General features: G+C 44.5%; 2 protein-coding genes across 2 annotated transcripts; one reads left to right on the forward strand and one right to left on the reverse strand.

Annotated features, from left to right (window-relative positions):
* Positions 1-20,347: 20,347 nt before the first annotated feature.
* FCHSD2 (FCH and double SH3 domains 2) lies at positions 20,348-195,273 on the reverse strand. Its single transcript, XM_075722744.1, has 20 exons — positions 195,253-195,273; positions 191,783-191,880; positions 158,658-158,703; positions 100,302-100,378; positions 98,800-98,944; positions 92,749-92,882; positions 91,306-91,360; positions 90,759-90,887; positions 62,931-63,053; positions 58,624-58,719; positions 47,373-47,489; positions 45,553-45,657; positions 30,884-31,045; positions 25,529-25,663; positions 24,629-24,712; positions 24,319-24,496; positions 23,727-23,947; positions 22,627-22,756; positions 22,382-22,464; positions 20,348-20,431 (listed from the first exon to the last, which is right to left on the reverse strand). The coding sequence occupies exons 1-20, from the start codon at positions 195,271-195,273 to the stop codon at positions 20,348-20,350; spliced, it is 2,223 nt and encodes a 740-aa protein (XP_075578859.1).
* Positions 195,274-233,613: 38,340 nt separating this feature from the next.
* Positions 233,614-237,806, forward strand: P2RY2 (purinergic receptor P2Y2). Its single transcript, XM_009492959.2, has 2 exons — positions 233,614-233,651; positions 236,665-237,806. The coding sequence occupies exons 1-2, from the start codon at positions 233,614-233,616 to the stop codon at positions 237,743-237,745; spliced, it is 1,119 nt and encodes a 372-aa protein (XP_009491234.2). The 3' UTR covers positions 237,746-237,806.
* The last annotated feature ends 27,529 nt before the right edge of the window (positions 237,807-265,335 follow it).

Genomic DNA, 265,335 nt, shown 5'->3' on the forward strand with positions numbered 1-265,335 from the left:
CTGAGCCTCATCCTCCGGAGGAGCTGGGGCCGTTGGGCTGCATGGAGCTGTGGCAGAGCTGCAGGAGAGTTCAGGAGGATGCCTAGGATTTAAAGCAGGTAGGAAAAGGGGATGGGGAAGCCACCTTATGAGGAGATACTGAAGCTAACAGGCCCGGGATGTACCTTGAACATCCCTAATCCATCGCGATGGACCACAGGACTGACCAACACAGCATTTCTGCACTGGATGCAAACAAGCATGAGCGCATGTGTGACCTTTCCCCAGCCCATCACTGAGACACGAGATGAGCAGGAGAAACAGCTCGGAGGAAAGCTTTCCTTTTTCCTTCCAGCATGGTGCAGTATCGCATTTTCCCTGGCAGCAAGAGGCTTAGAGGAGCTCCCCTCTTTCCTCCCTCACCCCTGCCCCTTCCTCCCCCCCTCCCTGGCCCATCCCGCTGTTTCTGGAACCCGGCTGTCAACCAGCTCTGAGAAACGATCCAACACAAACACACATATATTTTGGAGGAGGTTATTTAAAGCCCTGCTCGTTTCCCTGCTCCAGCCCAGCTCCACAGCAGCCTGTGAGCACCAAGAAGAGGGCAGTAAATTTGGGCAGGGGGATTGGGAAGGGGCCAGGCAGGAACATCTTGCTCAAAAGACCACGAAGGTGGTCAGGTTCGGGGTGGCACTTGGGGAACCCATGGTTCCAGCACTGTGCCAAATTGAGGGGACACCTGCGTTTGAGGTTCTCACCCCAGGGTAATGCCAGACCATCAGACACTGGCTTTGGAGAAGTGGCCAGGAGCTGAGGATGTCTCTGTGCAGGGATCCGAGCCCAAGACCCTATTAATCAGGGTCGCAAAGAATTTTTAAGGAAAGACCCTCCTCACCTGCCCAAAACCCACTCTGTTTGCTGGCTTCCAGCTTGGGACCATGATATTTCCAGAGCAGGAAGTATCTGCCCAAGATCATCTCTTTTTTTTTTAGGCTGAGTTTACCCAGGAGGGGCTCAACCAATGTATTTCGGGATCATATAAAGACAGGGAAAGGCACAACATTAGCAAAAAGCCTGGCGCTGACGTGCATTGCCTTTTCCATGCCCTATTAAGGAGAAACTATGTGTTGTGTCAGCATTTCAGGGTCAGCATTGACAACCGGAGCTGGGGTCAAGCTGCACCCTGGTGCAAACCAGGGGCCTCCGTGGCGTTAGGCAGCAAGGGAATGTCCCCTTTCTCCCCAGACATGGCCCAGCTAAGCCAGCGGGCTCCAAGCCGTGGCCTTCACAGCCGGGAACATTTCAGTCCCTTCCACAAATAGCAACATGGGATTCCTCCCTCCACTCCAGCCGTCCCTGTCTGCAGCCCAAGCCAGCCAGCGCAGCTCCCAGAGATACGTGGTGATGCTCCGAGATGCTGTTTGCAGCCAAATGGGGATGGATTAACCTCCACTCCATCCCTGCCAAAATGGAGGCTGGCAGCATCCTGAAAAAGCTGCAACGTGCCCGCACCCCTCGCCCTGGAAAGCTCAAATCCAGTCCAGCAAATCAAAGGGCCCTGGTGGCTTCCCAGTGAGGCCGGTCAGTGGCTTGGATCTGCATCAGGCCCAGGACTATCCATAAAGCCCACAACGGGAGCAGCTGTCGCTCAGGTTTCTGGGACCGGAGGGAGCAGGGGACCGCAGCCCCGCTGTCCCCCATTTTTCTGCCGCCGTTGTGTGGAGCCAGCTACGAGGGCAGGGGCTGCCTCGCTGCGGGGAAAGGAGCTCCCTTTGTCCCCAAGGCCCCTGGGTGGATGGAAAAACCCTTGGGGTTGCGGCAGCAAAAGCGGAAGGTCCCCAGCTGCAACCCCAGAGCATTGCTCCTGGCCAGCCTCGGAGCTCCCCGTCCTCCGGGAGCGGGATAAACGGGGCTGGTCAGGAAGGCACCAGCAATCCCAGCTCTGCGGCAGAGCCTGGCCTCGCTCCACTGCTGAGGACCTGGGGTTAGTCCCCGTAGGCTGCCACAATGATGCAGCCACTGGCTTCGGCTCCGGTCACGACCCTCTGCCTGCCTCCCAGGCACAGGATGGGCACCCTTGACATCCCACCTGCACCCAACCGGCATTAAAACCCTGCTGCAGCCGCCACTCCAGCACGCAGCACTTGGATCTCCTCTTGCGCTCGCGAAACAGGTTCCCTTTCGCAGCCATGGGCAGGGACAAAAGCAGGGGATGCACGGGAAGGATGTTACCCCTGGATGTGGCATTTGGAAGCACAAGGAACCCCCCTGTGTCCCCGCCGAGCGCCCCTTGCAGGTGCCGGGGGGTTAGCGGCAGGTTTCTTCGCTGCAGGGGAAGCCGGCTTGGAGCAGGTTCGGGAATCAGGAGCTGTCCTGCCTCCCCCCAGCTCCTTTCATTGCCCAGACAGCGACATGGTTTATGGCAGCCGAAGGCCATTGAACAGGCTCAATTAAGCCGGCATCCCCGCGTTTTCTCCCCGGGAACCTGGCTCCTGTTCAGAGCATCCAGGAGGGGCTGGCAGCCCTTCGCAGTGAAGGGGCCAGGACAGCCGGCGGCTTTCCCGGCTCGCAGGCATGCTGGATTTTGGGATACCCTGTGCTTTCCCTGGGCAATGGTGAAAGGCGGTGTTGGGAGCAAACGTCCTGCCTGGGAAGGTCCCCGACTGCCATTGCTGCGGTTGCTGCTTTCATGCAGCAAAATAATGCCGGTGCTGCAGGGAGATCCTGCAGGCACCCAAGGACCGTGCTGGCTCTGCAAAGGAAGAAAGCATCAGGGAACAGCCTTGGGGTCATCAAAACTGCACCCGGACAGATTGGTACAGGCAGAAGCACAGGGCTGCGCCGAGACAGTCATTCCCCAGCGACACGGGGCAGCTGCAGCCCGGTCCGGCCTCTTCCACCTACGCTCACAGAGTAAGATGCAAACTGAATTTCACGAGAGGGAGGGAGGTGAGGTAAAACCTCGGCCCTGTGATCCCTCATGCTCAGACACCTGTGGGATTTTGGGTTACGAGCTAGGTCCCCGCCCAGGACACGACAATCCCCGTCACCTCTCTGGATATGCCTCGGAAGCCCGTTTCTTCCCATTTCTCTCCCTGCAAAAACAAGCTGTGGCACAGTCCTTGGGGCCATGCTATGGGGGGATTTCGACAGCCTCAGCAGAAACCTTGTCTCTGTCTGCAGCAGACCCCAAAAGAGCCCCTCAAGAGTGAATCCTTGCTATGGACTCTCTTTGAAGCTCTGGCTCTGAGGACATATCTCCTTCCCCCAAAAGCTTTTTGGGGTGTTGGAAGGATGGCACTCCTGCCCCTAAAATCACCCCCTGAACAGCAGCTGAGCTTGTCTGCCTGCAGCTGCAGGGGTGGAGCTGGTGATAAAGGAAAGGGTGGCTGCTTGGAAGGATACATCTGGATATAAATTTATTGACTGAGGCTGATAGATGGTCTCCAACAGACAGGCTCCCTGGGGCCGACTGTTCCCCAGGACTACAACCCTGCGCTGTCAGGGCAGACGCTCCTGGACCTGCTACACTGGACTGAGGGCCCGTATGGGGCTCACCAGACCCCAGTCACCTGCAGGCCTGAGGAACAGCAAGGAGGAGCTGTGGAGGACCAAGATGGCCTCTGCAAGGAAAGAGCTGCCCCCCAGCAGCGAGAAATCTGATGGTCACTATTACAGGAAAAACCAAATCATTTAAAGGAGGAAAAAAAAAAAAAAAAAAAGCACTTAAACGCCAGTCAGCTCCTGACCACATTTCTCAGCGGCGAGGAAGATCTCCTGTAAGGGGGTGGTCCCAGGGGAGAATGTCTGCTATGGGAAACGGAGCAGAAACCTCAGCCCAAGCTGAGGCCCCGCTGCGGGCTGGGAGCTGCAATCACGGCAGCCCAGTGCTGCCGGGACCAGAGGAGCAGGGCAGGATCACGTACACAAGAAGCCGAGGGCAGCAGCTCTCTTCACCTCCCTAACGGAGGGTGCCAAGCAACCTCCTCATGGAGCGTTTCGTTGCGAAAGGAGCCGTTCCCCTGAAACGGAGTAACTTGAGCACAAGCAATCTGAAACACCTACTTGGATGAACATCTGTTCACACATGTAATTCAGACTCATTTCTGTCAGTTCTGCCCCGCCGGGACGAGGGCTGGGTGCCAGGACAGGGCATGAGACCCAACAGCTCAACGCCCAGCCTTGTGTCTGTAGGATGCTACTGTCTCCACCTGGCCTGTGAGCGGTCCCAAAATGGGGCCATCACCATCCTCAGAGGGACAGGCTGCCCATCCCATGCTCCCAAAAGCCTAACCTCCATCCAAAGCTCCCAGGCCCTGCTGTGACACCAAAAAACAAGACCAAGGTCAACGCTCCAAGTTAAACCTACATCCCACCACCTTTTTCTACAGGAGCCGGAGGCCTAGAAAAGAAAACCATCCAAATCACCATCTCTACAAACGGCAATTTCATCAGATGCACCACAGAGTTAATGAATTTTCCCAGCAAGTAGCTGTGGAAAATAAAACCCAGGGTAGAGATGGACAAGATGAGATAGTAGTTTGCATTAAATGAATGGAGACCGGTCCTGGAAAGTAATTCAAGTAGAGATATGATGAATTGCAAGCACCAGTTGTAAAGCATTTGTAAAGTCTGACTCAGATGGGAGTTTTATTGCAAGAGCCGGAGTATTATAGTTTATTGCTGCAGTTGGAGCAGCGGCTCCTGTTTGAGTTGAATTGCCATGGCTGTTAAAAACCCCCTCACCGAGTTACTCACAACTCTCTGGCAGCTCTGGAAAAGTTCCTGAGAAACATGGCCTGCCCCTGTGGAGCTGCTTGCCTTACGGGAAGCCCAAGCCCTGCTCCGGCAAGCCCCTTCCCGCACGGAGCAGCCCGAGGAAGCCGTTGGAGTGGGGTGAGATGGAGTGGAAACACGGCCGGGAAGAGTGGGAGTCAGGGCCACGTTTACGGGTCTTTTGTAAACATTCCACACACAGGAGGATTTACTGTTTCTTGGCTTGGCAAGAACACGGGGACTAAGTCCAGCAGTGGAAGGTGGTGCGGTCCTGCAGCACGGGGAGGGGAAAGGGTGCTGTATTTCCAGGCAGAGACAGCTTTCAGCTGCCCCAATCCTGTCTCCTTCCCTGCAGCCGGCTAAAGGTATCCAAGAGCAGGATTGAAACCGGGGCAGAAACAGCTCAGGTCTACGCTAAGGCCGAGTAACTGCGGTTTAGTGAAATACAGCTCTGGAAATGTGCGTGTGAATCTCCAGGAGGAGACTTCACACACGTGAGAACGTGGTTAAAGTTTTCAAATGACAAGACTTGAAAAGCAAAATCCCTAAAGTTGCAAACGGGCAAACTTAAAAGTTCTACACCAGAATTTTTCTGGACTTAATCTGTAAATTGCACTGATCACCGAGCCGTTACCAAAACACTGAAGTCCAACCCACCAGCCTGACTCGACCATAATCCTGGCCCATTACCTCCATTAAAGCTGATAAATTGTTGGCAGCATTTTAGTGGCTGTTCACAAACGGATCCATCACTCTGACACTTTCCTTTGGGCATCTGCCCTGGTAAACAAGATTTTGCTTCACTGCCTGGATTCACTTAAAAGACTTTAAGCACATTAGTAAATAATTTATACTTCCTTTAAAAACAGGAAATGAAATAAGGACGCTCGGTGTGCTATTTAGCTGGAGATTGTTCAGCTCTTTACTATTTAATGAACCGACTGGCTGCTAGCAGAGGTCATTCCAGCAGCTCGCACCCCAGCCCTACGGGGTAAATTGAAACTTTAATGGGCATTTCGAGGCGAGCAGTTTGCCCTGGTAGTATCACTTGAAACCCATCAGCTTAAGTAAGTGATTCTTAATCAGCTTTCAAGCTCCAGAAAATAAGCAGAGGGCAGGAGGCGGCTGTCTTCCCCTGCATAGCCGCATTTTACAATGATTTATGGGTGCAGCTGTATCGGACGCACTGAGATAAGGCCGGTCGTAAAGGCCATTACCTGCTTTTCCATGCACTCCCCGAAACGGCAGCTCGTGGTTTAACCGCTCGCTGTGGTTACATGACACAGGAGGATGTGGAGAGCGTAGGAGAGCTCAGGGCTCCGTCGAGGTGGATGTGGGTGTGCGTACATGAAACATGCACTCAGTATGGGGAGAAAGCAGGGAAAAAGGCCTCGCTTTTTCTCCTCTGGCCTGCAAGCGAGGAACAGCGCAGGTGCTCCAAGCCCTAGGCCAGCACGGATCCCGCAGGAGGCATTTTTGCTGCTTTATACTGAAAACAGCAGAGAGCGGCAAAGTGTCGTGGCGCCAAGTTTCAGACTCCTCGGTTCCTGCCGCCGCTTTTTGCCCTAACCCACGGCAGCGCGTGGTGCCTGCTCTCATCGGTGTCATCTGGAGCGCTCCGGCTGCTGTGGCAATGGACACTCGTGCCTCATTAGCTTGTCTGGACAAAGCCTCTCGAGCTGATGGCGATCTCGGCCACGGCAGTGTCGAGCCGGTGAGGGCTCTCCCTGCTGCTGCTGTGTTTCTCCTGCTACCTCTTCATGTGGCTTTTGATTTTCTGCTGGGAAGCTGGTCCTCGAGGGAAGTAATACTAATGCCCCAAGGCACCGAGTGAAAAAACAACACAGCCTGAAACCTCGATGTGCCTTCTTGGGTTTAGGTTGGATATTAGGAAAAACTTCTTCACGGAAAGGGTGGTCAAGCATTGCAACAGGCTGCCCAGAGAGGTGGTGGAGTCCCCATCCCTGGAAGCGTTCAAAAAACGGGCAGACGTGGCACTTTGGGACATGGTTTAGTCTAGTCTACCCTTGATTGGCTTAGTGTGGACTTGGTAATGTTAGGTTAATGGTTGGACTGGATGATCTTAAAGGTCTTTCCAACCTAAACGATTCTATGATTCTATTCTCCCCACTGTGCTGCTACCTGCAGCCTTAAGCGCCTTTCAGTGCTAGGCAATGAGGTGATTAAAAGCAATAATTACAGCAGGAGAAATACAGCGCTGGAAAATTACACCCCTTTTACATTTTTCACAAAGACGTCGCGCCGCATCGGAGACTAACCGCCAACGAGCTTTTCCTCCTGCCAGCAAACATTTCCTAACGGTGCAGAGGCCCAAACATCGTGGTGGGATCTCTGGGTGCTGCACATGAGCACTTTTCCTCTTGCACAGGGGTGGAGGGGAATGCCTGGCTGACGTCCCTGATGCACTTGTGGGCGTGCAGGTCTCTCTCCCCTGGGCTCTGTGCAGTGGCATGTGTTTTGCACCCCTTCCTGGTGCACGTGTACCCCCACTACGATGGAAATGTCATCCTATGATGGAAATGTCACTTATTTCACAGTCGTGAAAGGGGACAGGCAAGAGAAGAGCACACACGGAACTGCAGCGGTTCAGTGGAGGAGAGGACACAGGCACCTTATCCACCGCGCCGGTGTTTCGTTCCTCCCCACACGCACCCCATCACCGACTGCAATCAGCTCAGCCCGTATTACTCCCTTTTTCTCCCAAACAGGAATCGTGCTCCTGTTGTTCCTAACTGCCAGCAGCCATATGGCCTAACGCAAATCCCAGTCTTTGCTGTTCTTCACCCAAAGTTTGGGAAACGGCGCGTAAGAGCACAGGTTTATAAATACACTTTTAAAATACCTTCCCTCGCCCGTGCTTCTGGTAATGGAAAACGTCAGCGCTGGCCCCACAGGAGAATCGCAGGACGCCCGCTGCCATCCCACGCTGGCGCTGCGTTATTTGGGGACGGATCACGCGCCCGCCCCGGTTCTGGGCTCAGCGTGTGGCACCGGTGAGCAGAGCCTTGGCAGGCGGCTCGGGGGCATCCGTGCCAGCGTGCACACTGAGCCCCAAATCCCCCTGCTACCGCAGGCATCGGACGGGGAGCACGAATACCAGGTTTTGAGTGGTTTAACAAGCTTCTTTTTTTTATCTTTTTAGTACAAAGCAAAGCAGTTGGCACAGCTCTGCAGAGCTGCTTCTCTGAGGAGCACAGGATCCATAGGGTTTCTCCACCTGGCTTCCTCCTGCATAGCTGCCCTTGGTGACGTTCACGCAACCGTGGCTGTGGCCACGATCAAACAGTTGCTGTGGAGCCGGCGGCGCCGCTATAGGTGCCTATAGGCCTGACTCACAAAAACATTCCTTATTTTCACTCTATTACGGTTGAGTGCCAAAGCCCCGAATAAGACTACAGCCGTATCAACAGCCTGTGTATAACGAGGCCATCAAACACCCAACACTGAGGCTGGGCGACGTTAAGTTGGCCATGCTCAAACAATTTAACCGCCAGTTCGGTCTCTCTGTAAACATGCACCACCTATGCTCAATGCTGCTCTCCTCTCTGCAGCAGGCTCGCAGCCACCTTCCAGAGGACATGCTGCTTAAGAATGTGAAATCTGTTATGCCACAGAGAGATTTTAGGGGGTTTTATGGGAGTAGGGGGATTTGGAGGATGTAGGATTTTCCCTACTTAGGGGAACGAGAGAGGAGCAGTGCTCATCCCAGCCTGATTGCGATGCAGCAAATGAAAGCAAAACTGATGGTGAAAGATTCCAGGTGGTGAGCAATAACTCACAAGGCCTGAAAGGGCCAGAAATCAGCAACGGTTGCTCTGTCTCCGAGACACTGCACTTCTCCGTGGAGCTGTCCACGTGGGAGGGACACCCACAACACGTTTTAATGGAACTGGAGGCAAGTGCCGGTGAAACGACTTGATAAGGCTGCAGCAGGAGTCGACGGAAGGACAGGTCTCGATGCCCAGAGCCTTGGTTTCAGAGCTGTGCCTGAAAAGATTTCAGCTGTGTCGCCTCCCTGTTGGGGCTAGGGGAAGGAAAACTACTTTGCAATGCAGAGAACGAAGATGAAGGCATCAAAGAGGCAGCATCCATACTTGTAATCCAACACCAGGGCTCCTCGGGGAGGCTTTCTGATCCAGCGCTGGCTGACCTCCATCCTGCGGTTCCTTCTAATGGCCCTTGGCAAGAGGACAGACCAAGTACTAATGGGGCAAAACGCTCTCTGAGGTCCCATCGCCAGCTGAGTCTCAGGGTCCAAGCCCGTCCTTCACAATATGTACATCTGAGCTTTGTAACTCATGGTTTGCCAGGCTGCCGGCTCAGTGAAAACCCCGCGTCAGCCAGCCGTGGCGGGCAGGAATACTTCAGGCTGGGGACCGACGGAGTGGGAGCTGTTCATCAGCAGCCCGGCAATAACCTGGTTGTTGCTTTGCCCTGCTCCCACAGACAATTCTCCACCCCCAAGAAACAGCCAGAGAGCAGCAGTGATAAAATGGCTGTTAGTCTAAGCGCAAGGTTATTTTCTAGGACATTAACCAGAGTCCTCGGAAGCCGGCTTGCAAAAGACCCACGAAGAGCGAAATGACACCTGACCAGAATGCAAAAGTAGAGCTGCAAACTTAACACCTTTTTTTTTATCTTTTAAAAATAGCTTTAAAGAAAGGATGAGGTGAAACCAGCGTTAGCAGTTTGAGTGGCTATTTGCTTTAGAAAATGAGCAGTTTCAGCACAAATATCAGATGACTGCTATCCAGAAAGCTCTTATTTTCAGTATCTCAGCTATTCACATCTCTAAATAAAACATTCAAGCTGCAATACAACACAACTGTTTTGCAGGGGCTAATAAATAAATGAAAAGTATTTACCAAGCCTGCTTTTTTGTAGGAATAATACCCCTAACATCCTAGAATTATCTCCATCTATGTCTGGCTAGGACTTCAAATCAATAAATCGTCTCCTCATCCTCGGATTAGCTCAGTCAGATAATTTCGAAAGCAGCGGCAAGCAGTTCCCCGCTATTAGTCGTAACAGCTCTGCCAGCTGAATTAACACGAGATCCCCCTCGTTATCCGAGAACAATCACACTCCGCCAGCGTCCTTGGGTAATAATTTGCACTGACCTCGACAACAATTTGTGGTAGTCTGAGAATCGGCTGCGATGCGGGTTTCCTTTCCAGGAACATTAACTGCCTGGCATTTAGTCTTCTCACACCCAGCGTGGCTCTCTACTGCAAGAGCCGGGCTAACATCGCTTGAGGGAAGCAGCGCCGATTTATGGTGCAGAGAGACCTGGCCTCGCAAAGCGAACAGCAATCAAAAGGCAACTAGTATGAGACCTTCAAGAGACGAGAGCTGGGTTAAAGGAGATCGCAACAGTAGATTTACTGATGTACCTCTCGGTCCAGCCGCCTCTCTCCTCTGCTGCAGCCCCTCGGATGTCACTCTGAGCGAAGAATTCAGCACTCCCTCTTTCAGTCTTACAAGCGTGCAGCTCCTGGGGCTCTGTCCTGCGTTGCAGTGGGCTTCCAATTCAGATCTGTGCAGCCTTTTCACTAGGGGGATGCTCAAAACGCGGCATTTCTGCTCTGCTCAGAAGTCTTAACATATAAAAAATACATATTTATAAACTTTAATATTTGGAATGAAATTTCTGCTAAAACTCTGGCCACACTACCCGCCCCGCCCCGACCTGTTTTGGAAAAACTGGAGGCAGATGCAGTGAATCCCAGATGCCATGACTCAATGGAGGCCCTTGGTACTGGGAGTGAGGGAGAAGTCCCCATGACTGGCAGGGAAGCCCAACAAGCCATTGAGGGTTTCTTGGCTCTGCAGACAGCTGGTCCTCATCCCCACGTGTCTCCACACGGGCAGCCTGCAGCTGCCACGTTCCCTGACCCTGGTAGGAAGGCCCGTCTTGAGCAGAAACCTGGGAGAATCCAAGGGGACAGCAGCGTGTGCGGGGACTTGGGGGTCTGCCAGCCTCAGATCCATGGGGAGACAAAACTTTCCAGCAACGCTCACCAGGGTTTGCGGTAGTCCTCTCCCAAGTTTCCACGCAACTGATTGGAAGCAGTGAGGTGTTCTGGTTTAGCTACTGCTACAGGTTTTGAAAAGGTTTTGCGAAACCAGCATTTCCTAATGGAATCTGCTTCATTAGAAAAATTTTTAATGGTTTTCCCAGTGTGCTTTTTTGTTTCAGAAACAAGACCCTGCCCAGTGTCCACCAACACAAAGCTGCACCAGCCCCGGCACAGGTTCGCCTCTGCTGAACCAGCTGCAACCTACAGCACAGAACTCACGCCAGCTTTCCCTCGCCGTGCTGCCTGCAAGGGGACGTGCAAAACCTGATTTGGCGTATTCAAGCGACACAGACAGATAAAACCCGGCCTGCTGGTACGGAACTTAACCCAGCAAAGCATTTTGGACACATCTGAGCTGGCAGAGGGAGTTTATCTGGATCAGCGCTCCATCTTAAGGGGCCATGGCATTCTTTGATTAGCACAAGGTGCCCTAAAGCTGGATTTACTCTATCACCGAACCATGGACTCAGAAAGCCTCCTGCCGCTTTCACGCCTTCACAAGTGATTATTATCTGGCTTAGTCTCAGCTCTGCTGGCTCAAGCACCCCAAGAGGAGGGCTCTGATCCTTTCACTGAAGTTCCTGGGAAGTCCAAGCACTCACTGCTTCCCTCTGTCCTTCTTCCAAAAGGAGCTTCCCTCTGCAGTCTTCCTCTTCTGGTATCCAAACATGCCGGCTGGTCGAGCGCTGCCAAACAGCCCTTCTCTGCCGCACGGCTGTTGTCTCCCACCGTTACTGATGTTCTCAGTAACCGTGCACGTTCTTCAGCCACAGGCCCATCTTCGTCTCTTCCCTTGCTGCCATACGGAGCACCCCTTCCTCCTTTTTAAGGAGCAGCAATGATTTCTGTCATCTCATTCCCAAGAAAAATGCCAATTCTTCTGGTTTAAAATCAACTCTGCTCACTCCACAGGAATGCCTGCAGCGATAAACCAAGGGAGCATGAACAGAAAAGCACGCAGTGCGATGGATCATGCCCCACTTCTCAGAAACCGAGATATTCTTATAAAGGAGGATGTGAAATTAATAATAGAGTATATCTTTTTTAAAAATCCTGGAACCTTACTTTTAAATGATCAGCCTCTCATGTCTCTTCATGCAAGTTTACTCAGCAAGTTAATCTGAGGTTGTTGCTGTTTCTGTCCACATTTGATGCCTGCAGACAGAGTGCCCTCATTTCATCATTCCCCTATGCTAAGCAGGAAGGAGGCCCCAGCCTTAGAGAAATTAATTAGTGTAGTAATTTGCCCGGGACACAGAGGTGAAGCCGAATTTGGCCCACTCTGCAGGATTCAGCTGAGTAAAAAAGACAAATAGCTGTGCTATGGGATTTAAAAAAGCTGCTGTCAGCATTCCCAATGCAACTAGACCTGGAAATTCATTCGTCTTTCAATAAACAATGAAAAAAGGAGAAGCAATTACAGTAGACAAAACTAATTACACCAGAGCAGAAGCATACCTCACAGCAATTGCTCTTGAATCTGCATTAAAAAGGAAAAATCCAAACCCAAACCACTCCATTAAAAACCAAAAAGGTAACAATTCAGGAGCGGAATAAAACCAATTTCAAAATAGAAGGGTACTTCACCACGCAGCTCGATAATGCAGAGATGTATCTTTGTAAAGATAAATCCTCAGGTGATGCTGGCACTGCTCTGCAAACAGGACGCAGGGCACAGAGGGATTGTCCAGGGAGGCTGACGTCGGAGCAGGGAACAGAAATGAGCTCCCAGCTCCTCAATCCAATGTTTTAACATAACCATCTCTTCCCCAATCAGGCCCATTTCACATTCATCTGGCTCACACCACAGCCATGACCACTTTTCATAGAATCACAGAATGGTTTGGGTTGGAAGGGACCTTTAGGGATCACCCAGCCCAACCCCCTGCAGCGAGCAGGGACAGCTTTAACCAGAGCAGGGTGCTCAGAGCCCCGTCCAACCTGGCCTGGGATGTTGCCAGGGATGGGGCCTCCACTGCCTCTCTGGGCAACCTGTGCCAGTGCCTCACCACCCTCACTGTAAAACATTTCTTTCTTACGCCTAGTCTAAATCTATTATTCTTTAGTTTAAAACCATTACTCCTTGTCCTGTCACAACAGGCTTTGATAAAAAGATTGCTCCCATCCTTCCTATGGGCCCCCTTTCAGCACTGCAAGGCCGCACCAAGGTCTCCCCGCAGCCTTCTCCTCTCCAGGCTGAACAACCCCAACTCCCCCAGCCTGGCCTCGGAGCAGAGGGGCTCCAGCCCTCGGATCATTTTGGTGGCCTCCTCTGGCCCCGCTCCAACAGCTCCGTGCCCTCCTTGTGCTGAGGGCCCCAATGCCCCTTTTGCATTGACCAGTAACGCCGCTCCATCAGCCCAACCTCTTCCTTCAAAGCATCCGGTTAATTTTGTTTCTCTCCTCACTGCAAATTCAGAATGCGACATAAAATAGTATATTCTCATGCAGCAAAATCCCGCAGGTCGAATTTTAATCGAGTATTTCCTGAGGCGTTCTCTGCCGTGTGAAGACGCACAGGCGTATGAGCGATCTGAGCCTGACCACCAGCCTCAGCAGCATGCCCTCTTCCAGTAAGCACTCAGAAGAGGACCCAGAGTCTTCATCTGTGGGTATCACAGAATCATAGAATCGTTTAGGTTGGAAAAGACCTTTAAGATCATCCAGTCCAACCAGTAACCTACACTACCAAGTCCACTCTAAACCAATCAAGGGTAGACTAGACTAAACCATGTCCCAGAGTGCGACATCTACCCATTTTTTGAACCCCTCCAGGGATGGGGACTCCACCACCTCTCTGGGCAGCCTGTTCCAATTCTTGACCACCCTTTCCGTAAAGAAATTTTTCCTAATTTCCAACCTAAACCTCCCCTGGCACAGCTTGAGCCCATTTCCTCTCGTCCTATCGCTAACTACTTGGGAGAAGAGACCAACACCCACCTCATACTACCTCCTTTCAGGTAGTTGGAGAGAGCGATCAGGTCTCCCCTCAGCCTCCTCTTCTCTAGGCTGCCTGTTCTGCACTCAAGCGCATTTTTGGCTGAAACGATCTATTTAGGTGCAAGAAGAACTGGAGTAGCAGGGGAAACCATCTGTGGAGCTCAGCTTGCAGATTCGAGGTTGAATAGCTTCTACTTTCATCGCAAAGATGAAGCACTAAAAAGACAAGCTTAACTACGGCTCCTGTTCTTCACAGCAAACGCTAGACGACCCAGGAGAATACTTAAGAGGTTTTCACATGGTTACATTTTTGTTGGGTGAAATGATGTAAGAGAATCCAAAGCCCTCTGTAAGCCCATTTAATCCTTGGCCACTGCCCAGGCTGCCAGGGAGCAGGGACAGGAGCAGCGACGGTTTTCGTGAGAGGCGACGCCTGCTCAGTAGAGCTAGATGGAGAATGCTGGGCCCGTTTCCTCCGCCATGCCCCCTTCAGATACCAGCTGTGAAATTCAGAAGACAGCAAAAGAGGGTTTTAAACAAAGTGACGGAAGAACCACTGCTTAATGTATTCAAGATAGGCCAAAAGGCTGGAAAATTGATGGCAGGGAGCAAACTTGAAATGGGAAGAGGAGGAGGAACAAGAATCGGGCTGCAAACTGATCTGGCAGGCACCGCAACACACCGCATTCACTGGTGATGCGGTCCGGGCTCAGGATTTGAAAGCCTCCACAACCCATTTCCAACGTACAAAGCAGCTAGCCTCTACAGTATCTGGGTTTTTTTCCCAAAGCGTTTTTGGGAACGGAAACAAGGCCATGCCAGAGCATTGTTTTTTGTGGCCCATTAAGGAGATACAATCCGAAGCCTCGATCCTATAATCCGATTTCTGCGTCTCTGTGGCAATTGCACAGTGCCCAGCCTCACACACTGTTCAACACAGAGCTTCTCTGTGTCCAACCTATGAGACTCCAGACCAGCTGAAGCAGCAATCTGGGATCCACAGACAACACAAAGTCCCCAGCGCTTGCTTTCTGAACAGTTTCTGGCTGATTTAAAAGCTCTTCTTTGCAGGAAGTGCAGACAGGGAAGCACAAAGAAGTTTTCAGCCTGGAGAGGAGAAGGCTCAGGGGGAATCTCATCAAAATATATAAATGTCTGAAGGGAGGACGCCGTGAGGACCGTGCCAGGCTCTTCTCAGGGGTGCCCTGTGGCCAGAGCAGAGGCACTGGGCACAAGATGAAACACGGGATGTCCCCTCTGAACATCAGGAAACACTTTTTTCCCTGTGAGGATGACCGAGCACTGGCACAGGTTGCCCAGGGAGGTGGTGGAGTCTCCATCCTTGGAGACATTCAAAAGCCATCTGGGCATGGTCCTGGGCAAGCGTCTCTGGGCCAGATGACCTCCAGAGGTCCCTTCCAGCCTCAACCAGTCTGTGATTCTGCGATCCAGACGACAATCTCATCAGCTTTCAAACAGAGCAGCGCCATATAGTCAGACAGAAAACTCGGTGATGGCTGTATACAAGAAATAGCTTTAATAAATTACTGGGAGATACTTTTATTCCCTCAGCCCATCTCAGTTTTATCCCCCACTGGGTCTGCTGTATGTGATATCAAATAAATCGTGGTCTGCTACAGATAAAAATAATTCCAGGGTGTATTTTTGAGGGGGGAGAAGGGCTGAGTTTTCCCTTGGGATGTAGAACACATTCCAGAATGTTAAACGACAGCCTGGCGACCTGCTGCCTCTGCTGCCTGCTGTTTTTCTTCGGCTTGTGTAGGAAAGTACAGCTGCGATACGATTGTACCCGGACTCCGCACACAAATGCTGCTGTGCTGAAATGGTGAGCGACTGCGCTTAAGCGAACCCGTTATCGTCCTCCTCTCCTTGCTGTGAAGAGAGGGGTGGTTATTCACCGCACGTCTCGTGCCTGTTCCAGTTCAACTCCGCCAACCACAGAGATTTCTTACCTTCTCCAGTCCGGCCCCGTATCACTGCAGTGCTTTTATTTTCTGGATGAAATGACCTGCAATGCAGAGGCTCACTTGCTACAGTGATCCTTCTACCAGATCTGTAATCCGCAATCCCCCTGGGTAATGCCTGGAGTAGGAAACTACTTGGTATAGTAAGCACGTCAGCGTTTTCCTAGCTGCATTTTTTATTGGCTCATTTGCTGCATCCCTGACTTCAGTTAAGTTTTCTCTCCTTTTATCCCTCACTTTCTCCAATCTTGAACCGAGGTCTCAATATCCCCGAGCTCACCTCTTGAAGAGAGCCGGCCAGACGTAGGATAGCAGTGAACGGCGTATTTCCTCCCATCCCTCCTGCCATTTTTTTTAGGGCAGATCTGCAAATGGAGAAGATGGGGGGAGACGGGACTCTTTCCATGGCACCAGCACCTCCCCTCCCAAGCTTCCTGGGAGGTTCAATACAAGGGAAGGCTGATTGAGGTAGATTTCCTGCTCCTCCTGCCTCTGCCGAGCTGAGATTTGCAGCTTATTAATTATAGGGACCTTACTGGAAGAGCAAGCAGGAAAAAAAGTGCAAGCTGCAGAGTAGCCAGTCCTCCACTTTACATGCAGAGAAGCAAAAGATCCTTTATTTGGAGGAGAGAGCGGGGGTTTCGTTCTCCTTTTTAATTACTATTAACGGTGAGAGATACTTGTGCTATACGGGAAAGAGAACACACCCACGCACCTGGGTTTCTTTTCATATTTCCAGGAAACAAACAAAAAGAAACCCCAGCACAATTAATTTGTAGTAAGGTACATTAAATCATTTACCCCCATCGCTTCTGTCGAGTCTCAGTCTCATTATCCCTTTTGAAAATCTGGGAACCAGAGCCATCAGAGGAAACCCCGGCTCTAACAGAGACAGCGACGGTCCTGCTGCCGACTTCCAGAGACCAACGTTTCAACCTTTGCGCTGGGCAAGCTCCACATGCTGCTTCTCTAAATATTCCAAGCGAAATATATAACCGCAGAGCCTTTGTTTTTACTCAGCACCTTTTTTTTTTTCGCCTCTTAATGGCCGCTGCGTGCTGTTAAAACCGCAGCCATCACCCACTTGCAGGCAAACGGCAGCAACGGGGGCTCGCCGCTCAGTTGGGAAAGCACTTCAGGGTGAAGAGATTTTCATGGAAATAAGTTATGCTCATGTTAATGGCAAGAATGATGCAATCGCAGCACACCTGCTGAACGGGCATTATCTGCTGGGTTTGTTTTGTCACGGCACAGCTTTTAAGGAAAAGGGAAGGAGACAAAGTAGAGGCATGGAGGCGGCCTGTTAAAAAAATGGAAGAAACGAAAAGTGGCACCGTTGGTGGATTTGAGGATTAACATCATCTATAAGCGATACTGACGGTGAAAAGAATCGCAAGCAAAGAGGTTTGTGCGTGATGCAGCAAGAAAAGGAGAGATGCAGCGAGCAAGAAGCTAAAAGAAAAGGACAAAGCGGTCAAAGCAGCAAACCAGGACAATAATTTTTGGAGGAGCACCGTGAATGCGTACGATTAGCCGGGGAAGATGGGATTTCTCAAAGGAAGAGGCTGCAGGAGCTCAGGGAAAAAAATGATGAAAGCCTGTGTAACAGTTGTGTGTGAACAGTGGAAATGAAAGATTAAAGATTCAACCCAACACCGCAGCAATGCCCAGTGGCCCGCCGCGCTGGAGTCCTACTGCAGCGAGCTGTGTTCAAGCAGGGTAAAATAGGGTCTCGACTCCAAACAGCTGAGAGCAAAAATCGGCAGGAAATCAGCACGCAGAGCTCGCGTATCGCTTAGCACCTCGCCCAAAAAGCGCTCACCTTTGAGAAACTGAAATTAGGCAAGGAGCTGGTCACCGGCCGGCGGCTTCCGAGTGCCGGTGAGAAAATACAACAGGGAAACCCAGAGCATAAAGGGACCCTAAAGCCAGAGAAGTCTGGGATGCAGTGGAAATACTCCTCATGCAATTAAGCAAATCAACCCTATTAAAGGACGATCACACTGAAGAGTTATTATCAATCACTCTCCCTTGCTTTCTTTATTATCCTAATTGCATAAAGGCCATGAAGCAATTGTTTTGATAACTGGAGCTTTGTTACTGGCTCTCCGGTTTTAGCATAATTTTGCTCCTCATATAAATACCGCCTTAAAGCAATATTGAAAGACAGCTTTAAGTATGAGCAGGAGATTCAAATTTCTGTGTAAAGGCGTAAACCATAAAAATGATACCCAAAAGAAAATTTGCATTTTTATCCCCAAGTGTCAGGCTCTCCCTCAGTCACAGACCTACGCCCAAATCTTCTAACGACATTTTGCCGTAGCTGTATCAAGGCAACGTCACGGATTTAGTTCCACTTTTTTTATTATTCAACTTTTTATACACAATAAATACAAACTTTTTACAGCCAATATAAAGAAAGCATTTGCACCTATGCTTTCAGTGTACTGACGCTGTACACGATACGTTGAATACATGCCCTGTATGAAGAAATCATAATTAAAAAGGAGGCATATTTTTACAACTTTTCTTCTTTTTTTTTTTTTTTTTAAATAAAATTAGCAGCTCTTACAGAAAATATTTTAAAATACAACTAAAGAGACTTTAAATAACACTTTCTGAATTTTGAAAGTCCAGGTATGAAGGACACAGAAAAACTGGCCAAAGAAATTGAACATGAACGTTATGGCAATACTTGCTTTTCTTCTGCATTGTGAAGCTTTCAAAATTTTTGCAAACAGTTAAATCTTTTTTAAAAACTTTTTTTTTTTTTAAACTTAAGAATAAGTTTGATAAACACATAAAAAGACCTCAAACAGATCAACAGGACAAGAGGTGCAAAAGAATGAAAAATATGGAAAAGACTTCATTGGACAGTCACTGATTTCATAACTGATCCATGAATTGTTTTCTTCAAACAGCCCCACTCTTGGTTAAAGATCCCACTGGGAAAGGAGACCGGCAAACATGAATGTCTCGGAGACCCAGCTTGGGTTGGGATTTACAAGTATGTGCAAAATTGATGATGAAATCTTGTTAGGTGATTTTTTTTTAATTTTTTTTTTTTTGTAAATGCAGCCTCAAAAAATAGCCCTTGTTAGTAAACTAAAGGTAGACTGGCTTAAAAAAAAAAAAAAAATGAAGACATAAGAGCGCATTCAATAGAACTCATATAACAGCTCAAAAAAACCAACCTTGTGATGCCTTTTAACTGGAGCTTTGATCTGATGGAGAATGCTGAAAATAATTTAGCAAGTACACAAAGAAAAACCTGTTTTCATCCAGTTTTTCCCTTTCCTCTGACCACTTCTCTCCATGTCAAACCTCAGAATATCCTCTGCCCTTTTCTTTTCAAACAACAACAACAAAAGCGTCCTTTTCAGAGATCTCCGATGGAAAATTAGTTTTGAAATTCTTTTACTCTCTATTTCTTGCCTAAGAGTAATTTGAGACGATAATCTTGGCCACAAAGGTGGCCTGAAGGCTTCGCAGAAACCAGAGCTTTTCCTGGCTCTCCCGCTTTGGCTAGTTAACGGGCTTTGCACGGGAAAACGCTACGGAACCATCCAATGCAAAAACTAAACAATGCATGTAAATACTCTAAATGTAACTTCTAAGTCTAGCCGGATGTTTTGATGACAAAGATATACTGCTAATGTTGGATAATAAAGTACACGGCAATAACTGGGATAAGAGTGACCCAAATAGTTTAAAAAAAAAAAACCAAAACAACCAACCAAAACCCCCAAAACCTGCTAAGAAAAAAATGAAGCTCAATTTCCAGATCTAGACAAAAATCTCACTTACTTTTCTACCAGTTGGTTTATGCTATGGAACAAGATGTTGCTACTAATTCAGCACCTCCATATTAGATACTCTATTACTAAATGTACTGCATAAATATTAATACAAAGAACATTTAGTTCTGTTTAACTGTTAATTATTGAAGAGGTGTGCATTAATGGAATTAACGCCATATGATCTGCATCAGTTTTCCTTAGCTATGAGATTATTTTCCTGTTTCTTCCTTTCTTCAAGGGGATTAAAGAGGAGCCAGCCTCTCCTTATACTTATTTTTTCAGTTCCCTTTTTCATTCCGCAAGATCTGATTAATACCTAATCAGACAAGTAACGCTACTCGAAGAATTGACAATCTTTAACACATTCCTATGGCAACAGTAATATACTGTACTAATGCACGTGATCGAAGTATGCTGTGACTAAATCGCATGAATGAGGCTCTTTCCTCAGCCTCCGTATAAAAATTGACCATCTTCAGCCAAGAGAGAAACCTGCTCCAAGGCAATCCTCTGCTCGCTGTTTGGCCCGCCTCGGTTTGTGCTAAGAGAGGAAGAATGATGTATATAAATCAAAAGAAAACAAACAAAAAAAGGCACAAAATAGTCATGACTGTGGGAAGGAATCCACCATGTCACTGCCACATAAAATCCTTCCTATCTCTTGCTCTATTAAAAGTCTTCATCATGCAAAGGTGCCTAAAAACGAGATTGACCAAATACCGCGTTTGGTCTTGATTGTAGCACTACTACTTAACTAGTCCAATCATTACACCAGAGTAATTTCCACGTCCTCTATCTTCTCTGTTGTCCGGCGATGATGCTGCGTAGGGGGTGGTGGAGCTGCTCGCACCTGAAACAGCCAGAAGCAGCCCGTAACTATCAGAAAACTGTCAAAATTTCAGAACTCGTATAGACCTTAAACTGCAACTTCGGGCTTCTACCTCAAGATGACGCAAATATACAGATTGTATATTAAGGTCAACAGAACTACAGGGAGTAACCAGCTGAATTCAGGTCCAGCAGTCTCCAATTAAGCCATCAAGGCTCTTCCTTATAAACTGGCACCACTCTCGGGTGATTTTTCTCCAGGATGACCAGCAATCGTGACGGTGTAAACACACCGAGGGAAATAACCTACCTATTCTGCCCGTACCCGCGGATAATCTGGTACATAAACCTGGGACGGACTTTGGACCTTACATCGAATGCTGAAATCTGATGACGCCCTTCCCTGAACTTACGTGGGCTGGAAACTACGAGAACGCCTTGTTGCATCTAAGCAGCTTACTCGTATTTAATCAATCACTGACCTGAACGATACACACCTGAAATCTGATGCTATTTTTACACTCTGCCACATCAATAAAGTTATTATTGCTCCTGACAGAGATCACCGTAAATGCTAGCAGAATTTATTGCGGGGTTTTTATCACATGATTTCATAACACACCAGAGTGACTTGCTATGGAAAACATGAATTGTGGAGCAATACTAGAACAAACTTCACAATATTTTCGAAGCAGGCATATTTAAAATGCAATACTAGGAGAAATCCTTTTAATTAAGGCATGACACTGTAGTCGTATCTTGAAAAGTCAGTCAGTTGCAAGAAACTCATGGAGTAAATGTAAATCTACAAAATGGAAAAGCTGAATCAGCATCTTTTTATAAGGGAATAAGGTAAGGTGAAACTTCTCTGTTCAATACTTAAATACTTAACGATGAAGTTACTATCTCTGCCTTGCGTATGTCAGTGAATTAGGCTAACTCACTGACTAGTGGAATATTCAGAATATAATCTTTGAATATCCAAAAATGCTCTTTTTCTGCAACCTCATTCTTTGAGAATGCCAGGAAAAGACAAATGTTACATCTTAATATGATTTGGTTTAGGACTTTGAAACCCCCAAAGCTTGATTTCAAAGTTAATCCTAGGAGATGGATTTTGCAAGTTCTAAGCAATTAAATTCTTCCTTTCCTTTTCTCACAAAATCTCTCTTGCTAGGCAGCAAAGACATCACAAAAAATATAGATCTTCTTGTTAAGAATTTTTAATCCAAACCCCTCAAATCAAGGGGTTCGGAAATAAATTTAACCCTAAATGCAACGGAGTCCCAAGGACCGCATATTATGTCAAACTGCTGGCAAGCAGATTTGTCTGCAGGACGTTGGAGAAGAAGCAATTGTACAAATCGTAGGATTAAACTGTGCCGGCATTTATTCACCACCTCTTTTTTAGTTCTTGTTTAGAGGTTATTACACACGGCAAGAACAGAAACAACCTCCCAATGCCTGAAAAGGCAACGGAAGTTTATCGACTAACAGCTATTTCACTATCATTATAGATGTAATTTCCTCCCAGGCTAGATTTCACGATTCACGTGCCTCACACAGAGACATGCAGGTATTATTACATCTATGAAGGCAGACACAGAAGGGCAGCTTAGATGAAGGAGGGGGGATGGATAAGATTCAAGGTCACCTTTAAACAGTGACTTACTGTTTAAACAAGCGCAAACTTACTGTTTTGTTGGCTTCATTGCCATAGCTCTCATGTTCTTACAGCTTTTTGACACATCTACGGTGTTATCAAAGGGGAGTGAACAGACCTTTCCTCGCAGTATTCATCCGAGATACCGCATTTTTATACGCAGTAATTGGATTTGCAGAACACGGAGAGCCAAACCGTCAGGTGCTGCATCACCACCCTGCTTTGAAGGCACCTAGCTCGATTTACCTAGACTGGGCCTTATAACTTGGTAGCACCGACAAAAACCAACAGGATTTGTTTTTAACTTACAGGTCGCAGTTTGCCATATGAATTTTCGGGAGGAATTCGCGGAGGCTGTGAGAATCCAGGGGACTCTGAATTGAAGCTGTTTTCTGAAAGAGTAAGCAACAACCCATCACAAACAAGCCACCGAGTATTGCTGAATTAACTTTATGTTGCAAAAAAAGCTTTTTTTTTTCTCCCCTCTGAAATGTGAACAATCTAAATTAAGCATTTAGCTGAAACGTTTCTTTTACTATCTCAAAATTTCTTACCGTTAGTTGATGGTGATCTGGGGAAATACTGAGAACCTCTTTTATCCGGACTGTGGTAGGGGCTGGTGGGAGGCTGGTCATACAGCGGCAGTGGTGGAAGGGCGTTATTGGGCTTCGGAGTCGGGGATACCTGTGTTAAAAAGAGAGAGGGGCTGCAGAAAGCCTTACTCCTCGACAGTTTTCATGTACACACCGAGGTGCGGTAAGTCCTCTGACACATCAGTATGCTAGGAACTTCCATCCGGAGAAAAACTATCTGTCAAAAGCGCTGTCAGGCACACTTGGGAAGGAAAGCCAAGATATCAAACAGTGATTATATGTTTTTTAAATTACAGGTTGCCACTGAGCAGAAATTTTCACCCTCTCCCAGATAATTTAGACAGACTTTTTGAAGGTTATTTGGAAAAAGTCATTTGGCCAAGTGTGCCTCTCCACATATATTCACACAAAAGCGTTAAGATCATGAGTTTTATCCCAACTCAACTGCATATATATCATTTAAATGTTAAGTTTTCACGGTCTTCTCAAATCAAAGAATAAAAATACTGGAGAAATTACTTTGTAGGAACATGGAAGTCCAGTTTCTAGCACTACAATTACACGTGAGAATGTGTCTGATTTTCTAATATGATATAAGGATTACAGAACTATACTGAAATGAGGACATTTTTGCAAAAATTACTGTAATACAATCTTCAGTACTATTCTGCCCTTCAAAAATTGAGAGGATACAGAGCAGATTTAAGTATGAAAACATTAAATTAGGGCTGAGCGAGCCTGTAATTCTCTTTTTGCCAGGTTCTGTTTGATGTCTCAGTCTATGCCATAAATTAATTACAAGAAGTAGACTGAATTTTCTCCTTTGGTTCATCTCCTTTCTACCCAAGTACTTTGCTTTATTCACAAATCTGTTACATTTGCCAAAATATATCAGTTGATAATTATTAGGCTGGGTAAGAAACTAAAAGGTTTTTTTTCATTCTTAAATTGGTTCTGATTTCTTTTTTTCCTAAAGAAGCAGCAGATCTTTGCAGCCTTGCAAAATCGCCCTAACAAACTACTATCATACGTGCAAGGTAGCAGCACAACTCGTTACATACCTGAATATCTCCAATCCACTGAGTCTCTCCGTTTTCTGAGGCCGTAAGCTCTTCAACTAATACTGACGGGAACACCCCAACACGTCCGTTGAATTCTCCTTCCCAAAAGCCATCATCATCTTGATTTTCCTTGTTCAAGATGCGGATGATGGCTCCTTCCGGGAAGGACAGCTCATCGTCTGTCTGACCCTCGTAATCATAAAGTGCTTTTACAAAACAGACTGAAGAATGGAAGAGCGGGGGAGAAAAAAAGTGGAATTGGCATGAGCTTAAAAAACACAGTTAAGTGCTATACATACTTCTATGGTTGGACTCGATAATCTTAAAGGTCTTTTCCAACCTAAATGATTCTATGATTCTATAATTGCTGAGTCAAATTATTTTCGTTTTCCTTAATTTTAGTTAATCTTGACTCTATGAGATAGCCCAGTAAATTACGCAGATTTGATATGAGATAGGTAATTACTGACAACAGTTGCACACAGATACAGGTCAAATACAAGCAATTCTCATGTGCAACATCCAAACTCGATATGCAGAACGCTTTTGAGAACAAGCTTAATATACTATTTATTTATTTATTGGTATTTACCACTGGAGTCTCCATTCAGGCTGCCTGAGACTAAATCAGCCTCAGTGGAGTTATTTGAGGTGTGTGATCGACTATCCAGTGCCGCAAGGGACTGCAGCATACTCAGCAGACTGCTGGATGTCGGGAACTGCAGGTACTTCTCCGGCACATAACCCACTTGGCCCGCTTTATTCCGTGCCTGTAAGTAAATGACAGAAAAGATGCTCTGCTTTTGCATACTACTCTGAAAAGAATCCAAATAGTTTCTCCCGTCCCCAGTTCTATTTCTAAAAGTGATAGTGAAAAGAAAACAATCTCAGAAGAATGATACCTTTACCCAGTCTTCCATATCTCCGTCTTCAATAACCTCCAATACCTCATGTTCCTCTATGGTCAATTCATCTGGCTGAGAAGCCTGAAGTATGTAACAGGAAGATCAGAAAATAAGTGTTTTCAGGTGCACGGGACAGGCAGTGTAAAGAACATTCTCATCCTGAATTTTATGAAAACTTACATTTTTTTAAAAATTGAAAAGTTTATGATGTAGCATACTTTAAAACATATTAATAAGGGTTCTTCTGAATACCTACTGACATCCACAAGACCCTTTTTCACTCAAGAGGACAGATGGAAGCACCCTGAACACCACCCAGCGCGTCAAACCCTATTTACTTTTGAAACCCTAATTACTCTGTACTCTTAAGACTAAGCCTGCCACTGGCTTCGGCTACCGCAGCGGTGTGATTTACAACCAACCCAGCAGCACTAGCAGAAGTAAATAGCGTGAATGCAGTTTGTCAGCAAAGCTTTTAACTCCTAAATGGTGCTTTCGCTATTCTGATACAAAGAAGAGCTTTGTTGTAGAGCATACAAGCACGCCTAACGCTGAGAAGGCATTTCTAATGTAGCCCCAGCAGCTCAGCAACAGAAATTACAACATCTAACGGCAACTGGTCTCCCTGAAGCCAAATGGGAACATCTCTACATACTTCAATTCATGCACGGACGTCAGTACTCTGCTGAACTGCAGCAGAAATGTGTTTCACAGCATCATGAATTTTACACCGCTGCAGTCGTTCACAACTACATGTTAGATCTATTTAATGTGCACCATTATTGAGCCAAATGCTGACGTTCTACCTCAAACTCCCACAGAACAGTTAGATCTATTATTTGTTTGTTGCATAATTCATTTTTCTTATCAAATTAAAAAAAAAATAAAATCACAAACCTTATATGAATAAACAACTTTGCAGGTGAGAGGATAATTTCTTAGAGTACCAGAAGGACTAGAACTACTGTCATCAAAAACATCCATGCTGTCTTCAAACTCTTCACCTTCTTCCTTTTCTGCATCAGCATTAATCTATTACAACAAATTAAATATGGCATTATACCATCAAATAAAAATAAGTGAAGAAATACCAATCAAAATGAACTGATCAATACTCTTCAGTGTGGTTTTTTTTTACTACTTACGATTATTGAAACGGGACCAAAAAAGCAATGACTAAATAATATTCAACACAGAATTCTCAAGTAACACCAGGAAAGCAGTCATCAAACAAAGCAAATACAAAGAAGCGAAAGAGTAAGAGCTGTCACCAAATTACATCTTTGCTTAACTCAGCTGTATTTCTTCATGCAGGCACAGGCCTGTGGACTTTAAAAAGAACGGTAGAAGATTTTGGAAGCTCCAACTCAAGTGCTGGACACCTATCTATTTTATATAAGCTGTGAAACAGTGACTAATGTACTTTGGAGATGCCATTTCAGAGGCACAGCAAATAGCTTAATGGAAAAAAGAGTCACTTACTGAGAATTTAGGCTATTAAAAGATTAATGTACCTGTGACCATGAGTTATAAAATGAAACTTCAGTGGAAATGCTTCAACTTGAAAAAAATGTTAAAAAAAAAAAAAATCAGCCTTCCAGCTGATATATTCTGCACAATAGCTTTGCTGCAGTTTATGAAAAAAAAAATCCTTCAAGAAAGAATAATGATTAAAAACTAGCTATAAAAGTTTAAATAAAAACTGAAGTCAATACTCTGGAAAAATACAAGTTTCTATAAATGTAGCCTGGGCAACGTTGACATGAGCTGTGCTTTGGCCTTGTGCCTGGCTTAAATTTTGAATAAACACTTTATCTCATGTGAAAATAGGCAAGTCCTCTGAAGCAAAGGCAACACTGTTATGTATTTGCTATCTTCCCTTTATTTATTCCTTTCAATTTTGGAGTCAATTTGGTATTCCTTATGAAAACTAAAAGGCTGATAAATCAACACAAAGTTAGGCTGAGACCAAAAAGGCACTCTGCAGGCTCCCTAGCCCAGCTGTCTCCGTACCTCTGTTCTGGAACGGCTTTGCTCTTCTAGACCTGGAGCAGAAGAGCACAAAGCTTCATCATTTTCTGACTTAGATTAATTTTTATGTTACGATTTCTAGACTACGTCCTTGTAATTCATCTTATTTTTTCCCCACTTGCTTTCATTCAAGGGCAGTTTGCATCCATTGATACTTAAATGCGTTCACAGATGTTGTGGTAACAAAAAAAAAAAAAAAATTGCTGTCCTACCTAGGTAATGCTTTGATATATGAACAGCCAACTATAAATTATGGCAAATTTCAGGTTTCCCCCTCTAGTTCTTAACTGCCTTTTGCTGTGCATGGTCTATGTCCCAGCAGCCAAAGCTGACATTCAGCTGACAGCTGTACGTAACATCATGGAAATTAGTGTATCATGTCTAGAAAGGCTTGTTCGTGAAACATCTGGTCCTGGTGTTCTAACAGGAGGAGGAAAAATACGTTTTAATTTTCAGTGTGTGGGCCGCTCAAACTCCTTGAATAGAATCGTTTGCAAAGTAGGCACACAGAGGGAAAACCGCTAATGATACAGAAAACTTAGCAGTTTTGTTTCATAAAGCTCATCTTTCTAATGGAGTCTGGTAATGAAAGACAGCGTAAGCGAAGAATAAATACATCAGCCACAATTATACCGAAGACAGAGAGCAAACAGGAGAACAAATGCAGGTAAGAAGGCATCAAGATAGCTTGATTATACCTAGGAAAAAAGGTATGCAAATATATATCTTGTTTTATTGCATATCCTGCTCGAAAAGAGATTCGATACCAAAAAAATATACCCAAAGCCCTTTTTTATTTATCCTGGGAAATGCAGAGACCCTGGCAACAACAGAGAACATGTTTATACCGAACCACCTCCAGTCCGATCTGGATGTAGGACCTGCAGGAGCTAAAAAAGGCTGAAATTTCTTGCCTATTCACTAACAGAGCGGTCTGCCGGAGCACCCAGAGGTATCCATCAGTCAGAGGCAGTTCCCAATACCCGTATTTAGGGACTGAAACCACAATTTGTTTCGCACGGGTTGCTGGTATCAGATGATCAGGCTTGAATATGAACCAGTAAGCTAAGAGTTGAAAGACGCTATGAGCTTTTACAGTTAAAAGCCATTATATCCCTTTACAGTCAAAAGCGTCCATTTTCACGTTCACAGTAAACGTACCAACGGGAAACTTCATTTCTAACTCTGCAATACTGTACTTCGACTGTACAAATCTTCATAGAATCTTAGAATGATCTTCCTTATAACTGCACCGCTCCAAGTCCCAGCAAATAGGAAACAAAACACAAACCCCACAGAGACATTATTCTCTCTTCCTTTTTTGAATAAATTACGTAGTATTTACAATACATTTGCTTTAGGCAGCATAAAGGTTTCCCAACAGTGTTAAAATCTAAGAGTAGTGTTGCATACGTTTTCCGGATGACATTAAAATTCAAAAGGACGATTAACTTTTTTGGGCATGTACACTGGGGGGAAAAAAAAAAAAATGTATTCCCTCCCAAGATTATGCATTTCTTTTATCAGAAAGTCAGCCGACTGGAGAGGTGATGGGATATTAATTCCTTCAGCTCATTATATTATTGCAGCAGGTTAAATAAATGCAGTGATATCAAGCCATCGATGCTGCTTTCTTCTTTTCAGCTCTTTGAAAGACAATATATGGAGAGCTTTGCTGAACAAATTGCATCGTGACAAATACCGACACAAAAGAGCAAAGCTGTGCGGGATGTAAAGACGGCAGAGAGCTGGTTTCTGAACATTGAACACTGTCCGTTCATCAAGGATGAAGCGAAAGTGCTGCTTGTTATATGCTGCAGTAATTCTTCTAGTAATTGCAAGCAACGTAATTTCAGTAACAGTTCTAAGAATTCCATCTACGGGCTGTCCTCATCTGGCCTGCCAAGGTCAACAGCATCTTTTTTTATACGGGAGCGTACGTAAGTGTAAAAGGGGAAAATAAGAATCAGAGTTTAACCTCCCACGCTGTGGCATCTGCGGGCTCGCCAGGGACCAGCGCGGGGTCTGGCTCTGGGGCCAACCGTTGGCATGTCTGATGAGATGGAGAACAAGGTGTTGGGTGGAATCCAACACGCACAATGCGAAGTTAAAGGAGGTGGAGTATGAGAAGAAAGGGAAAAAACCCACTGTTAAACACAGCTACGTAACATAGCCTCATCTATCCTGGCTAGGAAGGATCTGAAATGAAACTTGGCACAAGAACTCCTTTGGGATTTGGGAAGGCTGAAGCCTGGATCTGCATACTCCAACTTTTATCTCTAATTATACTACTAACCATGGGAATAAAGCGCTGCAAATCACCGTCACTGTGTTTGAGCTCTGCGTGCAACATCCTAGAAGAAACACCCTAACACCCTGAAGAAAGCAAAGAGCGGATCCAGGACTCTCAGGATCTGCTGAGATGCCATTCAGCGCTCGCTCACTTTTTTGAACAAAAGTTGGCATAGAGGAAAAGAGCTGCACGTCCAAAAAAACCTTTCTCTCTAAGGGTTTGCCACTATTACCAAGAAAACAATAAAGAAGCAGAAAAGCACAAAGAAACATGGGAACGAGCAGGATTTTTTGTGTGTAGATACCACGTACTTGCTGAAATGGAGATTTTGTTTCTCTTAGGTGGTCAGCGAAAGCAAGCCATTCTCCAAATCGTGTGCAATGCAATGGAAAACCACATTCCCATTCCCCCTGAAAGTTTTGTTACACAGAAGATGTATTCCGGCTGTCCAAAGCATTTAAGATTAAAAAGAAAGAGTGAACTAAGTCATTTTAATAGTGTATGAAGACTATAGTTCGGGAAGTATCCACATGCAAATCGAGACTTTATAAAAGCCTCTGAATTTTGCTAAATGTTAAATATATAAACACACACAGAAAATTTAAAATTTGTTTCAGGCAAACTGACTAAACCTTCAGGAATTTTATTTAGTTGGTTACTGGTGAAGAGCAACAGACTGGTTAGTTTTACTGCCAAAGGTGACAGCTCAGCATCACAGGCCATGTAGGGCAATTAAAAAATAAAGCGAGTATGAGCTCTTTTAGCAGTTCCTGTTTTCTGAACAGGGTCTTTTGGTTCGGGCAGCTGTTTGATTCAGCTATCGCTATTTTTTTGAAACATATCATTCTTCCGGGGGGAGAGAGGGGAGAGAAATGAGAGTTTGCTTTTCATTCTTTCTTGAATTAGAGAAAAAATGTGCTTTCTTCCAAGCTAAACAGATGGGAGATGTCTCTGGCCTATTTTGCAAACCAGCTATAGTATTACAAACACAATTAATCTTACATACTACCGAGTAAAAAATCATTACCAATCTTGCACTGATCCAAGTTGCTTCTCAGTTCAATTTTGGGTATATTGGATGAAATTTTCGAAAGAGTTAGTGTGACTTTGGACACAGCAAGACGTATTCATGCAATTGAATTTAAGGGTTTAAAAAGTTACCAACTCTTTGGATGAAATGCAGTAGTGATCAGGTTTGTGGTCTGGTCCAATTTAACTTCAGTACTGCTTTAATGAAACTAGTTATTCATAAAGTCCAATATTTAATGTATCTCAAATAACAGGGCAGTAACTTGCGGGTCAACAGTGGTAACATCTAAATCTATGACAAATCTTTGAGGGAAACACCTAACCCTGCTCACAGGAATGGACAGCCTGTTTTCCAAAGCCTTTCACTGATTTTTAATGAATCAAATTTTCATCTCAAATATCCAAATCCATTTAGAAAATGGGCTTTGCTTTCTTAATGACTTTCACTGCGATCTGCACATAAACAACTCTTGAAGAGATGATGTAGAGTCTACGCTTTTCTAAAACGTTTGGAGAAATACAGCTTTTCATCCAAGTATCTCAGATAACATCGTAAACTATTAATGAAACTTCAAAGGAACACGCAGACATTTTTCTTTTCAGGAGATGGCAAATAAATGTTATGGCACTTATCCAAGGTCAAAAAAATCAACCTAAAGTAAACTCAGCCACAGAACCCAGAAATCCTTTTTTTTTTTTTTGGTTTGGTCTTGGGTTTGTTTTTTTTATATGGAATTGAGACACGGGCTTCAGCCACATAAAGCTACAAGATTTTTCCAGTCAGCTAACAACCAACCAAATATTATCAATTCTGTTTTCTATTCAATATTAAGTTAGGAGTTGCTACTAGGAAAGAGCCACGTGGAGACCAAGTGAGTTTTACACGCTGGGAGCCGTACCAGGTGTGAAGAGCCGTTGTTGGTCACCGAAGGCAGGCTGGCCCAGCGTTCGTTTTCCAGTTCTTCCATCACCTGGTTCATGGCGCTTTTTAGCCACGTATCCACAGACACACCGATCTGCTTCAACAGATCAAGACGGGCTTCTGCTTTCAGCTTAATTATCTGAGGAAATAAACACGCACAGGTCAGAATTCTTTCAAGATTACATTTCACTCCTTGCCATGATTCAAATGTGTTACTTCCTGATCCGCAAATTCCTCAGCTGGCTCCAAAAGCTGCTCCACACGGAAACGAGTCCAGTTCTTCATTTCCTTGCCTGCAGGAACGTGGTGCGAGCCAAGAGGTGGGGAATGGTTTTCTAGAGATGTAAAACCACAGGCACAGCCAATTTCACAAGTTGGTGTTTTTAAAATAACATCTATTCGTTTACCCTAACTTTCTATTCATATATTCTAGTGGTCAGTTAGTTTCAATTTTTTTTTTTCAAAGTGTAAAAACCCAGAAAAAACCCAGTGCTTCACAGTATTTTTAAAATCAGAGATACTCCTGGGCTGCAGACCCTGGATCCCTCTCGGCTGGTGACTAAACCGGATGCGATACACAAATAAATCAGATGCGATAGACGCACACACAAACCCACCAACCCCCCAAATGAGGCTATTTTCCATCAGCTCTTGCCAGAGATCACAGGAAGCTTATTTGTTGTGGAAGCAGAATCTTAATAATTCCAAAAATGAATAAATATCACACTTCAACAAGCAGTTTCACGATTTTTGTCTTTAGAACAGAATGAAAATTTAGGTTTTCTGACAGCTGGGTTCACTTCAGCATCCTGGCATGCTTTCTGGCCGATGGAGCCAAGGCTTTAACAAATTCATGGCAAACCACCACCCTGATCCAAATTATCTAACAATCTAAACAGAAGGACTGGAAAGAGTGGCATGAAGAAATTCAGAATTTCAAGAAAAGCGAAATCCAGAATTTCAAGAAAAGCAAAGCAGAATTTCAAGAAAAGCAAAGCAGGATTTCAAAGAGCGCATCAAGACGTGGGGGGCAAACCTAGGAATAAAATCGAGGATATTGTCGTGGTTTAGCCCCAGCCAGCAACTCAGCCCCACGCAGCCGCTCACTCCCTCCCCCTGCCCCGATGGGATGGGGGAGAGAATCGGAGGAGTAAGAGTGAGAAACACTCCTGGGTTGAGATAAGAACAGTTTTATAATTGAAATAAAGTGAAATAGTAATGATAATAATAACAATATAATAATGATAATAATGATAATAATAATAATATCCAAAGCAAGTGATGCACAAGGCAATTGCTCACCACCCGCTGACCGATACCCAGCCAGTTCCCGAGCAGCGATCGCTGCTCCCCGGCCACCCCCCCCAGTTTCTATACTGCCCATGACATCATATGGTATGGAATAGCCCTTGGGGCAGTTGGGATCAACTATTCTGGCTGTGCCCTGCCAGTTTCTTGTGCGCCTGGCAGAGCATGGGAAGCTGAAAAGTCCTTGACTGGCATAAGCAGTACTCAGCAACAACTAAACCATCAGTGTGTTATCAACATTCTTCTCCTACTAAATCCAAACTACAGCACTATGCCTGCTGCTAGGAAGAAAATTAACTCTATCCCAGCCGAAACCAGGACAGATATTTATGTCCAGTCCAGCCCTATCATCATCATCTTGTTCCCCTTGCTCATCAGAGGAACAAAAATCCCGTGATTTACCAAAGGTCCTTCAGTGAGTCACTGATGGAGGCAACAACAGAAACCCATGGAACTGCCCCGGAGTTTTTCCTGCATTTCCTTTCACAGCATTGTTCATTCTTAGCAAGTTACTGTGCAAGTAGCAAAGTTTCATCTCCTTTCTCACCCTTCCAGCCCCTTCCACAGGGATCAGAAGCATCTTACTTCAGCATCGCTGCCTGAATCGCTAGATCCAGTTAGCAGCAGCACTGGGAAACCAAGCAAAACCAGCAAAAATAGATGGGTCTAAGCAAAAATTAGAGGGAAATTGCTTTTTCTGTAGTGGCTAAAGCACAGTAGACTACGTAAGAATACATGTACAGTGAATTAAAATGCCAATTGGTGCTACATAGATTTTGATCTCTCTTAATGAATATCCTTACTACATACAAAATCTTGCGTTGAGCTGAAATGATACTGGTATTTTTCTTCTTTTTGACATGCTGCTGCACTTTGCTATTATCTTTCTATGAAGAAGATAAGTCAGAAAATAAAGGCCTATAACTTTCATTCAGCTGTACCCCCAAACGTGGGTCCATTTTCATTTTAGAACTAATCACGAAGGTGACTTTAAACCTGTTTCAAATAATGAAACTCCTTTTGAGAGATACCATTTTTAATTCTGTTTCAAAGAAATGTGATTTTTACAAAGGAGATAAGTTACTCGAGTAAAATTTATTATGTGAAATGTATCTTCATACGGGTTTCAAGATACATGCTGCATGCACACGCTCTCCCACATCGTTAGGTATGGAGACAGAAGGATCGGACAAGTTTGAGAAGTATTTCCCACGGGAAAAGCCAAAGCCACTTAGCCAAGTGAAGTTTCCACTTCTCCATGCAAGCGATCTTCAGGTGAATGATTAACGTGTACTGTAAATACTGTTCGTATAGCCGAGAAAATGAGGAAAACAGTACAATATATTAATATGCATCACACTACTTCAGTCAAGATTCAGAAAATACTGATTTAAAAAGAATAAAAGGTCCAAAGATCGAGGCACGCATCAGTATTTACATCTGAAAGGCAGATCCTTTCAATTCAATTGCGGCATCAAGCATCTTCTGAAAAACTTCTAAGTTAGTACGGCCCAAGCCCCAACCCGAACTTTGTAAATATTTACAAAAGCAATACCTATGAGAAGGTCTGAAACCAGAAGTGTCAGATGGTGTTAGAGTTTTGAGTTCCAGGGGTGAATGGAGGAGGTATTTTATCCCTTTCTTGGTCTCAGAAAGGCAATACCTCTCACTTAAGTTTTTTTTTCCTTTTGCCCCTACTTACATTAGTTTATATATAGCTGTAAGAGCATGGAAGCAATAACGATTTTAATTAAGCAGTCAGCTTTTCTTTGGAAAAAAATTGGTTTAGGAGCACTTATGAAATTGAGAAGTGGATTTCTCACTGTATCAAGCTAAACAGAGAATACACTTTTAAACCAAAGGTGTGAGCACAGAAGGGTTGCACCAAAACCGCTGAATCCAGGCATGCCAATTTCTGCACGCAAGCACACCTCTCTCCTGTTAGTATTCAAAATTTTGAAGAAAACCACTTTCTAACCACACCTGCTTCACCCAGTGAAGATGAGCGCTGATCCTGCCTCTTATTTCGGACGCTCCTGCTCCCGAGATGAACTACCTGCTAGCGGGACGTGGGAGCGTGGTCAGCTCCAGCCGTGGCAGCTGCACGTTAACGCGCAGATCGGGCATCTGCGGTGCGAGAACGCCCTCGTCAAAGGCAACCGATTCATACGGGGTTGATTTGTGACTGTGGTGGGGCACGGGTGGGTTAGCGGCTTCGGTGGACACATCATCCTTTTTTTGGTTTTTTTTGAAATTGTGGTGGATTGACTTAATGCAGGTCAACGCAAGTCATTTGCTTTAGCCCGTTAATGAGAAATTCCCCATTTTATCACATTACCGAGCTGAGGTCCCTCCACGTATATATATATACTTGTGGAGTAAAGTAGCTATCCCCTAATTTGTCTTTACATTCTGACACAATATTACGAGGATTTTCCATACGCCTTCAACAAAAGTTGCCTAGGAAATGATCAGCCTAGTTGTTTTGCTGTTTTACCTCGTTATGCAATTTCCAATTAGCTTGAGTTATGCAACAGCAATAAACATTAGTCTAGGCACGCTATAAACAGTTGTAGTTCAATATTAGTACTCAGTCTGCTGTAAACCATGTTGTTTGTACAAACTTGTTAGCTCAAATAAACAAGCTGCTCCAAGATCCTTGACTGTGCTTGCTAAGGGTCAGAGAAGAGTTTTTAATTCAAGGTACCCAGCAAATCCCATCAAGTTACCCCTCTCTATTTACACATAGTAGTCTTAATATTCAACAAATGTTTATTCCAAACCACAAATGTTTTGAGTTTCATTCCATTGCAGACAAGCCGTAAAAGTACTTACAGTATTAGGTCAGGCCTGCACTTGAAAGATGTATAACGCTGTTTACAAGCATAACATATATATTTTTACCTAAATAATTATACTGGTAGACCAGGGTTAACAGCTTCCTACCTATATGAAAAAAAAAAAAATTAAAATACCAGACAGTAGTATAACTTTGTTTTGCTTCTCACACAGGAACAGCTACATATTTAAAAATACAAGCACTTCATTCAAGTATCACTATGTCTAAGTTAGCTGGGGTTTGATGCTTTCATTATGCCAGAATAAAATGTTAAGTAAGAGGGAAACAAGGGATGACCTGGAGGAAATACTGGTGTTTTCATCAGCATCAAGTCACACAACAAGCTTTTCTGTATGTGTACCCAGGCACAAGGCAGGCTCTTCCCTTCGGAAGGTGAGGTTTCTGCAAGCCGGAGTCCTGACTTCATCAAGGAGGGACCCGGAGTCCTGGCTTCATCGGGGGGGACCCACCTTGCACCAAGGATGCAATTCCAGCCGGCCCAGCCTTCTCTTTCAGTTTCTGATGTGGGGAGGCAGGCGGAAAGCGATGTGTTGAAATAGGAAGAGACACGGCGTACTTCCCGACAAATCACAGATTTGCATTAAACTGCAAAACCACACAAGGCTACAACACCCTCAAAAAAGGATGCACTCGCCTTGTTGCCTCAAAAAGATCATGTATTTCAAATTAAAAACTAAACAAGGCTTTAATCATTGATTTTTTTATCCCCTCTCAACAAAATGGACTCCAGCAGACACACAGGCCATACTTCCTGACGGAGTGACCTCCGCTGACAGAAGCTCGTAGACTTGAAAATATTTGAAATCAAGTAAGCACTTATATTCCCAGCAATACTAAGGATCTCCAGGAAGGCAGCTGAGTTTCGAAAGCACAGGAATGCTGGAATCCAGCACTCGCTCTGAAATCTGGATGCTGCCCAAATTTCATTGTTATTAAGTCTCACTGTAGGACAAATATTTTCCTATTTAATAATGAAATTGCTATTTACAATTACTATTTACCAATTACTATTTAACAGCTAAGGACTGGGATATCTTTACACTGATTTAAAAACTGTCAGCCACCCACAAAGTTTACAAACAGGGTTCTGGGTGGTTCCTGCTTCTCTGAGCTGTTCTTTTGCCTTAGCTGATGGTAGGTTATAAGAAGATGAAAGGAAAAAACCACCAAAGTTTTTTAAAATATAAATATTGTTATCTATTTCTCACATACCTATCGTTGCTCTACATGGAAGAAGGAATAGTTTTGTTTATTTACTGTTCCAGTCTTAATTAAGCAAAGGCTTTAGACCTACAGCTTGCACAAGATGAAGATAAACAACTGCTTTGGAAGTCATGAAAATTAAAAACAGCAAGAATACATTACATGGCTGTTCTCCATTCCCAGAAAGAAAAGGGCCTATAAGAAACCAAGTGTTCATTTACATCCCACAAACACCTTAGTTACATGTCTTTTAAAGTCATTTATAAAAGTACTGGGGTAAAAAGCAAAGACAGAAACCCAGCAAAGCTTATCTAATGGGGCCCCTTAAATATTTTGCTTTATGATTGTTAAGATCACTTTTTGAATGGAGTTTCTTGAAAGCAGAGTTGCTTTATTTTCCACGATTTTTCGGGGCGCAGAACAAGACCGTGACCCCTGCCCGTCGGAGAGTGCTCCTCTCCCTGCTGTATGTTCCCTGGGCTTTTTGAGCTGTACCAAAGCCACCTGAACCCCCCTGCCGAGCCCTTATTTTCTTCTCTTAAAGAATTGAGAATTATTTATTTTAGACAAAGGTTATACTTACGAGCATGTTCAGACATTACAATCAGATTGAATTAGGATTATAAGGAGACCTAAACCATCTTTTGTGATAAATATTTTATTCCACTGCAATCTTTTTCTAGTGACAGGAACAAAATCATTAGCAGGTTGGACAGTCTGATTTGGCAAATTGTTTTAGCTAAGAAGAAAACAACGTGGAAAGGCTGGAAAGATCTTTATATTTCCCACTCAGAGTAATTTTTGTTTAAATTCTAGGCTTTTTTAATTAAAAAAGCATGAAAATGAGACCATTCTTTTAATGAGAAATACTGTATTATTTAAATTTTGGGCCACCAGAATTATTTGCTAGGTAGAAGTAAGTACGAGTACAATAAAAACAAGTATTAGAACGCCATATATTTCTCAAAACCCAACGTAAGCTCTCCCCTGCAAATCAGTTTTAAATCACAGTCCAGCGCTCTTCAAGTAGGGATGCGTGAGCAAATAATCCATGAAGCTCAACTTTCGCTGTCTTGTTGGATGTTTGGGGTGGAAAGTTAGCTACGCCAGAACCACCCCAATCAGAAAAAAAAGAAAAAATTCCTATCCAACACGACTCACCTAAAATTTTGACTCCTGAGGCACAAACTTGAGCTCAGCCTCGGAAGGGAAATCTATCAGTAATTTTAGCTGTGCAGTGTTCATCTGCAGTACTGCAAATCACGACCGTATGATGCCACAGATTTATAAAAAACAGGTAAGAAAGATATTCCTCCCGCTCTTTATAAAAAACAGGTAAGAAAGATAGTCTTTCTGCTCTAACTTGTGTTTCCTTTGTCTTCTTCGCAGCCAAAAAAATACACTGGCTACCTGGCTCCAGGCGAAGCTCAGCCACTGCTTGCAACAGAGCGACTGCAGCGAGTCCTTGCAGCAGCCCGGAACCACCAGCCCCTGTGAATTCACCTGGCCAGGACCAAAAACCCCAAGCCCAATACTTTTTCTGCACCAGCTAGGGAACTAGCTAATAAATGACATTCTTCAACATAACACTGAGTGGGGTTTGTTTGTTTTTTTTTTTTAAGTGGGAGGATGGGCGGGAAGTTTCTACAGAAATTACAGCAGAGTTAGTTAATTTATATGCTAAATATTCTGCATGGAGTTAAATCAAACGAGACTGCTAGGGTGAAGCAAACAGGAAATGAAACACTAACACAGATAACGCGTCTCAAGAGTGAATGCCAAGGTTAAGAAAACAGAGGTGAAACTATTAATGGAGAAGAGTCCACCTGCGTAGCTCCAGCCCACCTGGCAGGCTGAATTTTCCCAAGCTCAAGCATATAAAAACATTTAGAGATTCCTAAACAGAGAAAGCAGTTGGTGGAGAAGGAGATGGAGAGTAGATGAGAGCAGTATCAAAGTATTTTGGAGGGTTTAACAAGTTGTTCCCAGGCTACTGGTAATGGGACGGAACGGAAATGACCCCAATTCTGCAAGTAGAAAAGGAAATGTATATAAAATGTATGTGTGTAAACCTTTATTAACACATTTCTCTGCAGTCCTGGCAATGAATACTGGTTCTTAATGTCGCAAAAGATGCTGTATACATTTCATAGTCAAAAGATTCAGTAAGATTGAAGCAGAGGCTGGACCAGAGACACCCCCAAAGCCCCTGACCTGAAGGACTTTATGAAATGACACCACTTTCAAACCACAGGTTTAAGGAACTGAGCTGGATTGTCGGTGTGATCCACCTTTCAAAAGAACTGAATAAAAAAAAGACAAAAAGCAAATCTACAAAACAAGCAACATTCGTATTCCTGGAGCTCAGACTAATCCCTGATCCCTTTGCCAAAAAGATCTGAGAGATAGTCTACTGCCTGAAGTCCTACAGCAATTATTCTTCATCTCAGCAGCATTTAAAGTCATGATGACTATTACTTGTAGGATGGTTTCAAAACACCTCATCCATTTGTTTCCATATATAAGGCTATCTAGCCTTTACAGTACATAGGGATCTGTAAGATACATAGAGAGCCAATATGGCTCTTCAGTTGACTATATCCTTCCAGGAATCTTTACGACTCTATTTCAGCATTAGCTTCAAAACATCTCCGTGTTTGTTCCTGCCCCTTCATGCCACAAAGTACCTTCCTCTGTTAAATGTCCACTACTGAAAAGATATCCTTTACTATTATCGTGAATTCATACACCCCAGTCTTCTAAAGACTTCCTTTCCATTGCTCACACCAGAACAGGCAGGTTTGTCAAAAAAAAAAAAAAAAAATACTGTGAAATATTTAAGCAGGATCTGAGCGCACTGCATGCTCTCAAAATTTCTCACTTATAGCACGTCCCTGAAAAATAATTACCGAAGTATTAATTCAAGATAAAAATTCTCAAATATGATTAATTTTTGCAACACTGCAGTCAGAATGATTACATGTTTGGACACAGCTGATAAAGTCCTAAGACTTGTACATCTTCATAATGCAGCTTCAGGGCTCTGATGATGTTCTTCTCAACGACACTCTCATCTCTGCAGATGTCCTCACTAAACTGCTTTTCACCAAAAAGAGTTCAAAATTCCTGAGCTGTGGATGTCGGCGGCATCTTTCCAGGCTAGTCCTCATTCTGCCTGGCCGGAAAGACTAACAGCTCCTACAAATCTCATACTGAGAAGGCAATCTGTTTACTTAGCACAGCTCTCCCAAGCATATGTTTCCTGAGCAAAGCCATAGATGGCAGCAAGTGACATTTTACAAATTCAACTTTTTTTGGGTTAGTAGCCTTATTCCGTTTCATTTATTTCAGTGCAGCATATGGAATTAGCTTTTTCTCACATTTCTTATGAGCAGAGAATGACACCACTCTCGCAGTTGGAAGGTTCAACTGCAAGAACACGCAAATAACAACAGGCTGAAATGTAGCTACGTCTACTTGAGATGCAGTAGGACCACATGCGGCATATGATTAATAGATTAGATCCTAAGATAGAACAGCAGCCCAGCCAGCAAACACAACTGTTATCAGAGCACAGTAATAAATATTCATAGCCAAATATAAGGGGAGGGAGAAAACAGCCCTCCATTTACAATTAAAAATGGACCTAAGCTTCTGAACTAATCAAACGAAGTAAACAGCACCATAATGAGTCTTAATCAAATCTTATCTGGTACAAATACTCTCTTGAGAGTTGTAGATATCCTAATGATGAGACAAAATGCATCCCCCTATAATTAAGTGGAAATAGGATTAATTGCTGTGGAGGCCCCAAGACCTTCCTTGAGCATAGACCTGAGCACAAATGGGAAATCTCCCATCATCACTGAGAAAAATTATGTCAGCCCTGGGACCAGCCATACTGCTTGGTGAGACTCACACCGGGCTATCAAAGCATCGGAGTCTTTAGTTTGATGGAGACAAAATAAGATGAGAGGAAGAATTCAAGTAACCCAGCCTCAGGGTCCAGGATGCAGGCTGAAAGAAGAATTATAGAAACCAAGGAAATAGCTTCAACTTTTCCCTGATTTCTGCAACACAGATCAGTGGAGACAGTAAATTTTTGGCTCCAATAGTTTAAAGATAAAGGGACGCAGGTAGTGGAGAAATGGAAAGCACTTTTAAGGCAAATCAGATCTATCCAACTGGCTGAACTAAAAGCCGTAAAACGCCCAGCAACCTTCCTTACTGTTGTCACAAAAATGAAAGCTTAAAATACGGAAGTTCTAGTTCAGTTACCTGAGTTGGTTGAGTAAGTGCAAAGGAGCTACAAGAATAATTTATTTTCTCAAATAACTGAATTTCAAAGGTGTTGACCTCCTTTACAGATGATCCTTGAAATGTGCCACCTTCAATTTAAACAAGCACCCTCTGCTCTCAGTGCTTGCCTATATCCAAGTCCAGCCTTGACGCAGCAGTAGTTAAATGCTGTTTTGACAAGGATGGAGTTCCTCTGGATCTACACTCCACGGTGCGGCATTAACCACAGTCAATTTGTAGCCAGTGCCAGAGGTATTATCAGACATATTCTAACATTTCCTTTAAAAACAAGTGAGCAAAACAAACAAAAAACCCTGAACAAAACAGAAACTTTCCCTTTTTAAGAAGAAAATATGGGTTCTGGTTATCAATTACAGTCATTTGTCATGTATCAGTTGTACAGGAGCACTCTGGTACAAGCCATATTTTTTGCAAACTTTAATCAAGGAGTCTGCTCCCTGAAGCATCACAAGGAAGAATACCTCCTATCGCAGGGAGAACAAGATCAAAAATAACCCACTGAGCTGTGAATGTGCCAATCTCAGGTTTTATGTTCAGGCACCGCATCCTGCAGAAGACAAAAACGTGGATTTCTTCAGTACGTCTTGGTTGTATGCATGGTTTTACTGTATTTCTTTGCTGTACCTTCAACTTGTGCCTGCTTCCACACCCAACATGCTTGCCAGAAAATACGTAAGTTATATGTACAGTACAGTTCCTCGGTTCCTCTCAGTTGCTGGATTTCAAAGGATTCAGGGTCTCTGAGGAAGAGGGCAATGAGATCATAGAGTCATAGAATCACAGAATCGTTTAGGTTGCAAAAGACCTTTAAGATCATCCAGTCCAACCATTAACCTAACATTATCAAGTCCACCACTAAACCAATTCAGGGTAAATGAATACACCTATGCACAATACACCCTGGAGAAACCACGTTACCAATACGTATCGTCTCTGAAAGGTTCTGACTCAGCTCACGTTGCATTAGACGGCACATGGAGACGGGTTTGTCTTCTGATAGTTAAGCAGGCTGGCACTAGAGCAATGTGTCGAGAATGTAAAGCTCCCCAGGGAGAAACACGCAAGTGGAAGTGTCTAGCGATGACCAAAACAGCTTTTTCAAAAGAAAAGCAAAATCTAATCCCAACGTGCTCGTGAAGTTACCTTCCCCTTCAGAAACGATGAAGAAAGAAGAGGAAGAGGGTAGATTTGCAAAAGAAGAAGCACCAAAGAGCAGGTCAAGAAGTCAAAACAGGAGAGAACAACAGGCACGCTACTCCAGAAAGAAAATAAAAATACACTGCGTTTCAAGAGAAAAACACAAAAAAAATCCAAAAGGAAGAAGGGAGAACCTCTCTGGAATGAGGACGGTACACACTATTTAACACACCATGAGAGGAGAGACCTACATGTGACCTACAAATAAGATTCAGCAAAATGTCCATGTCTTCAAAGTGCTAGCAGTACACACACACAATCATTCGGAAACAGTAACTCCTACACATGCTGCTCTATAGGTATTGCAGGTTGATGCAACCACTGACATCAGGAAATTCTCTCAAGGTTACAAAATTCACACCCTGCAAACCCTTGTCACCTTCTAGATGTACTATCCTCTAGCTGCTTTACTCAGTTAGAACAAATAAAAGCTTTCCACATCTGAGACTTGACCATGATGGCAAGAAACAACAGCACATGAAACAATACTTCTTGCAGTTGCAAGCAAAGTTGCCTTGATACCTTCCCAATAAAAGCTTATTTTTTTAACAAAATAAAATCTACATGTTATCATCAAACACGTTCAGACCCAGCACCAGAACATATTACTCTTCCAGTTACAATCAGAGCGGTATCCACAAAGTTTTGCAGATGGTAAGATTTAATGTGACGAGGTGATAATGAACTAACCAGTGTCAAAGGGCAAATTACTTTGGGCTGTTCACACAGGGTGCAACCATGTATGCTGTCAGGCAACCGTAAAATACCATGCCTTCGGTAACAGCAGTGAATGTAAAATCCAATAAACAGTACTTTGCGTGTTTTGGGGTCTTTTTTTTTTTCTGTTTTACTTTATAAATTACATACATCAAACTGACTTTCACAAAAAAAGAAAGGAAGCCTGTGTAATCTTTCTTTTTCCACTTTCCAAGTCCTCTTTTTCTGAATAGCGCAGAGGTGCTGAGAAATCTTTCTCCTTCCTAAGCCATGTCCTTCCAATAATTGACGGTTGACTCCTGCCAACTCTCCAGACACCCTTCTTTCCAACACGCTCTCCTGAGAAGGACCTCTGCGAAGCCCTGAGCTAAATCAGGTGTCTCTTTGCTTTGCTTTACTTACCAGTGGCGGCTCCTTGACCCAAACAGTGCAGTGGGACAGGGAAAGGGCAGTTCCACAGCTGCCCTACAGCCTAAATACATGACTGTAACTTTTTGCACAAATACCATTCTCCTACCCAACCATCAGTAATTTCAACTTCATCAGTTGCACTTAAATATGCAGGAATGCTGCAAATGTTTGGTTTTCACAAGGTGAAAAGAATTATAATTGCAGTACAAAAGAAAACATTTTTACTCAAAGCTTACACAGTTAATTCTTCAACGGATTGTATGTGTGCAAAAAATCTCTTGTCTAATTAATGGTCCTGAAATTACTTAATAGTGCCACTTAGAGGAGTGGCGACTAATAAGGGTTGAAGCTAAAAGAAAAGGCCATGCCAAGTAAAAGTGAAAAAGCTTACTGAATTCACTTAGTAGCTTCTTTTAAAAAAATTCTATACTATAAATAACTTATGTGGTAATATATAAAACACAAAGTGGTTTACACACCCACCATTCAAAAGCTCAGAGACAACTTCATGTCTTCGAACTACACAGTAGAAAACTTGTATCAAAAGAAAAGGAAGAAAATCAGTGAAAATCACACAGCCACTGAGTCTTCCTAGACTCAAGCACTTGGCATTTTCACCATTTTCTGTTGTAAAACGGAACACGTGTTAAATATTAGGAAGGTAAGGGGCATTTTCAGTTCGACACACGGGCTACCACTGGAAAACCATGGAAATACATTATTTGTCCATACTAAATGCTTTCTAGCAAATACTGTAAAACACATCTCTTGGAGAAAAATATTCATGCTCTCTACCCCTTTGGAGTACTGGTTGGTGTTTATAAGGATGCGCATGCGTCACTCTGCATTTGCTCCTCATTAGATCAGAGAACTGCATGCTATTTTTTTCCCCCCTTCACTGCTTTTATGAATCATCTTCCTGGCCGTGCACTTCTTCCCCAGTACGTTTCCCGATGGAGCTGTATCCATCCCTCTGCTTTTGGAAAAGACTTCTACAGCACACTACAGGGTTTATTCCTGATCTCACATCTCCTTTTTTTTAATATATATAAACCTTCCACTTCTTGGCACTTTCCTTCTATCCTCAGTTATATTCCATGGCTGTGGCCAAGGGAAGTGGCAATTTTGTCTCAAGCTCTTTTAGCGAAATCTCTCAGAAAAGTCAACCTTCTGCTGGGTAAAAATCCTCGTGTGCTCTCAAATTTCTTCTCTGCTGCATCTGCATAGACAGGAACTGGCGTGCTATCCCTGCCTTTGCGCTCTCTGTACCATTCGTGCAGGACCATGGCCTAATTTCTACTGCGGAGATCCTTCCTAGCCTAGTGCTACTATTGCAGCATGCACTTTTAAAATTCTAACTTTCCAGAATTTAACAAATAAAAAATACTCCTGTCAATTTTTCTCTCCACCACCTCCCCCAAGGAAACATCTTACCTCTTTGCTGACTTTCCACTCATTTATTGGGTTCTGTTAATTATGCATTCTTAAGACTTGCAATCACTTAAGTTCCAGACTGATGTCATTTGTACCTTTTGTAATTTTTTTGTGTGAGAACCTTCTCCTCTGCAACTTCTTATCTTGATTTTTCTTTCTGCTGCTGCTCTTATCTTTCATTCTCTTGCTCTCTGTCCTTGACATTGAAGTACTTTGGAATATAGTCTGTTTGAAATAGTTTACTCAAAATAAAAGGCTATTGCATTTTAAAACACCTTCTGTTAAAAGAGCATGTTCTGGATTTGTTTTAAAGAGAGGCTAACATTTATCACACCAGTAGGAGGAATAATTTTACTCTGTATTTTCTAACCTCTTGAACTGTAAATCACATTCCTAATTACATCAGGTATTCTGAATATCTAGCGGTATGAGAAGCACTTAACTGAAATAATTACGTTTGCTCTACAGTTTTAATTAAGCAACCCACTCAGCCGAAAACTAATAGATTAGTTCCTGTTGTTGCAATAGGTTTGGTGAATCACTGGCCATGAAAACAGTTAACTTTTACCAACCCAACACTGGCAGTCAAGTATGAAGCTAGTTTATCTTTTCATGAGTCTTTCTTAACCCAGAAGCGGTCTCATAAACCTCTGTAACCTTTTCAAAAGTACCTCAGAGTAAAAGCAGAAAGAGATACAAAGATTATTTCAAATGTTTTTCCCATCAACATTACAAATTAATATGTCTATCAAAAAATATGAGAACAGAAGGCACATGGGCGTGCAGCAGTTACTTCTAGAAGCCAAAAAGCATGAAGATAGAGATATGATTACCATCTTCTGGTATTAATTCCTTCAAGCAGAAGGAAACTAGTAAACTTGAGACTGTTTTTTCTCTATTTAAGACAAAGTCCCTAAATATAGAGATTTTTGACCCTTGCACAATAGCAGAAAACGCAGCAAGTTTAATCACTCTTCATCAGGAGTTTTTTTTTAATATTATTCTTCTAATCTTGAGTCTTTCATTAAGTTGATTCAGTGACTTGAGCAGCACGAAATCAAGGAAAAAAATCACATCGTAAAATTCCCTGCTTTTAGATGCTAAAAGCTTACATTTCCACAAACGAAATTAAATAGCTGGAACGTAAATTCTTCTGTGGTAAGAAGCTGAATATGCCAAAATAATTTCCTTTTTACCTCAGCCTTGCGAATATTCTCTCTTGCTTCATCTATTTTTTGCTCCAGTTCTGCTCGGGTTTGCTCAGACATCACAGGCCCATGGCATTCTAGCTCTTCAAGTGTCTGTCAGAAATAAGAAAATGTACCACAGATGTAGTAAAAGCTACCAAGCCATTTACATGATAAATATTTATGACAAGTCAGGGAAATTATTGTTTGATTACATGCTGGGTTGACCGACAAAAGTCCACTCTGGGAAAAAAGAGGATGACCAAGGCAAAACACCATTTAAAAGCACAGTATTTCACATGGAAATTCCACTTAGGGGAACGCTTCAACATCTTCATGAAAACGTGATATGTGGTATGAATCAACTCATCCATAAGTTGATATTTACATATTTAAAATAGATATGTTGCTCCACGTTTATGTCCGGTTGAAAAAGAGCATCTTAAACATGGAGTGAGAAGTTCCTAATGGTAGCCCTGCTGCAGGGGAAGCCAAGACAGGTTTGCTGCATTTGCAGGAACATTGTGTCCAAAGGGGAATTTGCTGACTCACAAACGACATATCAGAGTTTCTTAGTTTCATTTACATGTATGCTGACTGCACTGGTCCAAATTAAAAATAACAAAAGCATGTGACTGTACAAATCTTCACCAGTTATCTGCAAATCTGTGACCGGTTCAGTGACTATGTATTTTGTGTTATATAGGCTTCGGAGAAAAAGCAGAAGGAGCATCAGGTGCTAGGATGAGAATCCAGGATGCTCCCTCCTTCCTCTGAGGACAGTTTTTCCTGTCATATTTTGCTTACAGACTCTGTTAATACCTTCCGCCTGGTGCTCCAACTTCTGGGTTTTGCTATAGAGTGACCCAGGTTCAGCAGAAGACAGGTAAGATGGTGAACACCTACTCTGGTCTTGCTTCTTGCTTCATGCATTCCCCTGGGTAGTTTGAGGAATGGCTCAAATCTCTAAAGGCTAAAGGGGAACTAGAAGCCAAGTCCCCCATTTCCTAGGCTGAAGCTCACTGAATATTATGCAGTATTACAGATACTGTACAGACACATCCTCTTTAACTGACTTCAGTGTAGTCTAGGCTTGACCTAAGCATGGGAAACAGATGTTTTTAGGCAGAAGTTAGCACAAGAGGTTAGCTTCGGTCCCAACGCTCTCTCCAAACAAGAGCACAAGAACATTGCCGTAGACGTTTAAGGAACTCGGTGACCCAAGGCATGCATTTCTACTGGCTGACTTTATTCTCACTCCTAGGCAGTCTCAGCTGCATTCCAAAATACAGCTACCTGAAGCGCATTAGGACGTCCAAATACAGCCCTAGGTTCTATCTTGAGCCACACATGTAGAAATAAACTTATCAATACACGCTTAATTTTGTGTCTTCACATTAGACTGAAGTGCACGTTACTCATGGATTTTCCTAGTGTTGAAAAGACTTTTGAAATCCAAATACACTTTTTTCTACGGGTAATATATACATGATACAGTGGAGGTAAGAGGATCCCTGAAACTTTAGTTTGAACAGAAGGACGCTGTGTAGGATAGAAGTAGGTCTCTAAGTTATCTGCAGTACAGTAGAAGCTGTAACTTCAGATTTTTATGGGAATAACAAAACATATTGACGAACCAGAAAGTCTGAGGAGCTGCTAACCTGACAGTTTGAGTGCACCGTGCCAAGAAAGGATAAGATGAAAATGGCAGGTTGCCCGGAGAGACAACAGGACAAAAATAATTCCTGGGTGCTTGTAGCAGCTCCTCTTTCATGCAGTGGGGAAGCTGCAACAAATCAAATCTGTAAACGGAAGTTTTCCTAACCTACCCGTTGACTGTGGATGATGTTTTTGTGCTCACGGGCTACCCGGGTAGCCCATTTCCGAGCCTCCTTGTTGAGGCTGTGCTCCTCAGTCGTTCCAGTTTCCGATTCCAGTTGTCGACTCTGAAACAGAAAACAACAAGAGAACGAGTCATGACATAGACCTGGGGCAATCTGTAGATAGGATAATACTTAGTTATAGGGTAACTGTATATTACATTTATCAGCCTGGGATCTTGTTTTATACAAAACAAGAAAGATTCAACAAAAGCAGCTCTCTTCCTTATGAACTTTGTGATGGTACCATGTTGTGGAAAGCCAACTACGAAAGCAAATCAAAGTTCAAAAGAAGTCACAACTCACTATCTCAGGAAAATTAGCGGGAGACACTGAAATCCAGACACAGTTCTACTGCAATGAAAGACATTCATGATGAATAAAACTGAAATACTCTTTCACCCATACACTATATCAAAGAGGTGAAGAATAACTAGCCAAGGAAGTCACCTAATTTCTAAAATAAACATGCATTATAGGAAGCAAAGATGAAAGGTTAAGTGTGATCCAACTGGCCATTTAGGATCATTCTTTGTAATTTGTGGTCAAATCATAATGCCATCAAATATTTTACAACAGCACAACCATTTCTGTCAGAAAAAAAAAACCAACTGTCTGCAAAACAGTAACTCAAATTTCAAATCACATTTTTTGATATTGTTTCATCTTATGCCTGCTTTTATTGTGTCAGTAACTAAAAAGAATTATTTTTTCCCACTCAAGAAATGCCAACTAAAGCAAGACAAAGTAGTCCTCTGTCGTCTACAGATTGAACAGAACCCATTTGAAACAGACTTCCCAGCATTTAGTTACTGAAATCATTCTTGATCTTTCTATAATTTCCATTACTGCCACAGCAACTACTCTTGTGCATTTACATATATATCTCAGTGTTTAGGATGCAAATCAGTCTCTAGCTTTCCACTAAAGTAGGTTTCCTGATATTCCTTCTATATTTGTGGGTATCGAGTACACATTTACTGCACCTATACTGCGTAAGGATAAGTAACTTAATAATGATTAAGTGGGAGAGAGTCCAACAAAGGGCCACGAAGATGATGAAGAGGCTGGAGCATCTCTGCTATGAAGAAAGGCTGAGAGAGCTGGGACAGTTCAGCCTGAAGAAGAGAAGGCTCAGAGGGATCTTTTCAATGTGTATAAATATATGAAGGGAAGGTGCAAAGAGGATGGAGCCAGGCTCTTCTCAGGGGTGCCCAGTGACAGGACCAGAGGCACTGGACGTCCCCTCTGAACATCAGGAAACATTTTTTTCCCTGAGAGGATGACCGAGCACTGGCACAGGTTGCCCAGGGAGGTGGTGGAGTCTCCATCCTTGGAGATATTCAGAAGCCATCTGGGCATGGTCCTGGGCAACCAGCCCTGGGCCAGATGACCTCCAGAGGTCCCTTCCAGCCTCAACCAGTCTGTGATTCTATGATTTTTTTTTTCCTGAGCCAGTCTCATACTCTTCCCATCAGTAAAACTAGCTGTGACAAGATATTATGTTCACCCCGCCTTCCCGGGGTGTGCTCCTGCTGCCACAGAACAGATTCTTAAAACACACATTTCAGCGGTTTCTCCAATTTAAGTTAATCAATGCTCCGAAGGGGATCCTCAAGAACAACTCCTCTTCCTGGATGACTTGCTGACTCATGCACATCTCACTACTGTGAGAGTCACTGCAGTCCGCTGCCTCCCTGCATTCCTTTTTATCACAAGTCCTCTTTGGGCTGATATAATCTTGCACAACCTTTGAGATCAACTGAAAAAATCCCCTTCTGAATTTTCACTCAAGAAGAGAAGACTATGCTTAGTGCTGCTCAAAACAACTTGAGGCTGTGTAGCACATGTGAAAGAAATGACCGTTTCATGAACGGCAACTCTATGACAAAAGACAAGGGTTTTTCTCCATCGGGTGTGGTTTGAAACTAGAAGAGATCCCACAAGTATGCAAAAGTTGTTTGGGAAGGAGAAATTCAAGGTTGGCCAGCAGGAAAAAGAGAGCAGAAAGACAAGGAATTATTTTCAGGCTAGGTGAGAAGTCTCCAGCTGATGCAGAAGAAGAGATGGTGTTATCAGCTATTTCAGCGGGCAAAATGGTACAATTTGTGTCAAGGAAGGAAGACAATTTTAATACCAGCATTTGGTATAGACTGGAGTAAAATCAAGAGATCCTAGGAAGCAAACCAAAGTGATTCTGAAAGCAAGATTTTTATGCCTTTAGATTACACTGCCCTCATGGGAGAGGCAATAACACTAACTTATGCTAACATCCTATCAGAGGATTTAATTGAAAATGAGGCAAAAATGGGTTCAGCTTGTCATTTCATTCAGCTAAGCTCCTTTTCATCAAAGTTGAATCTGGCCTTTATTCTTCTTCATCTTCTTATTACAAGAGAGCTGGGGTTAGCGGATTCAAGGGGTTGTGAAGGAGATGATTTCCAACAGTAGAGGCAAGCGAGGGAAAGGAAGACAACCCCTACACATACACACACACTCCCACCTCAGGGCTCTGAAATACATCTAATGCTTCAAGGGACTTCTGGGCCACTTTCTGCCTCTATTTCAAGAAGCTGTAACTCAGCCAAGAAGCTTGCAGTGCTTCAACTTGTCCCTACAGAATGCCTTAAGGCACACATTAATAGACATCAAAAGAAGGGCGGAGGGGAGGTAGCATCCCTGTGTTGCTCACAGTGACCCAAAAAAACCCCCAAGAGGCTTTTACAATCCAGCGTAAGATGTCAAGATATTTTAGCTCAAAGACAGAAACAAACATTTCCATGAAGTTCACCCACTGGAGTGGGACGGAGCCACAAAGCCTGTGTTAATGGTATTTTCAAAGTAAAAGGAATTATCAGATGAGGTGTAGAGCAGCTCAGCAAAGGAGGAGGTAAGTTCTAAGCACGTGGTTAGCTCTGGCATCAACAGGTAGGAAGGCAAAGCTGCCTACCAAGCACAGAACAGACACGTGCAGCTCTCTTCACACATCCCCTCAGTTTAAATATTAAGTTGGCTTTTGCCTGCTTTTATTGAGGTGGCTTTATACGGTCTTGTTTCTTCATTACTGTTTGACCTCTTCAGTTACTTTCATTAAGCTACTCCACTACGTCACCGCAAAACGTAAAGAGGACAAACACATGGATTTATTTAGGCACATCCAATCCTTAAGATAACATTCGACCTCAGTTTTTTCCTGGCTTACTGGAGTAAGCATTTTTGTACAGCTTCTTCCACAGCTTCCAGCTGAGTCTTAACAGCTGCAAATCTGAGCAGAATCGTTTGACATTGCCTCTCCCCTATAAAACAGCTCATAACGAATTTTTAATGTTCCCTTTGGTCTTGCTCCTACTCAGCATCTCATTTTCATTAAGAAAGAAGACAGACTTCTTTGCAGTTGCTTGATAACCTTCTGCATTATCCCAAGTGTGTTTTTGGTTTTTAATCTATTTATCAAAAGCACTTGACCAGAAAAATGAATGCAAACTTTGTGGCTACTCCTAAGGGCATACTAAAAAAGAAATGAATTGTTATTGGATCAGAGTGGTTATATTAGTTATTCATAAAGCAGTATTGTATCCAAGCAGACCTCACCCTTGCTTAAAGGTCTAAAAATAAAGAATATAAAAATGGGGTAGTAAAAAGAGTTGGGGAGAAACCTAGAGCTGTGGTCTGTGCGGATACCAAAAACACAGGCAAAAGCAGGAGGCAAGATGCAGAGGCAAAATTTAGCCTCCTGGGGAAGAAGGTGAATACTAAACTGCACAAGACCAAGGAGAGTGGTGGAAATACACAGTCGGAATACTTGGCCGAGAAGACAGTGCAAGGAGAAAGGTTTCAAACCCATCAGGACCTGGAATGCTTCCTGAATAAAGGGAGCCGGTATCACAGGGAGGGACTTCACCTGACTTATAAAAGACCAAAGCTGCTGGCACTTAAGAAGGCTGTGAAGGAACTCATAAGCAGAGGAGCAGCAGCAAGCTGACTGGCATGGAAGAATATATGCTTCAGGAGGACTTCAACAATGACTTGAGAAGTCTGTATCCTCAGGTAAAGACAGGCTAGAGGGGTATAGCAAATAAGAAATAAAAAGCCCACTGCCATTTAAATAGGTCTGAAGAAAGGAGCTAAACCAGAGATCTATCTGCTACAGACATAAAAATGAAATGTGGAGGGAAGAAGGTGGGGGAACTGAAGTGTCTGGTCCTAACCCAATTTACTAAATTAAGCTCTTGCTTAAGCATTTTCAGGACTGGAATTTGGTGGTGGCAAGACGTCCAATGACTCAATTTAACCTCTTCCAAAAAAGAGGGAAACCAAAACCACTTACCATGGCCAAGGAATGAAGGAAGAGCCAAAAAACCTGAGCTAAACATAGACGGACGTTCTGCTGTTCTCTCAGGGTTTGGATTACAGTGAAAGCAGTGTTTAGTGCTAAAAATTCAATCAGTAAACCAACAGAAAGTACTAGATGACTCCAACCAGCTCAAGAGCTTAAAGGCTAGCAACGCTGTTTCTTAAATTAACAAATGCATTTAGTGTGTAGACACATGTCACTTCTCCATTTTTGTCTGAAATGTTTTTGCAGGTGCAGAACTGCATTATGACAGCGACAAACACACAGCTTGCATTCTCTTATTTATGCAGTTATATCTGGATGCAGATGGCACGTGTACAGTTTAAGAGCAGAAAAGAAGTTGGCTCTCAAGCCTAAAAGCTCCTTTTGTAGCGGAGGACTAAACAAGTTCGCTTCAACAAAGAAAAAAAGTAGTCAACATTTACTGCATGCAGATCACCAACACAAAACACATCTAAAAATCATAGCTAGTTCTTTTAAAGAGGTGAAAATAAGAGGTTACCATGCCAATGTTGAAAAGCAAGCTCAACCTTACGATCAACACTTGTGGGGAGGTGGAAGGGATATGCATGACATTTTTCACACAACTGATAGCTGAACACAGCAGTTATGAGAAAATCGTGAGTCAAGTTTGGTGCTCAGTTTAGTCTATTATTGTAGAACTAATTTAATTTTAGTTTAGCCAAGAGCGAGCTAAACTTACATTTCAGTAAATTTTCAGCGTTATAAACAGGATACCCCCCGTCTTTAAAAATAAAGATTATTCACATACAGGGTTTTTTTTCCACTCAGAAGCATAAAAAAGGACCGACATCCACTATTAATAGGTTACATAAACCTCGGTACATATGGTATGATAAAGCATAAAACAAACCAACTGACTACTGTTGCTTTATATAACCACGATCTGCTTTTTAATCTAATAAATGAACATCTCTTCTTGCATTGGTGAGTGCTGGTGGGTGCAGAAGGATAAGGAACATCCTATCAGGCAGGGAGTAAAAAAAATAATTACGTTTAAACTCATCACAAGAAAGATGGTCCTGGGATATCTGAAAAGAGAAAGGGGATCCTGGGATTTTTTGACATCATCTGGGCTGAAAAATAGTCCTACCATGATCACATGTTTTTTTACTAAAGAAATTTTCTATAGCAAAATATTCAAATCCCAACAAATATTGAAGCTGTTGTCTGACATCTGGTGTAACTGAAACTCTCCTTCCTAAAAGGACCCAGGAAAAGAACAGTTGTACAGCCATATGAATAAAATAATTTATCCAGTTGGGTTTTAGGGGGTTGTTTATTTCTAAATTCTGGTTCAATCATTATTTTGGGGGGTCACAACTAAGCTACAAATGACCGTTAGCTTGAAATCTCCTCTGAAACATGCTATGCACTCCGATTGTTGCAGCAGCTGATGCCAAACATGTTAGGATAGGGTTACTATAAAGGTTGTAGCTCTGTTTTTTCCCATCTCTGTTTTTTGGGGCTGGGTTGGGTTTTTTTTTTTGTAAAGACTAGAGTCTTAGAAGTACTGTTTTTTGTTAGATGTCAGCGGTTAATACAGCGTTGTTGTTCCTAGCACCTGATGGTTTTGTATTAAGCACTTTTGTTATAGAGCAGAGATTAAAAGCCAGGAATCTTTTCTAATTTTAATCTTATTTATTTTTAAAAGTTTTTAATCTTCTCACTGAAATTAATTTTGAAATTAGAGTGCAGTCTGTTTCCATTAGTGTACTTCCATTCTCACCCTCGTAATTATTCTTATTCACCTCAGCTATCACAGCAGCTGCATTCACATCCAACTTTTCCAAAAATCTACGGTGTATTCTTTTATAACTAGAAAAACAAAAAAATTGCTCTCATTAGGTAAGCAAAGGAAAAAAAAGAGTACCTTTTGAATCAAGTCTGACACAGAGCAAATAATTTCATAGATATTTTCAATGCAATATAAACAAAGATCTATTTGTTAAGTGGCCACTTTTTTCAAGTATTACTTCTGGTCTCTGGTCTCACTGTTAGGAATTATTCAGAGCTTTGCTTAAACAGTGTTTCCTGACTGTAAAAAAAGAATGTTAACAGCAAGCTCTCCAAATGAAAATAAAATCAATTAGGTCATGAGCCAATTTCAGCTCATTATACTTAAAAGTAATCAGAAACAATGTTAAAATTCAACCCAAGGTAAGAGCCAGTAACCCTAGGGTGTGGACTTTCCCTTTTCTTCAAATTAAACTTTCAATATCAACCTCAAATATGAATATAATGTCTCAGACCTTATTTTAAACATGACTGAGGTGGGGGGAATTAAGTAAAATCGGTTTTAGTCACATCGGCCACACACAAGACATGTCAACTTACAGCTTTGCTGGGCTCCCACTTGCATCTGCGGAACATTTCCTTGCCTGAATGGCTGTATTTCTCCTCAGCAATAATTCCTAATACTTTATACTTTGATAAAATTCAATTGTAGCTTTTTTTGGTGTATTTAGCTTCAAAAAAGTTACAGTTAAAAACAATGACTTTACTCAGTTCTGGTATGAAAGCACAGACTGCTCTAAATACAGAAAGAATAAATTCTCTGGACTTGTTAGTTTGGGCTTACTTACATGAGGGCTTATTTCTTACTAGCAGTTTATATGTAACGAACTTTTTTGTATTTGCATATTTAGATCAAACATCAAATATTTATATTCCGTAATTACAAAAATAGAATATAACTATTTAGAAAACGAAGGAATTTTAGAATACTTAAACATATTTAATACTAAATAAGTTTTAAAGGTATTTTTGATATTTAAATAAATTCAACAGTAAATGCTGAAATGTGTAAATACCTCTGCCTCTTTATGCACGCACACAAACCTGCTGAAAGTAGTCTGACAAGCAGAGCCCTTGCCTGAGCCCTCATTCCCATTTTATTCCCATTTCTATCGACTTTCAGCCCCCTGAGCACTTGCAGAGCTGAGAAAACATGCCTTGCCACAAGCAAGATGTCCTTTTGTAAGTATAACTTATACAACTTATATTATATAGCTTAATATAAGCTGCTCAGATATTCTTCTGCGTATGATAGTGAACTGAAATTCACCCTTATTCTCAGAATCGATCCATAAAACTTGTACGTCCAAGTACCGCGGGGTGAGACTCCAAAACTTTCCGCCGATCTTACTGCGACGTTGCTTTGCAGCAAATTACACTGAGAAAAATAGATTTTTTTCATGTCGATAAGCTGTCACACAAATAAGATTTGGCTACATTTTTTTACTTGTGTGCTCAAAGAAAATGATAGCGTCAGTAACGTACAGGGGAAACTATAGTCACAGGCAACACGTAGATAAAAAACAGGAAAAAGACCTCGAAAGTTTAGTGTCAGCTTTTTGTTGCCATTATCCTCCCGCACTACGGACACGCTTTTTGCCGTCTGGCTCGTTTTCTCACGTGATAACACGCGGTTCAAGGAAAAAGAAGCTTTTTCAAACAGGAAACAGAGAAAAGCTGGCTAATTTCCTTTACATTTTGCCCTCTTCTTATGGCTAGGGCTTATCTGTGAAGCATGGGGACAGTATGTTTTCAACGCAACAGATTTCTGCGGACTTCATAAATATCACTTGCCTCGGGGGAGGATGTTTGATGATTAAACTGTCACTACACTGAATATAGCAGCAGCCTCCGTGGAAGGTCAGCGTGTGCCGACTGGTTTGTCTTGTGAGGCTAAAAGGATTTCAAAAGACCCTTTTCTTTTTTCCACCTTGCTGTTCGTAAAGGCTCAATCCAGTTTGTGAATTCGTTTGTGGAAAGGATTAAAGCTGGTTGGGAATTTATCAAGGATTTCTCACTGAATACTTTTAAAACAAATGCTTTCTTTAAAGGAAATTTTTACAATAATGAATTTACGTCAGTCAAAATTAACCGAGACACTGAAACAAGCTAAGTAATTTAGTAACATGAACAAATGTGTAAAGTTAAGCTCAAAACAATTTTTTTAGATAATGGAAAATAGCTGATGTAAAATATTTTGTATCCGGCTTCTCTTTGTGGACATTCAAGAGTCTGCATTTCAGCCAGTGTTAGTGTGACACTGGGGAAACAAAAATCCTGAAAATGGATGGAAAACCATTTCATTTGGGACATGGTTTAGTCTAGTCTGCCCTTAATTGGTTTAGTGTGGACTTGGCAGTGTTAGGTTAATGGTTGGACTGGATGGTCTTAAAGGTCTTTTCCAACCTAAACGATTCGATGATTCTGTGATTCTATACCTACCTCTCCTAGGAACAGCCTCTTTTGGAGGCTCTGACTGTGCACGTTGAGAGTATTTTCAAAGAAAATTGAGCTGGGGATTTTGTACCTGACACCAGGATTGCATGGCAATCCGTTCTATGTCATTCTTTGGCAACAGCTCTCCCCACATAAAACAAAATTTTGGGATGGACCATGTGAAAGTAGATTTTAAAAAAGCATTCAGAGCTTTTCCTATAGCTGAGTTCCACGTCCCCGTTGTTTATAACGTTCTTCTTCCCTACAATGTTCACAATTTCATTCCAGCAATACTTAAATGCTCCAAACTTTGACCCCAGTCACAGCGTATCAGGTATTTAGTCTGAAGAGAGGCCGTAATTTGTTCTTGGGAAAGGTTAATATTAAACGTTTGATTAGATATATTAATCATTCTACTTGTATTTGTTTCAGTGTTAGTCTTTGGTGTGAAAATTATCAGGCATAACCCACAAAAACTAAAAGCCAATGGATAATCTCTGCAGATCATCTACAAAGAGAGTATGTGGCAAAAGAATGCTTGACAATTGTTTCGTCAATTAGATGTTGCTCGATTAACTAGAAAACATACAACTTCTGACAAATTCAAAAGCCTGAGCAAAAGCCCTCATTCTCTCATCGTAATTTATTAAAAATGGTGAACGTGCAACCTGCAATTGTCCAGGTAGGATCCCATTAGCTGAGCGTTCTGTGGGTCATAAAGAAGCCTGCATAATTCATTTATTTTTGTGAAAACTGGTTACAGCATAAGCAGCTAGAAGCTGAAAAAATGCACTGCAATGAAGAAATGCAGTAATTCTACAGCCCAAGCGGGTTAGCCAAGTAAAGAAGTCACCGCATCTGAGGTACCGAGACAGCTTTAGACATGAGCGACCCATTCACCGCCTTCTAAAAAGCTCCTGAAGTTAAGCTACAAGCAGTGCACGTGTACGCTGTCAGACCACACAAGTGCCATGTCAAAGAATCATGTAATTTTTAATGTTGAAGAGTTTAATAAGAGTGAATTACAGTTCTGTTTTACATGGGGATAGCCCTCTGGAAAAAGAACAAAATTAAATTAGTAATGGGACTGCACTTCATCAGTGCATACTAATAGCCTCCAGTTGTTATACAAGCTTCCCCATTCACATTAGAGAAGTAACCAATTATACACAGCACTATCTCGAGCTGTGAAATTTTAATTCATGCCCCCAAAAGATTAGAATATCTATTACAAATGTTGTGCAAGTGCAAAAGAGAAGCGTGAAGCTGATCCCCACGAATAACACAGTTAAAATTGCTTTTTCTTTCTTTTAACTTAAATCTCATTGTGGAAAAAGCTTTTTTTTTTTTTTTTTTACCATTTTATTATATATATATATTATGCATTCTGTTGCCACCTCTGGACGAGTGTAAATTCAGCATCCCCGAGCCACGTGCATACCGGTAACGACACAAACGCCAAAGGCTGAGCACAAATACTACCATATACCTCTGCTATAGTCATTCTCATAGCACTGACAGGTGAGGGCTCAATATCCACCAGCTGAACTGCATTAAAACTCTAGACGCAGAGATTGCACAAGGATGAAAACACACAGCAGCAAAGGTTAGAAAAGCAGGGCAAAGACAGTTAGAAAGATTCTGCTCACTGTATTAAGAACAACCTAAAACTTCATGTAAATAACTGACTCTGCACGAAGGAGCTGGAACTAAAATCAGAATCACAGTCTGTTAAAATGGAAAGACAAAGGAAACGGTGTTACAGATGTTAGTGCATCTAGAAAAAAACACTCTTACATATCCCTTACCAGGGTTCTTGAATTTAATCACCCAAACTGGAGATCAAGACATTTCTGTCCAAGCCAGTTTACAAATGAGTTCAAGTAATAAAAAGCTGCACAAGGTTAACTTTTTTAAAGATCTAGACTTATTTTGAACTGTTATTTCTTAAAATATCGTTAGCAATGTCAGTGGGACATCAACAATCCATTGGTTTTAAAGTGCTGTTTGGAAATGTATTTACGTACTATGATTTACTGCATTTTAATGTCATTAATGATTACTTTGGAAGCAACATATACACCAAAATAATATTTATTGAGATTATTTTGGAATGCAATGTTTGAACAGTATTCTTTCTAAATCAATCACTTCTTATATGTATGTGTTAGTATTCACTGAGTAATTTAGAGGTGTATGGATGCTTTATTTGGCATAGCATCGCACATGTTGTAACCCAGTATTAGTGAATGTGCTAAGAACCTCACCAGCATGACAAAAAGCGAACAAAACGTAGTAAGAATTACGCTGAAAGCAGAGAAACACAGGACTACTCGTCACAAACTGGAAGCAAAAAAGATTCTGCTCTTCTGTGGATGACGTTGAGCCTGTTTGATGCTTTTGTTACGATTACCCACCTACTGCAAGGAGAGACGGTGGAATCAGGCCACTTTCCCTTTCTTTTCCAAAAATATAGCACGAGGTTAAACCAGACTGGGATACCGGTGAGCACTATTCTCTCACCCGTTTCTAACAACATTCTTACAACTAGAGCGAGGACAAATAAATGAATGAATTCAGCAGGGTTCTTACAGTGTCACTGTCACTTGGTTGGAACTGGAAAGGCTGCGGTTTGTGAAACACAGAGTTCTCCTGTAAAAACAGCTGTAGATTGTAATCCCGCACCACCTGAGAAAATAACAAATGCCATTTAGATCCGGTATTTTGTAAACTTAAAAGCAGGCTACAGTAACATTAGTACATTATTTCAAACAGAGACAGAACCTTGAATGTGACAAAAGGAAATAAAGGACCTGATCCTGGGCGGTACTACCCAGTTATTCAGAGGCGACCGGTAGGACACACACTGGACAGCAAATAATAAAAAATATCTGCCATTAACCCACAAAAAATCCCACACAGGCAGAATGAGGAAAAAAATAAGCCAGCTATCGAGTATACAGTGTGTGCTATCACTACCATAAATATTTTTCTCTCCTCTTGTGGATAATTTCTTGTACACAGTTCGTTCTTAAGCTGAAATGTCTCATTTTTACACAAATTGTTGGTTGCAGGAGCTGAAAAGACTATTTGGAATCATGTATACAAAATCAGTTGCAAAATTCATCTCTTTATATTAAATTGCTTTCAGAGAAAACTCTCATAGCTTGCATTTTGCTAAACCCAAACTCCTTCAGCTACTAAATTTGTTTAATGATACATTTCAGATAGCATGACATGTATCCCTAAACAAATCTCTTATGTCACAATTTACACATATTTATGAAGAAAACCTCAGTGATTGCAATATGAAAAAATAGTATCACTGGTTGAAGAACTCTAGAGAGTATTCACTGCTTCAATTGATGAAAATGCATAAATAACAGCATGAAATTATAAAAATCTACTACCAAACCGAGGGTTTAACTGTACAGAAGTGTATAATAAAGACGGTATTTATCCAGAAATAGCAGCAGCATTGTATATGACCGAGAATTCTGATTACGCTGTATGTACAATGGTAAATACATGTTCTCTAATGCCTCAAAATGTTGTTGCTTGTGTTACCAAAATACTGAACTGCAGAAAAATTAATCTTCAGTTAAAGAAAGTAAATAGTCCTCCAGGGCCAATAATGCGCTCATTTAAAACAGTAAAGTACATAATTACTGCACCAATTTGAGCAGTTGAAGGTAAACACATTCGAATGCGTAGAAAACATACAGAAGGGAGTCTGGATTAGGAATTCCCCTAAATAGGGATTTGGAAAATACTAACGGAGGAATCAGCCGCAGCTTCAGGTGATGCTCGGCACTGACCGTGGCATCGAGATCATTTACGTTGACCAGCTCCAGTCTTCACACAGTCCTTTAGATACATGCCAACGCCGAGCGTAGCACACAGCTGTGCCACGTCAAAGAAATGAAACGATTTTAAACCAACTTCAATGAGAAACAAAACCACAAAGTGTAGTTACTGAGGACGTGAAAACCTATACGGTTATTTTAATGCAATAAGCTTTCACTGTAGACCTCTAACTCAAAAGCAACTCAGTTCTTCAAAGCAGAAAAACCACCTTTACGACAGCACTCGTAAGAAATCTTCCCTCAAAGCAACAATACTTAGTTATAAATGAGAATAACTGTTATCCTGACGTGAGACTTGGGAGAGTGTGCAGAAGCCCAGCAAATTAATACCTCGGAGCATTCTGCACGATGTATTTGACAATTGTTAAAAAGAAAATAAAAAGACTCCTAAGCAACACAGCATTCTCAGGATTAAGCAGCAGTTTTTCCAAATAGATTTCCTGTTATTCAGAAATCAAGTCAACGTTCTCACGCAGTTTCTTTATGAAGTCAATGTCAATTGACATGTTAAAACAGACTTGAAATCAAATGTTAAATATATACCATATGCAGAAAGAAGGCATAGTCAGAGACGTGCATAAATGAAATTATTTGCCCTAGGTTGGTGAAGCTTCTTACCAGAAACACCACAGAAACGTTATTCAAAACAGCAAACAGAATTTCAGAAAATGTTCCAAAGAAAATCAGATTTTTTTTCCAAAAAAGAACTGCAAGAAGTGCAAGTCTTGAATAAGACTGTTCAAGTGAAAAGGAACCTAAACTGCATTTTCATACGCTCAGTGCCAGAGGGCCATATCTCCTGGACGTGCCAGAGGAATGACGTGGGTCACCCCAACCTAGCAGTAATAAAACCTCCAAAGCTGCGGCAAACCATGCTACGATAAACTGTGAAAAACCTTCATTTCATACAAAACCCTTGGGTTTGAGGTGTTTCCCCTCAATCTGCACTAGCGTTAGGGGACCGGCAATCTCCGGAGCAGCTGACTACAGCACAGCCCTTCCGAAGCAGCCGCCTCTGGCTCGCCCACACTCAAGAGGTAAGCAGGCGCTTCTGGGAAGGAACTTGTCTCATTCTAAAGCAAATATAATTTAATTCCATCCTGTAAACAGAAATATACTTCAGATGGAAAAAACGAAAGCATGTCGGCGGATGATCTAAAGTGTCTTTTCTAAACACAGCTTGGCAAGCTTGTGATCTTGTTCTTAAAACTAACAAAGAACAGGTGAAGTATTAAAAAAACACAATAAATATTTAAATCTTCGCTTTGATAGCAAGCTGGTTTTTATTCCGAATTACTAAAGTGCTAACAAATTTGTTAAAAGTTGAACACTCAAGCTACTTTTGAAACACATCCATAGCTTTTGACATTTGCTTTAGTGGTGGCCTTGGTAGCGTTAGGTTACTGGTTGGACTGGATGATCTCAAATATCTTTTCCAACCTAAACGATTCGACGATTCTATGCCATAGTTTCTACTCCAGATTCACCTCTCTTTTTTGAGCCGATTCCTGCAACGTGGACCTAAGGAAATGCTTCAAGTTCAAAAGAAAGGATGCGCAAAACCACGTCCGCGGAATAAGCCACGGATTAATGTGTTTAGTATTTCAGAGCGAGACACACGCTTTCAGTAGTAACGTAAAATACAAATTTTTCTTCTCTGCATTCTTGAACTGCAAGAAAATTGGTGCCGCTGAGCCATAAACCAGTTGTAAAAATCCTGTTCAGACCTGACAGCTGTATTTACATTTTTGTCCGTTCTCCAGGCATTGTACTAACTTAGTAAAGCAGAAACAGAACTATTTTCCTCAAACATACAGCATGACGTTACTGTATAAAATAAGCCAGACCTGCAGGCTTCTGGCCACACCAAGGCTTGCTAACGCAAGCTATCACCAGCTCAGCGCACACGAATACACGACGAAGGTATTCCTACGCAAAGGAGCTGTTTGGAAATGACAATTTAGTGAGATGGAAGTCCCAGACAGGCAACAGTCCAAATATTCTGATCCCAAAGCACGGAATACAATATTAAGAAATTAATTATGACTATGTAGACATTATCTGTAAGCGTATTTAGTTAAAAGATTCCAAACCAGCATTTTGGGGGAAGATACTTGAAGCCAACCTGAATGATACAGACCAAGATAAATTACTGAAAGTCCTTATCATTGAAACAGAAGATAAAATGGTATTTTCACTATCTTTACAGTCGCTGCCAAGTAAATGCAAAGACAACCAATTTTTCAAAGCCAATTTTTAATCCACTGACTTTGTACCTAATAAGGCGCGAGTTAGCACTCTTGCAGGTGAATAAGGAACACGTTAAATACGTTGTTTCTGCTAAGCCCCCGCATAAATGAGCTCTGTTTCTGTGCGGGCGGTTAAGGTACATGTATAAAGGAATATTATGACTGCACCGAAGCAGCTCGTTTGAGCTCAGTGGCAATTATAATTTTTTTTTTTTAGCCCAGCAAATGAATTATTTAAGTATCAAAATTATCCTGGAAGCGATCACGTATTCCTGATTCTGGCTGCTCGACAAAGCAAACAAACCACGTCTATGACAAGACTCTAATCTGTCTTCTGTATTTGCCGTTCTTAATTCAAAGGAGAAAAGGCTGTAATATCTGGGGTTTTTTAAGATGACAGTCAATTATTAAGAAATGATGCAAACAGTTTCAGAGGGCTTTACTGCGATGGGTGACTAATGCGGTTCCAGATTACCCAGTGCAGAACTCAGCTGCAAGTTCTCTTTCCAAAGATGCAGAGCGAGTATAAGTGAACATCTCTCGATTGCTGTTCTCTACAGATCTTGTACCGTGTAAATGCACTCATGAGAACGCGATCTGGGTGGCAATAGGAAAAATTCTCCCCAAGAAAACTGTTCAGTTTCTTTTAACTTAATACCGCTCCGGAGTAACCAAAAATAATAACTATTCCGTTTTGTCATTATTTTGGAAGCAAATCTTAAGCCTGGGAACTTATATATGCCATAAGTATTCAGTTACAAAGGATCATTCAGTAAAAACTTACCCTGCTGGAAGTCTCCAGTAAAAACTGGAATGTGTTTTGTACAGCTTGGCACGCCTCTAGTTCAGTCCTGCTGAATGCCATTAAATAATCCTTAAGGTGATCATATACATTTCCATCAAGAACCTGTATGAGGGAAAGAATTTGAGAAAATTAAGAAAGAAATGAAGTTAAGCAATGTGTACTTCTGCGTATGATGTATTAATATTTGTGTTTAGATTTGTCAGATGCTCATGTAACTTCTTTTAACGCATACTCACCTGGAATTATTAGCCTGGACAGTGACAGGTGGACATCTTTCATTTTTGACAAGGGGGAATGACAGTGCTTTATTTCCATTAGATGGCACCACAGAGCACCGCAACAATATCACGTAATATTAAACTATTTGCATCCAGTTGTGTAATATGGCCATAGCAGAAGAGTGAGGTCAGGTTTGGATAAGTGAATACGCTCAGGGAGATGTCATTTATGTCAAGAAAAGGACCTAGGATATGCAAGGATATGAGGCTTCTACCGGCCAGAGCACTCTTCAAGTCACTGTACCGCGCTCCAAATGACGTTACCAAGACGCTCAACATCTGTACGCTTCAGATAGACAGCTATTTGCTTATTAAAAACTGCTGATCAACAGCTGCCGTTTCACAGAAGCACCGCGTATCTCTTTTGTGCAGAGAAATACCACATACGTAACAAAAATGCGTCGTAAAGTTAGTAGTTACCAGAGGACGACATCAAAGTGCCAACTCAAAAGCCCTGTTGTAACCAGAGCCGTAAAATCACATCGCATGGCCCGGGTTACACGTAGTTTTAATGCAAGTTCTGTATCAAGCACATACGACTTTGCAAGTGACTGGCAATTTCATTTAAATATTCAACTCTGGATACATTTAAATATATATTTTTAATATATTTATTTCAATGTACCAGATTTCATGGAGATCTGTTTAAATAGTATATTCATTGACCTACTGTATACCAGATTTCAACAGACTCAAGAATGCATTTCTATATAGCATTGCATTTGATTATTTAAATCATTTTGAAAAGTCAGGGGGGAAAAAAAAAAGGTGAAATTGTGCAAGCCGTAAGAAATAGTTTCTGCCCCAGCAAAATCAAGCCCAACATTTAAGACGAGGCTAACAGACAGATGTAAAGCCGACACAAATCACTCGGAGCCGATGATGAACAGCAGAAGAGATCTTCCTTCTGCAAAAAAAGTTTCACCCACCACCAGCACATGGCTACAGCAACTGCCAGATGAAATTAAAACTTTACATACAGACATCCTTAGCGAAGGATGCTTTGAGGAAAATAAGAAAATTGCGCGACTGGAATTCTCGTGTCCAAAAGTTTATCTCCAAAATCCACTTCATACTAAAACTGTTTTCTTCATCCTCCACCTACCAAGTGTAAAGTACTTCCTAGCCCAGGCTGATTTTTTTTTTTTTTTTTCCCCCCTTCAACCTTAAACCTGCCTCAAACTTGCTAGTGCAAAAACTATGGCCATCAGAAAACAAACAGATAGGCCGCCGTGCCAAACCAGCAGCAAACATGGGAATTTCTTTCAAGGCACCGGATTTCTTTCAAGGCCAGCGACCCGTATGAAAGGCCGGTCTGGAGGGGTCAGCAGCCAGGGCAGCTACGCGAGGCCCCCAGCCACGGGAAGGCTCCGTTCAGCGAAGGCAGACGAACCGCATGGCTGGGAAGGAGCTACAGGTTAACTTCTCCCGGCTCTCAGAAGTGCTGTCAGCTCTCCCAAATACACCGTCTTACTCAAATAATTACAGAACTTGAGCTTATGGCTGGGATGTTCATCCAGCAAAGATGTCAGGGAATTCAAAACCGCAAAGCCATAAAACCCTACAGCGACGCACATGCGCAGCTTCAGTTCTTGTCTCTCTTGGTACGGCCACAGCTTTACTGGAATCCATCTTGCAACGCGCATTGAGTTCAGACGGCACAGTCCTAGGTTAGCACGAGGATTTTAACACTTCGTCTGCTTCTGTACCGCCAAAGGGATGAGCCCTCGGTATCAGAGTTATACGAGCGCAAAAGTGAGCATCCCATTTCAAGGGCATTTATTTTCACATCGGATACATACAGTCCCGACAGCAGGTCTGCCTCGCGCTTTCAGGGAATACAAACGACGTATAAAATTGCCAAGACTGGTTGTGCTCTCGGGAGAATCGCTGCACGACTACGACAATCCTGCAACTCCCCCAAAACGGAACTTGCAGACTTTTATGATCGAGCGTATCTGTTCCGAAAGCTTTTCAGATCAAACACAGGGCTGGAGTGCAATTCTGCTAATAAATGTAAATAAATAGTTTAAATGTGGCAAAGCAATTATAAATGCTCCCTTTGCGAAGCAGCTGTGATTTTTTCATTCCGCTGTGCTATAAACAAGTATTTCAGAGCTCGCTCCCCCTGCCTTCATATCAAGCCCGTATGTTCTTTTTTATGTTAAACCCAGCAGGAGGGATTCATGTCATTTAACTTAAGACTTCTACAGCGCAGGCATCGACGCTGGAGTTTGTCACTCTAGGTCCTTTTCAGAGTCAACGGCGAGAAGTTGGTACTTCTGCGGTGTGATTCATCTCCCTCTAAGATAGATGGCTAAAATAGGTCAGATGAAACGCAGCGTGCTAAGTGCCCATTCCTCTTCGCTGACCGTAAATAGCGCCCAGACAATTAGCTTAGATACACACGTCTACATGGCGGTCATACCAAGCTGAGTGAGACCAAGCCCATCTCAACACGTGTTTATGCTCTGCACCTATTGCCTACCGAGCATTAGGAGTTAATTCATCTACAGCTGTGGCCTGTAGTTCTAAGAATACAAAAAGATATTTAAGTATTAACTTCATTATTTCCCCACTCCTCTTGCAATGACCACAGCTCTGAAGTTTTGTGTTAAAGCGCCAGCAAACCCTGTGATATAGAGATATGTAAGAAAGATATCTAAGAGAGAGAGATAAGAAGAAAGATAAGAAAGAACATCAAAGCGTGGCAGAACATTAGGAAGCATACAAATCTACCCGCATGTGGAAACGGCATTACAGCCTTTCTCCTTTCATTAATTAAAAGCGGTTTCAAGATGATGAAGTTCTTAAATACCGATAGAGAGCTGCCAGCATTGAAGTTATTAAAGCAGCGCGACACAACACAGGCACATTTGTCAGCCAAGCAAACCCACGGCGAAGCGCGCAGCTCCAACACACGCTAAAAACCTCATCGCTGCGCAGCAAAAGTGACAGCCCCATCACTTACAGGATTAGAGAGCTGGTGGCTTACAAATGGCTTTCAGTGATAATGTATCTATTCATTCTATAAAATGGTAATTATTACATCAAGCTGGATATGTTAATATTAAAACAAAAGATTTGACTTGCTGAGCTATACGATATAAATTAACATTCACATGGGATTTTATCATACCTACTCTGAATCTCATTTACTTACAAAAACTCTGACCCAAACCACTGAACATCACAATTTCAGTTTGAAATAAAAAGACTTTTCAAAATTTCTGATCACACAACTTGAAGAGGAAACTGGAAAAAAAAAAAATCAAAAAACCCCAACACACATTATTTCACTACAATGGCTTTTGTTCTCTTTCTGAATCTCAAAAGATTACTAAATCACTTACTGTATTACAATCAGACTGAAAAACCTGTCTTTTTCCAACCTCAAAAGGAAATCAAGATTTTTTTTTTTTTTTAAACAAATCTGGCATCAGAACTAAGATAATATGAAGTTAAGTACCACAAAATTACCATTTCCAAGGATAGAAAAGAGTCGATGTTATTTAAGAAATACTTTCTTTACAGTGAAATTGTCATCCTAAAGGTAAAAAACTATTTCCCCACCTGAGTCCAAGCTTTAGCAGATAATGGCTGGAATTAGGACTGCCAAAAATTGAAACTGTTAACAAAGGCAATGGATACACAACCAAATTAATGACTGTTTTTGTAAGAAATCCTAGATGTTAATGCAAATCAGTAAGATGACATATGGGAGGGGCAAGAACATTTTTTCTGATTTCAACATAAAGTTTCAAGTACAACATAACATAGTTTTCCTAGGAACCAACTCTCAGTCCCAGTTTAGATCATCATTTTGAGAAGGCTTTTCTTTTTTAATTCAAGAGATTCTATTAAACACTGTAGGAACTAACTCCTATTCTATTCTATTCTAACTCATATGCACTGGCTTTAAGCATTCCTATAAAGATTTCCTCAAAAGCTAAGATGTAAAGAAACCTATTTTAGATATTGTTAGTATATTTGGTTGCCTTTGGGATGTTGCTCTTAATCGAAGGTGATAATGCACGCTGTAGGAAAGACACCGCGTTGAGCATACCACGTTCATTCACGTAACTTACTTCAGGGTCTCTCCACCAGAACATTTACAGGTCTCAGCCACACTCCATTTAAAATTTACCATTTCAATTTGTTGGAGAAGACGGAGCACAAGCTAAACTACGATGCGGTTTTTATTTTAAAAGACTCATTCCTTCTCAAATCCCAAAGAAAAAATGACAATTGTTTGACCCGTGCATAATGCAAACCAGAGACGTGCACAGGCACCAAGGGCGGGTCTTCCATTTTATCTCATTTATTTCTGAACTATTCCTGTTTTCTATTCATGTTTGTCCTGCACAGAAACTGCTAAGCCGGGCTGAAGCTTTGCGTAATGTTTTTACAGTTTAAACTCAGGTGTTCAAATGAAACCTCTCATTTAGCAATCTAAATCCACCAGGCACCAAAACCTGGACCTTACAGTACTAAGTTAAAAAAACACAATTAAAACCACACTTGTAAAGCCACGTGGGTTTTCACTGACTAAGTTACATTAGTCTCATCTGAATCATCACTGCCTAGAAATAATTTTCTATTTTTAAACACGGGCACTTGTTTTTATATATTTTTGAACTCCCTAGCCCTCACTGGAACCCCACTCTTTCGGTAAGATGACCATTGTGGATCAAATGAAATTTTTGTTAGCAAACATCCAACCTTTGGTGAGTTAACGGAACTCAACGGTTTACCTGTGCTCATTTTGCCGACGCCGAACATTAAAAACCTTGACAAATGCTTCACAAGCTGCCCCCACTTTGCCGGAAACAATATAGCTGATGTTGAAGGCAAAGAATTTCCTTACATGGGTGGAGGTAACATAACAAAATTAAGCCTGACCCTGTCCCACCCGGACTATAGTCTGAAAATGAAAAGATAAGGAAAAGTTTTAAATTAACTGAACAAAAATCATTGTGTTTGTGGAGTGATAACTGTTCTATGAAGTCAATGGTATTGCATCACGGTAATGTGACATATTTTCCTGCTTAGTAATCAAAGAAAACCCCTCAAATAAAAAGGGAGATCCGTATCACAGATGCCTTCTCTCTATTTTAGGTAGCCTATTAAGAACTAAAACTGAACTCTTATACCACCCTATTCTCACTTGCATTGTAAACCCTGTTGTGTCTACCCCTCATCTGTTTTGTTTTGAAACCAGCCTGTAACCCATTAAGAACAGGGACTCTATTTTTCATCCCGTATTTTCTGTAACACTATTCTAAACGTTTTCTTACTCAACATTTAAAAAAAACCCCAACATAAATTACATAACATGCATGCTGAGCGAAGCTTTCTGAGTGTTTGTGTTTAACACTTATGCCTATAATCCATTAAATCAACAGTGCGATCTCACGGATGGTGCAGTCTGGGAATTTTCAGTTGAATGATTTTGGTGCATGAGACTCCAAGTGTTTTAATTTTTATATGCAAATACCTCAGAATATAAAAATAAATATCCAAAAGAAAGGTACAATAATAGCTAAACTGTTAACAGGAGTTATTACTATTAAGACATTAGCTTAAGCATCCTTCTGGGTCTCTGAGAGGTTAAAACCAAAAGCAGTTCATATCTATTTTATCCCAAGCGTGGCAATGCATCTCAGATTATTTGACAGTGAAGAATAGAGTATTTTAAAAACTCATCTCAAACTCAGAAGTAATAAAGTCAACAACTTGAATCAGCTGGCTTTGCCGAACTCAGCAGTATTCAGATCAGTGATATGTAACAGCATTTCCCAAGGACACTGGGAGAGAAAGGAAGGAAGGTCAGGAAAACCCATCCTTTTCAGTTAACAGTTACATCCCACAGCGATTTTCCCTTAAAAATGCTGATTCCTGGTAGTAATTTATTCTAGGCATCAATTTCTCCCAATACAGAAGAGCAGCTTGCTTTCTTTAAGTCTTTTTCTTCTTAAATTCTTCCATCACTGCCGTATTTGTCACTGCTGAAACACCTTTCTTCTCCAGCAAGACCTCCTAACATAAAAGTAAATCAGGTCTGTGAGTATTTGTCAACAAAACACGACTTCTAGATATAAATTACCAACGAACTCAAGATCAAAGCGAGAAGTGTCCCTGAACAGCATGCCTGCAGCAACCGTGTATCTGCTGACATAAATCTAGTGTGAGCTTCTGCATTTCTCAGTCATTGCAATCCTGTAGGAACAACTGTCTGCACTGATCACGGTCCTTAAGTCTGAAGCCCAACTTAAAAATGACTGGAAGACTGCTGCCTAGCCTGTCCTTTACAGGCTCGCCATTCGATAAAATCCTCTTTTTTCTGCTAAACCTTATGTGCAAGAAGAGAAAGCTGCTAAGAAAAGCCGATGAGAAAAACCTGCCCTCTTCTCTGGATCAAAAAGTTAGTGCTGGATTTCTTCAGCCTACAAGGAGAAAGGACCATCTAAGCTCAGCTCTGTAAAATCAGAATTTCAAGCTACGCAGTAGTACAGCCCCGCAGTTTGCATCCAATGCAAAGTAGTGCTAAGCTAGGGACATAAAATTATCTGTATCCCAGGATACAGATAGCTTGCACATCCAAAGCTGCTGTAGTGAGAAGCCTGCTTTACAGACATGTCCAGGTCCAACTCAACCTTGGTGAAGCAACACTAGCTAGTTCTGCCTGTGAACATCTGGAATTTAGTGGGGTCCCACAAAAGGGGAACACAACTATCCTAAAGAAGATACATCTGGACAGAGCGAGGAAGCCCTCTGTTCAACTTGGGGCAGGCAGCTGCTACTCCAAATGCAGAGCTACGAAAGCTGGGACCCATCCCAAAGAGGCAAGTGTAAAAAGGAGGATGGAACTGAAACTCTTGGTTTTTCTTAGGCGACCGGTGCCATGCAGCTACCTGGGATGTGAACAGGGAAAAAAGCTCTCTAAATAACAACAGCGTTCCACCAGCATTTCCTCCTTACCCAATGTGTGCATTCCTGTGCAAAATATTGTTCACCTGCTCATGCTGGTCAACACTTTGTAAAAATTAAATACTGCAGCAAAACCTCTCTACTTTTACTTCAATTTCCCAATTAAAACTGCTTTTGATTGCTTCCTCTGCAACGTGGCACGTTCAGCTCTACTCTGGAAGTATTTCAGTACATACCAACCCTAAACTTGGCTGGTGGACAGCCAAGTGTCCTGGGCACCTCAGTTGTCCTCAACACCTACAGCACATAGTTCCTTTGAATGTCAAGCATTGTCAGACACAAAATATCTGCCAAAACAAACAAAAAGAGTAGCAACTTGCAGACATTTTTACTTTGCTAGCCCTTAGTGCACTTACAGCACGCTCTCCTACCTCCACAGCCACCAACCTGTTCATATCTCCTTGAAATGAAGCGGGTTTGGTCCACGAACTCAAGAGTCCCTACAGAAAGATCCTCCGCCACCTCTCCGACTTCTGCTCCTTCTTGCAGTTTCATAGAAAATAATTTTAAGGAATTTTTATAACTGTCTCACTGTACCGTTGCTGTCAAGCTAATTAGCTTCTCCTGTTTCTTTTTCTTTTCTTTTTCTTAAATCAACATCCTGCAGGACTGCATGTTCTTCAGAAGCACATTCTTAACCAGCTGTGAACAAGGAAGCGAAAGATATTCCAGGGACATATCCATACCCCTCAGGAGCAGAGAAACGATAAAAAAATCTGGGAACGAGTGGAAATAAAAAAAAGTAGACCAAAAGGTAGGAAGATAATATGATGAAAAAGGCTGCAAAATGCATAAAGAGTCTATTTAAATAAATGAAGGTTGCAGAAGCTATCTTGAGTTTCCTCCTCTCTTCCTCCAGCCTAGAGAAGGAGCTTTCATCACGGCAAACATGGAAACAATAAACACTAGAAGACAACAAGTGCCCTGACTTCTGTTTGCTTGCCTTTCAGCTCGCTGCTCATAAACACACTTTGCACTTTCCCTTACCCCAGAGCTTTGTATTTGCTAGCGTCAATAGTTTTGGGCTTGTTTGCAAGTTCTTTGTTTAGTCACTTGATGATTGTTCCGCACATCAGTTTGTTCCCTTACAATTTAGGCAGGGTTATTGTTTTTAATGACAAAACCTTTGCCGCTAGTGCACTGAAGTCTACTCGGAGCACAGAAAAACACGGAATGGCCGCCAACCGCATGCCCATCGCCCTCCCCCGATCCAAAGTCCCTTTAAAACAAGTATAACCAAAATTAATGATAATATTAAGTACTCCTTCTAGATTTGCCTCCACAGATCTCGTGGTAGTACCCTGTAGTTGTCACATTTAATGATGAGGGTCTGGTAGGTGAACAGAGGCACTGAAGGAAATCTCCTTTGGACATTCTTCTTCTTTATTTCTTTGGAAATAACTCTTTGCCCCATGAGGCAGCCAGCCATGAGAGTTACCTAATGAAGACAGCATTAAATTAACACTTCAGGGCTCAAGAATAATTCCGCTTACATCAGTGAGAATACCCTGATGTAAGATTGCCATAAGAATGGAAAAAACAGATCGTCAAAAATTCTGCTGTGTAACCTTAAAAAACACCTGGACGATGAAAACAGATTCTTTATAACCTAGAAATACACCTACTTTTCCCAAGAGTTTTTAAGTGTCATCTCCGAAGACTTCTTGGACCTATGTTGCTTTTTCTTTCATAGCACTGGAATAAATCCCAAGGGGATCCTTCTTCTGACATGACTAATTTTCAGTAAATTGCACAGGTGCATTCATCTTTGCTTTTGTACTTCCTCGTTCTTGGGGGGGAAAAAAAAAATTCTGGCTCAAATCCGACACTCAGAAGGCGGCTTTGTGGCAGAATGTCACCATCGCGTTATCTTCATAGCTGAAGAGTACTTGATACTGTTCCTGCCAGTAATATTTGGCTTCCTTCACATGGAAAAATGGATATTTAAATCGTTCAGCATTTTGCCACTGATTTCTGCTATTCAAGGATTCTTATGCTGACCACATCATCATCATCGTAATGACTGCTGAACAGCAGTGGAGTATGTGGTCTGTCTAACAACTACAGCTGGCTTTCTTATTTTTTTCTTCAGTAGGAAAATGTACCCAACAATTAATTATTCTGTTGCTCAGTTTAAAAAATATATGGGTTTTTTTTGCATAATTTGGAAGGTAGGTTAAAGAAATGTACTTTGCTCAAGAATGGGCTAGAACCACGACGATTCTTCAGGATTTAACCACACACAAACACAGACCCATCTCCAAGAAAGCTCCTGAAATTTCCCCTTATTACAGACTTCCACTGTGTCAAAGGTGTGGACAAGCAAGACTCCGTATCAGCCTGATACTATAGATGAAACACCCTTGACTCGGCCACACCAGCTCTTCTGGATAAGTCTCAAAATCTTCTATGTTCTACAAGAGGACAGACTAAGGAACAGAAACCTTAAACTGACACAAATGTGCATGTGAAAATGTATTTCATACCGAATCCCATGTTTCTTAATAGCTAAAAATACTCCCTTGGCAGATAAAATGCATAAAAAAGTGTAAAAAAAAAATCAGATACTGATCATATGCATTCCTCAGGAGCTTTTTCTCTTTTGCATCCTTCCATTTTTTAACCATCTATTTTGCCATTGCTGTTTTTACTTTCTGTTCAGTTGATTCAATCTCTATATTATCATTTTAACAGCAGGTAATTTTTTTGTCCAGTGTGCTTTTCATTTACTTCTTCAAATAAATGCATTGAACAAAAACTTCCCTGCTCCAACACAGGCTGTTGCTCCCAATTGCTATTTGGATTTATCACTTCCATATGTTTTTTTTTTTTTCTGTGCATGGGTTTAAAGTTACCTGTCACTTCCAGCAAACTATTCAGTGAACAGGCTTTTCAAAAGATGTTCTTCTAAGTTTAATGATGGCAATATTGCGATATTAAAAACATCAATAAATTTTACTTATTATGGAGCATTTTAGATTCTTATCATGCCAAGGAGCCATAATCTGCAGTTTGACGCGGTCCTACAAAATGTAACATTGTACGGTCTCATCCACAACACAAAGGGTCTTTTCAGGCTAACGAAGACATTTTCCAACTCAAATTAAAATGCATTTTTAAAATTTTAGATTAAAACGTCAATTAATTAAACAGTATGAAAAGGGCAGAGCATATTTCATAACGCAAACCTCACGTTCTTGAAAAGGCACTCTACTAAAGGATTACTAAATGCTCTTTACCTGTCATACTAAACTTTCAGGACCAAAACAAGTGAAACTATTTTTAGGAATTTGTGTAATCAACACAAATGAGCTTAAAAGGAAAATGGCTCAGAGTCGCAGTACTGCGATCATTGTAATAATTATAGAATCATAGAACAATGAAAGAAATGATCTCGAACAATAAAGGAAAAAACATCATCGGGGTATGCCAAAGGTACAGCAGCTGCACTGCAGCATAGAAGATTAATTCGTGTTTCCCAAATATCGCCTGGGAATTCCACGTGCCAATTATGCTTTATTACTTTTAGTAGTCCATTCCCATTTATTCCCAGGGGAATCACGCTAACAATTTATGCATGCACTCCTTATAAGCACCAGTGAGTGAAGAGAAAGAGAATTTTAGTCTGAAGTTTGTAATTAAAAATATTGTGAAAGGTTTCTCCCTTTTAAACACATTCCCTTCAACCCCGACACAAAGCCTGGCACAACCCAAAACTTTACAAGCGATATTCCTAAACAAGTATTGATGGGTTCATTGGTTCTACCATTTTCTCCAGAAGCTGACAGTATTTTATAAGCTTCTACTATTTGATACACGACAGTGATGGGAAACAAAAATCAACAGAAAAGTGAACAAAATGGGATCCGGTGGTGTTAAACTACCTTTTAATTAAATCACTTCTTAAGCGTGGCCTGATTGGAAACACCTAAATATATTTTATTCTCATAACATCATTTGATGAACGTAATTGCAGTTAAGTAAGCTTCTTGTCAAACTTGTTTCAACAGCGCTGCACAGTCTATGATTAAGACTCAAACCTTTTTTAAAAATACTTAATTTCACAATAATACCACTCAGATGTCCTAACGACACTATATCGTCAGACTAGAGCAAGCAATGTTTAAATCACGTAGGAAGAGATGTCCCAAGAATCTGGTAGGCTTGGGATTTCTTTGATTCAAGGCTATCTTTAATACCTAGTCTTTGCCACTAAGTAAATTGAGACTTTCACCAAAGTTAATGTGATGAACGCTGTCTCTGATATCCCCTTTTAAATTTGAAATGGGGCTTGCAGACCCAACCAGATAGCAGGGTCTGCGCTAAACGTGAACGTCAACGCACAGAATTTAAATAGAGACATTCGTACCTGAAATCACATATGCATACCATAAAAATACACTATAATGATCCAACGGAATGAATGCCCGTTGAGAAGAGTGAAGCATGACACAAGTGGGTCAACTATTGAAACTTGTTAAATTACTTGGGTATACACATAGTCACAAATATTTGTGAAGATTTCACTTGGAAAAAAGATGCTTCTCACTCAGATTTGCTGTCTTCTTTTCATCCACCTTTTTCTTAGGACTCCATATCTTTTTAAATTTCTCTTTTAATAAACTGAATTCTCATCTATTAAATTAAAACATTATATCTAAGGTCTAATATAAAACACTGAACGATTTGATTAATAGGAGCAGTTTAAAAATTTTATCTCTATATTCTTTAGCTGGAACTAGACACCTCATTTCTACCTATCTCCACATACCCGTTTTTATACTTCAGTCAAAAGCAGCGTCTCCAAATAAATATAGGCACGCAGAAATCAGGATATTGTCATGATTCTTTCAAACACTTTTTCTTCCAGTACCTTTAGATCATTTTCAGCTCCCCTAACTTTGCGTTATATGAGATTAAAGCCCTTGAACCCAAACATTTAAACTTTGCTGAAGTTTTGGAAACGCATTAAGATTTTTAAGAGGCACTAATTGAAGGGTGCTGCTTGATGCTTTTGGGCGATGCTGCTGCCAAGGGGGAAGCGACTGCACGCACAGCAGACGGGGTTCTGATGAATCAGCCGCACCAAACAGGTTCTTCCCATTAACGATGAGCAATGCTGGATATACAAGAGAGACGTTATTTCTTTTAATTAGCATTCAAATCCTATGAGCAGTTACCTTAGCGCTTCAATAATGTGCAAAACATTACAAAATCATATCCTTATTCAGTGGGACTATGCTGTTCCAGCTAGTCAGTCGTTCAGCATTATGGATCTAATGAATCTACTGGTAGGGAATATTTGCTTCCCTTCCATGACAAGGGCTTTATCCTAGCTATAAAGCCTTTCTAGCAGAGATGACAACTTGAACAGATGGGAATCTTTTTTTTCCCCCCTGTACGAAAACTAGCAGGTAGATGGACAAATATTGCAGGATTCCCCTTCCTCCTCCTCCCTTAACTGAGCTTTTCAGCCAGCTTTCCAATCAATTATCTCCCTAGCAATTTGTAAATGCTAAATAGGAATTTCTTGCCTCCTAATGCCCTTCTGTGCCCTAATTCCAATGGCGCATGGATCAGCTCCACTCATTTCCTTTCAGAGAAGCTCACAGTGAAGGAATAATTCTCTCTTTCGATACCAGTTGTGCACCCCATTCACTGCTGATGGAGCCCCGAGCTATTTACTGACCTCTCAAAAGGAGCTGAAACCCGATGTTGGGTGTTGCCTTTTGAGCGTGCGCTGCGAGCCACGGCACCTGTAAAGGCTCACAAGCCCGAGCCCAGAATTCAGCTGCAGGAAGGGATCCCAAGGCAAGAACGTTTTCTAACGACTGTGCCAAAAATACAGCTCAAGGAGCCACTGTCCATGCAGGCTATGACAACTGATGACCAGCTCCTCACCTCCATCGATCCGTAGTGGCAAACACCTCCGCTGTCAACAAACAGACTCATGAAGAAACAGAGAAGCAAAGCTTTTGAAGCTGGAAGAGTAAAATGTATCTCACAACTTGACAGCCATACCCTATGTAAACCTTCGCACTTCTGTAAAAACTCTTCCCAGGTTTGCCTCCCTCCAGGGTGACATCAAGATGAAAAAAAAAAAAAAAAAAAAGATTAGAAGCTATTTTTCCAGTAAGTTTTTTAGGATTTAATTATGCTTCAAATTCAGTGTGACATTTTCCATCTTACCCTTATTGGGCTTGCGCTATTTTGGGTCTTATCTCCCCCTTATCTCTCTAAATCCTTGTTTCATAAGTTAAGTCACTCAGAAATGTTTTCTCCTGCTGTTGACGTACAAGACACTACATCAGTCCTCACAGTCTCCATCGAAAGATGGTCATTACACCATGTTTTGCCGCCTTCTAAACGACTTTCCATGTTCCTTGAAGACAACAAAATCTATAGCAAGTCTGTGCTTCAAACACTTTGTAAAATTTTTCTACCTTTCCTAGAGGCTTTGGTAGAGGATTAAAAACAGCTCATCTTTGCCACTAGCTCCAATGCATCCAGATGACCACTTTCAATTTGCACCCTATATTGGCTAAGTTTCATCAAAAATGAAGTATCTAGCAAGATAGCCAGACAACTAGATATTTCATTTTTGACGAAGCAGCAGTTTTTCACAGAAATTATTGTTATTATTATTATTAATAATAATAATAATAAATTATTATTATTCTTCACAGAAATGGATTTCACTTCAAATCATCCAACAGAGCATCAACATTTTCAGTACCAAGTCCATTATCACTTTGGTCCTAAATAACCACTCTGGGGGCACAGGACAGCTCGTTTCTCATACAGAGAAGTCCTACAGACTGCCGTTCAACTTACACTTAGTCCACCATTTCAATAACGCTTGTAGTTTAATATCTCATTTAACAGGACAAAACTTGTGCACACGCGTTCAATTTTAAAAACAGTACACGAGCTTTTCACATAGTTTCAATGTAAATATGTGTAAATTCCAGGTAACTCACTGAAACATCGGGTGGTTACAAATAATAGCAGATAAAAATGCTGAGGAAAAAAGTATCTCTTCCCTTGCGTCTTCAATTCTTCAAGTGAATCCAGAGTTGCTAAAAACAAAAACCCCCAACCAAACAAAACGCCGTGAATGATCCGGTCGGGATGCCTGTCTCCATGACTTCTAAAATAGGAATGTCGCGTGTTTCTAGTTAAAACTTTTCAACGTAGCCCCACCTGCCTCCCAACCGGAGCACACCAGGTGCTTCCTGAGTTTGGTTATTTCTCTGGGCTAGCTACAGAGCGACTCGAAGGCATGCAGGCTGCTTTCTGGCAGAGCGAAGTATTTCGGGAACTGTTCTTATTGTATTACAGCGCAGCTTTGAAACAAGATGGCAAAGTTTCATTTCCTGTTCAAAATGGGTAGTTTTATGACATTTGACAGAAAAATCTTGAAGCCTGATCCAAATCCTACATGGTTTCTACATAAAATCTTTAAAAGCCAAGAAAACAAAAAAAAAAAGGTTTTAAAGTTTTCTGTTAACTCCTTAAACTGGATTTCTCAACAAGACCTCCCAGATTCCTGTTAAGTACCTCCTTCCTGATCTTAACCCTTGCACTGCTTTCCTTGTGCCCTCTTCCTAGCAGCGATTTTGACATTTTTTTGGCTTTCCAGTCATTTTCTATATTCTACTGCACTGCATTCAACCTTCATCACTGATTATTTCTCTTTATTCTTCCCAAGTCACTCCCACTCACTGCACCGACGATACCAGCCTCCTGTTAACTTTCTCATGTAACTACATCCATGACTTCTTCTACGTAACCTCCTAGACAGGAAATACCTTTCAGGAGCATCTGTAAAATCACACTACATTTTTTCGCCATCAACCCTTTTCTAAAGTTATTTCTGTCAAAATGCCAAAGGAAAACTCGCTGACAAGTCAGAAGCATTATCAAGAAATGGTTTTATTATCCCATGAAAAATGATCATTGTTTTAAGATAAGTAAGTTGCCCTGATTTATATATTAGGTTTTGCTATGCTCTGTCTTTACGCTATGCAGTCCCCACCCATGGAAGAATAAATACTTAGCCCCCTGGAAATAAACAGCCTTTTTGGACCAAATGCTTAAACAGGGAATTGACTTGTGGTTAAAACACGAGGTGAGACAGAGCTGACTGTCATCAGGCAAATGTGACCATCGCTCACTTTTTCAACTGTACAACAGAAATAGTTGTGATTCAGACTCACCCTTTTGTCTCAAGTTAGCTTGGAAAGGCTGCGTGACGCTTAACGGGATCTTTCAGGGTACGAGCGGGTAGATTTGAAATTGCAAGTATCAGATGCTACCATAGCTAGTGGTGGCAGTACCACTTACTGTTAAGGCCATCTAAACTTCCCTTGCTTGTGATTTTGCTGACATTACCAACAGAAGTGGTTGTCTTTCCGGTTAGAAGCCTCTTTTCACTTCCCTGTAAATGTTTACTCACAGTCAGCTGGAATATAAATGCTCCCAACTGTAGTTAGCACATATTCAATAGCCTATGAAGGAGCTAAAGTTCTCCAAAGCAGCACTTGGGTATCAACTGGGAAGTGTGACATATGAGCATTTAAGAAAAAGCCTAAACAAGAGAGCACAATTTTGTATTAATTATTCAACAATTTACGCGGATGCGTAATCACACTACCAACAGGGCCTTATTAAAGGAATTAATTTCCCCAAGGTTTTATGTGCACGTATGCACACAGGCTGATGTCCCTGGAAGGGAAAACAGCGTGGCATCAGCTATTGCGAAGGCTACAACGAGCATCTTCTGGAACACTCGTATCATGTGTTGGGCAACTGCCTCCCTTCGCTCGTCCCCTGTTCGCGGGAACGAGCATGCGAAGGCAACGCACACTCATCGACCGTCTGTAAAGGAAAGTTACTGTGCCCATCTGATAGTGTAGATAATGCAATCTATGGCTGGCTTAACTGTAATTACACAATATTTGTGGCTTGCAGCTGAAAAGAACGGGAAGTGAAACAATAGTTCCTTCACTTACATAAATCCCCTCTACATTTGAAAGGGAGTATTACAGGATCTTAACAGAATAGCTAGTACTGAACTAATAAAAGAGATTTACAGAAGAAAATGGAAACCTCTAGTGACTTCAAAATTATTTTATCTTAATGTTATTTTTTCATTTAGGACAGAATCTCCATTTTAGAAAAGTAATTCCCTGGGTGCTTCTAAGTCATTCCAAAAAGCATAAAACAATAACGTGTACGTAAAATGATTTCTTACAGTGAAAAGACTGGTTCTGCTTGTTCTGGAGTCTACAGAAATATGTACTCATGCAAATGTTAACCTTTTATTTATACAGGACTCACACTGGCCAGCCATTGCTAGCATAACAGTCCTGAGTGTCGTGGTTTAGCCCCAGCCAGCAACCAAGAACCACGCAGCCGCTCGCTCACTCCCCCTGCCCCAATGGGATGGGGGAGAGAATCGGAGGAGTAAGAGTGAGAAACACTCCTGGGTTGAGATAAGAACAGTTTTATAATTGAAATAAAGTAAAATAGTAATGATAATAATAACAATATAATAATGATAATAATAACAATATCCAAAGCAAGTGATGCACAATGCAATTGCTCACCACCTGCCGACCGATACCCAGCCAGTTCCCGAGCAGCGATCGCTGCTCCCCAGCCAACCCCCCCAGTTTCTATACTGCCCATGACGCCATATGGTATGGAATAGCCTTTGGGCCAGTTTGGGTCAGCTGGCCTGGCTGTGCCCCCTCCCAGCTTCTTGTGCACCTGGCAGAGCATGGGAAGCTGAAAAGTCCTTGACTGGCATAAGCAGTACTTAGCAACAACTAAACCATCAGTGTGTTACCAGCATTATTCTCCTACTAAATCCAAACCACAGTGCTAGGCCAGCTACTAGGAAGAAAATTAACTCTATCCCAGCCGAAACCAGGACACTGAGACCATATAAGACCTTCACCTAACATGTCAACTCACTTTTCAAGTCAAATAGAGTCATCAGAGGAAAGAACTGTCTGCCACAAACAACTGACTGATTTTCTGGGCATAAATCAAATTATTACCTGAAAACCACCAAGTACTCAATCTCGGGCCATTTTTATAAACATTGCCACCTTCAGCTGAATCTCATTTGTGCAAGTCATGTTTGGAGTCTGTATTTACATTTGTTTTAAATGACCATTAAAAGTGCTCAGTAAAAGCGGTGGATGATGATACTGACAACAGAGATGTCAGCTCAGCTTCACAAAAACTCCCACCAATTCTAATAAAGAAAAAACAGGGCTCATCAACACATGAATATTCTAGCACTGTTGGCTCATGCAGTTATTCCAGCTAATGGCACAAAAAAAACCTGGAAACTCGAAGTTAGGGGTTCCCAAGCAGGATCTTCTTAAAAGAAAATGTTATTTCACAGAATCATACAATTTAGGTTGAAAGGGAGAGATCGGTACAACCTCTGCTCGGAGCAGGGCCAAACAGATCAGGTTGCTCAAGGCTGTGTCCAGTCAACCTTCGAACGTCTCCAAGGTATGACATTCCTCCCTTCCCTGAACCCCTGTTTTTGTTTCATAGAATCACAGAATCGTTTAGGTTGGAAAAGACCTTTAAGATCATCCAGTCCAACCAGTAACCTAACATTACCAAGGCCACCACTGAACCAATTAAGAGGAGAGCAGCAACCCCACGCCTCCTGGCTTGGTGGCTGGATCATTTACAATGAAGTAAAAACTAGGAAACATTAAGATTGGAAAGGACCTCGAAGATCATCAGTCCAACCATCAACCCAACACCCCCATGCCCACTAATCCATGTCCCAAAGTGCCACATCTGCCCATTTTTTGAACACTTCCAGGGATGGGGACTCCACCACCTCTCTGGGCAGCCTGGTCCAATGCTTGACTACCCTTTCCGTGAAGAAATTTCTCCTAAGATCCAATCTAAACCTCCCCTGATGCAGCTTGAGCCCATCTCCTTTTGTCCTATCTCTAACTACATGGGAGAAGAGACCAACCCCCCCCTCCCTGCCCCCTCCTGTCAGGCAGTTGTAGAGAGCGATCAGGTCTCCCCTCAGCCTCCTCTTCTCCAGGCTGAACACCCCCAGCTCCCTCAGCCGCTCCCCACCAGCCCTGTGCTCCAGACCCTTCCCCAGCTCCGTTGCCCTTCTCTGGACACGCTCCAGCACCCCAATGTCCTTCTTGTAGTGAGGGGCCCAAAACTGGACACAGCATTCCAGGTGCGGCCTCACCAGTGTCGAGTACACGGGGACAAACACAGCCCTGCTCCTGCTGGCCACACTGTTCCTGACACAAGCCAGGATGCTGTTGGCCTTCTTGGCCACCTGGGCACACTGCTGGCTCATGTTCAGCCGGCTGTCTACCAACACCCCCAGGTCCTTTTCGGCCAGGCAGCTTCCCAGCCACTCTTCCCCAAGCCTGCAGCGTTGCATGGGGTTGTTGTGACCCAAGTGCAGGACCCGGCACTTGGCCTTGTTGAACCTCATCCAGTTGGCCTGGGCCCATCGGTCCAGCCTGTCCAGGTCCCTCTGCAGGGCCATCCTACCCTCCAGCAGATCGACACTCCCACCCAGTTTGGTGTCATCTGCAAACTTACTGAGGGTGCACTCAATCCCCTCATCCAGATCATTGATAAAGATATTAAACAAGACTGGCCCCAAAACTGAGCCCTGGGGAACACTGCTTGTGACCGGCTGCCAACTGGATTTAACTCTGTTCACCACAACTGATTGGGCCCGGCCACCCAGCCAGTTTTTTACCCAGTGAAGACTATGCCCATCCAAGCCATGGGCTGCCAGCTTCCCACGGAGAATGCTGTGGGAGACTGTGTCAAAGGCTTTGCTGAAGTCCAGGTAGATGACATCCACAGCCTTTCCTTCATCCACCAGGCGGGTCACCAGGTCATAGAAGGAGATCAGGTTGGTCAAGCAGGACCTGCCTTTCATGAACCCATGCTGGCTGGGTCTGATCCCCTGGCTGACCTGCACTTGCCTGTTGGGTTCACTCAATATGAACCTCTCCATAATCTTTCCTGGCACCGAGGTCAGGCTGACAGGCCTGTAGTTCCCCGGGTCCTCCTTCCGGCCCTTCTTGTAGATGGGCGTCACATTGGCAAGCCTCCAGTCATCAGGGACCTCCCCTGGTAACCAGGACTTCTGATAGATGGTGGAGAGTGGCTTGGCAAGCTCCTCCGCCAGCTCCCTCAGTACTCTTGGGTGGATCCCATCTGGCCCCACAAACTTGTGAGCATCCAGGTGGCATAGCAGGTCATTAACTGCTTCCTCCTGGACTATGAGGGCTCCATTCTGCTCCCCGTCCTTGTCTTCCAGCTCAGGGGGCTGAGACCAACTGGTCTGGCTATTAAAGACTGAGGCAAAGGCGGCATTAAGTACCTCAGCCTTTTCCTCATCCTCAGTGACAATGTTCCCCCCCACACCCAGCAAAGGATGGAGATTCTCCTTGGCTCTCCTTTTATTGTTGATGTACTTATAAAAACATTTTTTATTATCTTTTACAACAGTGGCCAGATTGAGTTCTTGCTGGGCTTTTGCTTTTCTAATTTCCTCCCTGCATGGCCTAACGAGATCCCTGTACTCTTGCTGAGTTGCCCACCCCTTCTTCCAAAGGCAGTAGACTCTCCTTTTTTCCCTGAGTCCCAGCAAAAGTTTCCCTGAGTCCCAGCAAAAGTTTGACCACCTTCACGGCAAAACTTCTTCCTGATATTTCATCAGAATTTCTTAATCAGTCTTCTCCAATGCGCTCCCCACCAGGTAGTTGTAGATCATTAAGACTGTTAGCATCTCCCCTTCTTTTCTCAGGCTGAGCAAACCCAGTACTCTCAGTGTCTCCTTCTCCATCATGTGCTCCAGGCACTACACTCGCTCTTGCTGCTCCCTTGCTCAGCCACTACTCACGTTAATCCTCATGACTGCCAGGTCATTCCTCAGAAGCCAGACAGATCTCTTCCTCTCTCAGAACCCTTTAAAACAGTGCTTAAAAACAGGCAAAGATGTGAAAGAGGTAAACATCTCCTGTAATTTTAAAAAGTGATCTCTCAAATTAAAAAAGCAATGCTGTAACATGTCTCGGTATCATCACCCGTGCGTAAGTAAAGATCTGTTCCAGGGAAATTACGTAACGTGAAGTTTCTACTTAAACCTGCCGTATCACCACAAGAACTCTGATCAAGAACAAGAGCCAATTTATACAACTGCACTTCCTCATGTCAAGCAAACTGGAAAGTACAGAAAAAACAAAAAAGATGACTGATACTTACAACAATATAAGTGCTGAAACCACAAAGACAAAAAAAAAAAAAGGAAAGCACACTAACTTTTGACACTATTCCTCCAACGCAGTCCTCAAACACCAGACTGCAGCAGGTACAATATGAAATAAATTTTAAAAAAACCCAAACCGGAGAGCTTTATTTAGAAATACCTGCTGCTATTATTTGCTACCTTACTCAGAATTTTTCATTGTTCATAAAAAATGCATCACTGTCTGTAAAGAGTTCCCCAACATTAAGATTACACTTAACATTTGATTGCCAAATGTTTGGTAGGGTTTCTTTTGGTTTAGTTTTCTGGGAGTTTTGGGTTTGTTTGGTTTTTTTTTTAATTATACCCTATGATGCCATTCAGGATCCTTAAAGAGTGTTTAGCTACAAAGGTGATTGTATGTTTGGCATCAACCATGAAGCTCCACTGATGACCCAGCTCTACAAAATACCTTTGAAATCTTAAGGCAGCTTTTCCTTAAAGATTTCAACTTTGAAATACAAGCATTAAAAGGGAAACACTTGAGAGGAATGGATTTGAAAAACATACCAGAGAAACAAAATATTTTATTAAAATATTTTACATTGTGTCAAAGACCTTGGTTCAAATGAAGCTCAAACGAGACAGCCCTGAGCCCCATGACTCGCATGCACGCACCTCACCCAGGCTGTAATGGAATAAACTGCTGAGGTGAGGCTCATGTCACCTATAGAAGTCTAGACTTTGAAATCAATTCAAGTTTTAGTTCTCCCTTTCTACTAAAAATAATCCAAGAATTATTTATAATGTTCATGACAACCCCCTCTTTTTGGATCAACATCCCCTCATTGTAAGTTGCTTTACAAAGTCATATTCTGAGGTGGTTCATGAGAGGAACTTACAGAGGAGTTAAGAGTAGAGCAGTAAAAAATGAAATGCAGTAATAATGAAGCTTCTGAAAAGACAGGGATCAAAACAGCCCTGAATTTACTTCAGCCATCGTCTTACATTTCCTTCTGACCTCAGTTTAAACTTCCGCAGAAGCCTGAGCACCAGGCAGACAACTTACGCTTAAAAGGGTTTGCAGACGGTACCTTAAGCCATCAGGTGACGGCAACTGTTCCTAAGCAGCTTGTCAGGAAACTGGCAAAGAATAAAACATTATGATGCTTTAGTCTAGGTTTTGGGGTTCTTTTTAATTTCACTGCAGAGATTGAAATGCAGAGTTCAGGTCTGTGGCATAACTTCGTCATATCCAGATGTAAATCCTGGACATAAAGGACAGATACAGAAAGAGGCAATAGGATTAAAATCTTCTCTAAAGGGAGATCTAGAATGATTTTCCTTCTTATTTAGTGGTGTAATTGGTAAACTAGGATGGCGCAGTAGAAACAATTCTCGATTCTTTTAAAAATGCTGGAAGCATTTTCTGGTTTCCTTCCGAGCATCCCTGTTTTGTTTGTGATGGCTTTCACACTTACAAACACAGCAGAGTGAATCATTTTTTCTTCTCTGCATAAAAACGTTGCAAAATAAAGCAACATATTCTAAACTACTGAAAAGTATCAGAAGCCGTATGTCACCAGGAATCCGGCCAAAGAAAACGTCAATTTGTTGCCTGTTACAGAAAACTAAATAAGACCACGACGTATATTTGTGATTCATTTGTCAGAGGACAGTGCAACAGCAGCGTTTCTGAGTCAGATGCAAGGAACAAAACCAACACTGGCGTCTTCTGAACACGGAGTAACCTAAGGTGTGTCTCTAGCCCAACACACGTTACGGCTTCCCCACAACAGTCTCGCAAATACCTTGTGCCAGCATAAACCAACACTGTTACTGCAAAAATATCACCGCCCCTCCTTTCTAACAACGGTATGAACTTTTATTGGATTTTAGTGCCTATAAACCACTGATGAACACGCTATTGTCTAGGCTGTCGGCAAGCCAAGGTACGCGTCAACGCCACCCGCCAGCGTTCAGCTCAACTCGCCCAGGATGCAACCACCAGCCTTTGATGTACACATCCTATAACAAACTTCACTGTTTTGCCCTCTTCGTTAAGTAGGAGTCAAGGGACGCGTGTAGCAAGAGTTCTTGACAGCTGGGTACTCTAAAACTGAAGGCATAATTCTAAAATTACCACTTGGTTAAATGTGCACAAAAGCCTTTAAGAAAAGTCCCGCAAATTGCCACCTTTGGATCAAATGTCACTAAGTAAGACCTAGGTTTTAGCAAATTGAAATAAAAGGTAATTTAATACAAGAAGAAAACAGAGAGCAAAAGACAGCCAAATCAGCTTATTTATTTTAATCTACTATTTATCAATGTATACAAGTTGACGTCAAGGTTGGGAAAGTTCCAAGTTTTCTAGGAAAGCGAGAGCTGTCTGCACACGCAGATGGTCTAAAGCGATGGTTTCAGAGAGCGCTACGCTACAGCTCAAACCCAAAGCCAGCAGCAGGCAGCATTTCAGGGCCAGAGGCTGTGTTCCAGCCAAGCCAACCGCGGCTTCAAACGAGCCAGAGGCCGACGACTCTCACCAACAAAACCCACACACTACAAGTCTCATTCTGGAAACGATAACCCAATTAAAACTAAAACCTACGAAGAAATCGTTTATGATGGACGCAAACAGAAACAGTCTCTCAAACATTTGCAAATAAGCACAAGTTTTACTTTCTTACACAGTAATATAACCATGTAGCAGCTGAAATTTCTTCACAGCTTTTTCCATTTCTGAAGTTTTTATCAACTTTGGGTACCACAACTAGAAAAAGATGGAAAGCTTCAATGCTTTAATGAAATCCATACTGATGCGCTCCAAAGGAGCAGTACCAAGCAGCCATCATTTTATACCTAAATGCCAGTTAAAACAACTGTTCTAGACAAAGGATATATAAGATCTGTCTTTAAAAACAGAACAAAATTACTTTTTTTCCACTTTCCACATGATTTCTAATGGCTGTATTGCAAAACTGATGCTTAAACTGAGGAGTAGGGAGATTTTGAAGACAGGGGAGGTGGGGTAGGTTTTTTTCCAAGGCTGAAGGTTACTATATTAAACAAGTAACATTCTGAAGTATTATTTAGATAAAGGATTTATCTACAGGTTACTGAATAACTCTGAAAAACAGCCTGAAAATAATTTAAAATTTACATCTCTGCCACAGAGAAAAATAGTTGCCCTGACGAAAAGGCAAGGTCATAAACCTGATTTCAAACAAACTAATGAAACTGGTACTCCAGTCGTATCTCTCAGTATAGGTGCTGTGGGTTACAGGAATCTCACCTGGTCTACGGAGCGGACATAATCACCAATTTGTAGTACTCATCCTGAAAGAGTAGATACTAAATGGCTGCATAAGCCCTATGATCTTCGAGATGCTACTGATTCCACTCAACACCCCAACTTGCTCCTTACAGAAGTCAGTCTTCCAGTCTGCCTTCCAACGGGACAGCTGGTATGAGAAGTGAATTTTTCAGGAATGCTTAGTTCTGTCTTTAAGCATCTTGGTCAAGAGAGAACCAAGAAAAAAAGCTGAGTATCTGCAAGAAGGCAGTAACTCCAAAAGTGCTGCAAGGCAGATAAAACCTGAACAGTTTAAGGAGAAACTTGATGTGATTTAGAAATGCGGACAGCCCTGCAGAGTTCAAACAGAAGACGGTGCATCAGCTCAATCACAGCTAAATAGAGAAATACTTACAGATAGCAGGGTGGCCACCACTACGGGAACACCTAAGGACTTACTAATATGAAGATAAAAGCTGCATTTTTAGAATGTTAATCTCAACACATAAATGAACGTGTTTAGTTTAGACACTACAACTGTATTAAAGCATGTAACAAATATTAGGTCACACAGCCACTCAACCTATTAAAACAGGAACTGCGCTGCCCAGAAAGCGTTTTAATACCCTTTCAAAAGACCTCCTTCACAGGTGATGTTACCTAGGGGAAGGATTAGAAACGTATAATAGACAAAGTCTCCATTTCTTTATCCTTCACTCCATTTTCCAGTTCTAGTGTCTCCTTCTTAAATGATAATGGCTATTCTTTATTCTGTAGGCAGCGATTTTCTCTCTGACTGCTTTTCTCTTTTTCACATGAATTTCATGTGCTATTTTCTTGCCCAGTCAACCAAAACTGTCAAGATCTTACGACACGTCTTGGTAGTAAGCGTTACATTTGCTCATACTGAATGATTCCTCACCTTCAAATCATCACCTCTCTCTTCAGCTCCTTCTCCATATTGTTTACGTTAAATCATTATGCTAAATAAAATAATAATTTTCTCAGTATGTTAAACAGCATGGCTCCCACACGCATTTCAGGAGGAGGAGGCAGGTGAGAGAGAAACCAGGGCCTTGCCAGCAAATCTCCTTCCCTTATAAAACCCAAGTATTTACTTTAATCCCACATCTTTCTGTATCTCTTCATCAGTTATTAATCTATGAGAAAACCCTCACCGCCCTACCTGTAACAACGTCGTTCTTTTACGTAAGCAGGGACTGAGTGGGAAGTCTGTTGAGAGCTCCTGGCAAATTCGAGACATTAAATCAGATGAATCACCCTTATCCCCAGGCTTACCAACTCCTTAAAGATCTTTTTGCAGGATGCTTTCCCTCTTCAAAAAATCACGTTGATTGTTCCCACCGTATCGTATCTATCCGCCTGTGAACCGATTCCATTCATCACTGCACTTGTTTTAACAGCCTGCCTGGTAGGGAAGTCGGATTTCCTCGTCTGGAACTCACAGGGCCCCTTCCTGGAGCCCCTTCCAAAGGTTGGGACACACTTGTTGCTTTCTGTTGGCACCGAGGCGGGTTTTAGCACCAGGTTACACTCTGTTGCTTATATTTAAGCAGTTTCACATTTGAATTTACATTCGAGCTTTTGGATGAACGCAGTTGGAGCCCAGTGATACGTTACACCTGATTTTCCTGAGGGTTTTCCCCCCGTTCTTCTTCAGTAGCCATTTCAATTTGAGACCTTGCCGTTGACTTCTCTCCCTTGCTCCAATGAATGACCCTGCTGCAAGGATACGTGGGTGTGCTCCCACATATTTTTTGCTCATAAACAACAGTGCAAACCCCCCAAATTTACAGTTCTTCATTAAGAACACAGTTGTTTACCAGACGAGGAGATTCAACTACTATAAATATCTGAGAGAGATGCAGAAAAAGAACCCTGAATGTTGTCCTGTCCTCCCAAAGTAATTTTGGCTTGATGAAAGTACTTGCAACTTAGGTTTTCAGTAAACCACAATTATTTATACAGAAGAATAGGTTGCACAGAGAGATTTCCATATCAAAAAAAGGTTCACTTTGAAAAAAGCTTCAAAACGAGTTCTACAAAAGAAAGGACTGGATGAAAGGGAGCCCAGTAGCTGGGTAAAGAAACCACCACAGATCAGCAGCGGCTTCAACAACCGGACCGCGAGCAAGCATAACATCTATGAAGAACGGCACACACGCAGAGGAACGGCACCGGCAGGACTCTGTTTTCCATTATTGTATTTTTCAGTCTTTCAAAAATGATTCAGCGGTTTTTAGTTTGATGTTTTACTGCAACTTCTAAAAAAAAAAACCCATTCCTGGGGTATCCGCAGGTTGCTAAACGTCACAGTACAGAAAGCCTGCACCATCCAAAAGACAGAAACATTTATAGAAACTCAAAGAGATGGAAGATCCTGCCGAGCTCGCTCTGTGCGTAGCTTGTAATGCTCACAAAATGTAGCCAGAGGAAACGATAATCCCTTTGCGGGGTTTATGTTACAATGCCCTGAGACGAGAGCAGCCACAACCCACGAGAGCCAGCCATCGTTTTACCTGGGCTATCTGCTCTTTTTTTATTATTATTTCAAAAGACTGTTTTGTTTGTTTTCTTGTGAAGATATTGAATTAGCTTCTGGCACTACTTGCAAGTAAGAGCATTAACTGATGACAGCCAACCATGCATGTAAGTATGGAATTATCTTAAGTAAGCATCAATTAATAATGTTATCTCCAGCACTGTAAGAAAATGCTTACTTTATAACCATTTCCATGTACTAAACATTTAGTCAGCACAAATACTCATGTTTTACTAATGGAAAAGCACAACCGCACGTACACACACGCAGAGGAAAGACAGGCTGGCTGCCTCAAGGACTACCAGGCCTGCACTGCCTCCCAGACACCCAGATTGAGCCTTCCAGGAAGACAGGTATTAGGCACAGCAATGAATTTCTAACACAGACTGTGAGCTACTCGAAGAGGCATGCACATCTTGCCGTAGGATTAGTTAACTTTAGTCAAGATATAACAGAATTACATGTAAGAATCCCTCGGAGGCCTCGCTTGGCGCTCTCATTTTCTATTTCGGCTACCTGCTTTTCAGATCAATATTTTTTTTTTCCCCCCGTTTGCAAAAGCATGCCGATAATACAGTGATTTGTGACAATACAGTGATAGTTCTTCAATAAAGCAATTTTAAATGCAAATTACAGACTGCTGAGTTGCCATGCCTGGTTGCATCTCCTGGAAAGAGTTTGTAGATAGCAAATTTAAATAAACTTTGAAAATGTCAATACGTGAAATGCACCTACATAAAGTGTGAATTAGCTTTAAATAGCTGATCTTACAGATTTTACAATTTATCTGTAACTAACAGATAAGTTACAGGAATAGTGTACATCTAAGTAAATCTAGGATGATATTAAAAAAAAAAACCTGTAAGCATTCATATTTGAACTTTTTAAGTATGTCATTTCCTATGAGTTCAAGTATCTACTCTTGGCTTGATTTGGCAAGCTGCCACATGTGAGTACAGCAACGCTGATTTGCTATTGTCTAAAATTCATAGTTTGAAACCAAGATATTTAATGCGTCTATTGTCATTAATCATACCATAAAGCAATGTTCTGATCAGATAATTGGATACAAAAGAAGGACTATGGAATACGCTGCTGAAGAACTGAAAAATCTCCAGCCTACTTAAGGTCGACTACAATAGGAAAATACAGGTCTTAGTTGTACAAATTCGATTCCTTTATCCAAGTGAGTTTTTCATCAAAAAGTGAATTAAAAAATAACTGCTTAGCTTTGGGGCTTGAATTGGTAGCAAGTATCCAGTGCACAACTGCAGGATCTATCTACTGCAGCATATTGGAAAAGTCAACATTGCTGTTGCAAAGCAACCCAAGATTTTGTACTTCTCTCGTTTTGCTTTCCAGATTTTCACACTTCCCAAACCCATACACGAATTAGCTTCCTTACCTTCATAATGTTTACTAAGTCTGTTTGATAATAGCGATCTTGGTGCGCATTAGCAGCTGCTAAAGTGAGAAGATAATCATTCCTTGCGTGGATAGCCTTGGAATTACACTCGGATCGCCGTGCTTTTAACTACAAGAAGAAATGGAAGTTAAAAGATAGGTACTAATGAGAAGTTAAATGACCAAACATGTATTAATAGTAAATTAACATGTATATGTATGTACCAATACAGTCAAAACTTTAAGGGATTAATAGCTTAGTAGCTTTGTTAATGGTAAAGGGATCCCTAATGTGTTTTTCTCTCATGCAGCTGTAATTTCACACGCGGTCTTCAAAGAACAGTTATAACTCCCACTAGAAAAAATTTTCTTGTAAATTTGGTCATATGTAATTCTGCACTCTGACTGCCAAAAAGAGTCTGCTCTTATCTCGTTACTTGTTCTAACAATATACCTTCCGAAATGTCAGTCATCTCTAGCTTCCAGACAATTTTGGTCATATGCCTCATGAAATTAGCAGCAAAACATTAAGTTTTTCTCATACTCACCTTTACACTTGCCTTCTGCAAGCTTATTCTTGACTGAAAAAGACTAAGTTTGGACCTGAAACAGAATTAACAGAAGACATTACTGTCTTACACCATTTCTACAAAAGTACAGGATAAACAGGCCACTGGACTTCACTTCTGCAAAATTTTAATTTAATTAACTTTTTGTGCCTAAAGTTTTATTTGTATAGTTTTAAGTGAAGCCTAACGATCAAGGAAAATATTACAAAGTATGCTGAGCTACATCAACAGTATCTTCATTGCATGTTCTGAAATCTTTTGCACAGCTTACCCTGATTTTGGAACAAAATTTAAATACTTCATGAAAGGGAAATTGGGCGGCGGCTGCAACTCGAGTTATTTTGGTGTTTGATGGATTTCAAGTTAGCCCTCCAGACAGAAAGTGCTATAAATTTGAACTACTGGTCATCTGAAGGAATGTTAGTGCAAAATCATTAGTAACTACATTCCAGGAAGCTGGAGGAGTACCCATGTACGCACACATATTTTTAAAAGCAGAACTGGTCTGATTTTCCCATCTGGATTCATGAAAGAGAAATCAGAGAAGTATTTTATTAGCTATCTGAAAAATCGTGGTTTAAAAAGTAAATATGAAAACAAAATCAAGTAAATAGCTATTTTAATCTGAACAATACTGCAGTATGAATCTGTCCCAAAATTCCCAAGCATAAGTTTTTGCTTGGCTTTTTTTTTTGTTTGCTTGTTTGGGTTTTTTAACTTTCTTCAGGTATTACAGGTAATCTTCTTACAGTTCTTCTTTTCATCATCCAGCCCTCATAAAGTGAAAGACAGAAGAATTCTTTAACGAAACCATAATTTCTTTTCATTCCCTGAGAACAATTCTGAGTAATTTCTAAAAACAAAAAAAATAAATATATTTGCAAAAAAGGGTGAGGCAAACTCCCAGAAGACAGGCCAAACTCCAAACTGAAAACATGTGAGTTACTGGCTTTCCTGAAAGGAAGGAAATCAACCTCTTTAGGATGTCAAGGAGCATAAAAACCTAAAGCCTCAAAAATCTATCTTCAGAAATGGAAAATAGTGTCCCATCCCCTCTCCCCCTCCAAATGGACTGATACCAAATTTGAGATCTGTGGAGAGAAAACAAAGTAAGCAGCCTTTAAGATAAAAGAGTGCCAGCTCACGCACTGTCCTTTGAAAATGTCAAATTAAAGCAGCTAGTTTAACTTCCTTCCTAAAGAAACCAGCCTAAATAATTTATACTTTACTATCAGGGTAAAGTAGCATGCTTGAAACAGTTAGAAAAATGTATATAAGCAAAAAGAAAAAAAAAAATGACACAGGCTCATTGAAAGCAATTATCTTCCTTCTAAAATAATATCAAGTGTAAAAACTAATACAAGTACAAATCTGCTTTCTACGCATGCAATTATTTATACATATGCTATTATAAAAACATACTTGGCCTCAATATCAGCTTTCTCCCGCACTGCCTGAGCCATCTGTTCAGTCTCAAAATATTTCTTTTTGCCTTTAGCTAAATCTTTTACTGTCTCTTGTAATTCAGCTTGGATCCTTGTCAACTGGTCCACACACTGAAAAAAAGCATGCAGGAAACAAAACATTAATGTGTTTTTGCATCCAAATACTACTATCAGCATCATTTTACTACTCTTTATTACATTTTATATGGAACAACGCGGTCTCCAAGTCACTCCTGGTCAATTATTCATGCCTTTCTTTTAAAGCTGATCAGAACATAAAATCGTATTTCTTTCTTTCTGCTGCCGTTTAACTATCCAAATTCAACGATAACTCACAAATTAAACATAAAAGTTCTGAAAGCTTTGGATGAGGTAATTAGTTGAAATAATTAGAATACAATTGGGAAAAATCAAAAGGCAATCTACTGAAGGTGATACAAAAAAATGATTAATCTTGCCTTCTCTAAAATTTAAAACATAGGACAAAAGCTACCATGTAAAACACAACAACACAACAGTAACAAGAACAATTTGATAAGCATTATTTTAAGAGCTCATTTTTCTTAAACTATTTCGAGAGCTTTCCAACGAATAGGGTTATATCAGAAAGCAGCGTCATTCACAAAGAAAACTTAGAGGCTTAAAATGCATAGCGAGCTAGTCAAGGAGCGAAAATAATTCCATCTGTTTTCCATACAACCCAACCAGCGTTACGACACACATTTTAATGTCAAACAATAATATTCAAAGGAATAGCAGAAAAATTACTGTACTGGTTTTGGCTGGGAGTGCGTTAATTTTCTGTGTAGTAGCTGGTATGGTGCTATGTTCTGGATTTGTGACCGCAACTGTGTTAATAACACAGGGATGGTTTAGCTATTGCTGAGCAGTGCTCAGACCCTGGCAAGGCCTCTTCTGCGAGCAGGTTGGGGGTGCACAAGAGGTTGGGAGGGGACACAGTGGGGACAGGTGACCCCAACCGCCCCAAGGGGTGTCCCACACCATACAACGTCGTGCTCAGCAATAAAAGATGGGGGAAGAAGGAGGAAAGAGGGACATACGGAGCTATGGTGTCTGTCCTCCCAAGTCACCGCTACATGTGATGGAGCCCTGCTTTCCTGGAGATGGCTGAACACCTGCCTGCCGATGGGAAGGAGCGAAGGAATTCCTTGTTTTGCTTTACCAAATAAACTGGCTTTATCTCAACCCACAAGTTTTCGCACTTCTACCCTTCCATTTCTCTCCCCCACCCTGCCGGAGGGGAGTGAGCGAGTGGCTGCGTGGGGCTGACCGTGGTTAACCCACAACAATTAGTAAAATGTTCAGCAATTCTCCAAACATCCTATCAGCTTCAAAAAAAAAAAAATTGGGGGGAAAGGATCTATGTTAAGCAGAAAGGATCTACTTAACAAAACAAATGCGAATTATCAAGTAACTAGCGACAGGATGAGAGGAAATGGGCTCAAGTTGCATCAGGGGAGGTTTAAATTGGATTTTAGGAAAAATTTCTTCAGGGAAAGAGTGGTCAAGCATTGGAACAGGCTGCCCAGAGAGGTGGTGGAGTCCCCATCCCTGGAAGTGTTCAAAAAATGGGCAGACGTGGCACTTTGGGACATGGTTTATTGGGCATGGGGGTGTTGGGTTGATGGTTGGACTGATGATCTTAGAGGTCCTTTCCAACCTGAATGATTCCTAGTTTTTACTTTCATTAAATATAATCCAGCCACCAAGCCAGGAAGCATGGGGTTGCTACTCTACCCTGAATTGGTTTAGTGGTGGACTTGGTAATGCTAGGTTAATGGTTGGACTGGATGATCTTAAAGGTCTTTTCCAACCTACATGAGTCTGTGATTCTATGATCAATGTCTAGAATTATACTATCTTTCAAAGAGATTCGTAAAGATTTTCTTTTACCCAAACTAGCTTAAGTACATATAAGAGTGATAGTTCAATGCATTTATATTTAATTATAGATATTACAGGCTAGATGTGGTCAATGAAGGCTCCAGGCAACACTTAGAGGCAGAGCCTCAAGCTAGCTTAAGGAAACAAATTTGCTTTTCAATTTGCCTTTCTGTCCTTCAAAGACCAGACCCAAGGTCCCACCTGTTTTTACATCATTATCACATACCCGACTTCTCCCATGCAAGGTGCCACACACTGTCCTCTTACTGAACACCCCTCCTAAACACCTCAAGTTTTTCATTACACTAATTATTAATGCATGTAACCTCCTTTACAAGCATTGCAAGAGTAATGAGGCGATGTAATCCAACAACGTAACATTAATGTCACACTATTCAACAATTGTTAAAAGTAATATCCAGCCACCTGTAAAAAAGAAACTTTTTGTTTCAGTCAACAGAAATTGCTTATCTTCTCACCACACAATTCTACTCTCACTAAAAATGTCAAATACCTTTCTGGCTATAAAGTACATAAAAATTCATGGAAGGTCACACTAAAAGCAGTATTTGATGCGTGCAGCCAATAAAGCAATGGGCTGTGTAAGGTAAGCTTCATGGTGGGTGGTTTGGGGAGTAGCGGAGGGCAGGATTGGGTTTTTTGAAGACCTCTGACTGTATGATAGAAAAATGAAAGGTAGAAAAATCCGTATATATTGGACAGCTGACAGAGACCTAAAATAATTTCAAAAGGACTGGGGTTTTCCTGCATCAATCGGTATTTTGATCTCTGAAGTCTCCTGCTGGCATCAAAAAATTAAAATACAAAATAACCCCAGTTGTTAACACTATCACTGTAAAAGCATAAAATAATCTTGCTTTTGCATTTCTGAAGAATAAAAAATTATCAGGAGATTGGATGCCATTTAGGGGTTTTGGGTTGCGTAGACACTGGCTGTATGTAAAAAGCTGTTTCAGAGACCTGAAAGAGATGGTTTCTTGTTGCATTGCCTTCATGCAGAGCGATTTTATTCTATTTGCCTTTCAGTCTTCTGATACAGATGCACGCAAATGTCTGCAGTGGTGGCCACATCGTCTTTCCTGTAGATACCTGATGAACGTACACTGCAGCTCTCTGCCTTCTCTCCCAAGGCCAACATATGAAACCACACATCACTTATGGGATAAGCTTACAAGGTCTCTGGGGAAAGATAATGGCAAGGGCTGGGCTGCTGCCCTCAAAACAGCCTTCTCGTCTGTGTCCAAGAGCTGCTGAGTGAGGGATAGGGATTAGTTTTCTTAAGAGGTCGGACGTGGTCTACAGGAGACACATTTATTACCCCTGCTCCAGAGTCACCTTGCGATTTAGCAATATTTTTCAGCAAATTATGATGAGGTTTTCTGAAATTGTTCCAGTTTAGTATTAAAACGGGTTGTAAAAATGAAGTTTCTATATGGTAACAAGTTGAGGAAGTAAAGGTTTACAGAAACATCTGGAAAATAAAGATCACAGAATCACTTAGGTTGGAAAAGACCTTTAAGATCATTGAGTCCAACTGTTAATCTAGCACTGCCAAGTCAACCGCTAAACCATGTCCCTAAGCACCACATCTACATGTCTCCACTACTCAACCACTTCCTCAGGCAGCCTGTTCCAATGCTTGACTACCCTTTCCGTGAAGAAATTTCTCCTAAGATCCAATCTAAGCCATCCCTGGCACAGCTTGAGCCCATCTCCTTTTGTCCTATCTCTAACTACATGGGAGAAGAGCCCAACCCCCCCCTCCCTGCCCCCTCCTGTCAGGAGCTGTAGAGAGCAATCAGGTCTCCCCTCAGCCTCCTCTTCTCCAGGCTGAACACCCCCAGCTCCCTCAGCCGCTCCCCACCAGCCCTGTGCTCCAGAACCTTCCCCAGCTCCGTTGCCCTTCTCTGGACATGCTCCAGCACCCCAATGTCCTTCTTGTAGTGAGGGGCCCAAAACTGGACACAGCATTCCAGGTGCAGGTTCCCCAGCGCCGAGTACGGGGGGACGATCCCTGCCCTGCTCCTGCTGGCCACACTATTCCTGATACAAGCCAGGATGCTGTTGGCCTTCTTGGCCACCTGGGCACACTGCTGGCTCATGTTCAGCCACTGTCGACCAACACCCCGAGGTCCTTTTCAGCCAGGCAGCTTCCCAGCCACTCTTCCCCAAGCCTGCAGCGTTGCGTGGGGTTGTTGTGACCCAAGTGCAGGACCCGGCACTTGGCCTTGTTGAATCTCATCCAGTTGGCCTGGGCCCATGGGTCCAGCCTGTCCAGGTCCCTCTGCAGGGCCATCCTACCCTCCAGCAGATCGACACTCCCACCCAGTTTGGCGTCATCTGCAAACTTACTGAGGGTGCACTCAATCCCCTCATCCAGATCATTGATAAAGATATTAAACAAGGCTGGCCCCAAAACTGAGCCCTGGGGAACACTGCTTGTGACCGGCTGCCAACTGGACTTAACTCTGTTCACCACAACTGATCGGGCCTGGCCATGCAGCCAGTTTTTTACCCAGCGAATTAATACCAAAGTGGATGGTTATTCCACATTGTAGAACAAGTGTATCACTGCTAGAGTCCTTTGAACCAGAAGTACTGCACTGATAATTGCAATAACTTGTTCTGCTAATTCAAAAGTGCAGGAAAAAGGAACCTCTATCATTTATATAAATTTGAAGAAGTGGTCTCCACTTCTGCTGCTGACTCATAAACACTGAACAATCAGCACTTGCACAAGAATAAAGCTGGAGATTGTTTACCCAGTAAGGATACTATAAATTGCTACAGCATTGTTTGGAAAGCTTCACAGAAAAATAAAATTCCACAGGACAATAAAACAACATTAATAAAGTTAATTTTTCCTCCAGAAGAACAGATATGGCACATGCTTCTAAAAGCTGTATAATAATTTGTTCAGAAACTGAGACTCATGTTACACTAACATCTATTTAAAAGTTTGTAGCCAAATATTTTACAAAACATAGACACAGACAGATAGAACACATAAGGAGGTCAGTTACAGTTAGTTGTCATCACTTTTTAGCAAACAAAACTGAAATGGTGTGTTGTTTGGGGTTTTTTTTTGTCTTTTACCTTGAATGGATTGTTCAGCCTACCTCAAATTAAACCCAGAGGCAATGTTAATAAATACTCGATGATAATGTACAGAAGGAATATATACAACTACCAACTAATATCTGAGACGCTTGCAAAGTGCATTCCACCAGCATTTCTATTTCCCTCATGTTATGTTTCGTCCAAGTCACAGAGCAAGCATTTCAAAAATCATTCTTGAAAACTTCCAAAAATTTATGTTTGGTGCAGGAGTGACTTGTGTAAACTATTCTCACTCTTTAAAAGAGAAGGCCTTCTCCTCACTGCAGCAAAATCCACGGAACACAAACACAAAATAATTAAAATATGAAGAGTTCTTAGCGTTACATCACTGTATTTTTAAAATGTGTCTTAGTGCCTTACGGAAACAGATGGAACATGGCGTTTTATTTGAAACACATTCTGTATTAAGAGGTATGGTAGAGACCTCTTAAGATATCAATGACTTAAAATGTAACAACCAATTAAATGAAAGCCAAGCTTACTCTTCTCCTTGAACTACAGTATTTTCTTTGCATGGATGAATGGATCAATTATAGCAGCTTTTGGAATACTTTCTTGTGATACCTTTACAGGAGGCGGCTGGGTAACCTGCATTCTACATCTTGAAGATTGCACAAGTCATTCCTTCAGGTTTAAGATAAGCCTTTTCTTAAAATCAGAACCTATTCTAACAAAACCCACTCGGATTGTCACTGCAAAACCAAATCAATGTAATTGCCACAGCATGATGTTAGATTTGCAGAGACAGTTTTTGACCAATTGTGTATGACATTTTAAAAGACTCATTTCCAAGCAATTTCGATTTCAGATAACATAGCTCAGATCTTCAGCAAGCTGGCTATTTACTTCTGTAACAACACGCATAGGAAGAGACTGAAAAGTATGTACGTATTTTAGAAGTGCCATACTAAAAGATTTCTAATAAGCATTTTTTTCTAAATAAAAATGACAAAAGTTTAAAGAACTTATAAAGCACAAATACCTTCTTCAACTGCTGTTCCTTAAAGCACCGTACAGTCCTGGCTGGTTCAGAAATTAAGTTTTTATAGTTCTCACAGATATTGAGTCGGGATTGGGCCACTTGCATTGTGCCTTCTAAAAGTGATTTCCAAACTGAGTACATGCTCCTAAAATAATGAAACACAGAAAGGATGTGGGAAGAACAAAAGGGAGGCCAGGCGTTACACTGAAAATATGGGTTGGTTTACGTAACAGTAGCATACATTTTTCCAAGGACTGCTTTTAAAAATAAAGCTAAAGCACAATCCTTCGTGCAGACCTAGCAAATATCTGCACTTTTAACAAAAATTTTAACTGAAGTTTTACTAAAAGGTAAAGATTTTCCCTCCTGTTCCTGTTTGGTGATTCAATGTTTTGGCAAACATTTTGGGTTGAACCTGTTGCTCCAACGGAACAGACCCTACAGAATCCAGCAGCCGAAGCCAGATCAGATGTTGACAATTTTTGATAAGATCATGGATCTTGTGATTTTGGGCATCTTGCAATCAAGCAAATAGCTACAGACTGCTCATCAATTTTGCCTCATCTACCTGTAGTTTCTTCACCACGCGTAACAGGCCAAAGACAACAACCGTAGCTGTGTCGTGAGCTTTGCAGAGCCTGAATAATTCACCACGAAAGCTCACAAGTGCCCAGGTCAGAAGGAGAAGGTGGAGGCATTTGGAGGAGACCTCTGGGTGTACCTGATGGCACGAAAGACTTGCTGAGTGGGGAGCAAACTGCAGGTAGGAGGGGTCTGTGTGTTATGGGAGCACTTTATATACACTTAAGACTGATAATTCAGTTGATTTCTTCTTAGACACACAAGTGGTGCGAAGGTACTGGAAAGTCCCAAACACAAATCTATCAACAATTTCTTCCTGTTTGAAATACAACTTGTCAGAATACAAAGAACACATTAAATTAAAGTATCTTAAAGCTTTTTCTAAATGTTTAGGAGGTACTATTCAAAGGCGGGGGGCTTTCAGCAATTGAGTCAGTTCTGTTTCCATGTTATGATCCACCTTTCATGTTAATGCAACTAAGTTTGTAAACAACTGTTTCTTGCTTTGCCTCCTCCTTGCTGTCAGACGTGATCTTCATGAAGAGTGGCCTCCTAAAAAAAATTTGTTGCTGTCTTTTCCTACGAAAAAATCCACACGCCTAACCTTAAAGCTATTTACTAAAATATGTATTCAGATACAAGCATTAATACCCAACCAGGGTGCAGAATTACAGTTGCTGTCCTGTCATGCCATTTTGTTTTTCCAATCTTCCTAAATTATTCAAGTAATAAACATCTATTTAAGACTAATCTCAGAATTTCAGGGGAAAACAAAGCTTCATTTTCAACTGGCAATGCTCTACAACAAAGAAAAAAATAACTTTAACTACAGAAGAGCAGTGTTTCACTGTTGAGTAAAATAATTATACAAATTGAAATTATAAAGACAGCTATTTTGAGATATCCAACTGTTAAATTACCTATAATCACTTCGTTCATCAGCTTTTATTCCAAGCCAGTCCTTCTTTAGGTATTGGCTAGCCAGCTTCTGAATGCTCTGTGAAAAGAAAGAAAAAGAAGTTAAAAACAGGAGCAAAAATGTTATTTTTGTTACCTCTTGTATCAGACAAATGATAAGCTGACACATAAAGAAGCAACCACTCTACAATGTTAACAAACTACTACAATGCGAGACTGTTATTTTTACACCTTTTTATATTTTTGTTTGACTTTAGTTTCTGTTGAGGACAATTAACGAGGGTCATGTTAATATTTCAGATCAGAGGGACTCTAGCTGAGATCTGATGCACACTTCATCTCTGAAAATATTTCTGCATGTGCCTAACCCCAGCGAGACCAATAATACAGAAGAAGTTTGAGCAGCGCATGGCAGAATCAGAGGCAGGAATATTGCAAGTAAAATGTCTCAATTTGTCACAGCTCTAAGAATCAAAATTTTTATTTAACTGAATGAGGACGTGGGGTTCTGAGAAGCAATGAAATATCTGGTCATGTGCCCAAACTGAAATGTCCAACTTTGACCATTCAAGGTTGCACCGTTATCAGTGAACTGAAGAAGCTCTATTGCTCACAGGATCAGGCCTTTACTCAGAGGTTTACAATAGGCTAGAAGTTGAAAAATGCAGTTCATTTTTAATTATTAATGTTAATTACACTCTTCAGTCTCTGCGTTTCACTTTGCACGGTCTCAGAAAATCAATAACAACATTTTCATATTCAAGCTCAGAGAGCAGCAAAATTTAATTTGCAAACGAAGCAAGGGAAGGGGAGTCGCTGTCGCAGCGGTCCCTCCTTCGGCTTGTAATCACATTTAGCAGTACATATCGTTTATGAATTGAGACCCATCAAATGGAAAAGAGGATGTATATTATCCAACTCACGGAGTTGGGTAACGGGTTTATGAACACTGAGCAGGGTTCCTACTTCTTCAAAAGAACCATCACCAGAGAAGCGCTCTCCAGCTTTTGTATAAAAGTCTATTTAGCAAAGAAGTGAGAGACCTGCGTTGAAATTCCCTTTCCAGCTAAGAAAAATCAACCCCACAGATGCTTTCCAGAAGAGCGCATCCTGAGGAAGAGCCCGGGGTGAGACATCTTTGCATCCAACCCACTCAACAAGAGGCATGGCGCAGGATCATTTGTTTCCATTTTCCATACTATATTTAAGATGCTATCACCTGCTAGGACAGCCTTTAAGTTGGCTTAGAGAAAAATACCAGAAATATCTCAAAACGCACAACCAGATTTCATTCTTGTCTTACCAACCCATTTGATGCTAAAAATATATTACCAAGTCTACAACCTGATCGACACTTTCACATAGAAAAATGTTAATTGTTGCTATTATATCATTAGTAGAAAACTTATACTCCCTCATATTCAATATATCTATTTCACCTTAAGAGTCCAACTGCTCTGAACCGATCTGCTGAGCTGGGTACCAGTTTTGGGGGTTAATGATGCTTACAGCCAGCTCTACGCTAATAGTCCTTGTGAAGCCAATTGTTGAGAGTTGTTATTTCTCATTCTGAGCTTCCACGTCTTCCCAAGTTACCTTCCCTGATTTCCACTGCACTTTTTGCTCAATTAAGGATCATTTTCAAATTCTATGTCGGTATTTCATTGCGGAACATGAAATATGTGAACATACCTGTTCACATATACAGTCAGCAATTCTTTTCGCAGGTAAAGTTATGCCCGCAACTATAAATTGCGTTTCCACTGTAGTTTCTTCCATTTTTTTAGAAGACGCACAAATTGCATTCGGTAGTTGTTAAAAACCCCCAGATAAAAGGAAAAATAACATTTCCATGTACTGTGGCAGAGCAATCTGTGATGAGATTTGGAGCTTTATTAGGTAACCCCACCTGGTGCTGTTTTCACATTTCCATCCCTTCTGCATCAGACTCCACCTATGAGATCTGCCCCAAGACGCTGAACAAACATTCACAAACATAAAACTAACTACAAAAAAAAAAAGTCACTGGCAGTTGAGGACAAGCTATGCCAAAATTAAAGAGGCAAAAAAGTTACAACAGGGAAAAATAAAGCCATTTTTGCACACAGAAACCCTATTACTGATGTCAGCAAATGAACTAGAAAACTAATGTGATTAACCGTTTATTTCCAAACTGAACAAGCTCACCACTGAAATCAATGAAATATTGAAGAGAGAGTTCTAGCTGCATAGTGAAGATGTCTAATAATTTAGTATTCGTTCATGAAAACAGATCAACCACACGTTGGCATTTCATACAAAACTGCCATAGGCAAACGTATGGTTTTTAATTACACCAGGAGAGTAGGTTTGCTTTCTTAAACTTTATGCTGAATGTAACTTTTTTGTATGAGCTCCTCCTTGTTCTGTTCTCAATAACACATTGTTTTGCTGTACCGAAACAAAGAATATCACTGTTGGGCTCAAGCGGGGAAGTCAACTGATTGTTTAACCTTTGGCATCGCCCAACTTTGCCCGCAGCCTAGGAGCGTGCTCGTTTCTTCCTTGAAGGTGCACATCAATCACATTTAACAGGATTAAGATAATGATATTTAAATGCAAGAACAAATTTATAGAGGCAAGAACAGAAGTCCGTGCAGAATGCTCTCCTGACTTCAGTATTGTTTGACGACACATTTCCTCAATATTTATTTAAGAGAAAGGGACAGAGCTTTATTGAGTAAAGGCGTTATCAAAAGTTGCAACATAAATCCCCATCCAAAGTTGAGTGAAATCCATAAAACCTCTCCTTCCTCTTAGTCTCGCTGGGCTACAGACAGTCAAAACGTCACGACTTAAAATCCTGTTCAGGAGAAGCAATATCGCGAGGTCGGTGCATCTGCATCCCCAGCTGCCGCGTGGCTCGTGAGCCCTGTGTCCCACTGCGCTGGGCACCTCCAGGTACCGTGCAAAGGCACGGGCCTGCCTTCAAAACCTTTGCTATCTGAAGAAACACTAAACCAATTTTTAGTATAAATATATAAAACCATAGTTCACCAAAACTACAATAATAGTCTGCTCTCTGATGGCTGTGAAACAAGAAAGGTTTTTGATTTAATTTTTCCATTTCATTCTAAGGTGTAGAGCATGATTTGAAGAAAAGTTCAGTTAATTTTTTTTGAATGGTAATAACAATTGATTTATTTTAAAGTACACTATTTTTAATCAATAATTACTGACATGAAAGGTCAAAAATGGCTGAAATCCCCTGCAAGCACTGTGCAACCTCTGCTCACCCTTTGTCGAAAGAAATGTACTCGGTGACTCCGCCTGTGTGTGTTATTAACACATTAAACAGGATTTAGAAAGAGCAAATATAAAACAGTGTAAACAGACCGGCTGTTGCATAAACCGAATTTTAACTCATCCGAAGACAACACGTATCCTTCCGCCATGTCTTGGTTTTCCCTTCCTCCCCCTCCATCAAAATGCATGTTGTATCGCTATGCCACAAACACGTTAATATTACACATTCATGGCTACTTCAACTGTTTGCAAATCTGCCTAACAGATGGATGGATGGGACGTAAAATTGTGTTCATCAATCATCCAAGGAATCAACACCTAGAAATGAAATTCTGCTGAACGGAAAGACCGTCAAAAAAATCAGCACAGTGTCATGTACGCTCAAACTCATCTTTCCCAGTGCTGCAGCTCCTATTTGATGTTCTCGATTACCAGATCTTACCTCAAGTCTATTTATTGCTATTTTCTAATTAGGCCAGTTGTGACAGATATTGGTGGAGGGAAAAAAAAAAAATTGCTACAATACTAACAGAAACTAAGTAATTACCAACAGAAAAGGAGAAAGATGTCCTAAATTAAAAGCTCCTTGATAGAAAAGTATGAGGCTTTTAAAAAGACGTATTATCAATGCTTTTCAAAGCAGTCCTCAGATCTTTATCTGTAATAATTGAGAGGTGCTGATGACAGCCAAGTCCCCTAAAACCTATTATTGACTGCAGACAGCAGGGCAGACACTAGCTGATGTAACACTCACTTTTGGAAAATATCTATCAACAGGACAAATTTAGTGCACTTTTTCACTTAGGTGGTTTCAATATCTTGCATCATTTTGATCATTTCTCTTTATCAGAGCAGAATCCATCAACCAACCCCTTATAACTTTCATTTCTACAAATAAATCTACACTCTGCTATTAGTATTTCAGAAAAAAAAGGAACCTTGAATTGAGGACAGAGAAATACTCTCATCTGAGTAATCTCTAATATTCGGCGATCCAAAGAACTCCAACATAGGCTGTAAACAAACAGCCCAAATAATCCCTCCGAGAGGGGAAAAAGGAAATGGCTGGTAGAAAAAGCCCAGCCAGAAGGTAAGGCCTTAGGCAAGACGCTCAATCTGAGGCTGGCAGGCGAGAAGGGCGTATGGACGGCAGCTGCTGTAACAAGTTCATGATTGTAAAGCTTCCTCTGGCCACGCCGTTTGCAGCAGCGGTGGGATCCTCAAACAGCAGCGACGGAGAAGATGCAAAGGAGGATGAAGGCAGGAGAAAAGAGGAGAGCTCCTACCTGAAGCCAAGTCCGAGTTGGGAAGATGATGTCCCGTATGTAATATCCGTTAGCTACTACATGATGTTAATACGCTATTTTTCTAGCAACTTTTCCATGCGCTGATCACTGACAAGTGACAAAAAATGATGCTTTTTCTTCTTTCCCCACGGATGCACGCACAGCAGTTTGCTTGACTGAGCCACGAGATCACCGCCTATGCGTTATGTGCCGCAGCAGCAGCTTTCTGACATCATTTTGTTTACTAAGTGGCATTATTTTGTTTGCTAAGTACTCTTCTGGCAGGCAAACGCTCCACAAGGGAGAGGTTTGGAGCATCTCTCTCTTCACTTGACTTCTCCGAGAGGAGTGAGGTTACTCCCAATCCAACTGACTTCACAGAAGTTTGGAAGCCAGTTGTACTATTCAACACCTGCAAATTAAGGCTCTCCAACAGCAGCAAGAAAAAGTAATAAGTTTTATTATGTATAAATTCTTATTATCAGACCCATCCATTGCTCATGTGCAAGAGAGCTTTGTTTGGTTTTATTTTTAAATAATAAAAAAAAAAAAGTTCAGTAATGTTGTCCCATTATTATTGAGTTGCATGTGAGATGGAAAATTCAGTTTTATTTCAGTACTACTGGTTATTCAAAAATAAAATTGCGAGTTACATTAAGACTTTCTTGCCGTTGTAAAAACTGCGGTTTGACTGATGTCTGGTATTTTGAAAATCACATTTTTAGTTGTAGGAGAGTAAGACTGGCTAGGAACAAAGAGAAACTGCCATACACAGAGAATCCTCCAAAAAGAGAAGAAAACACCCCCACCCAACCAAGCTATGTGAAATGTCTACATTTTGAAGAATGCTTCTATACCAGAATGAAAAAAATCAGATGCATCCAAAAAAGACATTTCAGATGCTCATGCTTCCCCACTGCTCTCAGATTCTTTTCTTAAATCAGTAAGATTTTACACGGCTTGAGCTAGCTCAATGTGTCTGACTCACTGACACAGCGAGATACTTAGTGCCAAAAATTTTGCAGACAACTTTATCAATCATACAGATGTTTTTTTCACAAGCTTGAAGAGTAACTCGAAACATATTTTACGCTGTTGCCAATCTCTTCAAAACATTTGGACAGGGAGAAGAGAACATGTGGGAGCAGAAAACGCAATGCAGTCTGCGTGGTGAGAAGAGGACTCCAGCTCCTGAATACAGAAGAAAATGTAGTCTCAATATTAAATTCCAAGATAGCTATTAAGTGTTCACAGCGATTATTTAAAGTGGTGTTTTATTTACTAGAGCTAGATTTGAGAAAACCTTTAATGATTTCATGAGAATGAACTCTGTTCAGTACGGACTCGATTCAGAGCTTCCACGCAGGATATGACTTGGTCCAATTTACATTATAAGCTGACGACAAAAACACCATCAGACACAATTCTTTTGCTCGGAGCTTACGTGGGGCCTTAGGCAACGAGACCGTGACTAAAGTGCTGCTGCAGCACAAATAAAAATGAAAACAACCCACATAACAGGCAGCACACGGACTTCTACAGCGCATCCTAATACTTTCTAAAAGACGCAGATCAGAACTATGCCGGGACTGTTTATCTGCATTGCCTTTAATATGGTTAACCGATCAATAAAAGAGGTTTCCCTGCGCCTGCAGCATCAATTGTAAAGCTCTCCAGAAACATTATGAAAGGCTGGTTATCTAATGTAAAGCTGCATCGCTAATCATGTTGCTTCTCCTTCCTGGAGACGGTGTATCCCTTCCTACCATTAGATGATTCCAGTTCCAGAAAATACGGAGTTTCATTCTTTCATTTGCAATCTCTTTGCAAGCTGCTCCATTTCTCATTTTTTGATATTTGAAGCATGACAAGGAGGCAAAGGAAAACAAAGGGGAAAGCTGAAAATTAAATTATGGCAGTTAAACATCACCTAGGGCACTCCTGCAATCAGGTTTAGCAAAGGAAATGTCAAATCTCTCATCCTTCATGGGTTTTGTTCATTTGTTAAGTTAAAAGTTAAGAGTTAAAACTGTTACTTTGCTGGAAGCCTGCTAATTCTTTCCAAAACGTCTTGCTCCTGGAGTTTAGCATTATTTTCTATATTCAATCCATAAAAGAGATTAAAAAAAAATATAAAACAAACCCCCAAGAATGGTTTATTTGCTGGTAGAAGGAGTCTCTGTGAGATCCTGCAGAAAGGAAAGGCAAAAGGCCATCTACGTGGCAGCCCCCCAGATTCAAGGAAGAATGATCTTACGCCAGTGTTTGGGAAAGATCATGGAGTCTTATCCCAGTCCCTAACTATTTTTACACTAATGTGCTTAATATCACTTATTGCAATCTGCAGCATGCTATACAGTGGATAAACCAAGAAATTACAACACTCTTTAGTGTTTCAAGACTTCCTTAATGCTTTAAGCATGTGCCTCTTCATTCAAACCTGAATTTTTCAGTCTTAATTTGTAACCTGCTTATTTCCTTTGCCCTTGATGATTTTCACTGCTCTCCTCTGGTCTCTCTCCAGTTGGTCCAAATCTTCTTTAAAAGATAGCAGCCAACACGTGAAGGACAGTACGCTGATCTTCCAGGCTGATTTTACAATTCAGCACTGCTGGGAGACTCACTTGCCGCCCCATCCTGAGACAGTATCAGTAAATTTAATAAGCATACATCCTACTCCACCCTCCAGCCATCAGTGATAACACTGACTACTACCCGATTAAGGAGAAGCCCTAAGAAACAAGAAACCTCATTCATTTTAACAAAGAACTATTTGATATCTACATGATTTTCCAAATGTTTTTTATCACAGTTTTGTCATTTTATCCAGACCACATTTCCCTAGCATCTATCTTAGGCCGCCACATGAAGGAATCAATAACCTCCCTGAAGTCAAGACATCTAGCACCTTAGAATCATCGAATCGTTTAGGTTGGAAAAGACCTTTAAGATCATCCAGTCCAACCAGTAACCTTACTAAGTCCACACTAAGCCAATTAAACCAATTAAGGACAGAGTAGACCAAACCATGTCCCAAAGTGCCACATCTACCCGTTTTTTGAACCCCTCCAGGGATGGGGACTCCACCACCTCTCTGGGCAGCCTGGTCTAATGCTTGACCACCCTTTCCATGAAGAGCCCATTTCCTCTCGTCCTATCGCTTGTTCCTTGGGAGAAGAGACCAACACCCACCTCGCTACCACCTCCTTTCAGGCAGTTGTAGAGAGTGATAAGGTCTCCCCTCAGCCTCCTCTTCTCCAGGCTGAACACCCCCAGCTCCCTCAGCCGCTCCCCACCAGCCCTGTGCTCCAGACCCTTCCCCAGCTCCGTTGCCCTTCTCTGGACACGCTCCAGCACCTCAATGTCTTTCTTGTACTGAGGGGCCCAAAACTGGACACAGCATTCCAGGTGCGGCCTCACCAGTGCTGAGTACAGGGGAACAATCACCTCCCTGCTCCTGCTGGCCATACTATTCCTGACACAAGCCAGGATGCTGTTGGCCTTCTTGGCCACCTGGGCACACTGCTGGCTCATGTTCAGCCGGCTGTCAACCAACACCCCCAGGTCCTTTTCGGCCAGGCAGCTTCCCAGCCACTCTTCCCCAAGCCTTCTCTATTTACAGACGTGTTACCCTGTAACAGCGAAAAACAAGTCAAAAAGTTATACCAAACAGGTGTTAAGCGGTTTGTCTTAACACTTCTATTTATTGCTGCAATGCTTTTCTAGGAATTTAAACTCACCTGAATGATATATAACTTAACTCTTCCTCCCTCAGCACTCCTTTTTTAAAAAAACTGGCACTAAGTTTGCCCCTTTTTTCAAAGACTTCAAAGTTTTCAAAGACAACACTCAGAGCTTTAAGATGGGTAATTATCTGAGGCTAAATCCGCTGCAGCCAAGCTGACTGGACCTAGAGCCAATTCAGATTTATTCATCAAAATATCCTCTAACTTATTATATTCCTGATCTTTCATCAAGCCAAGATAGACCTATAACCTAGGGATTAATATGAGCCAATCTACCCACAGTGCTCTGCTTCACTTGGCAAAAAATAAATGTTGGAATTTTCTTTATCTGCATATCTCCGTTATTAAAAGTATCCCGACAGATTAGTTCAACAAATTTTAAGTCATGAAACCATACTTTACTAAGCTTCAAACTGTTCACTTTTTCTCCAAGTTCTCCTATCTTTGGCTCCCAAATTTTAGGATTTTAGGTGCTCAAAAAAATAAATGTCATCTTCACGATGTGGCACCATGTCCATAACTAAATTGCAGATCCTTCCAACTCTGAGCAAGTTACAAACTCGAATAAAACCAGCTACAATGACCAAGCTACGTATTCACCTGTATAAATTATTTTCACTTTCTACATTATATGTTTTAAATTGCTAAACTAGAGATACGTTGCCATTCAGAAAAATGCCAGGTTATTTTTAAGACCCTTTGCTAAATTACTCCTAAAAAATCTTGATGCAAAATTGTCTTATTGCACGGTCCAGTGAGTATTTCAACATGTTTTCTCAGCTTCAAGTTGAGGGACTCTCTTTCTTGCAGACACAGCGATTTTTAGCTCCACAACCTCTGAGGAGGTACAATATGCCAACAGACATCCCCCATCTCTCCAAGACACGAGCAGAAACAGAAGCAGGCTGAGCAAAATTACCCTCCAGTCTTTTGAGTCTCAAATGTGGGAAACTGCTAACATTTTTTTCTAGTCTTCAAAATAGAAGTAGCTTGTGTTTAGACCACATACAATGACTCTTCCCTATATTTGCAGTAACTTTTTCTTAGATTGTGAAGCTGTTCTTCATAAACCCAAAATACAGAGTCCTTTTTCATAGCTAGCTTTCTTAAAGTTCCTATGAAACTGTTAGAAAACCTCAAGAAAGGGCAAAGCCTTAGATTATATTTAAAAGAATTCAGAAGGTTCTCACCACATCACTTTTCTGCGTAGCTGAAGGCAGATTAGCAGCTCTGGAGAAGAAATTTGTTTACCTCTTGGTTCAAAAAGTCTGTGCTTCTGGAGAAAATCCCCACTCCTAATAGAGAAACCAAAGTCCTGTATGGTCTTACTGAACGGGGTACCATCGCTTTACATAGTTTCTTATAAAGTAGATCTCTTTTCCATCATACCGCACTGGACAATACAATTGTTGCCGGAGTTCATTTTATGCTTTTAGGTGAACTTTTAGCAACTTGGGACCTTGACTAGCATACCTAGACATTAAGGACAAAGCCTCTGAAATCCATTTAGCATTCCATGACCATTCAGCATAAAGAACGACTGATGAGTTTTTGTTACATGAACGTGCTTTCTGTCAGCAAGGGTTAGAAAGTGTCAGGTGCCACGCTGAAACGGAAAGGCCTGCAGAACCCAGCGTCTGTAGATGGAAGGTATTTTACCTTCAGACCCCACAAAGCAGAGGGAAGAAGTGCCAGCACCATAAACTAACCACTGACAGAGAGGAAGAGTGCAGTTTCTTCCAAAACCCCCTTCTCAACCAGCGCTTGGGAGGAACGCGAGAAGATGCCAGCGGAGAAGTGCTTCCGGCTCTGCTGCTCGCAGCCAGCCACGGCAGACTTCCGCAACTTGCGCAGCTACTCAAACTCTTTAAATTATTCAAGATCTTCTCAGAGCTCCAGAATAGTTGGGAATCAAGAGGGCACAAAATATATCATAGAATCACAGAGTGCTTTGGGTGGGAAGGGACCTTTATGGATCACCCAGCCCAGCCCCCTGCAGTGAGCAGGGACAGCTTTAACCAGAGCAGGGTGCTCAGAGCCCCGTCCAACCTGGCCTGGGATGTTTCCAGGGATGGGGCATCGACCACCTCTCTGGGCAACCTGTGCCAGTGCCTCACCACCCTCAGCGTAAAAAATTTCTTCCTTAGATCCAGTCTAAATCTATTCTTCTTTAGTTTAAATCCATTACTCCTTGTCCTGTCACAACAGGCCTTATTAAAGAGATTCTCCCCACCCTTCCTGTGGGCCCCCTTTCAGCACTGCAAGGCCGCACTAAGGTCTCCCCGCAGCCTTCTCCTCTCCAGGCTGAACAACCCCAACTCCCCCAGCCTGGCCTCGGAGCAGAGGGGCTCCAGCCCTCGGATCATTTTGGTGGCCTCCTCTGGCCCCGCTCCAACAGCTCCGTGTCCTCCTTGTGCTGAGGGCCCCAGAGCTGGGCGCAGGGCTGCAGGTGGGGTCTGCCCAGAGCGGAGCAGAGGGGCAGAATCCCCTCCCTCGCCCCGCTGGCCACGCTGCTGGGGATGCAGCCCAGGGTGGGGTTGGCTTGCTGGGCTGCTGATTTATAAAGATTCCTTTACTCTATGTTTTGAGGTGCAGGCCATATAAAACGGGTATTAAAAGACTGATGAGAATGAAGTCATGAAGAGAATGAAGTCATGAACAGAATGAAGTCATGCCTAAACTACGTTTTTCTCCATTTCCAGGTCTGATTGCTAGCGTTAATTCAAAGTGACCGTTTCTCAGGACACAGCATAGAATCACGGAATGGTTTGGGCTGGAAGGGACCTTTAAAGGTCACCTAGTCCTAACCCCGTCCAACCTGGCCTTGAATGTTCAAATGAATGTTTGAATGTTAAGCATCTTGACCTATGCAAGATACAATCCAAATACCACGTGTAAAAGTGATAGTAAAAAAGCAGTTGTATCATTGCCTCAAAAAAGGAACTACTTTCACGCTTACTGGACCCACCAGTCTCTCTGTGAAACCAATGCCACATCCTTCCGCTGTCTCAAACGAGTCGTTTGCACAGACCTTACCTAAGCAAGCACATCCTGTGAAGAAGGAGACAGGAGAGATCTGTATCACTTCCTCACCATCATTCTCTGCCCTCTAAAGGGATATAAGCGCCAAAAGCACAAAGAGGTGCTATTTAATATGACTTTGAAGGCACCTGATACGGGATCTGAACTAGCGCTGCTGTCAGGTAGAGGTATTTTTCTCCTCTGCACAACTTTCTGTTTGAACTGCTGAGAAACAACACTTGGAACAAGTACAAAATTGCCTCTATGGACTCCTGAAATGCTCATCGCCTCCTTCCCCGCACCCAGGTGGGAGCCCCGTGTTGGTGAAGAGAAAGAAGGGCAAGGATCATGATCTGGTGCTGTGGAAAAAAGCAAAGCACCAAGTAGGACCAAAAAAAAAAAAACCAAAAAAGCCACAGTTTCTCAAATTCTCACCTTCCCCATAATTATCTCCACAAGTTTTGTTTTGCTGCGTGAGACCATAACCTGGCACTTCCCAGTTTTGTAATGTGTGAGGATTTAGTGTGGTTTTCAGTTCCAATTTTCCTGTAATTCAGATCTTGGGTGGCTGATGGAGTGTGGCATCGATTTCATCTTCTGCAGTATTTTTGCCTGGAGAATAATGTGGCAACCACTCCTCTACAAATCAGGAGAATCAGGACAGGACCTCATAGGCAAAGACTGAGCTAGGGATTACAAATCGATGTTAACTAGTTCACCTGCCTGATGGAAGAATTTGAGAGAGAAAAACCTTATCATCCCTTCAGTGAAACAGCTCTAACAGCATCGATCTGCACCAGCGAACAGCCCTGCATGAGCGCTTTCAACACCACCACTGGAACCAGTTTCTGATTCAAGACATTTGTTAAATCAAGTAGCAAAAAGGTTAATATAGCTTTGTACCCCCCCAAAGTTGGTAACCTGTTCACGTAGCTCTCCTGCCTTCGATAACTTCAACCTATCATGGTCAACACTTGCTATTTTTTTCCTTCTAAAAAGGGAAATGCTTTCTTTACCACCACCCCCCCCCAAAAAAAAAAGAAAAAAAGAAAAAAAGACGTACTTATAATCTAACCAAACTCTTTTTGGAGGAGACTGATCAAGCAATGTTGCCGGCTGACTCTGACTCTAAGCCTGATTTGTAAAGGCACCTGAAAATCAAAACTTTTGCTTTCAAAATAGCACTCGGTGCTTGATGGCGGAGAAGCGGCTGAAAGCAGGATAAGCACATTCCCACACAGCAAGTTCAATCAAATGTGGTTTTCGAAGCGACTTAATGGTGGAGTCAACTCTGTAGCAACTTTCTGGGAGATGAAAGGATGCCCAAGTCATGCAGATGCGTAGAAAAGTTAAGCAAAAAAAGAGAACTGTACAAGAATAAAGACACTCGGAGACTGGATGGGACACTAAAAACAGAGCAAGTAAGCCATAGTAGAATATAATATTACAGAATGCATAAATTTTTTTTACATAATTACGTTGAAGTGTAGAAAGATATGAAAAGGAAGTGTGAATTGAAAACACAGGCTGGAAATTAGCTGAAAATATGATGATAAAATTACATACTAGATTAGTCATCCACAAAGACAGATTAAGGGGCAATAAAAACAGACTGTTCAAAATTAGAGATTTACAGAGACTGTAGGAAAGGGGATTTTAAGAAAACTTGAAAAACACATCTGACATCAAAAGTAGTATGTTAATTGCGGAAGTTCAGTTAAGGAAAGTTCCACAGTCCAATTTTGATCACAAGGGTATAAAAGACACATAGCTGAATTCTGACGTGGTGAAATACAGAGTTTCAGGAAAGAATTAAATAAAAGGGAAGTTCAAATTAAAACTAGCTTTAAAAGCCTGCAAGTGCAGTATCACAGGAAGATGAAAATACTCTAATAACTGCAGTCACTGGTTGAGACTATTAATAAAATGCAGAATTATGAACTAAGCAGAGTAAGAACCTTACCAAAATTAAACGCGTTAATCTTCAGTTTATTTAAAGAAAACAGATGTATAGGGCAAAAGCATATGATTAAGAACAAAAGTTTAAGAGACTCGGGACAGGAGACAGGGAGGGTGCCCATATCTGTTAAAACTAAATATTTATATTATCAAATACAGCTGAAACCCACCAAAGAATCAGCAGCTACAAATTAAAGAAAGTAAATATACAGCAGTAGGCAAGTTATCTGATATACTTATTTAAAAAAAAAAACCCTCACAGATATTAACGTATAAGAGCATGGTAAACACAAGTTAAGCATGACAGTGTCTTTCAGTGTAAGGCAAAACATATTAAGAATTGTTCTTGAAAACACTTCTAATTCAGTAGCTGCCATTGAGATAAGTTAATATTAATGGCCAGCTAGAAAATATTTAGTACAGTGACAGAAGAAGTTACAAAAATGTATATTGGGGTAAAGACAAAAGAGTATTTACTAAGGTCAACAAGGAGGATAACAAACATAGACAGAATCATAGAATCATCGAATCGTTTAGGTTGGAAAAGACCTTTAAGATCATCCAGTCCAACCAGTAACCCAACACTGCCAAGGCCACCACTAAACCAGTTCAGGGGAGAGGAATAATTTCATGTTTCCTGCCTTGGAGGCTGGATTCTTTTTTAATGACAGTAAAAACTAGGAATCATTAAATTTGGAAAGGACCTCTAAGATCATCAGTCCAACCATCAACCCAACACCACCATGCCCAATAAACCATGTCCCAAAGTGCCACGTCTACCTGTTTTTTGAACACTTCCAGGGATGGGGACTCCACCACCTCTCTGGGCAGCCTGGTCCAATGCTTGACCACCCTTTCCATGAAGAAACTTCTCCCAATATCCAATCTAAACCTCCCCTGGTGCTGATTGAGGCCATTTCCTCTCGTCCTATCGCTTGTTCCTTGGGAGAAGAGACCAACACCCACCTCACTACAACCTCCTTTCAGGCAGTTGTAGAGAGCGATCAGGTCTCCCCTCAGCCTCCTCTTCTCCAGGCTGAACACCCCCAGCTCCCTCAGCCGCTCCCCACCAGCCCTGTGCTCCAGACCCTTCCCCAGCTCCGTTGCCCTTCTCTGGACACGCTCCAGCACCCCAATGTCCTTCCTGTAGTGAGGGGCCCAAAACTGGACACAGCATTCCAGGTGCGGCCTCCCCAGCGCCGAGTACGGGGGGACGATCCCTGCCCTGCTCCTGCTGCCCACACCATTCCTGACACAAGCAGATAACCTCAGTGAAGATCATATGGAGATATTTCTATGAATGCAGGAGCGTAACGATGCCAAGAGGAGTTCTCTGGCTTTATCAATAGTAGCAACAGCATCTCCGCCACCAAACTGGCTTATAAAGCTACACAACTCATCTCTTGAATCGGAAATGTCCTGTATTTTCTGTATTTTCTAAAAAACTGCAGAGAAACCCATACCAGCCCAACAGATTCAGTTGCCATGTTAAAGCTTCTTTTTGCCCGCAGGCAAGCACTGCTCCCTATGGATCAACTCGCCTGCACAACTGTCCCTCGATAACATGTGGCACAGCTGAATTTCGGACGCTTTGGCAAAAGGTGACATTTCTAAGAAATTAAGAATACAGAGGACATTGGGATGCAGGAATATGACTTGGCATCTCTTAACCTAACTCCAGTTAGTCTGCTTTAAGGTAACAAATTTACTGAAATACCCTGTATACACACAAATGAGCACACTGCGTAACCCTGACACATTTGTTTGCTTTAAAGTTACTTTGAACTAGTTCAAAAAAGCAGTGAAATGTTAGAGGAGCTAAAAAGACAGCATATAGGAATGTCAGAGTAAAACAAAGACTGGTCAGCGACCTCTCTATCTTGTTTCAGAGACGGACTGCTACTGAAAATTGTATTTAAAACTTCACTAGGTCAGCCACAGAGCCTGGGATTGTAAAATTATACAGTTCTTTCATCATCCTTGTCTGACTTTGCATTTATATTTATTAAAAAACCCATAAATACGTTTGGGGTGGGTTTTTTAAATAATGCCATTCACAAGAATTCAATTTTTGAATAGTTAATATTTTGAAAAAGTGTAACAACTGGAAACACTAGCATTTAATGTCATGGATATACTAGCATTGCAAGGAATCTCAGAAGGTGAGGAACTGCAAAACGATTCTGGCAGCTATTCCTTCCATGTTATTAGTCCTCTTAATTGGTAAATCTAAATGCTCATCTCTAATAAGCATTTCTTGAAGGAGTCTGTATTTTATTGCACTAGAAACAGCCCGCAAAACATTACTTCTCTCCGTTCTCCATCTGCAGAGGAATACATCCTACATGCACTTTCTTCTGCGTTGCAAAACGCATTTCTGAATTTGTTTTATTCTCTGAAATGCAGTTACCAGCCCTTTTCTGAAGTTGCTCGGTGTTATTCATGCTAAGTGTCTTCGCAACTGAGCAGGTCGGCATTTTCTATTCTGTGGGAACTTCTTAATTAAAGGTTCACATGATTACAAAGCATTGACACAGCTCCATGTTTTATGTAGCACAAAGCTTTTTTTTTTTTTTCCATCCTAAAACAGCTGGCAGATAGCTATTACATTTGTTGTGCTACACATAATACTTATTAATCTGTTTATAACAATCGAAATGTTACTATTCTGAAGTTTATCACACTACAGTGTCAAAATTAATTTTACATTGGGTAATTAGCTTCCAAGCTTGTTATATCTTCCGAATGTGGAACTTGCAATTAGGTAATCTTTTACATTCAAATTTTCTAAGTCAGTTTTTGGCATTGCTTTAAATGCGTGCATCATATTGTGGGGGAAAACACAAAACTCTGCCTGAAAACACAATGCCATGTTTTTAATGAATTTGGTATGTTTTTGTATTTGGTGTATTTTGGTATTTGGTATGTCTGGCAAAGTTTACATGAACAAATTTTGCTCTGGAAATCATTATCATCACTATTCAGACTTCACAGGTTTTTTGGTGGTTTTTTTTTTTTTTACTATATTTCTTGTCCATTCTGTTTCAAGTATTCTTTTTAAACGCTAAACCCTGAAAGTTTACTTTAAGCACTGCTAAAATCTTACACCCTCTAATACAAGATGATGATGACGACGATAATGATAATAATGATGATTGTGCACAGCCAGTCTGTTTCTACAGCTGTGTATTTATTAACTTACGTAGTCTGGGGTTAATTGAGCAAAGCACCTTTTCCTCAAGTATCTCAGAAAACACATACTTGTGCGGAAAATAGATCACATAATTCTACGATCACACGTTGCGAGTGTTACTGGTAGCCCCGTCCCGCCACAGCACCAACCCGCCCCACAACCATCACAAACAGTCGCATTAATGCACTTTTCTCCAAGAAACTTTTCTTTTCTCTGACAGCTTCCTTGATGCCAGACCTCTTTTAGGTTTGGAGAGTACTTCACATGTTCATATTGGAAAAGGAGTATCCCGATAAGGACAAATTACAGTGTTTATTATGAAATATAGACGTTAAATATGAACACTTACATAATTTATATGATAAAATGTGATGATGGGAGGAGGCACAAGGCCAAACCTATGCAATTCAGCAGTCAACCAGCAGTCATTTCCAAGTCTTGCTCAGTATCATCTTCCCTTCCTCCACCCCCCCAGCTTATTTTCTTCCAACTAATACAACAGCCCAGGAGGAGGAAAGGTTTGCCACCGCTTGTCTAGTTATGAACAGATCAGTAAAATTATTAATTGTAGTGTAAACACTACAACAGGCTGCTTCAGCCAGTGAATTTAATCTCTGGACTGATAGTTTTGGTTTGTTTTGAACAAATAAGTATGTAGTAAAAGTACTGTTATGAATTTTAAGTGTAGGAGACAAAGAGATATGAAGAACTGCAAATTTTTAAAAACAAATGAAGATGATTCACCTCGGTTGGTCAACTTTTTCAGCTGAACAAACAACCCAATTGTTCTCTGGAAATCAGCAAGAAAAGCGTGGATGCTTACATCTGCAAATAAGCTTTGGCATCGTGATCCAGTTATGGAAAACAAAGGTTTAGACTTCCCAAGTAAAACAGCTGGCTTAATCAGCCAGCCTGAGGAGGAGGTAAGTATGAGTCCAGTCACATCTAACACCACTTTCAACATTCAAGGTCAGCAGACACCGAAACTACTTTCTTCTCCTGGTCAGTGAAGTTTGAAAATTGACCCACAAAAAGGGACTGATGCACTATTTCTCAATAATTTCAGCAGAGATGATGTGTTGTGGTGGAGAAAAGGAAGAATAAATACATTCTGGTTGAGGGGAATGCCATCTAAGTAGTTTTTCGGAAGAATCCGCATTAATGTAAGGACATAAAAACTGATGCGATGGTGTCCCACAGGGAAATACAGAAGAAACTAAGGGGCTCGAGAAACATAATTTCAGGACAAATGTGGCCGAGGATAGGTTTTTTTCCGGTCTCTGACTGGCCTGCTCATGACGGCTGATGTGAGCTGATAACCGGATTAATGGGCTTTTAAGAATGAAAAAATCTCACCTTCCACTTCCACAGGCAAGAGATTTTGAAAGATATTCCCAACAAGAATAAGATACAAGTATTGTTTCCTTCCCGTAACTCCAAACTTCAGCCTTTATTATGCATCAGTCAGAGCAACACACCACTGATGACCTGGGACAGCTCAAATTTTTGCAATTTCTATTATTCAACACCAAGACAAGTTTCTTTGATCTTTCAGCTGAGCTGAGATGAAAAATGACATTCTCAATAATCTTTAAACCATGCTCTACTACTCCAGTTAATGTCTGAGCCACTATCAGTAGATTGCTACATCACGTACTTGACATTGCAGTTCATGAAATGCTAGATGCCAATGCAGCATTCAACTTCAAAGGATGAGAAATCAACTGTTTGCCTGAAATTGTCAACATTCATACCCCAAGATGAGGGAGTTGAGCCAAGATTTCCCAACGCTGAATGCAAAATTGACTTTTACGCTCCTGGGATGAACATAAAAATCAACCTTTAGAAAATTAAGCTTGCTGCTCCTCTCTTGCTGACAGTGATAAGAAAGGACGGTGGCTTCTCCGCACGTCCTGAGTCTTCTTGGCGTGGCAGCAGCAGCAGGTCCGGCTGTCCCGGAGAGGCTTGCGCTTGCCCCTTGCCCAACTATCTGCAGCTTTAGGCAACTATCTCCTTTGGCTGCCCCAAAGACACATTCAGCTGTGCAAAGGTTGCACTGTATTTTGCAATGTCTCTCGTTTTATCCCTGCAAATAGACTGACAGCACATTTTTTTTTCTTTTTTTAAGGAAGCAATTAAAACAAATCCACTTTAGGTCCATGAAAATCATATGCCCTGCTTACTATGAATCTTCGGGTTTTTTTTTTTTTTCCATAGAGCAGTAAAAGTAAGCAACACTCATATTACCTGTGAAGCTGCAAAACGTTTGCTGTGAGCAGATCCCAGGTGAAGGTACCATGCCAGCACTACTGCAAATAATTAAACAAGGTCTAAAGGCGCTCGCTGATACCAGCACTCCCCAAGCAAGGTGGCTCCAAAGCTCGCACCCAGTTATGAAAAAGCAGCAGTGATTTTCAGGGTTCCCTCATCAAGGGCCCGTATCATATAAAATTTCCCACATTCCTAAGACTCCACATTAACTCTGAGTGGAAGTAGAATATAATTTAACAGTAACATTACCTAGAGGAAAGCAGCTTCTTAGAACACCTGGCCTCATACATCCTACAGGTCATGCAAGAAGCTTTTGAGATGACATCCCTTAATCTGGCCTTAAAAAAGTACTAGTATATATTTCAGGGGTTTTACTGTGTTTTATTTTGTCCTTTTTAAATCAAACAGTAGCAGAGACACAATGTAATCTTTGAACATGGGTATTCAGACTATGCAAAATTATAACGTTTGAGTAACCTTAACTGTCTTTACTAGCATTTTAAGTTTACCAAGGGTAAATGTGGTATCTCAAGGTACCTTGGGACCTTAAATCAAGGGCATCTTTTAAAAAACCAGAAATCTCTCTTTTCAAGAGGACAGAAGAGCAGGCAGTTGCAACTACTGCAGAGATGATAAAGGTTGTGTTCATGTTCAAACATCTGTAGCAAAAAAAACCCCTCCACAGCCCAGGCTACAGGTGCCAAAGCACTCACTGAGGGGAAAAACAGTCTATTAGAAAATATTTTTTTCTCTGAAGTTTTAAGGCAAGCCAAGTCTTATAAGAGCTGCCAAGAGCATCCAAGTCCAACTCAGTTTGACTTCATTCATATAAAAAAAAAAATTTCCTTCCTGCTCATTTAAGAAAGAATTTAAGAGGAACAATTCAGTTAAAAAAAAAAAAAAATCATCAAGCTAATCTCTGCACAGAAAACAAACTGGTGAAAACCAGCCAGAAGAGAAGGGAAGCTTGTCTTTAGGTATTTACAACACAAATTTATTCAGTCTCAGTGTTTGCAAAGTACAGGTCCGCCCACAGGAACTTTTTTATATGTACATATATATATATTTTTCACACGTAAACTCACGGACTGGTATTATCAGACAAACAGAACAACTGAAAAAAGCAAGAAAATGCCCGGCGACGGGGGAAGCAGACCATCTGGTCTCTAACACGCTAACACAATAGGGAAGGAGTTGAGTTTGGCAGCTAAGGACTGGAAAGCATATGGTACGTTTCCTCTTAACTGGGCATTTGCTGGCTTTTCTTAGTTTGTGTCAGAACCTTAATAGACCTTGCGTAGTTTGTATTAAGCTTTCTCATCCTGCAAGTTAAACCATAGAGAGCCTCAGAGTTCTTCGCTTCGGGTAATTTTGAAGCAGAGTAAGTAGGAAAAAAGAAATCTGAAAATCTCTGTAATCTTTGGAAATTGTTGCGTTGGTATTTTTTTCTGCTTTCTGAATGGGTCATGCTAATTTGACATGCGACATCTTCCTTATACTATTTTCAAAGAACAGATATGGCAAATGCCCTAGGCTGCTTCCAGGTCATGTCAAAAAAAAAAAAAAAAAAAAAAAGGAAAAAGAAAAGGAAAAAGAAAAGGCAGGACTGATACATGGCAGTAAAATCATACCAAGATTATGTGGGCCAAACTTATTTGGGCTCAGAGTAAGTTTATTCTTAAAAAAGCAAAGTTAGTATTTTTATTTGTATATTTATTAACAGTTACAAGACAAGCTCTCAAGCACCGAGTTTACTCATGTATTGATAAAACAAATCAGAGAAGTCTGAAATTACCACAAACGGAGTTAAAAGTCTATACTGGTAGCAAATATACTGTATTTTAACGTAAAATTAGCTAAGTACAGGACTGAAATGAGTTACGTGGAAAGAGATTCGTATTTCACAGACACTCACAGTAGTATTAGAGACAGCATCGCAGGTTTTTTGTCCATCCAGTTTATTGAAGGTTTCACTTCAATGATAAACGGAAGTTCTCAATTATATTTTCAGATCAGCAATTTAAATGAGATAAATATATAATGCTGTACATTTTTCTACGTAGACTACTGTGGTGCCCGGGAGCACCAGTACCCTCTGAACGGGTCAGCTCTTTGTAACACCAGGGCAGAAAGATAGAGACCAAAACCTCCAAAAATCAAATACAGTAACAACTCCTCAAGTTTAAGACAAAAATTATATACCAAGATTAATCTAACATAAAAGGATCGAGCACAGAAGAGAATGAGACATTAGTCAACACAATGCTGATTGCAGCACATAAGCACCTTAAATTAATTTGAGATTACACAGCAGTTGCGTGAAGTTGCACGATTTCGTATTGCAATATGTTCAGCTATTATATGCTCAAAGCATTAACTCTTGATGAGTATTTAGCATTACTTTTTTGTAGCTAGCAGCAACCTTCACTTCGCAAAGATTAGCAGGTACTATTTTTATCCTCGTATCTAAAAAGATACAAGGGATAAAAAAAAAATCTGCAGCTTCCAGGAATAAGCATTAGCAACTACCACAATTTTATTCCAACAGGAATAGCCTTGCGCAAGCCTGCTTAGAAAACCACAAATTGTTGCTATCAAAGACGATGCAGATGAGCTGGAGGGAGGGGGAAAACTGCGTTTGCAAAGATGTGGCCAACAGAACTGGCTGGCCCCTTCGGGTGCTGTGCCTTCGCTGCTAAAAAAAAAATTCAGCAGACTTTCAGGATGTAATCATGATGAAACAGCCATAAAATTAAGATTACTATGCATCAAATAAACAGCAGTAACTGTGTCCATGGTCTTACCAGTGACAAATACAAGACCGGATTCATTCAGCACAGACTGAAACTTTATTGTTGGTCCAGCAGACACGGTAAAAAAGTTATTGCTTGCAGGCAAACCCAGTTATACGGTGATGGGCAGCTGGGGCTGAGCTCTGTGAAACTGTAGCTTTCCTACGCTAAGCAGCACGGTTGAGCATTTTATTCTTCTAACGGCTTGACTGCTTGATGTTAATGGTAACTGCTTCAATCACTCCACTTTATTCCAAACCAACGGTGCCAGCCAAGAGCACATCAAGAGTAACTCAGGCTCGGCTGATGCACAGAACCAGGTTACAGCACAGTAGCTTCACCATGAGCTCCACTATTTCTTTACCTAGAGTTGACTTTAAGTTATCCGTACATACAACAACGAACATCAGCATTACATCCAGCAAAGTAATTCTATGACTGCCAATACATCAAAGGTAGTATTTAGAATCACAGAACCATAGACTCGTTTAGATTGGGAAAGACCTTTAAGATCATCCAATCCAACCAGTAACCTAAACACTACCAAGGCCACCACTAAACCAGTTCAGGGTAGACTAATAAGTTCATGTTTCCTGCCTTGGGGGCTGGATCATTTATAATGAAAGTAAAAACTAGGAATCACTAAGGAAGGAAAGGATCTCTAAGATCATCAGTCCACCATCAACCCAACACCCCCATGCCCAATAAACCATGTCCCAAAGTGCCACGTCTGCCCATTTTTTGAACCCCTCCAGGGATGGGGACTCCACCACCTCTCTGGGCAGCCTGGTCCAATGCTTGACCACTCTTGGCCACCCTTTCCGTGAAGAAATTTTTCCTAATATCCAATCTAAACCTCCCCTGGTGCTGATTGAGCCCATTTCCTCTCATCCTATTGCTTGTTCCTTAGGAGAAGAGACCAACCCCCACCTCACTGCCCCCTCCTGTCAGGAGCTGCAGAGCGATCAGGTCTCCCCTCAGCCTCCTCTTCTCCAGGCTGAACACCCCCAGCTCCCTCAGCCGCTCCCTATCAGCCCTGTGCTCCAGAACCTTCCCCAGCTCCGTTGCCCTTCTCTGGACACGCTCCAGCACCCCAATGTCCTTCCTGTACTGAGCGGCCCAAAACTGGACACAGCATTCCAGGTGCGGCTTCCCCAGTGTCGAGTACACGGGGACGATCCCTGCCCTGCTCCTGCTGGCCGCACCATTCCTGACACAAGCCAGCATTTGTTACACGAATATTTGCATTTCAGTACCTTCAGAAAAAAACACAACTCAAATGGAAATACTCCAATCCTAAAAGTAGAAATAATATTATCCAATGAGCCCTATTAAGCATACTTAAAGCAGGGAGGAGGGAGCTCCAGTAGAACTAAAATGTGAAGATTGGAAGTTTTTAGGAAAAAACCTAACAAAAATTAACACTGATATTGCAAGAAATACTGTGCAATGGAGACCAGATGTCCCAAAGTGGAGAGTCCTTGGAAAAAAGAGGTGAGTTTGACTGCAAAAAGGGAACAGACAGAATAAAGTAAGGAAAAGTGAATCCACGCTATAATTCCAGAAACTGTGCGGCCGTTCAAAATTGAATTCAAAACTATATGAAAGAAAATACAGGTCAACGTCTTGAATAATATCCTTGCAACAACTGGAATAAGGCGAAGAAACAACTATGGAATATGGTCATCAAAATATCTCCCAATGTCTGTATAGTTTCAGTGTTAGAGTAACAGCAGAACTACTTAAGCTGAGCAAAGCAGCTGCTCATCGACTGGAAACGGAAGAGTCGCACCCAAGAACGTTAGCAATACGTTTTATAAATATTTCTTCCCTAGAGAAATGCTTAAGAGACTATCATTAGAAATTGCTCATAACTTTTGAATTTTCTAACATTTATAGCAATGTAAAAAAACCCCTCTTTTGCTTATGAAAATGAAGACAGTGTTTACAGAGAGTATTTCGTACGAGGGGCTCTGGACTGTATCTCTGGTTCTCCTTCACCTTTGCACATCTTCAGACAACTCAGTCTAACAGCGCTTCGTTCTCCTGCACCTGAAAACCCGGGTGCACTTTTCTTCCTTTGATGTAGCAAAGGTTGGGCATCTCAGTATTTTTTCGTTAAATATTAAACTACTGGAAATTATTTTGCTATAAGGCGTCCACATAATTTCTAAGATCACTCATAGAAACACCAAGCATATTGAAATTATCATCTAGCAGATACACAATTGCTTTCCTCCCTTCCCCAGTATTAAATTGTTTTCCTAGTTTAATATACTATTTAAGGTTACAGAATATGAAAAAAACCACCAAGTTACAAGCAAATTCAACTGAAAGGAATTTAACAAATGTGTCTGAGGAGATTTAAAAAAAAATACCGTTATGTTCATTTTCTGCTTCACAAAGGTTTTTATGTATTCACAATACACTGTAGCTCCGAGATATCTGAGCAAACTGTTATATTTAGGTAGCAACACAAAGCATTAATTAATAGATGACAAAGTCATCTGGTTCTGTATTCTCCACTGTTCTTCAAAGGAAATTCATTTCTAACCTAAATATAGGCTTCATAGAAAGCACTGAAAGGTTAAACAAAAACCTCTTCAGTCAAAATGCTTACAACTCTTAAGACAGCAAGCTATAAATTATTAAGTAGCTTGTCTAATTGCTTCATGATGGCATCCAAAGATTCCGGTCCCCCCTACCCCCACATCCCAAGACGCAATTCCAGCTGGATGCACTTTCAACACAGACCATTATTCACAAGAGTCCGCTCTAATGTTAAAATGAGGTACCAGAGGTCAGGCTCCTAGTAAGAAAACAAAGAGTAAGATTCCCATACCCACATAACATCCTAAATCTCGAAGCTCCATCAGCAAGCTGACAACTGGAAAACCTAGGAAACCTCATCAATAAGTAATGGAGAAAGGAATCGGATTACACTGAACAGTCAGATTTTAAACCCCCCAAATTAAGTCATATATGGACAACTGCTCCTATAAACACTGCTCTGAACCACGGCTGTAAATCAGAAACTTCAGCTAAGAATGAGGGAACTTTCAGGTCTTCAGTCAGAGGATGAGAGTACAAAAAGTGAAATCAATTTCCAGTTATTATGGAAGAGAGAGGCAAAGCAGGAAAAAACAGCACAAGATTAAAAAAAAAAAAAATTGTCCAATTCATCAACATGCACAGATTTTCCAACTCACTAGTTTGTTGGGTTTTAAACAACACATTTCAGGCAGAGCAAAACACATATTTAATGACTCAGGGTTTACAAACTATAGCATGGTTTGCAAATCAAACAAAATAGCTCTTTTTTTTACTGCCGTAAGTAACAGCATTCATAAGTTTCTAAAACACACAAATAAATCATCTACACACAAAATCAAAAGATATGTGAAAACGTTAACTGCTGAAGTAGACAGCATTGGCTTGAAACTTCTTGTCTTCTTAATTTACAGAAGTTAAATATTTATTCTTTTCTGCCTACTATCTTTCACTGTAATCAAATTATTTTTCATTACAGCAAAAAGCAATTGAATGATTTTTGTGTTCTCTCTCAGAAAAAGAAACATGTAATCTGACAGACATACTTGGCTTTCTTTAAACCAGCACTACTGAGCAACAGCTACCTGAGGGACACATCAGCCAGCCTCTCCATGCAGTTTTCATACCAAAGTCCACAATAATTCAAATACCTGCGCAGCTGATATTACTGACATCCACGTAACCTGTAAATAGCAACGTGCAACGTTCATTAGAAGTGTCACCAAATGATTGCTAACTAAGGGAAATACAAGAGAAGCAGCAGTTCCATACCTACTCAAATGGTGATAAACGTGACTCAGGAACAAGATAGCAGCAAAACAAGGTAGTAAAATGTACGTGCTGTATGTCTTGTCTCAAGAATGTAATTGCAAGAGCAGTTGATGATTGACAAAAATCTCCCGTCCACTGATCCACTGCCACCAAGCAGCAATCGTAAATGCCACGGATGCTGCAGAGCACTGAGCAAGGGCTCAAAACGAGAGTTAAAGTAATAATGTTCTATTGGCTCAATGCATCTCTCTTACCTTTAACTGCTACTGGAAAGAAAAAAAGGCAGAGGAAAAAAAAAAGTGTCCCTCTATTCTTAACTTAGTAACGACTACTTAGCCAAACTTTGGCCAATTGCTCTTCAATATACATAAAAGATGCCAGCAGTAAAAGGTATGAGTAAAGAACAGCAATATGGAAATCTTACTGTCAGGTTTATTCTATGTGCAGTTTATGGCCAAAAAAAAAGTATGGAAGGATCTGTCTTCCTTTATCATAATGCAGCAATAGAAACTCAATCTTTGTATACCGAGATGTTCTCAGTGCAAAGGTTGATGTGCAATAAAACGTGGCACTAAGGGTTTGTCCTTCCTACATCTTGGCTACCAAAAGCACCAAACCTACACTCAACAACGCATTTTTCTCCTTAAAAGGGGAAATTAAAATGAGCTTGTTACTGCGTCTTTAGTCATAGGGGTACAGAAGATCAAGAAACAACATTCATACATGCAAAAGTCCAAAAAATGTGTACAGAGAGCAAGGTTAATTCTGGTGATGAAGCACTGGCAGGGGTAGCGTCCTCAGCACCCCTTCCTACCCTCCTCTTCTTCCTTCGCGAAGAGCTCAATTGTTTAATTAATTGTTTTACATAGGTGAAATGGACCATTAGAAAACATTAGACAACACTTAATTTATCATTTATACAAGGACGAATGCAAATCATTTTGAGGTTTGGGTTTTTTTCCTTCCCACACCCCTAATTAATATTCATGAGGATAATTTCACAAAGGCAGTTATAAAACTATGTCAGAGGCAGCTTGAAAATATAGTTGTGCTAACGCAGAAAGAGGAAATTCTCTCCCCTCCCGCCCCTGAAAGGGGGGATTTAAACCCAACGCAAACATTTACTGAATGATGGCGTTTTATAATATTTTAATCGAGTTATTCATTACACAAAAATAACACTGTGGAAAACCAGATAACGTTATACAAAAGCTAAGTTCATTTGTTCTGGACAGGTGGCCAGTCTGCAACTCCGTGCCGGCATCCAAAGCCCGCCCACAATAGCACTAAAGACGATTATGCAAATGTTCCCTATTCCCTGCTATTTTCCCAGGAATGGGAGAAGGGCTCCATGTGGAAGAAGCAATTGTTTCCCAGTCATGTGGAAAACAAACCAAGAGAAAGAAGGGAGGGAATGTGAACGGGAGATAGCAACACATACCCTTACCAGGCCGGTCTTCTGCTCTCTCTCGCTGAAAAATGCTTGAAATGATCATAACGCTAACGTGATTTCCATACCGGAGTGCGGATAGCAGGGGTCAGACACAGAGTTCAGAGCCCAGGAAATGTATTCTTCATACGCAGCTATTCTACATTTTCCCTTGTATTCTACCGAGGGACAAAGCAGTTTAAAGATGGTAACTCTCCTTCAGTTGTAATACATCACTTAACGTGAATGGCGGGGCCGCGTGATGCTCTACCAGACAAGCAGCAAGTTTGTAAAAGATGGGCAGCAGATCACCTAGTTATCTGGGAGCCTGAATTTTGTCCGGATTTCATGCTGTTGAAGGAGGTTTCTTCTAATTCCACAACTCGATTGCAGAGTCATTAAAAAACAAATGTGAAATCTAAGTCAATGCATTTCCTTCACTTCAGTCCTTCAACGATTATTAAACGTTTTACTAAAATACAGCACCTCGTACCACAACCCAGACCAGCTTAAAGGTACATAAAATTTATTCTTAAAAAGCACCAGAATGGTTCTTGTATTTCAAACACAGCTCTTCAAAACCCATGGCTTAAACCACCCGTTTTGATATAAAATGTTTTGCACCTCTCCCAAATATCAATTTTCCACCAAAGCACCCATCTAAATAATTCAGCTGTCCTTCCACCTATGCAATAACTGTATCTTCTAGGATTCAGCAGGACACAAAAAAGACTGTAGGCAAACGAATGTGACACAACTGACCAGCAGCCCGCAACTTTATTAATTCTAAGTTAGGCATGAATAATTATAAGGATATGACTGTCCCTTCCCACAAAGCACCAGGTATTAAATGGATCCAGAGCAGCGTTAATGGGCTAGAAGTTGTAACAGATAAACAACCCGTCCCGTTAGCATTAACTGGTTTCATGCGAGCTGGACAACCACCGCAAGTTGTGATACTTGATTCAATAATCTGTTTTTTTTTTTTCTTCAGTTAGCTGTTATTCTCTACTCCTACTATTCTAAAGGAACCAGGTTTCTACAGCTGGTATCGGGAGACTAAAATAAGAAATAATTATCTGGTTAACCTTGCTGAAATGAAAAATGAAATAAATATCTTCCCTCATTCCCAAAAAAAAGACATGACAATCAGAGTTACAGCGAGCCTCAAGTTTGTTGAGTGTAACTTAAAGGAGCAGTGTTAAGGATAATCCGTATTTGGCGATTAAAGACCAATACCTCTTCCGCTTCAAGTAAAGCAACACAGGTTTTCACCCTATCCCAGCCCTGTAATTTGAATTAGTAAAGATGAAAGCTGCCTCCTATACAAAGATTTTTTTTTTTTACTTTTAAAATAAAGCTTTTCAGAACTTAGTTTTTTATGCTGCTTTATGCTTTATCCTCAACGCCACCTAATCCTTGAGCCAGGTTTCCAAGGCATACACGCTTTGCTTTCCCAGTTGCTGAAAGTTTGTTTCCGTTTCCGACCACCACCTCTTCTCCATTCAGATCCTGACAACTGAAAGACTTCACGCTGACCTTCAATTCAAAAGAATTTCTTGGCAGTCTCTGCCATCGCTTTAGAGCTATTAATAAAATCCTCTTTAGATCACTGATATTATTGCTACTGTTCCTCATTCAATAGAATTTACAAATAAAAAGTGTTGGGTGAAGACTCTTGCTCATACGTTCATCGTGTGTACCCTGCCTTTATCATGTCTCCTGCCTGTCTATAATTACTCCGCCGTTATTTTGACACTCCTTAGAATTTATATTGCTACTTTTTTCCCAAGCTATCAAGTGCTTTGCGTTTCCATTAACTCCACTGTTCTCTCTCCCTCCTTCTTGTAGGAAGCTCCGCCAGGATCAGCCTACCTGTTGGCTTCTGGGCGCTTTGTAGATCTTCCAAATATCTTTCACCCATTTCTTTTTGTTTGCTTGCTTGTTCTCAGTTATTACTTCACTTTCAGCACTGACATCTTCGATTCAAATGTTCTACTTCAGAGTTCTCTTACCTTGCGAGACAACGTATTTCAGGTTTCTCTACGCACGCTCTTCTGAACATTCTTCCCCGAACCAGGCATTTCTCAATTTCCATTCTGAACCCCAACTAGCTGGTCAATCTCTTGAATCTCTTTTTTTCTTTCCCCCCTGCAACTTCTAACACTTTCCAGCTCAGCAGCTCCTCATTCTTTACCCACCTCTATTTCTTTGTCTTGGCCTGGTAACACAAAACTTGATCAGCCATTCCTATAATCTCATTTTTTATGCTGTTCCACAGCTCTTCACCATTCATTTCTTCTTTCACCAGAGACAAAATTCCACCCCCCCAACTCCTTTGTTTCCTTTCCTGTATCTGGCTCTTTCCATCTGTGCTTATCGTAGATCTTCATTCTTGACACTTTTTTGGTTGCTCTTAGCTTCACTGATGCCAGCACTGACTTTAGCTCTGGAGGTAATTCTGTGAGAGAGGAAGCCTTCGACGGCCTCAGGAACATACCCTGATTTACTGCAAACTCCCTCTGGAGTTATCAATTCTTGTTCACTGTCATGTGTAATTCACTGAATCTTTAGAGGACAGGGATTATTCTGAGACTGAACTATATACTTGCTCATGTAAATAATCAGGAATTTCAGAGAGTTAAAAAGGCAAGCACAAGCACGGCTAAAAAAATACACACGTTTCCTATTTTAATTAAAGCCTGCCTGCAGGTCATGGCAGCATTCGTATTGCTTTGGGGGTTATTTCTGCATATTAGAAAAATTCTTGCATATGAGAATACCACTACCAGCTGTAATTATATGACCGTACCTAACTGGATTTTACTAAAAGTTTGGCTCTATCTTTCATTTAGTAGATTTTATATATTAATTATTATTGGTCATTTTTCTAGGTATACAGAAAATACGTTGACAGAGGGACAAAAAGCATTTAGAATATAGCTTCACAGAGACAACGGTGTTTATTAAAGGGGGAACAAATCCAGCTTACTGCAACATCCACAGTCCAATCCACAGTCTTCTCCCCATCACCTCTTTTCCACCCAAAATTCCCTTATCCATGACCAGAAATCACGTCACGTGAGTTGCTGCAGCGCTGCGTATGCTCTCCCCCTCAGCATCGTGTTTCTTCCACCGCCACGCTGGCACGTCGCCGAGCGTAATCCATAATGGGACCCGCACATAGATGCTCCTCTCTCTCCTCCTTTGCGAGTACTCGACAAATCCGTTTGACAAAAAAGAGACACTTGCGGAGATACGCAGCCAGGGACTGGCCCAGGACATGGTGCAGGACGTGCCCCTGCTCCAGCTAACGTCCTCCCAGCCCAGCACACACACACTCTTCTACAGGCACTCTCAACAACCTCTCGTGTTTTCCAAAAATTAACAGATATAATAACTAAAATTTTAAAATAATTATAATTAAAAAAATAGAAAAGATAGTGCTAATAAAAAATTATAACAAATTCTCTTTGAAAAATGAGATCCAAATAGCCGCTTTTTCTTATTCACATCGTTATTATACACATAACTGAGAGGGAAGAAAACACACTTCCCCCTTTTCTGGCATACAAAAACCGTATGATTAATTTAGCATATAATTAACATATGTTTGTCAACTCCCTGTTTCACTGTAGGCCTCTAGCCCAATATTTTCTGTACAGCTACACAGATAGTGCCACCATTCATTATTCAAAGGTTTCTGCTGCAAACCAAAGAAGTCCTGGTAAATAAGAGTTTTGGACTCATTACAAGGTGAGCCATGTTTGAGTTTCCCGTCATTACAGGTAACTCAGCTATTCCCTCTTAAAGCATTTTTGCTCTTTGCGTACTATTCGGAGTCGTGTAGAGAAAAATCTTCGCTACAAGCCATAGGGAGAAGAGGAAAAAGAAATTCATTGTAAATAATCAGCTGCTCCTGGGAGACAGAGACATTGCAGTGTGCCAAGTCAAATTAATCCCAGACACAAAGATGTGAATAAAGCTTTAAAACGGAGATAAAGCAGGGAAATTAAATAGATCACTTAGAGAAATAAAACTAACTTCATTCGGTACTGTATTTTACACACTGGCCAATGTGTGCCTAAAATTCAGAGTTTCTGCAAAGGAAAATGCTCTTCACATGAATGCTTGAAGCCAAAAAGAAGAGAGTACTGTATATGGAGACTGCAGAATGCAGATGGGCTTTCTAAAGTCTTGTTTTAAGCAAATGCATCAGGAACAAATTTCTGCTAAGAAAAGCCAACAAAATCTGTTTTTAAAAGATCTGAAATAGAATCAGAACCTAAGTGAACTGCATTCATATTGAAATCAGCATTGCTAGATAATAGATTTTAAAAGAACAACTTTTATTTAGCCTACGGCAAGCTTTGAATTTGCAGTCTGGTCTCATCTCTCCACTCAAACCTTTCTTTATCACGTTTGTCATTTTGTCTTCTTTAAGTAAACGGTGCGTTTCCGAACACAAGGCGTCAAACTCCGCTCTGATGTGACTTAATTAACTTCTACAGGGGTGAGTCATTAGAAAACATTTATATATTGTTGCAAATTTACATAGTACTGTACAAACACAGAAGGAAACAGATTTCCTACCTGGAAGCGCTTACAACACAAATAAAACCACCAATAAGCAGGGTAATCAGAGTATTGCTACTCCCCCCTTAATTGGTTTAGTGGTGGACTTGGTAGTGTTAGGTTACTGGTTGGACTGGATGATCTTAAAGGTCTTTTCCAACCTAAATGATTCGATGATTCTATGTTGTGACCTGGCAGATGCAGAAATCAGGCAGTGTTTTAGGGGCACAGAACAGTACCGCTGAAGGCAAAATAGTCAAGAGATTGCGAAGAGTCAACTAAAACCAGAGGCAAGCTAATACACACGGGCACGACGCTTTAGAGCTTCACAGTAATACAGTAAAGGACAGAAAAACACTTGCGAGTAGAAGAAAAGCACAGGAATCTGTATCAAATATTTCCATGAATATTGAAAGGAAGTGTTTGTACAAGTCATTTCAGTTGCTATAAAAGGGATGTTAGTACTTCGACGACTGAGAAAGACATTCTGGCAATAATAAAGAGGCAAAAATGAATCAAAACGCATGTGAGATATGAAAAAATGATCACTGAGAAAGATGATAGCTCACTGTATCCCAAATTAGAATCTAATTTGTTTGAGAAAGACAGACAAAAGGGCAGATTTGGAAATTAAAAGCAAATACAGTGCTGGCTAAAGGCAGGGAAGATCTAGGTAAGATGGGACTGGAATCGCAACACTGTACAGTTGAACAGAGCGAAAGAGGATTCAGTGAAACCGTTTGCTCACTCACTGAGACATTCAATGTGTGGGCAAGAAATCCCAGGGATGACCAAAACCAGAATCAGCTATGGAAAAGCTTTCAGATAAAACAAGCATCATAAAACCAGAGACTCTAAGAACATCTACCACCACCTAAATACATACATACATAAGTGTCCTGGTTTCGGCTGGGATAGAGTTAATTTTCTTCCTAGTAGCAGGCATAGTGCTCTGTTTTGGATTTAGTAGGAGAAGAATGTTGATAACACGCTGATGTTTTTAGTTGTTGCTGAGTACTGCTTATGCCAGTCAAGGACTTTTCAGCTTCCCATGCTCTGCCAGGCGCACAAGAAACTGGGAGGGGGCACAGCCAGAAGAGTTGATCCAAACTGGCCAAAGGGCTATTACATACCATATGACGTCATGCTCAGTATAGAAACTGGGGGGGGGTTGGCCGGGGAGCAGCGATCGCTGCTCGGGAACTGGCTGGGTATCGGTCGGCGGGTGGTGAGCAATTGCATTGGGCATCACTTGCTTCGTGTATCATTATTATTATTATCATTATTATACTGTTACTATTAGCATTACTATTTCACTTTATTTCAATTATTAAACTGTTCTTATCTCAGCCCAGGAGTGTTTCTCACTCTTACTCCTCCGATTCTCTCCCCCATCCCATCGGGGTAGGGGGAGTGAGCGAGCGGCTGCGTGGTGCTGAGTTGCTGGCTGGGGCTAAACCACGACAATAAGCCAACCTTAGCAGCAGCATATGAACGGTTTAATGAGTCCATATGCAAGCAGGGATGATTAAAAAATGTTCTGGTATCATGTGATACTGATGTAAATGAGGGGCAATTAATGGGACTAAATTGCTTCTCACCTTTAAACGATATCCTAAAGCCATGCACGATTTTTCTTCCTTTATTTTTGTCCCCTATTCTTTTGCTAATACGGCCTTCCCGTGAAATCTGAGCAGAACCGGAACCCAGGTTATGAAAAACACATACACAAGGTCATCTTGACACGGTGGCTGCTCTGTGTATTTGTATTTTTATTACTGTTAGTATTTGGTAGTGCATCTGCACGTACAAGCAAATACATCTTCCAGACACTCTGGAAGGCCGCAGTGGCAGTTCTTCATTTTGTTTTTCATTCTCCAGTCCCAGAACAGTGAAATTTCTGGGCACCTTGCCAAATGATATTTAATTAAAAGCTGCTCTGCTTTTGATTCTTTAGTAACTCGGTTACCAGCTCCACTGACCATTTATGCAGTGAAAGGAATTTAATATAAAACTGGTTTTCTATTGTGTTTACAGAGCTGGTGACAGTGCAATTTTAAGTTGTAGAGACAGCTGGCAGTGCAGTTTGCTTTGAAAACTCAAAGGTGTAAAATACAGAAGAAGTTGAGATAGAAAAAGCCCCAAATCAATGGAGTATTATGTACATCAATACTGTATAAATGCTATTTGTTTTAGTTTACCATTTGGCAAACCAATGAACCCATTTTTTTCAGCAGAGAGGCAGTTCTCCCCGAGTATCTCAATAATGCCAAAGCTATCAATTCTTGTGTTGAAGCCTGATATCAGAAAGAAGGAAAAAAAGGATCTTTGAATTAAACTAAATCTCCTGCACTCAGAGAGGGCTGATTAAATACGGCTAGTACAGAGATACACACCAATGCAGTGTATAAACTTTTCTTGCGTAAAAAAGGGATAGAAGTGGCTGGCTGAAGAATGCAGTAGTTCTTTTTATTTTGAGGTTGGGTTTACTTTGTCTTTTTTAAATGGTAGAAAAATATCTCTGATCCTATCGCTAGCCTCTGGTCGTCATTTTAAACACCTGAAATCGTATCTTAGCCTCAGCAAACCAATTACTGGCCTTTCTGATAACCCCAGTACGGCGGCATTTATAACCCAGCCCACATAACCACCTACAGAAAAACTCACTCCAGACATTTCTCAGCGCAGCAGCCACACAAGTAACTTGAGGAAAACCGATGACTTTTTCCAAAACTGATAAGGCAAAGTGAAGTTCAACATCAGAAGCCTGAACAAAATAAAGAGAACTGATACAGGCGATACCTTCAGAAGAGCTGGCACTGTATTTTCAATCCTAAGTCAAATAAAGGAAAAATGGACAATACTACGTGAGCAGGGCTGGACATGCATGCACAGCAGAACAACCTCAGATGTTCTCCCATCTTTGCCGGAAGAACTTTTCTTTTAAAACATGCTGAATGCTTACACTTAAAACGCAGATAATATCAGAAAAAACCAGAAAATATCAGAAAAAATCATTGAATATATCTAAACAACAGAATTCACGTAGATCTACTCCTGCATCCCACAGTGCTGAACGCACACGCTGACACCATCAACCAGCCAGGCTACCCTTGTGCTCACACCAAGTCTGAATTCCAGCGATGCTTCCTCAGCATGTCCTAGTCCTGCCATGAATCATCAAGCATTTCACGGTCCTGAACCCAAATAAACTGTAAGAACAATCAGGGAGAAAGTCCGTCAAACACAACACTGGTAAGAATAATCAGGGTGTTGTCAAATCAGTTGCGTTGTCAAACACAACACTAGAAAATGGTTGAAAGAGTAAATCTCTGTTTATTCCTGCTACATACAACCCTGTGAGGCTTGGAGTTGGTGGAATTCTACTGCTTGCTTAGTCTATATGATTTGAGTGAAGAAAATATCATCACCATTTAGTGAAAAGAAATTTTTGTTAACTAGAGAGTATTTTATTTTTAGCTATAGTCTATGACTCAAATTTAGCTACATTTAATATCTTAATTTGGAAGTTAAGCCTCACTTCAGCTCTGTGGCTTACCAAAAAGAGCACAAATACTAGTAAGTGAAAAATATTTCAGAAGGGTGTTTTCAGCATTTCTACCTTACCTTTGTCTAACTTCTTCTTAATACCCGAGACATGGGGGGAAAAAAAGGCTTAGGTAAGCCGTACAAACTTGCAAAGCAAGTAGTAAGGTACAGCTTTTTTGTTTTTACATTCAAGAGCTCAATTAACTAACAGTAACAACCCTTCTCTCACAGATTTCTCACCAGATACTTTTAAAGAAACTAAGCAGTCACAACAAAAGCATGTAAAGAGATGCAAACAAGGAAAAAAAACAGTATCCTAGTTTCCTATGTAAAATGTTAGATGGACCATATCCATGCAGGGTCAAGATCCTGGGTGCATGAAAAACATCAATGTCTACCAGCAGTCAAAAAAAGCCCAAAGTGATAGGAGTTCAGACGGGAAGGAAGAACATAACATAGATTATCGCCATCACTGCACGAACAGATGAAGCACCATCTCAAAAGTCCGTGTGCTGTTGTGGTCTTTCCCTCTGCCCCATCTCCAAGAAATAGAGAGGAGTGGGAGAAGGAATAAGGATGGTAAAAATGGACAGATCAGCACCCACATTGGGAATGGCTCTGAGAGCTTGGACTCCGTTTCTCCTAGAAATCCAGACAACTGAAGGGATGGGAGAATGAAGTTGGTTTATGAAGTCATGACCAAAACAGCGACAATAGATAGAAATGAACTGTTCTCTCTTTCGCCCATAAATTGAGGGCATCAGATGAAACAGCTAGAAGTAAGGTTCAAAGTAAAGGGAACATTAGCCAGGCTGCATCAACAACAGAAGGTGCTGTAACCTCATGAGTTCCAGCCAACAACAAACCTCTTTTAATGAGAAAGACAGACAGACAGACAGAAAGACACTTAAAATTTCAAGTGGAAAAAAATGGCAACCGAAAATATCTCACACTGGCTGCATATCAAGACCAGCCAAAAGCTGACACATGGAGTATGACGTACATCCATAAAGAATGCCCCAAAATAAAACCATGGTAAGAGTGGGAACGCAGGCAGGAATCTAAAGCAAACAAGCCTAAAGCCCACCGTCTCCCCACCAGGTTCACTGACATGGCTATAGGTTCCCCACCGTCTCCCCACCAGGTTCACTGACATGGCTATAGGTTCCCCACCGTCTCCCCACCAGGTTCACTGACATGGCTATAGGTTCTCCATATTATTTCATCTCGTTGGGATTTTCTTCAAGACTTGTTCTAACATCTTGTATCTTTTTAAAGAAACTGAGGTGACATCTGTGCCGCTCCAGAACATGAAGGATATCAGGGATTTCATATGAAGTTGTTTCGGAAGGTTGGTGAAACAGCACCAGGGGAAATAGGCACAATGAGCAGGTCATTTAGAGCAGAGACAGGCAGCATACAGCTGCCAAAACCAGCAGGTGGCAAATTTTCAATGTCATGCAACAACAGCAATAGTGGAGGGCTGCGAGCTTCGAACAACGTGCCAGGAGGCAGAAATACTGCCTTGTACTTAGGCAATACTTCGCCTGATCAGATGATCAACACATCTTGCTTCTGGTATTTTGATTCCATCAGCTTTCCTGTATGCTGAAACATCTTGACCACAGCATCAAGACCCTCCGAGGCCCTACAGGGTTCTCCGTCCCCTGTGTGGCCTCCTTGACACACAAGCTGTCCAACAGCCACAACACACAGGTCATACCTCATACTGGGAACATATGATCTGGCTCATACATAAAGCACCCCAGCTACCTCTGATGGACATGGTGAGTTGGGAAGGTCTTGCCATGCTACGCATCATGATGCGGTCCTCAAACATCAGCCCCAGCAGATCCAATGACTCACTTCCTCCCACCGAATTACCTGTTTTCACACAGCTCAGTTCCAGTGATCATCAGCAACAACCCCAAAATCAAGAGCTGTGTCGACTGAGTGGTCAACGCACATTGCATAGGGAGGATTTCTGAAAATGCACGTAGCCAAGTTTGCCAGCACAACCGTATAATAGGTGTATTTTCAAGCATGATCTGGAGCAGAGGCATTAATGGAGACAGCCTGAGTAGAAAGCTGTGCTGGTTTTGGCTGGGATAGAGTTAATTTTCTTCAAAGTAGCTGGTATAGGGCTATGGTTTGGATTTGTGCTGGAAACAGTGTTGATAACGCAGGGATGTTTTAGTTCCTGCTGAGCAGTGCTTACACAGAGTCAAGACTCTTCTGCTCCTCGCCCCACCCCACCAGCGAGCAGGCTGGGGGTGCACGAGAAGTTGGGAGGTGACACAGCCGGGACAGCTGACCCCAACTGGCCCAAGAGGTACCCAACACCGTATGGTGTCATGCTCAGCAATATAAAAGCGGGGGAAAGCTGGCCGGGAGGCCACTGCTCAGGGACAGGTTGAGCATCGGTCAGTTGGTGGTAAGCAATTATTTTAATTTGCATCACTTGTCTCTCTTGGATTTTATTTCTCTTTTTGTTATTTTCCTTTTCATTCCAATTTATTATCATTATTATTATTATTTTATTGCAGTTATTAAACTGTTCTTATCTCAACCCACAAGTTTTCTCACTTTTACCCTTCCGACTCTCTCCCCCATCCCACCGTGGGGGAGCGAGCGAGCTGCTGCGTGGTGCTCAGTTGCCGGCTGGGGTTAAACCACGACAGTCCTTTTTGGTGCCCAACGTGGGGCTTGAAGGGTTTGAGGTAATGAGGGATTGACCAGAGCATGTTAAAAAGGATTATTAAAGGCCATTGACAAAGGGATTAGAAGAAAGGCAGGAGTCCTCAGTCTTCGGCGGCAACTCCTGTCAAGTGTGAAGGACAGGTATCCCTTCAAGGAAGAACCTGCAAATTCCCGAGGCAAATGGACCAACACTGCGGGAGGTATCCAGTACCTGAGGGAATGAGCTGCATTGGAGGTGATCTGTAACGACCAGGCACCCGAAGACCCAGATGGTATACGGATTACGTGGTCCCTGTGGTGAAAGTTTGTCCAAAACGCACCGATGTCATACACCTACACCCTGGCGATCACAAGCTGGACAGACATAGAGGCACCAACTATAGCTGGACTGGCCAGACATCTCCAAGAATAGGAAGATAACCTTGCTCCTTCCATGTGTGCCTGCATCTCAGCTGTGGACAGACTGACCCCAAAAAACATTGAAGCAAGCCGAGAAGGGTAGGTCTTCCTCACACACTCCAACCAAGGCCTCAGCTGTTAAGAGTCAGCTTTTTTCTGTTCAAGGGAAAGGGTACCGGTGGCACACACCACATGCAACCCTGTGGTTGCTGGCTGGGGTTACACCACGACAAAAGGAGATCGAGCACTGAAGGATGATAGCAACTGATCCAAATGTTTTTCACCGTTTGGAGTATTAGAGAGAGGAACAAGATGATGTAATTTGTGGTTTTACTGAAATTTAGAAAAAAATATGCTCATAAAATTTATGCTTTATCTATCATGATGGCTGATGCCATTGTTGTCCTTTCCTTCACAGATGTTCAAATGGGCAATCAAAAAAGGGTTTCGCTTTGTCAGTTTTTCCACTGCCATCAGTCACAGGAAAAAAACAGCTCAAGAGAAACAAAAGGCTGGAAGAGAAGGAACTGAAACGCTCATCTTTACTCTAGGTTTTACAAAGCAGTCTCCACATATCAAAACAGCTAGTTAAGTACCATGATTTCTCCTTGCAATCAGACCTTTTTCTTTCTCTCTGGAGCATACTGCAAGAATAGAATTGCACGACACTCCTCTGCGATTGAAGACTTCACTTTAAGAGTACACTGCACGAATGCAAGGTGATGCAATGAACAGAGAGCATGTCAAAAGTAAGAGCGCTAATGCCAGAAATTAATTCTGCAGTCTCGACGAAGCCCTCAGATTTGTTAGCAGCTGTAAGTTTCGCCTTCAAAAAATAAAGACCTCTGTCCCTCCCCCCCGATTTTTACACCTGCAGAAATACTTTTGTTATGTGAAGTCTTCCACTGGTGATATAGAGCAAAAATGCTTATCTAGAGATATTACGGTACCAGAAAAATTCATTTATTTAAAAAAATAAAAGGGGGCCAAGCTTTTACAACTCTGCAAGCTACATGCACATTGCAGTACAGTAAGTTAAACAAGTAGGATCTATCCAATTCCTTTTAATATTTTGTATTTTATATTACTTTCAAGAATTTCCAGGAAAAGTAAAAGGGCAGCTCAATTCCCCAAATCTTCACAATCTTCAACAGATTTATTTAAATCTACTCTTTAATAGAGCAACAAAGCATACGGTCCATGCCAACTTTTGTAGACCTTCTCTGCAATCTCAATTTGTCAGCCTCCTAAGTCTAGAAAGCAAGTTTCAAAACATGAAAAATGTATTTCCTCATTTCTTGAAGCTACGTATGTATCAAAATAGCCAGTCAGACATGTTTGCACAAACTGTTATCAGGCAGAACCTTCCTTCAAACCTTAAAATAGCCTCAGCTACTTGAAAGAGTGACATGAAAATTACACAACTCATTTCTTTGACTATTAAATTCCTAGTATCTTCATTGTTTAGAAGTAAAATCACAGAATGACAGAATGATTGAGGTTGGAAGGGAGCTCTGGAGATCATCTGGTCCAACCCCGGTCCTAACAGTAATCTCTAAAACACTAGAAATGTACTTTTATATACCTAGAAATAACTTCTATAAAGCGGCCATCTAACAAACAACTCTTGAGGATGGACAGCTTAGAGCGAAGGAAGGGGATGGGAGAGGAGGTAGCGCAAGACTTCCACCATTAAAAAGCCTGACTGTTTAAAAAATAAACAACACCCACCCCACCGAACCCCACAACTTTTATTTTTATTGGTATGTAATTATTGCTACAGAGGAAAGGAAATCAGCTTTGAAGTCAAGAAGTCTCGTTTCTTTGTTATTTAGAGGAAAAGCAGACATTTCTACTCCATATAATCAATATGCCATGTATTTTTGTTCTTTTTCTATGGAAAAACCTACCTCTGTAAGTGAACTATCAACATCAGCAAAAAACACTTTTTACAAAGCATCATTCTGGCTATCTGGTGCAACTGTTACTAGGTAAGGCTGTAAAGCAATTCCTAAATCCATCTTTCTAAGGAAAGCTAGTTGAGCCATCACACTAATGTCTTGGATGAACCCTTCTGGTTTCTATCAAGAAACACCATTTTGGTTTTGTAAATTGAAAAAGGGAAGAGGGCAGATCTCACACAGCATCAAATTGCCCGAAAGAGCTGCGGGGTAAGAGGTACATCTCTTTGCAGAGGGAAAAAAAAAAAGTGACATGTTGTAGTTTTAACATCTTGGTACTTCTTAAATATACTTCTAAGAACTCATGGTGGTGTCTCATCCAAAAGCCTTCCGCATGAGACTTTCCAGAAGTTGTCTGCACCTAGATTCAAATTTCCTGAGGTTTTTTTTTTTTTGTTGTTGCTGTCAAGGTTGTTATGAGAGGGATTTTGCTTCTAAATGGAGGAGATACAAGATCTAGCATATTATCTGTAGGTAAAAGAATGATCAGAAACAAACATTCTGATAGATTTCAGCTCTACACAGCCCCTTTTAAATAGCGTTAAATAGCTGATGAACAGAGATCTTCATGCTGATGCCACGTCTTTTATTTAAAAGCACACAACATGATGGACTCAAATGGAAAGCCATGTTTACAGGAACTTTTGATCTTTCATCCTCACGTCCCTTTGAGAACCTTCCCTTCGCCATCAGTTGGGACAAAACTTTCTGTTCCCAACTATGGGAACAAAATAGGTGTTGGTCTCTTCTCCCAAGTAGTTAGCAATAGGACAAGAGGAAATGGGCTCAAGCTGCGCCAGAGGAGGTTTAGGTTGGATATTAGGAAAAATTTCTTCACGGAAAGGGTAGTCAAGCATTGGAACAGGCTGCCCAGAGGGGTGGTGGAGTCACCATCCCTGGAAGCGTTCAAAAAACGGGCAGACATGGCACTCTGGGACATGGTTTAGTCTAGCCTACCCTTGATTGGTTTCGTGTGGACTTGGTAGTGTAGGTTAATGGTTGGACTGGATGATCTTAAAGGTCTTTTCCAACCTAAACGATTCTATGATTCTATGATATGAGGGGCAATTGGCAAGTCGGTCATGGTGGTGAGCTTGGTAGCAAAGAGAACTGGAGCAGAACATGGCAGGATCAGTTGTAGGACATCTTCACTTCTCAGACTTTAGATCTAAGAGTAGAGGTGAATGATGACCTTTCAAAAGAGGGATGTTTGTTTACTCTTTTCTTTTACATATATGAACCTCTCTATGGAAGATTTTGTTTAGTTTTACAGGAGTATACACCACTCTGGATTCACGCATACTCTGTCACAGCCTCCACAACCTGGATGAATTTCTTCAGCTTTCTTCTTTACGTTTTTCTATCCATCTAACAGCAGCATGAGCATAGTTACAGCATGTTTTCAAAACTAAAGGCCTAAAAATGGGCACATCAACCCAAAAGTTTGCTTCCCCCCCTCCTCAATTTGCATCAGATAGTCTTATAAAAGTGAAGTAAAAAAATGTATCATCATTACACCTGATAATAGTTGTATACTTGAAAGCTCTTTTTAAAAAGGTAGACAGTGTATTATCCTTCTTATCCAGAAGGAGACACCTTTATGAAGACACAGAAAAAGGAATCCTACTCACAACCCCACCCCCAACCACATTTACTGGAGGGCATTCATGCAGATGCTTTGCTCTACCTTAAGTGAACAGAAATTACCAGGGAAAACAAAACCAGAAAACCAACACCAGACAGAAAATGTCTTTCAAGACACCACTATACACAGAAGAAAAATAATTTGATAGGAAAAATTCAAATTTCTCGCTAGCCTATTTGGATAGACAATCAAAAAGCAAACACAGATGTACTTGGCATCCTGACCAGAAATAAATCCAGGAAACCTAGTAGCTCGCAATTTCACATCTCAAAAAAATGTGACCAGCCCTTACTATTTTTTTTTTTTAATTTTAAATTACCTCTTTATGGTTTGTGAAGGTAAAAAAAGCTTTGAGCCACATTTGTACACAATCAGAGCTAAGAAAACCAGTGCTGAGATTTTTTTCATAAATCTGCAGGCTTCCTCCTACTCAATTAGTTTCTGTTTGGTATGAAATATGCCTTTATTCTTGTTGAAATTATGACAAACTACCCTTTAAACTGCAAAAGGTGGTGTATTAAGTATATTGCTAGTGAAATGAACAGCAGTAAGAATATTTGTCAAGCAGAAAATACAGAATAATATTTAAAAAGCTAAAAAAGGCAGAGGAGGAATAAGTCTATGCAATCACCATAACAACTTTGGCGATGGAAAAGAACATTTTACATATATAAATTAAAATGCGAAGCAATTGTTAAGGATTTGTTCCTGCTCTTACACTAGATTTCCACTTCAGGCGTGACATTCACGTTTACTGATGAGGATGACGACACTAACTTACCAGCCAAACTGTATCTTAAAATGTTTGCCCAATATAACAGAAGTACAGACTTAATTTATTTTAATATACATGGAAATCTCCCAATATAAAGCTAATTGCACAGACTAGTTTTATTTTTCATGGAAAAATATTGAAAAATATCATCCAGTTTCTCGGGTACACTGCTGCAACTAATAGAATACAAACCAATGAACACTACTAAACAAAGATAAATTGCAACAGTTTCAGAGATTAAGAACATAACCACCATGCCATTTTCACCGAAACTGCAAGAGGTTGAAGCACAGTATGTTTTCACTATTTCATACTTGTAATTAGGAGATTCATTTGCATACATGAATTTAATGTAATTAGAATTGACACTGTAACACAAATTTCTTCCCCATTTTGGCTTCATTTCAGTATTGTACTTCAAGCACATGCTTACATCTGTCCCAATTTTTTACAGCCAAGGCAAATAATAGTTTTGTTCAACTTATCTGCCCAAAATTTCATTCTTTAGTTAAAATCTTTCACCTTGGTAGCAAACAACTGTTGACTTACATTGAAATTTCACTGAGTGCTCTAGAAAATGCCTCAGGGTTTTTCGTTTTATCATTATTATTATTTTAGTGATGTTGCCAACCCAGTAAACAACACCCACACTTTGTTCTGAAACAGGTACGGTGGAGGGAAGAAACTGGAAGCGCTAACACCGGATGTTTCCCAATGGCGTTTCCAAAACTGTGATCCACAGGGGAGCACATCATCTATACAGACTGTATACCAGGCCACATATTTCTTCCAGAATGGTCCCTCATCAGTGCTGGTTTTCTATTTTAAAAAAAAAGAAAAAAAACCCCAACACCAAAAATCCCCCAAAACCCCAAAACCCCACTATTTTCTTCATTCATTTATTTATTTTAAAGCAGTTCTAAACTGGCATCTTCAAGATCTTCAGCACTGCACTGACAAACAGAACACCAAGCTTTTAAGATACTGTTACTTATTTCTTCTAAAACAACACGTAAGAGAATGACCCAGTTGAGTTTAGTTTCACTGCTGGCCACACAGACCTGAAAATATATAATATTAAGTGTTTGAGGCAACAGCCATTTTTTGGTAAGCTATCAGAAATAATCCCCTAGGACCTAAAAGCTGATGTAATACCTAGTTTTTGTTCATGTTTTGCAATAGTTCCTTTAAATATGGGCAAACCACTTTATTTTTAAAGGAAAGCTTACATGTTTACAGGTTTAGTGGTGGACTTGGTAGTGTAGGTTAATGGTTGGACTGGATGATCTTAAAGGTCTTTTCCAACCTAAAGGATTCTATGATTCTGTGATTACTGGTAAAGAATAATTAGATTCCCCTGCAGAGAAGGACTTGGGGGTGCCGGGGGGTGAAAAGCTGGACATGAGCCGGCAATGTGCGCTGGCAGCCCAGCAAGCCAACCCCATCCTGGGCTGCATCCCCAGCAGCGTGGCCAGCAGGGCGAGGGAGGGGATTCTGCCCCTCTGCTCCGCTCTGGGCAGACCCCACCTGCAGCCCTGCGCCCAGCTCTGGGGCCCTCAGCACAAGGAGGACACGGAGCTGTTGGAGCGGGGCCAGAGGAGGCCACCAAAATGATCCGAGGGCTGGAGCCCCTCTGCTCCGAGGCCAGGCTGGGGGAGTTGGGGTTGTTCAGCCTGGAGAGGAGAAGGCTGCGGGGAGACCTGAGTGCGGCCTTGCAGTGCTGAAAGGGGGCCCATAGGAAGGGTGGGGGCAATCTTTTTGGCAAGGCCTGTTGTGACAGGAGAAGGGGTAATGGTTTTAAACTGAAAGAGGGCAGATTCAGACTGGATCTAAGGAAGAAATGTTTTACACTGAGGGTGGTGAGGCACTGGCACAGGTTGTCCAGAGAGGTGGTCGATGCCCCATCCCTGGCAACATCCCAGGCCAGGTTGGACGGGGCTCTGAGCACCCTGCTCTGGTTAAAGCTGTCCCTGCTCGCTGCAGGGGGTTGGGCTGGGTGATCCCTAAAGGTCCCTTCCCACCCAAAGCATTGCGTGATTCTATCTAGAAGCTTCTCATCTACAGTGTATAGATACGCCATGTCTGTACCCTCTAGCATGCACGTCAGTGAGGGGGTTGCACAGTTGTAGCTCCAGAGTGGACATGAAGAACAAGCCTCCTTTCCGTAACACGTGTGAGAAACATCCCAGCCATTTACTTATATATTTACCGAAGCAGTAAGCCGTACAAAGGGCAGCACGCGCTCCCTTGCCTAGATCATAGAGACAGACTTCTTTGCTGCTAGCACATATTCGTCAGATTAGCAGCACATCTTTTATTACTTTGCGGCTGCCATTTGGACTCCTCTCCTGCACTGGCCCGAGTAACCTTACATTTCCTTTCTCCCTCCTCTTTCTCAGGAGAGTAGGCAGGACTAGCTGATAAAAGGCCTTTTATCTGTACGAAACCGAACAAGTCAACTACTGTATATGTAGGGTCTTATACTGAATAATTTACGGTAGATTTGACTTAAACATTCTCTCTCTGTTTTTTTGGGTTGTTTTTTTTTTTTTTTTAGCTGTCAACACGTTCTGGTTTGTGCAGGTCTGAAAGCATAACTTCCAAGGCTGCAAAGGGGAAGAAGGGAGTATAGTTTTTAAAAATAGTTAAGAACACATCTACTGTACCCTTTAAAGTAATCCTCGGTCTAAGACAAACAGCTTTAGTAGCCAAGAAGGTCTGCCCAGTTTACCTTACATCCATCTAATAAACTGCTAAGTGTCAAGCATAAAATCTGGATCACTGGGGTCAGGGACTGCTCTAGAACTGAAACGATGAGAGGCCACTCCTGTAAAAAGAAGTATGTTCAAGCGTTTTTACAGTGTACATACAAATTTATGTACTTTAACTACTGCACAGTGGGTTAAATGAGCTTTTCTTTTTTTTTTAACCAATGGAGACTTTATCCTCAGGAAAATTAAGGTAACATGATCTGAGAAATATGAAAAGAATAACTTCTCAGAAATATCACTACTTAAAAATATGTGGAGTCATACAGACATAGTCCAAAACCACTCTAGTTACTGTGCAGAAGGTGCAATCAAACTTTATTTTAAGTCCCATAGAAGAAAGGAATAACAACTCTTATAAATTACCTTTGTCTACCTAACATTTATAAACCCGCTGAACTAGTTGAATTGCAGAAAAATTAATCAGCTGAATTAACTAGCTGAACTTCAGGATAAAACAACGAATGAAGCTCTACATACCTTTATTTCTGCATGGAGTATTTTTTTAAGCAAACATTTTCATTTTAATTACACTCTCCAGAGTACCAGTCTCAGGCAATTCAGTGACTGCTGGTTTTCCCTAAATTATGGCCTTTTGATTGTAACAGAGAACGTGCTCATTAGGTAAAGAAGCAGTGTTATGCTAGAATACAAAAGATTTTTTTTTTTAAATTGATGGCTCCAGAACAAACACAGGGCTGAGAAACTGCATAAATGCAAACAGAAGACAAAAGGAAGTTAGAAGACAAATGGCTTTTGACTTGTCTACTTGTATCCTTCTGTGAGGAAGGGATGATAGGTGATGCTCATCCACCAAATATTTGCCTTTTTGCCTAGAAGCTTTGGGGAGTAAAAAAAAAAAAAAAAAAAAAAACCAACAAAAAAAGCGATATTCAGAGCATTCACAAGCTTATTGACAACTTGTAGATCTCTGCACACAAAACCCCAGCAGTGGTTTGCAAACCAGGATGCATTTTCCACCCCCGAGGAAATGATGCCAGCCCAAAAGCCGAGAACAAGGGCAGGAAGAGAACAAAGTGCGGAAAGGAAGGCACAGCCGTTACCAGGGGACTGTGAAAACGGAGGGAGGTAAACGGCCGAAGAGGCTATCAACCAACCGTGAGAATGAAGACATGCTTTTCACAAGGACTACTGAATGCTGGAACAGCCCCACAGAGGTTTGGGAATCTCCATGCTTCAAGATTTTCCAAACTTAAAGGGATGAGGACCTAAGCAACCTCACTGAACTTTAAAGTTAGCCCAGCTTTGACCAGGAGGTTGGACCGGATAACCTCCAGGAATCTCTTCCACCCAAAATTATCCCAATTCTAAAATTAAGAGTAGAAATAGAGCTCCATTACTCAGCAAAGGTCTCAGGAAGAGGCAGTCATGACTGTGACTGAAAACCGTACGACTTAGGGCAGCGATACCACCTTCATTCCTGAGCTATCAACTACTTAACCCACCACCACTGCCTGCTCACCACCCCAGTATTTCACAAGAGCATTCTCACAACATACCTGACCCAGACACCTCGTTCCAACACATCTTCTGGTTCACTTTCCTTTGCCTTTCCCCACTTCAGCCATCTCCTCTCCTACTGCACCCCAGAAACGTCGCAGGGATAATCCTGCCACCCATCCCCTTGGATATAAGAACTAGGTTTTGATCAAGGGAAGGAAGGGTATGAGAACTGGGATGAAACAAATGGCCATTAAAATACAGTTGGAATAATCTTTTTCTTTTTTTCAAAAAAAAAACCCAAAAAAACCCCCAAAACCCACAAAAAAAATATGAATAGGGTGTGGGCTCTTTTACTGTAAACCGTATGCCTCGCTTCAGTGGTAATTTTTCACATGTTCCAAAATATTGCGTAAGTGTATCCCACTCCCTTCTCCCAAGTTGTTCCTAAGTTGTTGCTTTTACAGGTACGAAGTATTTGTATTAGGGGGGAGACATAAAACCAGGCTTAAGTAACTCTGAGATGAATATGTGATGTGTATAAGGAAAACTAGTATGGAAAACTAGGAAATAAAGAGCCTTCCTCTTGTATACCCCAGACAAGATACGTGAAAAGACACGCATGAAAAAGGAATTCAAACAGAGGTGGAAAAGACTAGGTAGCGTATTGCTGGTATGGACTTAAGACTCAGTGCTGGTACTGCTACTACTTTGGAGGCTCAACGTTTCCACTTCGTTTATTTTTAAAGCATTGAGTTGTGACTAGCCTGCCCTCTTAAATCACAGGAAAGAGAAAAGCAGAAATTGGGAAGGATGACTGTTTGGATTGAATGTGTTAGAAAAAAGCTGAAATGCTGACACAGAAAAAAAAACCCAAACACACACAACCTACAGGAGAGAAAACAGTGATGCCCACAGAAGCAGCTCACAGATAACTCCACAGACTGAAAGATACACTGCCTGGTTCACTGAAACTGAGAGCCCAAGTGAAAATGAACAGCTTTTAAGAATGAAGTTTTTCATCTGAAAGTAGAGCACTTACATGTATCAAAATTCCAGGCAGTGCATGCTTATGAGAGCAGTAATTGGAAAGAAAAATAACGGCTAAAAGCAGGCTAAGAGAAACTTGCTTGCATCAGTTCAGCAAAAAATGTAGTTCCTTTATGAAGGGCTTTCTTTGTAGAAATAGCGTAATTCTAAGCTTAGCAAGCCCTTTATAAGGAACTAGATGTTTTCACTGAAAATAGAAGCTGACAGTCCACCTCTGTTCTTAGAGAAATATTATTTTAACCTAAAGAATTCCATAAAAACTCTAGCAGATAGCTTAGCATTTTTAAAAGGCTGACTTTTAAAATTCTTTTTAAATGGACAAATATTTCAGTGTAAGACATTTTAATTCTTCATCCAACAGAACCGTCAGTAAGACAAGACCTAAATCAGATACCTGACTTTCTTCCCCCCGCTTTAAGTGCTGACACGTTTCTTGGAGAAGAAAAAATACACAAATGACTGAATGCAAAAATCTACATAAAAAGAGAAGGCCACTGATAATATTGTTTGGAATGTCACACGTAGACCCATAGTCTTTGTTCCATGCAAAGTATATTATATTAAATGTTAAACGGACATTTAATATAGAGAATTCTGAAGAGCTTCTTGTTTTGCGGTAAAAAGGGAAACGTGCGCTAAGAGGTTGAACTGTGACAAGTGCAGAATAGTATCAATAATCCCATTATAACACCTGATTTGTCAAACTTGTCTCTACAAGTTATTCTAAAATTCACAATAGTGTTCTTAACCATTTATGAAATGGAGCAGATCACGTCTTTGTAGCATTCAGGGCCACTGATTCTCCATGCTTTGTTGGAAAGAATGGCATGAATAGCTACTAAGTCTTACACTTCATTTTCTTCAACCTCTTATTGATATCCTGGTGTTCTGAATGGTGTTCAACTATAGAAAAATATAATACAAAGGTAGTATCAAGCAGGTGTTTTCTTTCTGGAACCACTAAGTTCTGTTGATGTATTATGCAGCATTGTGGCTTAACGGATCAAACCAGGTCATCAATATGCATGATCTCCACATTGGGCAGTGACCAGGAAGCGGTACGGATCCTCTCCTGAAAAATGGAAAGTCTGTCGAGCGGAGATTTAAGACAAACCAACAAAACAATCCAGACTCCAGGTGTATCTGAAATCACGTGCGTACACACATTCCTCACCAAATACGAGATTTTTCAGGACAGTGGCAAGGAATGAAGACTCTTATTTAGTGTGATTACTTATTAATAAATATGTATTTCTCATAATCCTAACCTGTTGGTTAGGATTAATCGTAATCAAACCTGTTGAAGAACAGGTTTTCCTCTTAGTTTCATACCCTAAACAAACCCTCTACAACTACCTGAAAGGAGGTTGTAGTGAGGTGGGTGTTAGTCTCTTCTCCCAAGTAGTTAGCGATAGGACGAGAGGAAATGGGCTCAAGCTGCACCAGGGGAGGTTTAGGTTGGAAATTAGGAGAAATTTCTTCACGGAAAGGGTTGTCAAGCATTGGAACAGGCTGCCCAGAGAGGTGGTGGAGTCCCCATCCCTGGAAGTGTTCAAAAAACGGGCAGACGTGGCACTTTGGGTAATGGTTTAGTCTAGTCTACCCTTGATTGGTTTAGTGTGGACTTGGTAGTGTAGGTTAATGGTTGGACTGGATGATCTTAAAGGTCTTTTCCAACCTAAACGATTCGATGATTCTATGATTCTGAATGAATCCAAAGCCCTTTCAGAGATCACCGTGGATTATCTAGGAGAAACATCACAAACTAAATGATGGCACAGAATAAAAAACAACACACCCACTTATTTTGCCAAGGAGACGCTTGAAAGATACTTTTATTCCCTGGTAGAAAATTTTCTTCCAGAAAAATAATTTTGAGAGCTATTACTAATTGCAGGACACCTCTAGAAACTAAAACATAAGAAGGTTCTTGAAAGGTGGGTGGTTTTTAAACAGAAAATGAAAGCACTCAGCAAGACAACTATTTAGACTTTCATTTAGACAAACACAGATTATTAGATTCTTGGGCTGAAATGTGGGGATGCCTTATAGATCACTGATTTTAACCTGATTAAGTTGTGTAAGCAGAGAAAGTCTCAAAGATATGCAACAATTCTCTCTAGCTCTTTAAAAGAAACTAATTCCTCCAAAATAAGAAAAAATGAGTAAAACTAACAACAAGCAAAAATTTAGACAGACTGGGACAAATAAATTTGTCAGATAACTGAACAAGAGTCAGAATTTGTGTAGAAGCTTTACAAAAAAAATATACAGAAACTGGAAGAGAGAGGAAATAGAGGCTACTAAGAAATTCAAACCCAGGAGGGGAAAATTCTGTTGGCTGATGAAACGACGGACGAGTGGGAATTAGTGGTAATGCAGGCCCACTATGAGGTGTGGAGATTAAATTTATAAATGGACTTTAAAAAAAGCAAAACACAATCAATATCTATATTCTGTATTAGTTTTAACACAAACCAGCACATTAGTACCATGGAGAATGTGTGACGTTAATGAGGAAAAAGACTTTCTAATCAACACACCCATAAAACTCATATCTTAAAGAGAAAACTTTTGACCCACTGATGTTCGTTTTTTATAAATGCTGGAATATCAGAACACAAGATAAACGTACACGGAGATGCTCTTCCTCATGTAAGAAAACAGTATTTAATAAACACTTGGACGAACCAGATTTTGCTGTTTGCAAAAATAAAAGTAGTAATACTTCCATGAGAACCACTCTTGAACATTTCCCACCATTTTTTCCACTTGATTCATTTCAGTGTGTCATAACAAATGGAGCGACAGGTCAGCATGTGAAGACTGCTACCTATTACACATTAATGAGGTAGACGCAACACATTTTCCTGAAGCATTTGTCTTAGTATTTAAATGTTAATTTAAAAACATTAGATACCAGTAACTAAGACTTCAAAACACAATTGTCAAAAGAATCATTGATCTAAGCCATGTTCAGCTGAACTTTCCAAGTATGTGCACAAGGCCCTCTTAGTATTCTACGCTTTCATCAAGTAAAAACAACAAAAATCAGCAAAGGACTAACTAAGCAAAAGGACAAAACAGTCACAAAAAAGAATTTGAGTCATTCGGTAAACTAGGCAAATTCAAACAAAACGTGTTCTCGTACAGTTCTTCAGGCCTGCATCAAGCATGCGTGTAGTAAGGTGCTTCAGGAGTCACAGATGCCCCAGGCAGGACGGGTGGAGCTGGAAAGCAAGAACTCTCACAGGCTGTCCTGTGCTTTGAGTGCCAGTGGTGACATGGATGGCAACCAAAGACATCATCTTTGTACATCTTTGTACCTCTTGTACCTCAGTACAGGAAGGACATTGAGGTGCTGGAGCGTGGCCAGAGAAGGGCAACGGAGCTGGGGAAGGGTCTGGAGCACAGGGCTGGTGGGGAGCGGCTGAGGGAGCTGGGGGTGTTCCCAGTTGGGAGAAGAGGAGGCTGAGGGGAGACCTTATCGCTCTGCAGCTCCTGACAGGAGGGGGCAGGGAGGTGGGGGCTGGGCTCTTCTCCTAAGGAACAAGCGATAGGACAAGAGGAAATGGGCTCAATCTGCACCAGGGGAGGTTTAGATTGGATATTGGGAGAAATTTCTTCAGGGAAAGAGTGGTCAAGCATTGGAACAGGCTGCCCAGAGAGGTGGGGGAGTCACCATCCCTGGAGGCGTTCAAAAAACGGGTAGATGTAGCACTTTGGGACATGGTTTAGTGGGCATGGGGGTGTTGGGTTGATGGTTGGACTGATGATCTTAGAGGTCCTTTCCATCCTTAGTGATTCCTAGTTTTTACTTTCATTCAAAAATAATCCAGCCACCAAGGCAGGAAACATGAAATTATTCCTATCCTCTTAATTGGTTTAGTGGTGGCCTTGGTAGTGTTTAGGTTACTGGTTGGACTGGATGACCTTAAAGGTCTTTTCCAACCTAAACGATTCTATGATCTCCCAGAAAGCATTAGCTACTTGTGAAGGCTCTACATCCTCCCTAGTTTCTACGGTTAATAGAAGAGCATACTTTTTCCCCACCACCACTTTTTTTTTTCCTGCCCTCCCAGAATCCTGCTCAGTTTCTTATATTTTTATTCACGAAGCAGGAAGAAGTCTTCAGAAAGAAGCACAGTATGTTTATAAGCAAACCTGCCTGACATGGTTTTCTATGACAGATGGGATCAACCAGAGCAAGACTCCAAAGCGGGAGAAACAGAGGAGCCTCAGAGCCCCTAAGTATACATGAGGGAATATCACTCAGTACAGGAATAGGCCTGAATGGCTCCGGCGTTTTTGCATTTGGATCCGGAGGTTTCTTGGATACAGCTTTTCCCCCTCCCGCAACTAGCTGTGCCAACAAGGCTTAAGGGAGTAACATCCAAAATAAAGTTACATATGAAGCTTCAGTGGGTCTGCTGCCTTTTCCTACAGAAATTCCTACGAAGTGAGAGGCAGAAAATTCAATTCAGACCTTGGATTACAAGATTTTGGTAGCTCTTATCTCTGTACAGGTAAGAAATGAACTCTGCTAAGTCAAAGAGGTGCCATGTTCACACAGCCACTACAGGAAGGAACTGAAGCTGGAAAAAGGCCATGCGGAAAGTCTCCCTCCAGACTCTGATGGCGAGGCCACAGCTCTGGCTTGGGAGGAGAACATTCCCCAGCGATGGAGGACAAAAACGTGGGTTTTCATATTCAGTAAAAGAACAAATGAAAAATTATTAAAATGCTACGCAATACTGCTGATAAAACAGAATTGAAGCTACCTCAAACCTATCGACATACTCTTGAGTAATGCACGTGGACCATCTCAAACCTCCGGGATCACTTCACACAGCCAGTGTGAGCCAGACCAGACGTGGCTTTCGAAAGAGATCTAAACCAGTACAGTAAAGATACTGAAAATCTCAAGAGAAGGATTATATAAAGAAAACTCAGAAATTTAAAGGGTTTTTTTTTATATCTTTTTGGTCTGTCTTTCAAAATAGACAGCAATGATAAAGCTAACACCTGCAGACATGCAGTGAGATCATTTATGGAAAAAGATTTCACTCTGAATTTTTCCTAAAGTTTCCTAGAGAAAGTTTGAAATACATAGAAGGATTTCAAAGCAATTTGCTGTCTTCCAAATTAACTGCTATCAAGTACATCCACATATAGCAACCATTCATCTCACTGCCCGGTAAGGAAATTTCTACATAGGCTACTCATTTACCACAAGCCAAAGTTTCTCTGCAGTGAAACCATGGAATGATAGCCAAGCTTCTTCAAAAGATAAGCCTGAGAAAAAACTAGTTTCCCTATGTGTGCTAATTATCAGCTAAACACCTCCTCATGTGATCTGGAGTACAGAAGTCAAAGCTCTTCATTCCCTAAAAGATAACGTATGCCTAAGTCTTAATAATATACCTTCCCCCAACGAAAGCTAAATTCACAGGTATTTTTGAAATTACTGCTTGATTACAGAAGTCATCTATTTCAGCCATAAACCAAACCCAAGACAAATAACTAAAATTTTACAGAAATACCCTAGAGAGAGAGATTTACCACAGCAGTACATCTAGTATCATCCTCAAAGGAAGAAAAATTTAAATTCATCGGTGAACAAAACAGGCTACTGACCAGTCAATCTACGGCTGCTTCTTGTTTGTCCCCAAGTCGGGGACCCACCCTTAAAGTCTACAACCTCTTCCTGCTCTCTGTAAGGCCACAGTAACCTTCTGTATCCTTTGGGCTGGGGAAAAGGAAAAAAAAAAAAAAAAAAGTTATTCTGTCCAGACTGCAGGGAATGAATTTATGGAGAGTTGCTTGTCGGATTTTTCAAGGCAGGTACCTCAAGTTTGTTTTACTGATGCCCCAGGGCTTAGCTAGCTGCTGAGTCAGAGGGAAGACTTTGTTTCACCCTGAAATTTTTTTTTATTCTAAACCTGTTGTAAGGTTGTGTTTGCCAACCTGCAGTTGTTTTGCCACGTGGGATTTCTGAATCAAGCCAGGTAACTTGCGTTCAACGCTGAAATGGTTGCGTTTACAGAGCTCTCTAGCACCTTCCCCGAGCCTCAGAGACGCTGTTCCTGTGTAGTGCCTGCCATCCTCCTGCTCTTACAATTAATTCTGCACCACTGGAATAAAGCAATATATTTTCAAAAGAGAAGTACTTTACCTAGCACCTTACTTTTCTTTCTTGACAGATTCTACTTTTACTACAAGTGGAGCAATTTGATTTTCAAGACAGTTGTCTGCAATCTACTGAAGCACACTTTACCTCCTTCTAATACGCCAGCACAAGTACTTTACAAATAAATACTTGTACAGGGCTCCTCCTCTATAAACCTCAAAGCATTTTACAAAGCAAAAGAAGAATTATTGGAATTTGATTGCTCAAAAGTTGCATTAATTGCCAAAGGCTTCTGTTTAAAATAAATAATAAAAAAAAAAAGTTTCAAAAGACCAGGTATCTAGTTCCCATTCTATCAAAAAGACCTGTATTATGTTAGCTAAAATTAATCCAATTTCTCTAATTCCTTATTAGGGAAATACTATCACCTTTCCAGTCTTCACAGTACAAGGATAATCAGTTAACATTTGCAAAGCATTGGACTACTTGGTAAAACACAGCAAAGAAAAAAAATTAGCCACAGCAGAAGTTAATAAGACATAGGGAGAAATCTCTGATTTTAACCCTTAGAATTTTAATGCACTGAAAAATTGTTAAAAGGGCCACTATATCTTAAGCAAAGCAGCCTAGCATCCTTGTCAGAAGATGTTAAAAGAAAGGGTCAGCTTCTATCTTCTGATTTTAAACAATGGGAAACCAATACAGTAAGGGAAAAAATAATTAAAAAAAAAAAAAAGAAACAACTACTTGGGCACTGCAGCCCATAAATATCATTTAGATAAAATAAATTACACATTATATTTATGTACAAAGCACATGTGTAAATAAATAATGTATATACACACACATTATATATACACAAAAATTGTTATTGGAATATTGCACGTTTTCATCACTTTTCTGTGAAAATAGGTATCTGGTGTCTTGAAAGAAGCATCTTTTCAAGTCTGGTGAGCCACTCACGGGGCAAGGAGAAGGTGGTAAAGGCGGTCATACAATCTGCTTCCACCCACCTTTCCTCCTGCCTTTACTGCTCCTCCCTCCCCTCCACCTCCTCTTCCTCCATCAGCTGCTCTGCCAGGCTGCTTTTTTCTTTAGCATTCATCTTATTTTAAGGCTCCTTGCCCAATTATTGTCATTGATATGAACAATACCAAAGGATGCGCTTGCACTCCACTCATAGCTGCCAATAAGAAAGTGTGGATTTCAATTATACTACCTTTTATTTTCTGCACATTTTAAAATGCTTTCAGCGTATCAAGTTTCTCATTGCAACAGGCTATCTAAGCAACAAGAAGCAGCAATCCACACCAAGTGACTTGTCCACTCTTTCCAGATCACAGATAAGATTAGCTGGTTTTACTGAGCGTGCACATCTCAACGTTAATTTGACCTCCAGAAAAAAGAGACAGGAAAAAAAAACTGTAACAATTAGTGCCCCCCCCCCTTTTTTTATCTGAAAAGAAACTTCTAATTGCAACTCAGTTCAAATTTAAAGCTCTTGTGCAGCTCACAAAATGGACTTTCCTACCCCTTTTCTACATTATTGATGCCTTCAGTGCAGGTACTACAGTTAGCAACCGACTTAGCACGCACTGAAACGAGTAGCCCATTTCCCAGCTCAAGCTCTTTGAGGTCATTTGCAAACCGAAAGAGATACGCCACGTTGGTTGCCTGGAGTCACGTTTTACTCCGAAACAACGATCGCTAAATATTGAGCAAAAACAAAGCGTGACAAAACATGACAAGGAAGGTCGCCTCTGTGTTCTCAGGATGTGACACAGACTGGGAAAGCCTGTTGTCAAGCTAAAAAGCGTTAAATAATAATAAAAAGTACAGCAGAGATGTAATTAACAATCTCAAAATTTTGTTTTCCGGATTTAACCAATTTAACATGCTAGGTAAAAGAGTTTTTTACTAGGTAGCAGCAAAAGCACATGTTCACCAAGTTCTACTTCCACCTAACAAAAGAGTATTCTTAGCCACTGATTTCAGCTAGCTTATTATAATTATTATTATTATCATCATTATTAGCTATTCTCCTGGATTAATAATACAAAACTGCAGTTTACATGCTATTACTAGGAATACCGTTAACGGGAAACGAGAGCCTTGCCATACTCTCCATTCTGAAGACTAAGGTAAGCCTTTAAGCGTATATTCAATAATGCAGTACTGAAAATGCGAGTGAAATAGCTTAGTGTAGCTTCACAACAGGTCTCAAAAGGACTGCAGAATTGCAGTACTAGGGCTGGTGTGTCAGATACTTCTCCCCTTTAAACCACGGCACAGCCCAGAAAAGCCGGTAAGGAACCCACGGGAGGTGGAAAAACAGCTCAGAAAAGCTTCAGTGGCAACAGGTACAATATGGTGAAAAGAGTCAGTAGAAAAAAAAAAAAAAATCCCTTGATAAAATAAGACACGGGGTTAATTTACATACAGATCCTGTAATTCATCACATACATTCGAGCCACTTGCCATGTAATTCGGGACAGATTATAAACGCTGAACCATGGCGTTTCACTAGCATTTCTACAGGTTCTCCTCCTCCAACAAAAGCACTCTGTATAGAAACTTGGCACCTAAGTGCAGTGCATCAGCATACAAGTTTTTTAAACCAACAAAGCATTCAGTTCTGGGAAACTTATTTTCACTGTCCACCCTTCCTTTTTTTTTATTTTAGTTTGCCAAAAAAGTCATAAACTAGAATATTCCAAGTTCCCTGAGGTGACAACAGGCGTTTGGACAGAATCTGTGAAAAGATTTCTAAATCTTGCTTCAGAAACTAACTACTGAGAATTTCCAGTTCCCTTTATAACTGGTTTAAAAGGAATCGCCCACTGTCGATGAATACGACTTCACATTTATTTTGATTACAATTTCTCTCACCAAAAGGCTTTATGCGAAATTTTATTACCGTCTCAAAAACAGAAATCCTTTTACAGGCCCAAGAAGAAACATCCGACATTGTTCATGAACTGTACACTTATCAGCAAACCAAGGAAGCGATCCCACAAGACTTCATTCATATAAGCAGCCATTCAGTGAATCTCAAATGATGCAGCTGTATCGCTGGAAAGTTGGGGGTTTTAAAATGCAAGTATCTGAAAGCCTCAGTTGTTAAGACTGAGCCTTCCGAATCCGAGAATGTAATTATTTTTCCAACTTATCGAGACTATTCCCTAAATGCAGCGACCGCTCTAAGTGCCTCTGCATATAAAAAAAATCATTCCCAGGGTAGAAAGCATAAATGTATTAAGAATCGATCTTAAATTCTCTACAATGTCATTACAAAAATCACTAAAGAATACATACTTTTAATCAAAGTTTCATTAGGCATATATTGATTCTGTCATTGAAAAACTGCTATATTTAATCAAATTAAGTGCAACTGCCGATGTAATCAGCGTACGCTAATGTAAATTCATGTACAATGAAAGAATCGGAGCACCAGTAACTGCAGACCCTTATGGCACCACTGTAAGTGTTTGGGCTAAATTCAGTATGAATTCATTTGATTTACTCAGTCTTTGCTGCTAAGTTTCAGGCTAAGACCACATGCAGAAAATCTAGGACTAGAGAACGCGTACGTCGCAGCTTCAAAGCATACAGAAATCCTCTTTCATAAACTGACAGTAAAGTCTGGCCCCCAGAAAACGTTTCTTCCATATATACTCTTGGGTGATGCAGCACCGATGACTAAAAGGATGCTTAACACAACAGCCTACAAACTACATTTGGAAACGTCCTAGCGACAGCTTGTGTTTTCACATTTCACTTCTGTCACTGCCCCAACATCGACAACTGTAACGTCAGGCACATCTCCAGTTGTAATTACTGTATATTGAGCTCCACAAGCTCCCTCGCTTGTATTTTATTCTACCTTTAATCTATTTTACAATAAATTAATGTATTTTTCATCTGTTGGACTTGGACTTAAGCTCCAAGAGCCTTTACTGTAAATTAAGCAGGCAGCTGCCCCTCATTAGATGCTTTCTAATTTTGGAACAAGGGAGGAAAAAAAAAAAAAAAAAATCAATCCTCCCTCCTTTCTCACAAACAAATCAAAATTCATTCCACTCCCTGTCCCAAGCATGAGGGCAAATCTGGCTGCTTTTATTTCAGATGAATGGGAAGCTGCTCTTACTAAAGAATGTGAATGTAAGTTTATTTTGGACTGGGTATGCCAGAACACGGTTCCTCTCCTCTAATTGACCTGATCTTACGTGTTACTCAAGTTTCGCACGAACTTTGGAGAAAACCTCAAAGAGTTGATTGATTTTATAACAATTTGAGAAAAATGTTAAAAATGTCTTCTGTCCCCAAGAACTTCCTCAAGTCAAAACGTCCATGAAAACACAGAATGGGCCTAAGTCCTGCATAAACCAAACTTTCTCATTCAGCATTTCCACCCGATACTTTCATACTAAGCAAATTACGGAAAGGATGAACGAAAAAACATACACTGTGGGAAATCTGCTAATGAACAAATTTCCTCAAGAGAACAGTGCCACAGATATTAAAACTATTCCAGAACCTACCTGTGCATATTCTTTCTCTATTGCAGCTCTTTTCTGACTGAATGCTCTGAAAGAGGAAAAAAAGAAAAAAATCCATTAATATATACAGCAAAACATTATAAATTCACTAATTCACTTAAAAGGATTTTCTGCTAGACAGTCTTTGCGGTTAAATGAGCAACAAAAAAGCAAAATTGTTTGACAACTGTATATCAGTAGCCTAGCAACTAGCGCATGTGGACTTCACATAAGCAGTGTTCAAATTTCCAAGTTTTATTGGATAAATTCAGTTCCCAGGACTACCGGTGTAAATACCGTTTACTTCATTAAAGGCTCATCAGCTTTCCACTGGTATAGCCTAGGGAAGAACTTGGTAGCACAGAACAGAATTTGGCTTTATGCATCTAGAGAGACTTACTCTTTATTTTCTTTAAAATAAAAAACCAGAGAGAGTCATGTTTGCTCAACAGCAACTGAACACACCAGATCCGCAGTTGTAGTCACAAGACGAACAACCTCTCTTTAAACCCATGCTGTCCCACAGCAATATCCTGATTTACCCATTAATTCAGCACATTAGACCCACTTAACTCAAACGGTGCCAATCATAGCGTGTCATTCCCCATTAACATCAGCGCTGCGCTCTCATGTAGGGGCTCAAGCTGTACCACCTAGACGTATTTTAAAATAGAGGGTTTCGACACTATCACCGTTATAACAGAAGGAAGGGTCAAATACCTCGACGTGTCAAGGCTCTTTCTTCAATAGCTTCAGCTATTCCCCCTTTATCCCTCCAACAGCCAGAGTAATTTTCTTCAAGCTATACTAGGAACTACTAAGCTTAAGGCTACGCCACCAGCAAAAGAAAACCTAATTCTATTTAAATTAGTTACACGATAATTATGGTGACATGTTAATAAAAAAATCCTCAGGAACATCCTATAATAAGGTTAACTCAATAAACACAAACAAAAGGAGCTCTGAACAGGCTCTTTCTACTCCTGTCCACTCCATTTCACCCCTGAAGAGCACCCACACGCCGATAGGGCGTTACAGGCTCGGTCTCCCCAACAGGATGTCAAACAAAAGGCTGAACGCATCGCGATTGCTTAAAATTCTTTCCAGATTAATGATAGCCCCAAAGAGCTGGCCACAGTCCAACTCCAATAATTACATCCCATCTTCCTAAATCCCCCCGCGTAGCTCAGGTGGGTACAAAGGGCTGCACAACTGTGCCATACAAAACTCCCCTACGTGAACAGGTAAAGTTGTCCGAGACGCTTGTAAATGAATCTACTTTGTAAAGCACTCAAGATATTTCATCTAATATTACAAAACAATTTCTTTTAGGCTCTGCTGTTCCAAAGTCCAAATCCCAAGTCAGTTTAAGAAACATCTGAGAAACACAATATCCTTCTATAAGACATTACTTTTCTTTTAGTATAAGTAAAAAGGATATATAACTGCAGAAATAAGTACCAGGAATGACTGAAATGTGTTATCAATATCGAAAAGGTAAAAGAAAACAAGCAGCTGTCTTTGAAATGTAAATCTGGGAAGACTTTAGGCAAAGGCAGTTATTTTCCAATTCTCAGCTAATCTTATTTGAAAACATATCATCAGAGCTAAATGTTAAGAATACTCAGTTTACACAAAACCTGAACATGGAGCTGTGTATTTCACCATGAGTTTCCTTCCCCATGCAAAACAAATTCCACTTAAACTAACTGCGTAACACGAATTGTGACAAGCTGGCAGCCTAGGATATCCCCTAAAAACCTTCTACATTAAAAGGTTTATACTAGAGAAGAAAAACAAAAGCATTCAACTGGCCCTAGTGTAGAATTACAAAATACCATGCAAATCAAATTTACTCGCAAAACCGACAGAAACCTTGGACTTGGAACAACTGCAAGCTCCAACATGAAGAAAATGTATTGTACAGTAGCAGCTCCATAAATTAGAAACATTTTAGAATCGTTTTAGATTTTGTTCTGTATTTTAAATGGGGTTTCACAAAAAAGTTGGCAAGATAGCACATAATACGATTTATACAATACTTAAATTTGTGTTTGATCTGAACGAAGAAAATGGTAAGTACTGCAAGACCAGCAGGATCAGCCGTCTGCATTCCTTGAAGCTGGTGTTCTCCGCTGCTTTGTGACTGCATTTCCCTCGATTAGTCAAACACAAAGCTGTTTTTAACCTCAGGACAATTTATACAGGAACCCTTTTATGCCTAGCATAAATGTATTACAAAACATGAGCAAATATGAGACTGATGACAACAAATTTCCCAGGAGAAAATTATTTTGAGCAGGGGGGGAAGGTCTTGACTACTAAATGCATCATAGTTTCTTAACTTGGGAAACCGGAAAACTTTCATGGGTGTATCTTATGTGCAAAGCTGGGATATTCTTGACCTTGCTGTCATTCAAGATGGAATTTCAAGTTCAGTCATATATGGAAATGTTTGGTTCCGTAAGCTAATACAATGTTCCCTAACTGAAAAGTTTTTAAGAAATGAATTAGCAGGTCTGCAAGAAAGCAGGAATGTTTATTTAATGTTTCTTTAAAGGAGGATGTATTAATATCTGCTATTACATCTTTTTCTCAAATTAACCATTAATTAAGTGCAAGAAACACCAGAATTGCACACCCAAAAAAAGGTCTTAGTTTTTGTTTCTGGACAGTAATTCCTAAATATCATGTCTATCCTGCAAATGCTAATTCATGCGATACACTTATTTCCCTTGTCCCACTAAAAATCATTCAAAAGCATTTAAAGTCTTTGACAGTTTAAGAAGAGAGTGAGAAAGAATAAACACAAAGAAATTCAATGATATTTGGTCCATACAGTCAAGCGAAGACCATTTTTCATTTAAGTGTGATACTTGCCACAATCCTCACATTGCAGGAAAATCCTGACTTAAGTCTCCAAAAAATGAAAACCAATTAAAAAAAAAAAAAAAAGATTTACGTTCACCATCAGGACAAGAAGCCACCATTTCAAAGAAAACATTATTTTATTACACGTCCGGAGTGTGACCAAGCGCCTGTCTTAAAAGAGCCTGCTGCTAGGGAAGGCTGCTGCAAGCCTGAAGGAAAAGTCACGCTCAGGAAAGTTATTTCAATGGTTTCAACATCCATGATTTAACATCGAGAGGCAATGCCAGCCACCCACAGCATTTCCTCACACGCTGCTGCCTACAGCCCCTTCCATGGCTTATGGCCCCGTATGACTAGAATGAACCTAATCCTGGAGGGATTACGAAGGAATGTTCTTTCCGAAGCACAAACAGCTAGAGAAGCTCTGCAGAGAAGGGTTGTCTTCCTTTGAAATGTCAGCAATTGGCCAAGTCTGAAAACAGAGCAGTGGGGTTAGAGAACAGTCGCTCCTATTGTCATTAGGACAACAAGGACTACGTGTGAGGTTGGAAAGGACTTCTCTTCCAGACCAAAAACTAATAAAAATATCTGAAGAGGAAGAGGGTGGAGATTTTTCTGCTGCGTAGCAGGACTTCGCCCACCTACATCTTCTCCTTACATTCCTCACCAGGCTCCTGACCCGGGATAACACACTCCGAGGTGCACCACGAGGCTGAGCTGGTCGCCTTGTTTCGTGAGGAAGTAAATTCTTTGGTCTTAATTCATATGATTTTATGTGACGAAAAATATCTGGATGAAATGTAGTGATCTGTCATATTAAAGAAATTAGATTACGTGATCTAACTTTCCCTTGGGCTCTGTGAAACAGTGGAACTGTAAGGGAGCAGGAGGAAAAAAAAAAAAAACAAAAACAAACCAACACACTACACTTACTGTCATCCTCACTTTGCCAATACTACTTTTACTAGTGCCAAACCCTCACCGTCACTGCAAATTCCCAAATACGAATTCCAGCAACTGCTAAGTATTTAAATTACTCATATCAGTTTAAGATTACAGATGCTATGAAATATTCAGGTATATTTTTAACTTTTTGTTGTAAATAGGAGTAACAGCGTGAACTAAGGAGTCAGGTCAGTGGAGGATGATACTTCAAGAAGGTTTCCTATAGAGCTGTGAGTTACCAGGAGAAACAGATGGGCTCAACCTGGTACGTGGATGTCCACTTGGGCTGGAAATGTCGAAAGCTCCCACTTTCATAAAAAAAATCAGTATATTAACATTAAAATATACATAAGCGCTATATAAAACAATGTTATATTTGCCAAGATTATCCGGTCATACAAATCTAAGGATGAAAGTCACAGCTTGCACAGTAAAAACAGTCAAACACAGTGACACCCTGAAAATCAGAAAGCGAATTACACTGTATTAAAAAAGCTAATTTAACTCCATCTAGAGAGCTATGCAAAAATGTAAACAGACACTTCACGTACAGGTCTCTTGAATAAAAGAAGGGGCTAGATTTGCAGAGGTGAATGTATTTCCATTTAAAGGCTGAGAAATTCAACAATGAGCCAAGCAGGGGCCCGAATCGCATTTGGAACGAGTCCCCGTGCAAGATCACAAGATAACGGTCAAAAAACAGATGTATAAACTGGCAAGTTGGTGCAACTCACCTAGCACTAGCAGTTAGTGTTAATACAATTTTTTGGCTATGGACATTCAGATCAATTGTTTCAAAATTTTAATGAAAAAAAATTCCTTACGATTTATAAAACTATGCAAAGCACCAGAAAACATACAAATTAGTATCATATCGGAAACATCCAAAAATGTTAGACTAAAGAAATGCACCTGTTTTAACTGACCTTGACCTAAGAGAGCCCCCAACTGCTACACCAACAAAAGCAAGGAGCAGCAAATGAAAAAATAACATGCTCAGCCCTACGGAGACTGGATTTCCCAGATCAGCACAACACAGAGCAACAGAATTGACACTTTCAGTGCCGTTTAAGTGAAAGATGATGAAAGGAAGGAGGGGAAAAATTACACATGGACACACCGCACGGTGATGATAACTCTCCAAAACCTTTTTTTAATCATAGAATCATAGAATCATTTAGGTTAATCCTTTTAATACAGGCTATCTGTATCCCTAACAGAATCGAAACAATAGTCGGTATCGTTTTCTCTTTGCTTTACCAACCGTGAACTCCCAAAGTTGACAAAAAGTGAAACCCACGTTAAGTGATTCAGATCAGTAGAGTAGATCTGTAAAGCCCCAATATGACGAGAAAAAGAATGGGAAAAAAGGTGTAGGAATAAAAGACGTTCCAATATTTCAATGTTATGGGGTATTAAGGCAATTTTGAAATTCAGTTTAAAAATGAATTCACCCCATCAAAAATTCTTGAAGTAAGTCTTCTTAGGAACTGTAGAGCGCATTCCAACTGGTTTTAAACTGACTCAATCCACCAACACTCAAGGAGGTGAATCAGTGAATTAAAAAACACCCAAAAATTTCCAGTTTTCCAAAAAGTAGATCAAGAATAATTCATGACATCTAGAACATATGCCAGCAGAAAAATTAGGACTTTGCAACTTCTGCTTACAGTGTACACTCGTAGCACACACACTTGGTGTGCAATGATGTCCAAACTAATACTACATTGATTTTCTTTTTTTAAGGTGAAAAGATACACTCACTCCAAAACTTTCAGAGTAATATTAAAACAGACAGCTCTCATTAAAAGGAAAAAAAAAAAAAGGGGGGGGGGGCAACCCCAGAAAACTCAAAAGCCAATATTGTGTATTAAAGTAGAATTACACTGCTGGCTTTGTTCATTCTTTTTGTCCCATTCAGAGAAGAGACAAAGCAAAATCACTACTGAACAATCTAAAAACCGCCTATCTAACAGTAAATACGGGCACGAACACAGTCTCTTAGCAGGAATAAAACCTCCCAATCTACCTTTGAAGAAAAAAACCTGCGCGCAGCACGTTAAAATACAGCGTAGATTTCAATTCCCTGCCTCCCTTAACTGACAAACAGATCCAGAATGCCTTTTGCAGTGACAAGATGTATTTATCCTAAGCGATGGAAACAGATCCCAATAGAGGAGCAACAGGGGAGGAACCCCCATGGTGAACTACACGCACTTGAAATATTTACGTACAAGGTGGCATTGAAATTTCCAGCCGGCCGCCCCGGCCTGGCCTGTTGCTCAAGGCCGGCGTGTCCCTGGGGCAGGACTTTGCATTTGCCTTTGCTGACCTTCCTGAGGTTCCTGGCAGCCCATTTCACCCGTGTGTCAAGGTCGCTCTGATCACAGCCCTGCCTCCAGCCTAACTATCAACCGTTCTCCCCCAATTTGACAGCCTTCATGAACTTGCTGAAAGCATGTTCCATCCCATCATCCAAGTTTTTATTAAAGTCATTAAACAGTACTGATCCAGTATTGACCTCTGAGAGACACCCAGCTGCCAGCTGGACTTTGTACTGCTCTCCACCACTCAGAGTTGGGAAGTTCAGCCAATTTTCCACCCACTTTATTGGCCACTTATCAGCCCATATGTCCCCGACGTGGCTATAAAGGTACTACAGGAGACTGTGTCAAAGGCCCTACCAAAGTCAACACATACAACATACACTGCTGTCACTCTGCCCACATAGCCAGTTATCCCAGAAGGCAATCGGGCACAATCTGCCCTTGGTAAGTCCATGCCGGCTGCTCCCAATCACCTTCTTGCCCCTTCAAGCAATGGCTTCTTGGAAAATAAGCTTTGGAAATGGCTTCTAGGAAGTTTTGCTCTGTAATCTTCCCAGGAACTAAGGCAAAACCTTAGCTCCTGGGAAATACATAAAGCATACCATGGAAATAGCTTCTTCCTCCCTGAGCAAGAAAGCACTTCTTTGGACTAGGTACTCTCTTTGGTCAAGCAATGAAATTTAAAACAGAACTGCTTCTCTGGGTGCTTGCTGAGACAGATCAGGAGACCTCTTGAACATACCTTTCTAATACATGTCAAGACTGTAGCACGTTGTCCAACAGTCCAACCAGGAATCCATGGAATGGGACAACCGAGGCTCCTGCTACCACTCAGATGTCCAAACAAACTGGACGGGATTGCACACGCTTTTCCAATTCCTCCTGTTTGTTTCCCAGTTGCACGGGCTCATGTACAGGCACTCGTGACAGATCCCCAGTCATACTGGGGAAAGCCTCTTCCAGGACACTGTCCCCCAGACACTTCCTCATTAGATCCCACGCCTTTGCTTCACGTTATTGTAACACTCCCTCAGCAGACCTACTTTACAGCCTTCCTCACCGGGTCTAGCTGTTGGCAAAGGTGCTCATGCCCCACCTTGTCAGATGGATCCCAGCCCTCCTCGGCAGTCCTTGTTTCAACGAGGCTGTCACGTTCGTAAGATCCAACGCCCTGTCTGCAACATCAGCTGCACAGCCACGTGCTGACCTGCTGGATGTGTCCACTCCTGCCCAAGCCCTTCACCTTCACAGGAAGGACTACGAACATGTCCAAGGCCCCCCTGCCCTTCACACTTGTCCAGAGTTCTGCCATCACTTTACATATTCAAGGTCACCTTTGGTAGCATCCTAGGTGCCCGTATGGGGTAACAGTCCCCATGTTGGATAATCCTCTGTAGTTGTTCTGCAGTATCCTGGATCTAAGCCCTCCAGCAAACAACCTCCCAAGATATCAAGTTAGCTCAGCACATGGATGCTTCTGTTTCCTGCAGGAGTCTCCAGTGACCATCACCTGCCCCTGACGGTACGCAGTCTGTTCACTTCCTTCCACAGCTCCTTTACTTGGCGGCATCCCAGTACTTTATCAATGCACATCTCCCACAGGGGAGGCAACGGCTGGCCCCAGCCCCAGGCAGAGGCACCACGCACACCTTGCAGGCCAAGACCCAGACAGCAGCATCCTCTGACCGGGTGGAGACCTCTGTTGTGCCAGAGGTAGTTGCTCCCATTGATGTTCCTGACACCATCATTGCTCAACTTCAAGCAACTCCACATCCTGAGTGGAGTCTTTGGCCCACCTTGCGTTCCTGCTGTGCCATCTGCTACCTCTTAGCTGTACTCTAGGCTAGCAGCTTATAGCTACACTCTGAACATCTGTTGAAGAGTTGCTCCCTGGTCAGCCTGTTGAAGACAGAAGGTTTACGTACTCCCCTGTCAGGAAACAGCCAAGAGAAGCTGTCTGCTGGAGCCAGCAGCAAGTCAACAGCAGTGCCCAAAAGACGATTGCTGAAGAAGCAGCCTAAAAACCACTCGTCAGCTGCTACATCAGGTAGTAAAATCTGCTGCACCGTCTAGCCCATGCTAAGGGAAACCTCACTGGAACACATGCATGTCCTCAAAGGAGGTTGTAGTGAGGTGGGTGTTGGTCTCTTCTCCTAAGGAACAAGCGACAGGACCAGAGGAAATGGCCTCAAGTTGTGCCAGGGGAGGTTCAGATTGGATATTAGGAAAAATTTCTTCATGGAAAGAGTGGTCAAGCATTGGACCAGGCTGCCCAGCGAGGTGGGGGAGTCACCATCCCTGGAGGGGTTCAACAAACAGGCAGACGTGGCACTTTGGGACATGGTTTAGTGGGCGTGGTGGTGTTGGGTTGATGGTTGGACTGATGATCTTAGAGGTCCTTTCCAACCTTAATGATTCCTAGTTTCACTTTCATTAAAAAACAATCCAGCCCCCAAGGCAGGAAACATGAACTTAATTATTCCTCTCCCCTGAACTGGTTTAGTGGTAGACTTGGTAGTGTCAGGTTAATGGTTGGACTGGATGATCTTAAAGGTCTTTTCCAACCTAAACGATTCTATAATTCTATTCTATGTGTAAGCAAAAGGCACAGCATACCAGAAGAAACATCTTAACACTTCAAAAGGTACAACAGCTAACGTTTAATAGACAGATAGTTAGATTTGATATGGTCACAGATGAATTAAAACATTCTTTGTAATTCCAGCTGCCACTACAAAATCAAAGGGGAGCAATCCTGAAATACTTGGGGGGAGGGAGGGAGACAAAACATTTTCCCCTCTTGTAGGAAAACCGGATTTCCTTAGGAATGCTGACGTTCTTGTTTGGAGGTTTAATTCACCGCTTTATCTGGGCGCCTCATCCCACTTTCCCCAGTACATGAAAAATGCATCATAATGAATCAGTATCATACAGCTGAACGAGTGCTTTTACCTGGTTTTTAATTTAAGGACAGGTGTGTCACTAACAAAGGCACAACCGATTTCAAAACTACTTCAGCTAACATAAATCATCACCATAGCTCAGTTTACGCCAGCGGTTGGCAATAAATGCTGAGATAACATAGCGCACTAGCAGCTGCATGCCTAATTAGGTACTTCAGGAACACCCGTATATGCAGGGACAGACTGCATTAATATTCCCTTTCCATGTCCAGCAGAGACAAAGACGACATACCTGGTGCAATAATTAATCTACAGAAATTATTCATCACGACAAGACTCTCAAACGCTGCATGTAATAGCCTTTTCTTGTTTTTCTGTTTACCCTAAACAGAATTACCACTACCAAAGCATTTTAAATGATATGCATAAATTTCTGAGTGTCTGAAGGATAAATTATTTTACAGAAAAGCGCCGATTTCAAAAGTTATCTATATACAGACTTCAGAAGCCATAGCAGCAGCCGGAACACAACCACCCAGGTTATTAAAATTAGAAACATACTTCTAATAAGAAGTGGTCTCCTGTTAGCTTCTTTCCACCAGGTAAGCGCACGTGTGGTTCTTCAAAGAAAAGAGTGAGCAACGCACCACTTCAAAGAGGCAATTTAAAACACTACATACAACGGAGGCAGAACGATCAGAAGCAATTTTCATCACAAAGTACCCATGGCTTCAAATTCAGAGACTTTTGTAGGTTGGGGAGTTCACATAATTACACAAAAGACTGGCTTTCCCTTTTCCAAGCAAAAAAACTCCTCTGAGCACAGAAAATGCTATCGTCTTAAGGCAATGCAGCAGCCTCGCCTGGAATACACTAACAGAGCCGTTTCACTGCCTATAGCATCTAAAAAAAAATCACCATCAGCTTTGTGATTTGACACAAGTACCTGGCAGACAACTGGAAAGCTCTTTAAGCTTCTTCAGGTTTATATAAAGTTCAGACATGGCATTAGCAGGGAAAAAAAGAAGTAGTATCAGAAGATAATGACCCTTCTTGCCACCCAGCTAAAGGTAAGCTGAAGCAAGTTCACGGCTGTTGCACTTTCAAAGTTACATCTACTGCAAAATGGAAACCCTACGCCAGTCCAGTGGCAGGGGGTTAAGTGGCCTTACAGAGCGAATTCTGAACTCTTGAACGACTATAGTGATACCAGCATTAATCTTTGGCTAAGGCTTTCTGCTACCAGTGAAAACGGTAGCGCAGTCCTCTTTCCTCAACAGCATATTTCCCCACCTCTTGAGCCAGCCCTCATAGTTACACAGCTACACAGTCATCAGCCTGCCTGCTTTTCAAATAAAGAAAGTATAACTTGGGAACACGTACAGCATCAGTTCTTTGTTCTTTTTTAGGGTACTCCGTTTATTTGAACATATATGAAGATCACAAAAGACTGATCCAATGATGAACGTCAAAAAGAGAAATGTATTCGACATGCCTACCTATGAAAGTTTGAGAAAATAGCATTAAGTGACCATGTGCAGTTTAGTTTAATTTTTTCTAGCCATAACATGTTTCCTGGCACAAATTCTACTTGCCCACCATGCCTACATTGATCACTGAACAACACTAATGATATTTTACTTACGCATCAAAAAAAAATCACTGAGGACAACTTAATTCTATATCAACGCTTTTATCACAACAGTCTGCTTTTTCAAACTTAAGTTTGCGCCAACACATCCATTCACTATTGGAATTGTTCTAGCATCACAAATAAAGTATCTGTTAAAATCTGTTAAATCTAAGACAAATTTAACTTCTGGTTTGACAGACGGTCATAAACACACCACAAAAACCCAAAACAAGCAACTTGGAAAGCAGCAAGGTTCGGAGCGAGACACGCATGGTGCATGTCCCAAGTGTTGCAGGCGGGCCCGTAAAACTGGTACAAATCTGACGGTTCCTCTGATCGTGGTCTAAGATGGCTGAACCTCCAACAGCACTGATCTGGATGCTCCGTGTCCAACAGACCTGCCAGCTCTGAGAACAGAGCAAAGGAGCTTATTCATCTGCATCCATCTAGACAGCCATGCTCAACTGTCTTGGGAAAACATGGACAAACTGTTTTAAGTATTCTCTACTAGATAGCAGAAAGTTTTTCTTATCCAAGCAGGCTAATGGGACATTTCCTCCCTGAATTCACCCAGAAAAGGGCAGAGGTAACAAGAGATCCCCACAAGGAAGCAGTTCAAAGGCTCTTTAGGCAAAAAGGCATCAAGTTCATCTTTCAGCACCCACAGCCAGGGTAAAGTTTCACCTTCATCAGAATTAACTCCATTACTACAACTCTTTCCACCATCAGACCACCTGAAAGTCAATGGCAACAAAAGATACCTCACCGGGGAGGGCACTGCCTCCAGTTGCTTTCCAACTAGTCAGATTCCATTTAAACATCCCTGTATGTCAGTCAAACCAATGTTGCCTCTCTAAGACTAGACATCATGCCTTTGCTCTCGCAAAAAGGCAACTGGAGAAATCAAGAAGTCATAAGCAAGCAGAAAGTCACTTCCATTTCTTTCAAGACCAGATTCTCCACTACCACAGGGTACTTCAGTTTCCCTTTCAGCCACTCCAAGGGGGAAAAAAAAAAAAAAAAAAAAATCACCAGATGCTGTGTCACAGCCTTTATGTTCAGTTTTAAAAATAACAAACTCTTTTGTTCAATGATTTTCTTTTTATCATCTGAATGAAACAGATCTCTTCCTAGAAAGCTGACTGTTTTATATGCACATTGTTACCTTCCAGATTTATCTGATAAAGAAAAAGCAATTCATCACCGTTTTTATCAAGGAGCAAAAGTCTGGACCCCTCAGTGCATACATTTCCTATTCCATGTCAGGTTTGAATAATATCAGCACTACTACTATCACCTTTCCTGCTGAAGACTTTGTACCACCTATTAAATAAACTCTAGGATAAGTTACTGTACTGTGTCGACCATTTAATAGCACTGTCCAAACACAGTTTTCTGCTTAGATTTTGGGTTGGCTTTATTTGTCTGATCTCCAGCTGAACTTGCTGTCTCATCCATTAACACAAGATCATCATCCACGTAGTTCTGCATGGAGATACACACGCGCAATTTTTCCCCCAGGTCTTGCAGAAAGATGTTCGTCACCGCTCGTATCAGAACAGTGTCTTTCTAAACGCTACGTTAAGCACATATGTCCAGGTGAAGATTTCACCTGCAAGGACTGAGGGGAACAAAATAAAAGTCTTGAGTACTGCAGTCTTTTCCCTAAAAGCCATCAGCAGGCATCTCCCCTGTTGCCTCTTAAAATGTCTTGCTGCTACCATTCTCGTAGCACCCCTTTTATCACTCTTCATGTCCCTGACCAGCTGTAGATGCAACTGGTATTGTCCTTCAGCAGCCAAGCAAAGCTTTAATACCCCTCCTTTACTGCCCACCGTTTTCACTCCTTGTATGCTGGCCCTTAGCCCCTTGTGCAGCCTTCTGGGGCTTCTGCTGAAATTCCTGATCTTCCCACAAAACGGGGTGGTTTGCTCCTTAGCTTTCTGGAAGTCTTCTTCAGAAAAACTGAGCTAAAAACATCGAATCCAGGCGTATTTCCCCCTCCTGTCTGCTTCCCAGGAGATTCTGCCTACCAACTGCACAAAGAAGCTGAATTCTGCTCTCCTGACAGCCTCTCTCTAGGTCCTGAAGTCAATTTGTGGTCACAGAAGCCCAAGCTGCCACTAGTCTGGACAGGACTCCTAACAGCAAGTTATGAATACCAGCCTTCCTCCCACGACAAGTATGGACAATTTGCAGTTCTTACACCACAAGCATCTCAACGCAGCGTGAATGTGGCCTCCAGGCTAAGACTTTTAACAAGAGCGTACTAATACGATCATTGCTGAGTAGGCCAAGCTCCCATCAGCTGTGAAAGCACGCAAGCCAGAAGAACAAACTCAAAACCACCCCTGTGAGGTCACCCACAGCCTAAACTTTTGCCCACCATGAAGCTCTGTGACCCACCACGAGAAGTCAGTGACATTTCCTGCTTGTGAATCGACTCGAGGTCTGCCTGATCTCAGCAGATGTGTGAAGGACATCTTTACGACTCTTAAAGCACAAATATTCGTAACATCAAGAAAATCTTTGCTTGCCAAGTCAAGAAATTCAGCTATCCTCCCCGTAGGGCACCGCTCTTGCAGCTCGTTGGCAAGTCATCCCTCGCTTTTTCTACTTACCTCAGTGTACTTGTCCAGTTCTCTGGCAAGTATAAAAGAAAAAAACAAAGTGGACTTTTTTGAAACTTGATTTTAATATACATACTCTTTGTACTATCTCCTCTTTCATCTTAACCTTAAAATAGTCAGCTTTTCTGAATACAGCTTCATAAATTCCTGCAGAAAGCTATTAATTGACAATTCAAACATCCTGTAACGTATCAGAGCTCTTCTCTACAAATTCCGTACTACAAGACATATCACCATTTTCAAACAGTAGTTTCCCACGAGCAAATAAAAGCTGTAATATCCACCCCATCCCTTTTATAGCCAAGTACACAGTAATCCCTTGTTGATTCAGCTACTATGGAACATTTTACCACCCTGAGGAGTCCTGCTACATGTTTCTACTCCTATTCTGCTACACAGAGGATTTACAGTAACTCACCAACTGCATCCAATTCAGCATGTTAATGCTGCAATTAGAAGTACACTTTTTCTGCTGCTAAAACTAATCATCTCAGGCAGCTTTGCTACGATTTGTCCTTTGCAATGTTTACTCTAAATATCCACTTATTCTCAACTAAGATAAACTACACTAAAGGAAAATTCTCTTGAATGTAAACAGAGGTATTAAAGCAGAGAACATTTCAACCAGTTTGCAGAAAATCTGCTTATAACTTAAATCAGCATACAGCAAAGTATATAACAAAGATCCTCCTAAATCAAGGAATCAAAGTTGTGCATGGTATATTTGTGTCAAAAGCAGCCTTCTGCCTTTCCTGCTTGCGTTCATCTACAATTGTTCTACTACAGTTTTCACACGCAATTTTCAGTATCTAGCTCATCCTCTTGCCCTCCCCTCAAGCAACTCTCTGAAATAGAAAAAAAGATTTTTTTTTTTAATGCATTGATTCCAGAGGAATTAGAAAAACCTAGAAGAGAGGCAGAGCTAGAAATGATCTCGATTATCAAATTACCAAGCCCCATCCTTAATGTAAAGTATAGCTGTTTCTAAACACAGCTACAGGCCTTCATCAGCATCGTTCTTCTGGATGCAGAAGAAGCTTATTGTAATTTGGACCCAGAGGTAACTAAACCAGAGAAGGCTTAACCTCCTGTACAAGAAACGAGTGGCAGCATGCTTACAAGCCTGAATTTCTCTCCACCATTTTACTATGAAACAGGTCTCTAGTCAATGGAGGAAAGCCAAATAATTTCCATTATCTTCTGTAGATAGAAACCCTCCAACTGACCCTAAGCTCCTAGCAGTTGGGTACTGCCACCCACACCATCACAAAATTCCAGACTCGCAGCTCTGTTACTGCCTTTCAGTCACTACGGTGGCAGACAGGTTTAAAAAATGATCAACTGTTGTGTTTTGGGCAATCTGGGCACCACTGTTCTAACCCCACTCAATTCAAAGCAGTAAAAAACCAATTTGCCTTCCATGCCCACAGACAGAGCAGATAAACAAGATCTTGCCTTGAAACACAAAATCCAGACAGTCTAACTTTGAATTTCTTGACCTTAGAAGTTCTCACACATCAATGATTTCCTGCTGTTTAAAAAAATATCCCTCCCTAAAAAGCATATTTATATTTTAAAGACTAAATTTGCTTACTCGGAATAGTTTAACTGATGTACTTAAAATCTACAACTTCCCCATGCAATGTGTTACGAAGTCACCATTTTTACCAGGACGTTTAGAGGTCAATCACAACCGGCACAGGCCAGTGGGTGCAAGTTTAGGTGCTCTTTATAACATGCATAACGTACATCTTGGTAACATTTAGAACACAAGCTGTTTAATGCAGTATGTGGAACACGCTCAGTAACAGTTACCCGCTTTAAACAAAAATATTAACATATATGCAATGTACTTAGTGTAATAGTACAAACCCACAAGCAAAGTGAAGTTTAAACAGGAGATATTTGTGATGTTTATCAGCACAAGCTTCCAATTAATCAGAAGCTTCTCCTTCATAAACCTATCAAAAATGACAACGTAATTCTCTCCTAAGTTTCAGTTTTAAGTATGCTTTTGAACTAAGATTTTATTCATCATTTAAAGTGTTATAATCCACACAACCTACGACAAACGACTCTTTCTTAAACCATGAAATATCTTTACCTCGTGCCTCAACAATGACCCTCTAGCAATGCACACAGAAAAAATTTCCAGACGACGTTAAAGAGCAAGCAATGTACTCACCATAAATCACATTACCGTACAGTTTGGGATTAGGATGAGTTGCCACTAGCAACAAAGCCAAAAAAAAAAAATCAATTCTGTCACTATATATAGAGAATTCTTGCAACCTCAAACGTAGTCAATGTTTTCAGCAATTTGTCTCAGAAAAGTATTAGCAGTCCAGCATGTGATCAGAGAAACATGACATCCAGACACAAAACAATTCTAAAACAATAGAGTTTTCCCTTTAGTAGAATAAAAAAGAAAACAAAAAGAACCACCAGAAAGCTGCTGGTGAGCGTGAACATTTCATTCACCCTCTTCAAAATAAAAGCACGCCCTCTTTATAGCATTAGCATTTACAACAAATACGAAGATTGGTTTTAGAGCTTAAGTGTATTTAAAATGATCACTAAGGACTTCTTGTTTTAAATGGGAAACTATGCAAACAATAGGGAAAGATACAATTTAGATAAATATGAAGCTTTTTTATAGCTTACCCAAACCTGACTCATCATATTCAGAATATTTCCTATTTAGACAAAAAAAACACTAGCATAATTCAGACAGTCTACTAGGAGTTTTTAGAAAACAGGAGTATGAGGAGTTTCTTTGATCCCCACTTGCTTAACAGCTCTCTGAAGAAGCCAGGACACATTTCATCATTCAAGCAGCTTATTTCATCCTGGATCTGCAAAATGTTTTGTAGTAGGCAACAACAACCTTTACCTAGAGTTTTTACCTTACTCACCTGTCACATTTCAGGAATCTTGACAGTGCCACCCAAGTTTATTACAAAGCCTTTTCTCCTTTCTTTACCTATATCTTTAATACAGGCACTTCATTTTTAAATCATGCCCTTCACAAGGTTTCATTGTCATTACCATTGACATAGAATCATAGAATAGAATCATAGAATCGTTTAGGTTGGAAAAGACCTTTAAGATCATCCAGTCCAACCATTAACCTACACTACCAAGTCTACTCTAAGCCAATCAAGGGTAGACTAGACTAAACCATGTCCCGAAGTGCCACATCTACCCGTTTTTTGAACACTTCCAAGGATGGTGACTCCACCACCTCTCTGGGCAGCCTGTTCCAATTCTTGACCACCCTTTCTTATTTGACATAAGACAAATTCCATATTTAATGTATTTGACAAGTATTAATAATTACCATAACTTTTTTTCCCTCAAAGCACAATTGCCCTGTCTTATAAGAACATGGTACATGTACTGTTATTTTTTAAGTCAATAAAATTTAATAGTTCACTGAAAACACGTGGTCCAATTGCTAACATATATCTGTAGGTATATCTCAGAGTATTCTTTATAAAGTTTTAGAGCAAAAAAAGCCGCAACTGAAAACAATTTATCTCTACTTTCCACGCAATGTGCAGACCTTCAGCACATTCAGCACTGAAATACTGTTGACGCGGTGTCTCTGCGTGAAGGCAATATTCACGCGCTATTTACACCCCAATCACACCGCTCTACGTGCCAACCCATTTGTACCTCCACAAAAAGCTGCTGTTGTTTCAGAAACAGCTGCTCTTTGTTGCACATCTCTCCTAGACACTACTGCACGTACAACAGTCGGCGTGGAATGTGCCCACGCCTCAGCCACTTCAGTGCAAAGTCTCCTAACTTTGCCAAAGAAAGTGGGTTTAAGATGTTTCAGGATGGTTGACACCCCACAAGCCAGGTGAACCAAGCTGACTGCTTCCCCACAGCTGGATACGCTACTCTGTACACAGATGTCGTAACAAGAAAGCACATTCCTGCTCCCCATATTGCTTTCTGTAAACAATACTGCTCACAGTTTTCCTTCAAAGGGTATTTAAGCCTGCTCATACCTTGGATGCAGGAATCTGATCCGTCAGTCACAGAGAACTGCGAAATGCACGCTTCCTCCCACCGCCATCTTGTCATTTCCCTGCCAGAATAATTCAATGCCTTATCGCGATTACAGGTTGTGGTCCACATACTATGGAAAAACAACTGTCCCTACCACCGCGGATGCCTGTTCTAAACAAGCAGCGGAAAGGCTGCTCAGTTCCCCGCTCACGTAAGTTACCCCTGGGCCAGATGGGACTCAGAGGAAGCAACAGGGGAGACACTGAAACAGAATCATGCTTTCTGAATTTGGTGATATTGTTGAAATAATGAGAAAAGGAGTGGAGGCTGCTAAATTTCTGGAGGTAGAGCATCTGCTGGGTAGCGGGAAAGGGGGGGAAAAAAAAAAAACCACAAAACCCACCCAAACCCTAGTATTTTCTTACTAATGCCCCTTGCCACCAAGCCTGGCAGGGCACTGCCTATCTTTTGAGCTGTTTCTTTTTCAGTTCAGCTCATCTTCTTTTCGGGAATGGTGGCATTCCTTACCTCTACCCATTTCACCTGGGAAGGTTCTTGAGTACCACCAGTCTTTTCTGCTTTGGTCATTCCCTACACAGGGAAAGAGAAGCCAGGGTCCCACCCCATCCTTTTTCCAAAAAACTTAAGTCTACTGCCAACCAGCCTCCTGGAAAACGTATTTGAAAGAGTACAAGAAGCCTTTTCTTCTTGCCACTGGCTTTGCTTGATCTTGATTACTACCCTGCAGTAGCATCAGCTGCTACAAACACCTTGGAACAGGAAGCCCAACAGAGGATAATCTTCTCCAAGGGCAAATGCAGCTCAGGTGCTTAACTGGGAATTAAGAATCAGGTTTTAATATAACGAAATTGGAAGTTCATTTATGAAAACAGCACTTTTGGGGAGCAGGAGTATCATATAGTTAAGACTATTTTTCTTGAATGAGAAGCTAAGAGTAAAAGCACAACACAGTTGCTAACACAGGTTGCCTCCACGCTGGCAGGTCACCAGCATAGCGAGGTGCAGATAAGGCAAAACACGTTCCAAACACCTACCTAGCTACGCCAACAAAATAGGGCCCAGCCTCATCTAGCATAATACTGAACTAACCTGCTAAATTTAGAAAGAAAAAAAAAAAATTCAACGTTTCAACAGAGAAAACTTCTACAGCAGGGAGATCCATTTGCTCACTTGAGAGTTGAAAAGTCTTTGGATGCGTCTGGATTCACAATAACGTCTCCTTGGCTGAAAAGACCTGGTCTCGGTTATTGACTGGACAGCAGCACTGCAGTGCACCTCCACGTGAAGGACTCGGCAGTAATCAGCTCCAGCAAGCAGAGAACATCAAAGCATCCCCGCTAAGTAAAATGAACTTTTTGGGGAAGATCAAAGCTCAACACGCTCCACAATCGAGGCCCGGGGTGTTTAAAAGACCACCCCAAACTCCAGAACAAAGACCACTGTCGATAGTCACCTTCCTCTGATACAGCAGAGCTCTCCAGTAATGGTAAACCTTGGCTGCCGGACACAGAACACAACTGGTCTGAGGTTCAGGTCTCCCCAGGAAATCGGGAATAACAACATCAACATCCTTGATTTCAAGTACAAGAAACACACCTTCACTCCTGCTTGCGCATTTGTAAAGATGAAAGTGAAGACAGCCACCTCTTACCGAAAGAAAAGGGAGCACAACGGGAAGTACATGCAGAAGAAAGAATTAAAGAACGTTTTTATTGGGCTTCAGGGACACAGCAGAAGATGCTCAAACTTTTCATGCAGATTTTTATACTATAAGTTGAGTATCTAATGCCCACTAGCTGCTACAGAAGCAACAGAAACATATAGGATTTAATTCCCCTGGCATTAGAGACAGTCACGTCACTTCTCCCCTAGCAAGAGGCAGACTGAAACACCAACTTGAACCAGTCTTTGGACACTGGCATCAAAATTCTGCAGATTTACAAATGAAAGACTCATGTAAGAACAAAGATGATGTTCACCTCCTCAGCAGAAAAGCCTAAGCTTCAAATGCTTAGAAAAACTAGGTATACGGCTGCCTTTGCTTTTTGTTTTCTACACAACTGATAGTAACTAACCAAAACCTGCTTTCACGTAGATTAATGCAAATACAGATGAACAATTTTAAAGTTTGTTTGATTTGGGGGGGGGGGTGTTTGGGTTTTTTTTTAACCTATTTGAACATAATGCACATCATTTAAGCTCTGCATACATTTTGATAAGTTAGAAGTTTTTAGGTAGATGCTGCCCTGAAAGCCCTCACATTGCTCACATCGCGTCGAGTGCTTCTGCACCTTCCACACAGCAAGCACAGAGGAAAAAAAATCAGATGCCCAAAGAGAACTACTGCACTTCTCAAGTCTGTCACTACATATAGAGGCAGTGATTTGAAAGACTCAGCACCTCCCAGGTATTACACTTTTGAGCTCTCCACTTATATTTGAAACACACAGAAAATAGCCAAGAAGCAGATACAAACTAGTCTTACTGCAACTGCTCCAAGAAACGGCAGAAATTGCTTTTCTTTCATCTCTTTTCTGCTATTGCGTGGAAAATGTGGAATACAAGGAATAGCTACAACTCCCACTAACAGGCCCAAAGATATGTTATACAAAATACTTCAGCACCCCAAAAATATTAATAATGTTTGCTATACAGAGATCCGAGTGTTCTTTTAACTGCAAAGAAAACATAAGATTGCTCAAAAGATCTCGAGAGGAAATCAAATCATAAGCCCTGAATCATTTTGCTCACAAATTCACACACCTTTCTCTTATCCTGCTTAGGCATACCTGAAAAAAGGTGACTCCCCTCTCCCCCCCCCAAAAAAACCAACCAAAAAAACCACACTACAGGCATTTTCTTCCCTGTCTGGATTCTCAAAGTTTCAAAGATATCATCTCTAGTAGATTTATTGGCTGTTTTTATATAGAGAAGGAGAAAAATCATTGTCTAGTGTATCAAAAGGTTTTTAAACAACCTGAGGATTGTTTCAGTAAACAGAATTAAATTCTCTGTTATTATGAGGTATTGAAATACACAACATTCAGCTTTTACAACCCACATCCATACACCACATTACCTTGCTCTGTAGATACTCTATTTCAACACTGCTATTGCTCCAGACACTTAGTCCCATTCCACACTCTTGTCATCTCCAGGAGCATCGAAGGGAGGCGAGGAAAAAAATAAAAGTAGAGTTTTGTAGTCCTCTAGTTGAAAACGCATAAATGCTACTGAGCCTAAACTAGAAGGTCCCACCTCTCTGACTCCTCGTTGTCTAGTATGGTCATACAATTCCTCTTCACAAGGAGCCACGTGGAGAATGCAAGGAGCAATGGTACAAATTGCACTGGGAGAGGTTTCATCTCGATGCAAGAAAGACCTTTTTTACAGGGAGAACAATCAATCACTGGAACAACCTCCCCAGGGAGGTGGCAGAGTCCCCGTTGCCGGATGTTTTCAAGATGCGATTGCACAGGGTGCTAGGTCATCTCATCTAGGCTCCCCTTCCCACGAAAGGTTGGACCAGATGGTCTTTGGAGGTCCCTTCCAACCTGGGTTGTTCTACGATTCTGTGACCTTGTGGACCGCAGTTAGCTTGGATTTCATAGAATCATAGAATTGTTCAGGTTGGAAAAGACCTTTAAGATCATCCAGTCCAACCAGTAACCTAACATTACCAAGGCCACCACTAAACCAATTCAGGGGAGAGTAGCAACCCCACGCCTCCTAGCTTGGTGGCTGGATCATTTATAATGAAAGTAAAAACTAGGAATCATTAAGATTGGAAAGGATCTCTAAGATCATCAGTCCAACCATCAACCCAACACCACCATGCCTACTAAACCATGTCCCAAAGTGCCACATCTACCCGTTTTTTGAACACTTCCAGGGATGGGGACTCCACCACCTCTCTGGGCAGCCTGGTCCAATGCTTGACTACCCTTTCCATGAAGAAATTTCTCCTGATATCCAATCTAAACCTCCCCTGATGTCACTTGAGCCCATTTCCTCTCATCCTATCGCTTGTTCCTTGGGAGAAGAGACAAACCCCTACCTCACTGCACCCTCCTGTCAGGTAGTTGTAGAGAGCGATAAGAATTTTATCAATTTTGAGAGCAAAGCCAGCCAGATCTGCTCCCCAGTATTCTGTCTGGACATGTTTCCAGAGACAGACTTACGCAAATTAAAGAAACACAAGTCACCTCAGTAGCTTTCATTGCAGAACTTGGCGGGGGTGTAGTGATCATTCCAGTCACCAAACTATTTCCTCCAATCCGTTATCAGGAAGGACAAACTACAACTGTTACTCCCCATACGCCAAATTGTAAAGCAGTGCTACGTGCAAGCAGAGAGTGGTAAAACATCAAACAGACACAGCAAGAGCAACTGCTGTATGCAATTTCATTTCCTCACCTAAGCAGAAAACAGCTGGTTCTGTCAAGGCGATAGTTGCAGCACCGAACGAAGGTGTGGCAGAGTTTGAAATTCTTAGTGGTTAGACACCCCAGGGGAGATACCTTGGAGGCATATCTATTTTTAAAGAGCACCTATATGTTCTGGTATTGCTGGTATAGCGAATTAACTTCAGTTTATCATCTTACACCAATAGTACAGGAGCTGGTGAAATAAATTTATTAAAATTCAACGGTCTGGGCTGTGTTGCAACTCGTGTTAAAAAAACCCTTGTGATGGTCCTCTCAAGTTGTTTCTTCTCCTTCTTGTAATTCAGACGGAACTGAATCCTGAAAGCAATTCCCAGAAATGGCTTGGTTGTCCCCCAAGTACACAAACATATAAATACTGTAGTACATCTTGTACAGAAAATGTGAACTCTTTACCCGTGCACTATGCCTCTCTCACAACTATGTGGACTAACAGTGTTGAGAAGAACAGGGGAAGAATGAGAAGATAAAGAGGAAATTCAAAAGCAGCACCTATTTCTAATTAGGTGTTACTAGGCAGCTATATTTACTTGTGTTCTTATTTAGTCAGCTTAGATCACATAGAGGTAATTAGAAACAATCACACAAAATCAGTTAACATGAAAGAAAACTTCACCAACAACAAGCACATTAAAATAACATGTAAAGCCACTGCCATCTACGCCCTTTTTCACTAGTGGCAACACAGCTGAAAACGAGCAAAGTACATTTAGAGATAAGATAAACCAAAACCAGGCTGGGTAGGCACCAACAGTATGAAAAGCGGCTGCTAGAAATCCAAGACACCGTAATGCTGCCTAATATTGCTTTTCTGTTTTTTTCTTTTTTAATTCACAAGTCATTCTAGCCTCTCTCTCTCTGCCTGGGTTTGGGATGGACAGCCACTGATTTTTAGATCTAACATGAACAGAAATTCAGCAGCCTAACATATGCTAACGTTTCAAGATAGACATTCACAATTGCATCAAGAGAAGACACCTATTTTATTATGTTGCTGAAAGTCTGAAAAGCGTTTGGGGCAATTTTATTTCATTTTTTAAAAAATTCAGGCCCTCATCTCTGTCATTCTCAAATTCTGAATTAAAACCGAAGTACTTCCGCCTTTTATACCCTCAGATAATAATTTTAAGTAATTTCTCAAATTTCCAGCCTTTCCAAATATTGCCAGGAATGTCTCACAAAAATACAAATTCATTTATTCTTATATTCAAACTTCTTTAAAAGCACTTTTGATCTGAGATCATCTTAGAGTATCATACCCTTAAGAAAAAACTGTGGTTTGTTTGGTTTTTTGCCTCCTCCCTTTTCTTCTTCCCTCCAAATATGCACACAGAATATAGCGGAGCCAAAAAAATAACTTATTTATGCTCGGTATTGTATGTATTTAAACACGGTCACAAGTGCCAAAATTTTCTTCCCTAACGCTGGCTCCCATCTGGCACACAAGCTAGAAATAACTATACTTAGTGGCTTTACCACCATAAATCTTCGAAAGTCTTCTGCATGGCTGAGCTCTTCTCATAAAATTAGACACCAACGCGTTTTGTCTTTCTCATTAAAACGACGCTTGCTGGAGGAAGCGCAGGAGGATTGAGATGTGTGTGAACAACCTTCTTGCAGCCACTGGAGATTGAACCTAACCGCATTCTCACAGGCACAAAAGAAAGGAATACTGAAAACAACTCAAAAGACTGTTACAAGGAACATCTTCAAACATTAAGAACTTTAAAAATCTAAGAATAGAATCTACGTGCTTACAATGGCACACAGGAAAAAAAACCCCTTGCTTTCAATAGATTTTTTTTTCAGTTACTTTTACTCTCTTTCCTCAAGTAAGGAATATTTCAATTGGAAATATTCTGTTTATTCCAGAAATAAACACAACTGAACACTTACAAACATTAATTCAATAAAAAAGCCTCTAACTTAACTTATTCCTACTATGCATTTCGGAAAAATGTTATTAAAATTTTAAAACCTACTATAAAAAAAACAAACAGAAAAGCACTACTTTGAGCTATTATAAACCAGTTTCATTTACTGCAAATACTTGACTGAAATAACTTTGGTTTGATGAGGTTTTGCCCTTTTTTTTGCAGCCCATTTTTTAAAATATGACTGCCTTTTTAATGCGCTTTCATAGCGCAGTAAGTGACTAAGACGACTAAACAAGCCCATTGACTGTACTAAGAGAAAACAAAACAAATCAGATGCATATTCATCAGAAAACTAGAATCACCAACTGTAATACAAGATAACAGCTAGGTTAAAAGTCCACTAGGAGCAGGAGAAGCTGATCTCAACAACCAGCTGGGGATCGTAAGCAAAGTAACACGGTACTAAGTTCTCTGCAGTCAAGATAACCACGCTACATTGGCCCCTATCTGGGGAAAAAACAAAACAAAACAACATTATAAATGATCCAGCCACCAAGCTACTCTCCCCTAAATTGGTTTAGTGGTGGCCTTGGTAGTGTTAGGTTAATGGTTGGACTGGATGATCTTAAAGGTCTTTTCCAACCTCAACGATTCTATGATTCTATGAAAATCTCTCTTTTTACCTCTGCCTCCCCTATGCAGAGAATTTACAAGAGGTATGATCCGATAATATCATTTCCCTCATTTGTCAGGACAAGCTTCCCACTCACTAGCACTGAACAGGCACAAGGTGTTCAAGGTCTTCTGATGGGAGACAAGACCAGCCGTGCTCTCTTGATTCCAAAGCCGGACTTGACCCAAATGCAGAAACTCAAATATTAAAAGAAAATTCACACAATGCACCATCAGGAGACTGGCCGAACAGGTCTATAACGTAAATTCTGTACCTTTCTCAAGAGGTTCTTCAGCTTCCTTTATTATATAAAGTTCAACTAGCCTTTATGAGACACAAAATACACACAGGTTCCAATTATAACTTTTACTAAAAACAGAAAAACCACTTCAGATACAGCAACAACTATCAGATTCTCTGAGTCAGAGCAGTTTCTACGAAAAGCGGTATCTTTATTTTTTTTTTTTTTTTTTGAAACACCAGCCTGCGACACTGTTTTTGTTAGGGACCGTGGACAAGGTTTTACTTTCCGATTAGCTCCAGTTCTGTGGCACAAACATTGGCACTGCCAAGAATCAGTGTTCACGATGTGCTAGCGGGTATTTTCAGCATGACAAAAACTGAATTTGTTCCGAGCCAGTTCGACACACAGTCGAAAACACTTCGGTGAAGCCAGTTCTGGTGGTGTAATACCGTCTGCTGCTACTCACCACACCCTTCTGCAGAGGCAGGAGACAAGAATCTGTGCCCACAAGACAGATAATATAACGGACCGTGAGCCAGACTAACATAAAATCAGCTTTACTAGCGGATGCGCATCTCCATGCTCACCTGTAAATGTCTAAAACAACTTCTAGAAGAAAGACAAGGCTGGCACGGAGGGGAGGAGAAGAAAAAAGAACGCCTTCAGCCACAAAGCTAGATGAAAAGAGTGGAGTGCCCTCTATCAACAGCCGCAAGGTCCCAAGCCACAGCAGGTATTGTTTACAAAAGGCTTTGTGTAGGTTATGCTAAAAAGGCTGAAAGCACTGTCTGCAAAAGATGCTAAAAGCACTATTGGCAAAGGATGCAAAACCTGCAAAATAAACCTTTTCCCACCAAACAAGATGAAACAAATACAACAAAACACCATAGGAAATTAAGCCAGGCTACACTAATTGTGTCTGGAATGATAAGAATGCTCTTCCTCTTCCCAATACAGCTTATCACAATGTTTGTGCTATGTTCTGAACATCTTCAATTCCCCTTACCTACCCTGTTTTGGAAGAAAGAGTTGGGATTACAAGTAACTTCGAGCCTCAAAGGGAAAGCCTTCCTCACAGAATCAGGTTTGGGTTTGATCACATGGATCAAAGGAAGAGCATTTTGTTCCTTTAAAATTATCCTGTACCATATATTCTAATATACGTAGCTAACTTGGTCGATTTTCAGCTGCACCTTGCAATTGTCACCTTAAAAATCTGTAACAAAGGCAACTTTACAGGAGTGCATCGCAACTGCTGGTTCTCTAGAGCTCTGCCAAGTAACATTGTGGTGAAAAAACGATAGCTCCAGGAAAGGCCATACTCGGATAAAATTCAGAAAAAAACCCACCCACACAACTTTCTGCAAGCTAAAGAATTCATTCTTAAAAAGGGGGGCATTGAGTCAAAACTGAAAATACACATGCAAAGAATGCATGTGTTGTACTTAGTACCAGAATCATCTTTTTACTGTCTTCCAAGACAAACGCATACTAAAGGCACAGTGCTCACCAGCTCAAGTAACAAGCCTGAATTCTCCTGAAAGCTTCTAAGGAAACACAAACCCTTAAAAATCAGCCCTCCAGAGCATGTTTTGGAATAGCTTTAATAAACAAAAGCTCATTGAAATGCAAACCTTCAAGCTAAAGTATTTTCTTAAAGAAATGTTCTTTCTGATGGGAGAAACGGATTGTTGGGATTTTACACTATTACTGCTGCTACAAAAAGAACCCCAAAGAATCATCAAAAACGAACCTTCATCAGTTAACCCAAAACTGTAAAGCTACTTAGAAATATTGAAACAGAAGATCCATTAGTTTTTATATGTCAGAGATTAAAAAAAATGAAGCAGTGTGGTCCATTTCTCAATTTCACTGTGCCAAGACAGACCTGAATCATTACACTGTGGCTATGTTTATACTGAAACTTTTTTTTTTCCGCTCAAAACTTGGACTTCCACACCCAGTAGGCAACATTTTTTTAAGTACATTCCAAGCTTCCCTCAAACAGTTCCAGTCAAAACATCACCAGATTTTAATTCTGTCAAGAATGCGAGCATCTCATTAAAGGACTGCCTAATTACAGGTAACGTGCCCAGACCACAGATTCTGTGCCATCTTTATATGGAATATTATTCAGAAGTAACACCACCAACTTTTCTCAAAATTTCTGAAATTTCTGCATATTTAGTGTATAGCAAAGAATTGTGCTGTGTCTCCTCAACTAATTAACAGAGCTTGGGGGGGGGGAAGAAAAATGAACTCACAATACTCGCTCGTGGTGGTGAGAAAGATCAACCCAAGAGGAAAGAAAATGTCATCAACCCCTAAGAAAATTGCAAGCTTTAAAGAAAAAAAATTAAGCCTCTAGAGCTACTAATTGCACAAAGAAAACCTTTTCAAGTGTGAGTCAAACCTAGACTAAAAGAATATTGTGCATATGGTTTTCATGAGTTTTTCTAATGCTTCTGCTGTCTTCCACTTTGCCAGGTTACAGAATTCAGAACCCGTAAGCACAGAAAAATCACTCTGCTCCTACTTAAATAAAGCCACGAACACCAGAGGCGAGCATCACATCTACTGAATGAAGTGGATGACCTTGGAGGAAAGAAGGAAAGGTGGCAATGAAGGACAAATTTCTGAGCAGTATAAAGGAAAAAAAGATGACCTCCTTAGGAAAACTTCCCAGCGACTGCAGAGAGGAAGTTCTGAACAGGAATTTATTTTTAAAAGAAAAAAAAGGCCTTATCAGATACCCACTAGCCAGAGGCAAACATGCTCTGGAGCCCAATACAGGGTTCAAGAATATCCAAACAAATTGCATTCCCTGCAGCTGGAGACCGGAAAGAACAAGAAGAAAGGTAAACTCCTCACTACCACTTTGCCTCAGGACAGGAAAAGTAAAGCTTTCTCATAATTTTTCAGAATTTCTTACGGCATCCTAATATATATGGCTATATACATATATAAATACATATTCTTTCACGGTTTTCTTTTCCAGTTACTTCTCCTTCTGCAGCGCTATCCATACCGTGACTTTTCCCTAACACAGTATCTGTTAAGTGATCTGCGTTGTAGCTGCTATATTAGATTTGCTGTATTTAAAATTGGAACTGCAGTTAGTTTCTACTTCAGTAGCTTGACTCACAGCCAAAGTTGCCGTAAACCTTATCACGAACCTACCAACATAATCACTGAGATTACAGAAGCGTAGTCAAATTCCACCGGAGAGTACAAAGTATATTCATAGCAAAAGGTTACATGCAACTTTATTATGTGGAGCATAATTCAATACATAAAATGACATGTTAAAACTAGCAGCAACTAGCTATCTACAGATACATGTTCATTCATACTTTTACTTTCTTTTTTCTTTTTTTTTTTTTTTAAATCTGTACTGCTCACTCAGGCTTGTTATGACAGGAATGAGACACCAAGTTAGAGACATCAAAGAAGTATTCTGCCCTCGTCCTGGGCACATAAACACAAATCCCCAGTAAATTCCTTCTTTCCTCACTCATATAGTCCACGTCTAACCTGCTACGTCTCAGCGGAGCAGAAACAAGTGACAGCCCAGCTGACGGGGCAACGGCATCCCAGACCAGAAAGGGCTCGGATTGTCAAGGAAGACCCACAAGAAGATCTCCCCACTTAGCAAGTAAACACAGAGGTTTCACAATCCGAGCAGGCCTAAGCAGTGCTGCTGAACGTTAAGTACCAAAGCGTCTCAGAAATAGAGGGGATACCCAAGAACTGACTAAAATTCACAAGCTCAGAATTGGATAAAGGACAGACTAGGGAAGAGATGAAGTACCTGGGAGGAAAACCAAAAAAAATAAGTTGACAAATTGGAAGGAAGAAGCAATCTTCAGGGGGCACAGCTTTGGATGAGAGGATGGAAGACACAACATACCACACAAAGGCAAGGCAGCAGCAGCAGAAAGGTGAATGACAAAGAAATAGAGTGAGAGAGGAACGTGGCTTTACGAAAAGAAGTTGAATGAATTTATAGGATACATTACACTGCGATATATGCTAGACTGAACAACAAGAATATATTTCAAATAAGAAGAAGAAGGAAGGAGGGAGAAACCACAAGGACAGAAAAGCAAAATAAATAGGAGGAGGTATTTGTACATGTATTTGGTTCCGTACCAGGAGACCATAAAGATTATGAGCCTACGATGCTGGTAATGCCTTTTACATGAATTTAGTTGAAAATGATGAAAAACTAAACTTGGGACCCAACAAATGAAAGGATGGTATTGCTATTCCATCATCATGCAATCTTTGCATCTATTTCCAACACACTATACAGTCAACTGACTTAAGATGATGAAGCAACATAGGATCAACACATCCAGACAGCAGAAAATTCGCTAAGACTTAAATAAGGCGGCCTTTGCAGCTCTGTAATTCACAAAGCAGCAGCTGTGCCTTCTACAGGAGCATTACGCTGGGGTTACACAGTGACTTTAATCCCACGTGAGCCTGGGCTGCTACTGCACAGCCCTGCTTTTCCTCTCCTTTCTCAGGTACCCATTGCTCCTACCTCTCGTGCTAGCAGCGGCGCTTGCGCAGCCATGCAGCAAGCTGGATCAGGGAATGGATTTATCCAAAAAATTATCCTTTTTGGGGAGAAAAGTCAGGGAAGGTTTGATTTCAGGTGGGTGAGTTCCCTAATCCACATGGCTCGCCCATCCTTGTGCTCCTACAGGGAGACAATAGAAATAGTTGGCAAGTGGAGCCGGCCCTTCAGCAGCAGTCCAGGCTTTAGAACAGATTAAAACAGCCACGTAACCGCAACCTCATTCGCTCTGGCAAAACATGAAAGCGACGAAGTTTTAAAAAAGACATTTTAGAATACATTAGCAAAGACTGTAAATCCACATAAAGTTCTTTGGAAAAGCAGGCCTTGAGATAACGTTCAAGGTAAAGCAACTATCACCTAACAAGTTTATAGTCTATAGCATACAAATACATTACAGAAATACCAAGGCGAATTCAAACGCGGATCATATACAGCGTTCTGTACAATTTTGCAGACACACGCACAGACGCAAAAGGAAGGTATGCCTATGTCCCAGCCAACTAAGGGCAATTTCAGACCACTACGTGTGACTTATTTACTACCACCAATCAAATAAGGTAGTCTTTGAAACCAAAATATATGAAAATTGTCAACACCTCTGATAAATTCAGCCATTCGTAACCCAGTTGGCCCGGGGCGGTGGGGGGGGGGAAAGAACTTGCTGCCTAAAAGCAGCCAGGTATGGATAGAGCGAAGAAGTACTTCCAGCCATAGGGAAACTTTGAAGGATTTCTGGTTCACAGCAATAAAGCCTACATTTACGTTTCAGGAGGAAAAACCTCTTTCTCCATCACAGTTGCAGAAAGACAATCTTTTTATAGTAATGCCAGCACGGATCCACCATGTGAAAGGATATGGTAGCTTTAGCGAGCTACAGAAGATAAACATATGTCATGCCTAAAACTGAGCCAATGATCCTAAAAGCATCCTGAATCACTTGTTCCACAAATTCCTCCGTCACCAAGTATGAAGAAACGTAACACAAAGAGCCAAACAGAGATTATAAACACAGAAATGTATTTTTAAACCTATTTGCTAACACATTTCAAAACACATTTTTTATTATAGTCTTGTCAAGTCATAAAAAGATACTCCAGCTTCACTGATGCTAAGCTCCCACAGAGAAGAGAAATACAATGCAGTTTGTAAGACTGCAATAGATATTTGATTTTTTTTTTTTTTTTAATGGATATTAGAATTTTACATTGTGTCAAAAGTCATCCAACTCCCAGGAAAGCTCTCCACTCAACTATCAGCACACATCTTTGTCAAATCCCAGGTACGCTTTCCACCAGCAAAACATGTTGCCTTTCCTTCCCAGCCTCCAGGACCTGAATCTACATCCTTGCATACAAAATGCTGTATTATCACTCAAAAAGAAGACATATTTTAGATTTAAATAAACATCCTGGTTTTGATTATGTACAGCCTTCAAGGAGAGTATGTGTAGTATGTGCAGAGGGGCTGGAGAAAAGGTAGTTACACCTATTTGCCTCAACCCTGACCAAGAAGAATCCCATTTGGAATAAAACAGTAGTTCAGTCTTCGTCCTCTCCAAATGACATAGTTTAAGCCTTCGAACTACAAACATTTAAAGCCGTGCTCAGTTTTGCATAAAGATATCAAAGCTATTGGAATGGCAGGCATGCTTTATGATCTGGTAGGCTGCCAAAAACCATCTGCTAATATACTAGACAATAGATGTATTCTGCTAGAACTCATAAGAGAACTTTCTGATCTTTTCCTTGTATCGCTTCTTTTTAGTTGTATACAAATTGAACCGAAATGGTATTAAAAAAAATGTAATTAAGAGGTTTAGATCCTATACAAATACTACGGTTTGTAAGTATTGCATATGTGATTTGAATGCTCACATTTATATGCTAACAAATACAGGAATTATTTGTAATACTTTTAACATTTTAAAATACGCATTCTTAAGCACTAACTTGCAAACCATGTATTCAGAGTTTCTGGTTTCCCCTGCAGCAGTTAAGTTTGTAGCAGTAGTAGTATAAAACTACTACAGAGTAGTACAAAACAAGAGCATGAAGTTGTGCTCTTGCAGCACCCAAAAGCTCCAACAGTGCGGCGAAAGGACCCGAACTCTCTCGAGTCTTGATAAACAAACAGCATTCAGTTAAAATTTAATACTTCTGGATAACAGCGGGGTGCTTTCTAGAAAAATAATTCTTCGTTCCAGAGACAAAAAGATCCTGCGTGTGGTTCCAGTAGGCATTGCTTTCTGGAACAGTCCGGAATCACAGTGACTGCATATCCTGAATACAGTCCTAAATACACAATTTGACGACGAGGTTGACACCCAGCTTCTCGCATGAGTGTCACACGCTGGCCAGCGCAGTATCAAGACTACCAAGTCCTCAAAGCCCAGTTCCTCCTTCACAGCCAGATGCAATTAAAAGGCCTCTGCATCACAAACCAAGATCAGGGGGTTTTTTTCAGCAAATACTTTTAAACAAAAATTCTCTTGTTCTCTCTTATTCTGTTATCTGATATTTGAACAAATCATTGACACGGCGGAGCTGTCATATCCTATCACATCATTCCATGTTTAAAGAATGTTTAATCTGTAAATCCAGGCAGTGATTCTGCAAACGCAGACTGCTTGCAACATGAATGCTGAACAGAGACTGTGTAAGTTTAGTGCCCGTGTTGGTAAATTAGATGTTATTAAGGCGGTTTCTTAATCCATAACATTAAAATTTACAAATTAAATTCACTGTAGAAATTTAATTACATTAAAGAAAAATATTTTAAGCCGGCATTTCACATGTTTTCCTGTTTTTGTATCCACAGGCTAATAATGCTTATGACATCTTTCAGCAGAATACAGACGGAAGTAATTATAAACTCCTGAAAAATAGCAAATGGCAACAAAACCTGGACTAGAGCAGCAGTACCTGGTCTAGATGTTCTAAAAATAAGCTTCTATCTAGGGGGAAAAATTCCTTGGATCAGTCTGTTACTTATTACTCAGCATTTGCTAGTTAAACACTGCACAGCCACTAATTTTAATCTAAGGAAACGAATGCTGTGATCTTTCCCATATAAAAAAGCATTTCAACACCCCCAGAAGAAAAACAGGGGAGAGAAGGCTCAAGGCTCGGCATTCTGATTTGTGAAGAGAGGACACTGTGAGAGTGAGACAAACAGTATGGCCTCTGTCAAAGTTGCCACATTTGTATTTTATATACAAATATAAAGCAAGAAATCTCATTTAAATAATTAACGGGTGGACGATATGCAAAAAGGGTGGGACAGCAGTGGACTTACTGCTGAATATTTTACAGAAGAACCATCCCAGAAATTGATCGTCTCCAAATGTAATGATTAATCCCCCATATAATGCCAGGTACCCACTACCACCATATTTTGTCAAAAGCAAACTTTTAACTTCAAGAGAAGCAATCACATTAGGTAAAATGAATAATAAAACCTCCACAATTGATGTCATGTAGATTTTCATGATCTTAACCTGTGCAGAGTTTTAAATTATAAATGCAAATACCTTCTTACAAGTTTCTGGTAAAAAATACATTCAATTTAAAAGTGGTGTTCAAAGCTATCTCTAGCCAGACATAAACCACATCAGTGGTTTTAAAATATTTTAATAATTTTAGCAGCCTCTTACACCCAGTAAATCAAAGTCTTAGTCTATTATATAAATATTGCTGAAAAGACCAATGCTTTTTGTATGTTGTTTGTGACACTTTTTTTTTTAACATTTCCCCCATTGTAGAGAACAAAAAATGGTTTGCATTGTGTTAGCTCCAGTTATAATTTCCAGCTGTGTCAAAACTTTAACAGCCTAAAAGCAGGAAATCCAAAGAGGAAATTCCATCGTCAGTTCCTGAAGTTTTGTAACTCAAATGTTCTTCCAAAAACTGGATCTTAAAGGAATTTTAGTAGCATTTTTTTCTGTAACCTTACCTGATATCTTCAAGTAGCTCACATTCTGCCTGATGCTTGGCCTGAAGTTTTGTCATCTGCTCAACCTGAATGTTTTTTAGCTCTTGTGTAACTTTCACCTACAAAAAAAAGAAACCACGGACCACATATATTTTCTGTAGAGTTTAAGTCAAATTTCAACAAGAAAAAAAAAAACAATTAATGTCCTTCACCTATTTTGAAATTGCACATTTCAGTGGGAAGTTCGAGCACAGAATTAAGGGTGCAGTTTAACCCTACGCAACATTCATAAAGGCTGATTTCAGTAAGTGCTGTCACCCCAGCAGGCTTACGCTGCACATGGCAGGAATCTCATACTTACACCCAACCATTAACAAAAGTGCAATTTTATTCCAAAACCTGGGAGGGTAGCTTGTGTGCAACAAAAGAGTTTTGCCTACCAAAAAGAAAAAGCAGGCCACAGAGGAAGAAAAAAAAAAAAAATTATTAAACATTTTGCACTTCAGTGCAAGTCACACAATTCTGAACTTTATTAAACTGTCCTACAATTGCTGTCATTTAAAGATAGCTTAAACATCAAGTTGGTTTTGACTGCATATCAGATCAAAAGAGCCCTCTATAAAAGGCTTCAGAAGGTTGGCCTTACGTTTTTTTAGTAGTGGTGTAATTTTCCTTTGCACCTTGTGATCATGAAGCTAAAATTTCAATACTTTGGGAACCTACTTGATAACTGACAGGTCGAACCATCGGCACAGGCATCAGGAATGATTTGATTTTGGAAGGGAACCTTGGGGTTGTTTTGTTCTTGTTTTTATAAAACAAGAGGTCTTGGCATGTAAGCCCTCTAGTGATCACAGGGAATCCATGTATCGGCCTAAAAAATGATCACCAGCATATCTGAAGACATTATGCATTCATGAGGACAGAAATGCCAAACAGTTACTGTAATGGGCGAAGAGAGATGAAATCGGAGAGGAAGACGACACAGATCTTCCTCTTCTTTGCTAGCCAGGCCAAAAAAAAAACAAAAAACAAAAAACAAAAAAACCTAGATCTCATCAGCTAGCAAAAGCCTCCTCGATTTTAACACTGAAAGCAATCCCCCAGCAACAAGCACCCTTTAATCACAACATTATATAAAGGCAAGTTTTTCACATGATACCAAAAAAAAAAAAAAATCACATGTATGCCCCTGACTTTAAGCAGAAGAAATGTCTATTTTTAACATGAACTTTCAGCGTTTTCGGTTTTATCTGTATATGAAAAAAAAAAAAAATCCCTCCTCAAAATAAAGAAACCCACACAAGATGACCCATGTAATGGAAATCATCTCAAACAAAATAATATAGGCAAAGAATGACACACATGTAATATAAATAAGCCGCCAAATGCAAACTAAAATAGAAATAAGAACTGTTTAACAAAAGCAAGAGTCCAGCCGCAAAACAAGAGGTCGAGAGGCAGGAACGAGCCAAGGCGAGATGGTCGCTGCAGCTGCCTGCCAGGGCTACTGGGGAGCTCGGGGGATGACAAGGGATTTCTGTTTACGCTCCCTCCCAAGCCTTCCTCCCCTCCCCAGCTCCGCGAGCCGCTGTGCTACAGCTACACAGCAAAGCCCTGCAAACCTCCTCACCCAGAAATCTCACCGCCGCATGAGACACCTCAAACAGCTCCGGCGAGCTGCAACAGTCAGGCTGTACACCATTACAGCCCCAAACCACCCTCGTCGGGCAGCACCGCAAGGAATATCTTAACACGCACAAATCGTAAAACCACGAAACTCCCTTTCCACGGCGCCTGTAAAGGAGCAGCCTCTCACCATCCCGAGACCTGCTTCGCCGTCCCTAGCTCTCCCTCCCTCCCCACACACCGAGCGCTGCGTACAACCCTCAAAATAACTAATAAATCTCCACGCGTCGGTACTTACACGTAGCTCAAGACCCCGCTACAACTCGGGTCTCCCAGATAACAACCTGCCTGCAGGCAAGCCACGCTAGGAACAGCCTTTTTCCCAAATCTACATTCCTTCTTCCGTCTCTTCCCATACCAGCCCAATGCAAAGCGCCCCGTATTCCCATGGACCGCACGGACACAAAAAAGCCTCCCCGCTGCATTTGCAGCTTGTTCCCATCAAACATATGTTGCACATTTTTGGCTGCCCCTGTTCGCCCACGCTCTCGATACATGCCGGGATAGCCTGCATCCTTGCATCAACTCCAGACGTGACCTTCTGCTCCAAGGCAACCAACCCATCGCTGCTGGTAGCAACCCACCATAGTACCCGAACGCAGCCGAGCCCCCAAAATACCGCCAGCAGCACCCCCGAACTGGTACGGACGGTCTCAACACCTCCATGAAGCCAAGCCCCCTGCAGTCGCTGACCCCCTTCCAGCCCTACCCAAACACCGCTCTCCTTCATTTGCAGAGCGTCCCTTGGGTATAGGGGTGGCCACCCCAGCACCCACTGCCCAACCTCTGCCCCCCCCCCGCCATGCCCTCTCCTGCCTCCGGAGCCCCCCTCCCACACCTGACCCACCCCACCACCACCCTGGGCCCCCCCACCTCCAGTCTCCAACACCCCCACACACCCCCAGCCATTCCCCCCCTTACCCACCTTGCTGCGCCACCCTCCCCAAGACCCCACCGCCCCCAATTCACCCCTCCACCCCCCCTTCCCTCCTAACACTTGCTCTCCCTCTCCTACCCTGCCTCCAGCCTCCACCAACCTGCTGCCCCCCCTCCCCACTCCCCCCATGTCCCCAGACCCCCTCATCCCTCCCCACACCCCCCCATAACACCCAGACCCCCCCCCACCCCGCCCCAAACCCACCCCATTCCAGTCACCCCCCCAGACCCCCCCCACCCCACCCCAAACCCACCCCATCCCAGTCACCCCCCTCAGACCCCCCCCACCCCACCCCAAACCCACCCCATCCCAGTCACCCCCCCCAGACTCCCCCCAACCCACCCCATCCCAGTCACCCCCCCAGACCCCCCCACCCCACCCCAAACCCACCCCATCCCAGTCACCCCCCCAGACCCCCCCCCCGCCCCAAACCCACCCCATCCCAGTCACCCCCCCAGACCCCCCCACCCCACCCCAAACCCACCCCATCCCAGTCACCCCCCCAGACCCCCCCACGCCACCCCAAACCCACCCCATCGCAGTCACCCCCCCAGACCCCCCCACCCCACCCCAAACCCACCCCATCGCAGTCACCCCCCCAGACTCCCCCCAACCCACCCCATCCCAGTCACCCCCCCCGACCCCCCCCACCCTGCCCCAAACCCACCCCATCCCAGTCACCCCCCCAGACTCCCCCCAACCCACCCCATCCCAGTCACTCCCCCCAGACCCCCCCACCCCGCCCCAAACCCACCCCATCGCAGTCACCCCCCCCTCACCCGGACCCCCCCCCCCCGGAGGGGCCCCCCCCGGGCCCTCCACCCCCCGCCCCAGCCCCCCTCGCCTTCCCCGGGGGGACCCTCACCTTCCTCGGCGGGGGCTGCATGGTGCTGCGCTGGGTCTCCACATCAATTCCCTCCCCCCGGCAGCAGGATGCGGCCCCCGCTGCAGGAGGAGGAGGAGGAGGAGCGGGAGGAGCGGGCAGCGAGCGTCGCCCCCCCGGCTCGGGGCGAGTCCCGGTCGGCGGGAGGAGCGGGGGCGGAGGCCGCCTCTTCCTCACAGGCAGCGGCGGGCGGGCGCCGAGCAGCGTCCCGAGCCCCGGCCCTGAGGAGCGGGGAGGGAGAGGAGGCGGCGGAGGGAAGGCGGGGACGGGGCCGAGCGAGGGAGCGACTTCGGGGAGAAGGGAAGGGGGGAGGAAAGGGAAAAAAAAAAAAAAAAAAGGAAAAGCGGGGGGGTGGCGGCGGGGGGGGGGGAGGCGGCGGAGCGCGGCTCGGGAGCGCCCCGCTGAGGGGACGCGCGCCCCGCCAACGGCCCGCGCCGAGGCCTCCCGGCCGGCGAGAGCGGCCACCGCAGGGCGGCGGGCGGGCACGGACGGACACACGGACGGACACACGGGGACACACGGACGGACACACGGGGACACACGGACGGACACACGGACGGACACACGGGGACACACGGACGGACACACGCGCGCGCACACACAGCCCCCCCCCCCCCCCCCCCCCCCGCTCTCCCGGAGGCGCCGGCACCCGCGGCGGCCGCTAGAGGGCGCGCTGGGCAGAGCGCGAGGCGGCGGGGGCGGGGCGTGCGGGGGGGGCGCGAGGGGGGGGGGCAGACGGGCGCAGGGGGTGCACGGGGGGTGCAGGGGGGCACGGGAGGCGGGGGGTGCAGGGGGCGTGCAGGGGGGCACGGGGGGGGTGCGGGGTGTGCACAGGGGGGTACGGGGGGGTGCAGGGGGGCACGGGGGGGTGCGGGGTGTGCACAGGGGGGCACGGGGGGGTGCAGGGGGTGCACAGGGGGGCACGGGGGGGTGCAGGATGGGCACGGGGGGGTGCAGGGTGTGCACAGGGGTGCACGGGGGCACGGGGGGGTGCAGGGGGTGCACAGGGGGTGCAGGAGGGCACGGGGGGGTGCGGGGTGTGTACAGGGGTGCAGGGGGGCACGGGGGGGTGCAGGGTGTGCACAGGGGTGCAGGGGGGCACGGGGGGTGCAGGGGGTGCACAGGGGGTGCAGGAGGGCACGGGGGGGTGCGGGGTGTGTACAGGGGTGCAGGGGGGCACGGGGGGGTGCAGGGTGTGCACAGGGGTGCAGGGGGGCACGGGGGGTGCAGGGGGTGCACAGGGGGTGCAGGAGGGCACGGGGGGGTGCGGGGTGTGTACAGGGGTGCAGGGGGGCACGGGGGGGTGCAGGGTGTGCACAGGGGTGCAGGGGGGCACGGGGGGTGCAGGGGGTGCACAGGGGGTGCAGGAGGGCACGGGGGGGTGCGGGGTGTGTACAGGGGGGCACGGGGGGTGCAGGATGTGCACGGGGGTTGCAGGGGGGCACGGGGAGCAGGGGGGCACGGCGGGGCACAGGGGTGCACAGGGAGGGTGCAGGGGGTGCACGGGGGGCTGCAGGGGTGCACAGGGGTACAGGGGGTGCACGGGAGGTGTAGGGGGGCAGGGGGCGTACAGGGGTGCACGGCAGGGCACAGGGGTGCACAGGGAGGGTGCAGGGGGTGCACAGGGGTGCAGGGTGTGCACGGGGGGCTGCAGGGGTGCACAGGGGTGCAGGGGGTGCACGGGAGGTGCAGGGGGGCAGGGGGCGTACAGGGGTGCATGGCGGGGCACAGGGGTGCACAGGGAGGGTGCAGGGTGTGCACGGGGGTGCAGGGTGTGCACGGGGGGGTGCAGAGGGGCACGGGGGCGGGGGCATGCAGGGGTGCACAGAGGTGCACGGGGGGTGCAGGGGTGCACGGGGGGGTGCGGGGTGTGCACGGGGGTGCGGGGTGTGCACGAGGGGGGCAGGGGGAGCAGGGGGCGTGCAGGGTGTGCACGGGGGGGCACAGGGGGTGCAGGGGTGCCCAGGGAGGGTGCAGGGGGTGCACAGGGGTGCAGGGTGCGCACGGGGGGGCATGGGGTGCGGGGGGTGTGCAGGGGTGCATAGGGGTGCACGGGAGGGCACAGGGGGTGCAGGGGTGCCCAGGGAGGGTGCACGGGGTGCAGAGGGGTGCAGGGTGTGCACAGCAGTTGCAGGGGGCACAGGGGGGCACAGGGAGGCAGGGGGCGTGCAGGAGTGCCCAGGGGTGCACAGGGAAGGGGGTGCAGGGTGTGCACGGGGGGTGCGGGGGTGCAGGGGGGCAGGGTGTGCACGGGGGGGCACAGGGGGTGCAGGGATGCATGGAGAGTGCAGGGTGTGTACAGGGGGGCACGGGGTGCAGGGTGATGCACAGAGGGGCATGGGGTGCAGGATGTGCACAGGGATGCAGGGTGTGCACGGTGGGTGCACAGGGGTCCACGGGGGTGCACAGTGAGGCTGCAGGGTGTGCACGAGGGGTGCAGGGGAGCACAGGGCGTTGTGCAGGGGTGCGGGGGGGGTACAGGGGTGCACAGGGAGGCTGCAGGGTGTGCACGAGGGGTGCAGGGGAGCACAGGGGGTTGTGCAGGGGGGTACAGGGGTGCACAGGGAGGCTGCAGAGTGTGCACGGGGTGCACAAGGAGGGTGCAGGGGGTACACAGGGAAGGTGCAAGGGGTGCCCAAGAGGGTGCAGGGGTGTGCATGGAGTGTACACAGGGGGCTGCAGGGTTGTGCATGGGGGGTGCATTGCAGGGGTGTGCAAAGGGTGCAGCGTGTGCGTGGGGGTTGCAGGGGTGTGCAGGGGGTGCACGGGGGGGTGCAGGGTTGTGCACGGGGGATGCAAAGTATGCACGGGGGGTGCACAGGGGACTGCACAGAGGGGTGCAGGGTGTGCACAGGGCTTACAGGGCTGGGGGTGCATGGGGGGGATGCCAGGGTGTGCATATGGGGGTGCAGGGGGTGCAGAGCAGGGTGCCGGGGTGGGTGCACAGGGACCCCACAACGCTGTCACCCGGGGCCACCACCAGCACACTGCGTGTGGGCCCAGCCTCCAAGGCCCGAACCCACCGCAGGATCCGGCCCCACAGATTGGGGTGCAGGACACAGCCCGTGCCACCCAGGAGCTGCTCCCCAGCACCACGTAGACGGGGTGCACCGGAGGAAAAGCAGCCATCACCTTCCCTCCAGCACTTTTCAGGTTGCCCGAGCGAAGCAGGGCAGCAAGAACGGGACTTGAGCTGAAGTTCAAGTTGAGAAGGCAGTGTCACCCTCAGACCTTGGGGACAGCGGCTGGAGCAGCCCCTCGAGGCTGGCACCCAGCTCCCCGTGCGTCCCAAGGCCACCACACCGGGAGCACAGCACCCTAACGCACGACGGGCAACGATCCTTTTGCGGGACGTTGCTTTTAATCGAAGGAGAATAAAACGACGCTGAAGCCTTGACCGTCGCAGCCATGGGTGAGATGCAGGAGAGCTCAAGAAGAGCACAAGTGACGTTCCCCGCCACGCAATGTCACGTTTCTCTGGGTGGGAATTAAAAACCCCGGATCGGACATGCTTTTTTTTTTCACACACCCCCCACACAGTACTTAGGTTGCTTGGCTTAGCTTATTAGATCTGCTGCAATGAAATCTTTGAAATATTCAAGTGCATTTGGATGTTTCCTTTAAGCAAATTACCAGAGCGGTTTGCAGAGCGTAAGGCAATTCTCATAATTGCATTTTCCCAAGTGCTTCAGCGTTGCTGCTGCTCCATCGCCGAGTCCTTTATTATTGATGAACTGCTTTACTCCAGCTCCCAGAAAATGACCCCTCGCCTTTAAAGATGCTTTAACCATCTTTAACACTTTAAAAAAACCTAAAATGCAACTTGAATTCTCCTTTCTCCTCCAGCTATTAGTTTATTTAGTGCTGCTAATTAGCCGAACTCATTCTCCCCGGCCCACCTTCTCCAGATGATGAGCGAGACGCGGTGCATGGATGGATGCTGTGAAAATATATTGCATCTCTATTTGACCTGCACAACCTGCAGACCCCGAAGATGTTTGTGCAAGAGCATGCCCCATGCCCAGTAGCAAGTTTAAGTGCATCCAAAGTGTTTCCAATGCAGCCACGTATAGCTGGGCAAGTGCTTTGGGAAGACAGAAGTGTTGAGCGCAATCGTTATTTAATATATATATTGCAGCTCCTCCGCGCAGCGTGGTGCTCAAAGCCAGGATGAGCAAATGCAATGGGATGCACTCGGGGAGATGCAGGGGATGCTGCATTCAAGCAGGAGGGTGGAAAAATGGGTTGGAAAAAAAGAATTTTGCTGGGCTAAGAAAAATTAGCTGGTGCTCTGGAAGCCAGGGCTTGCAGGGGGAGTGGGTTTTTGCAGATAAACTCTTAAAGGCAACGGTGCAACGATCTGCTTCCCCAGCAATAAAATCATCGCACTGAACCGACGCGAAATGCAACCTCTGCCGAGCTCCCGGTGTTTTAACTCATTGCCCCCAAAACAAGTCATCCTGCAAAAGTTTTGCCTCTCACGCCTCGTTCCTCCAGCCAACCCGAAGAAGCCTCCTCCTAAAATATCTCAAAGTAGCATCTGTGCACGCAACCCTTTTGCGTGCGCAGGTGTAAATCATCCACAGGCTTTTGCATGCAGGATCAAGAAGTGCTTTAGGTACCATGCCTGCAAACAGGCGCATCAGCCCCCCTCACCACACGTGGCAATAGTTTTTCCACTGGTTGCTGGTATTCTTCCATGAATAATTTCATTTTATACATTTGACTGCGGATTCCCTGAAGTCTGACGCATGGGGCGTTGCAGGTTCAACGCAGGTCCCGGGGGAGTTTGCATCTTCGGTGATAGATTGTGATGGAGCTGCCTCTTGTAGCTGCCCATAGCGCTTCCACGTCTTTAAAATACTGATAATAATCATGATTGGGGAGGAAAAAGAAGTGAAATAAAGAAGGCGATAAAAAAATAAATCGTCTAAGTGTCTAAGTGCAGTAGGTTTTATAAAAAAATACTTCTTTTCACGGCGTAAGTTGAGAACTTGAAGGCAGCTGAGTAACCTGCAAACCCAAATGGTTACGGACAAGCCCAGCTGAATCTGAACATCACGACTGAAGCTAATGTGTTGGGTTTTTGCTTCCTTAAGTGAAATACGGCAAGAAAGTTCCTGGCCAGATGTCGGAAATATAATAATTAATCCTCTGCCAGGCTGGCTTGGTGGCCCGCATCCCGATCAACCCCCATCTGCTACATCCACCCGCTCATACAGCTGCACCAGATGTTGCTCGCACATGCTCCAACCTTCCTCGCTGGCGGAAAATAACCTCAGGGTTGCAAGAGCTCAACCAACAGCAGGACCATAAAAGCAAAAGGGAGTTTTCTGCTGCCCATTTGCAACATCACGCGAAGGTTTTGCACCCAGCTAACGTGAGCTCGGTGCTTCTCTGCCCTCCGAAAGGATGGACCCACTGATGGATTTTTAGAGGTTGGAGCAATCGTAGGGTTAATAGTAACACAGGGAATATTCAAAATACATGGCACCGATGTGCTTGTGCCTAAGGTCTGAGCTAAATTTTAATTTTGGTGGTATTTATTAGCTTTGCATTGATAGGAGGTAGTTAAGGCCGTGTAGCTCGAGGTGGTTCAGCCCAATATTCACCAAGAGAAGCAGAATAGTCGGTGCAGGAGGTTGGAGGGCTTCAAGCAACAAGCGTATTCACAATTTAAAAAACCCAAACACTAAAATAAATGCATCCACTGCTACAGAAATAGAGTTATTAATGGCAGGGGGTGAGCTGGATTAGTTAAATAATCATTGAAAAGGGAGGTGCAGCCAAAGGACTTCTATAGTTTTCTAAATAGTCATTTGTCTTACTTTTTCTCCAAACAAGAAGCACATGAAACGTTTCTAATGAAACCTGACATTTCCATGAAGCCAGGCCGAGCTTTAAGGATTTACAGCTCCAGGAAAGCACTGGCATTGGGTTGCAGCCGGCAAACGGCACCATTTCAGGTGGGTTTTGCTTCTCCCTCGGTCGGAGATGCTCAAAGGGTGACGGGGGATGTTCTTGGCATGGTGAACAGGTACCTTCAGACGTTGTGCTGCACGCTGAGGTCTCTTAAAAAGCTTTTCCATGGGGAAATAGAGGATTTTCATCAGCTGGTGGCCCCCGCGGCAGCTGTCTGGCTCCTCACGGGTTAATCTGCCGTGCCAGCTAACGAGCTAGAAGCATCCCAAAGGAGATGTGAGCAATTCCTCCTCCACCCAGGAGAGAAACACAGCCTGGGACTGATCCTGGCCCAGCAGCTCAGATCCGGGTCCCCAGCTTAGAGCTGCTCCCCTGCTAACTGGACCCCAGTGCGTCTACGTTGCTGGGAAACTGGGAGCTGGATGCATCAGGAACTGGCTGCGTATTGGCAAGAAGAGGGACATTTATTAATTGGGCATTTAGATAAAAACCTCCCAGTGATGGGCATGAGCAAATACTCCCCCGGCATTCCTCAGAGCAGTCATGCATCCCTAATTCCCTGAGCGACGCACAGCGCAGCAAGCAAATAAGCAAGGAAACGACCCGAGTTATGTGCTGGTAGAAGTAAGATATAGGTGGTTTGGCTCAAAAATAGGAAAAATAAATCGCGATCCTCATTGAGATAAGTAAGTCCTGGGGTATGAACATCTGTGCGGGTGGGGAAGAGCTTTCCCAAAGTCGGGGGGTGACCTGAGCGGTGGTGTAGCAGCTCCAGCTGAGCTGGCCGGTGGCTTTCCCATCAAATCCTGCCACAGAAATGAGATCCCAAAGGATCTACCTTCCCTCAGGAATCTGCCTGTGCTGCCAGGTCATGCCTGTGCGGGCAGCTCAGCCTGAGCATCCCTGAGAATGCCTTGTCCGCTTTAATGAAGAAAGTGGCTCCCAAAATCCATCAGCAAGGTGGGATCCAAGATGCGATCCCACACGGTGAGCTAAAAGTTGTTGTGTGTCAGCAGCAGGGAGCTGGGGGAGACCTAAGGAATGATGAAACGAGGGGTTTGGGGTACCTAGGCTCCATCTGGGGACCCTTCTGCGTAAGTCAAGGGGAGGCTGTGTGCTTCCCCATCCCCGCGTCTCTTGGCCATGCAACCCCCTGCTTATAGAATCACAGAATCATTTGGGTTGGAAAAGATCTTTAAGATCATTGCATCCAACTGTTAACCCAGCACTGCCAAGTCCACCACTAAACCATGTCCCTAAGCGCCACATCTACACATCTTTTAAATCCCTCCAGGGATGGGGACTCCACCACCTCTCTGGGCAGCCTGTTCCAATGCTTGACCACTCTTTCCGTGAAGAAATTTTTCCCAATATCCAATCTAAACCTCCCCTGGTGCAGCTTGAGCCCATTTCCTCTCGTCCTATCGCTTGTTACTTGGGAGAAGAGCCCAACACCCACCTCACTGCCCCCTCCTGTCAGGAGCTGCAGAGCGATCAGGTCTCCCCTCAGCCTCCTCTTCTCCAGGCTGAACACCCCCAGCTCCCTCAGCCGCTCCCCATCAGCCCTGTGCTCCAGAACCTTCCCCAGCTTCGTTGGTCCTTCTCTGGCCACGCTCCAGCACCCCAATGTCCTTCTTGTAATGGCTCCGTTGTTTGTCACATCATGTCATGTCATGTCCTTACATCCACGATGGTCCTGCATTTCAAGGGTGATAAATCCCATCCCCAACTTGCTTTGGGTCCCCAACCAAGGTGCAAAGTCCAGCACCTGGGCTGGCTCTGGCGACAGCTCTGTTGCCCAGAGAGGTGGTCGATGCCCCATCCCTGGAAACATCCCAGGCCAGGTTGGACGGGGCTCTGAGCACCCTGCTCTGGTTGAAGATATCCGTGCCCACGGCAGGGGGTTGGACTAGGTAACCTTTAAGGGTCCCTTCCAACCCAAACCGTCCTATGATTCTGTAATAGTGGGGGACATGACGTGACAGTGGGAAACCCCGAGGAGACCAAGCTGTGGGTGCCCCCTGAGATCTCCAGCCCAAGTCGAGCCTTGCTCCGTGTCGCCTCACCAAGGAGGCAACGTGGAAACAGCCGCAGGAGCCACGCAGGGTTTCCTGGCTGGCACATCCCGTAGAGGGAGACAAACAAAACACAACTGTGCCCCGAGCGGTTAAGAAAATAATTTGTCAGCCCTGTTGATTTTAATCTTCTGGATTTTAATCTTCTGGAATGTTCTTTGTAAATTTGGCTGTTTGCAAAGGTTTGTCCCCTCCCCGCAGTCCCTCCAGGAGGGACCAAGTCCTCGTGAGGATGCTCAGGACATTAACACTCCTTGGATATGCTGGTGGGAATGGGGAGCTGCTTCCCTGGGGTCCACACCGGAGCGAGGAAGGGAATGAGATTTTGGGGGAGAGCAACATTGAATTAGCTGAGAAAGACAGGAGCTCGACACAGTGTCACTAAGCCAGGCAGAATAAACAGGGGTTTTTTTAAATTTAGTGTTATTTTATTTTATTTTATTATTATTATATTTTTTATTTTATCTTTAATTACTTTATATTTTTATTTTTAATTATTTTATTTTACTTTTATTTTATTTTACTTTTATTTTATTTTACTTTTATTTTATTTTATTTTATTTCATTTCATTTCATTTCATTTCATTTCATTTCATTTCATTTCATTTTCTTTTATTTCATTTTATTTTATCTTATTTTATATGAAAGAGAATAGAGAATACAGTCCCAAAGAGATACATAACACCCAGGGAACCCCAACAGAGACGAGACATAAAGGTTGGAAACCCCAAGAGCCAAATACCAGCTGATGGTGACAACCCACAGCTGAACATAGCGGCGTATTCCCTCATCTAAAAAAAGAAGAATCTGGCCATAAAAGCAAAATTTGGAGATGAACCCCAAGGAATGGAGGTTCGCTTGATTCCCATCCCCACGCAGCTCCCTTGGAGTAAAAGGCGTCACTTTCGAGTCGGGCTCCCAAGCGGCCGCTTACCCACACGCCTCTTTATTCTTCACATCTGAATTTAATCCCTGAAGGGGTTTAAACCTTTTTAAGTACAAAAAGTTCACGGTGAGTGAGGAAAACGCTTTGCATTTAAGGACTCTTGGCTGCAAGGATATGCTTCGGAGCAAAAACCAGCATGTTTTAACCCACGCTACAGGCAGAGTGATTAATGCACGAGGCAGCTCTGGCTGCGAAAGCCTCGGCGGAGCAGCGTTTCCACCAGCGAATCCAAGCAGTTGCTGATAAAGCCGATTTTGTCTGCTGAACTGGCAGGAGTTTTCCTGGCAGAAGGCTTTGCTCGCCAACGGAAACCGCGGCGGGAGGGGGCTGCCGACGCAGCAGCTGCTGGTCTGCGAGGTCCCCCCTGTCCTGGGAAGATGGTACGGGAACTGCTTTCTCTGGGGAAGTCAGCTTTTTATATTAAATATGAATATATACATGAATATATGTGAATATATATATATGAATATATAGTAGTCCTGTGAGGAGCAGGAAGTTGGACTCAGTGATCCTTACGGGTCCCTTCCAACTTGAGATATTCCATGACTCTATGATATATTTTTATATTAAAAATATATTATTATATATTATATATTATAATAAAATATAATTATATTTATTTTTATATTAGGAACTAAAAAGCTTAATGGCTATGATAGACAGATCAACAGATAGACAGACAAAGAGATCAAATAGATAGGCAGGTAGATAGATAAGAACAAGAGAATGAAAAAATGAAAATGAAAAAAATGAATGAAAGTATAAAAAAAAAGACTAAAGGAACAAAATTATCCTTAATAATTAACAGTGATATCCTGGGGGGTGGCGCAGCCGATCCCTTCCCTGCCGGTGTGTTTGCCAGCAAGGAGCAGGTAAAGCCAGAAATTGAGTTTGGGATTATCCGACGGCTGCAGTTTTGTTCTGAGTGCATCTCCCAGGGCTTCAAAGACCACAACGGCACCAAACCAGGTTTTTTCCAACCTCCAGGTGTTGTGCCTCCAGATGTTTCCAGCTCCTCCTTTCTCCTCCAGCCCTTGCCACTGCTCTGATAAGATGGTAACAGGTTTTGGGGGGGGGACACGGACATGCCATGCCATGTGCACATCTCAGGCTAGGGGTATCCCAGCATCTGTTGTGGGGGCTCCTCGCATCCCTCTGCTTCCTGGGATGCAGTGACAGATGAGGAATGATGGGTCCTGGTCCCACCTTGGTTGCTCAAAGCAACCTGTGTGCTCAAGCAATGATGCTGGTATTCACCTTGCACTGCCCTGGCAGAGCATTCCCAGCACAACTGCTGCTTTCCCCAGATTTCCCCTAATTAATTATTTGATCTCTGTTTCCACCTCTTCATTCTTTCACCCGGAAAGCTCTGCACATCCATCAGAAGGTAAATGTCAGGCTGGTGATGGAGCCTCCGGGCTTTCCCCACGTGGGGGTGCCATGCGGATGCAAATCGGACTGGTGCGCATGTCCTACGGCGACGGCAAGGCAAAAGGTAACACCTAAGCAACTGAGGCCGCTTTTCTTTTTTTTCCATAAAAAAAAAAAAATCATGGATTGGGAAAAAAAAAGATTCAAAAAGCATGCTGTGAATCTTATTTTTCCCTATCTGTATAATTTCTTGCTTTTTGCATACTTTGGCATTCCCCAGCAGAAGAAAAAAAAAAAAAATCCATTTTTGGAGCTTGTTGTAACCTGATAAGAGTTGAAGAAACCTTGAAGTGGCTCTTCAGGAGCCCAGGGGATGAATCAGTCTCCTCCAGGTTAAACCGGGGCGGAACGACTCGTCCTGCAGCCAAAATGGCCGCAGGGGGATAGAGGTCCGGCTGAGCTGGAGAAGAGCCCATATGGCCCTGCTACGTCCTGCTTGGGCCTGTTCCGCCACATTTCGTTGAAGGCTGGTACACCCAAGCAGCTTTGTTCCCCATGCTCTGCTGTCCTAGCCTCTCCCCATTCCTCGCTCATAATGTTTACCATACCTGGAGGGGTGAGACCGGGATTAATTTCCATGAGAACACGTCAAAAGAGTAAATATCTCCGAGCAGGGACGCTTGGCAGGTTTATGGGGTTTGTTTTCCTCCAAGAATTGGCAGCTTTCCTGCTCTTTTTCTAGTTGCTTGTGACCAGACGTGAACATCAGGGTCTGTTGGGGGCAGGAGGCATCTGCCCATCTGGAGCAGGACTCAGTCTTAGCCCTTTGTCCCATCCCAGCGTGGGACTGTAACAGCTTCCAAGTCTATCGAGGAGGTACTTCTAGGTGCTTTCAAATGGAGGTGTCCAGTTTTGGGCCCCTTACTACAGGAAGGACATTGGGGTGCTGGAGTGTGGCCAGAGAAGGACCAACGGAGCTGGGGAAGGGTCTGGAGCACAGGGCTGATGGGGAGCGGCTGAGGGAGCTGGGGGTGTTCAGCCTGGAGAAGAGGAGGCTGAGGGGAGACCTGATCGCTCTGCAGCTCCTGACAGGAGGGGGCAGGGAGGTGGGGGCTGGGCTCTTCTCCCAAGTAGTTAGCGATAGGACGAGAGGAAACGGCCTCAAGTTGTGCCAGAGGAGGTTTAGATTGGATCTTAGGAGAAATTTCTTCAGGGAAAGAGTGGTCAAGCATTGGAACAGGCTGCCCAGAGAGGTGGTGGAGTCCCCATCCCTGGAGGGGTTCAAAAAACGGGCAGATGTGGCACTTTGGGAGATGGTTTATTGGGCATGGTGGTGTTGGGTTGATGGTTGGACTGATGATCTTGGAGGTCCTTTCCTTCCTTAGTGATTCCTAGTTTTTACTTTCATTATAAGTGATCCAGTCCCCAAGGCAGGAAACACGAACTTATTCCTCTGCCCTTAACTGGTTTAGTGGTGGCCTTGGTAGTGTAGGTTACTGGTTGGACTGGATGATCTTAAAGGTCTTTTCCAACCTAAACGATTCTATGATTCTATGACCTCTCTGCCAGTCTAAATTGGGTAAGTCCTCCTTACACCGGTGTTATCTCCCATCCTGCATGATTGGAGCAGATGGGGGAAGGCAAAGAGTGGAGTTGAGGGTTATGTCCAGTGATGGGTTTTAGTCCTTAGGTGGGAGTTAATCTGTGGGGCTGCTGTGGTCTGGTGTAGGAGGGGGACCCACAAAACACAGCCCCATAGGGTCACATCAAACACCCATTGGTTGCTTCTCTGATGTGGAGCTGTGCTACACCAGCAGTACATCAGGAGCAGGAGACAGGAGGTCACCGATACTACTGGAGTAGAGAAAACATTAGAAGAGTCTCCAAGAGCCATCTAACAACACTCCTGAGGTTTGGGAGTATTTAGACAGCAGCCATGGCTTCATGGGCTCATGTTGTGGGATCACATTGCCCCTAGGATGTAGGCACCCAGAGATGGGTGCAGGGCCTCCTGCCAAGAGCCAACCCTGCACATTCACCATCACTGGATGTAACTCCAGGAACCCACATCCACATCTATGTTCAGTCAGGAGTTGTCACCGCCGTTTCTGTGGAGCCGGGATGGGATCTGAGGTGTTGCTGCCACCTGCCTTCATCCTGAGGGTCATCTACAGGGTCCAGTGCCTGTGACACCAGCAAGCCTCTACCAGCCTCTTTCTTCCAAATTCTTCCACGTGACATGGACATGGACATGGACATGGACATCCCAGTGAGCAGCAAGATCACCTGAGGACCTATTCAGGGTCCTGAAGGTTGGGACACACCTGCTGAGCTGCTCCTGAGAGGCAGTTGTTGAAGTCATCTTCAGGAAGGTGGCCTTCATCTTCCTAAGGGTGATCTCAAAGGGGTTGATGTAACCATCAGGAAATTATGGCAGTAAGGAAAGGTGGGACAGTAAGAAAAAAGGGATGAAAGAAAAGACAAAAGCTCTGAGGGGACAAGAGACAAGAGGAGACAGCAAAAGGAGGCTTGGACCAGGGACAAGAAAGGACATCGAGGCAGGAGGCAGCTTGTAAAGACAAGGGAGGAACACTGGAGTTGCAAAGTGTTGAGGTGTGTGACAGCAAATATGAAGATGACGATGCCACTTGGCCCTTTATAAAGCACCAGAAGGACCCTAGGGTGTTGTGGACGCTTTCCGCATTGCAAGAGCCTTCCATGCTTGCTTGGTACACGTGGGAGGACAAGGTTGAGGGGACACTCACTGGGTCAGACCTACGAATCCCCCAAAGGTGTTGCCGTATGTTCAGCACTCTCTCAATGCAGATGTCCCAGTTTAGTTTCATCTGGGAAGAACCAAGGTTGTGTTTTCCAGGGCTGCGTTTCCAGAGCAAACCAACATGCATTAAGTGGGACAATCTTAGGGCAGTCATCGCAGACCTTGTTGCTCTGAATTAAAACATCGCTTTTGAGTCCTGTGGGCTCAGCAGTGCAGACCTCCTTCATGCTGCCTCACTGCATGGTCCACAGCAAAAAATATGCCTTTGATGGTGGAGGAGGCAGCATTCCATCTCCATTCTGTAGAGGTTACCATATCTGTGCCTGAACATCCTCCAGGATGTGTTGCCCTTTTTAACAGAGGGCGATTTGGGGAGAAGGACGGTTGCACGCACAGTGGTCATGGAGAGAAGTCTGATGGACACGTGGGAGACGCCTTCCCCGTCGTGGAGCCCAGAGCCAAGCTCATGTGTCTGGCTGTCTCCAGGTGGTGTGTTCACAAGTCAAGGAGGTGTGGATTGCTCCTCGTTGCCTGGCTTTCTCATGAGAAAAGATAGGAAAGGATGAGGGTGGTTGCAATGTAATAAGGCAGACTTGCAGGCATGCTTAGCAATGGTGAAATGGGAGCCCTGGAGCTGCTCAGAGGGTGGCCACAAGATCCTGCTCTGAGATAAGGCTGAGCGGAGGGCCTCAGCAGGTTCCAAAAATGGAGGTGCTGCTCATGGATGGCAGATCTCCAGCTGGCTTTTATATCTTTAGCAACCAGTGCCTGTGTTGAGGTGCAAGGTCAGAGCTGTAAGAGCATCTTCTCAGCTTTATGAGAACTCCTCCATGTTTGGGGGTTTCCCACGCGTTCTTTGGAAGGACAAGCTGTTGTCAAACTGACAAATTCCTACTCTAAGTTGACTTTGGCCTGATGGACGTGGATCTGATCCCAAAAGCAGCGTTTGGCCTGCTCCCCTGGGCATGCTCTGTGTCTCCAGCTCACAGAGACCTGGCGCTGCCACCTCTGTCCTGTGCAGGAGCACGTCGGGACAGGGCTGGCCCCTCCATCGTCCCCTCTGCGTGAGCTGAGCAATGTGTGCATTCCTGCTATAAATTCCCCTGCCCGTCCGTGCGTCGCTGCCGCTCTCCCCCGTTTCCTGTTAATGTGTAACTTGAAACTCGCTGGGGCACATTTCTGTGATCGCAAAGTTATCTGTTCCCAGCTGGGCGCATCCCTGCCTGCTCGGACCATGGGTATTTTTATCTGCGGGTAGATGGTATCATGGGAAGAGCGGTGAATGGGGAGGGCTGAGCACGTTGGAAGGATTTCCTGGATCTCTCCAGGGCATTTGAGGAAAAGTCCTTCTTGGACAGAGGGTGAAAAACCACCTGGAGAGAATGTGTCTGAGAGTGGTTTTGGGGACCAGGAGCTCAGCAGGGCTCAAGGGTGTTGTGTGGCTAGGAAAAGATGTGGGAAGCCTTTCTTCTCCTTATTTACAAGCTGCAGAGGGAAAGGGACTGTTGGATTGCTTTCTGTGTCCATGATGGATGTTCAGGAAGGACATGGCACGCCTGGCACTGGATGGTTTTTAGAGCAGATGTGTTGATCAAAAATGGTGTGGGTAGAGCTGGTTGACCACGGAGCGGGGGGACAGCAGAGATGCTGGCACCTTGCTGCACCCTCCCATTACCAGAGCACTGCACTGCGCCAAGGGCTCGGCTACGTGGGGACCATATCAGCCCACATCTGCCTGGGCTGGACAGAGATGGCCCATTTCCAATGTTCCCCACGTGGTCACGTCCCGTTGCAGCCCTGGTTATCAACACCAGCCATCCCCACCACGCTCTCACTGATGTTTCTCCTGGTGCTTTTTCATGCAGACATCTCCATTCACCCTGACCAGCCTTAGTATCTGTTTCAGCTCTTTTCCTACGGCCAAGGGCAGCTGAAGCGAGGAAGAAGCAGTGTCCTGCTAGGAGATAAACCCTTTCCAACCCCAGACATCCCCATCTTTGAAGCCCAGGAGAACGGCTGTGGTCCAGCCATGGGGAATTCCACGCTTTGGGGTCTGGATGGAGCCTCAAATCCTGCAAGGACTTTTTCCCAGCACCTTCTCCAAACAAAAGATGACTCTGGCAAGTCTCCTTCCAACATTGTGGTCACAAACCAAATCTTCCCTTCTCTTATGCTTCATGCTTTGCAACTGCTACTGTCTTGACAACAGAAGCGATGGTTGGATCAGGAGAATTTCTTCTTCATAAATGTTTCTACTGCTTCTGACCACAGCACTTCTGTAGTGTAACTCAGCAACATTCACATCCCTTCCTCTTTCACTTCTTGGAAATGTCACTGCCTGATTCCTATTCCTCTATTTCAGTCTTTCCCATTAAGCAGGTGAGAACCCAACACCAAATATTACACCCAGTGGCACACAAATGAAGCCATGCTGAGGTTTTGTTTGCTTGGGCAAGTTGTAGGTGCCAAGAGCATCCTTAAGGGAGGGATCCCATCACTGTAAGTTCCTCCAAGGAAGGGCCTGTCCCTAGGTGCCAGTCAGGGAAAACAGAGATGAAGCTCCTAAGAAAACCCCATGGGGAACTGTGACATCTGTGGTCATTGACTGGCTCCTGCTCCAAAGGGAGCACCTGGAAGGAGACAGGAGGAGAGGACATCAGGAGATGGATGGGTGGCCTTGGAGGTGCCCATCCGTGGATGGGTGGAGACCTTGAAGTTACCCATCTTCTGCCAAGGCTAGGAAGGAAGCGAAAGCAGGTATGAAGCTGAAAGTGTGGCATGAGCCAAGTTCAGCATTATTTTCCCTGTTTTGTGGAAGGGCCTGGCATGCTCCTTTAAGAGGGTGAGTACGGGGGAGACATAGACTTAGAGCTGGGCCGTGGCATGCAAGAGGGGAACTGAAACTTCCCCTGCAAAGGAGAAATGGTGGGAGCGATGTGCTGACATGTCTCTAGCTGCTTTGATTTAATTCCTATTAAACTCTTCAGTATGAAGAGCCGCATCTCTTTTATGGAGATGATGCTCTGTGGTCAAGCATTGTGCTCCCTAAAGCAAAGTGACCACAAAGCACCAACCTGAGAGCAGAAGTGGTTTATCCCTGCTGTAAATGAGCAAAGACGCAGAGATCAGCTACACTCCTGCCTGCTTTTTTCTTCTGCCTCTTCTTTTTTGCCGGTGAAATGATTTTATTTGGAGGGTGAGGCTTTGAGACAGGTGAAGAGATGAAAACCCCAATATGTGAAAGAAAATAAACCAAATGGCCCCAGAGATTTTTATTCTCCTGGCGCAGAACATGCACTGAGAAAAGAGATTGCGGCTGTATCAGATCTAATCAAAGCGTTTTAACAATAAGTAATCCCTTAATTTAACTTCCAAATGTAAAAATAGAGATCTATTGAGTGTTTTGAGTTTTCCATGAGCACATTCATCCTGCCTGAACATCAGAAAGCAGCACTAAAACCCATACAAATACTAATTTCAGTGCTGATTTCTCATGGGTACAAAAGACAGAACAGCCTCACGTTGCTCGCCCAAAGCCGAGTTCGTTCAATCTTGGTAGATTATCAAGGACTTCCCAGCAGCACTAAATAAACCTGGGCTCAGGTGTGCTGGCTGAAAGGCTGCTGGTTTTATACATCCCCTGCATAAAACCGGCCCCTCTATACTAGAAAGAACTGCCATTTTGGGGAGCAAATTGCTTTTGCTGTTTCGAGCGTATTGCTCATACTCTGTGAAAGGTTTTTCTTCTCTGGGAATGGTTGGTAGGTTACAGTGGCAAACAGTAAAATCCACTTACCAAGCCTGCTCTTACACAATAGCTGCTCCAGAGAGAGTTTTCATCTCTGAGTCATGGGGGAAATGAAACAAGAATTTATTGTTTTTTAACTCCATAAAATATTTAATCCATTTACGTTGCCCATTCACAAATGTGGATCGTACATCTAGAAACTCCCAGCATTTAGAGGCATAAACATGAGCTTAGCTAAGCCTTATCCTGGCCCTTCAGCATATAGAGAGAAGATGCACATCTGGAAATATATGGCTTAACAAAGCTCAGAAGAAGGGCTGGATCTGGCCAGTGTTTGTGTGAGCAAAATTGTGCCATGAAGCCCAAGATCTCACAGGTGTACTTATGGCATAGATGCATCTAAAACATGCAATATAAGGTTTCCCATCCTTGCTTGCTGCTGCTGCCTTCACGGGCACATTTTGCTGCTGGTGTTTGCTTTTCTACATGCCCGAACTCCCCGAAAATGTCATGCAGGGCTGGTTGTGTTGCAGCGAATGTCTGACTCATTTGCTGTGCCGTGCTCGGTTGCTGATCGTGGCAGATCCCAACTCAGGCTGGGACACGACCAGGAGCCCTGCAACGTGGGAAGTCCCTGAGCAGCCCCGTGCCATTAACACCCCCAGCTCCTGGCTCCGGGATAGCATCTGGGATACATATTAGTGGTTATAGGACATGAGTAGTCTCCACGGTTGCACAAGCTGAGATGAACTTTGTAGGCACAGAGCGTCCCCATGCTCTGGATGAGATGGATTTGCCAGCCAAGGTCAGGAAGGAAACGATGCCAGTGGGTGGAGATTGCCCCTGCTAGGACGTGGGAGCATTTTTTCTCTCCTGAGCATCCCTTTTCCAGTTGCAAAAGCCATTGCCTGGGGCTGGGCAGTCCCTTGGACCAACCTTCTTCTGATATCACTGAGCCCTAAATGCAGCCCTTTGCCTTGCCCATGTTTTTGCCAGCTCTCCGTGGCCTCCCTTGTTCCACTCACCCCCAAAGGTCCAATCATTCGTCAGTGTCCTGTTGGGGACCTCTGGCTACAGCCCATGCACGGGGACCCCAAATGATGGTGTCATTGGGTGGCACAGAGACATCACCTAGATGCTGTCCTCTAAAAGCAGCACTAACTCTGGCCATGCAGATGTTGCCATGCCTCGAGATGATGCCCATTAGAGCTGGATTTGAGCTGGAAGGCCCCTGTGTGTGTTTATAGGGATGGTCAAGGCTGGGGAAATCATAGAATCATAGAATCATTTAGGTTGGAAAAGACCTTTAAGATCATCCAGTCCAACCATTAACCTACACTACCAAGTCTACTCTAAGCCAATCAAGGGTAGACTAGACTAAACCATGTCCCAAAGTGCCACATCTACCCGTTTTTTGAACACTTCCAGGGATGGGGACTCCACCACCTCTCTGGGCAGCCTGTTCCAATGGTTGACCACCCTTTCCGTAAAGAAATTTTTCCCAATTTCCAACCTAAACCTCCCCTGGTGCAGCTTAAGCCCATTTCCTCTCGTCCTATCGCTAACTACTTGGGAGAAGAGACCAACACCCACCTCACTACAACCTCCTTTCAGGTAGTTGTAGAGAGCGATCAGGTCTCCCCTCAGCCTCTTCTTCTCCAGACTAAACAACCCCAGCTCCCTCAGCCGCTCCCCATCAGCCCTGTGCTCCAGACCCTTCCCCAGCTTCGTTGCCCTTCAGGACAGGGCAGCCCCAAAAGTGGTGTGGGTGTAAGTGGCAGTGGCCATCCCCTACCCAAGTAATGCATCTACGTGGGATCTCCATGAAACACTGGAAAAGCAGGGGACAGGGAGCATCGCCTAACCCCAACCCTAACCCTCACCCAAGCCCTAACTCAGACCCCAAACCTGGGGAGGGTCTGCAGGTGAACCCGTGCTTCCCAAACGCTTGTGAGTGTCAGAGAAGAGTTGCTTCCAACCAAGGCGCATCCATCAGCCTTGTCATGGGCACTGAACCAAAGCCGCAGGACAAGATGTCATCTCAACAGGAGTGATTGAGTGGTGCTTGGGATGGGTGCGGGCAGGGAAGGCCCAATGCGTATGGGGGCAGGAGGCAGGGGGAGGTTCCATGCTGGTGGGACAGGGCTCAGGGCCACCATCCTGTAAATTGGGCCCTTTAGGTAAGGAGTTGGCAGCAGTGAGACAGCCCCAAGTGCTGAGCAGTGCCTAGCTGACCCCACAAGACCTCGGCACACATGCATGAGGAACACAAAACTCCTCTTAAATCCAAGTGTAAACTCCTGATGACTTTTCCTCTCTCTTTCCTGATGATGAAACACCATGAACTCTTCGGGAAGTGAATCAGAGAGCCGGGAGGAGAAGGGATGTGAAGAGTTAATGCAATTTCTGGCTGTGAGCTGTCGATCCCACAGTCGCAATGCCCCACTGCAGCTGCACTTCTGATACCCTCTCGTGCATGCTTCAGGGAGGGCTGGAGGACCAGGGCATGCTCAAGCGCTCTTTTAACAACCTCCATCGCTCTTGTAACTGCCTGCATGATGGGATGGAGAATGCTCAGTGAGTTTGGGAACAGCACCAGGTTGGGGAGCATGGTTGACTTGCTGGAGGCAGGGCTGCTTGAGACAACTGAAGAGGTTCAACAAGAACAAGTGCAGGGTCCTGCCTCTGGGACATGCTGGCCTTGTGCAACAGGCCAGGCTGGGGTTGCCAGCTGGAAGCAGCTGGTGGCCACAAGTCACCCCCAAATCAGAAGTGTTCATTTGCAGCAGTGAAGGTCAAACATGTGCTGGGTGGCATTTGCAAGAGTGCAGCCAGGAGGACCAGGGCAGTGGTTCCTGCTCTCTCTTTGGCACTGGTGAGACCATGTCTGGGCAGTGGATCCAGTCTGGGGCTCCACAGTACCAGGCAGAGGGTGACAGATGGGCCCAGAGGGGCCACCAAGCTGGAGCTCGGGACATGGAAGGAGAGGCTGAGAGAGGGGTGTGCAGTGGGAGAGGAAAAGGCCAAGAGGGATTTTATTGCTGCTGCAGCTCCCTGCTGGGATGATGTGGAGGAGATGGAGATGGAGGTGCCCAGTGATGGGACAAGAAGCAGTGTCACAAGTTGCAAAAAGGGAAACTTCTATTAGATACTAGAAAAAAACCTAGGGTAGTCAAATCTTGGAAGGCAGCCCAGAGAGCAGGGAAATCTCCATCCTTGGAGACAGTCAAGCCTGTCCTCAACACAGCCTGACCTTGTTGAAGGTCAGACTTGGAGCAGACTTGGAGCAGAAGTCCAGAAGGTCAGACTTGGAGCAGAGACCCCAGATGACCCTGCAGCCTCAGCTATTCTGCGAGTCCCCCATGCTGTGCTGAAGCTTGGGCTCACATGGACAAGATCTTCTGGCTCCCCAGGAGTGAGGCAGAAAGCCACCCAGGATCTGCTAACAGGGGAGCAGGGATGGAGGACACAGCCACACCCCCACCCTGAGCACCAAGGGACCCCCTGCTCCGTCCTGGCGCCCCAGCATTCACGGGGCTTTTTGTTTTCTCCACCAAAAGCCAAGTGATGTCTCATTTCCTCCACCTGGCAGCCAGTTCACTTCCTCTGTAGCCAACAGGCTCTGAAGCCAAGAAATTTCTCATTTGACATATCCCTCAGCGGTCCTTCGGAGACCTGCACCCACCTCCATTGGGAAACCCCCTCCACCTGCTCCGAGGTGCCCACCATCCCTTGGGGCCTCACCAGTTCTTGGTGGAGCGGGACAGGGAGATGTGGTCACCAGCAGCTCCATCCTCCCCGCAGAGCATCTCCTGGGGCTCACAGGGGAAAAGATGGCGGTACCTGGATCGAACCAGAGCCTTGGTGCTGCTACTGTCACCCCATTTCTTAGGTTGGTCCTCAAAAATGGGGACGAGCCCCCAGAGCTGAAACCAAGACAGCAAAATGTGATAACATGCAAAATGATTCCCTGGCTTTTGTAAGCAATGGGAAAATAGCATGGAAATGTAATTAGCTAACACAATTAAATCGTTCCGCTTCATTCCACTGGCATGGTTTTGGTTTAGGCTCTTGAGGAGGTGTGGAGGTGTAATACTTGCTCCATACTCACCTTTAACACATGGGGAAACTGAGGCACAGGCTCCATACTCACCTTTAACAGATGGGGAAACTGAGGCACAGGCTTTCCCTGGTGGTGAGTAACCAGTGTGACCAGTGAGCATGCATAGACATGATGACAGGACCGAGGATATCTTTGGCTGCCCCAGCCCTGAGTCCCAGAGCAAAGACCCCCTCCTCCTGAGCAATCCCTCCACCCATGGTGCTGCTCTCCATCCATTACAGAGCTCATGGGCATCTTGGAGGAGGTCAAAGCTTGGTGCAGAGCTTGTGCCCCGATCGCTGAGACTGGTCCCACACTCCTGCCCTTTCACCCCGTCATACTGCCCAGCTGGGTTTTAGGGTTACCTTGGGAGCTGAACTTCAGAGCAGAGGACACCCATCAGCCTGGCAGTAGGCCCCCCAGATGCCCTAAAACCACGTTGGTGTGAGATGACCTTGTCCCACCCCCACACGGCCCATGGAAGATGACCACAGATCCTTCACCCCAGTCTTTGTGGGGACATGCAGAGGTTGCTCCGGGCTCCAGGGCTCTGCCGAGCTGGTTAGCACGAGCAGTGAGCCTTGCCCAGAGTTACTCATCAGCTTTTCCCACTGGTCCAAGGTGTTGCCATCACCCCAAAGCCATGGTGGGACAGAGAGCATGGAGCCAGAGCGGTACAGAGGATCACCACTGTGCCGGGGATTCCCCAGTCCACACTGTTGGCCCCGGGGCACATGGGAAGAAGCAGGGCATTGTATTCCAAAATAGCTGCCTCCTTACAAAGGAAAGGTCAGTGGAGAGCCAATCTGAAAGTCTCCATGAGAGCGTGAGGGTTTCCTCCTGCCACAGGAAGGTGAGTGACTCACTCCTATGGAAACTGGAGGGACAGGGGAGAGGCAAGCCCTCTCCCTGGTGGCTATCTATCTAGAGATAAATCTCCACCCACTTCCCTTGTAAATACCTGCTCCTGAAAATATCTGTTCCTGGGGTTTTCTTATCAGATGGTCTATTTATTCGGAAAGTCGTAGAGCCCCAAGGGTCCTTGCTGTGGCTCCAAGCACATCGCAAAGCTTTGCCATGGTCACCTCAGGGATGACGCATTGAAAGGGAGTACCTAGCCAGTCCCCATGCCTGGAAACACCAGGAAACACCTGCAAGCACTTAGCTAAGGGAAGGGTCTTCCTCGTGGTGTTTGCTAACCAGGAAGAGATAGATCCCAGTGATGATGAGATGGTCTGTTGTTCCTGCGTGAGCCTGTGGTTCGCTTTTAATGACAGCTACCAGCTTGAGGGTAATGATGTGGTTCAGACCGTGGCCAGTGTATCCTTCAACCTGCTAATGTGTGAACCATGCACTCTGCCCCACTCCCTGTCCAGGCTACACCATGGTGGGTGGAACAAATCTTGAAAGGGAGCAAAGCCATCATCTGTTTTCCATGGGTACCTTGTGCGTGGTCCATCTCTCACTGTACACATAGGGCTTTCCCCTTGACTTGAAACAGGCTGGGAAGTGTCTGCTGGTGACCACCCTCCGCCCGTTCACTTTGCAGCCCAAAAGGCCAGCTCAGCTTTTCCGTTCCAAAAAGACCTGCCAGAATTGATGATATTAAAGGTCTTTTCCAACCTAAATGATTCTGTGATTCTAACCTCTCACGAAAGCCAGTAACTAGTGCTTGGGTTGATCTCTCTTAGAAACGCATCGCATCTTGCGTTAGAGACATCCATGGGGAGACCTCACTGCCTCTTGCCAAGATGGTCCTTTCATTTAACACTGCTTCTTCCCCACAGTCTCTGCCCTATGTATTAACATTTTGTGTCTTATTTAATATGAGCATCTGTCTGGCTTAGACGTCTAGTGACCAAAGAACCCTTTGACGCATGACATAGGGCCTTGTGTCATGCAAGACAGGTCTTGATCTTCCTTTTAGCAATTCTGGCAGGTCTTTTTGGAACGGAAAAGTCCAACCATTAAAGGTTGCAGGGCAAAATTCAGATGGCAGCTAAAAACTGAACCTGGTTATCTACTGGTCTCAGCAAAACTTTGTGGCACTCACCCAGTTTGAGACAGAGACTTAGGTCTCAGTGCAGTGGAGCCACAATGGACCAGGCCACGGTGCTGCTCCATCACTGGCATGTGTTGGCACCTTCAGCCTGAGCCCGGTCTGCTGAGATCCCCTGATCAGAGGATGACACAATAACTCGGATTGGAAGGGACCTCAGAAGGTCTCCAGTCCAACCTCTTGGTCATGGCAGGGGCAGCTCTGAGGACAGACCAAGTCGTGCAGGGCTTTATTCAGCTGAGTCTTGAAAACCTCCAAGGATGGAGGTTGCACAACCTACTCATGGTGGAGCGGTTTTCCCTTATACTCAACCTGAAATATCAGTGGTGGCGATGTCAGCGGTGTTGCCATGATAATCAAGACTCACTCAGGCAGGTCTCCTTGGCCCTCATCATGGGAAGAGAATGAAGGCAGCAATCCCAAGGAGCACCACCATCTCCTCTCCCGGGAAAGTCCCACTGGCACCAGAAGCAACCCTGGGGGACGCGGGGAAGGAGCCCTTCTAGTTAAAGCATGTCTGAGGCTGCTTCTTGCAAATTTGGATGCCATAGGTTTGGTCCATCCAGCTGAAAAAAAATGATGCTGTTATAAAGGTTTATGTCTCTTTGGAGAGGACACACTACGGGTCCCACTATCCTTCCTCCCCCATCTTCTGTATCACAGACTATCAACTGTCTCTCTCTTTCCTTGGAGATAACGGCATCATCATTTCTCTTCCCCCTCCCTCTCTCCTTGCCTAGACCTCCTCTGCTCCTTAAGCACAATTTATCTTTTCATTTAGAGATGGCCTAACCAATACCTGCTTCATTAAGCACTCAAGTGCTCTCTCCTTGTATTTAGCTTGGAAACCCATTCTGCTGATTCCAGGACTTGTCTGGGCAAAAACCAAGCACGGGACCAACTGTACAAGTCATTCAAAGCCTACAAAGCTTGTTTTGCAAATCTGGACTTCCCAGGACTGCTCGGTCAAGGGCTAGAAGCCCATTTATAAGGAAATAACTATTTGATCTGGAGAAATTGGCTTCTGTTTAGCTCAGTCTTGCTGACAGCTACATCCCCAGCTCACCAAGGGTGTTGAACCTGGTGCTGGTGACAAGCCCACTCCTTGGCCAGGGGATCTCCAGCACTGGGAGCACACACCCAGCACCGTGATGCTCTTGCTCCGCATCGGTCCCATCAGCGATCCCAAGCCAAGGAGCTAGCCTGAGAGACTCCGGATTAATCCCTGGAACATGATCTTTAAATGCTGGGAGTGGTGGGAGAGTTATTTTAACTGCGGTGGCAAAAATCCAAATAAGAAACACCAGCCAGGCCCTAGATAACAATATTGGACTCCTGCCAAGGACACCAGTTGGGAGCGAGCCTTTGGGCTGGTCTCCCTCCTGGGGGGTGGGTTATCACAGGGTGGACACGGGAAAGCCAGTGCCTCCTGTCTGGCCTGGTTGGAGGTTAAAAAAAAAAATACACATCCATCATGGAGCACCCAACCATCAGCCTGCGTTTTCTTGGGAGAAATCTATGTGGACCCAATTTCCTATCTCCCCAATTGCTCTGAGCCCACTCCAGCCACGGCCAGGGAAATAGGTGCAGGTTGCAGAGCTCTGCGCTCCACAGGGTAGGCTTTGTGAGCCCACTTAGGGTTTAATTGATGTTTTAAATGATGTTTTAAATGAGAAAATATGGAAAAATGCAAGAAAATTGATCTTGATGATAGGAAGGGTTTCAAAATGAAGGAGCTGAATTGCATCCATCCTCTGCAGAGAGGTTTTTATTGAGAATTGAAGTGGGCCTAATGTTGGTCTGCTTCAAATGGGTTTTTTTCCATGGGGAAACCGCTAAGGGATGACTTGGGTGCAGGAGGTTGCCACCAACCTTCTTCCAAAGGGCAGGAAGCAGGATGAGCCCCCAGGGAGGGTGGTTGGAGTACTGTGATGGAGTAATGCTGCAATCCCCATCCTCACCAGCTCATCAAATAGGGGTGCATTTGGTTTCAGGTCTAAAGAGGGACTTGGTGTGGTTCTTTCACCCATTTGAAACGTTAATTTAGATGGACATCTCCAAGGAGCCATGCACGGGCTGGACTCATCCTGGCATCACTTATGTGCATGCTCTCCCAGCCTGGCCTGGGCAGTCCGGGGCTGCACAAATCTCTTGTTTTCTGGGCTGAGCTGGATAAGGAGCATCCCCCACTGCATGGCATCCACAGGGAACAGCAGGTTTCTGGGGTCCACGTGTCCATCTGCCCTCCCAGCACCGTACCCTGGGTCGTCTCATCACAACTCTGCCTGAGGACGCAACGGTTGTTTTGGAGCAGGAGGGGAAGGAAGTGAATTCAAAAGCCCCATACTGAGCACAAGTATTTTTTTGGAAACAAAGGGATTCCAGGGTGGGACCCTGTGCTGGTCCCCATGGTCTTGCTGCTGGGAGCTGAGAGCCAGAATAATGACACAGAAAACTACTGTAACGTGGATTTTCCCCCACCACCAATGGGAACTTGCTCCTGAGCATCTCTGTGGCTCTTGTTTGCTGAGCCCTTCATGAGGAATAGATAAAAAATGGGACACACAGGATGCTATGGGGGTCCTGCCACCCCATCCCATAAACCAACCTCCAGCTGGAGGAGCCAGAGCAAAATCTGCCGCGGTGCCAGGCTGTGCTTCCACCTTCAGGCTGAGCTGCTGGCGAGTTAGTCAAGCAGTGACCCCCACAAAATCTGGGGAGTAACTGACCCTGCGATCCAGCTGCCAACGCCCACTGTGTCCCACCACACTGCTACAAGTGGCCCATGCTTTGCTGGACCCACATCTGCCCAGCTCTTTGCCAGCTCTGCAAATAGAGAAATGAGCCTTTTTCAGGGCAGCCTCTCCCCAGGCGCTATTTTAGGCTTGGAGCATTACGTGGATGGGCCGCTGCTGCTCTTTTTAGGAAGACTTGGTTTCAGGACACGTGCTTGCCTGCTCTCTTGGACACCAGGATGAGTGCACAACCCCTTCCAGCAGCACCAGCCATGCTCAGGGCAACATCTCTCCTCCCAGCTGCCTCTCCCAGCACCTCCTGTTGTTGCAACTCACTCAAAGTCCCCCAAACCCAGCTCTGGAATAAGACCTTGTTGTTTTTTGTTTTTTTGTTTTTTTTTTAATCTTGGTCTTATTTATTATTTTCTGGAAAGTCCCAGAGGAAGATGCAGAAGAGGAAGTGGCAAAGAGCATCACAAGATTTGGCAGAAAACTCAGCATCTCTGCTTCTAAGCAAGCCGTTGGCAGGGTCAGCAGCAGCAGAGCTGAGGATGATGCCCACCAGGGAGGAAGGCTGAACCCATCAGCCTGCAGCATCGTTGTGACCCCCCTCCCTCCCTTTGCCGGCTGCAGTGCAAAACCACGTCCACCACTGCCGCACACATGTTGGGAACCAGCCTGTGCTGCCCACAGCACACGTAGCCCAAGCCGATGGATTAATTTTAACACGCCTGCCTGGTTTGTTATGTTTAAGGTCTTTATAGAAGCAACATTGTTGGCCACAACAGGATCCTTGTGCTTTAGTGCCCGGCAGCCAGCTCCTGCCACCTGGGAGGTCGTGGCAGCATCCGAATTGCTCTCTGTAAGCATCCTCCTGAGGGAGGGGGATGCACTTGGAGTTTGCAAATGCCTCCAAAAAAGCCGGGTTATGTAGGAGCTTGGAGGAAAAGGGAGAAGCTCAAAGCCTGGCACCTCCATCACCCTCCTGCTCTGAAGCCCTGTGGTGAGTGGAGGAGGAGGACTGGGGCATTACATGCACTTGGTGGGGAGGAAACAAAAACCGGGCTAAAAAAACACCCCAACTGCTGCTGGAGAATAAAAAATAGACACCCAGATGGCTAAAGCCACAGATCAAAGCCCTCTTTGCACTGAAGCAATGTGGAAAAGATCAAGTCTCAGTGCTTGCAGCTGCTTGCTCCAGTGAGCACCATGTGCATCAGGTGTCCTCCAAGTGCCCCCTTCCCCAAGCTGTACCAGCTGGATGCGGCCCCGGAAAGCAAGGGTCCCCTGTCTGCACCCATTTGTTGGTTCTTGTTACAGGGAGGAGTAGAAAAAGGATGGAGGGTGCCTTTCAGTGCTCAGCATGCACCCACCCACCACCGTGGTTGTGGCTCTTGGATGCTGCTCCCCCAACTGCCATCAGGGAAGGCAGGAGCAGATTCATACAGGAGCACGTGTGTATGATGGATGGACAGAGGGACTGGCTCATGCTGCTTTTCCAGCCCCAACTCCCACCTCCAACACCTCTTTCTCTAATCAACCCTGATTTGGAGCTCAGTTGGCTGCTGGAAAGGTCCTCCCATGTCTCCAAAGCACCCAGTGAGTGCCAACTCCACCTGACCCCATCCCCTGCACACCCCGTTGATGTTCACTACCATGAACAGATGCTTCATCCTCTAGCTGGATTGGGTTTTGCTGCCTCTTATATACCCTTAAAAATTGTTGATGGTCCTGAATTAGAGCATCCTGGAAGGAAATTGCAGCCACCCTGGGAAGCTGCAAATTCAGATCTGCTCCTGTGGGAAGCCCCTCCTGCATGCCTGGTCGCGTAGGGCAGGTTTCTGCCTCCCAGTTAGGTGGATGACCATCTTACCAGCCAAGAGACCATGAGAAGTGGTCAAATGCCCATGGCCAGGTTGGATCAGGGCATCAGTTTGCACTTACAGAGATTTAGATGAGCGTTCATGACCCTTTCCTCTCCCACCAACAAACAGAAGGCAGGTCTGCAGGCTCAGTGCAACACGTCTGCAAACTTTCCTCCTTTCTTCCACTAAGGCTTAAAAAAAGGCAAGAAAAAGAGATCTGATATATCCCAGCTTGTCTTAAGTCCTTCTGGCAGTGTCCCCCTGCCCACGCCGCAGGTTTAAACTGCACCCATGGGTGCCGCACAGGGCTCTGCTGTGGCCACCCTGACCTTCCCAGTCCTCCTGTTCCTGTATCACATTCCTCCCCGCTAGACAACATGGAAATGTTTTGAAAGCGTCTTAGAAACCTGCATCGCTGCCAAAACAGTTGAAAAATGAAGCCGTGAAGGGAAGCGCGGGGCTGCTTTCCAGCTCAGCTCAAATGGGTATCGCTGTTCGCCTCCGTCTTCTGGGCTGCAGCTGCACAAATCATTTGCTTCTCAACTGGATTTAAAACATCTGCTCTTTCTTTGCCTTGTTTGAGCTGCTTTGGAGCTGGAAAATGGAGATTTTGGGGGAGGGAGGCTCTTGGTTTCGGTCCCCTGAGCAATGGTTGACCATCACCTGCATGAAGGATGGAAATGAGTAAGGTGGGTTAGGGTGGACATCAGAGGGTAACAAGGCTCCTCCCATCTCCCTTGCACCCAAATGAGCGCAGAAAGGTGAGAAAATGCAAAAGAAGGGGAAGGACAGGATTTTCCTTGCAGTGGGCAGTGAAGCTGGGAAGCTCCTTCTTGCTGGAAGCTGCTGAGACTTCAACCGGGCTTGGAAAAGGTCTGATGGGAAGAGGACTCTCCAGGGGACCACTTCCCTGCTCCAAACAAGCTTTTAGAAAAATGTCTTCTCTTGCTTGTTGAAGCACCCTGCAACGAGCCGCTGACCAAACCTCTCAGCCAGTTGTGGCCATAATTAATCACCCCTTGACATAAAAAAGCCGCCTGCCTCTTGTCTTGAGTTGTTTGGTTTTATCTTGCAGTGGAAGAGCTGCCAGTGTTCAGACCTCGGAGGATCAGGCTGGGGGAGACGGTGCTAGGCAAGGGCTGTGATCGCCCCATAAGCCAAGGCTCATGCAAGGACAGACAACAAACTTCTGGACAACATCCACACCTCCATCCATCATCTCTGGACATCATCCCTCCTTCGGAGGGAGCCAGGGCAATGGATTTGGAGGATGAAATCAGGATGCTATGGTCCAGTTAACCCAACCCTTGCCCAGGAAATGTTTCCAAATCCCAGAGAGATGGGCTTAACTCGGCACCATGCTTACATCCCTCCTAGGGCACTGCTAGGCAGCTTTGCTGGTCTGAGCCTCACTCAACAGCTCTGGCCAGGCATCTCCCTGCCTCTGTGCAAGCAACAAGCTTGTCCTTCCTCCCTTATCAGCCCCAAATAGCTGCAACGTGATGTATTGTTTTCCCTCCTCAAACAAATTACATCAGAAGAAGGAAGCAGACATTTATTTTGTTGTTGTTGTTTTCTGGCATGGAGGTCCATCAGCAAGATCTCTGCAGCACTGTTTCCGTGCCAGACATTCATATCCTCTTCATACCAGCTAATGTCTCCTTAGCAGGCTGACACTTTCTGCTTTTGAATAATAGATGGCATCGGTGCCCTTCCCCTCCTCCCTTGGGGGCTTTATGGTCCCCCCCGGCCATATCCAGGAGGCCCAAGGAGCCCCCGCGTGAAATCGGATCCAGCTGCAGAAGGAGAATCTGGCTTATGCCCATGGACGCAGACGGGGAATACACGGGGTAGCGCTGGGACTCTCTCTGTGCTCGCAGCAGTGGAAAACAACTGGGCCACCTGCTCATGATTCAGTGGGGCTTGTTGTCCAGCTTCATCCTGCCCAGAAACCCTCCAGCCCCCGCCCAGATTTGGAGGTTTTTCAGCCCAGGTGAGTCAGCCCCACTGGGGAGGTAGGGTTGAACCTGGCCACTGCTTCACGTGGGCATCAATCATCTGCAGGGAGAGGACAGACTATGAAGAGGGTGGTGGCCCTCCATAGCTTCCTACAGCTTCTTGGGAGGCCATGTTGTGCCAGGACTCAATGGGAACAGACCTCAGAGATCTCCATAGGGTGTTGGGGGACTAGGGGGGACACCACCCCCCAGCTCACACCCACTGCACCCAGTCTCAATGGAAATACATAGAAATAGAATACAATAGAAATTTAGGGCAGGCTACAAAGCCTGTGGTGGTCCTCCAAAGCTTTCTGCAGCTTCTTGGGAGGCCATGTTGTGCCAGAGCTGAATGGAGACAGATGCCTGAGCATCCCTGTGGGATGCAAGAGGCGCAGCATCCCCTTTCCCAAGGGTTTATCTATATCCCCAAGGAAGAAGCGTTTCACTGGCATGTGGCTCCCAGGAAAAAGAGTGTGGAGCAGAAGAAGCTGTGATGGATCAGGCCCCCAAATTTACTCTTCTCTAAAATAAATTCCCCCACCCTGGAAAGTTCATGGCAAGGCAGCTGGTTTTGACTTGACAGCTCGTTGACTGGTTGGTGGGAACTGGTCCTGAGAGCTAAAATTAGAGCCCAAATTGGCCGCAAAGTTCCTTTCATCTCATGTCCCCCACCCCTCTGCTTCCCTTGGAAATGAAGCCGGCTTGCGGCAAGGGATGTGCTGCGGGGCATCACCTGAGGTATATTGGTACCCTCCCTGGGCTCGATAGGGCACAGCTTGGTGTCACCCAAGGTGGGACAGCGTCCCACATCAGGGTGGCCATGGCAGGAGCCCCAAGCTGGGTTCATCCACCCGGTTCAGAGACATTTCTTCCCTTCCAGGGCTGGTCCTGGGACCCCCTTGCTCCTGTGTGGCTGCTCCATGACCTGGGTAAGGGACTGTGGGCTCTGCCACTGGGGCAAGACAGAAGGACGAGATGTCATCCAAAGGGACCTGGACAAGCTGGAGAGATGGGCCTGTGTGAACATCATGAGGTTCAACAAGGCCAAGTGCAAGGTCCTGCACCTGGGACGGGGCAACCCCCGATGTCCATACAGGGTGGGGGATGAAGGGATTGGGAGCGGCCCTGCAGAGAAGGACTTGGGGGTGCTGGGGGATGAAAAGCTGGACATGAGCCGGCAATGTGCGCTCACAGCCCAGCAAGCCAACCCCATCCTGGGCTGCATCCCCAGCAGCGTGGCCAGCAGGGCGAGGGAGGGGATTCTGCCCCTCTGCTCCGCTCTGGGCAGACCCCACCTGCAGCCCTGCGCCCAGCTCTGGGGCCCTCAGCACAAGGAGGACACGGAGCTGTTGGAGCGGGGCCAGAGGAGGCCACCAAAATGATCCAAGGGCTGGAGCCCCTCTGCTCCGAGGCCAGGCTGGGGGAGTTGGGGTTGTTCAGCCTGGAGAGGAGAAGGCTGCGGGGAGACCTTGGTGCGGCCTTGCAGTACTTCAAGGGGGCTTATACAAAAGATGGGGACAGACTTTTTAGCAAGGCCTGTTGTGACAGGACAAGGAATAATGGATTTAAACTAAAGAAGAATAGATTTAGGCTGGATCTAAGGAAGAAATGTTTTACGCTGAGGGTGGTGAAGCACTGGCACAGGTTGCCCAGAGAGGTGGTCGATGCCCCATCCCTGGCAACATCCCAGGCCAGATTGGACGGGGCTCTGAGCACCCTGCTCTGGTTAAAGCTGTCCCTGCTCACTGCAGGGGGCTGGGCTGGATGATCCCTAAAAGTCCCTCCCAACCCAAAGCATTCTGTGATTCTGTGATTCTAAGCTCCAGTACCAGGGCACCCCAGGATGCGGGGGGGTCACCAGGGTGGCAGCTCTCTGGGGACCCTGGGGCCACCGCGGGTGGGGGGAGGTTGGATGCAGTGGGGGTGACTGGCCCCAGCCCCAGGTGGGTGGGATCCAGCCCTGCTCCCAGCTCTGATCCCATCCATGCTCTCATCCCTGGAGGGGGTGCTCCAGCCCCCATCCCACCCATGCTCCCATCCTTGGAGAGGGGGGCTCCTGTCCTAGCATCAGCCCCGCTCCCCGCCGCGGTCGGGGGGCGAGGGGGAGTCTGGTCCCAGTCCCAGCTCCCATCCCATCCATGCTCCCATCCCTGGAGGTGGGGGGCTCCTGTCCCAGCCCCAATTCCAGCTCCGATTCCCACCCGCGGGGCGGGGAGGGAGGAGGGGAGCTGTCGGTCTCCAGTCCCGGTCCCAGCCCTGATCCCATCCCTGCTCCCATCCCTGGAGGGGGGGGGACTCCTGTCCCAGCCCTAACCCCGCTCCCATCCCGGGGGCCATCCCGGGGCGGGGGGGACAAGAGGGGGAGCGATCGGGCTCCCGTCCCGGGTCCCAGCCCCGGCGGGGGGGTGCGTGCGTGTGGCTGGCCCCGATCCCAGCCCTGGCCCCATCCCGGGAGAGGGGCTCCTATCCCGGTCCCAGCCCCGGCGGGGGCGGTCCCAGCCCCGGTCCTGCCCCGGGGAGGGCGGCGCGGCCCCACGCCCGCTCCCCGTCCCCTTGCCCGGCTCAGAGGCGGCGGCGGCGGCCGGGACCGGCGGGACCGGTACGGGGAAGGGGGAAGGACCGAGCCCCGGGCATGGCCCTGCCTCCGCCCCCCGCCTGAACGGAGCCATCGGCCCGGAGCCACCCGGCCCCGGAGCCACCGGTTCGGCATCGCCCGGTGAGCGGGGCCACCCCCGGCCGGGGGGACCGGGGAGGGGGCACGGGGGGGTGGGGGGGGGTGCGTGTCCTTCCCACGCAGGAGGCTGTGCGACGGTGTGGGACCCCCGGGGCGCGGGTGTGCAACGCGGGGTGGGAGTGGGCACACGGGGGGGGGGGGGGGGACACGCGGGTCGGGGGGACGCGCACCCGGGTCGGGGGGGACACGTGTGCACCCCTGTGCACACACGCATGCATACACACAGGCGTACGGAGGGGACGCGGACACGCACACGGGTGGGAGGACACACGCGTGCACCCCTGCGCACACACGCAGGCATACACACAGGCGTACGGAGGGGACACGGACACGCACACGGGTGGGGGAACACGCACGCACCCCTTTGCACACACGCAGGCATACACACGGGTGTACAGAGGGGACACGCACACGGGTGGGGGAACACGCGTGCACCCCTGTGCACACACGCAGGCATACACACGGGCGTACGGAGGGGACACGGACACGCACACGGGTGGGGGGACACGCGTGCACCCCTGTGCGCACACGCAGGCATACACACGGGTGTACAGAGGGGACACGCACACGGGTGGGGGGACACACGTGCACCCCTGTGCACACACGCAGGCATACACACGGGCGTACGGAGGGGACGCGGACACGCACATGGGTGGGGGGACACGCGCGCACCCCTGTGCACACACGCAGGCATACACACGGGTGTACAGAGGGGACACGCACACGGGTGGGGGGACACGCGTGCACACACGCAGGCATACACACAGGCGTATGGAGGGGACGCGGACATGCACACGTGTGGGGGGACATATGCGTGCACCCCTGTGCACACACGCAGGCATACACACGGGCGTACGGAGGGGACGCGGACACGCACACGGGTGGGGAACACACGCACGCACCCCTTTGCACACACGCAGGCATACACACGGGTGTACAGAGGGGACACGGACACGCACACGGGTGGGGGGACACGCGTGCACCCCTGTGCACACACGCAGGCATACACACGGGTGTACAGAGGGGACACGCACACGGATGGGGGGACACACGTGCACCCCTGTGCACACACGCAGGCATACACACAGGCGTACGGAGGGGACGCGGACACGCACACGGGTGGGGGGACACGCGCGCACCCCTGTGCACACACGCAGGCATACACACGGGTGTACAGAGGGGACACACACACGGGTGGGGGGACACGCGTGCACCCCTGTGCACACACGCAGGCATACACACGGGCGTACGGAGGGGACGCGGACACGCACATGGGTGGGGGGACACGCGCGCACCCCTGTGCACACACGCAGGCATACACACGGGTGTACAGAGGGGACACGCACACGGGTGGGGGGACACGCGTGCACACACGCAGGCATACACACAGGCGTATGGAGGGGACGCGGACATGCACACGTGTGGGGGGACATATGCGTGCACCCCTGTGCACACACGCAGGCATACACACGGGCGTACGGAGGGGACGCGGACACGCACACGGGTGGGGAACACACGCACGCACCCCTTTGCACACACGCAGGCATACACACGGGTGTACAGAGGGGACACGGACACGCACACGGGTGGGGGGACACGCGTGCACCCCTGTGCACACACGCAGGCATACACACGGGTGTACAGAGGGGACACGCACACGGATGGGGGGACACACGTGCACCCCTGTGCACACACGCAGGCATACACACAGGCGTACGGAGGGGACGCGGACACGCACACGGGTGGGGGGACACGCGCGCACCCCTGTGCACACACGCAGGCATACACACGGGTGTACAGAGGGGACACACACACGGGTGGGGGGACACGCGTGCACCCCTGTGCACACACGCAGGCATACACACGGGCGTACGGAGGGGACGCGGACACGCACACGGGTGGGGAACACACGCATGCACCCCTGTGCGCACACACGCACACCCATGTTGGTGGCACTTGCTGCTGGGCGCGCGACACGGGTGACACAGTGTCCCCATGCACCCAAAGCAGGCAGCGGGGCGCTGCAGGGGCAGAGCCGAACCCCAATTCTTCTTCTCGGTGTGGGGGCAGCTGGCACCCCACATCCTGCACGTCCTGCCGCTAAAACTGCCCCCAAACCCCCAAAGTGACCCAGAGACGGGGTGGTCGGAACAGCAGTGGGCAGCGAGCCGCTGGCGTGGGCTGGCGCTGACATGAACGGTTCAAGCCGGGCGCTCGCGGAAGCCTCCTGGGCTTCATTTGCTCCTCTTTGCCTGAATTATTTGATTGTTTATGCATTAATTCCCAATAATCTTTTTTGCCGCTCGGTTTCTCCCTTCCCAGGGGAATTCGCTGGTTGTTTACCAGGGGTTTCCTGTACACACCTCTGGTAAAAGCCATGGAGCTGACTCCCTGCTTTACTCCAGCTTGTGTTTTTCCACCTCTTTGCGTGCTGGGGTCCCTGTGTATTTTATTTGGGAGTGTTTTAATTTGTACCGGGATCAGTAAGACTCTGCTTTCAAACCCTTTGACTCTTTTTAATAGCTCCTAACCCCAAAAACACCTTCTTCCCCGGAGCTGGGCACAGGGTGGCATCACTGCAGGAGCAACTTTAAGGGCGAAATGTCTTATTTCTCTTTCTGCTCCAGTTTTCTTATCGGTTTATTGCAAAACCCATTTGGCAACCCGCTGTCTTCCTGTGCACAAGGCAGGGAGCAACAAACCCCACTCCCCGGGGGCCGCTGGCGCTGGGGGCACTGGTGCAAGGCTCGCGGCTGCCAAAATTGGGCCATTTCGTTACCGCCAGGCATGTGCCTCCAGTTCCTCTTCCTCATTTATACCCGAGCAAAGTGAGCCCCAGTGTGAAGGGGGAGTCCCCTAAATACGCTGCTAAGCCCTGGAGCGCAGTCGCATCCCGGGATGTAGTGGGTTATAAAACCCCAAGAAGTATTTTTGACTGTCCTGGCACCGAGCGGCTTTACCCCGTCTCTGCCTGATGTGATTTTTATCACCGGTTATTGACATAAAGCCAAAGCCATGAATAGTTTGCTGGCAGCGGAGCGTGCTGCCGGACATGCCATCATCCCTCCTTAACGCTGAACATCCCCCGTTAAAGCCTGAACGGGAACCGGTCCATGAAACAAAGACCCTTTTGCTCCCACAGGATGCTCCTTATGGAGGAGCAAATTATCACCCAAAGTCCGCCCCGCATGGGTTTTTTTGCTGCTTTGGCTTCGCAGTAACTGCCGGTGCCATGGTTAAGCCCGATAATCGCATTATCCCTGGTCTCGGATGCCGGTTATCTCCCAGATGAGCAGAGTGCGTTCGGTTTTGCTGGCGGGGTGTGGTGTTGATGGGTGACTCCCTTGGTTTGGGCAGGAGGCTGTTAGGTCTCCATGGAAATGTCATTTCTCCAAGATACGGGGCTTGTAAGGTAAAACAGTTACTAAAAGCAGATGATCGACCAGAAACTGGTCCCACGCTCTTCTGGAAGGAACGGTCATTCCTTCCTCTGGTGAGCACCAGAAAATCGTGGAGGGCAAAACAGAAGTCCAATTCCTGGTGTAAAAACCAGCCCAGGGCTCCTTTCCATCTCCAGGAAGCCTAAAGGATGCGAGTGCCCCACTTTCCCCCTGCGATAAATAAAAATCAAGGTTTGGGGGCTCAGATAGGATCTGCCCCCAACCCCGCGGGATGCTGCATGGTCTCTCGGAGGGCAGGTGATGTAGGGGCAAAAACCATGCAGGGAGCATCACCTTTGCTGTAGCAGGAAGGGAAATGTCAATGAAGGGATTAAATATTGGCCAGGGTGATACTTGCTTCCAGCAGGATCCATCCCCGGAGACCTGCTGTGCTGGGAACCGAGTCAGGTTCAGCCGGACAAAGGTAACTTTAATTAAGCACCAGCACTGGCACCAATGGGTTTAATGCTTTTATCTAATTTGCCCTAAAGCCACAGCTTTGGTTAATCCGGATTGACTTCCTGTGGTGTGGATGAAAGCGGGAGGTTTTGGTGCTGGCTGGGAAGTGGAGGCTTGAAGGGAGATTGATTCAGAGAGGAATTCAGGGAGTTTCTTGGGGGAAACTAGAAATTCCCAGAAAAAGTCATTTGGCTCAAGGAGAAACATTTTATTTGATCTACAGACAAAGTCGTGAAGTTCTTTATAAGTTATTATGTCTTTTATCCAAACTCCCTCTCTCCTTTTTAGTTTGAGTAAGGTAACTAAAAAACCCTCTAGGAAAGCGAAACTCCCCCCCCAAAAAATACTTTTCACGGAGAAAACGAATTCAACTCCGCTGCTTCTCAGCCTGGGGGCAGGATGGGAAACTGAGGCACAGGTACGCTTTGGTGGAGCAGCTCCATTTCTGCCAGCCAGAGTGGAGCTGCCCAATGCCTTCTGAGGTGATTTTTAGAGGAGAATAAGAGAAACACAAATTCTTTGCAAGCTCATTTGGGGAGGAATGAGGGTTTCTGGCTATTTTTGGGATGGGGGAAGGGGTAAGTCAGATCCATGGGGGATAAAAGAGGAGGCATTGCCTGGGGCTCCGGGCAAGGAGGTAGGTAAAGCCCCTTAAGCTGCTTAAACCTTGCTTTTGGGTATCTTGGAAATGTATCTCGGAGGTATCTTGCCTTGGGATCGCTGGAGAGACGCACCGGGGAGCGATGCGGATGGTGAGACCGGGACGGCTGGGGATGTCCTCAGCCCACACTCGTGGCCGGAGCCAGGCCGGAGGAGAAAGGCGCTGAAGGTCACCGCGGCAGAAAGGAGCCAAATTGAAAGGGCAGACAAAAACCAGGCAGTTTGGCCAGGCTCAAGTTTCAGCCTGGTCCCATCTCACGTCTCCCAGCCAGACAGGCTCGGTAGCATCCGAACACGCCGTCTGTTTGCTTTTGGTTGCAGAGGGTTTCAACCACAGTCCCAAAGGAGAGAAAAAATGATGCCAGGTCGTTCACTTCCCAGCGTCTCGAGTAGTTCCTGACCCGGAGCGAGGATTTTGATGAGTCTACTAAATGCCTATAAATTAGGGCAGGGAAAACACCCACGGTCTCCTTGTGTCTGTTGCAAAGGAGTCGGTGGGGAAGATGCGGTAAATGGATCGTGGTTTTGACCTCCGGCGTAAAACGATGGGAGCTGTGGTCGCAGTCAGTGCGTCCGTACCACATGGGTTTGATTTCCCAGGGCTTCACACCAGCAGAACGAAGGGCTGCATCTATGAGGTCCTGCTGGTAAATTAATCCACATTAATTATTTGGGAAGGTCAATTAAACCTCATCACCGCCCCCCTGTGAAAACGCATTCATCGCAGCCATGATTTGGTTGTGCTTTGTTTGCTTTCGTGACTTTGCTTCTGCTGGCAGGTTCCCAAGCACAAAACACCGTGGGATGGATGGTGACCGCTGAGATGGCACCGGGAATGCTGAAAAATGGGGCAGAAACCAGGATTAAAGCCCTTTACTTGGTGATTCAGTGTCCAACCCATGGTCACCCTGTGCTGGCCCTGGGTGCTGCCTATCCCTCGGCTGCCCGTGACCTTCTCTGATGACAGCCCCCTCCTCCCCCGTATTGACTCATCTAAATATCCCCTGCCCCGCCATGGTAGATACTGTTACGGGAGCGTTTTGGGATGCTGGCATCACATGCAGATGCCTGTGGGTATATATATTTGAGGGCACGTGGCTGCCGGGATTGCAACACCAATCTGCCCGGGCTCCTCTCATCACAGGGATCCTCTCCCATGCTGTCTTCATCCACTACAGCTGATGGTACCTGTTTTCTGGGGAAAAAAAAAATACGTCCTGTGGGATAAACAGGTCCAAGGCCATGCTGCAAAGAGAGATGGTCCAGACGTTGCAACCAGGTTCATCCAGACCCAACACATGGTCCAGCATGGAGGAAGCTGGTTGGGGCAATGTCCTTGCTGTGCACGGGTGGCTGGTGGGCACCTAAAAAGCTGTGCATGGTCACCTGCATTCAACGCCGGAGAAAAAAACCTCCTGCCATGACCCCAGGAAGGGTTGGTAGAGCTGATGAAGCAGATGCAGGTGGTCCTCACTGAAGCATCGTGGTGGGTTTGCTTTTGGTAGTCATAGAAGTATTTGTCCTGCTTGGCATCCTCAGGGATCGCTGTTGCTTTCTCCCTCCCCTCATGCACGCCGGGGGCTCAATGCGTCACTGTAAGAGCTGGCATTCGTGCCATCCGGCCCGTAGGCAGAGGAAAGGGCAGCTGCCAGCTTTTGTGCCTTCATGCGCCTTGGCTGGCCGTGTCCTCTCCAGCTCGCTCGCTGCGGATGCAATGGGGCCAGGGGTGAGGGGGTGGACTGCAGCCACGGCCCCGACAGACACAGCAGGTTTTGTCCTAGGAATTCTGGGCAAAAGTAGGGAAAAAAAGAAAAAAGAAAGGCTTTTGCATTTCCAGAAGGAAAAGGAGGGAGAGCACGATGGCAAGGACAAGGCTGCCTTGTGAGCAGTGTTTTGTCTCCATGATTACACCGTTCAAGCCAACCAGAGAGCCCTTTTTGCTCCTTGTCCTGAAGATGGAGATGTGCATCCTGGCACGTCCGTGGCCACAGCATGGCCTGGGGCAGCCCGTGCTGCCCTGCACGCTGGAGGAGATTCCCCACCTTGGCTTACAGATGGGTTTCAAATGCCTTGTTGGATTTTCTAGCTGGGATCGCAGGAGCCTGCAGGGAGGTGGGCTGGAAGATGGGGTGATCTTGCCCCCATCGGTGCTTCAGAGCTGGGTGACGGGTTGTCTGCAGGGGACAGAAGGGATGCAGATGTAAAGGCATGGAGAAACCACGTGCAAGGCTGAAGTCTCTGGTGCTCTGTAACCCTTCCCTGCGCCTCTTAGGGCATCTTGTGTGGTTTCTCTTGTTCACGGTGGCCTGTCCGACCCATTTAATCATCTGCCAGGTGTGCGGGCAACCTGTGCGTCATTGGCCGCAGATCTGCAAAGCTCAGAGGGAAGGCAGAAGCTGGGGAGAAGGGCAGCTGGAAAGCGTTTTCCCACCTGTCCAAGCACCATCAACCCTCTCCATCCACAGGGACAACCCCGTTGCCGAGGACTTGAGGGAAGCAGGATGAAGGGTGATGGGACCAAAGCTGAACCAGGCACAGGAAAAGCAAAACCCTGGGGCCAGGACGGAGCAAGATTGGTCCTGGTTCCTCATGCGCATCACAGAGTGGTTCCCAGTTATATTTGGGTTTTTGCAGATGTTGCAGATTAGTCAGGGCGTGAGTGTGCATGTGGTTTCTGCCCACGTCCCTGGGAAGCGTGAGCCTCAGCCAGCCCTGCTTGTGGTCTGCTCCAAGGGGAAGAGCAGTGAAATGGGGGAAACATCATCAGGGATCATGTCCATGCCACATCTGGACAGGTTGTTTGATCCAGTCCCTGGAACAAGGACTGGAGTTATCCCCATGTGATGGGCTGGAGGCATCACTTCACCCCATCTCCATCAGCTATGAGTTGTCAAGGTGCTTTTTAATGCCATAGTGCTTTGCTTTGGTGAGAGATCATCCAGGTTAGCAGCTTCTAGGAGACCCTCATTGCCTCCTTCCCTGGAGGATCTGAGTCGGAGGTAGGTGCAGGCTAGCTCTGGGTCAAAATGGTGCTTGTTTGCAAGAAAGGGCATGCCCACACCATCCTGCAGCATGGTGGCACCAGGTTAGAGCAGAACCATTTAGCTGAGAAGACTGGTATTGCTCTTTTCCACCTAAAATCATGGTGAGATTTGGGTCAGGGCACATCCCACATGCTCATTCAAAGGGCACCTTTACTCAAACCTTTTCTCCTGCAGTAGCTCCCGATCTCTGAGCTCCTGCACTGGGTTCATCTCCCTATAACGCTGTTTCTGTGGGATCCCTGTGGCAGGGAACAGCAGTAAGATCAAACCGGCTTGTTTTACGGGAAGGGAGGCAAATGCATTTTAATGTGATTCCTGGCTGATGGGCTTGCTGAGCGATCATGTGTCGGCTGAGTCGTGGGCTGTCCCCGATGCACAAAAGGGCCCTTGTCCCTCTTGACACAGACATTGCCAGACTCTGTATGTCTGCAGAGACTCTCTCGAGTCCATTTTCCTCATCTCAACTAGTCATTCTCATGCGTAAACCAGCTTTGCACAAGCATGGGCAGACTTTCTGGTGGTGGTGATGCTGGAGGAGCAGGTCTCAAGGCCAGCAAGCAGGACCAGTGAGATGGCCACCATCAGCCCAACACTAAACCCATGAAAACCCCATCATCAACAACCAACCCAGGCAGAGCCCCTGTGGTGGAGAACATGCTCCCTTTGTCAAGGTTTGATTACAGGGGCCTCCAGATGTTGTGATGTTTGCTGTACCAGAAGGAGCTGAGGACCTCTGAAATCAGGGCCCTGCCAGTCACGGGAATTGCTCGCTGAAGAGCATCGGTCCCTTTTCTTACCCTTTCTGACTCGGGTTTAGTAGGACCTACCTTTCACGGTGCTCAGCTGAGTCACTTCTCATGGATGGTTAATCACAGAATGGAGCATCTTTCCTGATCCATAGTGCAGGAGACCAAATTTCTGCATGAACCTGGTGGGAAGGGTGGATTGGGACATTCAACTGGGCTGCAGGAGATCTGAGCTGGACTCCCAGGTGTAGCCTGGGGTTTGTTGGTGACTTTAGAGCAGCTTAGTTCCTCCTCTGTGCTTCAGATGCAGAATGAGGATAAACAAAACTCACTTTATCTGCTTGACCATAAGTCCTCCATGCTAGGGACCACCACAGTTGTGTCAACACCCAACACAATGAGGCCATGGTCTTCATGGGTATGTGGTGTGCTGGCAGGAGGCATGCACTGCCACCTCTGGAGTCATTGTCACCTGCACTGAGATGGCACTGCCTGCCAGGCAGTGAACCGTGCTTGTGGGTAGCTTTTGGGCAGACACAGCCAAGCATTGATGGCAACCTTGATGGGAAGAGAAAGGAAGGGTGTAGTAATAGTATAGTATATAGTAGTCATGACAGCACGGACCACGGAACGTGTTTTCTCATCTAACCGACCTCTTCCAGGGACTCCTTACCTCTGTGTCCTTACAGCCTCTTTGCTTTCCCCCTAGGGTGATGGCGAACCTAACAACTCCTCCAGCCTGGACCAGAGCCATCAACAGCTCCTTGGACCCAGGTAATGCAGGAGACAACACCTACAAGTGCATATTTAATGAGGACTTCAAGTATGTCCTGCTGCCCGTCTCGTACGGCATCGTGTGCGTGGTGGGGCTCTTTCTCAACCTGCTGGCCCTCTACATCTTCATCTTCAGGATCAAGACCTGGAACGCTTCCACCACGTATATGTTCAACCTGGCTGTGTCCGACACGCTCTACGTGGTCTCCCTGCCCCTCCTGGTGTATTATTATGCCGTGGGGGACAACTGGCCCTTCAGCGTGGGCTTGTGTAAGATAGTCCGCTTCTTGTTTTACACCAACCTCTACTGCAGCATCCTTTTCCTCCTCTGCATCAGCATCCATCGATTCCTGGGCATCTGCTTCCCGCTGAAGTCTCTGCAGTGGGGACACGTTCGCTATGCCCAGAGGGTGTCGGTCATCGTGTGGGTGGTGACTGTCGTGTGCCAGTCACCTGTACTCTTCTTCGTCACCACCAGCATGAAGCGTGACACCATCACCTGCCACGACACATCTACCAAGGACCTCTTTGGCCAGTTTGTAATTTACAGTTCAGTGATGCTAGTGCTGCTCTTCTGCATCCCTTTCCTCATCATCATCGTCTGCTACTGCCTAATGGCCCGGAGGCTGCTGCAGCCCACACGGGGGATGTCCCGGCTGTCACGATCCAAAAAGAAGTCCGTCAAGATGATAATTATCGTCTTGGTGGTCTTCATCGTCTGTTTTCTTCCTTTCCATGTCACTCGTACCTTGTACTACTCCTTCCGGAACTGGGACTTGAGCTGTCAGACCCTCAATACTATCAATTTAGTCTATAAGGTGACTCGTCCCCTAGCTAGCACCAACAGCTGCTTGGATCCCATTTTGTATTTCTTAGCAGGACAACGATTTATGAAGTTTGCAGGCAACAAAATGCCAGGGAAGCATCAAAATGAAATGGCACTGGGCATGGTGCCCAACAGTCACCTGGGAACCAGCAACAACACAGACACATTATCCAAGGATACAAAATCCTAGCTCTGCTCCAGCACGGCCAGCACTGTCTCTGCAACAGAAGAGTTTATCCCAGGTGTGAAGGGAGATCAGGATGCTTTGGGGCCTGTGGCTTTTGGTGTTTGCGGTGCCTTGGCTTGCACCCACTTCTGCATGGTCTGTGTTAAACACGCTCCTCTGCTTGTCACTGTTTCAAACGTATTTTTTCAGGAAGATGCTGCTGGGGTTATACACACAAACCCCGTATCTCTGCCTCTTCATCCAAGCCTGCCTCTCTGGTCAACACTGAATGGCATCTCTTCACCAACGAGGCTGGGTGACCTCTATCATGGTGGCCAAATCTGCTAAAAAAAACCCCATATCCTGAATGTCTTAGATCATTTTCTAAAGCAGAAACATTGTGTGCAAAAGGTCCCCCTAAAGAAATCCATCTGCCTTTCTCCAGATTGCCTGGCACAGAGGCAGCAAGAGTTTCTTTGTGCCTTGGCAACAGAGGAAAGGCTTTTGGTCGATGAGGAGAGTTAGCTGCGGTCCTTCTAAACAGGTCATAAAACGTCAAGCTCAAATAGCACCCGCTGCAGGAAGGGGTCTCCCACAGCTCTGCATCCCTGAAGAAATGCTCTCCCAGCTTCAAGCCCTGGCATCTGCTGGCAGAGCCGGGAGCAGACTCCTAGCTCCTGTCCAAGGGCTGGTTTCCCATTAAAAAGCGTGCTGGTGGACCTTCCATCCCAGTAGAGTTTACTGGTACCATCCCAGTGGAGCTTACTGGTACCATCAAGCAGGTCTCCTGTAGGTTTCTCCAGTGGAGCCAACATCTTCCAAAGGACCCATTAGTCTTCCCAGCAGTAACATTCACCCTTGAAAACCTTTTCGGAACCCATAGCTTGCTTTCAGCTGCTGGCTTTAATAACCATCTCCAGCTCATTAAAATTTAGGGTGAGCTCTTCATGTCTTGTTCCTAACCCCCTTACTAGTGACTCATGTTTCCAGCAAAGAAGTGAAGACCGTTGCTCATGCTCTTGGCTGAGTGCTTCCACGTCCTCATTGCTGCTCAGAGGTGACAGTGCTCTGGGACCTTTAGCAGCTTGCTGTGACCCAGAATGCTGCCCAGAAGTTGCTGTCTGGTCTCCTCATAATCCCAGTAATCTCCGTGCTCCACTGAAGCCAGTCAGCATATCCCTTACTGACAGTGTGGACCTTCCCTGGGAAATTTGGCAGCACTAAACCCTGGGTTTAGGAGCCATACCAATAAACATGGTGCTAAGCTTAACCCCAGTCCTGTCTGGATTTGGCCTTGCATCCCACATCAGCCAGGACAGTTCAAAGTAAACTGGAGAAAATACCCACAAAACACTTCACCAGAAAGTCCACTTGGTCTTTCTCTCTGTAATTGTTGGGTTAGAGAGCCAAGAGCCCAGGTCCATGGTTTTCTTGCCCAGCCTTGCCACAAGGATGCTGATTCCTCACCCCAAAAATGAAAATTGCTTGTGCTGCAGCACTGGACGACTCATATTTTGTAAAAGCAGCCCTGGCTCTATTTTAGGATTAGGCAAACACATCTGATCCTGGTTTAGACCATATCTTCAGACCTTTTCTTACTTTCTCCCATCCCTCCTTCTTATGAAGTGGCTTGGTGGAGATAAAGACATGCCACGACATAACTGGCCGAGTTCAGCCAAGGGCAACTGGGACCAGTCAGGGGCAACTGGGAGGTTCTTGTGGCCCCGGCTCAGTGGAACCATGGTCCCATGGAGGCCTCCTGTCCCAACCAACAATGTCATAACCACAGGAGGCAAAGGAGGAGACTGTCTCAGCTCTGAGCACCATCGACAAAGAAAAATAGGACATTTGTAGGGTGGTTCATCTCATCCTTGAGTGAACTTCTAGGATAGGGTTGGGTCAAGATAGGACTTGCACCGTGGCAGCACCTTTTTTTCTTTGTGCCTCTGAAGGGAGCTTGGCTTTATGGGGAGGGTCACAGCATAGTCACCAGGGCAAGACAAATAATTGGGAGAAATTAATTCAGCTGAAGCACTGAACTAGTACAAATGTTACTCCAGGCCAGGTCTTGCTCGGTCTCCCATACTTGCCAAAAAGCAGCATGAACACCAAGTTACGTGCTCTGAATAATTCAACAAAAATGTGCTCAAAGTTCACTCCTGCGGTCCTGCTCGGTGATCCCACCTTTCTCTGAGCTGGCATCAGCTGGCTTCAAACCACCACCCTGGGCACCACTGCCAGTCCCTGCAAAGGGGTCCCTCTGTGATCCTGGTCCTGCACAAGCTAGCAGCACTGTTCAGATGGAGAGCAGTTGGAAAGGTACCAACTGGAAATTTATATAGATTTTTTTTCTGTTTGTTTGTAAAAGCACTAACTTATACTAAAAAAAAAGTGGGTTTTGTGATGACTGTACATTTTTATTTTTGTAACAGGCAGACACCTCAGATTTCTTATAGCAAATAAATTTATTTCTGCTATGAGCACCCTTCTGCCGTCTCCTCCAATGTGTACAAAGAAGAGGGGATACTGGGGATTGAAACAGGATTGTTGAATGTCATAGACATGTTTCAAGCTCCAGATACAGCTGTCCACACATGGCCTCCACAGTAAATACCTCCAGCATCTAAACTCCTGTAAGAGCCCGTGGAAGAGCTAGTCACCCCATGAGACAGGTCTTCTCATCCTTGGGCAAGGTGAGATGGAGCTGAGATGGAGAGGGCTGCTGGAGCACCCCCAAACCCAGCAGCTCATTGGGGAGGGTTTCACTTCATCTTGCTGCTGTCTCCCCTTTTCCAGAAAGCCCAGTGCTCATCCCACATCCTTGTTTCTCAGAGACAGGAAGACCTGGAGGAGCAACTCAACTGTCACCGGTGAAAATTTGCTGTGGAGACAGGTTAGAGCATCCTAGTACACCCCAAGATGGCTCCTTATAGCTGGTCAAAGTGAACCTCTGGACCTCAAAAGCCACCAAGCAGGTCTTCAGACCTCCCTCTAACCATCCCCAGTGGGGTCATGCTGGTCCTTATAGTGTGCCCATGGGTATTGCACTGCAGACCCTTGCAGCACTGCCCCATAACTGCAATGGGATGACCTGAAACCTCTGAATTACCCCTTAAAGGTCTAGAAAAGAGTCAAGCCAAGTAGAACATGCCCCACAAGAGACCACTGCTCCTGGAGTCCATCTGACAAGTGAAACCTCCTCTGTGAATCTTGACCTCTACCTAATGTTTCTTGAATTAAACTCTTGCAGCAGACTGATACCACCCGTTCTGGCAAAACCCAGGTGCTGAGAGAGCTGTATGGGCACTGCAGGGCTTTACAGGGGCCAAAAACCCTGGTAGCATGACAAATTCGATAGCTGATCTTTTTGGTTCTATCTCCATGGACTTGGTGAGTAGCTTTTCCTAGGCCGCTCCTGTTGAAGACCAGAAGTTGCTAGATTAAGTAATTAATGAATGAATCAGTAAGTAATCAATCTCCCATCCCATGGACCACGTTTTTCCTGCTTCTCCCAGCAATTCACGGAGCCACCAAACCAAGAGGTTTTACTCCACATGATGGAGTGAAACCTCTTGTTCTCAAAGGCTTTTTACCTTCCTCTACAGACACCAGGAGGTTTCCAGAACCTAACCACAGTCCCCATGAGGAAGTACATATTTTGTTTTCCATTGCAATTTATCTGCCGCTTGCTCTTCAGCCTGGCTTTTGCTGTGCCTTTCTCTGCCAACATAACAAGTCTTCCAGGACACACTCATCTCAATTGATGAATTCGTTACAAATTGTGATCCAGTTACCTTGAAATCTGCCTGCAGTAGTCTGAGCAGCTCTAATTCCTTTGCTCCCATCCCGAGGCTGATTTCACCAGCCTTCAGTTTAGTTTTGTGCCTTTTTGCTGCACCTGATCTCCAAGCAATGTCTTTAAGGTGCAGGAATGGTAAATGCCTGCTGCCCTGCAGTGTGGGATGGAGAAGCATTTCATGGTCCTGTGCTCCATGGGAGAAAGCTCTGCTTTGGTTTCTCTTTTAAAAAACTTTCTAGCCCTTATAATTGCCCAAACATGAAGACTCAAAAGCATAAAGCCAAAGAAATAGCTGCAAGCCCCAAAATTGCTAAATTAGTCATCCCATAATACACTCTGAAAACCCCCTCTTGATTTTCAGCCCAAGTTTTGGAGTCCCACCCCGGGGTGAATGCCACGTGCATGAAGGGCTTGCACAGGAATAGCTTTAGCTCATGGGTTTTACAGCATCACACCCAAGTTTTTCCTGCAATGACTTCGCTGTAACTCATATGAGTCACTCAAACCCAAGAATGAGAATTAAGCAAGAATAATATCCATTGATGGGGAACACAGAGATCGTGCGCTTACTTCAGAGAAACCAAAAAATAAACCCCAAACCACTTTTTCTAAATATCTCTTAGTGCTGAGAGCACGAAGAGAAAGTTAAGAGCACTGAGGGTTTTCTGTCAGGCAAAAGAATCTGCCACGCAGGCTGGAGGGATGCACACTTCTACTAGACCTTCCCAGCATCCAAGTAGAGGGCTTTTCCTTCCCGATCATGCCTTTCTACGAAGCAGACCCTTAATCTGGCAGAGGCAGGCCGCGAGCCATGTTGTTACTGTAAGCCACTTGGTACGTCCACTTCTTTTTCAAGTAGTGATTCCTGGCTTAATTTTTCTTCTGGTTTTCCTCCTTGGGGTTTGATCTTCTAAGGAACAAGTCTGTCTGTCTGCCCCTCTGAGTAATTTCTGATCTAGCTGACCTATTCAATAGATGGACAAAGTCTCTGCCCTATTGAGCTGCTCTGAGTTTCATAGGAAACAGCTTGTGATGCAAAGAAGAAAGAGCCAAAGCAACCCTTACCCAGCAGCTCAACCTTTATATTAGACATCAGAGAATTCACACCTGCTTCCTCCAAGCTACAGCCTATACTGGCTTGGGAAGGTGTCCATCACACCATCAATGATGAGCAAGGCAAGGTGACTGATGATGCCCCAAAGCCATCCAGGAGACCGGTGTTGGGTTCAAACAAAAGGAAGAGATTCCCAAATCCCACGGACTAATTATATTATTGCAGAAATTCCCCAAAATGGATGGGCCAAGGGAGCATTTTCTTTGGAAGAAACCAAACCAGTGGGTGTTTGAAATAACACGACAATCACCCAGCTTTCTGAGGAGTTTATTTTAAGGCTTTCATGGGTTTAATACCGATATTTGCAGACTCCTTGGCAAATAAGTGCTCAGGAAAGCCTGAAAGTTTAAAATATCCTTTTTTTTTTTTTTTTCTTTCTCCCCAGATACCTGCAATTTTAAACACTGGCTGAACACCAACATCTGAGTGTGTTTTGGGGAGCAGCTGGACTGTCACACTGCAAATGCACACATGTACAAGCACATACATGCACACAAAGCATCCTTCCTACACTCCAGAAGAGGAGAAGGGTGTGAGCCCTCGTGCCTGAGCCCTGCCCAGTGCCTGCCCTCCCAAGGGCATGGGAAAGCATGCAAAACAGCCCTCTGTACCCCAAAAACTTCCTAATTTATACAAGAACAGCAACTCTTCAAATCCTCCCAGCGAGCTGAAAGCTGCCTGGTTGTGGCTCATCACCCATGAGATGAGCTGCAAGGTCTCAGCTCAGCACTGGAGGCTGCCGCCTTTGCAGCAAAGGATGTGCTGAAGCAGCCCCCCTCCCCCCCCCTCCCCCCCCCCCCCCAAAAAAAAATACCCAATCTTGGCTGGGTGGGTTTTGCAGCCCCATTTGATGCTGCTGGCGGTAGGGCAGGAGATTCCCCCACCAGATGCTGCTCCTCTGCTTGCACCACCCGCTGTGAAAAGGCATCATGTCACAACCCTATTTCCAACCCCCCCAGTCCCAAATCCTGGGGGAGCTCTGAGATGCCCTCAAACCACCAAGTTCTCACCCTTGAACTCAGAAAGAAAAGGGTGGGGGGTTCCAGCTGAGATCCCAGCTGGTGGGATGACCAGTGGGAGACCTTGAAAGACAGTGAAAGATGCATGGGAGACTGTGGTCCCATAGTGCAGCCAGCATCCTGCACTGATTTTTAATAGGGAAACCATTTAGCTGAATAGGCTGAACCCTGCTGCAGCAGAGTCCTCTGCTGGTGCTAAGGGGATGTGGCAGCAAGAGGCAAAGGGTCCCCATGTCCCCCCCAGGGGAAAATGGGGTCCCCCCATGGGAGTGCTAATGATGCCCTAGAAACATCCTGGGACCACACCAAGGGATGGGAGCAGAGTCCCATCCCCCCACCCAGACTAGTGGTGGGAGCATTGGGGTGCTAGCGGTGGGCCCCAGTCCCCATGCCGGGATGTCCACCCAGACACATGTGGCCACTCAAGGCAGGGTCCTGCTTTTCATCCATGAGACTTTCCAGGGGATGGAGATGTTGATATTCCCTTTGAAGTTCCCCTTGCATGAGCAGATTCGCAGCGTGCAAGACAGCCAGGGAATCAGGCTCTCCTCCCATGACCTTTCATTTTAAGGGCCAGGAAAGAGCCTGGTCACCGTCTGCCTCTCACCCAGCCACCCACCCGCTGCTCTAGCTCCATCCCTACCTGCCACGTAGAGGCATGATGCTCATTTAACATCCTTTTATCCTTTTTTCATCAAAACTAGGGCAAGCAGGTTGGAAACCTGCTGGCCACCATTGGGAAAGGAGCCCAAGTGCAAGCCCAAGTGCATGGATGGACATGGAGGCCATTTGGGACCCACTTTGGGAAGCACCTTGGTATGTGTCCTTCATGATGGCGATTTGCCACCATCTCTGCATTTGGAAACGGGTTTATTTTGGAAGGATGTCCCTGATCAGCCGTTCACCTGGGCTATGAACCTCTCTGCACAACCTCATCTGTGGCCGGACTGCTGGACCAGCCGTCCTGGTCCCCTGAGCACTCGTGCAATGCCATTAGTGAAGCTGTGAGCCCAGCACCGGGATGTGAGATGCAAGCCAAGTGCTGGCAGGTGCCTGCAAACCTCCTCCGCTAGGATGCAAGAGGATGCAATGCCTTTCTTAAGAACTTTTTTAGGTGAAGCAGCTCCACCATCCCCAGCCAGATGCAGTTACTCTGCTCCTGCTTTGTGGCTGAGTGCGTTTTGCAGCCTGGCAGCAGGGCAAGATGCCACATGGGTGCCAGCACAGCCTGTTTGCAAATAAGGTGCAGGTGCAATGCCCCGGCACAGTGGCTGTTCCTCATGGCCTGTTGAATGAGTGCATCTAGTCCCAAATGAGCAAACAGGCCTGAGCACCTTGGGATGGGATTGCAAAGGAGGTCGTTAACTCCTGAGGGAGTTAACAGCTCTTCGGTATGATCCTGTCACGGCACACTGCAATTTGCAGGGCTAAGCAGAAAGGCTGCGAGAAGGGGAGGGTGCTCAGGGGGTGACCACGTTCAGTTAGCAGAGCTTCTGGTCCTCCCTGGGCAAAAGATTCAACGACCGCAGCCTTCGTGCTAGGAGAAAGGGACATTGCTGTGTCTCTCGGGGAGCAGATGGACACCCCAGAGCATGCTACATGTCCTTGTCCCCCTGTGCAGGACCCATGATCACAAGGAAAGGATGCATTTGCTATGGTCCAGGTCCCCAGGGGTACATACCCCACCTGAGCAGACCACCAAGCATCGGTGGAGAGCACAGGAGACCAGCTGCCCCTCTGCCAGCCCTATGGGAAACCAGGGGACCTACTCTGGCAGAGCCATCTGCGTTGGTGGCACCTCCATTGGGGTAGCTGCCTGGAGCCCATCAAGATAGGACCTGACAGGATCTAGGAAAGGGATCCATAGAGGTCTTCGGTCCAACCCCTTGCTCAGAACAGGGTTGGCTCCAAAATCAGTGCCTCCTGGACATGACTCAACACACCCAGAGCTGCATCTCAAGGGGGACCATGGGTGCATGACCCAGAAATGACTTTTCCTCTCCACTGGCTACCAAGAAAGCCTAGCTGGCCAGCTGGGAGTTGTTAAATGACACAAATCACCCCTAAAGAGCCTCTGCAGCACTGCCGGTGCCCTGTGCGTAGTAGGATGTCGATACTCTGATGTCTCACCCCTCCAGCATCCTCCCAAGATTAGCTCACAAGGCTGAGCCTTAAAAATAACCCAATGGAGGCAGCGGGTGGGTGGACGTTGCTGTCACCACACTGTCACTAACGTCAGCTTCCCCAAACCCATCTGCACGCCGATGTCGGCCATGAGCCCGGTCCGGCACGCCACAGCTGCGTGAAGGCAGCCGAAAAACCACAGGAGTTTGCCAAGGAAATATTAAAAGCCCTGGAGCAGCCTCCCTGCTGATGCCTCCCCATCTGCTCTTCATTAGGCAAATGAGCTGTGGGCTCTTGGCTGGGTGGTCTGGGCTCGGGGACCCCTCTGTGGTCAGTTCCTGGGGTGACGTGCCAGGGTAGGAAGCAACGACAGTGCTGGGGGGGGGTGGAATTTTGGGGATTGTGGGCCTGGATGAAGCAGCACCCATATGGATGATGCCTCCAGCCAGGGCTGTGGGCAGCAGTGAGCACCCGTGTCCTGCGGCCCCAGTTAGAGCTGGTGATTAATGCCCCACTGGCCTGAGCCTCATCCAGATTTTCTGGGATCATTTCCTAGAAATTCATCATCCCTTCCCAGGCAATAATTCCCAGATGTTGCAACCCATCTCTGCATTTCAGCATCTGGCTGGTGATGTGGGGCTCTCCTCTCCACAGCGCAAAGCCTGAAGGAAGAGCAGCACTTTGTGACAACCCCTTGTAGCATCAAATCCTTCTCATCTCCAAAATATTTCCTTTTTTTGTCCCAATTAGCAAAGGACTCCTGAGTTATGGTAACTCCTCAAGCATGTCCAGAAGGCAGCTGGGTTAAGAAGTGATGTAGAAATTAATTTGTAGCAGCTGCTCTTCCTCCTGGTTGCCCATAGATGGAGGAAGAGAGCTTCACCCCTTTGGGTTCCCTCCTTCAGCTATCTGGTTGATGAGGGTGCGTGGTGTTTTGGGGCTCTCCTCCTCCACACTTTGGCCCATCAGATGCCTGGTTTGGGTGATTTAATGCCTGTCCTGGGAAAGACATTGGCTGTGACCTGCACAAGACCCTGCTACCTAATGAACCCACGAGGAAGAGATGATCCCTCCAGAAGCCCACGTGCCCTCTTGAGAAACTCAAGAGGCCGCATGAAATGTGGCCCTGGGGTGAGCAATGATGCTGGGATAAGCAAATGCATCTCCTCCTGCTACAATTGTGCTGGTCAATGAGACAGTCCAGGACCCATCTTCTGGGTACACATCCCGTAGGATTACTCCCTCTCCATCCCACCTCGGGTGGCTACCTCCAACCCGCCAGTGGGCATCCCAAAAAGGAGTTGCTTTGAAGGAGCCCAGGTCCAAACCATGCCAGCGATGGTGCAATGATTAATCTGGACATTCGCAGCCCAGAGGCATGGATCTGGCCAACGATGTCAAAGGAGGTTGAGTCATGCCAGGTGAGCACCACAGAGAACCAGGGTTTGGTGGGGAGAAAGATCTCCCCCAAAGAGTTGTGCTGCTGCTCAAAGACTGATGTTAGTTGAGGATGGAGATCATCTGGGGGGAATAACTGAACTCCTAGAACATGTCATAATTTCTTGAGATTTTTATTCTTTTCTTCCAAAGTGAAGTGGTTTGTTTGGGAGGCACAGAAGTATTCCCCTTCCCGCTTTTCTGATACAAAGCACTTGACTTTTCACTTGAAAAAAGATACTTTTTCAACAAACAAACAGCTCATCTCGTTTTTAAGCAAGCAAACCAAAATAGGCAAGGGTTAAAAAAACCCAAGAGAAACTATTCGCTTTGACCTCCCTTTGACCGGGATCGTGTTTTCCTCCTAAATTTTGGTTCAACCACCCAGTTGAAAAATGCCTCCTGCCCCAGCCTCGCCGCTCGGGCCGGCTTTGTGGGTTTTGTCCAGTTGCGAGTTAATGGGATTATTGTGAAACTGGTGGACACACGCTTGACGTTGACCCTGTGTGGGAGGAGGAATCAGTTAGAAGACTGTAAGAAACCCAATTCAGTAGGAAAAGAGCAAGAGAAAGACTTTGTTCCTTCATTACTCCGCAGATAAAGCATTCACAAAAGCGGGGAAACATAAAGCAATCCTTTTCCAGTAAGGGCAAATGTTTACTCTGCACGATGCAAACTGACCCCAGGTAATCTCAGGTTTAACGACATGGTTTAATACCACTGAAAAGGGCCTCTTTTGTATTTCTCAGGCTGCCATCCGGAGATGTCCTACCTGCTAGGGGATTTCCTACGGTATCTGAAGATATCCTGGTAACAGCAGCGACACTTTTTAAACATGTTCTGAAACATGTGTTATGTATAAATACATATATTTTTTTTAAATGTGCATTTTTTATATATATATATATATGTATTTACATAAGCCCCAGTTCCCTGTTGCTGGCAGAGGCCACTGGGGAAGGGGTAGGGGTAAGGAATGAGCAATGTGATACCTGCTTTGAATCACACCCTGCTTTTGTGGCTGCAGGATTTTGTGAGATGGAGGTGGGGTTGGTGTGCTCGATAATCTCCAGAAAATTTCCCTGCCTTGGAAACTTTCCCACTTTTATAACCTCCACGTGTCGCCCTGCCTCCTCCAGATGGGATACCAGGTGGGTGATGGAGGATGAGCTGAAGCGGCTGTCACCCCCATGCTCCATCTCTTGATGATGGCAATCTGGGTCTTGGACAGGTCTTTTACAACCACGAGGAGCTGAATAATTACTGGGGGAGGTCTTCATCCCCTGCATGGGACTTCTTACAGCTCCTGCCCATCTCCCTGTGGGATGGCAAGACAGGGACAGCTCAAGGGAAGTGCTGGCACCTCCTCGTCACCTTGAAATTCAGCACAGCGAATTTTATTTAACACCAAGAAGCTCTGTAGCTCTTCACTGTGGGCTTTGCTTCCTGTTACCTCATTTTTCAGCTTTCAGTGAGTTGTTCCCCAAAATCTTCTATGGACACTCAAGCAGGTTTTTGCATTCAACTTGCTGTGTTCATGACCTCTTCCATGCCTCCTCCAAGGGGAGGCCCCTTCGGACATGGCATGGTCCTTCTGCAGGAGATTTTCTTTCTTCTAAGTACATGTTTCACCCTGATGTTTAGCTCTGGCTGCCCCGGGGAACCTTTTTACAGCCTTTTGGTATCAGTTCTTTGCATTTGCATCCTCAGTCCACTTCCACTCCATCTGCAAAAATTTCATCCTTGTGTTCAGCTGCTTAATTCTGAGGAGCTTCCTCATTTCTCTCTAATTTCCCTTTTTGCAGTTAAACACTGCAGTAGTAGCTTCTTTTTTCACTGCAAATACTTCACAGTCACTGAACCTCCTCTGCTAAATCCATGCTACTTGCTAACCATGGCCAGGCAGGGGTTTAGCCTGCACCAACTCAAATCCATCAAGATAATGCCCAAGCATGGTCAACCCTATAGGTTGGCCATACAGCTGTCCTCTCCAAGGATGGAGCACATGCTCTGGCCTAGATCAGGAAGGATTTCAGGACCTGAGAGCTTTAAAGGCTTTTACAGAGGTTGAACTGTTGTGGACCTCTGCAAGGAAAAGCCCAGAGCACCTTGCAGCAGACACATCCAGTGGACCAGCCCTACTTGTGACTGTCTTGGTAAGAGAGAGGAAATGATATTGTCTCGAAAGCAAATGTTGTTGCAGAAAATGCCTTTTTCAGATATATCATGGTCTAGGACAGGGTCCAGGGGATCTCACCACCGTCAACATCTTCCCAGCACAAGGCTGGTGGAGATAGCAAGAGCCTGGCTGAACTGGTCATACTGGGGGACCCTCCCTGACATGCACAAGGTTCTGGACAGAGCTGGTGGGAACCAAAGGGTGCTTCAGACAGGAGCACATTTCCATGCACATTCTGGGGCTTGGGTTTTTGCCCAGTAGAGACAGTATGGTCACCCTTCTTAGGAATGACGGTGCTCTTTGACCACGCTTCTCCAGGGACAACCTCTCGGGACCTCTGCTCCAGCCAGCAGACTCTGGGCAGGCAGTCACTTTCCCGACACGTAGCCTCAGTCTAATTAATCTAAGAGGAATATTTGTTCTGGCTTTGCCCAGGGCAGCTGGCCACAGGCCAGGACATTTTCACTTCCCAGCCTGCGCTCTGGAAAGTCGCCAGTCAGACTGTCGCAGCACAACAGATACCTTGCCCTGACCCTGTCCACCACAGCTTGGTTTCTCAGAGCTTGGTGGCAGCACCAGGAGCTTGTGCATGGCTGCTACAGAAGAAGAGGAAAAGCTAAGGAGAACTTCCTCAACTTCTAGTGGTCCAGGACCTATAAAATGACTTGGCTTGATGGTATATCTGCACCCCTAAGCCAAATTATAGCCCTTTTTTCAAGGAAATCTTGAAATCTGCAAATTTACACAAGGGTGTAAAAGCACCATCTTGTGTGGCTACACTGAAGACCCTCTTCTTGGTGCAAAAATGTTATGGGGTACTGCAGATGCCCCTGGTATGCAACTGGTTCCCTTTTTCCAGGGACAACAGTGTATAGCTCCTTGCCTGGCTGAGCACGTCTCTTATCCCATGTGGGTATCTTGGGGGTCCTCAGAGATGAACCCCTTTCCTAACCACTCAGCTTTCTGGCTTCATGGAGAAGAGAGGATGAGGACCTCTCTTTCCTCCCCTAAATACCATTCCCTGCCACCAGCTTGCCTCTTTGCTGTTGTTCTGTGTGGCCTGAGGTTTTGAATGTAATCCAGAGAGAAAGCAAAAATGGAAATTCCCCAGGGCACAGAGGGAAGGAGCATGGAGAGGGAATGTTTTCTGATCTTGTGGCAGCTGCAAGGTTGGTCCTTCCCACTGGCTGTGGACCAGGCAGCCTGGGTTGTGCCAGCTGGGAAGCCACAGGGACAAAAAGCCCAGGGCAGGCTGACCTGGCAGGTCACATCTTACCAGGCTTTGCTCCTCAAGCGAGGTCATCACAGATGCAGAGGTGGAAAAGGGCTGAAGTGACGTGTCTGAGGTCGTAGAGTGGCAGAGTCAGGATGAGACCCTGGGGCCCTGATCCAGCATCTTATGGTCAAGACCATGGGTGGAAGAAGGAGAGCAAGGACTGTGGGATCTCTGTCTGGCTGTGCTGGCGGGGGGACAAGGTAGCCACGTGCCTTACAACAGTGCTGGGTTCACGTGCTCCCTGTGGAGCTGGAGAAGCTGGAGTTTTTATCATGGGTTGATTCTCTGAGGTCTAATAGGGGTTTCTCCTTGCCTTGTCCCCCATGGATGGATCATTTAGGGTCTGTCTCCTTCCTCTTCCACATGCTGGTGGGAACATCAGCATCTCTGAGCTTCTCACCTTCCTCCAGCTGTGACTAAATGGACCAACAGGCTCAGAAGTGATTCATCCCACAGCAACGCACTCCAGTGTGCTGACGAGCACCCATTTTCTTAGAAAATCCACCATCAGGCCCCTCCAAAATCAAACACAGCTGCCTTCAAGAACACAAGAGCTTTTAATACATGTTCTATTATTGGGTTCTCTCTATTTATCTTCTCATCCCAGAGTTTTTCCAGTATTTTCTAGGCATGCCTTGTCCTCACTGGGACCAGAAAGCTGAAACTTCAGGAACTGGCAATTCCCAGTCTGTGAAATGGGACAAGCCCACCAAAGCCAGAAGCTCCTCTCCACCCAGTGGATGGATACTTGTTGTTAGAGATGCTGCTGAAGCATCAGCTCTGCTTCTTTTCAAGCTCCTCCGTGGGCACAGTGGGGATTTCTGATCCGTATTTCATTGCCATTTCTTGCTCTTCTCCAGGCATCATGTCCCAAGTTCAAACACACTGAAATGTCCCAAGTTGCCACTGGCTGCCATGAGAAATGAGTAGGTATCAGCCCCGCACATTAATGCTTGGTTAAAATAATCCATTAAAACTGGCAAAGAAGAAGTGTCCTAGGAAACATCAAGAAGAGGAGTTGAGTTCACTGTTTGGGATCTGGCTAAAATGTGGGTGCTGGATTTTTTACCCCAGTTATTATTTCCCAGCCAACCTGCTGCCCTCCAACCTCCTTTCCCCTCCGCATTTTCCCCTCCTCTCCCTTTCATCCTGGTTTAGTGCCGGGGCTCCACTTTTGCAGGAGAAACCCTCCTTGAAACATGAAAGGAACACGAAAGGACAAATACTTGGCTTCGCATGTGTTGTTTGCTTGCTTGTGTGCACTATTTCTAAGGAACTGGTATTTCCCCTGTGCTCCCACCGTTGCTGATCGTGGGAGGTCACTGTAATTCAGTGGTAGGCAGCAAAGAGCTCTGCATAATCCCAAGCCTTGTCCCCAGATATTCAGAAATTGCTAGCTGATGCCCTTTGTAGCATTAAGAGCTTGCGTTGTCCTTTGAAAACAAGCCTCAGCATTGGGAGAATGGATAAACTATGCAAGATCCTTCCTGAGCCAAAGGGAAAGGGAAGGAGGCAAATCCTCAGGGATGCTTAAACCTGCTCAGTGCACATCGACCAGGATGCAAAGAGAAATCAAAAGAGATGGAGTGGGAGGGAGGGAGGAGAGAAATGTTTGCAACACGTTGGACCAAGCAGAAGGACCTGGGGCAGCTGACTGCCAAGCATCAAAGAAAAGGCCAAGGAAAGGGAAATACCCAGTACAAGGGTGATTTTCCAAGTGAAACAACCCTGAGCTTGACATTGCATCCAACCACGGTGCCACGGAGAACTGGAGAAGGGTCCAAAGCCTGGATCCACAGGGACAAGGGCGGAGCTGTATTGGTCTCTCCTGCCCACGTGTGCGTATTCAAACACAGGGAGAGATTTTGCAGCCAGCTCAAAGACATGGTAAGGAGACGGAAAAATACTTCCGAGCAGGTCATGGAGACTTCCTGCCTCACTGTTTGGAGCTGTGATCACTTGCATCTCTGTCTAGATGAGGACAGGTGAGCTATTTCTGGTCCATGGATGAATTTTTGGCCATCTGTACTGCTGGGATAGCCCTGGGGCTCCCTCCAGAGGAGTCCCCTTCCCTCCTGCAACGCACTTTGCTCCAAGCACCACAAAATTAGTAGGGCCCATATGAGAGCTACAGTCCCCATGGCTGGGTGGTCAGTGCCAACACGCAGGGCACAGGAGGTCCCACACGTGCTGCTGACCTGCTTGGAAAAGCAGCCAGCCCTGATGAAAAGCCATTTTTACCCTTTCTGATCTCTTTACACCACTTGATCCCAATTCCCATCAGCTCCTGAGTCCTGCCTGGATCAAGGTGCCAGTGGCTGCTCGAAGAGAGTTATTTATAATGGTGATTTTTAACCCCAGGGATGCAAAGAGCAGCAGAGCAAAGCAATCTAGTATGAACATACATGAGGTTGGACCTGGTCCCAGAGGGGTAGGATGTGTCCGTGCCCCCAAGGATGGCAGCATGTGTCCCTCTCCTATCTCTGGCGCAGTCCAGGGTCGCTTGGCCCTGGAAGCGGCTTCGTGGAGCTGAAACATTTCCATGCTTTGCAGCCTGGCAGGGCTTTGCCAATGGCTGTTCTCCTGCATGTTATCTCAGCCCAGCTCCCTGCAACTGTACCAGTGCTTATCTCCCCACAAACACTCTCCTTGTGCTTGTAAACTGGGAGCACTTTTAAACAGGGAGCACTTTTAAACTGGGAGCATGTCCCTTCCCTGCTAGCTGGTTTTGCAGGCTGGGTGAGCATGGTGGCATGAAGGGAAGATTTTGGGCAGTAAATAAGCAGTTGCACTCATTTTTCCTGTATTTTTTTGCTTTTTTGTTTCACATTGTACTGGGAGCCAGTTTGCCTCAGCCTGGATGCACTGGGAGGGATGGGAGAGGCGTGTTGGGAGGTATTGCTGGAGGAGAAGGACCCCCAGCCCCCCATGTCTGGGCGATGCAGGGCTCGGTGGCTCTCTCCTCTTATCCGCGGTGGGTGAAAGGTGCAAGGTGCCCCCGAAGGCGCTGAACCAAGCAGCCCTGGAGGGCAAGCACAGGCTGGAGCCAGCAACCGGTGGGAACGGGACTGTTTGGGCTAAGGGAGAGGCTGATTAGAGCTGCTCAAGGCCCTCAGAAAGCTGACCTCGCTGCAGCAGCGAGGGTGAGGAGCTGGAGCGGAGGGCCCAGCTTGGACATCCCACCACACATGGGACTCGCTCTGCCCTCGATTGCTGAGGCCAAGCAGCACAGTGTCCATTTTTGCAGTGATTACTGCAGACTTAGTGATTTGAGGACATTTGTGGTTGCCTGAGACCCCCTCCGAGCCTTCATCAGCAATGCTCTTTGGGAACCAGGTGACTCGTGGGCCTCTGCATTCCCCAAAACTGCCTGGGGCCGCCCCAAAGCACCACTGCTTGAGCACCGGTGGCACTTTGTGCCTGGAGCTACATGGCTGACAACCATCACACCTCCTCTGAACACCTTTCAGGAAGGCATTGAGTTTCAGCCCTTCAGACTTTCCCACCCAGAGCAACCTTCCCTGCCCGACTCCTTTCTTCACCCCACATCCATGGTGTCGGTGAGGTGTGAGATGCCCTCATAGAACAGAAAGTAGAAAGTGGGACAGAAAGTAGGTGCCGCTTCATGCCACAAATCCTCCTCCAACTTTAATTTAACCAAGTAGTTTCTCACCAGCCCAGTATTTCACTTGCTTTTTCCCCAAACCAGGTGTGACCTTGGCTCTATGTGCTCAGCCTTTCACTTAAGCCACCAGCCTCCAAACTCAAGGGTTACTTTGGTCCAACCAACGACGATAATTGCCATCATGACAGCAGCCACAGAGGAGCCATAGCCTGGGAAGGAAATATCTAAGCAAAGCAGACATGAGAGGCACTTCTGTGCTGCATACAGATCCATGTACCACACCCATCCTTCCAGCTCCAACTCCATCCTCATCCTCATCTTACTTTCTATGAGTGCAAGATGTTCTGAGCAAACATTCTCCAGAACAGCGGTTATGGGAATTGGGACCAAATTCTCTCAAAAGCCTCAAGGTTGATGTTTTCCACAGCCTGAAGAACATCTTTAAGGTGACTGGGATGGTGAACCTGGCTTGGCAGAGCACCTGGGTAAGTATGAATCCCTCTGCGGGGGGAGAGGGGGGTCACCTGGCCTGGTTTCAGCAGGTAGATGTCAACCATGGGAGTGTGAGAGGAATCTCTAGCATCAGAGAGGAGGATACTTCCAAAAGACAGCTGAAGCCATCTCCAGGGATGCAAGGTGAATTGTCCTCTGGAGGTAGCTGGTTCTCCCCACAGTCTACAGAAGCAGCCTTGAGACTCAAACATGGACCTTTTAAAACACATCTGGACTCATCAAACTGAGATTAGGCATCGAGGATGGATGTCCAGCCTGTGTAACTACCTAGACTCTCTGTTGGGAGGGATGTAGGTGCTTCCCAGTGTTGTTCATCTCCAGCTGTGCCGGTGCTGCCTCTCCAAACCAGTTGGAAAGGGGCCCGTCTCCAAGCAGAGCAGGTCAAGCAGCTGCCATGCCCAGATGTTTCTCCAGGAGCAGCCCCCTCCCTCGTTTCACAAGAGTGCTGACATCTCTGCCAGCTGCGCTAACATCTGGACTTTGCTATCCTGCAGTAGCACCTGCTTCAGAGGACAGAAGTTCATCTGCTTCAGCCAGAGGTTTTATCTCTGATCTAATGACAAACACATGGCGCATCCTCCGCAGCATGTCTGGAGGTTGTCTGGGATTTACTGGGGAGGCAGGAGGAGGATGTCGAGCTCACCATGTCCTCACAAGGCTGCTGCGTGGGGCAAAGCAGTCCTGCCTGCACGCGAGATGTACACTATGGTGGGTATAAGGGCTTGGAAAGTGCTGACATTAGCAGCCCCTCTACCTTGCAAAGGAGTAGACAGAGCCTGGGACAGGCACATCTTCATTACACCAAACTGTGGCTTCAAGGACTTTCCTGGTCACCTCCCAGGCATAGGAGACATTCCCACCTTCCCACACAAGTGGACAGGGTTTATTTCCTAAGGGTGTCCTCTCCTCCCTTCCCTTCCCTTCCACAACCTTAGTGATTGCTAGTTTTACTTTCATTAAAAAATAATCCAGTCACCAAGCCAGAAAACATGAACTTAATTATTACTCTACCCTTAATTGGTTTAGTGGTGGCCTTGGTAGTGTTAGGTTAATGGTTGGACTTGATGATCTTAAAGGTCTTTTCCAACCTAAATGATTCCTAATTGAAGACGTGGCTAGTGAGCATTTGTCGTCTGCTTAAGGTCGTAATAGCTGTGAGGTTGGGTGGGTTAAGAAGAGATTTTCCCTCCTGGTTAGGGCCATGGAAAGTTTCATGGAGGCTTTGGCTCAGTTTCTCTCCTCCTGCAGCACCAGCTCCAGGTGAGATGAGAGTGGCTCCATGCAAAGAAACACCATGGCCCAAGGTATTGGAGGTCTCATTTCTGCTAGGGGTTTTCATTGGCTTTAGATCTTTGTCTTGCAAACAGGCACGGAGGACACTTCCCCTCCTTAGCACGTGGTCAGCACCATCAGAGCGAAGGACCCATCTCGGCCAGGATCTTGGGGCAGTCTCACCCTGACTGATCTCCAGCTGTGACACTTGGGAGGGCTCTGGGCAGGCTACAAGGGATGAAAGCGGTTTGGTTCCCCATTGTCCTTGTATGGGAATTTGGATGGAAACAAATGTGTAAGAAGGTAGCCAAAAGGAAATGTTCCGTGCGAGATGTCAAAGCAGATTTTAATAAATGTTTACAAACTGCCCAGCAGCCGAGAGCGGGAATAGAGAGGGAAATAACTATAGAAAAGGACCTGTTTACTATTTAAAACGTCTTGAATCATTCCTACCCAAAAGAACAATCGACTCTTACTCATTTTACTCGAAAATAAAGACCTTTGGGAGTCTGCAGGACAGGGCTTCATCATCCCGCGCCAGAGCAGGCGAGACATGTGGCGTGTGGAAGAGGGACCTTCCCAAATTTGGGATGAGGTCTGTGTCCCTGTGGTACCCATGTGCCTCTCAGGGACAAGGTTTTTCTTCTGGTGGCATCCCTCCATAGCAGGGATGTCCTGCTGACTCCACTCTGCTTGAGGACCAGAGGTCCTGGGCACCAGAGCTGGGAACGGGAGAAGTTTTTCACCTGCTCCAGCTGAATTTAGAGAGGAGACCCATCCAGTGTCTTCTCCAGGACCATGTGGATTTTAACACTGAAAATTCACAAAGCTCAGCTGAGGCCTCTGCTTTTGTGTTTACCTTGGCACAGGGCCATCACGTGAGTCATAAACCGCTTGCTGTTTGTTTAATGTACCAATTCCAGCTCTATTGAATCTCTAAGAGGGAAGTTAATTCATAAACCAAATCAATATTAACTGCCCGAGGAGGAGGAGGAAGAGAAGAAGAAACCAGCCAGTTTGGCGTGACCGCCACGCCAGTGAACTCTTCCACGTTGCCTGCTGGTGTGAACGTGTCTTCTTCATGTGGACATTGTTGTCCTCCCCAGGCCCTGCGTGATACCTACAAAGATCTTCCGGGGACGTAAGGGAGGAACACAACCCACTGGAGACATCTGTTTGGAAGATACCCTAAGAAATCAGCCTGTCTGCACACAGGTCCCAACACCCTGAAGAGCAAGTTGGTGACGTCTCTGATATCTGGGAGCTCTCCTACGTTAATGCCTGGCAAGCGATGGGCATGCAGAGGAGGGAGGAGCGGGACCAGTCTACTGAAATGCAGAGCAAGGAAGAGGGAGAAGAGCCAACGGAGGAACACATCCAGGACCTGGCAGGGTGGGACGCAAGCCCTTGAGACATCCTGGTTGTTTGCAGGCATAAAAATCTTGTGCACACATGAACACCACAGAGGTAAGTGCTTTGTAAACTACCAACCTGGGAATGGCCGAAACGGATCATTGCTGTCTTCACTCATGGGCCACGTGGTACCTCTAAATTACCGGAGATCAGGGTATTTGGACACTCACCCAGGAGGAGGTCAACCACATGGGATGCAGCTCAGCCTTTACACTGGGACTGAGCAGAGAGGCACGTTCAGGCGTGCCAAGGTGAGATGAGACTGCAAGGTGTGTCATGCCCAAAGGTTAGTCAAGAGTTGTTTGCACCTGCTTTTATCCTGGTGGAGAAAACCAGCATTTCCTCTTACGTCTGTGTTAAAATCCAGATGTCAAGGTGCCTGGAAAAAAGAGATTTAATGACATGCTTAATTGCAGCCGCCTGGTCACAGCCTGTCCCCTTGGCCTCTGGAAGACAAGGTCCTGTTGACCGCTAATACATTGTGCTCAGAGCCATGTGTGTCGGGGACGGAGTCCACCGCAAAACATTTTAGAGAAGATCCCATGGCTCTTTCTCCAACCATCCTGCTGAGATGAGCCAGTTTGAACCAAGCAGGTCAAAGCCCACCTGCTGCTGCAATTGCAGTTGGTCTTGAAGGCAACACAGCACCTTCATCTCCCCCTCCAAAAGAGATTCAGAGTACGGCACAGTCATGTCCCAGTGCAGCAGATTCCCCTCGAACCTTCCTGGAAGCCCACCCAGATTTTTGTCCATCATTCCCGTTACTTTTCTGGTTTTATTTTAATCCCATGTTTGTTATTGTTCAGTTTTCCTTTGCATAAATTTCTCTGAGTATCCAAGAATAGAGGATCATGTCAAATAATAACAGGAAGGAAGTGAGAATGCCTAGGATTACTGGATATATTAAATTAAACCTATTTCACAAGCTTTTTCTCTGTTTATGCTAAAGACCAGTCTGGGCCTTTATCCCTAAAGTTTATGTTAGAGCAGCTGCCACCTTGCTGAGATCAGGGGTCTTGGTTTGATGTGCATGGAAAGAGAGGAACCCAGCCACTGGCAGCTCCCAGCCTCAATAAAGGGGTTTAAAAGGCTGTACGTCTGTCTTTCCCAGAGCCTGGCGCCGGGTCTAAGCTATCTGGCAGTGCCCACATGGAAAAAAAAAAACCAAAAAAAAAGAATAAATTGGAATAGAATAGAATACATTATAATACAATGAAATGAAATGAAATGAAATGAAATAAAAAATAAAATAAAATAAAATAAAATAAAATAAAATAAAATAAAATAAAATAAAATAAAACCAAACCTTATTTGCCAGAAGAAGGATAAAAAAATACACACATTAGAGAGGCTGATACCCCACAAAAAGGGCAATGCACAGCGCGCTGGAGCGGTGTGGTGAGTTAAGTCACACACTGCTGCCTGCGTTGCCTGAGCAGAGCGCTGCTCGCGCTGCCTGCTGGCACACGCAAGCGCGAGGGGAACGAGCTGATCTTGTTTGCCTTCAGATTCGTCTCCTCCCTCCCCGCCGAGGCGCAGAACTTCGCTGCCGCCTCGGTTTTGCAACACATCCCCAACGGGACAGACCTGCTTGAACATTTTTGGCTTGGGCAGGTCTCGGGCGTCCTGGGTGGCTTAGGACAGGCAGGTTGAGGGCAGGAGGGCCCTGCCTGCTGATCCAGGAGGCTTCACCCATAGCAGACATGGGATACAACTCTCCATTTGAGGGTCCTGGAGAGTTTTCTACCTGCTAGCTGGAAGCTGGGCATTCACTCTTTTGTGCAACTGGGGAAACTGAGGCACAGACTGAGGGTCATCACAGCATTGCCCTAGGAGCACCCTGGTCCAACCTCCTGCTCCCAGCAGCAGTGAACGCAGAGCTCCTTGCTCACTATGGTCTTAAAATCCCCCAAGGATGAATTGGACCTCCACATCAGCATCTCCTGAGCATCCGTGAGCATCTCCTGGCCACGCTCCTGTGCTGGATGAGCTCCCAAATACCACCCTCCCTTCCTGCAGCACCCAAAACCCCAAACACGGTGCTGCAAGCCACCACGTCGAAAGAGAAGGTGCAGCAACCATGCCCAGTTTTGCCCAAACCAAGACAGTTGATGGCCAGGACCCCCCAGAATTGTATTTTCCTTGTTATAGTTTCACCCCAGTGTTTGTACAAAACGTCTGGGCACTGGCTCTGCTCTGAGTTTTGTTTAGAAGATGCTGCCAAGGGTAATGCTGCTCCCAGCACTGTTGCACGAGGACCATGTCCCTACAAAAATTGAGTCCGTCCTGGGAAGCTATTCCTGTCCCCCTCCTTATCCTGGGCACCTCGCTGGCCCCAGACCCCTAATTCTTGCTCCTATAAGGGTAATGTTGCCCATAAACCAAAGCAAACCCTATAGCAAGCCCTGAGTGGCTTTGCTGGAGCTTTGAGCCCTTCTCTGCTTGCAGAAAAAGGGATGCAGGGGGTTTCCTGATGGATTAGATGGGGAGAAAAAGATGGGAATCATCCCCATTTGAGGATGGAGGACGTGAAACGGTCCCTCTGTGGGGATGCTCCCAGTAAATCTTCCAGCAAGTCATAGTTCTGTCATCTCTCAGCAAACAGCGCAGAATAACCTGTTATCCATAAATCAAGGAGTATTAATCATAGAATCATAGAATCATAGAATCGTCTAGGTTGGAAAAGACCTTTAAGATCATCCAGTCCAACCATTAACCTACACTACCAAGCCCACCTAAACCAATCAAGGGTAGACTAGACTAAACCATATCAGGGACATCTCAAAATAATATCAGGGATATCAAAATAATATCAGGGACATCTCAAAAATCTTCCTATAAAATGTTACCATTGCATTTGGTTTAGCTGAGTAGAAACCTTAAGCACTGGCGGAGTTTTTTGCCCACCTGTAAGTGACAGAAGAGAAAACTTGTGTCTAAATTTCACCTTGTTTCTGTAATTCTGCTCTTTTCCAGGAAAAAGCAGTTGCTCTTGTATAAGAAAGAGACAAATTCTTGGAATTAAAAAAAAAACACGCTTGGGATGCAGCTTCTGCTTTCACCTTCTTCAAGGGTACTGCATGATCTTGACAGAAGCAGAACTGAAAGGGAGAAGCGAGGACATGTGACTTGCTCCACACAGAAAACTTAATTGACGATGCAGGACATGAAACATGCTTTTTTCCCCAAAATAAATGTCTGGTTTTGTCACCCTTGCAATGGAAGGAACAAGACGCAGTGGCTTAAATATTTGCTGCAGTGGCTGGGCGTGATGGACCCACCTGCAGGCAAAGGAGAACCAGCCCAAAAGTTGAGCAGGTCCCTGCGTGCTCCTGGGAAGCAAATGGTCCGTGCTCTGAGTTTTAATTCCTGGAAGGTTTTGGTTCCTATAGGACATGCCTCATGCCTGGGTTAATGAGCAAGAAGAGAGACGAAAGACTTAAAATTCCCATTACAGAAAGGCACAAACTAATTCCAGAGAGTGCAAATTGCATGTCCATCCAGCTGGGAGATTTGAGTCATGGCTTGGAAGTCCCATGTGAACTCATCACACACAAAATCCCTTCTCGCTTGCTGCAGGAGCAACAGAACTGAGCATGAGGTTCCTGGGGAAGCAACAAGAAGTTGCACCAACAAGTAGTTTTTAATGCAAAGCATTAAATTCACAGTGCAAAAAATCACTGTGTTCCTGGTGACTCACACCCAGCTGGATGAGAAATTTGCCCATCTCACCCTCATGCTGCCTCAACGCATCCATAAGACCCGAGTCTTGGGTGGCCACCAGGCAGGTGACAATCTGTGCTTCTGCAGCAGCACATGGAGGCAAGTTGGGACACTTGTGTTTGGCCCTGGTTTACGGTCATGGACCATGATCATGGAGCCTCTCGGGTTGACTCATACCTGAGATGCTGGTTTGCAACCTTAAAATTGCTATTTTCACCCTACAAATGTGCCCATGATGGTGGTACCCCAAAAGCAGGCACCTCCATCAATGTTTCCACCCTTCATCCCTGGTTGTAATTGGGGGCAATAGTTTCCCAGAGAAAACTCTCCAGCTGGAGAACTGCCTCTGGCCCAACAGCCAAAGCAAACAGGCTATTGAGGAAACAGCAATGAGTCTAGGGAAGCTATTTTAAATCTTTCCCGGATGGGAAATACCAAAGGCACCTGCAGTTCTTGTGTGCTTTGACCTCCTTATTCCTCCCTGCGGACACGGTCCGGAAAGCGGAGGATGCTGGAGGTGGCGAGCCAAAGGGACACGGCGTGCTCCTCAATCACCCTCTGGGAGGTGGCAGCATGGCCAGGTCCTGCAGGTCCCCACGGGGATCTGAGCCTGCTTTTGGACACCCTTTTATTATCACCTGATATCTGGACCCATTCCTGGGGCTGCCAGCAGAGCCCGGTTCCCCCAGCATAAGAGCGATGGGGTTCCATGCTGGGTAATGCCTCTGCTCCACACCATGGTCTCCCATCATGGGGGATGGGGACGATGGGAGTTTATGAAGAGGTGTGTTGGTGAGAAGACGGAGATGGCCATCGCTGTGCTGAGCCTCAGGAGCTCGGGGCTCTCCCAGGATGGGAAGAGCCACAGGGGGTGAAAACCCAAAAGGGCTACAGGATCTGCTGCCATGGGATGGAGGGGAAGGAGCCAAAAGAGGGATTGTGGCCAACCTGGAGGCATTTGACTTCCACTCAACAATGCAAGGTTCAGAGATGTCCCCATCCCAGACGCCAGCTCTGTCTTCCAAGGGAGAAAGTGCAATTATTTGTGAGGATGAGGCAGTGAGAGCTGAGACCTCCCTCTTTGCAGAGCCTCCTAGCAGTGGGGCTGGAGAAGACCTCGCATAGGTGCCTACAAAGTGTGAAGGCCCACCTTGGAAACCTCCATCACGAGAGCCCCTCATGCCCTAAGCCCTGAGATTTTCTGCCTGTGAAGACCCACAGATGTGGGTCCCAGAATCTCCCCTCCCAACCCGCTTCACCAGCAGACAGACAAGGTCTCCTACACCCAGGCCACCTCCCAAACACCCACCACTTTCCTTTTGCTGAAGTTGTGGATGAAACTGGGGCCTAAGACACCCCCATGCCTAGATCCCCGTGCTCCGTACAGCTCCTTGAGGATTCCTGAGCAAAAGCAATGAGCGGAAGCGACGCTGAGTCCCCAAGGCATGTCAGGGTGTGCCGATGAGAGGAAAGGAAGCCTGTGAAGATCGAGGCATTAATCATCTACACACTGGGGGGAGGAAAGTTCAGCAACCCCTTCCTCCACTGCTGACATCCACAGGGCTCTAGGAAAGCAGGCTGGAGAGGAAAACAAGCTGAAACACACTTTTTCAGAAATGCTGAGGCATAGGAATAGCACGTCAGCTCCCACTTGGAGCAAAGCCAAGGCTTTTTTGTCTGAATTCCCATAAAACCCAAGGTTTCCTGGTGCTCCCGTGGAGCTCTGGCAGAATGCGTATGTTAGGCTTGTAGGCTGTTGCTGGGAACTCATCACCTCCAGAAGGAAATTTGGGCTGGATGGCCAGAAACATGGGCCCGGGACCCACCACGGCAATGGGGGTTGCAGGTTAGACCAGTTTCTCCAATGCAGAGGTCCAGCAGCGAGAAGGTTTGTCTTCTGTCGGGGCTTTCACCCCAGGTAGCTGCACTGGTTTGACTGCGGTGAATGTTGCAGCAAGAGGATGGAGGGGACCACCGGAGTGGACCTCAAGAGATGAGACTTTCTCCACCAAACATCTTCTCTGCCAGAAGTTTGGGGACTCAAAGGCAGGTGCTGGGGTAGCAGATGTCTGCGAGTGAGACCATCTCCTCTGACCTGGTTAAAAAAGAGAAAGTTGCCATCTAAAGTCACCTCCTCACGAGCAAGGTCTACTGGGTCCACCACCCTGGCAGGATGGTGTTGTCAGGAGGACATGAGAAATTAACTTCATTTCCGTTATAAATAGCTTTTAGATGTAATGAAATTTTTCATGCAAGACATCTCCGGTCTGGTGAGCCGCAGCAGAGCCCGAGGCAGAAGATCCCTGGTACGTCTGTGTTGGGGGAGAACCTGAAAGCCCTGTAGGGCCCTCCCCATGGGGACCTCCAGCGTCTGGTGGTGGGGACATCCCTGTCCTCAGGCTTTCGCAAAGCTTTAGCATTTGAAAAATGCTGCTTTTCGCCTCCGACAAGACTTTTGTGTTGGTTGGAGGAGCACAGTCCCAGCTCCTGACTGCTTCCCTGGCTTTGACCACAGATGCTCCTCTCTCCATCCGCACCATCCTGCGACTCGCCAGCAGCTGGAAACCTGGAGCCTGGTGGGAAGATGCAATTACCCTGGGCAGCAGCAGCAAAGGTCGCCTGCAGTCAGCCACTAATGTAATTACGGGCAACATCCAGCCTGAGGAACAGAAAGCAGGTGGCCAAAGAGTGTCGTGAAGCCAAATCCAGCCACCATGCCAGGCCTTTTCACTGGGGATTAATTCAATCGATGAGACTCCAGGAGGAACCCAGGCTATTCCCTTTCCCCGATTATTCTTCCCAAAAAGCTTTGTCTGCCTTTTGCATGGACAAAAAGAGCTGTAAAAAGGATGCTTTCCTTGAAATCTCTTTTTTAGCCTCACTTCTACCTCCAAATTTGCCTCTCCCATCCCTGCTCAACCCCCAAAGTGTTGGTTTTTAGAGGGCTCCCATTTATTCCAGGTGCTGTAGGGCTGGGCTTGAGGCTACGGGTCCAGCTGCCGGGCTCAGCGGAGGCGGCTGGGGCTGGCGGGCAGCCAGGAGCCGCTATTTTCTTTTCTTTTTTTTAACACTCCCTCCACTATTTACAGTGTCCCCACAGCGCGACAGCTGGCTATGAGACGTTCACCTTGGGGACCTGCAAGGACACCCGCCGTGCCAGGAGGGAGGAGGATGCCAGCTCCTTTTCACCAGCTCAAAGCTTGCCCCAAAAACGGAGGCAGAGCTGGAGGTGGGATAGGTACTGCTCACGCTGGCGGCTCATCGGAGGCGTGAGTTGTGTCCGTTCTCAGCTGCATTCCCCAAATGCTGGCAGAAAGCCCTACGGTCTCCATCGTAGCCTGCTGGGCTTGTTTGCACAAGGCGTGTTTTCTGCTCTACTCCGGGGAAAGACGCTTTTTCCCCCCAGTTTCCGTCTCCCCATGGCGGCGGAGGGAGCGGGGAATTTCACAAGGGCACCGAGCCATCGCCAACCCAACCCCACAAGCCCGGGCAGCCCCGGGATGAGGGTAACGGCTCCAGCCTGGCTGTGGTTGCAAATATTCATGGCTGCTCCTGCCAGAGCCCATCTCCCCCGTGGCCCCGCTGCCTGGCTGGGCTGCGGGCTTGCGCCAGGATCGATGAAAGCCCGCTTTGTCCACTGTAGCACAGGCGCCGGTGGGATGCAGATGGACTGCGGCACCTCGTTCCACCTCCCCATCCCGCACTGTGCACGGTGCCCTTGCCCAAAACTCCTCTCCTCATATTTAGGTGCCAGTTCCAGGGGTGCATCGCTCAACGAGGAGACACCAGGGAGCCCCCCGGCATGGTGCTCCATCAGCCAGGTGATGCTGGTCGGCACCTCCTTGCCCTTCACCTCTACCGAGACCCATCACAAGTCCCTAAAAAGGAAAGAGGGGAATAATTGTGGCAGCAAACTGGGCTTCCAGGGAAAGGAAAGGCCAAGCCCGTCATCCCGTGTAATCCTGGCATCCTTGGGCTGTTTATGCATCAGCCCTTTCATACCCAACATGTCCCCCCCGGCGTTCCTTCCCTTATTGCTTTTTAATAGCCCTGCTCAGGAAGCGCCGAGGCTTGACGGCCTGGTTAATGAGTACGGAAGCCACCGACCCCTTCGGCTGAG

This window comes from Pelecanus crispus, chromosome 1 (assembly GCF_030463565.1).
Source record: "Pelecanus crispus isolate bPelCri1 chromosome 1, bPelCri1.pri, whole genome shotgun sequence".
Taxonomy (NCBI): domain Eukaryota; kingdom Metazoa; phylum Chordata; class Aves; order Pelecaniformes; family Pelecanidae; genus Pelecanus; species Pelecanus crispus.

Excerpts from the sequence above, each read along its gene's own strand:
- P2RY2 (XM_009492959.2), top strand. The coding sequence starts at position 233,614 with ATGAAGCAGATGCAGGTGGTCCTCACTGAAGCATCGTG. Across the intron at positions 233,652-236,664 it reads GTCCTCACTGAAGCATCGTG|GGTGATGGCGAACCTAACAA; the intron begins GTGGGTTTGCTT and ends CTTTCCCCCTAG.
- FCHSD2 (XM_075722744.1), bottom strand. The coding sequence starts at position 195,273 with ATGCAGCCCCCGCCGAGGAAG. Across the intron at positions 90,888-91,305 it reads TGCAGAAGGCAAGTGTAAAG|TTAAAAGCACGGCGATCCGA; the intron begins GTGAGTATGAGA and ends TTCTTCTTGTAG. Across the intron at positions 63,054-90,758 it reads ACTTAGTAAACATTATGAAG|GTTCTTGATGGAAATGTATA; the intron begins GTAAGGAAGCTA and ends TCCCTCATACAG.